General features: G+C 36.9%; 12 protein-coding genes, 1 long non-coding RNA gene and 1 other non-coding gene across 17 annotated transcripts; 5 read left to right on the top strand and 9 right to left on the bottom strand.

Moving 5' to 3' along the window:
* Positions 1-8,431: 8,431 nt before the first annotated feature.
* On the bottom strand, positions 8,432-12,803 carry LOC134746550 (uncharacterized). Its single transcript, XR_010128240.1, has 3 exons — positions 10,040-12,803; positions 8,730-8,867; positions 8,432-8,646 (listed from the first exon to the last, which is right to left on the bottom strand). It is a non-coding gene; the product is annotated as an uncharacterized LOC134746550 (long non-coding RNA).
* Positions 12,804-13,730: 927 nt separating this feature from the next.
* On the top strand, positions 13,731-16,426 carry LOC134746895 (protein insensitive-like). Its single transcript, XM_063681466.1, has 5 exons — positions 13,731-13,844; positions 14,602-14,709; positions 14,790-14,902; positions 14,978-15,121; positions 15,821-16,426. Exons 1-5 carry the CDS (start codon positions 13,731-13,733, stop codon positions 15,936-15,938), a joined length of 597 nt encoding a protein of 198 aa, XP_063537536.1. The 3' UTR covers positions 15,939-16,426.
* A 3,409-nt stretch (positions 16,427-19,835) lies between these two features.
* On the top strand, positions 19,836-48,334 carry LOC134746551 (probable ribonuclease ZC3H12B). Of its 2 annotated transcripts, none has more exons than XM_063680963.1 (4): positions 19,836-20,181; positions 41,135-41,311; positions 45,453-45,685; positions 45,945-48,334. In XM_063680963.1, the coding sequence occupies exons 1-4, from the start codon at positions 19,957-19,959 to the stop codon at positions 47,038-47,040; spliced, it is 1,731 nt and encodes a 576-aa protein (XP_063537033.1). In that variant the 5' UTR covers positions 19,836-19,956; the 3' UTR covers positions 47,041-48,334. The 2 variants fall into 2 exon arrangements, with proteins under 2 accessions (XP_063537033.1, XP_063537034.1); XM_063680964.1 differs by lacking the exon at positions 19,836-20,181 and adding an exon at positions 27,508-27,702.
* On the bottom strand, positions 48,332-50,176 carry LOC134746552 (uncharacterized). Its single transcript, XM_063680965.1, has 3 exons — positions 49,912-50,176; positions 49,686-49,829; positions 48,332-48,962 (listed from the first exon to the last, which is right to left on the bottom strand). The coding sequence occupies exons 1-3, from the start codon at positions 50,010-50,012 to the stop codon at positions 48,332-48,334; spliced, it is 876 nt and encodes a 291-aa protein (XP_063537035.1). The 5' UTR covers positions 50,013-50,176.
* Positions 50,177-52,324: 2,148 nt separating this feature from the next.
* Positions 52,325-56,652, top strand: LOC134746896 (uncharacterized). The gene is made up of 2 exons (XM_063681468.1): positions 52,325-54,521; positions 56,592-56,652. Exons 1-2 carry the CDS (start codon positions 52,540-52,542, stop codon positions 56,650-56,652), a joined length of 2,043 nt encoding a protein of 680 aa, XP_063537538.1. The 5' UTR covers positions 52,325-52,539.
* Positions 56,653-59,538: 2,886 nt separating this feature from the next.
* LOC134746554 (uncharacterized) lies at positions 59,539-69,086 on the top strand. The gene is made up of 6 exons (XM_063680967.1): positions 59,539-59,980; positions 62,664-62,815; positions 63,522-64,058; positions 64,458-64,570; positions 65,373-65,516; positions 66,296-69,086. Exons 1-6 carry the CDS (start codon positions 59,794-59,796, stop codon positions 66,429-66,431), a joined length of 1,269 nt encoding a protein of 422 aa, XP_063537037.1. The 5' UTR covers positions 59,539-59,793; the 3' UTR covers positions 66,432-69,086.
* Positions 69,087-69,095: 9 nt separating this feature from the next.
* On the bottom strand, positions 69,096-73,285 carry LOC134746553 (uncharacterized). The gene is made up of 2 exons (XM_063680966.1): positions 71,829-73,285; positions 69,096-70,249 (listed from the first exon to the last, which is right to left on the bottom strand). Exons 1-2 carry the CDS (start codon positions 73,055-73,057, stop codon positions 70,012-70,014), a joined length of 1,467 nt encoding a protein of 488 aa, XP_063537036.1. The 5' UTR covers positions 73,058-73,285; the 3' UTR covers positions 69,096-70,011.
* Positions 73,286-74,373: 1,088 nt separating this feature from the next.
* LOC134746555 (pre-mRNA-processing factor 6) lies at positions 74,374-87,740 on the bottom strand. Its single transcript, XM_063680968.1, has 17 exons — positions 87,556-87,740; positions 87,415-87,474; positions 87,202-87,325; positions 86,439-86,569; positions 84,986-85,245; positions 84,264-84,524; positions 83,418-83,611; positions 82,363-82,633; positions 81,618-81,754; positions 80,925-81,002; positions 80,160-80,376; positions 79,402-79,565; positions 78,759-78,935; positions 78,074-78,207; positions 77,403-77,553; positions 76,604-76,714; positions 74,374-74,871 (listed from the first exon to the last, which is right to left on the bottom strand). The coding sequence occupies exons 1-17, from the start codon at positions 87,648-87,650 to the stop codon at positions 74,647-74,649; spliced, it is 2,790 nt and encodes a 929-aa protein (XP_063537038.1). The 5' UTR covers positions 87,651-87,740; the 3' UTR covers positions 74,374-74,646.
* A 1,052-nt stretch (positions 87,741-88,792) lies between these two features.
* LOC134746364 (uncharacterized) lies at positions 88,793-93,249 on the bottom strand. The gene is made up of 7 exons (XM_063680734.1): positions 93,087-93,249; positions 92,235-92,440; positions 92,059-92,148; positions 90,907-91,381; positions 90,324-90,451; positions 89,035-89,169; positions 88,793-88,865 (listed from the first exon to the last, which is right to left on the bottom strand). Exons 1-7 carry the CDS (start codon positions 93,247-93,249, stop codon positions 88,806-88,808), a joined length of 1,257 nt encoding a protein of 418 aa, XP_063536804.1. The 3' UTR covers positions 88,793-88,805.
* A 2,376-nt stretch (positions 93,250-95,625) lies between these two features.
* Positions 95,626-113,316, top strand: LOC134746559 (centrosomal protein of 162 kDa). The gene is made up of 5 exons (XM_063680972.1): positions 95,626-96,131; positions 107,874-108,420; positions 108,681-109,202; positions 109,706-109,923; positions 112,852-113,316. Exons 1-5 carry the CDS (start codon positions 95,745-95,747, stop codon positions 113,080-113,082), a joined length of 1,905 nt encoding a protein of 634 aa, XP_063537042.1. The 5' UTR covers positions 95,626-95,744; the 3' UTR covers positions 113,083-113,316.
* Positions 96,394-126,079, bottom strand: LOC134746560 (carboxypeptidase B-like). 2 transcript variants are annotated; one of them, XM_063680976.1, is made up of 11 exons: positions 125,943-126,079; positions 125,591-125,815; positions 119,182-119,306; positions 118,122-118,449; positions 117,514-117,770; positions 117,080-117,082; positions 99,153-99,313; positions 98,771-98,902; positions 98,475-98,571; positions 97,198-97,344; positions 96,394-96,643 (listed from the first exon to the last, which is right to left on the bottom strand). In XM_063680976.1, the coding sequence occupies exons 2-11, from the start codon at positions 125,778-125,780 to the stop codon at positions 96,404-96,406; spliced, it is 1,680 nt and encodes a 559-aa protein (XP_063537046.1). In that variant the 5' UTR covers positions 125,781-125,815; positions 125,943-126,079; the 3' UTR covers positions 96,394-96,403. The 2 variants fall into 2 exon arrangements, with proteins under 2 accessions (XP_063537046.1, XP_063537045.1); XM_063680975.1 differs by lacking the exons at positions 117,080-117,082; positions 117,514-117,770; positions 118,122-118,449; ... (1 more) ...; positions 125,591-125,815; positions 125,943-126,079 and adding exons at positions 100,605-100,738; positions 101,495-101,686; positions 101,892-102,398; positions 105,844-105,971.
* Positions 126,080-128,999: 2,920 nt separating this feature from the next.
* On the bottom strand, positions 129,000-191,062 carry LOC134746562 (protein lozenge-like). Of its 2 annotated transcripts, none has more exons than XM_063680979.1 (6): positions 190,257-191,062; positions 178,100-178,339; positions 167,239-167,352; positions 159,921-160,088; positions 130,252-130,383; positions 129,000-129,730 (listed from the first exon to the last, which is right to left on the bottom strand). In XM_063680979.1, exons 1-6 carry the CDS (start codon positions 190,378-190,380, stop codon positions 129,210-129,212), a joined length of 1,299 nt encoding a protein of 432 aa, XP_063537049.1. In that variant the 5' UTR covers positions 190,381-191,062; the 3' UTR covers positions 129,000-129,209. The 2 variants fall into 2 exon arrangements, with proteins under 2 accessions (XP_063537049.1, XP_063537050.1); XM_063680980.1 differs by having other exon boundaries at positions 129,001-129,730; positions 190,272-191,061.
* A 45,256-nt stretch (positions 191,063-236,318) lies between these two features.
* Positions 236,319-236,390, bottom strand: Trnat-cgu (transfer RNA threonine (anticodon CGU)). Its single transcript has one exon. It is a non-coding gene; the product is annotated as a tRNA-Thr (tRNA).
* Positions 236,391-266,613: 30,223 nt separating this feature from the next.
* Positions 266,614-277,319, bottom strand: LOC134746556 (segmentation protein Runt-like). Its single transcript, XM_063680969.1, has 3 exons — positions 276,016-277,319; positions 269,744-269,878; positions 266,614-268,057 (listed from the first exon to the last, which is right to left on the bottom strand). Exons 1-3 carry the CDS (start codon positions 276,461-276,463, stop codon positions 267,417-267,419), a joined length of 1,224 nt encoding a protein of 407 aa, XP_063537039.1. The 5' UTR covers positions 276,464-277,319; the 3' UTR covers positions 266,614-267,416.
* Positions 277,320-288,358: the final 11,039 nt, after the last annotated feature.

The following is a 288,358-nucleotide window of genomic DNA, read 5'->3' on the forward strand; positions in this document are numbered from 1 at the left end:
TATTTTTAAATTTACGTATTTAAAATTTCGTTTAAGTAGTTTAACGATATTCTATAATTCTATATAAATAAATAAAATCCATGTTAGGTCATTTGAGTCATGTCACATCATTTTTAGACCCATTTTTAGAGTTCCGTAACCGAAGGGTAAAAACGGGACCCTATTACTATAATATTATACGACACCACATATATTGTCTGTGACGACACCAAGCTGTATCTCATGAACCGTGATAGCAAGTGATAGCTAGACAGTTGAAATTTTCACAGATGATATATTTCTGTTGCTGCTAACAACAAATACTAAAACCAGAATAAAATAAATATTTAAATTGGGCTCCCATACAACAAACGTGATTTTATTGCCGTTTTTTGCGTAATGAGACGGAACCCTTCGTGCGCGAGTCCGACTTGCACTTGGCCGATTTTTGTATTTAAAATAGTATTAAACTATAGACGAGTAGGTATTCCTTTATTAATCCTGTTTACATAAGTAAAAAAATATTTTTTTTTTCATATTTCTGTTGTTATATATTATCATAGAGTAACTTATACTAGAGCGGTACTGTCATAGTAAATTTTGTAACCCCAGTAAATTCACTGCCATCTGTCAACACACTTTAACACTAAAAATGAAGATTTATAAAAATACGACAAAATGTATTTAAATATGGATAAATGTTTTTTTTTATTTGCATTAATTATTTTTATGATTTTGACCCATGTTCTTTCACTGATATGCGTTAAAATTGTTAAATAACAAACGAAACCGTCAACGCCATCTATACGACAGTAGGCCAAAGCTAGTAGCGCCCTCTGAACAAGGCACGATTTTCGAGGCACGTTTTTTCCTTAGACTGTATCCATCTATTACGGAGTTATATCTATCTTTGATATTATATATATTACCTAATGTTATTAAAATTATATTAACAATTTCTAGACACATTCAAACTTCGTAGCATGTAGCATTAATAAAATATTTTATATGTTAATTTAATACATGTATAGTCGGAGAACGGTAGATTAATTACCGACATAACACTCATGAACAAATTTAGAGGAACGCAAAAAAAAGTTTAATTACTAAATGTGAAATTACTTTACTGTAATCCAGTAGGTATATCGACTGTTGATAAGGTCATGGTACTCATGGTTGTCCTTTTAAAGAGCGAGATTTTAAAGTAATGAAGGTAAAATGGTTGGTTTACATTATTTGCAAGTTCTATTGACGACGACTTTATATATAAATACCAAATCAATACTTATCAGGATACAATATTACTATGTAGTATGCTGCAGTCATTCTTATGTAGATCAACTAAGGTGCAATTTCAGATTAAATATTTCTTGGGTTATCGTACAAAAATCCCAGATCAGGTAATAAAAAACCATATTTAAGACTTCAAAGCGAATAACCAAAAGCATGGTGCTTTCTTTACCTTACAAATTGAAGCAATAGGCATATCGGCCATCTGGGGTCAAAGAATAGCTTAGTACTTAGTGGTACTTATTTTATTACCTGCCCCGAAAACTAAGCTTCTAAATCGCAGGGTGCGCTTTACTTTATCGTGGTATTTTACAGGGACAATGGAGGAGCGAGGTAACGAGAGGGAGTAACTGGCAATGGTCATTCAGTTTAAATCTAAATCTCTTAGTAGAAAGTGCCTAAGTCTAGCTAGTGTCTGTGTCTATTCCTATTAGTTCTATTACTCCCACTTCCAGTTTTTAATAGGCAAGTTAATAGTTTCTTATTAAATTCTTCACTATAGATGTATAACATGTTTTTTTTTTTCATTTATAGGTATGAAGTTTTATTTGGTTAGTTTGTTAGTTTATCATTTTATTTGTTTAAAAGTGAACATTTAATGTTTTCGTGGCATTTCTTACGCTTTCTGGTTATTGTTTTCAGTGTATTATATAACATTTATACCAACTAAAGCCAACGCAATGGAACTCGCCGCCGCCGCCGCACGCTCTTTGCTGCAGCTGAAGAGTGCACCCGGGCGTGAGTTGGAAATGGAGGAAGCTGCTACATTGTTTCTGAGCTGCTCTCTGACCCATGAAACTCCGGTAACTAATTAAAAAAACGTCTGAATTGCCCTTTTTAATATTAGATCTTTTCTGTAACAAGTTATATGGTTTGGTTCTGACCGCGGCCGGGGTCGGTTGTGTTCCGGGGGCCCTTTACAATGGCATTCGCAATTGCATCTTGTCGCCAGATGTTGACCGGACCGTGATAGTTTTTACCGACGCGAGCATCTAGATATGCAGTTTACGTTTCTCTAAAATATCTGCTTATCTCGAAAAACGTGGGTTGGTTGTATGTGAAAGTGAAACAGTGAGTGGCAATGTTAACAGTGCAATTTACCGGTGAGATTTTTCCATTTCACGTCTTTTAAATAACGGTCCGTTCTTAACAGTGTTTGCAGGTACTATCGGCCAAAGCCAGAGTCGACCACTTTCAAAACAGTATCGCTTGCAAACGTTGATTTTTGACTTGACCCGCCCCTAATTTGTTGACCAATGAGAAACAAAGATCCTTTTTTTTGTAAAGTAGCTGTCATTGTTCACAATCTTTACGTAGCTTGCACGTGTTTTGTCTAGTCTAGTCAGTTGCATCTTGCGCATCTAAAACGCACCACGTGTCTTAACCGTCGCAATTATGAATCACGGCAATTTGTCAACGTATGTGCGAAACCGTATAATTTCTTTAAGAGAAGAAGGATATAATATTAGTCAAATCTCGGAAGAATTACAAATTACGGTAAGTGAATATTTTTTTATTTATACATAGTTGTACGCTGTGCAAAGATAAATAAAAAGTATTTATAGTATTATTAGGTTATTAAGATTTAGTTTTTTTTATTCATATATCCTGCTGTTTTAAGTTAAAAATTGGTTTTCAGTATACATGTGATCGATTACCTCACAATACTTCAACTACTTAATTATTAAAATTTTAAATAATATTATTCGTTGACTTATAGAGTAGAATTGTGTTATTTACATATACGCTTTATCACCTTGTAGCAGAAAACATTTTAGCTGTTTACATGGAGTGTTTAAACATGTAGTAGATATTAGTTCAATACGCAAAGGAGGGTTGCAAGCAACATATTTTGATCATTACATTTCTTTTTTTTAGAGAAATTCAGCACGCCGCTGGATTAAACGCTACGACGGAGAAGCAAGTTTAGAAAATCAACCCCGTCCCCAACCGCAACGCATTATTGCTGGCCAGCGTTTGGACCAACTGATCACCACCTATGAAGAGCATCCATTTACGCCTATTCGGCACTTTGCGGCGGCATTTGATTGTTCTCCGCAAACCGTGCGAAACGCTCTTCATAGGGTCGGCATCCACCACCGAAAGCCGGCAAAAAAAATTGTTTTGACAGATGTTCAAAAAGCAGCGCGCCTCAATTTCGCTCGAGATATGAGGGATTTTGATTTTTCACATGCCATATTTTCCGACGAGAAGTCTTTTAAGTCGAGCCAGGTGGGTCGCAAGAATTTATGGCGTGTGGATAATACACGATACGACCCGCGGAATGTGGTCCCATGTTTAGAGTCAGGAAGAGTTGTAGTTAACATGTGGGCGTGGATGAGTGCAGCTGGGCCAGGAGAGCTCGTATATTTACCCGAGAGGGCCAATGGCGCGAGTTATCTGGAGGTTCTGCAGGACACAATGGTGCCGTCAGTGAGGACAGTGTATCCGGAAGAAGACGTGCCTGAAGTAATATTCATACACGACAACTGCCCTATACACAAATGTCGCCTGGTGCAAAATTGGCTTCAACAGAAACCCAGTGGCATTAAAGCAATACCATGGCCCTCGCGCTCTCCGGATCTCAATCCCATTGAAAATCTTTGGTCCGTAATGGTCCAACGCTGGGATACGAGATCCGAAAGGACCAAAAACGCACTCGTCGCACATGTTAACGAGGTGTGGGACTCGTTGCGCGGATCAAATTTGTGCGAAAACCTTGTAGCCTCGATGCGGAGGAGATTGGATGCAGTCATAGACGCTGACGGGGCACTAACAAAATATTAACCGTGCTTTGCACAAAGCATTGAGGTAACTTTGTTTAAACAACGGTTAATATCAACGGTTAGTGGTTCATCGGTGTTTTACGCTATAGTCTTAAGTCACCTATGTTATTTACGTGTCAATATATTTATTTACGTTCATGCTAAAAATATTTGTTTAAAATGTCAGTTTTGTGTTATTGAGTATTAATTTGTTTTTTTTTCTTGACGAACTTGAGACATGTGTTTGTTACCGACTGTCTTTCATGTGACCGTGTGTTGACTTTCATGTGTTGTTTACACTACGATTCATAAGAAAATTTGTGCAGTGGTTCATAGGTGTTAGTAATCTTGGCTGTAAGTATAAGTAATGTAGGGTTTAAGATCACTTAATTAATAACGTGTCAAGAAATTTAATTATGTGTATTTTTATATATAATTAGCATAAGTAGTATTATTAGATTAATTAGGTTAACTAGAATATATATTAGCTCAGGGTAAAATTTGGTTATATTTTGTTTCGAGTTGATGTTAATAGTGAGTGTGATAGTAACTTTAGTATAGTAACATAACTTAGTATAAGGGTATATAACTAAGTATAAGGCGAAAACAAGATACACTAGCTGATTCAATCTTACAAATTTTACAATATAATATTTTACGCCATTTATTCATTTTTTTATTCGACCCGATAATGCTCGATAGCAACGCAAAGGGCCCACATTGTATAGTGATTACGGTGTATCTGGGTTCTTTTTGCCGCCTTGCCCCGACTCGTAACCCATATTTTACTTGTTTAACCACATTTTAAGTTCGACACGCTGTAACAATCGGTATGATCAACACGTGCAATATGTTCACTTGGATTACTTGGATAGTTATAGATACAGTGATAATATGTGCTAGTGTGTGTTCTTCTTCAAATATTGTTGATTTATATTAATTTACTTTCTCTCATTTAATTTGGTGAAATTAATTAAATTAAATGTCATGTAAAATAAAAACAATATATATATAACTAAATAAGCCTACCCATTTCCTAATAAATAAAATCTTACATTTAAGACTTATATCTATAACCTATTTACTAATCGACTGAAGTACTGACATGTACTGAAGTAGGTCCATTTCCGCCACCGAGGGAAGACGATATTTTCATTGATATAGTAAATCTGAACCGTATTTCTGCATGGAATAGAGTCTACATAGCTCGCACATTTGCACGAGAAGAACCACTCTATGCAGCAATACGGTTGCAAAATGCCCCAATTGGTCAAGATTGATGCTAGTAGTATTCGCTCATTTTGGAGTTTTAGCGAAGGAAATGGTGGTGACACAAATAACGTAACGTTTACATTTATTAAGTCATCTACGGCCTGTTTATATTTAAGTAGGTATATTATTTAAGTTGTTTTTGTTAAGTATTATTGTTAATATAAGTCTAGTTTATATTATTCTTGTATATAATAAATGTATAAAAATAAATACTTTGTATTTTTTTTGTTGGACCAAATTACGTAAGAAAGTAACTCATTTATTTGATAATAAGTGTTATAAAATAAATATTAAAACTAAAACTAACTACAATTATAATAACTAAAGCTAAAAATTCAAAATACCTAACAAAAATTTGTGCCCTTGGTAGGGTGCCCATCACGCAGGCAGCGTTCCCGCGCTGGATTGCTATGATTTTACCATTTTTTGCTAGAACTAAATATTGATTATTTGATCAGCAAAGTAAAAAACGATATAAGACTTGCATCGTATAAAATTTCAGTAATCGAACTATTTGAGTACTTATGAACAGACGGGGTATAGTTAAAAAAATAGTCGCGGCTAATACTCGCGGCATTTTAGTTTGGTGTGAATCTATTGTCTCATATTTTTCTTTGACAGCATGCCGGCACTATAACTTGCCTAACATAGCAAACACCTGCAGAACAATTACGCCGTGCACCAATTACTGCTTGCCTGATGAATGCAGCCCGGACCTAATATTCGAAACCTAAGCAATAAACTAACCCAAATGGCAGTTTAATGCGTTCCAGATGCGTCTCTTTTTCTTAATAGTACGCAACAAAGTATTGCTGCGTAAATGCGAGCGCTTAGTTTTTTCTTTTGTCTCTCCTGAGTCCTTACTCCTTATCCTTAAACCTTGTCGGCTAGCTTTGAGATAGCTAATAACGTGAAATTTATCACAATACAATAGAATAAAAATAGTTTGCCGGGAGTAAAATAAAAATAGTCCATATAAAATGATTCAAATTTATTAATAACTTAAACATATACCTATCATGCAATACAGTAAATTAAAATAAATTAACCTATTCAAAAGTAAAATTAAGGTGTCGGCATGGTCGCTGTGACAACTGAAAATAAAAATTAATCGTTTAATGAAGATGATGGTGTGAACGTAGTAATAGGGTCCCGTTTTCACCCTTTGGCTACACAGGCTACACTACACGGTACACGGTAGCACGGCATTGAGGATCGGCCATAGATAAGTTTTCGAACGTAAAAAACTCAACACGGACCCCACCAGAATTATGCGGTTCTCATAAGATATTACATATTTGATATGAGAAACCACATATGTTTATTATAACCACTTACCCTGTGTTCACATTCCTTCTTGACCATCTCTGTATGCTGGTTTGTATACAGGGTGGCTAAAAAATAAGTGCATTCCCGTTGCCAGGGAGGTTTTGGGATTATACTGAGCATCTTTTACTATGGGACCAACCCCGAAATCGCGAAAAAAATTTGACTGTTCCATACATTTTGGCTGGTCCATTTTTTATGGGAGGTATATATAATTTATAATATAATAATTTATCATATTTATATTTGATATGTTGCATCTTGAATAAATATCTGGGCATGCCATTTTCATATTTATATATGCCATACGGGGACCAACATATTTTGAGCTTTCTGTTCCAACAGTTGGTATACTAGTCTAGGGCTCAAAAATATTATGGTTCTCGCATAGACTGTTCAAACAAAGGGCTGTTTGTTCTTTGAACGAACCTAATATTCATATATGTATCAATATTCAACACTGGCTTACTATAATCTAATACTTAGTATAAGCCCATTGTTGTAGACTCTCAAAACGCAAAGGCAGTTGCTTGAGGACTTTGAGAGAGACAGGCAAGGCAGTGAGATGCTGTAAAGAGTAGGTAAATGTAACATTAGTAAATTAGGATAGTGACTTTCTAGTTTCAAAATGGTGATATTTATGGACGTAGAACGTGTTTTAGATAGGTATGATTATATTTTTATGTTAGATATTGGACTTATTTGGCCGTGGGACCTTACACATTTTGTTTTGAGGCGAGAGTGTTATTGTGGATTAGAAATCGAGCGACAAGGACAATTGGATCATTTTATTGTTGACATTAGTTTTGGAGTTAATGTTTTAATTTTAGTTGACCAACCGTACTTTTGGTGTAGTGTGTGTCGAAGGTGCATATACGACCACCATTTACCGGAGGAGTGCGAAGTGTGTGAAGAAAAAAGTAAGGGCTAAACTGCGTTTACCGGGTGCGTATATATATATTTAAATGTATGTATTTATTTATTGGACCAATAAACTATCCTACCTATTTCCTAATAAATAAAATCTTGCGTGTTCAGATCACGTCGGGGTCACCAATGTGGCAGTCGGGGTTTGGTAATGTGTTGGGATTGTTAGAAATAAAAGTCCATACGCGGTAACAATAATTAATCTATATTAAAAACTAAACTTACACAAATAACACAAACAAATTACACTTACACAAGTCGCATTTAACACTTATATCTAAAACCATAAGCCATTATAACAGATTGCCTACTGAACTAAAAATCATTACGGATCACTCGGTGTTTCATAGGGAATTGAAAATATTTTTATTGAGAGGTTGCTTTTACAAAGTGGATGAAATTTTTGATAATATTTAAAATTTAGGCTTATTATATTATGATTACACTAAGTTTTTAATAATTATAATTTTTTGAATAAATGTATGACTATAAGGTTATACTCATACATTTATTAAAAAAATATAATAATAAGTAGGCTTATTTACTAATTTAATACGTGATGGCCGCGGCTTCACGGCGGCGGCTGTCTGCAATAACAAAATATATAGGTTAACATTGATGCTATAGTAGTATTCGCTCATTTTGTAGTTTTAGCGAAGGAAGTGGTTATTTACGTTGCCAAATTTAAAGCATAGACCTTCACTCACTTTCGTTCGCTTCGGTCCAATTTTTTTGTCGAGATAGTTTTAGGAAATTATTTAAAATGGCGGAGTTGACACAAATGACGTAGGTGCCATTGGCATCTATTCTAAGACGCATAGAACCATTGCGGCTCGTTACAAAAACGATCGTGAATATCAACATACCCTAGTAGGGTTTCCTGCAAAGCATGCACCCTGGCGCCGCGCAGGGTAATGCTGCGGTCGGCGGCCGGGTGCGTCGGTCTTGACGCCCCGGAATAGCAACCGGCCGCGACCTGGTCCGCCCCGAGCCCGGCCTTGAGGGTCGAATACGGCGCGCAACCCCAACCGGGGTCGGTGGCGGGGTCGGCGGTATTGAAGCCGCCGAGGGTTCCATCTGAGGCCCTCTAACAAAAAGCGAAACAAAATGAAAATTTCAACGATAATGTCACGCAAGGGGAAACTAAGACTTAGTACTGAACGTTCTTACCTAAGGCAAAGGCGCAGGGGCATGCCGCACCCCCAGCATGTTTCAGCTGCCGGCGACGACGCCGGCTGCTCTGCTGCTTGTGCCTCTGCGCCCTCCGCCTCGTCCTCCGCACCCTCTCGCTGTCTTCGTGTCCTGAAGCTTCAAGCAAACATATCCCATTATGAATTTGTAAATTTACATAACTCGAATATGTATTATATAGTTACAGAACTTACCTAAGGCATTGAAAAATGTCTCTCAAAAAATCCATTATTTTATTTAGTTATATATGTTCGGTTCGGGCCTCGTCACTGAACTGAACAAGAGCATCGTAGAGATCGAGCTTACAGTTTACCAATTATCATTTTGTTTATTATATCATATTTCTCAAAGAGTTGTTTTGGGAACTCTCAACACCGCCGAATAACGAAATAGGAAACCCTTTAAGGTCCGCCACACCGCCATCTTAATACTTACAACAACATAAGGGTCAGCATAAATTATAATCAAACTAGCAGTTTCCCGCGACTCGTCTGCGTGGAATAACCCTTTAAAAGCTTCCAACTTTTCTGGGATAAAAACTATGCTATGTCCATTCCCGGGACTCCAACTATATACGAAATTTCAACTTAATCGGTTTAGCTAGCGCTAACGAGTGCGGCCGAGTCAAACAGACATTCAGTAAACAGAGTTATTACGTAACTTACTAATAAAACTTAAGCCTAAATAATGGGTTAAAGACGCGGGCGCTGTATCCTAGAACTCATTATGGCTTGTTTAAAAAAAGCTTCCAAGTATGGTCGAACAATTATTTAACGGCCACCAGATGTGTATCTTTCTATCATAGAATGACTTTTACCTGACCCATAATTATTATTTGCAAACAGTTATTTTAGTCATGGTTATTTTTTTAACCAAGACACAAACAGATATGCTCTTCTTAATTATGCTATATTTTAAAGAAATAGTTATAATTATACGATTATTATATTTACCCATGATTATTTTAGTACAAAGTTCATTTTTTATTTTATTTTAAATGTTTATCAAGTCTGTTCTTAAAACTGTTCACAGAGGGAGCACTTATAACTGTCTTTATTACCTTAAACGTTAAACTTATTTATTACCGATCCTCAATACCGTGTAGCATTCATATACACTTTTTTTTAACATCATTTTCACAAGTAATTTTCCACCCATTGGAACCATATTAGCGGATTATCACAAACAAGAAGCATTTACTATTACAGTAATAATAAAATAACTAGGCAACATTAGAAAACAATTTGACTTAACTACAATAGGTAAGTAACTAATTATTTAAAACAAACCTCGTGTGCTCTTCCGATGCGTTATCTCCTTCCTGCTAGAGTCCTTCAGTCCACTTTCGCAAACAAAAAAAGGTCCTCGCGCCGTGATCATAATATTTTTTATAGCCATTGCTTCGTGTTTCAGAGTCATCTACAATAAATAAGTGATAAATATTAAGTAGTCTTTATAGTTAACATTATCGACTACCATCAGCATCACGTGTCGAATAATTTACTTACCATGAAATATCACAAATTCACAAGACAGCGGAGTATTAGTAATAGGGTCCCGTTTTTACCCTTTGGGTACGGAACCCTAAAAACGTGATTTTTTTGCCGTTTTTTGCGTAATGTTATGGAACCCATCGTCGGTTTTTTTTGTAGTTTCGATGTTATTACTCACATATAAATGTAAAAGAAAAATGACATCTTTTACACGACTGCCCGAAAAAGGAGAAAATTGTAATCATGGCATGTCATACTAACATATAACATAAGTCAGAGTCCCTAGACTACAAGAAAAAATAGCTATTACAGAAAAGCGCGTTATTGTTATGCAAAAGAGAATTGTGGTAAACATTTCACTCTTATGTTGCAGAGGGAATTGATTTGTTAGCTGTTATCGACTGAACTTGAGAGTGCCAGAACTAAAGTGGCTAAAACTTAAATTTATTAACACTTCGAACAATCCAAAATATTTTAACATCGTCTCGACGTCATTTGGTCTTGTGAGATCTTACGTGAAACAGGAGACTTGTGTTTGTGTTCTAAAATGGAAAGAAAGTAAGTACTCATGGAATAATATTGTATTTAAAAATAAAGTTAAATCACCAATTTTGGATATTGATACCCTAGTGCCCATATGACTGTGCGGAAGTTCCGAAAAAAGTTAAGATTTCAGTGAAATGGTGATTACACTATAGTATGCTCACTGGTGCAAAGATATTTATTTTTCTACAAAATAAGTCAAAATTGACCACTAGGGTATCGATATACGTAGTATTAATACCTTATCATTTGCACATATTAGGATTTAGACATAGTGATTTAGTTCTAATTAATGACGTGATATTGGAAGATCAAAATTAAGATAACAACTAACTGCCACTGTCAAATCTGTTCTAATTTTATTCTAGATCGGTTATATTTTTGGTCTCTATTTCTGAGCGCTCCCCAGCGCTTACACATTTCTGTTTGGCGTAATGGTTGACTGGGAGAGAATACGTTAAGGCATGCCTTTTGAACTCTTTTTGTGTGCATTGTGCAATAAAGTTTAAAATAAGTAATAAACTGTTTATTCTGTTTGCAGCGGAATTAATACGCCACCACCGTCATCGCCGGACGGTGTAACACCACCGCCGACACCGGAGGCGTCGACTTCGTCGGCGAGCGAACTGGACTCGCCGCCGAGGTCACCTACACTGCCGCCAACACCACCACCTGACCTTGTGGCGGCTGTTATATGGTGGCCACCGGCTCCTCTGCAGGAGCGGAGGCACAGCGCTCCTTTTTAATTTACTATGGGACCACAATTAAATAATAAAACAGTTCTATAGTAGTATTATTTCTAATTCTTTGTTGAACTTGTTCCTCCATTGTTGTTGCTCCATTATTTTTTTTTGAAATTTTCAACCTAACCAGTCAGTAAGATAAAAAGGTGGCTCGACAAAAGGCAAATTCACACCAGAGTTCTTTAGATTTAAATTTACAACGTTTGTTGTATGGGAGCCCCACTTAAATATTTATTTTATTCTGTTTTTAGGATTTGTTGTTATAGCGGCAACAGAAATACATCATCTGTGAAAATTACAACTGTCTAGCTATCACGGTTCATGAGATACAGCCTGGTGATAGACGGACAGACAGACGGACGGACAGCGGAGTCTTAGTAATAGGATCCCGTTTTTTATTACTGTTTGGGTAAGGAACCCTAAAAATTGAATTTTTAATGAAATGTTTTATTTCATGTTTTATAGATGTTTGTAAAATTTGGTAAGTAATTACCTACAATTATCATGAGTGCTATAGAGAACTTGAAACGTCGAAATTGAATATTCCAATAATATTCAAATATGTAATACGGATAGTAATCCGTGACACAATCTATTTATTTATTTAATTTTATATTGAGGTATGGTGGCATATTAAAATGATGTAACAATCCTTTCCAGGGCCACCGTAAGATATCATGATATAAAGAAAAATAAAACCCATCGCGGCTCAAAGGATCGAAAGCCAGATGGGTAAAGCCGTCGAGATTGTTAATTTTTGTCTGAACCAAATCTTCCAGTTCGTTTTCATCGAATATGTAAGCACTACTGGCGTTGTTGTTAGTTGATTCTATAAAGCAATGCTTGTTTCCCCATTTCGCAAACTTAATAAAAGTTGGTGTTTCTATAACATTTTTGCATTTTCATCAAACCCTCCTAATTTTGGTTAAAAATGCCGTGGCCGTATTCTCCGAGTGCTTTTAAACTATCAATTATTTTCATATTTAAACATTTACAAAAATACGTTTAAAACGTTTGAAAGATTAGACACACTATCATTTTATTCAATTTGTAATACGCATTTGTAATACGTATTAATATATTTATAACATTTTGCTGTTATTCTTATTGGACCACTGTTTACATTCTGACAGAAAATCACAAAAAACTTCAAAAGAAATTCTAGTGGTCCGCCCCCAAATTTCATTGGTGGACAAAAGCTGACAAGCCTCGGGCAGATGTTCCCGCTTCAAACAAAATGCGCCTTTAAGGTGGTCGACTCTGGCTTTGGCCGATAGTACAACTACATTAGGCATTGTTGGGGTTAAGTTAGTTTAAAAGCAAACGACTTAATAGGCTACAAATTGTACGCCTGAGCCTTCCTCGGGAGTCGCCCTGTTGATGGGTGGGGGCCGCATCGCATGAGGGTCCGCTCGGTGGTTTTTAGGGTTCCGTGCCCAAGGGGTGGAAGCGGGGCCCTGTTGCTGGGACTCCGCTGTCCGTCTGTCTGTCGCCGGCCTGTGTCTCGTGAACCGTGATGGCTGGACGGTTGAAGTTTTCACGGATGATGTGTTTCTGTTGCCGCTGCAACAACAAATACTAAAAAGTGCGGAGCCCTCGGTGGGCGGGTCCGGCTCGCACTTGTCCGGTGTTTTGAGTTTATCCCGAACGTGCAGGCCGACGGACGCGGGGGAGGGGGCTCAACGAACAAAGAACTTTACTTACTGCGAGTTACTATTACTGACTGCGAGTGGTCAACGTTACGCTTCAAAATTCCTTTTGCATTGTCTACACGATTTCCTGCATGCGCAGTCAGTGCTACAACATGTGCAGTGACAAAAAAAGGGTATCACTACGCGGAATTAGAGGACTCTACCACTCAAAATTGATAGCTATGCAATTCAAGTAAGGTGCTATTTGTGTGCTTTTTTGTGGTGCTATTTGTGTATGAATTGTTTAAATGAGTGTTGTTTAAGTGACAACGTGCCGTCCTCTTGTGCTCGAAGTATGGGCATTTTGGTAGACTTCGTTTTTTATAATATAGGAGGCAAGCGAGCGGGGAGAATCGCGTGATTGGGAATTGATGTCAAAACGGCAAAAAATAAACAAGAAGATAAAATGCTACCTATAGGACATCCTAAGACGACCAAAACCTCATCTCTTCGAAGCCGCATAAAATATAGCTACAGAGCTCCATTCCGGCATCCCTCTGAGTGGCTCAAATGGCAGACGACAAAGGCGAATTCATCAAAGCAGCAAGAGAAATATATCAACTGGACGATACCGACAGCGAATCAGACGAAGAAGAACCAACACCTCGAATCGACGAGCAAACGGCATCTCAAGATGATATTGGCCTCGCTTGGCACAAGATGTTACGAAGACCGAAACGAAAACGATGAGAAGCATATCACCAACGCTCTCCCTCGACGACATAACCTACCCCACCTACCTTCCAATATTGGCTTAAGGCTGCATAGCCGGCTGATTATAACTATCCCTTTCCCATCCCAGAGCGTGTCACTCCCCATAAAATTACGTCCCCTGGTATGCCGGCTAGTCCGGAGCAGGCATGTTCCTGGCTGGGTGTGGCGTCTCTTGTCTTGTCTTGTCTTGTGATCTTTTCTGTAACAAGTTATATTATAAACATTTTTTTCTCATCAGCTTATCACACAATGAATCAGAAACTGTTTTATGTATTTCAGACAAGATCTACACTTCAATGTGATAAGACGTGTGACCAGGAGACTCAAACGGCTGCATATGTGAAGTCTCAAACCATGGCTATGCCCGAAATACAACGCATGGATGTGTTAATATCGGGCTTGTATGTAAAAATACATTCTCTTGAAAATCAACTGCAGCAAACTCATGATGTATCGGCTTCTCCATTTGTAGATGAGCTAGATCCCGACGTATCTACAGATTTGCTAAAGATCCAAAAGTTTGATCATCAACAAAAAACCAACAACATGAGAAAAAGCTGTAAACATAGCTTTAGTCTTTGCGATACGGTAACTAATTTTTAATTATTTTTTTAATATAATTACATATATTATTGTTACTTTATTTGTCAATGTTTTAATTTTTCAGGATAATAGTCATAATATGAACATGGATACTTCTGAAGATAAATGGAAACCAGCGATATCTAGCAAGCAAATAATAAGAGAGATGCTGAAACCTAGCGGCAACGATATGGTAATTATGAACATTATAAAATTTTGACTGTACATACCTACTCAGATACTTAGTATTTAATGCGTGTTATTCTCTTTTAGGTGCAAATTGGACACGGATACGCATCAGTGCCTACCAGAATCCTATCACAGATTAATTGGTCATCATACACGGCTGCTACAAGAAAATTGTTGGCAGCAGTATTTTCACGCCGGTAACTTTTTAAGCTACTAAATTTATGAAATGATCGATTATCCTGTATCCTAAAGTATCTTTTTATTTGTTTCAGAGTGTTAGCCACCCACTCTCTAACCGGGAAATCATCTCCCGCGTTCCCGGGTAAACCTGCAAAGAAGCAACTCGACCCTCGACTTGTAGACGACATCGTTCAAGTTGTTGTCGAACGCTGCGGTGTGCCTGCAAGCCGTGTCCGGTAAGTTGTACTATTTGGGGCATTTTCTATGAAAAGGGACCTTATTGTCGATGGCACTTACGCCGCACAGCGTCGCGCGGCATTGTCGGAGCATCGTTAATAATGGCGTAAGCGCCATCGACAATAAGGTCCCTTTTTATAGAAAATACCACATTTAATTCTTATTTCACCTCTTCATTAGCTATAAAGGCCCATTTGCACCATCCCTTTAACCCAGGGTTATGCGGTTAAACCGTTAATCAAGTGTCAAATTGTACTGGTAACCATGGTAACTCCGGGTTTAACCAGTTAACCCCGGGATAGTGGAATGGTGCAAGTGTGCCTAAGGTAATTAACATAGTGCAAGGTTCTTTTTTCACTCTCACTGAGCGCGTGAGCGAGACTGCTGTGCTAGGCTAGGCCCGGGATCACGGATATAATGTTATTGAATTTTATTTTATTTTTTCTAAAAATTGTTACAACTTTTTAAGGTGCGTTTAGACCTGTTCGTGGGTTTTTTTCTATCAAGCGAAAATCAAAAAATCAGGTTTTTAAATCGATGAAGTTACTATAAATAAAAGGCCTCAAGATTGCTAAATAAAATTTTGGGTCCCTACGATTTTTCTAAAACTGCTGGCCGAACCTACCCCTTTAAGAAATGAAATCATTTTTGACTTCGTTATTAGTTAGAATTTTAATTAACATCAGATTTTTTTTCAGAACCATCATAACTACGAAATGTGCTGATGAAAACAAAATGTTCCGCAATCGCCAACAAAATATAAAGAAAGAACAGTTGATAATACAGAATCAGGAAAACGTTCCTCCCTCACAGTGACGATTCTTTTGATGAAACGATTTGATATGTTTATTTTATATGATTATAATTATTGGATCACGGCACGGTACCTGCCTACCATTAGGTATTATTTTCACAGAAATTTCGCAGTGTCTCTGTCTGGCCTTCGAAAAAGGTAACTATATGTAACTTACACCTACCCAGGAAGTTGATTTGGGGGGTATTTTATATATTTATTAGTTATCTATGATGAATTTGCAATGTATAAAACTTTTACTTACCTAGTCGAGTTGAGTATTTAAACTATTTCACAGAGGAAATGTAACTCATTTTGTATGTTTATCATGCCAGTAAGATTAATTATTTAATTTTATATAATTTTACTTAGTTATAGTTAGATTTAATTTCTAGATTAATTATGGTATGTTTACCTATTGTACGTCGGCGTCCTATTTTTTTGTATGTAGAATATTATACCAAAATATTATTACAATTCTCTTTAATAATAAAACGAAATTGTTTTTAAGTAATTTACATTGAAATTATTAAAACGAAATCCCAGTGCAATTTACAATACCTAAGTTAGAAATTTTAAGGTGTATTTATTACTTATGAATTATGAATACTAAAATGCAGATTAATTTTCCATCCAATTATTATTTTCTGATGCAATGTGTACTTGAAATATATGTATCAATAACGTTACTTATAACTATGAGTTTTATTAACCTCTTGCCCGTGTATAAAGAAATAAAGAAGAAGTTCGAGAAGATTTTGTAAATTAACAATTGTCTAAGATTTTATAAAATTAACTTTAATATTTTTCCAACGGCAATTAATTCTCTTAATACCGTAAAATGGGGTGAGTAGGGGCAAAACTGACATTCAAACCTCGATAACATTTTATTTTTACATATGCAAACTGAATGGTTTATATATATAATAAGTGTTCCGGACGTTTGTATTTTAGTTTTAAAGTGTTCATAACAGTCACCTTACTTTTTTCAAATAAAGTATTTTTTGTTGGTGATATTATTAAGGCATAAAAGTTATAATTTTATAGACCTATATATTATGTAATTTTAATAGACCTATATATTCAATGTCAACTATTTTTAATTATTCTCTACAATTTTTTGACTTTCAAAAAGTGTTATGTATGAATATATTTTGAATCAAAAAATATTATGATTATGACACGATTTTATATAACATCGCCAGCGGAATCCTAACTTATGTGTCGCTGATTTTTCACACATCATTTTTACAGCGCAGATACGACACCGCGGCGACTTCGATGGCAACAATAGGCAGGCTATAAGCAGCCGACACACTACGCTCCTCCATTGAAATCGTGGAAGCGTGGTTCCACAATGAAAAATTGCGAGCCAAAATTACCTCTAAAGGCTCCATTTTGACAAACCTAACACCCAACAAAAACCTACTATATAACCAACTAAAAACCCAAACGATTAAAATTAGCCCAGCACAAACAAACCCAGCAAACAACGAAAAGAGCGCACTAAAATCCAAAGAAATCAGTGAAAATTTCGGCGCACCGAATGCCCTTACATTACATCCACTTTTCAGATTGCTTAAAAAAAGTTTACGCGTTAAACACTAGTCGCGCCGGCACACCGCGCGAGCGGGAGGCCGGCACGACGCGCGGACTTACTCTCAAAAGCTAGTAATTATTAATATAAAGAAAATCATACCTTCTAAACAATTGAGTTTATAAATGAACTTTATATGAAAAACATGATTATTTTATCATGTTCCACATGATTCAGTAATAAAAAAAATTAAAATATATTTTACTAGTCCTGGTTTCATAGCATTTGTATGACCTAACTTACAACTTTGGATTGCTCTAGTTCCTAAACGGTCAAGTTTATAAAAAAACGTATGGCCGAACTCGCAATTCAGATCGCTCTAGTTCCTAAACGGTCAAGTTTATAAAAAAAAGTTCAATCAATAGAAGATGCTTATTTTAATGTCTCCTTTAAAGTAAAAAAATAATAAACTATCAAAAATGCAAAAAAAATTTGGTCGTAAATTTTCTGTCCTTAAATCGGGACCCTTTTGCTATACCCCCCCAACCCTTATTATACTTAGAAAACGTCCATAACTCAGGAACAAATATTTGTGATCAATAATACAGATTTGTGATGCTAGTATTCGCGATTGGGGGCATTGTTTAGGGTTCCGTACCCAAAGGTAAAAACGGGACCGTATTACTAAGACTCCGCTGTTTATCTGTCTATCCGTTTGTCACCAGAATGTATCTCATGAACCGTGATAGACAGTTGAAATTTTCACAGATGATGTATTTCTGTTGCCGCTATAACAACAAATACAAAAAACAGAATAAAATAAATATTTAAGTGGGGCTCCCATACAACAAACGTGATTTTTTGCCGTTTTTTGCGTAATGGTACGGAACCCTTAGTGCGCGAGTCCGACTCGCACTTGGCCGGTTTTTTAATTTAAAGCGCTCAAATATCACCATAAATTTAAAATTATTGAAAGATTTGAAAGTGGCCAAATGAGGAGGCAAACTGACATTTTATCACGCCAGGTGGCGCCTTCATAACAGGACTGCTGTCACTGCCAAATCACATACATTATTTCATAGAAATTGTAAACATTCTCAGTTTTCTCCAAAATACTTTAATGTTGTGCGACAAATTGTGGAAATATATGTGAACTCATTTTTTTCCCAAGGACCCGAATGACCCGATATGCATAAATCGGTGAAAAAAAGCTTTTGGGTATCAAAAACTAAAGCAAATGACAAAAACAGCTTGTATTGGCTGCATTTTATGGAAGATAAATATTTTTGGAAAAAGTAAATACACAGGTAAGCTAAGTTTTAATGAAGTAGTACATAACTACATAACTTGTGTTCCGTACGCATCACTACTTTTTGTACCTATCTGATACTTCTGATAGTGTCGTAGGGTGGTCGTAGGGCGGGGCGGGCGTATATGAATCGCCTTCTTGTAAGTACTTACATCCAGCTAGGTATACACCAAAGCTTTGTTTTCGATCGAACACTTGTCAAATATGAGGAAAAACTGCACGTGAGCCTTCGAAAATTTAAATAAACGGTAAAAAAACAGAAGATAACCTCAAATATATTAAGCGATTACCTTATTTACATTGGTATCAAATCAGGCTTTTTCCACCAACTATTGCATTCCTCCTTGAAAGCTCGGTTTGCAGTTCCCGTACAGTCATAAATGAATACATTTTTCTCGATAAATCGCAAGTATTAGTAAAAAATTCGCTCTTGACACTTGACAACAAAACGTACCTAAACAAAGTACGGTTGCAGTGGCGACATCTGTCCTAACCTTTCAGTGTGCCTCATAGGTGTGCCTCCTCTAGGGAGTATTACTGCAATGTTCTGCCACCAGAGTGCAGCAGTAGCCCGTTTAGTCATTGTTTAGTAAACCATAGAGTAACTTATACATACTGTGCCTTTAACAGGTTTTTGACAAGTTTTCAGCATGTTTTCAGTAATAATAAAATATGACGTTGATGAATCAAGACGGTTTGTTTACAGAGGAAGAGGATCTACCGGGAAACGCGAATCCGAAACTTCGCTATCTGCCTCTTTATCACTCGAATATGCAAGAGTGACAGAGATGTTACGAAATTTCGATTTTCTTGTTTCGCGATAGACCCTCAGATTGTGCTAGTGGCGCCACCTACGCAGTGTTTCGCGTAATGTTCCCTGGTGAGGTTTGAGTCCGCAAGTTGCCGCAAGGCCTGATTTGATCGGACAATTTAATCAGATCGGCGAAAAATTGTATTCGTGTGGACAGTTCAGATACGACAGCATTCGTTAATTTTGGTATGGTAATGTCATTTACATTATTTTATCATGGCAACACCAATAAGAAACGTCAACCGTCTGAAGATATGGTCATATGGCATGGCAGGCAGGCGAAATGACGAAGTTATGTTTTGATTAGAATTATGCAATTTTGTTGTGAAACCTGTGAAAGAACCATGTGATTACTATTGCGACATTGTTGTTATACTATTAAAGATGTCTAATGATACCGATCTATTGATATCAGTGCCGCGCTCGTGTATAACAGAGTTTTACAGCAAGTACCTCAATTTAGTAGAAACTTTTTACTATGTCACTTTATCGGAGAATAAATCAGCCGTTGTCAAAGAGAAACCTGAATATGTGTACTTCCATGTATTATTCAACTTGAGCCCAGCGGATGGAAACTTTAATTCACGAGAAATCGTCGGACGTATTCAAGTAAGTGAAATCACTTGGTCTTTTTAGGGTTCCGTATCCAAAGGGTAAAAACGGGACCCTATTACTAAGACTTCTCTGTCCTTCTGTCTGTTACCAAGCTGTATTTCATGAACCGTGATAACTAGACAGGTGAAAGTTTCACAGATGATGTATTTCTGTTGCCGCTATAACAACAAACAAATACTAAAAACAGAATAAAATAAATATTTAAGTGGTGCTCCCATACAACAAACGTGTTTTTTTTTTGCCGTTATTTGCGTAATGGTACGGAACCATTCGTTCGCGAGTCCGACTCGCACTTGATCGGTTTTTAATTTCACTTCATACTTGCAGTCATATGTTTCTACATCAACCCCCCACATGAGTGTGAATATGGTTTATTAGTTACTTTGAAATATAATGAAAGCTTTTGCATGCTTTTCCTATTAGAAATTTAGAGTTAGTTTGCCTATGTTTTCAGTTTTTAATATGATTTTTGTGGAAGATAAAGTGAGAAGTTTATAGGTAGATTCCTCTGCCTACTCACTGGTGTAAAATGTTGAAACAAATATCTTCGAATTTAAACTGTTGTGAGACATACTAACATTAAAGAATTTCATGGTTTAGACACTTGTTTTAGTCAGTTGCGCGACATGTTTCGGAGAGCCTAGGGTATTAGTGCTTTAGAAAGGAGACCTAGGCTCTCCGAAACATGTCGCGCGAGTGACTAAAACAAGTGATTCTAAACCGTGAAATTATTTAACTAATATCTTGTTTAATCATATTATCGTCTCATAAACACAAGGCTCACAAAATGATTTACACAAAATTCTTACTATTTATTAAAAAACATGTTTGAAAGTGAATATTTTTGTCCCTCAATTTCATCCTGTTCCAATTTATTTTTATTGAACTAAAGAAATCATACATTATTTAAATATATGGATAGGCACTATAAGTTATCTATTCACATGGTCAGGCAAGTTCTATGAGACTAAGAAAACTAGTTTCATAATTACAGTCTCTCTCTCTTTAGCCTTTTTCTACCCTTTGGGTGTAGGCCTCCTTCATTTTGCGCCATTCGTCGCGGTTCTGTGTGTGGGGTCTCGTCTAAGTCTTGAATAAAACTCGCCTTCAGTAGATATTTTGTGTAATTATTGAAAATTAATTTAAGTAATCCACAAGAAAAATGTTTAGCAACCATCAAACGTCAATTCTCCCTCCTAAAAATTATCTGTCCAGCCCTTATTAAAAAAACAAAATAGTATTACCATATCAAAATTACGTTACCCAGTTTAACATAGAATTGCCATATCAGAATCTAATAATACCTCTGAACATACAAAGATACAGTACAAAATTAGTATTAAGCTGTTATAGATAGTTATCGTTATAAAATGACCTTACATGTGCGACTTGGAGCCACTGTTTCCCCGCAGTCTTCGTAATGTCGTCGTCCCAACGCATCTGGGGTCTACTTTGAGGACGCTCTTCCCCCCATGGTCGCCACTTGAGTAGTCTTTTGCTCCACGAATCGGTCTTCCGTGCTATATGACCAGCCCATTCCTACTTCAAATTGGCTACGCGTTTTATAACATCATTGACTTTGCTCTGTTGTCTCAGCCATTCATTTGTTTTACGGTCTCTCAATGTGATCCCCACCAATATTCTCTCTAACGCCCGCTGGGCAATGCTCAATTTACGTAGTATGTCTTTGGTGAAAACCCAGGTTTCAGCTCCATCCAGGGAGCCTCACTTAAAATTTATTTTATTCTGTTTTTAGTATTCGTTGTTATAGCAGCAACAGAAATACATCATCTGTGAAAATTTCAACTGTCTCACGGTTCATGAAATACAGCCTGGTGACAGATGGACGGACAGTGGAGTCTTAGTAATAGAGTCCCGTTTTTTTACCCTTTGGCTACGGAACCCTAAAAACGAAGACATACTCACATTCCCTAATACTGTATCTTTATTTTCGTAATTTTTTTTGTTACTATTATTTTATTAATTGTAAATTTATCATTTTTTGTCGAAAGTAGCCATAACCGATTATCGGTTATTTTTTGGGCATGACCGAGACCACTTATGAAGTTTGACTGGTTATTGCATTCCCTAATGATAACATACCAAATCCATTATTCATTTGAATATGATGAGAATACAATCATTAGTTCATTAGCCTCTTCACTATATCTTGGTAAAAAATATTCCATCAATCAGTAGGTAGCAATGGTAGGAAATGTTTACTGGCAAATTGTTTCATAGAAACTTCAGACAAAGACATATGTACCTAACTCTGTATAAGATGAATAAAGTCTAAGGAAAAAACTTGCCTCTGAAATCAAGTAAAAGTCATTCTCATATAGATGGCGCCACTAAGTGAGGCTTCACTTAAAATTTATTTTATTCTGTTTTTAGTATTCGTTGTTATAGCAGCAACAGAAATACATCATCTGTGAAAATTTCAACTGTCTCACGGTTCATGAAATACAGCCTGGTGACAGATGGACGGACAGTGGAGTCTTAGTAATAGAGTCCCGTTTTTTTACCCTTTGGCTACGGAACCCTAAAAACGAAGACATACTCACATTCCCTAATACTGTATCTTTATTTTCGTAATTTTTTTTGTTACTATTATTTTATTAATTGTAAATTTATCATTTTTTGTCGAAAGTAGCCATAACCGATTATCGGTTATTTTTTGGGCATGACCGAGACCACTTATGAAGTTTGACTGGTTATTGCATTCCCTAATGATAACATACCAAATCCATTATTCATTTGAATATGATGAGAATACAATCATTAGTTCATTAGCCTCTTCACTATATCTTGGTAAAAAATATTCCATCAATCAGTAGGTAGCAATGGTAGGAAATGTTTACTGGCAAATTGTTTCATAGAAACTTCAGACAAAGACATATGTACCTAACTCTGTATAAGATGAATAAAGTCTAAGGAAAAAACTTGCCTCTGAAATCAAGTAAAAGTCATTCTCATATAGATGGCGCCACACCTTTGGCCAGTTTGGCCTAGATGGCGTTGACGTTCACCGTTTGATATATGTTTTGAAAATATTTCTTGGCCGACCATTTAATTACAGTTCAGATCATTTTGAACACTACGCCCGCTTAACGACTTGCTGCTGACTGTACGATAGATTGAATCGAGAGTCCATTGCTACACGGGAAACCGGTGGTGGTGGGAGGCCGGCCTAAACCACCCCACACTAGCGTCTCCCGAGCGTCAACGTCTAGTCAACTCTACGGCTGCTGCTCGACGCATGCTCTGCGCAGCGACGCCATTTTTCATAGAGCGCTGGCTAGACGCCGCGCCGACTCATACTCATTTAATCATTGCTTTGTGTGTACAAAAAGATCTTAAGATTATTATTATGTTTCAACACAACCCTGTAAGGGCACTGCAATAAAATTACAAACTAATCAACTACTTAAATTATTAAATACTTATGTTTACATGTAATGGCCTGCCGTATATATATAAGGGTGGCAGAGAGGACGACACGAGTAAATATTAAGCATTATCGCAGGAGTCCAGATATTCATTTACAGAGTAGAATGCTTTGTCTACGAGGAATGCCTTTAAATTCTTCAGAAACTTATTATCATTTAGCTCATTTTTAACATGGTTAGGTAGCTTATTAAAAATTCTAATTGACATCGGGTAGGGACCATTTTTATGAATAACTAATTTTGAGGAGGTTTGTGTCAAATTATTTTTGAAGCGAGTTTCGAATCGTCGGGGCACATCTCCAAGTTTCGAATATAAATCAGGGCGCGCTTTTACAAATTTACACCGACGCTCGAAAGACGCTAGTGTGGGGTGGCGTTTGCATCTTCATATAAATGGACCATTAAACTTGCTCCGCCCAAACCTATCTCGTCATCAGTCATCTAAAAATAGACCAGACACTATACTATACATCATGCACTAATTATAATCTAATCATTTGTCTAAATGTTTACTGCATTCTCACCATTAAAGCGTAATTAGGCTGATACCGGATGTGAATTTGTGAGCTGGTTCTGTAAGGCCGGTAAGTGAGTGTTTACAAATATCGTTAACATATTTTTTTAATAATTTTTATGTTGAGAAATATGCACACAAGTTACCGTAAAAAAATTGTGACACACTTTTATTGCTGACTGCACTTTTTCTCATTTTGCATGTCTACATGTATGTACTTTTCGAGATCGACCTTTTTAATGAACCTAAACTCGATGTTTGTGTTTTTCCATGGAGAAATTGGAGAAGTTCAGTTTTTACCTTCCGACTGCATCATCAGTTCAGCTTCAGCTCCATGTTAGCCTATTATTGCACTGTTATCGGAATTAAGGGAGTATGGAGTACTCCAAATTTTAGCTGAAAGAAAGTGGCTCAATCAAATTTAAATTATAAGATTTGAAACAAACAAATATACGCGGTGAAGCTAAATAAAAGTGTGTAAAACCTCTTGAAGTTCGTTTTCTCACCGCGTACCTACGTACGTAATAAAAAGTATAAAAACCGGCCACGTGCGAGTCGGACTCGCGCACGAAGAGTTCCGTACCATTACGAAAAAAAAACAGCAAAAAAATCACGTTTGTTGTATGGGAGCCCCATTTAAATATTTATATTATTCTGTTTTTAGTATTTGTTGTTATAGCGGCAACAGAAATACATCATCTGTGAAAATTTCAACTGTCTAGCTATCACGGTTCATGAGATACAGCCTGGTGACAGACAGACAGACAGACGGACAGCGGAGTCTTAGTAATAGGGTCCCGTTTTTACCCTTTGGGTACGGAACCCTAAAAACGATACCGGATGTTGTGGTGTACATGTAGATAGGTAAATTATTTAAGCATTTTTTTTACAAAACTCGTAATGTATCGTTAATGAATATTTAGTACAGACTATTAGTCCCTTGAGCATTTATACGATCATTTATTGAACTGCATTCTCGCCAGCCGCATTAGCTTAGCACTAATTAAGATGACACCGGATGTAACATCTCATAATAAGACAACCGTTTGCGAATTTTGTGAAAAGATAAAGATACACAAAGAGGTAGTTTTTGTTAAAAACAATAATTGTAATTAAAATATTTGAAGACTGAAGACAAGTACTTGTTCAAAATAGAAGAGTTCTAAATGGTAACTGCGTTCTGAAATGATACCCGATGTAAGGTTATGAACTTGTAATGTTGCCTGATGCATCGATATAGCAGGTTACGGGGGCATAGAAACGCAAAATTGTATACTTATACTTGATAGGTATATCGAATTGACCAAATCGAAGATCTCCGTTTCAGTATGGGCAAAAATGCATTCGTATGTCTATCCGTCCGGTTCTTCGACAATTATCAATTTTATTGTATATTTATTTATTATAAAGTTTTTTTTTATCGATTTCACTTCGGATTTTTTAATGGCTGATCCTAAATTTAAGAAATAAAGGCCAACTCATTCCTCGCGTCTCTTGCAAGCCCCTCATTAAAAACATTCTATTTGCATCATATAAAGTAAAATAAAACCGACCAAGTGCGAGTTGGACTCGCGCACGAAGGGTTCCGTACTATTACGCAAAAAACGGCAAAAACACGTTTGTTGGTTGGGAGCCCTACTTAAATATTTATTTTATTCTGTTTTTAGTATTTTTGTTGTTATAGCGGCAACAGAAATACATCATCTGTGAAACTTTCAACTGTCTAGCTATCACGGTTCATGAGATACAGCCTGGTGACAGACAGACAGACGGACGGACAGCGGAGTAGAGTCCCGTTTAGTAATAGGGTCCCGTTTTTACCCTTTGAGTACGGAACCCTAAAAATCCCGACACATTTTGACACTGAACATATAGTCCCATCGATATGACATTATTGGAAACCCTCTAGTGACCAGGGTTATAATAACACGGACGGACACGGACGCATTAGCATGATACCGAATGTTGTTATAAACTTTTTCGGCTGCATCCGGGTCGTCAAGAATGCGAGTTCGTTAAACCCCATTTATGTTATGCCTATACTACCAGGCGGTTTATGATAAGAGTATGTACTTATGGACATAAGGGTCGAAAGGGACTTGGTCCAAATCCTTACTCTACTTTTTTGTCTCATGCTCCTCCTGTTGCCTGTTCTTTGAATTCCACCAAGAACTATTAATTCTCGCTGCGAAGGTTGCGGGATACACTGAATTCTCCCTCATTGAGAGGACACCCTGGGCGGAACCCCCCTAACCCCCCCCCCCCCCCCCCACGACAGGAAATTTGCAGCACCGGTAAGCAATTACCTGGAAACCAAGAGAGATTACTTACCGTTGCCCCCGGGCGTACCGTCCAAGCGCTCTTCCTAAGTTCAAATTTTTTTTTATGTACTATGTTGTGGCGTTAAATAAATGTATTTTCTTTCTTTCTTTCTTCCCTTTCCCCGGATCAGCTGATCACGAGGAATGAGAAGGGACTCGTCACTCTAGGAGGTTTCCTGTCCGTAGCACCCCAAATTAGCATTGCCTGCATCGGGAGCTCAGCTCACCCGTTCTGCTTTACGCCAACTAGTAATGTCACCAGTGGCATGGATACGTCAGATTGACACCAGATGTGAGATTGTGAAGCCATTTCCGAATGCACCACTAGGGCGCATAGGCCACCAGCGGTGCATTGAACCACTGCGGTCAACAAATACGGTTACGTGATGATAAGATAGTTTCCGGACGCATTATCAGTAGTTGACGGGTTCACCCGCACTGCAGTGGGAGAACCACTGTGTTCACCAGTAACATGGGTAATGAGGATAACTCCGGATGTGAGGTTGTGGACGGATGCATCGCCAGGACAGCCTACAGGCTGCGTCGGGCCCACCCGCGCTGCAGTGGGCGGGCGCCACTAGGGTTACCATTTAACGCCTCGATTGCTGCGATTGTAAAAACCATTTAATCCACTATGCGCTCAATCAAATCTTTATACAGAAAAGTCTGTAAACGTTTTAGGGTATAAATTATACCTAAAGAGTCAATAGTTTTAGGGTATAAAATGAGTTTTCTGCGTTCCATAGAAGTGGAGTAAGAATTGAAATAGATTAAAAGGCGATTTACTTTTATGTCATTATATCAACTACAACGACATTATTGGCATAAACGCCTCGTCAACTCATCATTGTTTTTCCGTGTCTTTAGCAAAATTACCTATATTTTTTCTGTTTTCTTAAAATCTTGTAAAAAACCACGCTCTTTTATTTTAGTTCTAATTCATTCTCTAACGTTCATGAATTATACATTGACGATTTCAACTGTGTCGGCAACTCGGCAAACAATGGGCACCCGGACATCTTTGGCGAAATGTCTGTTTGTAAAGAAATAAATGGTATCCCTACGCGCGAGTCGCAACCCGGATCTGGCTGCCCCCCTTCACCGACGGCGCGCGCGCTGCGCCGGCCGATATCTCGCGCACGCGCAGTCTCGCCGCGACAAGCCGCCTCCGCGGTCATGCCGTACTTTCTCGCACACACACACATTTATTATGTACGCTACTGACACCCAGGTGAGCGCGAAATCATCCCTTATGAATAACCGGATTAACCTCATGTCACGCTCGCCCCAGCCGGATGTAACGTATTCATTCACGACCGACATAACGTACCCGGAAGTAGCCGGCTGTTGTGAAATTAACGTCATATGGTTATGACAGCGAAGACAGTGTTTTGAACCATTGGGATTGCTAAAGGATGCTCGAGGAGCTGGTCATCTTGTGAGTTTTGTGCTGTGCGTGTGTTGACGATTCTTCGAATGTTTATTCCAATTATCGTAGCGTGTCATCTGACAAGATGGTATGCTCCGTCGCCGGCGCCGTGTTTTTACAATGTTTTTGTAGCGTTCCGTGAAAGTCATGTTAATTAATGTTTAATGTGTTTATCAGTCGTGTGATGTGTCGCAGGTCCGGTACCGGTAGTATAATGGCGACTTTCACCGGCGCCGGTGATATATAATCGCTCGTTATCCGCGGCATCCGATCAATGATTACAATCAATGATTTTGTTTTGTTTGTGACTCGTACTTACTTATGTTTTGCTTGATAATGTTGTGGTCCCAGTAGAGTACCTTGCGGTATTCCGAAAGCTCTACAATCCAATTATCCGATGATTTGTTGGAATGATATCCTTTTGTCAATTAATAAAATCACTTAATCGACCTTTTCTCGGCATTTCAAGCTCCAACTCCAAAACTTATAAAGGAAACGTTTTTTTATTTCAAAATTTAAGACTACAGAAACATCAAACAGAAAACATAGGTACTGTTTTTTAAATTAGAACTTGGCAAACTATCCATTCCTTTCTGTTCATTACATTTACATGAAGTTGATACAGTCGCTCCTTTTATAGTAAAAACTATTAAGATATCTCGGCAGCTTGCCTATTTATCTCCGCATTGACGTATTCATAAAGATCAGCTTATTTTGCATATCAGAGTGAATCACACATCCAACTAGTTAAAGTAACCTTTGTACAAGTAGAGTACCTGCTCATCCTTTATCTTGCACGAAATCCACTTTAACATGTTTTTATCAATTTGTCATAAGTGGCCTCATCTTCCAATCAGACAACACGGATCCCATTGTTGAAAGACTAACCTTCCTGCGATTAGATGACAATCAGAAATCCCGATAATGACTCCTAATCCACCGAATCTGAAAATAAAGTATAAAAAGAGTGGCTTAGCAACCTTCTAATGTTGGTTGGAACGTATCAAGTGTATCCGGTATGATTATGCCGTGATGTAACGAATATCAATAGGTAGCTTGCGGCTCAACCGAGGCCCACTTGCGTACCGTTGACAAATAAAAACCGGTCAAGACGGATATGTAACTGTAACGTCCGCTGAAGCCTGTAGTAAACTTTTGACAGTTTTTTGTGGACATGTGTTACGAGTATATCATAAGATCGAAAAACTAACAGATAATCCTAATCATTCTTTATATGGCATTCATTATTTTTAATACTGTTTTTAATAAAGATTATTTATGATTATCTAATGCAATCGGCAATGATCTTTTGCTAAAGTGGAGGACAAACATGGCCCCTCTGCGACTATGTTTCCTGTTACAGTGACGATTTGCTCCGGATAATTTCCAAATATCCGTGAAACCAGTCTGTTGGCTAGATTACGTAAAAAGAACGTTTAAATTAACGTTACAGTTACCATAGTAAACCCAGTCAGCTGTTTAGACTTGACTCGTACGTTGTCGCACGCAAACATTAACAAAAACTTCCAAGAATTACGACGTCCTAGTTGCAAAACAAAAGACAAGTCGTAATGAAATCATTGCAAGGATGACACATGTCCTTCAATATGACTAATTTATATTTTTTATAACGAATGACAATAGCGATTAACGTATTATTGCGAATTTTGTTCTAAAATTTTCGAGAACGTTTTGCCATCGAGAGAACGAATGAACTTACTAAGTTGTTACTGTCTATCTAAATCCAATTTTTAACCGACTTCAAGATTTCAAAAGGAGGAGGTTATCAATTCGGTTGTATGTTTTTTTTTCTTTTTTTTTTTTTTATGTTTGTTACTCCATAACTCCGTCATTTCTGGACCGATTTTGAAAATTCTTTTTTTGATTGTAAGTATATACATACAGATTGGTCCCGTTTTGGTCAAAACGCAGTTCTGATGATGAGATCCATGAGGAATCGAGGGAACTCCTCAAATGTTAAAGGCATACATATAGTGATTTTAGTATTTTCACCAACAAATCAAGCATTTACATATAAAAAAGTGACATTTGATGAAGTGGAACTGCTGATGATGATCAGAACGGAACTCTTCAATGACGCATAGTTCACGTTTGGCGATTTGTCCTCTTCGTTATGATTGGTAAGCAAGTTAGGTTTTCAAGACACATTTTTGTCAAGCTCGAGTTCTGATGATGGCATCCATGAGGAATCGAGGGAACTCCTCAAATGTGAAAGGCATACATATAGTGATTTTTGTATTTTCATCAACAAATCCAGCATTTCCATTTAAAAAAGTGACATTTGATGAAGTGTAGCTGCTGATGATGATCAGAAATATCAGAATGGAACTCTTTAACGACGCATAGTTCACGTTTGGCGATTTGTCCTCTTCGTTATGATTGGTAAGCAAGTTAGGTTTTCAAGACACATTTTTGTCAAGCTCGAGTTCTGATGATGGGATCCATGAGGAATCGAGGGAACTCCTCAAATGAGAAAGGCATACATATAGTGATTTTCGTATTTTCATCAACAAATCCAGCTTTTACATAGAAAAGTGAAATTTGATGAAGTGGAACTGCTGATGATGATCAGAATGGAACTCTTCAACGACACATAGTTCACGTTTGGCGATTTATTCTCTTCGGTATGGACCCAGACCCAAACTTGGACCTGGACTTTTTTTTGAACTGCGATCCTCACAGAACCGAACTGCTATCAGAAAAGTGAGTTAGGTTAGGTTAGAACTGTGACCCTTACAGAAACGAAATGCTATCAGAACATTGGGTTAGGTTAGGTTAGAACTATGACCCTTATAGAAAAGAAATGCTACTAGAAACGTGGGTGGTTTTACCTCATTTTAGTTAGGCAAAAGATGCTGTCTTTTTCATTTCATTGTCTGAAGTGCACCATCAACAATAAGTAACCTTTCAACGGCATCCCCCATTGAAGTCTGTTTTTTTTTTCTTAAAAATTATATATATATAACAGCTGCTATTGCGATTAGATGAACTGCTTTCATATAAGAATCACAATAAAACTCAAGTATCAATAGGGTATTTCACAATTTTTTATTAATGGTATCAGTCGATCAGGTTTGTTTTGAGGATCAAATATCTGTATGAGACCCATTGTCTTGAAGCAATACAAAGGTCAAAAACGATGGTCAAAGTCTGGCACCCGCACTTTACTGACGAAACACTTCTAACAAAATGGCAATACACCGTGACGTCACCTTGTAACGTCGCTATTGCTTGGAAGCCGTTTCGATGTATGGAAAACTAGAAAATTGCGATTTGTCGGTGAAATATTGCGTTTATGTATATTGTTGCTGTACAGTACTCAACTGGACTCAACTCTATTTTATGCGTTGAAATTTAGTAGCAGGTACATATATATATATATATATATATTTATTTATATTTATATATTTATTGTTGTATATATTTATTTTATCTACATATTACATTTATATTTGTGTCTATTAAAGCATTTAGTTTTAGTGTTCTTTACATACCCCGCACCAACTATGCTTCTCTGTTTGGCCTAAAGGTTGACTGGTAGAGAATGCCGTGTAGCATTAAGTCCGCCTTTTGTCACTGTATATTCTTACTGTGCAATAAAGTTTAAAATAAATAAATAAAATGTTTTTTTAATAAAATGTAAGGAATCGAATGGTATAATATTTTTTTCCTATTTGAAACTTTGAGGTCTTGTACTTTTTTATTATTCCCATATATTTTTATGTTTCCAATTTATTGTGTTAATTGCTCATTTTCTATGTATTTGTTACCTAGATTTAGTTTTAAAATTCAACATGTGTCAACAACCCTATTTCGGCCAACGCTTTGGCACTCGGTTATCAGCAGTCTGGGGTGTTTGTGTTTATATTGTATAAGTGTGTCGCGAGGGCATCCTGTTGGTCCGGCGCCGTGACGCCACATCGCACGAGGTGGCGTCGACCAATCGCAACCACCCCACTCTTATCTCTGCTCAAACGTATGATAGAATTTCTCCACAAACGGAACTGGCTGTAATCAGACGTGCGCTGAACTTGTTTACTGGCGAAACCTATTAATTTTAATGCAATAGAAACTGGACCGCAGACGCAGATTAATAGGGCTGTGGCTGGAGAAAACAGCTAAATTGTTACTGTGTGTTGTTTGTGTAAACTCGCTTAATACCTACGCGATGGTGCAGCTCAAGAGTTCACTTTGTTGGGTGTCCAATTGTCAATACCTTAATAATTTTAATAATCTTAATTGCATTGCAAATGACTAACGCTAAAGTTCACTACACTATTATGCTGGTTAGTATTAGATATCAAGGCACGAGGGTTAAACAAATTTTGCCACCGAGTGAAACACAAAAAAATTTACCACACCAACGCCAGGAAAGTCCACTGTAAAATATCATACAAAATCAAACCAAATCATATCTAAATGTACGTTATTAAACATTTTTCATTCAAAATCAACATTTATAAGTCAATTCTACCAGCCATCATAAGGAAAAAACTCAAAATTTGCATCACATTACTTTGCCTAACATGTGGATAAAACACTGATTTAAACTTTCACGGTTTCTACACATTATTAAATTGTAAAATGGGACTCGCGCAGCTAGATGTTGATGTCAACTTTAGCCAGTTTTCTCCGAGACCACGGGGACAACGAAGTCCTCGAAACGTCGGAGGTAAAACTTAAATACGCGATTAAGTCCCGTTTTACAATTTAATAATATGTGGATAGAATGCAACTTTCGCATACGTTTTTGAACAATCAAGAGAGCCTTTACCAGTTGGTGTGGTAAAAACATATTTTTTCTCAATAGATACGTTAGAATATTTTTTATTGCATGTGTATAGATAAATTCCACCTACTTAATACATATAGATACTCTTTTATCTTTATACCAAACGAGCTTCGCATTGTGCTAACGTGCTCTTATCTTATGCTCTGCACTGCGTGGCATTTATGACGGCAAAACTAACACGTTACTTTTCTTCAGTCCCTTGTGCACCTTTTTCATTGTTTTCTTCCGTTTTCCCGCTTCCTATGCGCTTTTTCTCCCTACATAATGTTATATTAAGCAGGTTGACGGCGAGTTGTCATTAATATTAAACAATTTGGTGGCGTACACATTAACTATGCTATGTTGGTCGCTTCGATGTCTTAGACCTTGACTGTAGGCTGTAGGCAAAGATAGCTATAACTCCGTAATAGATAGATACAGTCTAAGGAAAAAACGTGCCTCGAAAATCAAGAAAATTTGATTCTCGTTCAGAGGGCGCTACTAGTTTTGGCCTACAGTCGAATAGATGGCGTTGACGGTTTCGTTTGTTATTTAACAATTTTAACGCATATCAGTGAAAGAACATGGGTTAAAATCATAAAAATTATTAATGCAAATAAAAAAAATCATTTATCTATATTTAAATACATTCTATCGTATTTTTATAAATCTTCATTTTTAGTTTTAAAGTGTGTCGACAGATGGCAGTGAATTTACTGGGGTTACAAAATTTACTATGACAGTACCGCTCTAGTATAAGTTACTCTATGCTGTAGGTAAACGTCTCTAAGCAACAACGAATTATTTCATGAGATTAGATGCCCATATCAGCTGTTGTACATACATACATATCAGTGGCCATGAAAACTAGGTGAACGTTTACGGATGTATGAAATTACTATTCGATAATACTAACATCCTATTCAAATCTTAATCTATTAGCGATGTAGGTATTTATTGCGAAAATATAGAATATTATTATACATTAGCGTATTTATCTTATGTAAACAAATTGAAAGCGGGCACATAAACATTTATCTTGTTAACAGTTGTTCTAATTACTGACGTCATTGCTATCTGAACACGTCACACATAAATTCACTCTTAACTTAACGCGCAATTTGCTTATAATTACAAACGCAGGCTTGTTTTGTTTCATAATTAAATACGAGTGCAAAAACAAGTTAGAGCTTATTTTTTATATGCATAAAGCAAAGTCACTACCGTTCTATATTCTTATCGATGATTTGTACCTAGTATAACAAAATTCATTCCTTTGTGAATACGAGAACAAATAAAACTGGAAACCTTCGTACGTTTCACTTATAGAAGCACAGCAGCACATATTTGAAATAATCAATTTTAAGACTGTATTTCGTTTTTTAAGACATTTATTCGGGTCGCTTATTGGGGCATTTAAACTAAACGTTTTGGTAGTTGTCTTTTTTGTAGTCCACCAATTGGTAATTTAAAAAAATCTCAATTATCTACTTATCAAAACATTTTTTCAAGTCAAGCATTGTGCTGTCTTCATGTACAATGATCTCCATTACTAAAAGATGAAGGAGTTGATTAGCTAAAAAGGATTATAGAGTCACACTTTAAGAATAAATCAACTCTAACTAATAAGGACTCAAATAATGAAAATTCTCGGAAGTCTTTTAATTGTACAGTCAATAAACTGAGTCTAGGTAGTAAATAGACTTATGTTATGAGTCTAAATTTAAAGTACTAAAATTTGATCCCTGATCCTTTAAGACTCGTAAGAGAATCTTAAGACCATAATTCGATACGCCGTCAATCAACATTTAGCTGTCCATTTTGTAGTGTACTAATTGTTAAAACAATTCATCGACCTCTCTCGGTAAACTGGCTTCAGGCATCTCAACAAAAGCATTAATATTCATTGACTTGTTGGTATCATAATTTAAAGGACTCGACATTGCCTAGAACAATTGCTACACAACTGTTTGCATAAACGTGTAATTTAAGAGCGCTAAACCAACTGTTTAACGGCTTCTGATCATTCATAAATAAATAAATGCGAGTAGCCTCCGTTAACCTTTATCGTATTTATTTCATTAACCGATGTAATTTTTTACTGCTCATATAAACTGATACGATGTGCCTTACCAGTCTTATAAAGTCCCCTTTTTTTTTAAATAATGACTCAAAATGTCTCAGGCTGTTAACTTGTGGTATTATTTCCCGCGGCCGTCACCAGATCTGGTGTCGCATACAAGTATTACTAAAGCAAGTAAACACTGCATCGCAGCTGGTTGCAGGAACAATGCCAAAAAAGCTGACCACGCATAAGTATATATAATATCATATAAGTATATATAATATGTCCAATACAAAACCCGTACAACCTATAAACACACGTAAACAGGGGTTTTGTTATACAGTGAGCCTTCTGTACGTAGTACTATTATTTATTCTGTGTTGAAAGTGCTGAAACGTCAGTTTTAAGGAGTCGTCTCATAATGACTTATTGTGAAGAGTTGTTCCACTGTCGATTAATAATTAATACGATCACAGATATCACGACACATGTTCTTACAAAAAATATTCAATTCACATGAAATCTTTGAAATTATTCTTAAGCATTTTACTACATCAAAATTACAAGATGTCACGGTAAAGAGTAAAGACTAGGTTTGGGTGGCCTACCAATATCTTTAAAAAAAATATGTTTCCGACAATTGTTTACAAGAGGAAGCCTATGTGGTAAAACCGTGGGATTTTTAGCGTGTGAATACTGAATACTATAAGGAAATTAAATAAACGACAGGACCGGCATTGTTTCGGTCGTAGACAGGATTATTCAAGAATTTGTGATAGTGATCAAGACAAATCGTTTGTCTAGAGATATGAAGGTAGCAAATGATATTTTAATTCTACTATTATTTATTATTATTGGGGTGTTGTGGGCCTTTGAGTGCCACGTCGAACAAGCAGTGATCTATTGTGACTACTGCCCGTTGAATCCAGGAAATTCTAGATTCTTTACGTCGTAATGTTTTGTACCCTATGAGGGTTGCAATATGCCGCCGATGCCGCCCTAAGTAGGTACTTCTTTTTGACATTAGTGGTCCACAGAAACAGATAATTCTAATTTTACTAATTTAATTTCGTAGCAAACCTTTCTGTCTTTGAAGACTTGTATATTTGTGAATTATAAGGCCATTGATTCTGTTTTTAGGGTTCCGTAGCCAAGATAGAAAAAACTGAACCTTGACATTTTCGTCGTGACTGTCCGTCAGATTATCTCATTCTCATAGTGTCAATGATCTTATAATTCTCTATCTGTCCGCATTTTTACGTTTATTCTAGTTACATACTCACTACTCAGCTACTGCTTCGGAATCAGGCTTTTATAATTATCCCTTCACTTTGTGGAGGCTATAGGTAACTATGCATCTTCCGCACCCTGTTTTGTCAAACCATTGCGTCGCAAAACATCGTTTTTCATTTGCATCCATAGTTGCATATGTATTTTGTTCAGTAAGGATACAAATCTACAGTATCTTGATAACTCTGCTAGATAATTGTCCATGGTGATAATTACATGAGACAAATATGTAAGTTTGATTTTGATATGTCAATCTTGTCTAGGTATTCTTCCTCTTTTTATTATAGAGCACAACGATCAATATCTTAAGATGACCCCTATAATATAAATCACCTGACCGACGGTCGATGACGCAACGCGTATGAATAAAGTTAGCGACACAGAATTACCTATGGTAAAATTTATGTTTCTTCTCATCGTGACGTTTTTAGCAAATCGTGAACTGCTTAGGTATACTTGTTGATTTATCATTAGTATATCTCATGAATTGATGATGATGGAGGCGCTAATAAATTATGCGAGGTAATAATTTTCATCAATTAGTCTGCTTATTTCTTCCCTATATTAGATTTCTACTAATAAAACATTTCCTTAACAAAAACAAAACCTTCAATATTACAATGACACTTTTACACATTATTGTGGTTGGTTCAAAAAGTCGGTGGTTCAAGAGGACCTCTTACCTAAATAAAAAGAGCCGCCGAGAATCCTTAGTTCAACCTTTGACTTCTTTTTCAAATAAATGTTAACAAATTATCACCCATTTTCAAAGCTAAAGTAACCTATACTTAAATTGTTATAGAATTGAAAATCAATCAAAAAGTCATTGCAAAAAATCACTGAATTGTCTGTTAATAAATTTAAAAATTATGTAAAACGTAAGCTTATCTCTAAAGCCTGTTATAGCACACAAGACTACATATGATGAAACACCGTGGGATTAAGAGTGATTGAAAATAATTATTTATTTATTATTATGTTAATAATGATGAAATTGACAATTCAATGATACCTAATAATCCATATTTTTTGACATTTAGATTTTTATTCTAGAAAGTTTCTAGACTAGTATTTTTTTATACAATTTTGGTGTTTACGATCCTTTTGTGAAATTCTTATTATTAAGTTTGACATATCTATAATAATTCAATGTTTTTAAGAACAATAATAACTGCATCAATAAATTGCTTTGATATTTAGATTAAGGTAATATTTGTAAAACTAGACAATTGCTTGTTGCTAGGCCTATTTGAATAAAGAATATATTGACTTTGACTTTGAAAAGTATGAAATGAAATTTAGAGTTAAATGTTAAATATGATTAGGCATATCATTCGTCCCACTTCTGACCGTAAACCGGAGGCATCACCTAAAAATCCCATCTCCGTTCAACACGGAGCTATAATTTTCTATCAATTCGCCGCGGAGAAACACGGATCGGTCTCATTCGTTGCCCGCGCGCACCATATTCTTTTAGAAAGTAGCATCCGGCTGCAGGTAGGCGGGCCGTTTCCGTGCGGCTTTCCGGATGTGATCCCCACTTCAAAGCCCTACTGAGACCTTTTCAAAGTAGTTGATGTTTATAAGGTCACACAGCTACTAAAATAATTCTGTGTTCCTGACCCTTTATTTTTACTAAAGTTGGTTTAGTTGGTTGGTTGGTCGTATTTTGTTCATTATTAAGGAATTAACAAAATTGCAAACACTTAAGATTACTTAAACTTAGAGCATTAAATAAGATTTTTTATTGCATTTAGTTTCTGTTGAAAAAACCTTTGTTAAATAAATATTTTAAGAATTTGCACCTACAAGCGGATGTGTTTGTGTGTTTTGAGTTGAGTAAATATTTGCAGATCCTGGTTGCTGACCTAATGCTTCACTCCAATGGATATCGAACTGGCGTGGCATGGGTACACGGTACACCTACCAATACTATCTAAACTTTGTATCGCAGCCAACTAGGACCCGACGCGGATGTAGCGGCTATGACTAACTTTTCGTTTTCAACGCCCCCAAAGGGAGTCTAAAGTTTTAATAAATTTCCAAAGTAATCCCAATCGTAGGTGCCGGTCCATTTTTGTCAGAACTAAACCTATGGCAATGGGATCCACGGGGAATCGACAGAACTCGTCAAAAGTGATATTGCTACCTGTACAAATATCATTATTTTCATTTGGTAATGTTTTCATAAAACATGCGGCTCCTGAAATAACCGTAATTATTACCCTTACTATATTATTTTTACATTTGAGAAATTGTAGGATACCTGTTATTCTTATTTTACTTCTCAAATTCACGATAAGTTTCACTAGACTTATATTGACCGGGATATCAATCAATAAATCAATTTATTTTGCTGTAATAAGAATACTGGATATGGACTGTGATTACCTTTGTATTGTTTTTGTATGTAACTGCGTCGACATATCGGGAGCTCAAAAACAATACTAAAGGTAATCACGGTCCATATCCCGGTCAATATAAGTCTAGTGAAACTAACCGTGAATCATTCAAAACTCTCACGATAACTTTGTTTAGAGAAGCTGATGCTCTGAATGGATCAATTATAGGTCGACTTCGATAATTTAAATTAGTATTGAAATTTATTATTTATTCAACACGAGGAACTCTGTAGAAATATTATGCGGATCTTTTATAGGTTGTAGAAAAAAAATGGTCAAATAATGAATGACAACCGGTATGGTCTGGCGTTGCGCACACGCAAAGGTCAATGATCATCTGTAGATCCGCTTCGTCGGCCCCCTGACCCTGTCCGCAGTGCCGGCTGTAACGTAAAATCTGCTTATTAATTACTTTGGTCACGGTACGTGAAACCGATTAAAAAGCTATATTTGTGCTATAATGGTTGATACAGTAAACATATTTTTATAACACAGTCAACGTAATGATAAGATAAATAACCATTAAATAACTGAAAACGGAACGGCACGGAGAACACAAAATAGTGAACAGCCAGAACAAATGATTAGATTTATTAAAGAGATATCTTTTGCAGATAACCTAACCTACCACGTATAATACATCATTTAGTACGAGGTTTGTTTCTTAGAATTCGTTATGAGAGGCAATCTTCTATTAGACGCCCTTAACACACCTAATCTGACCCTCTACTAATGACTTGCGACATTTACCTAACGGACATAAGAAATACACATTTTCATTAAAGCTAATGTCTCAATAAGACACTTAATTGATTTTTATCCACAGTTGCTCAAAAAGTGCTACTTTACGTAGCTGTTAAGCGTGCTGAAAGTTGGTATTCGCGAACTAGTGCTTTTTACTTTTCCATTTTTTTTTTAATTTATACTTGTTCTAATTCATGACTTCTTATTAATGAGTGTTAATATTAGTTTCCTTTAAACGCCGTAACCAACATAAAAACCTACTGTTAATGTAAGAAAACGAAAAATATACATATTTCATATTTTATTACTTACCTCTTAATCATTATAACACGTTTATTTTTTAACATTGAAGAACCGTTCTTAATAAGTTGTCTGAATGGAACGGAATAGCTATGGAAGGTAGAGGTAGGAACAGCTGCCGAAATGCCTGTCAAAGAAGAAGCGTTTTTTCTTACTGCAAGTTAAGTTTCCAAAGGCAACATTCAATATTGTTTTTATTCCTTACTTGTTGTTTTTCTTATTTTTTCGCAACTGTATTAAAAAAACGTCGTTCGATACACGTGCTTCACTCGTCCCGTCATTCATAATATTCATATCTCGGTACTCGTGCCGTAATGACATATTTTCCGCACTAGCATCGAAATGTACTATTTCAATATTATAGTGGTTTTTTAAATATCCCATGCGCACACTTCATCAGGCGGCATCGGCAATTTAAAAAAAACATTCTTGCGACTTAGAATAAATTATGTCAATTATTTTCTTGATGGGGGTTTCCCAAACTCATTGTCTCATGGATACGGCGAAATGGAAACCGCAGCGTGTGAATTATTCCACGCGCGTCACATAGGAGACAGCGGCAACGTAGGCCGTGCGTTGCTCACTGAGGCCTGCTGAGACGCAATCTCAGGCGAACCAACTTAACTGTAATCTTAAGATCCGTAACAACCTTGCTTGCGTAGGTATCAGGAGAACACACTTGACACTGCCTGGTTCGAATATACGTTTGACTCATCAGCACTCACAGTCGGCTAGAAGAACAAAAAACACGGCCTGGTAACGTTGCGTAAAGCAATTGTCGAGTCTTTGACAGCATTCGCACTTGCGCAAAAATACGCTGTGGGTTTTGCGCGTGCCGAATATGACAACATTATTCTGCAGCAAATTCTCTAGCACTTTCTTTGCAATAATATTGAATTGTTGGTAGATTGTTCTTCGCCCTTTCTATCAATCCTTAGAACATTTTTTAACCTTAAATACGGTGTACGGTGGTATAACACACATTTTTATGATAGTGAATTGATTAATAGTTATTTACGATACAAGTGCGGAAAAGAGGAAATTCGAAACGAGTGGCGATAAATTAAAACACGACCGCAGGGAGCAGTACATATGGCCCTTTAAACTTTCGACATATGCACGAAAAGTGCTCTTTACGCACTTGTGCGAGAAAGTAGCATCATATGTACTGTAAAAATAATAATTAATTAATTAATGAGTATTAATTATTTTCTAGAGGTCGATTTTGTTAGCGTTTGTTCACCTAGATTATTATGAATTATGTTCTAGGCTCTGCACTGGCTATCTATCTGAAGGACGGTTATTCCGACGTACCTACGTCTTTGCGTTGTGTGTGCTAGCTAGATCTCACTTATTGGTACAACAATGTCATTTGAAAACCTTGCGGACATTGTTGTTAGGAATTGTATGAAGTTCCATTGACTAAGAAGTCCTGACGCAATACAAAGCGAGTTGTTACAATTTTAAGAACATGTCGAGGTTTTCTTCTTAAATATTTTTAGTTGCTCAACATTGCTTCTGGTCTATAGGCACCTTCAATAGCCTCCGTTTTCGGGCAAACCAAGTTGATCCTTATTGACATCGCCTTATACCGTTCCTAGACTTAATATCTTTAGAGTAACTTTGTTATTTTTGTTCCAGAAATATGTGGAGTCATCCCTTGGCTGGGCAGGCGAGCGTGGCGAGGACTCCAGCTACGACTCGGAATGCGAGGATGAGAGCGGCCATCGCGCCGCGTCTCGCACCCCGTCGGACACGCTCGCGGCAGAGTTTGCGGAGTATGTCACGCTCGGTCCGCCGCCCCTGCAGCCTAACCAGGTGAGTTACAATATGTGGTCATTCCTGGGGCAGGTGTGGCAAGGACTCCAGCTACGACTCGGAGTGCGAGGATGAGAGCGGCCATCTCGCACCCCGTAGGACACGCTCGCGGCAGAGTTCGCGGAGTACTTACGTCACCCTCGGTCCGCCGCCCCCGCAGCCTACCAGGTGAGTTTCTACAGCCACCCAGGGTAAGCTGAATCTTATCTATTCAGTGAAAATGTAGAAATCTTATCTGCAACTTCATGACAGAAAGATCCTCATGATTTATAATTATGTCAAAACTAAACAGATATACAACACATTTTTTTTTCTATGTAAAAAGACGTTTTCATTATTCTTGGGTGTATCTCCATAAAATTCATGAAATTGCAGATTCTCCTAATTTCAATACCTGTCTGATAGTCTGTCTAAACTCTTATCTATAAATCACTAATTTAAACTTTCACGATTTTTACTCAATATGATTCACAACGACGGGACTTAATCGCGTAAAAAACGCGACGCGACGCTTATCTATACTTAAGTCAAGGCTTAACGTTAATACGTTAAATACTTTCATTTCATGTGTATTCCTCGATACAAACAAAGTAACGAGTATTCGGGGTATTATTAAAACAATTCAAGCCATTGTGTCTACGCTGTCATAAATGTAGCTTCTCAATGAATACCGGTTTGCTGATTTATTGCCGTATTTTGCAAGATAAGATACTTCTTAAGAGGTTACATTAGTGGTAATTTTTCCATACAAACGTTCTCGCCATTTTCCTCTCTTTATTTCGGCCCTAGATGTTTTTTTTTTATATGAGTTCCATATATTACCAGTATCTGTGTCTGTAGGCACTAGATAGGTATGTTTAGTTTTTTTAGGGTTCCCTACCCAAAGGGTAAAAACGGGACCCTATTACTAAGACTCCGCTGTCCGTCTGTCCGTCACCAGGCTGTATCTCATGAACCGTGATAGCTAGACAGTCGAAATTTTCATAGATGATGTATTTCTGTTGCCGCTACCGAGTGCGCTCTGAGTCCGACTCGCACTTAGCCGGTTTTTTTATATAGGTATTCTTGTTTTTATAAGAACCAAGAACAGCGCTAAAAACGTCTAAACAAAAATATGCCGTAAGCAGACGCCTAGCATACAAAATCAGCAAGAATAAACGCAATAATCAAAATTTCGTTACGAAAGTTTTGGAGGAGGAAAATGTCGAGAACGAAACCTCGATTTCTGAGATTTTTACTCAGGATTTTTCGCCTGAGCTGCAATTGTCCGTATCGCACTAATCTCAGAAGCCGTTCCCGGCAGCCATGTCAGCGCAACGGAGATACGTATTTACCTATAAGTCAAATCTGAGAAGGGGCTCAGCTGATATAATATCCTTTTAATTCACAACTACGTTGTCTGCGTTTAGTGGAAACTAAAGCTGCCTTTTCATAATAAGGGCACCTCTCAACTGTATTCGAGTATTTCTTTTGGATTACTATTCCTAACTTCGTTGAATATGGAGTTGATTGAACGTGATACAAGATTTAATTGCCAGTGGATTGCGTTATACCGGTCTCGATCTCGACTTCCCACTACAGGAAGCAATAAATAAATTAGTGATACGAGAAGCATTCCGATTGCAAATTGAGAAATCGTGATTAGGGCAGCTCTGAGATAAATACTCGTACCAAGTTAATTTACTAAAAAAAATGTTATACGGTAGCGGCAAATAATATATCATATTTTTTCATTTGCATATAGTTTTTAATAATTTCTCGAAAACGGCTCCAGCAATGGCGATGGAGGGGGCGTATGAAAACACCTCGATTAAGCTAGGGTTCATTTTGAAAATAATTAGTTTGCCCGAGTTTTCCCGGTAGCCCGGTGGGTACTAAATTGTAAGAATGCCATTTAATTTTTAAACCAGTGGCGAGGCATAAAAAAATGAACCATCTAGGTTTTATTGTTGGTACTGGTAAGATTCGATTTTTGAGTGTTTTTAAAATAAGAAATACAATATTTCGTCAGGTGACAACCAAAACTCACTAATTACCACCACAAGTTCATAGCCATAGTGAACCATATTGGTACTAAAATAAGGTTGATTTTTGTTTAATTATTTTTTAGTAATTAGTGAGTTTTGGCTATCACCTGACGATTTATAAGTTTTATAACATACAATAATTGAGGTGTGTGGTAAGTCCTCAATCCGCATTGCGCTATCGAGGTTGCCACTTGGCATGAAAACGTAGCGTAGTCGGACACTAACACAATAAACAGGAAATGCCAGGTATGCGATATAAACTAAGTAATAATATAGGGTGTGGGGTCATCCATAAATTACACCACACGAATTTCATGATTTTTTGACCCCCCTCCTTGTCACACCTGGTCACATTTGGCAAAGTGTGGTGTGATGTCACATATTTGGCAATCTTGTTTTCAACAAAGTCAGCAATTCGAATGAAATATTATTTTAATAATAGCAATATTAGGATTTTTTTTATATGACACGAAACTGATTAGGAATAAAAATTGTACGAATAAAATGATGCAAAAACTAGTTATTTAACTGTACCGCGAATACAAAAAATCAAAACAATTTTCGGCTACAAATTTAATGAAGTTAGTGACGTCACAAAGTTTGTGTCTCCCCATGTCACATTTTCTTGACCCCCTCCTTCCCCCTAAACGTGTGACGTAATTAATTGATGACCCCTTTTTACACGACTGCCCAAAGAAAAAAAGAGTGTAATGTTTTTGCTTTATCTATTCTTATAATATGATATCGTGATAGATAAAGAATTATAGAAGTTACGGGTATCTGTGAATGTTAGTTTGGATTAGGCCGAACCACACCTGATACGAAAGTGTGCAGCATGGTTTCCAACTTCCCACGTGCCGCCGTGACGGTTGTAATGTATGGAATTGTTAAACAGATGGGACATTACTTTTATTCTACGAATACACATTGTGCTAAACAGTTGCACAGCGAATTTGCCATTATCTCAGTGAATATTATTCTACCTATGCGCGTTTCCGGCAGTGAAATGGAACCGTGCTGCATTCGTATGTGGTGTGGTTCGACCGTAACCTTATGCAGAGTTATGCAGTTAGGGTACACTATACTGCACATATTGATAATATTGAGCTAACTAAGCCAATATAGGCTAATCTAAGGGACGGCGAACGATATAGCAACATCGCTTACTAATACCCTCCATCAAGTCCAACGCTTCATTGCGTCTTGCGTCCTTAAGTTTGATTTGCGTTGGCCCGACATGTGTATACCTACCGGGTATTACTTATTAGATTAGATTGCAACAGCACGTAGAATTGCATTGTTTCATTTCATCACACTCGCTCGTAACGTCCACATGCGGGCGAAGCCGGCATGGCCTAAATTAATTGAACTGGTAATAACTACGTTTTATACTTACTAGTTGCTGTTTATCAGTTACATATTAGAGCGTTACTATGTATACGCATTTCTTCATCTCTCCACGAAATGTAGGTAGAGTCAAATCAAGAAAAGTCCGCAGAGACTGTTATTTTAAACGTTAAACTTGTATGATTTTATGACGTATAAATAACACTGGACTGGCACTGCGTGTGCTGTCGAATTCTCTGCAGACTTTCTTGGTCTAACTATACCTATGTCAGATTGGTTGACGAATAATGATGAACCCCGAACAAAGAAATATATAATTTTTTTGTTGTTTGCATGCATGCATTTGATAAATCGCAATTGAACGCAAATTCGAAAGTCCACCTTGATAATTCGCAATTTATCTTTTACAATTAATTAAAGTTCATACTTGCAGTTTCATATCTAAGAGAAAACCTGTTAATTGATTTTAACTATAAAAATTATATTGGACCGAAACATGTTCGAGCTATTCGACTTAATAATACGTGAGTGACCCGGTTTAAAATAATCTAATACTGTTAATTGATATTGATTGAAATAAAATTTTACAGTTAATATTATCGAATGTTGGAAAACATATAGGCCTTTTGACATCAGGGGCCAATTTCTGGTTATTCCATATATAAATTGATTAAAACAAAACAAGTCCCGCCGTAATAGTTTTGGGCTGTACAAAAATTGTGAAAAATTCATTTTCTGTCGTTTACGTTCCATTTAATTGTCCTCAGGCTAAAATCGAGTTTGCTTTAAAGCTGGGCTACTCGGAGCGTCTCGCGCGCACGGCGCTGCAACGGCTCGGGCCTGACCCGCCACGGAATGAGCTTCTAGCAGAACTCATCAAGCTCGCTTCTAAGCAACCCCCTCGGCCGTTGTCACCGTCGCCGCCTGTGGAGCCCGATCCGCCGCTAGATCGCAGCCCGCTGCGACACATCGTTATAGACGGCAGCAATGTCGCTATGAGGTAAGAAATAGCCATAAATAAGTAACTTTGCCATTAATAATTAACATGATAATGAACTCGTTCAGTCTATAATCTAAGATACTTACCGGTTTGGGTGCGTAAGGTATGCTTAAAGTGTTAGGGACTTTGGAATGGAAACCATTGTGTTGATAAAGTACTCTTAAATCAATTCCTTACTTAAAAGTGGATAAACCACCGTTTAATCGCTTGTCACGTCGCTCTGACACGTACTTGTACTGATGGTCGTGTTTGTTTTCAGCCATGGCAACAAGGAGGTGTTCTCGTGCCGCGGCATCGAGATCTGCGTGGACTGGTTCCGAGCGCGCGGACACAAGGACATCATCGTGTTCGTGCCCAAGTGGAGGAAAGAAGCGTCCAGACCAGACAACCCAGTCGCGGACAGAGACTCCCTGGAAAGACTCGAGAGGGACCGAGTGCTGGTATACACGCCTAGCAGACAAGTCGGAGGCAAACGTCTCATCTGCTATGACGACCGTTACGTTCTCAATCTAGCCTTGGAAACCAACGGCATCGTAGTTTCCAACGATAACTACAGAGACCTCGTCGCTGAAAACCCTGGCTATAGAAAAATTGTAGAAGAACGGCTACTCATGTACTCGTTCGTGAACGACCGCTTCATGCCCCCCGATGATCCGCTAGGCAGGTCCGGACCGACGCTGGACGCGTTTCTCCGAGGCCCGCCCTCTAGGATAGACCCGGCGCTGACGCCCCCGGCGTGCCCGTACGGCAGGAAATGCACGTACGGTAACAAATGCAAATTCCATCACCCGGAACGCCTCGGTCGGCCTCATAAATCCGTCGCCGAGAAATTATCAGAGCGTGCCGCACGAGCGCTCAAAGCTCGCGATCTTCACACGCTGAGTTTGCCGCCCGGCGGGCGCCCGGCTGAAATCAAACGGCCGCTGGCGAGAGCACACTCGGCCGCACCGAGGATATCTGACGCGGCGCTCGCGACGCACTTTGATCGAGCGCAGATGCTTCCCGGGCCTTCCCAGCAAGACACCAACCCCCATCGTAAGCTGGCGCGCCAGTTGACTCTAAACCCTGCCTGCGATCCGAGGTTGCATGCGGCGGCGGCACGAGTGGCGTCCGCTCCCGTAGGCGCAGCCGCGGCACTCAATCCGGGTCCCATGGTCTCTCCCTGCTCCTCTGAAGGAGCCCTACAGCACTGGGAAGCTAGAAGACGCATGCACTTCCATCTAGCCGGCATCTTTCCCGAAGCTCAAGTGGCGGAGGCCATGGCGACGTACCCGGAGGAGACGGACCCGCAGACCATGTGCGCGATCATCCTCGCGCGCTACAGGCCCAGCGAGGCGCGGGTACCGCCACACTGACACACATCGGTTTGAATTAATCGATTTCGAATCGAAATCGAATCTACATTCGAACTCGTTGGATGAGTTATGCACGCTCGACATTCGTTCGCTCGGACCTACGTTATAGTTAGCCCGAGAATGTTAAGTGGATGCGGAATCTTGTTGGTGCGACAAGAAGCACGTGCCAATATCGGTTTTACTACGTCGGTAGCATTTATACACTTTTTACATTCTCTAAAATCGTTTTAGTCGTGTCCTTCTGAGAAGTGTACGGCGTTATTTAAATAGTTTTGTTGTATGAGTAGATCCGAAGGATGTACAAATGGATAAATCTGTAAGGTCGTCCAGTAAACGGCGTTATGGATTATGCGATAATCACTAACATCGAACGCTAAGCGCGCGCCTTGTCATCACATCACTAATAAATCACTCACTCATCACTGTTTACAAATTGTTAATATTCCAGTGAACTGTATCACATTGGAACTTGTTGATTGCAAAAATATTATAGTATTTTTATGTAATCGCAAAGGTTAATCTAGGGTACCTAGATAGACATGAGATTTTATAAAAAAATTGGTACTATGTATCAGTTCAAATCAAGATATTGTAAAATATCAGCTTACTTTTACTGTATGTTTTCCTGGTTGTTTGTAATAGGAAAATATTTTTATATATTTATCAAATAATCAAATAATTTAATTATTTATATATTGGAAATTTCTTAATTGTATTTCTGCTAATAGCACAAGATTTAAAGTTTTTTGTTATGTATAGGTACTTTTATTTTGTGTTACTAGTGTTTCCAACTTGTCACTACTATCTTCTATAAATAACGTAGGTTTAGTAAGTTTTGGCCAGACATCAATGTGGACTAATAGTCACTACTTTATAGATAATACTAATAAAATTAAAAACAAATTTGTTATGTTTGATTTTTATTAAATTGAACTGTTAAAACATGAAATGCAATGCATCGATTGAAGCGTAAGATAAATATATCTATCCACATGCAGTACTGCACAGAGGGATTGAATTATTTATAATGCTTTTGTGGAGTACTGTGTGATAAATTAATGTAATTAGTAAGCCAAGTTTTATCAACAATCAACTACCCAACATTAATAACTGTAGATATAGAATGTATGCTAAAGTTGATAAAATTTGCTGGTTTTCAAAGGTGTTATTTAAATAAATAAGTTTTGGAAACTGCTTTCTTCATTCCTTGTGGAATGTTCATCATAAATAAGCATGTCTTTTTTGACATTATAGCAATTACTCTTATTATAAATAAAGTTTTTTTCTCTTATTATTTGGTATTATGAATTTTCCTTTTTTTTCCCATTTGCACCCTGTTTGGATTATTTGTAATTCTTTTTAGCTTCATATTCTTATAAGCATGTTCAAAGTTCTTTACCTCATTGGTATTTTCTTTATTAATTTTTCCAAAAAATTCTATGAAATCTTGTCCAATGAATTTTTTCTCGACCCCTTTGGTCTCAGTATCAGATGGAGGTACAAAGATTCTGGTTTTCTTAGATATTCGTTTTAGGAGGTAATTTGTTATTTCAGTGTTGTTTGGTCCGTCTGTCATTTTGGTATCTTGTGGTTCACTTTTGACAGTCACTTCTACATTTTGAATTGATTTTGGTTGCATTGGAGCACACATTTTTGCTAATGCTCTAATCTTTTTAGAGATTTCTTCTAGACAATGCTGTTTAACACCTAGACAGGCAGTTTTGACACCGAAGTTGCTGAGAGATAGTTCCTTCAAATTTTTAAGGCAGACAACAGGCACTTCAGCTGTTATGCAGGCTTCTATTATGGGTTGAACAATAGGTTTTGGGTGTACTTCTGAATCAACCATTAACGCAGAGCAATTTTTGCTTACAATAGCTTCAGAGCAATGTCTTAATCCAAATAGCAGGCCGTCTGGTTTTCTGTTAAGCAAAACATTGTTACTTAAAATTCATGAAATAATAACCTCACATTTGGTACACCCTTAACCATAGGGTTTGAGTCTTTACTCAGAAAATTAAGTTCTTAGCTTTACTCATATTTGGTATGACCTTTAACATGGGGTTTGACAGTCTACTCAGAAATACTTAAGTAAGAAACTCGAATCATTTGTTTATAGAAAATTGCAGTTTACCTTTGAAAATAATTGTTTTTTGATTATACCAAAAGACAAAAAAGCTATCTATAAACAGCACACTCACATGGCTTGTGTCATCAAAACACTTGCTGCAGCAATTAGCAACACATAGTTAAGCATACTTTGGGGTTGTGGTGTTTTGTCTCAGTGCCAAGTTGCCATCCTCAAACTAAAAGGTAGCTAATGTCTGCTACTCTTGAAGGAAATTCTGCCTTTTACTTTAAGGATGTCAGCATAGTGAGTGTGTTAACACCGTCGGCGGCAGTAACGCTGTTAGCCTTACTTGCCAATTTAATTTAAACTAAGATTTAGCAGTAAAGCTGTCGTAAGTATCACCGGAGAATATGTTAATATTTAGAACCACTACTAGTGACTCCAGCTTTCTTGAATATATAACGCAAATCAAACGCAATTTATTTGTTTATATTTATTTGTTTATATTTTGTTTATGTTTATTAATATTAATAAAAGGAAGTATTATCAAAAATAGACAATTTTATTTACTTACTTAATCGGTGGTGGCTTTGGCCTTTCTTCTTTAGGTATATTCTTTAGTATGTCCCATTTCAACTTCTTAAATTCCGGAATCTCCACTTTATAATTCCTTAAAGACGCACTTAAATCTTTGGCGTTTTCTTCTGATACAACTGGCCTAAAAACCCAAATGATTTAAGTTAATCATTTAAATTCTCCGTAATAGACTAAAGAACGAATGTTTAGATTTAAATACATACCAATTTATAGAATCCGGGCGGCATAACACATTTTTGATTGTCTTTTTTAATTTCCCTTTGCTAAGACCTGTTGATTTCTTCTTTAAGGTAGCAGCCTCCATTGCGAATAGAAAAGTTATTCATATACTGATAAAAGCCCAACCCAACTATAAATGGTTACTAACAAAAAGTAATAACTCAGAATAAGTATTAGTACCTAAACTTTTATTATGAGAAATACAAATTAAACATAAACATTCTCACATGGGAATCGGATTTGTGCAGAATGCAAATGTCTTACGTCAATGTCAAGTTCGAATTCGAAATTATGCGGTCCAAACCTGAGGTCCAAACTAAAATATTTTAACAAAGTTAATTTCTTTGGTTCCCAGTATTCATGTAAACACAAAAAAATATTATTTCTGTGTAAATTGTTTTTTCTGTAGATCGCAAAATTATTTAAAATATTGTTTATCCTAACAGAATCCTGCAGTTGAATTCTTGTGCATAATTTGGACACTAATACCTATATGACATTTCACATCAGTATTTTCTTGCGCAAAACGCTAGACCTGCTAGACCAGCTATACGCGTGCGCCCGTAAGGGATAGACATAGATGACGCCATAAACGTGGGGATACCATATTGGTAAAAATTACCCCAATATTTGATATCACGTTGGGGCGATTACCCTGGAGGCAAAGTTAGCTTGTTTGACGGTATTAAAAAATTGTTAAATAAAATGTCTATGGGCCGTTTTTTTAGGCGTATAAACAATGAAATACCTCCTATAATTCGCGCAGGTGGTACAAAACTAAACATGTTTAGTAAATAAAACGTAAAATAAAATGTTTTATGGGTTTTAATTTAAAGAAATCACAAATCGCAATCACACCAATTAATGTACACCACATTTAATCTTCACAACATTTGTTTATTTATTTTTTGGAATTAGAAGTACGAAAAAACTTCGAGGTCAAAATTACCCATAAAATTATGATATTTTCATCTGGTATCCCTAACATGATTGTTATGCAGCTAAATTAAGAAGAAGTTTAAAAATGGCTGACCTCAGACTCCTACCTACCTACGTAATTTGGGCGGATAATTTTACAAATAATGTTTTGTTAATTTGCGTAAATAATTGTGATATTTTTATTGAAATCGTTTGATTCTACATTGCTTTGAGTGTAACGTAATTTTACGATGTTATTCTCACATATTGCGTTAAGAGGAAGGTGTAAAATACCGTACTTACGTGTGAAAGGTTATGATCTCATATTTTTGCTCAGAGCGGCTATTACAGCCGATTACAGAACAATTCACCAGTATTTTATCAAAGTTCAAGCATTCAAAACGCTAACCATCGCTATATTTCATAAGAGAAAGCACAATTTCATACAAAACAACGATAATTAAACAAGCAACGAACAAACATGACATGTCACGTACTTATTTGTTTGCCACAACCTCGGTTGTGGCAGCGGTGGAAAAGTGAAACTGTGACAAGGACAAACAATAACAGCGCTTTCTCTGCTACTCCTACTGAAAGATACATAAGACTATCCCGTTCGGTCATTTTCCCCCACCCCTCATGACCAATCCAGTTATACTAGATTCATGGCAAAACGCGTCTTTTGAATCTTCTCGAGGCAGAGGTGTACTGGTGTAGAGGGCCCTCAACACTCATGCGCGAATCGCGGCTTCGCGCATGAGTGTGGAGGGCCCACAAACTACTAAGAAGATACTACGGAGGGCCCTTAGGGTTAGGGCCGGCGTAGCTTTATTTGACGTTCATAAGCGCGTTGTAATATGCCTACTTGAATAATAAACTATAGTTGGTCAAACCAAATTGTCAGTAAATAAGAACAAAAAAACTATACTCATCCTTTTCTTCTTTTGGGTGCTAGTACTAATGTAAGGCAAAGATAGTATGTGATTCTCTCTCACTCTGTCTATGTTTGAAATGTCCTTTGACAAACTCCTCCTCCGTCCCCTTCAGCTCTTTAATTTATCTTTGTTTTCTATAGTTTGTCAAAGGACTGTCTCATTTCAAACATAGACAGAGAGAATCACATACAATCTTTGTCTTACATTAGTACTAGCACCCAAAAGAAAATGATGAGTATAGTTTATTTTGATGGTATTTACTGACAATTTGGTTTGACCAACTATATGTGTATTTTCACTATTTTCCATAGAGGAACAATAATATATGAAATGGGGGAGGGGCCAGATGACCGAACGAGATCAACGAGATGCACTTTTGGAATTTTTAGTAGGAGTAGCAGAGAAAGCGTTATTATTGTTTGTCCTTGTCAGTCTCACATTTTTTCTATTCCCTACCGTTGGTCAAGCATATCTTGTCAGTAGGAAAAGGCGCGAAAATCAAATTTTCTATGGGACTGTCATATATATACTGATATGTGTGGGTAGATGAATAAAGAATCAGTCTTACAACTAGCTTACGTGTATTACTTGCTCCTCCGTCCCAATACATATTTTACATGGCGCAGTCGATTAAATCTACGTGAAATCTGAATTATATAACACTAAATTACGGTCCGTATCCGGTGTCATAAGGAAATTGAGTGTTAAGTGCATAAAATAAGTGTATGTCCTATGTGAAATTAAACTAACCTATGAACAATGGAAGCTGTGTTACAACCACCCGCGCCGTTTCTATTTGAGAACAATATTTCAAGTGTTACTTCGGGAAATTTGAGTAAGGCGTGGCAAAACTGGAAAAATGCGTTTAACATATATTGTGAGGCATGCGAACTTCATAAAAAAGAAGAAAAGGTGAAAACTAATATTTTATTGCACGTCATCGGACCCAAATGCAGAGAGGTATATCAGCAATTTAAAGTGAAACCAACGACCTTGCAGGCGCTTTTAAAAGAATTTGACGATTTCTTTTTGCCTAAAACTAACACGACAGTGGAGAGGCATAGATTTTTCACGAGGGAACAGAAACCACAAGAATCAGCGGAACAATACGTTTTTGAACTTACTAAAATGGCTGCCAAGTGTGGATTCAAAGACTTATGTGATGACCTTGTAAAAGATCGTTTGATTTGCGGTATACGAAATACTACTCTGCGTGAACGTTTATTAAGGGAGCCAGATTTAAAACTTAGCTCTGCGTTGGATATTTGCCGTTTAGTGGAGATGTCGCAGGTGCAAGCCAGTACTATAAAACCAGAATCGGAGACACATCATGTTCATGAATTGAGCACGAATTCTGGTACAAATAGACATGAAGACGTTGAGGAAGCGGTAAACTGGGTAAACAGTTCGCATTGTCCTTGTGGAGCTCGTACGGTGAGAAGTGCGCCCCCCACCCCCGCAGCCGCCGCCCCCGGCTCCTGGGAGCCGCGCGGGCGCCGCCGGCGCGGTCGCGGACGTGGAAGAGGTCGTCGCGCTCCTGCTGCAGTCCCCGTACAGGCGGACAGGGCTCAAAGGCCTGGATATAGTAACGTCTCGACTCATCATTCGCGGTCATATCAAGTATGTTCGAGATGTGGTGGTAATCACGCGTATAACAAGTGTCCGGCATACGGTGTGCGTTGTGACAGCTGCAATGGGTATAATCACTATGCGAAGATGTGCCGGGTGTATGCTGTGGAGGGAGCCTCCAGTGATCAGGTAAAAAGACATAATAATAATACTTCGAGTACTGATTGGTCGGTTACACTTTGTATCAATGATAATTCAATCAAATTTAATATTGATACTGGTGCCGGTGTAAATGTTTTACCTTTAAACAGTTTGCAAAACATTAATATTACAATGCAACAGTTAACGCAAACGTCTATGAAATTAAAAAGTTATTCGGGTGACGGCATCAAAGTAGTTGGCAAATGCTATCTAAAAACATACTATAAGGGCAATAACTATATATTGAAGTATATTGTTGCTGACGTCGATTCTCCCCCGGTACTAGGTCGTGAGGCTAGTGAGGAACTAAATTTAGTAAAACGCGTAATGTCGATAGATGCTAGTAACGAGCACGGCATATTAGCTGACTACGCTGACATATTTGAAGGAATAGGTTGTCTTCCTGGAGAGTACAGGATACGGTTAAAAGATAGCGCGCGTCCAGTCATACATTCACCCCGAAAATTACCCATTGCACTAAGGGAAAGTGTTAAAAACAAATTGATAGAAATGGAAAAACAGAATATAATTTCTAAGGTCGAGGGACCAACAGACTGGGTGAATAGTATGACTCTGGCTAAAAAACCGAACGGTGATTTTCGCATCTGTCTAGACCCGCAAGATTTAAATAAGGCTATAAGAAGGGAGCATTTTCGTTTGCCCACCCTAGATGAAATTACTTCCAAATTATTAGGTGCAAAATGGTTTAGCACTCTAGATGCTAAGCAAGGGTTTTGGCAAGTGAAACTTAGCCCAGATTGCACTGATTTGTGCACTTTTAACACTGCTTTTGGCAGGTATAAATTTTTACGATTGCCATACGGAATATCGTCAGCTAGTGAGGTATTTCACAAAAAACTTTTAGAACAATTTGATGATTTAGAAGGCGTGTGTCAGTTCATCGATGATCTATTGGTCTATGGAAAAACCAAAGAAGAACACGATGAACGATTGCGAAAAGTCTTGGACAGGTGTCGTAAAATAAATATAAAATTAAATAAAGACAAATGTAAAGTTGGCCTAAAAGAAATAAAATACCTAGGTCACAAGATAAGTGAACATGGGGTCTCGCCCGACGATTCGCATGTAGTAGCTGTACGAAATATGCCTGAGCCAAAAAATGTTAAGGACCTAGAAAGGTTTCTTGGCTTAATTACATACGTAGGTAGTTTTGTGCCAAACTTGTCTGATAAGACACACTTGCTACGCCAACTTTTAAAAAAAGATGTGGAGTGGCATTGGCATGAAAAACATCAGCAAAGCTTTGACTTGCTAAAACAGTGCCTGATAAATCCGCCCGTCCTTCAATATTATTCACTGGACATTCCCATAACGGTCTCAGTTGATGCGAGCAAAAATGGTCTAGGGGTTTGCATTTTACAAAATAACTTACCAGTTTGCTATGCGTCTAAATCGCTTAACAAGACAGAACAAGCATACGCACAAATAGAAAAAGAGTTATACGCTTGTGTGTACGCGTGCGAGAAATTTTATGCTTATTTATACGGACGTTCCGATATAATAATAGAAACAGACCATAAGCCCCTAATTTCAATAATAAATAAACCCATAGGTTGCGCACCACCTAGATTACAAAGAATGCTAATGAGGTTGCAGCCGTATACATTTAAACTTGTTTATAAACCCGGTAAATACCTATACGTAGCGGATACTTTATCTCGGGCGTGTGATAACAATAAGGGCGCTGACCTTGACACAGAGCCGCGCGATCATCTGGAAGCGCAAGCGCAGGTGTGTGCGTTGACCGCATGCAACCCGCTCACAGATACACATTTTTTATTAATACAAAAATGCACGCGCGAAGATAACGTACTCCAACAACTGATGAAAATGATAAAAAAGGGATGGCCTATTAATAAAAATGATGTGGATGTAAATATACGTAGTTATTGGGATGTGAGAGATGAGTTGACCTGGTCTTATGGATTAATTTGGAAAGGCACTCGAATAGTGATACCTACTTGTATGCGGGCTGAAATGTTAAAGAAAATTCATTTGAATCACTTGGGTGTTGAGAAGTGCAAGTTAAGGGCTAGAGAAACGATTTACTGGCCTAACATAAATTCGCAGATTGCCGATATGATTTCACATTGTCAGGCTTGTTTATCCTATAGGAGGTCTAACTGTAAAGAAACGATGATTCCGCACGAAGTACCAAATAACCCATGGTATAAAGTTGCGGCAGACATCTTTCATTATAATGGGGAGTCATATTTATTACTGGTTGACTACTATAGTAAATTTATTGAACTTGTCAAGATTAAATCTTTAACATCACAAAAAATAATTAGTCATCTGAAAACGATATTTAGAAGGCAGGGCATACCGGTTATATTTATATCAGACAATGGGCCAGAATTTCGGTCTGAACTTTTTGAGCAATTTTCAAGTGATTGGAAGTTCCAACATATTACATCATCTCCAAGATACGCTCAGTCGAATGGTCTTGTGGAACGAAGTATACAAACGATAAAAAACATATTAAGAAAAACAACTTACACTAACTCGGACTTCAATCTCGCACTTCTCGAATTTTTGAATACACCTATAAGTAATGACATACCTTCACCTGCAGAACTTCTATATCAAAGAAAAATTCGTAGCATAGTACCATGTGCGTCTACCGTGTCTACATCTAAATTTCAGCAAAATATTTTAAAAAAGTTGCAAGATAGGCAGATAATTCAAAAACATTATTACGATAAACATGCTCATGATCTTCCATCGTTAAAAATAGGTCAAAAAGTAAAAGCACTCATAAATAAAGAGTGGAAAAGTGGGACTATAGAAAACATAGTCGGAATAAGATCCTACCTTATTCGTTTAGAAACCGGAAATGACGTAGTCAGGAACCGTAGGCACGTGATTGCCGATTCTGAACGACACAACAATAATATTCAAAACCGGTCCCAATCATACGATGATATTGTCATCCCGAATAACCAGACTAATTTAAATACTAGCTTATCTAGCAATCTGTGTAATCAAAACAACAACTCATATGTTACTCGTTATGGCAGGACAGTGAGACCACCTGATCGCTGGGGTTACACCGACACGCACCGAGGGAACTGCGACTAGAGATGTAAAAGCTATACCAATGTACTACTTAATGTATAAGCTGATTTTGCAAGTATTGTTGTACATTTAAAATAATGAATTATAAGGATTTCTAAATATTATAAATATGAAAAGGTACTTGTCTACCTAAATGCGCTCTGAACAATTGTATAAAAAATAACGTTAATGTACAAGGTAATATAAAATAAATTAATTGTATTATTACTTCAATAGGTTCTTGAATATTCTAAGTATATTGTAAATTTAATAATAGTAATGAATGTTAAAAGTTAATCGAAATTTGATAACAATATACTAAACTACCAAATGTAGAAGTTACATAATACATTTAAAATTAATAATAAATTAATACAACTATTAAAATATTGTAACTAAACAAAATAGAATTTAAAATATTAAAAAACCTAGTTATAGTTAAATAGATTGTTTTAGTGAATAGTAAAATAATAAGCATGTATAATTTTGTAATGAAAATTGCATGTAATCAAATCATCTAAAAATCCCCTAATGGATTTAGCATGTCATTTTTTTTATTGTTTTATTTCCTTTATGAAAAGGGAGATGTCATATATATACTGATATGTGTGGGTAGATGAATAAAGAATCAGTCTTACAACTAGCTTACGTGTATTACTTGCTCCTCCGTCCCAATACATATTTTACAGGACGATATCCCTTCGCGCCTACATTTTTTTAAATTTGCCGCTTTTTTCTACTGACAAGATTTGCTTATTTGTATTTTCGTTTGTTTGGAAAACTTACTTATTTTACTTTACTTTTTATACTTTACGTATTCAGCAGATCTCGCTGTGAACCAGAGGGCCTGCAGCGAACACCGGACACCGAAGTTCGCAAATTGCGGGCATCTTTCTCCTTTACTTCAATTAAGGCACAATTAGAGTTACAGGAGAAAGATCCGCAATTTGCGAGCTTCGATTTTTGTTATAGCCCTGTTTAGTATCAGGTTGTGGCCACAGTACTTTACATTTTACCTACTAGGTACAAAACAAATACGAAGTTGTATGAGCCCATATAGGCCTCGGTGTCCGCAACTCCGCATAGCATCAGGCGGTCGATACGATACGCCGGATACGCTTCTTGTGATTTACTGCCCTGCTTATCGCAAATGTAGTAGGTACTTGCATGAAAAAAATCGTTTAAATAGACCTTGAAATAAAATGGTCAAAGGGTGACGGGTGTCACGAACGCTATAAAGGGTTCGAAACGTCGGGATGTATTATAAATTCAATATCGATATAATCCGTTTTCATAGTTTTATTTCATGAGTAACTATCGCGGTAACCGAAGACAATATTAAATAAATACCTTATTAAAGGGAGAACAAGATTGTAAGATTTATACAAATAATATGTTAAGTTGGTGGAATTTATGTTATTGAAGTATGCAATAGCATGTTTTGTCAATTAAATAAATATATATATATATATAATTAATATTATATTCGAGTAATAACCTCTTAGTGAGTATTATATTCTTTGGTAACAACCAACTTATTACAGCATTATTGTTATCAAAGTGAAAACAACTTTAATGTCATGGAAATAGAGATCATGGTTTTTTAGCAGAATCTCAATATTCTGGTCTATGCCAATGATGGTTGTTACTTTAAAAAAAGAGTTACAATTGCAAATATAGTCGGTCAAGCAAATCTTGTCAGTAAATAAGAACAAAAAAACTATACTCATCCTTTTCTTTTGTAAGACAAAGATAGTATTATTATCTCTGTCTATGTTTGAAATGAGATAGTCCCTTGACAGACTATATTTAATTGATTGACTAAACAATATTTATATAAAAATTAGAATGTACAAAATATAGTTAATATTATTATTTCAGTAGATTTAATTTTATTATAAGTTTGGTATTTCTTATGCAATTTTATTGCCAGCGAGAACTGTTTAACTTTTTAAAAGTCGCGCGGTTTGCTTTGGCGCGAATTTGAAATGTTTTAAAAAGTTAGGCTGAAGTTTTTGGATTATTGATTTTAGGATTCTTCTTGTTAAGTATCGATACATATTAGATTTAGATGAGAATTAAATTATTTTAAGTAATACAACTGAAGTCTTTGATTGGATCTGTTTCAAGATAAACAATTGCATGAGTTTTCCAATGTGATTACTTACTGCATTTGCGATAATTGCTGCAATGCAAGCAAACCCCAAGTTATGAATTAAAATAAAATAGAATAGAGTTAAATTAGGTGAACTTTTCGTCTTTGACTGGTGGAGTACGTAAATATGTCAAAATTTTCGGAATTTTGGGCAGAGATTACCACTGCAACTTAAGCATCCAAGATTATGTATTCCAATCGCTTAATTACCACGCAGCTCGCCTCGAACAAAGCAGTAGGTATGGTATATATGATCTCACATTACGACTTTTGATATAACTATCATGACACGGATAGGTAGATACAGTAACTAGAGGATAGCCTGAAGTGGACCACTCCGTAAGGAATGGAAATATGTGAATGTTACTACAACAAAGTAATAGGTATGGGAACATTCACATATTTCCCAAATAAGACGGCTCCCTTATCCCTATGATAACCGCCTGTAATGTATGTAGGTACCTACAGTCAGCTGCAGTGATCATATATTTTACTCGACGACTGTACCGTTATTACAAATAATGAAAATCAACTAGAAGGAATTTTAGCAGACTATATCTGACATATTTGTGTCGTGTGTGTTCCACCGTATCGTCAAATCTATTGGTCAGATATAGATGAAGTGTCAAACAATTCGTTCTTGTAACCCGAAATAAGGAGGCTTATTTAAAAAAAACTTTAGAATGTATAGTTTTCTAGTTAGTTTACCTATTCTTCGCCACTTACTCAACCGGTCACACCTACTTAGGTGCAAAGATGTCCTAAATTATCCCTCACATTGTCTCAAGTTTATGAGTTTCCGACAGACGCATTAGAAACGAGGGTTCCACAAACAATAGCTCCGCTAAGAAACTTACTAGGAAGCGGGCTGCAAAAAAGGATGCATTTTTTGTCGGGTCTGCAAATCTCATTGTTCGGAGCGGGGGTTGCAGTATAGGGTGCGGTAATGAAACTTTTACCTGCTCATAGACGACATAGACTAGTCGCATTGCGGGCCTAGAGCGGGAAACATGTCGATACCCAAGGCCGATAAGTGGATGAAAGTTGAGTGGAACAGTGGAGGGCAGAGTGTGGTGAACGCGAGGTATTTGCTGAAGAGCCTGCCTAATGGTGAGGAGCTCAAGATTGGGACGGTGGTGACCATCGGGAAACAGGAGAATGGAACTCCGTTGACGGCAACTGTTGTGGCGAGTGCACGTGAGTGTGATTATTAATTGAATTAAGTAGATACTAATTGTTACAATACAATAACCACCATATAAAAGGATAATTTATCAGTGTGCTCAATTCAGTGGGTCGTTGTTTAGATAGGCACTACGCGACGCCCATTGAAGACTAAGCCCAAATCAAATAAATCTTAGTAGATTATTTTACTAAATAAGAAAACAATTACACTAGTATCTAGTAACTAACCTTTTAAACTAAACCAAGCAAGCTTAATGCACTTCGAACCAGAATTAGGTCGCAGTTCAATATTATTTTATGATACACCTACCTATAATATCGCGATTTTTATAAACAATTATTAATAATGTAGAGTGCATAATTTAATAATTAAAAATTACACATACATACTCAAATTTTAGATTAAATTTATTCGACGCGCAAATACCACGTGATTGTACCCTGAAATAGAATTTGCGCGCTAACCGATCAAAGGAACACCGCGCAGCAAATGCACAAAGCGTAGTCATAGATAGAATAGAGGGCTTTCCAACCATATTGTGTTACGAATAATAGAAAGCAGGATTTACAACGGTGGGCCGAGGGTGCCGAAACCGTTAGAAATAGGTAAGTATGTCGGTACTGCGTTAGAATAAGAAAACTTGTTCAAAATAGTTTTGATTAGAAATTAAAATTAATTCTAAATAGAAAAAGATTTTAGTTGGTAGCTAAGTATATTTTGTTCTGTTTTCCTAGAAAATATTTATTTGTTTTACAAGGGTGCAAAGTTATTGTTTAACCGCTCGTGCTAATATTGACAACATTGACACCCCAGACAGCGAAAGATCTCAACATTGAACCACGAGCGTAGCGAGTGGTTCTAAAAACGGAATCTTGAGCGTTGCGAGGGTTTCAACAAATTTTCGCACCGTGTGAACCACAAAAAAATTTCACCACACCAACGCAAGGGAAATACTAACTGTAGAATATCAAACAAAATCAAAACAAATCAATTCAATATGATTGTCATTAAATATTTATCATTCAAAATCATAACTTAAAAGTTAATTCTACCAGCCAACATAAGGAAACAACTCAAAATTAGATCTGATTACTTTGCCTCACATGTGGATAAAATGCAACTTTCTCATCAGTTTTTGTACAATCAAGAGCACCCTTAACCAGGTGGTGTGGTGAAAAAGTATTAAAATCACTTTGTGCTTTTATTTTAACAAAATAAGCTAACCATCGACTTAAGTAAGCAGGCGGCGTTTATAACTCAAGATGACAAGACGCGTTGCTGCGTTGGTATATCAGGCAGGCAGGTATATTACTATTAATAATAATTTTTATGCCTGACTTACACTTTTTGTTTTATGTTTAAGTACATATGAAGAACATGTCTAGTCACTTTTTTTTAGAAAATGAGATTTTAATCTCAAAATATAGAGCCCTCAATGAACTATTAGTTACAACTTCGGTTACCGCTGCAATTATTAATGTAACTCTTTTTTTTCTGACTTTAAAATCACTACTACACGAAAATAATATGGTTAATTACCTACCTCTCAATCAGCGATAACTCAAAATGTTGTCACCGTGACTAGACATGTTCTTTCCGTGTACCCTTCATATTATGTATGAACAGACATAGACGTAGTTTGATTTAGGAAAAAGTAATTTAAAAGATACCTATTATTGCCGTCATGGTTCTCAAAGTTCAAAGAAAGAATATTATTGGTTAATGACAATATGTTACCTACCTGTTACATGTACATATAATATATAACCCGATTTAAAATAATGGTAATATAATACTAACCACACTTCCACGATGTTTAGAATAACAAAACTAAATATGGGTAGGTACCTACTATGTTATAAGTAAGCACCAAGCTTTGCTTACTAATAAAAGTTTACGATACCAAATGGGTCCATGGTCCATATTATAAAACAAAAACATCATTCCTTTCCATAGTTTTTTAGGTATTTTCTGATACCTGCTCAAAGGGCCGAAGCTTGAATGGGCCCAACTCGACAATTGCACCTTTTTCGGGATATGCCTTACCTACGGGCCTATAATTATCTTTGACCATTTTCATTTACAAAACAAACTATTCGTTTCTGTGAAGCCACAAGATCGTGATTCGTGTGCTAACAAAGAAATTATAAGGCCATATCGCAGGCATACTTAGGCGTATGCCGGGGCGCTTGCGGTCGAATGCTTTTAGCGACCCTGCGGCACCCCATCTAAGGCGGATTCGGCACTCGTTGGTGGTTTTAGACGGTAGTCCTCTGGTTAGTCCGTCATCCCTCCTGGTTCCCCCGGACCAGGTGGCATGCGTAAACGCATTTCCCCAACGTTAAAAAAAAAAAAGGCATACTTAGGCGAAAAAATCTAAATTCTAGACAATTCTCGAGAAAACTGCCGTGGTAATTCAAGAGTTAGGTTTTTTAAATATAAAGTCATGTAAGATAATATTAATAAAAATCGCCTTTTAGTATATTCAAATATTCAAATCAATCTATGATCTATCACGGGATCACCCGTCTTTTCAAACTATTACAAGTGAAAAATAGAGGGTAGTATGTTCTTTTTTTGCGCGCAAAATCTGTTGTTTCGGTTAGATGTGTAACGTCAAACAGTTGACATAAGTTAGGTTGCGGTTACGAACTGTTTTGATTTATTTAAAAACTAGATTACTATTCAAATTAGGTGATCGAGAGCTGCTGGAGAAGCCTCCAGCAGAGGAAACACAGGAGAACGCAGGCACGAGCGCCCAAAACGAGCAAGAGCAGGGCGATTATTCCCCGAGTGCGTCTGACTGGGAACCTACGGGCGAGTCCAGCTCGGAGGAATCCGAAGAGGTAAGTTGTAATGAATAACGGCAGACTTGTATATTTATTAGTATTACTTAACAAGTGTTAAGTATCTCTAGTTCATTTTATAAACAATACTCTTCTTAACTAACTTAGCGGTTTCACATACGTATTTTTAGCACACACACACAACATCTCGCGCGAGTGATACGTGTGAAACCGCTAAGTTAGTTAAGTTAATATGTCTCACGATAGTTTAAATTCGAATACTCTTTTTTGTGCAAGTTCGAGATGTGCTAATTGAAATGAAAGAAAATTTTACATGAATGATTTAATAATTTTTACATTAATAATTTTTATATGAATAATTTTATTTCCCACGATGTGCGGAAATATATATTAATATTTTTTTGATGATTTCATTAAGGTATATGAGTTGTTTATGTGTAAGTTTTTTTGATACGTTATGTGTATGACTCGTGCTTATCTGCGATGCAATCTATGTATTGTTGGTATGGCAATGTAGTATATTCTACCGTAGTAGGTACGAGTAGGTATGTACTGGGCCAATCTTGATAAATGATGTGTCAATGTATTTGTCTTCACGTATGGTTCTGGTGACAAAGGCTACATGTTAAATTGACTTTTTTCGAACGACCTATAGTTTAAATATTGCGTACATAATTATAGCCAATAGCAAAATTGGAGATTTGAATTTAATCAATATAAAATTCTAATCACGTTCTACTTTCAGGTGGAAGAAACCAAGAAAATCAAATTAGAGCGTCCGGCACGTCAATATTCCAACAAGAGCAGCAGAAAAGTTCTCACACCAACCCACAGGCCCAAAGCGATCATCCCCAACGGCATGCAGCAGCTCGCCCTACAGAACTCCATGAGGAATCGCAGATCAAACGACATGAGATATTACGGCAACACAGATACAAATAAAAAATACGCCCCTGATTCTAAAGAATCCGTGCCTGAACTCATAACTAGCATGAAATCTATGTTTCAAGAACTATTTACGATATTAAGCAAGATGAAACCTGACTTCAATTTAAACGATATAACCGATTTCCAACAGAGTGCCATCGAAGTCGAAATACCTGAAATTACTCATGATAATTCAGAATATATAAAGAACGAGATGAATTATACGAATGACACACAAGGGGATGGGAGGATGATGGACAGCGAATATTCGGATAGATCGGATGATAACGTGTTAATCACTAATAGATATGAAACTGTTGATAAAAAGAACGCGAAACCTGCGAAGAACGAATGGGTGAGCCAGATCATATTTCTGATTTCTCTTTATATTTGTAGCCGTCACATGGTCTCGTTAAAGCTTAGTGGGAGAGGAAAAGTGACTTCTTTGTACCTAATTGATGACCTAATGATGGCGGTTCATGAACGCCGTCGCTTTATTATTCATTTGTTTATCTGACTACAGGAAGGAAAGTGATGACATGAATGATTCTTATGTAGGTAAATAAGAAAATATGATAGAGGAATTTCTTCATGTAAATAGTCGCATTTGGGTGTGGTTCTGCAAATAAATTATAATTTAATTTAGTACCTTATACCTACCAGGAAACAATGGACCGAGTCAAATTTACTATAATTTGGGCTTGATGTTATTACATTTATATTTATTATTTTATTATGTATTTCCTGATTTAAGGTGCCAATTGGAAGTGGAACAACGTTGATACACAGAGATAAATACAGAAAAGTCAATTGGAAGTCTTATACTGTCGCGACACGGACATTATTGTTGGCAGCATTCTCGCGAAGGTATTTCAAACGATTTTAAACTCTACGATTGTACTTTATCTTACCTGAATATCACCTACCTATATTTTGTTTTTTTATTCCGTAGACTAAAATGACGTTTCATGTGGTACTAAGAAATGTCATGTCTTACACATGAAACGTCATTTAGTGTACGGAATAAAAAACCAGAGCTTAGGTTACGACAATTAAAAATAATTCGCTACTTAGTTATATCCTCAATTACACACCTAAAGCTGATCACAGGTGTCTGACCACTGGTTCCATTACGTATCGATAGTAAATCCCGAAATAGCATATTACATTATTCCTAGGGCTGTAAAGTAAGAAATGTCTCAGATCACATCTAGGGGCACGGTAGTGCCCCTGCCAAGACGAGCAAAGCGAAGCGCAAGGGCACTACCTACCTTTTCTCGAAACGCTTTGTCGTTTTTTTGAACCCTCGTAACTTGGGTTTGGAAATACGCTGACGTGACGGTGAGAAAACACAACTTAAACAAGTAAACCTTACGATTTTACTAGGAGGGCATGCGATAAAATCGTGACTTTTACGATACGCGTCATTGCGATTCCGCACCGTCGGCGTGTTTTAAGCAGCGGTGCGGAGAGCATGCGATAAAAACGGTACGCTTACGGTGCATCACTGTCACTGCGATTCCGTACCGTCACCGTTTTTAGGCAGCGGTGTGGTCGCACCTTTAGTCCCCAAACGTACTTAAAAAATCAAATACGCACTACTTACCGCGTGGGCAACGCAGTGGTGCCAAGATCGTCAGTAATTTAAACTATCAACTTTTATTTTCAGGACACTGGCAACACATTCCCTGACGGGGAAGAAATCACCGGCGTTCACGAACAAACCGGCAAAAATGTGCCTCGACCCGAAAATAGTTTCCGACATCGTGATAGAAATTACAGATAAATTTAAAGTGAAGGATAATTTAGTCAGGTTAGTAAACAATTTACATTTCCATCAATTTACGATCAAGGTACTCTAAGAATTAGAAATACTAAGGTACACCTTGGCCAATATGGCTAGTAATTTTTTAGATACTTAATATAACATTACCTACATATGCCATATGTTATACTTTTTTCATCACACTCGCTCAGTAAATGTGAAATTGCACGCAGGCTTAGCGGGAACTATAGAAAGAGTTTTCCCTAGGGAGTCATGAAGTTTCTAGTATTATAATTAACAGTTTTTTTGTTTTTATACTTCATTTTTGTGTCGCAAGTGAGATGAAAAACATTGTGTGTAACTCGGGGCGTAATCATATTGCAAACTCGAGTCTATAAATCGCTCCGGCAAGCCGTCGCGATTTAACTATACTCTCGTTTGCAATATTTAACTTACGCCCCATGTTGCACAAAGGTATTACTTTAATAACATCTTTATCACGACGATATATCTACCTATACATACCATATTTCACTATTTCGCTGAGACTACATGACTCTTATTGTAATGTAAATAAAGCCTAATTTCACACCTCTGATCTGGTAAAGTACCTACAGTACAGTCAGCAAATTTGTGCTGCAAAAATACCTATCGGTGTCGCGAAGTGTATCTAACCCAAATCGAATTTTATTTTGCGCCGTCAATGCTACGAGATGTGATTGTGAGATATTATATTTTGACTTACTTACTTCTAATAATCTTTTAGAATTCAAAATTGGCACGAGTGCAATGAATTTGTATTCATGGATTGTTATTTTGTATTTCAGGAGCATTATAACAACGAAATGCGCGGACGAGTGTAAGATGTATAAAATGCAAAAGAACAAACACAATGCATCTGATAAAAAGAAAAGTAAGAATCAGGAAAATATACCACCGGCAGCCAATAATACTGCTAGTTAGGTTTATTTAATATTGATAATTTTATTTTTGAACTTGAAGGGGCAATCTGCATCGAAAACCTACTTCAATACTTGTTTGGGATTATTTCCAATAGTTACCACCAAGCTGTTACCAAATAAAATAATATAAAATATCACCTGTTCCCAGTAGTAAAAACTGAGAAAAAAATCTAGGCATTTTTATTATTTTTGAACACTGACAAAATTTTGGTAGTAACTAAAAAAAAATTATAAATATAAATAAAAAAATATCAAAAGTCAGTTGTTACCACTGGTACCAATCTGGTGGTAACTAGTGGGTATAATCCCTCGTTTGGGGACAGTTAAAGATGCAAAGTGTGTAAGCTCAGACGGCGTTAACTAATCTGACTTAAAAATTAAAGTTTTTTTAAAAGACGCCCTTGGCAGCATGATGTAATAGGTAACGCGAAGATTTAACCAAAGCAGTTTAATAACATAATCATTAGATGGAATTGTATATGTGGACAATGTTACCCCGTGGGGTTAAAGTAGTATTCGGAAGTACATTGGGCGCCCATGAGTAAAGATTGTGTGTTTGCAACCTTACATAGGTAAAACTTGGCAAGTGTCTTTTTGTCTAATGAAATGTACACGGGGCTACTGCGGAAGTCGATAATGGAATCTTATCTTAGTATTCGTAATTCGAAAATCGGTGTCTCTTTTTTGTCACTTATATTATAACGCCCTCCCTCCAAAGTTTTGTTCATTGTTTGTTTGTTTTTGACAAAATGTAACGAAGTTATTTAAAGTAGGTATGAGAATGAGATGAAGTTGTATTTTTTTAACCGACTTCAAAAAGGAGGAGGTTATCAATTCGAACGTATTTTTATTTTTTACCCGCCTTACAAATTTCAAAAGGTAAACAATTCGTTTTTTTTTTTGTATGTATGTTACCCCAGAATTCCGTCATTTTTGAACCGATTTGGAAAATTATTTTTTTGTTTGAATGTAGTGTCCCTAGTTGGTCCCGTTTTTGTTAAACCCAGTTCTGACGATGGGATCCATAACTAAGGAATCCAGAGATCTCTTCAAATCTTATAGGCATACATATAACGATTTTAGTATTTTCGTCAACAAACCAAGCATTTTCATCCAAAACAGTGTCATTTGATGAAGTGACTAGAACGGGACTCTTTAACAACGCATATTTCACTTTTGGCGGGTTGTCCTCTTCAATATGTTTGTTATTAAGCAAGTAAGTTCTGAAGGAACATTTTGAGTTAAGGTCTAGTTCTGACGATGGGTTCCATGAGGTAGAACTCCTCAAATCTTAAAGGCTAGATTCAGATCTTGAAACTTGAAACGTACCCAAAGCGCAAAAAATGTTTAATGATATGACAGTTTGACCAGACAGGAACGAGTCTTGCAGAATGATGCATCAGCATCACTCTGAAACAAGAAAAACTTAAAATGGAAAAATAATATTAATCTTAAAAAAAAGTAACTTAAATAGTAAGTAAATAAATAGTAAATAAATACAAAAAATAATCTTAGAAAAAAGTTAAACCGACTTCAAAAAGGATAAAAATATCATCCCGTTTTATAAGCGCCTGCAACTGATACGTTTGAATTCGGTGCAAAGCCAAATTAAATACTGGTTCTTTTTTTTCTCATCGAACTACACGTCCAGGGTTGGCATTCTAGCTGACGGCGTGTAGACGCTTTTAAGTTTTGGTTTGGCATCGACTTCAAACGTATCAGTTGCTAGCGCATAATTATAAAACGGGATGATATTTTATTTTATCCTTTTTGAAGTCGGTTTAACTTTTTTCTAAGATTATTTTTTGTATTTATAGCTAAAAAGAAAAAGACACAATGTCAGAAACAAGACAATGTAAAGAATTTAGAGCCACGAGGGACAGAGATATTGAACGTAAAACAAATTCCAGTTTTCGAAGTCCGCAGTAGACTCAGGGCTTATATTATAGAAACTACGTCAAAATATATAACATGAACTTGTGTTTTATCAATGTAAACTGCCAAATGTCCCATATAGCCGCCTTAGCAGTACCACAATCATGTACAGTCAGCTGCAGAGAAAAAGTACCCCCACTGCATAGAAGTTTATATGCAAAAGTGCTAAGCTAATAGTATTGCTGACTGTACACAGCCAATACGAAGACGTTACTTCCTCAACGAAAAACAGTTGTTCAGTTTTTGTGACATGTAACGTATTTATATGAATTAGCATTTTAACTTTTTGCTATAAGACGATTCACACACTGACATCTCGATTTACCACAGTCAGCGAAACGTCAATAGAGGCTCGCGCCGACGCTTAACACTTTTGCACCAGGCGATTGGCAAGTCGCAGTGTCAATGTGTTAATCCTTATAAATCCTGTGTTTAATTTTTAGTAGCAAGTTGATCGAACAATGAATTATGTTATTGCGTATTTTAAAATGACATTTTATAATGCCGTGATTTGATAAATATGTATAATTGATGTTAAAAAAAAAACTACATTGTATTTCAACTGTTTATTTTACGAATATACCACGTGCGGGTATATCTTACTTTACAGTACATATGGTGCTACTTTACCGCACAAGTGCGATAATTAGCACATTACGTCACTATGTCGAAAATTTTAAGGGCGGTATGTACTGTAAAACGTACGATACATGTGCGAATAGGTAATACGCAACTCGCAACTCGTGTCGATTTAAAACACTCCCTTCGGTTGTTATTTATCGCCACTCGTTGCGAATTTCCTAGTTTTCGCAATCAAAAAAGTATCAATAGATTTAAGGTTTTGTGATTCCCACAATTGTTAAGTATCGAATAAATGAATATAAAATTTGCAGCAGAAAATCTTTCTTTAGCACATTAATAAAATCAATAGATATCAAATATGACAGTAAGTTTTCTCAGTTGCCTTTTTCATAAGAGTGACATTGCAAACTATTATATTGGCTATGTTCGAATAGACACGCGTTAGGGGGCCTAGCCAAGATAACAAACGTACATCGAAAAGTAAAAATGTAGTAAAATATGTATGACAGAAGGTAATAGCTACGAAAAGTCACGTGACTATTCCCATACATACTCTTAGTTTCGATTGGAGTTTTCTATAGACTATATTGTCATTTTGGCTAGGCCCCCTGGCACCAGTCAAAAAATCAGTCGCAGCGCATGCGATGGTAAATAAGAAAGTTTTCCTCGAATTTCGTATGTTAATTCTGTAATAATTAAAACCTTTTCAATAACATAGCTTGGCAAAACCATTGGAGTTCAGATAGCCAATACCGGCGTTAAGTATAGGTGCGCCTCTTCCTATGTTCCTATGTTTTACACTCACTTAAAACAGGTCTCATTATTTAAAAATTGTATATAAACTGACCCATTGTCATTTCTATTGGGTTGATACCAGAGCACTGAGCATACATATTAGATGGCCACTGTCAATTTGATTGTCTATTGTCAAATTGCATACAAAAAGTACCATATCGTCAAGAGCGCCACCTACACCATCAAGCTAACCAACCAAACCATCAAATTCCATATTAACGAAGGTACTATCGTCGAAAGCGCCATCTAGGATTAGCTTTCCCCATTATCTAATTTCCTTGCTGGAAAATACCGAGCGGAGATAGCACTAGATCGATATTAGTACTTGCTATAATGGCCCTCATAAGCATCATGTCATCAGGCGTGAACCGCCAGCCGCTCAGCTGTCCCAAGCTCTGCAGTTTGGGACAACACTCCATGAGTAGTTCCACGGTGTCCCGTGTTAGGCGAGGTGCGTTCGGGAACCAAATGCCTTCGAGGTTGTCGAATTTGTAGCGGCGGAGCATTCTGGAAATTAAAATTTTTTTTTTTCATAAAAATGCATCGGATAGTTAAAATTTAAAATTCTTTTTAAGTTTCTAACAAACATAATGTGTTTGAAACGCATGAGGACGAACGAATTTTAAGAAAATTGTGTTGTTGAGCGTTTATGAATAGCAAAGATAGATATAACTCCGTAATAGATGGATACAGTCTAAGGAAAAAACGTGCCTCGAAAATCAAGAAAATTTGATTCTCGTTCAGAGGGCGCTACTAGCTTTGGCCTAATGTCGTATAGATGGCGTTGACGGTTTCGTTTGTTATTTAACAATTTTAACGCATATCAGTGAAAGAACATGGGTCAAAATCATAAAAATAATTTATGCAAATAAAAAAAATCATTTATCCATATTTAAATACATTTTATCGTATTTTTATAAATCTTCATTTTTAGTTTTAGTGTGTCGACAGATGGCAGTGAATTTACTGGGGTTACAAAATTTACTATGACAGTACCGCTCTAGTATAAGTTACTCTATGTGAATAGTAACATTCACCACAGGCCTTTCAGGTCTTTTCTTTCTCTCTTCTATAATAATATTGGAAATTACGAGAAAAAACTAGTCTAAATCATGTTGGTTCTGTTTAGGTTTCGTTTTTATGGGTCGTTATAACACTATTCATCTTATTCGATCAATCTTTTTACTTTTACATTATACTTACATGTTTGAAAAAGCTAGAGTCAGACCAAGCTAACTCTGCAGCGAATTTGATAGCATAGACTGAGGAAGTGTTATTTTAAACGTCGTAATTTCATAGACATTTGACGTTTATGCTCTGCGCTATCAAATTCGCTGCAGAGTTAGCTTGGTCTGAATCTAAAACTACATTCTTATTTAAATCTTCGAAGTAACTCTGTCTTATCTTGTCACAAATAAACCACTGAGTATACCTACTTTAATGAAAATTGTCAAGTAGAAAGCTTAATAAGCTCTAGGTTTGACCATGTTAGGTTTGTTTGAACTACTTTGAACAGACAGAATGAAGCCCACGTGGGTACTGGGCAGTGCAGCTGGCATATACATAGTATATACAAGTAGTTATAGACGCGCCACCGATAAGAGAAAGAATATTCATATACAATTTGGGCAGCATAGGATTTTTCTCTTTCACTCATAAATTTCGGTATATCGCCATCGCCTCTTACCTATGATGCCACCCGGTCGGTGATGAGGACAAAGCATGGCACTATTTTCTCTTTCCTCTTATAGGAATCGCAATAAGACTATCTTTCTCTATCAAAGAGTGTCAGGCCCTTGGCAGCTGGCATACATTTTGGATTGACTTGTCTTTGGATCACTTATTTGTCACGTCATTGGACAGCAAACTTTCCCTGGTAATTCATTAATGAAATTACGCGACTCTACTTCAAAGAACGATTTGTCTCGTGCCGTAATTGCACGTCATTGGCCCATTGGGCCTGCGTAGGCAGATTGGGATCGTAAATAACTTCATCTTGTAGTCCCAACCGATTCTCAGGACTAAAACAACAATCGTATATCTATTTATATCTAAAACGAACGAAACGTAAATGCATTATACTCACCGGGACATATCGTTGTCATCCAGCTTAATTTCGTCGGCTATTATGATTTTCTTCAGCTTCGGGCTGCCACACATTAAATATTTGAGACACGAAGACGATAAGTTTCCTTGAACTATTTCTATATGCTCTAGTTTCGTAAATGGAACTTCTTCTTCGTGCGTCGCGGTCTGTATTTGATAGAACTCCAAACTTTCCAAGTTCCTACACGTTTCTGCTATCCTAGTAAAGTTAAATGATCCCAGCGAACCAGATAACATTAGTGTAACAATCTTATAGCCGATTTTGTCGAGTAGCTGATGCAGCTCATGGCACTGGAATTTGTTAAGCTTAATTTTGTTAATGTCTCTAAACTCTTTGATCAACGCAAGCACGCCTGAATCGGGCTCTTCAAGGTAAATAGTTTCTAGATTTGGACATAAAGCTACTATCGCTTTCATGGTCCTCATGTTCGTCTGAGCATCATGGATGTACTGTAACTTTGTTTTGAAATCGGGCGGGCAATCGTTATTGTAGATGTAGTAAAGAGATTTCCCGACGAATGAGTAACTGCCAAGATTTGTAAGGTTAGGTAACCGTCGTATCAACAACGCCACGTCTGTGTGATCGATGTTTTCTTCGCCATACATTCCTATGTTGACCACAGTTAAGCTTCGAGTCAGCTCCGGATTTCCAGACAACATCGCGTCTATGCCGATTTCTGTGATGTCCGTTTCACCAGACACGTCTAAGAGTTTCAGCTGTTTGTTATGTTCGCCGATGAATTTTAGTACTTCATCGTTGGCGATGTAAGGGATATGGAGAACTGTTAGGTTTGTAAGATTCTTGATCAGATGATACATGAGAGTCAGATGGTCTTCTTTAACCCATACTCCTTTTAGATTGAGAGTTGTTAGATGATGCCCTTGTTCAACAATCAGCTCGAGGACTTTCCTGTAGTAGGGGCATGGGAACATGCCTGTAGCAAGAGTCTTCACATTCTCTCTAAGCAGTAACTTCATTGTGTAATATCTTATAGAGGGGTCGAGGTATTCGGAGTTTAGTATTAAGTTCATGAGATCTTGAAATATGTCACTAGTAGCCCCCATTTGCTCGTAATACGACGAGACCATCGCGAAGAGCATGGCCACATCTTCGTCGGCGGTGACTCTGGACAGGGCGTGGATGAGTTGCCTTGCTACTAAAGACAGTGTAGTTTCTTGAAGGGGAGGCACTGGGCACTTTGGGGACATTTTCACAACACTTTTATCACTTTTTTGTACTATCTTTTGAGCATCGCAGAGTTCCGCGTCGGTGTCGGGGCGGGAGAGAAGTGATCCTCGTAAGCTATTTAGCGCATGCGTTCTGGCACGGCGCCAACGCACCGTTTATAATTCAAACACACACAAACACGCATATTTATAGAAACTTTTATGAGTGAAGGTGTTTACAATACGTCCAGTGGTTATGTCCGAATTATCTGATGCTGAAGTAAAGAGTTATATCTGTATTGAACCAAAAAATATGTAATATAGTGTGTTGGGTGGGTTTATTGTAAAAGCGGCACTTTTTTTCCTCTCTTCTTCCTTTATTTATAGCGATATTTGATATCTCTAATCAAATTACTGCCTACTCAAAACACGCATTATGGGGTAAACAATCCGATGAATCAGAAGCTAAAAAAATTTTCAGTATGTTTTGCGCCAATAGATTGTTTACATCTGGTTTACATGATCGATACTTAACGCATCTAGGAATCTAGGTTATCTATGATTGAGCCAGTGCCAGTTTTGTGTTAAATAGACCTATATCTGTGGAACAGATCATTAAGCTGACTGACTATTTCAAAATTTTCATTTATTAAGGTTTTGTTTTCAGATTTCAATTAGAACGTTACAAATTCATACTAATAATATAAATGCCAATGAAACTCTGTCTGTCAGTTTGTTACCTCTTCACGCTTAATCCGATTAACCGATTTAAATTAAATTTGGTGGGCTAGTTTCAGTGCCAGGGAACGATATAAATAGTTTTTATCACGGAAATAATCATTCCACGCAGACGCAATCTCTGGCAAAAACAAGTATATATTATTTAACAAAACGTTAGCGTCTTCATTAGATCAAAATTAATTTACCTTCATAACATAATAAAGAGGTTAAATGAAAACACAAACAGTTGAAACTAACATTATATTACGATTAAGACATTAAGTTTAATTAGTCTAAATTGACTTCTAATGGCAACCCGTGCCGTCAGAATGCATTCAAGAACATTAACACTTATTTACAATTCTCTTCACACGACTTCACAAATATCTGAAAAGACCTGACACAATAAAGTTAGAACGAGTTTAAAACTTTGTACTATTGTTATGTTTACAAAAGCATGAATTTTCAAATTAATTAAAGTTATCTGTTTTCAACTGTAATACATTTATTTAAATCAACGTCAGATGGAGAAACGTCGTTGAATGAGGATATTGTGGATTATACTTCTGTATAATTATATTTCTTATACTATAACAACTTTCTACGACGATAACAATTTTCAGTGACCTTTTCAGTCACGGAAATTGTGCATTAACAGCTTATCTCGATTTTTTTGCCGATCTACAGTTGAGTACAAAACCATGTAGGTATTGCAATGATATTTCACGAGAATATACATATCTTTATATAGGGACTTCAGTTTTGAATGACTTTTGTATGGATACACCAGTGCGCGTCATAGTGCGGTTCTGCTGTCTACCAACTACCGACCAGTGTTGTTGCTCTCGCTGTTATAATTTATCGATACTAAACATTCACGAACACTTACCAAATAGACAATCAAACACACTTCACGTAGGAACGGGCAAGCTCTTAGCCACTAACAATAAAATCTGTTCAGTGCTAAAACACCAGTTCTGAATGTCTTTCGCGTGCTTGCACCAGTACTCGCCGTGGCGCGGTTCGGCGGTCTTACAGCGAGCTTTCACTTCCTCTTGCTGTTGTTCGTTGCCGTGGAGTAATTCGAACTTGTAGAAGAATGCCCAAGCGTCGCCGAAGTCGGCGTCGATCTTTACCTGTGGACGAGGGAAATCAGTTTTACGAAAATAAGTACCCGGGGACAAACTAGAAACTGAAGGTGAAATTTAAATCGGTAAAACTCATATAAAAGAGGAGGATTCTACACAATATGAGACTTGTGATATCACGCGATACTCTCTGAAGAATAGACGCTTTACAGATAGATTTTCGTACATTGACTAAAAATCTATCTGGAAAGCGTCTCTGTTTTACCCAACTCCATAGTAACTAATCGCCGAGCAGCATGTTGTAGTAATGGGCACTACGTTCGTTTGCCATATTTGGTAGACTCTTGGTGAGTATCACATTCTTGTTCGTGTTTATGTTATCGGGAATCGGTTCTATAAATAAATGCTGCGCTACAAATACTTAAATTATTTGCGGAACAGAATTTAATGGGATTAAAACTGCTGACTGCTTACCTACCTAATGTTACAGAGATTGGTAATTGTACCTAGTAATCGAGGTCATAAGGAAAAGAATGAAATCAAAATTACGAAAATACATTTAAAAAAGGGCAAATATACTAGATACATATACCTGCCTTTGCATGTTCAATGATTTAAAATAAAAAAGAGGAACAAGTGAGATGAATGTGACCAAAGAGTAAAGTGAGTATTGAAGGAAACCAAATCATTGACGTCACAGCGCACGTGTTTTCTAACATCATAGTAACAAATCGTTTAGTCGTTTAATTTAAAAAAGAGTAGTCAATTTAAATTAGTTAGGAAAATAACCTACTATCAAATTTATTCATGTTATTTTTTATACGCGTAATGTACTTGTTGATGTTGATGTCGTACCTACGGATACCTACGGTTTATAACGGATGTGCTTTTGCAGTCAAAGGATTCGTATAAAGTGGTATTTTTATATGTACTGAGTGCATGGATATTTGTGTGTCGGATACATTTACGTTCCGAGACGTGCGTAAACTTTATTTTTGTGCATTGTATTCACGAAAAAAACATCTACGTCACTTTGAAATTATTGCCGATAGCAAAAGTATAAACTTCTGCAGGCTCAAAAGTCATACATTTATTTTGTCAGTATCAATATCAATACGGTATTCGACATTTGCTGTATCTACAGTACTTTACAAATACACCTACTAACGCGTATGGTTTAACCCCACAGCTTTAGTCACGCCGGCTGTACACACTTGCCGAGAGCACAGAATAAGTAATAGTACACAGAACGGCCACGCACCGCCCCGCACCGATTCGAATTACCTCGCCCCGCGACACCAGATTGACGACCTTTTGCCGACCGCTCAGTACTGTTTTTAAGCAACTTACTCACACAATGACGCATGCCGCGTGTACAGACGTGCCGTTCACACATAGAAACGCAAGTGACTTTTGATGCCCTGTGCTGAGAATCTCGGCACCGCTCTGACCCAATCGGAGAACGGCCAGCGAGACGAGACGCGAGAGGAGAAGAGAGCAGTATGTACACACTCGTTCTCGGCCCGTCTCGGGGTCTCTCGACGAGTGTGTACAGCACGCATCAGCAGCAAAGTTAAATCTGCCACCCACTGACGCGATATCGCGACACGGGATTTCGTTTAACAATCTTGGTGCTGGGAGTCAAGAGGCGTTAATGACAGTTACATGACGTTTGGGCGACAAAGCACAAGGCTCCATCGATCAATGGCGCCGACCGTTTCCCATTACATAGTCAAAAATTGATTTTTGTGTACAAAATAATTTTAACAAAGCGAGTTACCGTGCGGTTGAACCACTCTCTGCACTTGTTCAGCTTCCTCTCAGTCCAGAAGAGTTGCGAAACAGCCAGCAATACGTAGGCGTCGTGCTCGCATTTTTTAAGGGCGTCCACCTGTGGACAAATGAATTTCAACCTTATAGCTTACACAGTAAAATCAGTATTTGAAATCTTGTAATCAAATAGTTATGTACAACTGAATTTCAACCTAAAAGCTTAGTCAACAAATTCACTGGTTGACCGGATTATTTTTATGTTTTCCCCGTCATTGTTTTTTTACGGATACGTACGGATGGCTACGAACCGGGTAGTCTCAGGTTGCCTTTCCACTGAGGCGAAGACGAGCGGAGATGAGAGGAATCAACCAGAGCATCTTAACCAGATCATCGGTCTACCTTGTTGCGTCCTCCGATTCGCAGTTGCTATTAACCTTTTGGACGCCAATGACCGATATATCACAGACCACAGAGCAACATAGACCTACGTGAGTTCGCATAAAGTTCAATTTCAGTTTTGACACTTCGGTGGCGTGGCGTTAGAGTGACAGCTTTTGTGTTTGACACGGCGTCGAGAAGATTAAAGAACCTCTTTGTCCTAGCGGCCAACGGTTCAATGAGCGAAGTGAGCTTAATTCTCTGGGGAATGTCATTTAAAATTGGATCTCGCAAAGAAACTCTGATTGCATTTAGTAACCTTTATAGACTCTTTACGAGCGACCACGTCTGTATGCCAATATGGCTTTAGATACAAAAATATCACAATACAATATTAATCAATAGTGTATATTGTCACTGTAACTTACGCTCTTGGTCTTCCTCTGCGGGCGTGACTCCATGAAGATGGCGTCGGCCCACAGGCGGCCCGCGGTCGGACATTCCTGCAGAGCTTTGGCCATTACGGCGTTAGATATCTCCGCGCTGCCGTTCCGCCTTTCTAGACGCACACTTTCTAACCTGAAAAGTAAATAAAAGCCTAATTTCGGTGCGCTTGTAAATGCCGACACGTGCTCGATTTTAGAAAACTGAAAAGAAACCCTGAAAACAAATGCATAAGGTTTTCTGTTCTTAATATTTGACAGGTCACATAGCGGCGGAGGGCGTGGTGGAATGTTATCGATCCCAGTGCGCCCTCAAGAACGGCAAAGAGGGTGAAACGCCGGAGTTGGTTTAGTGGGCAGAGCCATATTCTCCCCCAAAAAGGAGCGGCGAGTCCTACACACCGTGCGTAAGTGCATTCCCACTCCGTCAAAAAAAAAGGCACATACTGGAATTTACAAGCGAAACAACAACGCTAAATTTCTGCGGTCTATTGTATACATAAAAGGATACTGCGTAAAGACCAAATACTTATCTTTCTCTTTTTTGACCACGGTTAGCAGCAAAGTCTACGAAAAAAGTAGGTAGTGTCAACTCACTACCGACTTGGCTAGGAGGCAGTTAAACAATTAATAATTCTTTGGTACTAGTAACTTACCATAGATCAGCATTCTTTGGATTCCTAAGTCTAGCCTTCTCGAGAACCGATCTGGCTTTCGTGATGTGTTTTAATTTCTCCTCCAGCCGCGACAGTAATATCCACATGGGAACGCTGGTAGCACATTTCTTCAACTGTAACAATTACTTATTTTAGGATTACGCTCATATTTTCTTAAAATGCAATTTGTGAACATCCAAATATTTTGAATTACATCTACAAATGACTCAAAAATTAGTTCTGAAGCTTAGTCGAAAATCGTTGTTGAAAAATATTGGTATTCGAAAATTTTATTTTGAAGACCAGCGCTGGTGTCATAGAGTTTGAGTTGGGTCCATTTCGTGATGCGCATTTAATGTTCGGTTTCTCTGCTTTTGTTGTCTGTACATGTTCGTACATGTTTTGTGATTATCATTGCCTTTTATCTTTTATAAGAAATAAAAACAATGCATAGGTATAATACTCTAACATTCTTAGCTCTAAGTTACAATTTGAGTAGCAAGCTTTGTATGTATTTCCTGCTCCAAACAAGCAAATTTGAACGTTACCCCCTGCGTATAAGTGTTATGCGCGTCTCCATCCTTGCCCATCTGCTTCTCGATCTGCCTTTCATCATGTGTAGCTTCGCGTAGTCACCGAACACTGATGACTTCCTGTAGAAGTTTCAAGCAAAATTGAACCTTACCCCCTGTGTATAAGTGTTATGCGCGTCCTCATCCTTGCCCATCTGCTCCTCTATCTGCCCTTTCATCATGTGTAGCTTCGCGTAGTCGGCAAACACTTTGATGGCTTCCTCTAGGAGTTTCAAGGAGACTTCTAGATTGTTGAGCGCCCATTCCAGTTTGGCGGACTTTATCATTACCTGTTGAATAAATAGGATGTTTGTATTAGTACGATGAAAGGCAACGGCGGCGGAGTGGTTTATAAACGGGCGAGTAAAGCGAGGTCTTTAGTAACTTTAATGATGGGAATTCCTAGTCCAGCCAAGGTTTGTTTAAATAAATATAGTAGTAGGTAAATAATAATAAATAAAAAGTATACAAAAATTTGCCTGCGAAAAGCTAGTCAGCGAAACGCGCGAAACGTCACGTGACGTCACGCGCTCGACAGATTATTTCACGTAAGTGTCATTATTAGTAGTAAACGTCAGCGCCAAAAATTATGAGCGTTTCAACCGCTCAAAATTTTTTAACATTTTAAATATTTTTTAATAAAATAATGTGAAGGTTTACAAAAGTATTCTTATTTTTTTCGGTGTTCAAACGATATAAATTATGATTAGAAAAATTAAAAAAAAAAACATGCATGGAGCTAATTTTATATCATACCCTAGGTGTCGGTGCCGATGCTCGAGCTTTAGCCAGCAGCCGTCTCGCTCTGTCGTATTCTTTGTTCTCGCTCTCGAGTTTCACAGCAGCGAGCCAAATTTCCTCCGAGTTCGGATTGGCCTGGAAAGCTAGGGACAGGATACCGCGAGCCGCTGGGACATCACCTATGAAGGGAAACAAGTAAATCATGAATAAATATATTCGAACGGTGTTTACGGTCTTAGGTTGGTATTCAATTTCTTGGTCCAATGTGCATTGCGTCTTGCGTCTCACTCTCACCAAGCAAAATGTGAGACGCAAATACACATTGGACAGAAAAATTGGAAAGGTGGAATAACACCCTTACAAGGGCAATAGTCTCATAGCTGGTTGGCAATTAAAATAGAATGACCCAAAAACCAAATGGTGGTTTTACTGCAGATCAGTTATTTATTATTATAACCGTAAAACAATATTGAATAATCTAATATCGGGTACCATGTTGTTTCTCTAACTACGCGGCGCGTAACCAGATAGATTTCTTTGAACGGAACACGGAATGCGCAGAGCTGTAGAAAAATAAAGTTCTTACCAGCCAGCCATTTAGATATGACCCCCATAAGCCAAAGCACCTCAGATTTAGGACAATGCGCCACAGCCTTTTGCAGCAACGCTTCCAAACTTGCGGGCGTTCCATGTTGTATCTCTAAGTACGCGGCGCGTAACAAGATGTACTTCTTTAAAGGAAATACAGAGGAAATAGAAAATAATGTTCTTACCAGCCAGCCATTTAGATTTGGCCCCCATAAGCCACAGCACCTCAGATTTAGGACAATGTGCAACAGCCCTTTGCAACAAAGTTTCTAGACTGGCGCGGGAGCCATGTTGTTTCTCTAAGTACGCGGCGCGTAACCAGATAGACTTCTTTGAAGGGAACACTGAGAGCGCGTAGCCGTAGACTGCGCGGGCGCATTCGTATGCGCCTTCGTTTGCGCACTGGAAACAAGATGCATAATTAAAATTCATAGTAAGTAATAGCCATGAAATTTCAGCCCGGTAGTTAATAAAGGCTGTAATGACGATTATGTTAGAATATAGCTTAGATTGAATCATAAATTGGTCATCATCTTCCTCGCGTTATCCCGGCATTTAGCCACGGCTCATGGGAGCCTGGGGTCCGCTTGACAACTAATCCCAAGAATAGACGTAGGCACTAGCTTTACGAAATCGACTGCCATCTGACCTTCCAACCCAGAGGGAAAATTAGGCCTTAATAGGATTAGTCCGGTTTCCTCACGATGTTTTCCTTCACCGAAAAGCGACTGGTAAATTCCAAATGATATTTCGTACATAAGTTCCGAAAAACTCATTGGTACGAGCCGGGGTTTGAACTCGCGACCTCCGGATTGAAAGTCGCACGCTCTTACCGCTAGGCCACCAGCGCTTTCATAAATCGCTCGAATCATAAATTGGTATCAATTAATTTGTAAACATTGCTATTAATTTACTACATTTACAAATTAATTTAATAAAATGAAACTTACTGCTTCCGCATCCTCCATCCAAGTGTGTTTTTGATCTTCTTGTTCAATACCTTGTCCAATAACAGATCTGATGATCGCCTGTAAATAACATCAATTATTAACCTTAAGAATTAAAGCATCAGTTTCAATCTGGTTTTATTGTAGCAAAGAACATTTTAAATAGAGGCGTATGAGAGGCGTATTAACAAAGTAAATTTTGTAGTCAACGTCAGTTTACTGTCATTCTTTGACGTATGATTAAAACTTTTAGAACGCCATTTGACTTTGATCCTTATTCTTTTACTGATAGGTATGTGTAAAATTTGTTAAATATCAAAAAGTATCGCCATCTACTCGAGTATAGGCCAAAGGTGTCATCTTTTCGAGCGATGGCGCCATAACTTTGGTTTATTCAAAAAAGTCAATAGTCCTGGCAGGTATGAACCGCACACAATATCTCCGCCTCCATAGCTTCCATAAACCAGTGCTCACAGTTGATCTCAACTCCGTTGGCGCTTAGCGATGTGATCCCTCGGTCTATGATCTTTTCTACCATTGCGTATAGTAATCTAAAATGATTCATATAGCAAACAGCATAAGGTCGACAGTCACCTGGCAAGTGTGAACGGCGCCGGATTTTTCTGCCTAAATAGTCTCCTTGAACCAGTGTTCGCAGTAATTTAATTTAAAAAACAGCATAAGGTCGATAGTCACCTGGCAAGTATGAACCGCGCCGGATTTTTCTGCCTCCATTGCTTCTTTGAACCAGTGCTCGCGATTGATTTCCACTCCGTTAGAGCTTAGCGATGTGATCGCTCGGTCTACGATCTTTTCTACCATGTGTGTGTTGCCTGCAAAAAAGCAATATGGTTTTTGAGACACGGACGTGTTTAACACTTTTAGATAACTATTATAAAAAATACTAAACTTACCTTTACCTTTTAGGTACCTTTTAGTAGGTGCTATACACGAGGTATACAACTTTTCTGTCATGTCAAGCCTAGCTAAAGTTAACTGTTGTTCCATGTTGTAGACTCCGAAAATCCAAAATCTCGTTATCTGCTTTTCTAGCAATATAGAGGATAATATTTTTTTTTTAATCTTAGCAGTAGTCCCCCAAATCTGCCTATCCGTAGGAATATTATCTCTAGCCTTATTCAAGACTTTCCTCGCGTTTTCATACGCCTCGAGCCTTGCTAAAGTCAGCCACAGCTCTACACTGGTCGAGCAACATTCCAGGGCGCAAGATAAGATAAGATTTTAATTATTCTAACAAATTAAACTTACCATGAGCTTCTTCAAGCTTAGCAGCATTCACCCAAATCTGCCTATCCGTTGGAATATTTTCTATAGCCTTATTCAAGACTTTCCGAGCCTTGCTAAAGTCAGCCATAAATACTGGTAGGGCAGCATTAACACTGCGCGAGAGAGGAGAAAGTTTTAAACAAACTAAACTTACCATGGGCCTCTTCAAGCTTCGCAGCAGTCACCCAAATCTGCCTATCCGTCGGAATATTCTCTCTAGCCTTATTCAAGACTTTCCTCGCGTTTTCATACGTCTCGAGCCTTGCTAAGGCCAGCCACAGCTCTACACTGGTAGGACAACATTCCACGGCGCGAGAGAGGAGGATGCGGGCGTCTTCCGGGTTTTCAAGTTCGACTGCGGCCTTCCAAAGACGGACTGAGTTGGGTATATGCTCGAGAGCCTTGCGGTAGACTCGTCGTTTAGCCTGTAAAGAAAGAAGTATGATGTATAAGTGTTGAAGGGACGCGTCATTTAAAAAGCCAAAGGAATTTGAACCTTTTATTTAGAAATTACATTCCTTATTTTATTACAGCGCCGCTCTTCGTCGCGCACTTTAGCTGTTAACCTTTTCGCCGCCACATCTTTATTGCACAAAAGAAAACCTTACAGTACAAAAGGCGGACTTAATGCCATAAGGCATTCTCTACCAGTCAACCTTAAGGCTAAGCAGAGAAATTGTGGGCGGTGCTACAAATACAACAGCAAAAATAAAATAAAAATAACATATAATCACATATAATATACATATATACTATATAAAATATATATAGACACCAATCATCAATGAAGTAATAAAGTGTCATCAACGCCATGACAAAAATTGCACGTAAACAACCCGTATAACATATCAAGTCCTGGCGTGTGGGACACGAAAGGTACTGACTTTATATCAAGTCAACGGCGGCGAAAAGGTTAAATGATGAATGTATCTTTTGTATATAAGTTTCAAACTACTAGTTTTGTAAGACGCTCTTCTAGTTCTCCAACCGGTTGGTGATTTAGATCTTTATTTTTATTCCCTTAATGTTAAAATAAATGTAAGTTGGTGTAATTCCTCTATCTGTATTTATATATTTGTTTTAGCTATTCTACTCTTTCGACCTTCTGGAGAAGTTTTCGTGCAGCACGATCTGTCATGGCCGCAGCGCGATGTCTATACTTCTGTGGTTCTATGTGTTCGAGACAAATTATTCAAGTGAATATCTTACTTTAGGCTCCTGCTCCAAATCTGCAGCCTTCACCCAGATCCTCACACTGTGCGGTAGATTCCTAGCAGCATGTGCTATGACAGCGCGAGCAGTGTCTATGGGCTGTAATCTGGCCGCTTCCAGCCAAAGCTCTTCACTGCTTGGGTTCACTTCGCAACCCTTCATGATGAGGTTACGGGCTGACTGTACTTTGCCTGTATAAAGAGCCATTATTCATGAGAAGTTTTAAATTCGAAAGTTCGTAATAACCGCCATCTGCATTCAGTAGCGTGGGAACAGTAGCAAAACACCCCTCGTACCATGAAAGAATCTTGACGATTTCTGTCCACTTTTTTATATACAAGCTACATGCATGCCAAGTTTCATACCGTAGTTTCATGGTAGAAAGGTGGGACACAATATTTTCATTTTTTTTTAAAGAAAATTTTAACAGTAAAATGCATATTTTACCAAACTCCATGACAGTTTGTTAACGAACAGTAGCACTCGACAAACTTTTCTTTATTAGGTGTACTAATACTATTTTGTATTTTCTGAAAAAACCGGCCAAGTGCGAGTCGGGCTCGCGCACGAAGGGTTCCGTACCATTACGCAATAAAACGGCAAAAAAGTCACGTTTGTTGTATGGGAGCCCCACTTAAATATTTATTTTACAGGAAAGAAATACATCTGTGAAAATTTCAACTGTCTAGCTATCATGGTTCGTAAGATACGGCCTGGTGACAGACGGACAGACAGACAGACAGACAGTGAAGTCTTAGTAATAGGGTCCCGTTTTTACCCTTTGGGTATGGAACGCTAAAAAGTATTAAAATAAACACACATGTCGTAAAAAAGGTAACTCACCAGTAACTTCTTCTAATCGAGCACTAGCAATCCAAGCGGGCGGGTGGTTCGGATTCGTCTCACGCACAGACTTTAGGAGCAACCTAGCTTTCTTTATGTCATTAATGTCCCCTCCATATGTGGGTATCATGGACTGGAGATCCGTAAGATAACCTTTGGGATCGACTACAGTTTGACCGGTGACCGAGTCAGAAACCTGGGACAGTTTCACTGTCATAAGGGTGTTTCTCGCTTGACCGATCTTACGTAAGTCCAGGTCACCTGAAAAGAAAAATAAATTAAGAAAAGAGCAGGAAAAAGGAGGAATGAAAATACGTTTTGGGTTTAGAAAACATCATATACCAGGCGTAACATAGTGCAAAATAGCCGCAGATTGGACGGCGGAACTAGATGGCGCAGTACAACCCCGTACATTAATCGGTCCCTTAACCATTCAGTTTAACAATACAACAGAATGTATGGTGGGCACAACGCCATCTGCTTAAGGTGTAAAATTTTCGGGAATATACTTTAAAACTATTTTGCATACTCCACGTTTTTATAGTATTCCTTTATCACATACACACAGATACAGTTGCCATTAGATATATCGGATCGGGAAAGATACTCAAAAATATAACGCACTCTAACACCTTGACAATAGAGGCATGTTCAGATATTTGTGAGCGCCTTGGCCCTCTGATATATTTGATAGCGACCGTACACACTTATAAACAACTTACCAGACGGAGTCAACATCCCCGGAGTCATAACACCAGGCATCATAGAAGCCAAGCCTGAATTAGGGTCAATGGATGAAGAGGACTCTCCTCCCAAGTTTCTGGACAGTACACTGTCCGGCAATGGGGTAAACTTCTCAGCGCGAGGGTTACGTTGTTTTCTGTTACGCGCATCACCCACTTCAGGAATTGCAGACCATTCGTCCTCCGATACCGTTTTCAATTCTCGCTTTAGGTCAGAAAATTGCTGTTGTATTTTCGGTCTGGAAATAAATTATTGGGTAAAGTACAGCCATAAATCAATCAACTAGTACTAAAATCAGTCACTTAATGACCTCTCCAAATCGCATGTGATTTGCAATGCATTGCGGCATTTGATCAATTGTTTGATTGAATTCGTAACTCCTATTTATAAGCCAGCCTTTTTAATAACAAAACTTCCGTGAGACACAGACATATTAAATATATTAATAACAGGTCATTCACGTATTTTAAGTCGAAAAACGCTCGACACGTTTCACTCCGTACCGAGGAGTATCATCAAGAGCTTGCGTTGATGGTGACGGACCGGCGCAGTCTGCAACTGCGGGCCGCAGCCCTCCGCGCGCGATGACTCGGCGCGGGCGCCGGTGGCGGCAGGGGGGGGGGGGCTCCTGATGATCCTCGGTACGGAGTGAAACATGTCGAGCGTTTTTCGACTTAAAATACTTGAGTGACCCATTATTTAATATATTTAATAAGCCAGCCTTTATCTAAAATCGCATTACATTTGTTGCAAGGTATGTAGAAGCCTTAATTTGTACCTATACTCTCTGGCCGATATTTGTAGGTGTAGTCAACAGATGTTAGAGCAAGTAATGCCCTGCTATAAAACCATTGAATGTCATCAAAATATAAACTGGAGTTCAATAGAAATAGCAAAAAATGTAAACCAGCATTTCTCAAACTATGGGTCGTAACCCATCGGTGGGTCGCAAACGAATTTTGAGTGGGCCCTGAAACATAAGACAACATTCCGACCGAAAGGGCTATCTGAGCGTTATCAATTTATGCCCCCTTTTTAAAACGGCTAAGAGGTGGGTCCCGAATTTGGCAGTTTTTGTTAGATGGGTCGGAGTAGTCCACCAATGTGTAACCACTGATGTAAAAAATCCAATTTACATTCATTACTTCGAAATCTTGCAACATTTTAGGAAAACATACAGTTAAAGAGAGTTATTTATTTATATCAATTTCTAGTTAATAAATATGATAATTATTACTCTAAGAACAAATTAAATTATTTTCTATGAATTATTTTATTTCAGTTTATGATAATTATTAATGTTTCTCTTTAAAACAACCTTTTTAAAAATGTTAGGTAAGTTAGGTTATATGTCCAATGCTAACATAATCTGTCATGTTAGTTTACATTGTTTGCCAATTTCTATTGTACTCCATTTTACAGCCTTCTTACCTTTCTTGACGATATCTTTCCAAGTCTTCTTTGAGTCGTTTTTCTCTGTACTCTTTTCGCTTCTCATCCATTCTCTTGTCAATGGACTCATAAATGGCATCAGCCTCTGCATCATCTTTGTCATATGGATCCTAAATGTGGCAGATATTTTATTAATTTACCTATCCTTTTCTATTGCCACAGAATAAATAATAGTACTACCGTACAGAAAGGAAATTTCCTACAAAACCGAAGCTTGACAGCGGTTCAGGCTCGAATCATGCTATCCCTTTCTAATATAAGGCACTATCTCGGTTATTTAGGGTTGTCAAAATTAAAGTCATTATCTTATCTGTGGTTGTGCACGCAAAGGGCCGTCAAGTTGTGCCAACCCTAATAATTGCTCGAAACATTGCCAAGTCGAACGGAGCCGAGTTTGCCCAAAGCCAGGAGTTTCACACCCCTGCTATTGCTTAAGAAGTGAAGGCAATATTCTATCAAAATAATTTCACATAGATATTTTATTTCATTTATTTTCAAGCTTGACCCATATACAGTCAGTATAAAGCCGATTTCCCCAATCTTTAAAGGTGTTGTAAATAACTCAAAGTATCCCAGCAATATTCATGACACCAAAATCAAGAATGCCTATGCCATAAACAATTAGTTTAGTGATACGCATACATTAACAATATTAACATAGACTAGTTTCTAGAACACTTTGTCCAATGTGGATAACATATGTGATAGCAGCTAGTTATAAAATTTCTTTATCATTAAGTACCTTTGAGAACAGTGATCCACTGTAACCCGAGAACTCATCATAGTTAGAATCATTCAAGTCTTCATCATCATCTTCTTCCTCGTTTTTCTTGCGTTTCGCAGCAGGTGGCGCATGTCGGTCGTCGCTAAACAGTTAATAAAAGGTAATAGTATTAGTAGGTATCAATTTTGGAAGGGAAACAATTTTACAATAGTATTGTTTATTTACACTTACGATACGTCGTTGGCATCTCGAGCGGGACCGATATCAGATCGAGTAGTGAAACCAGTCGCTCTGAAATGTTTAAGATTAGTTGCAATTACATATAAGCATTGATATTAACAAAAATCTTATAAAATTGTATAAAATGCGTACCCTCTGCCAACACCAGCAACATAACCTAAAGGTGCTGGGATTCCGAGAAAATGCTTCTTGTTTTTATTAACAAACGCTTGCGGTGGCACAGACATTGTTAAAAAAAGTACTTATTTATGGCTTAAATTTAGTTTTCCGTAGCTTTAATTGAAGAAAATAAATACAATTTCTTGTTGTCGCATCTGTCATTTGACTTGACGTATGAATGAAATGTTGCCACGTAATGAAAAAATTAAAAAAATATTTTTAGATACTAAAAATACCGGCCAAGTGTGAGTCGTACTCGCGCAAAAAGGGTTCCGAGCCATTATGCAAAAAACGGCAAAAAAAATCACGTTTGTTGTATGGGAAAAATATTAAATATAAATATTTATTTTATTCTGTTTTTAGGGTTCCGAAGCCAAAGGGTAAAAGGGACCCTATTATGTGCCTATTACTAAGACTCCACTGTCCATCTGTTTGTCTGTCTGTCAATAGCACTAAAAAGTAAGGAACACTCGGTGGGCAAGTCCGACTCGCTCTTCATCATCTGTAAAAATTTCAACTGTCTAGCGTCTAGCTATCATGGTTCATGAGATACAGCCTGGTGACAGACAGACAGACGGACAGTGGAGTCGAATTTAAACTATCGTGACTTCGTGAGACATACTAACTTAGAGAACTCAGCGGTTTCACTCACGTATTTTTTATACGTAACATGTCGCGCGAGTGATTAACACGTTTTTACGTGTTCTACTGATTTTTATCTTACTTTACATATTTAATGTAAAATAATAGAAATTTTGAATTTATTCATTTATTTTTGTACCATTATCACGGTTGTCACAATCCATAAGTACAAATTTCATAATAATTTAATTAATATAGTTTGTCAAAGGACTGTATCATTTCAAACAACATAGACAGAGAGAATCATACTATCTTTGCTATACACTAGTACTAGCACCCAAAAGAAAAGGTTGAGTATAGTTTTTTTTGTTCCTATTTACTGCCAATTTGGTTTGATCAACTATAATTATAGAGCCAAGTCTATACAGGGTGGAAAAACTTAAGGTCTTGTCAATAACATTATTAAAAAAAAACTTCACGTAAACACATGTTTTATCTGGATCCTTTTTATTAAAGACACTGTAAAACAAATTGCGTAAAAACATCTATTGTTTTGCCAAAGATTGATGATTATTGTACAGGTTAGCACAATAAGCTATGGTAAAAGTGCATTTCATCAGAATCATGTATTTATAGATGAATCAACTCCAAATCTTGTGAGAACATATGCAGCGATCTACTACCAACTCTTTGAAGTCCATCTAAAAAAAATATGAAAACATGGTATGTAACTTAATGTTAATTCGTGCCAAATCTCATTTTCACTTTCATCGCACAGTTGTCGATACAGGTAACACTGAGATGCATTAGTGACATTAAATAGTTCATAACTTCATATGACTAGATAATAACGATTAAAAAAGCAGTTACCCCATAATGGTCGTTCATGGAAGTATCGTCCACAAAAAGACGTAGGGGATTATGCAGACGCATCTCACGTCGCGCAGCCGCTGCTTGCCCCAACAAATTCGGCGTTAGTAGACAGCAGGCGCTGACGTCTAGCAACTGAAATAAGATCTACAAATGTAGCAATTTGAATAGACGCTGGAATTTGATGGAATTAGGACTATGACTATTCTTTGCATAATATGAGCGCATTAAGGTAGAATTGTTGGCGCGCATTAGTTTTTTTGGTACTACTTCTACAGTTTTTATCGGAAATAAAAAATTTAAGCTGTGACGTATAGGTATAGTTGAATAACTGGTTTCTTTTATATTATACGCAACATTGTTATAACGTTTTTAGTTGAGCTACAAAATATATATACATGAACTTTTTTCATAAAAAGTGTTTTTTCTTTGTTTGTAACTCTTAAAATATACATTGTTTTTATAAATAATGTATTAACGAATCATAATATATTTAATAACCTTTCGTCTGATGTAGCACACGTGTATATATGACTCATGGTATAGTTATAATTTAGATTTTGCAAATTTCGGCAGCGGTCACATGTATGACGCCATTATTTGTCACTCAGGCACTAGAGATTGTCTCCCAGCAGTTTTATGATCCTTTTTATATTGCTAATAACATACTAGAAGCTTATGCAGATTATCCTGAAAATGACCAATTTCGATTTTTTTAACTTTAATGCATTTGCTCTAGCAAATACCTGCATTTTGATGCATAATTTTGACATTTTTGGTCTGATATTGATTATTTTGATATCGTTGTATGGCTAGAGACATCAGCTTTAATTTTGTAGTACATTGCTTTAACGTCAGACTTTTGGTTTGGTTGAAAAACCCAAATAATCGATTTTTTTCTTTCATCATTTTGATTTATTTTTAAATTTCTCTTAAACTGTTGTATATTTTGGTACATAGTGTACCAGTGAATCAGTGAAATATATAATATTTTATTAGCTTTCGTTTAATACCCTACACGTGTATGTGCAATGCATAGTTTGGGTGCAAAATGCAATATTCGCAACGAGGCGGGAGTCATTTTGATGACGTCATTCCGCTGAAGTAGATGGCCGGCGCCGCTGTCTCCCGGCAGTTTTGGAGATCCAATACCATGCCCAACAACATACTAAAAGTTGGTGGCGGTTTCCGGATCTGACGAACTATCTCTTCGACCGTTTCCCATAAGGCATAGTACTAGGAAGGTTTCAGGGTATTATATAATTTATATAGCAAAAATGCATCATTACCGTGAGATTAGGACAGGTGCGAATACAGTGTATTAAGTCTTCATCGGTCAGGTTGTTACAGTTTGTGAAACCTAGTGTAGTCAGGCGCGCTCCAGCATTAAGACAGATCGTCGTCAAGCAGCGAGCATCTAAACGCACATAGTTATATCAATATTAACATATTTTTTTCCATTAAATTGAAAATGGACAAATTCACCGCTTTGGGTATAGCACAAACTCGCGACCTTTCGGAACACCAGTCCGATCGCTCTTAATCAACTGAGCTATCGAAGCTTACCAGAAGTGTGCAAATCTTTCCATTCCTTCCTTTTTGTTAACAGGCCTTAAGGAGGCACCGGAGTCCCAAGTTACATAAGCTGAATTCTTCAGTAGTGTCTCTCTAAACTAATCTTTTATCAAGCAGGTACGTCTGCGAGTGATATATTCAGCGCTTCGGGCAAGACACAAACTTGCGACCTTTCGCATCAACATACAATAAGTAAAATATCATGTGAACGATTACAAACTTATGTTACATAATCATACTTTACACGCTTTACTTCAGTCCTTTACAAGCAATGGCAGTTATCAAACACTGACTAACCTAAGTCACTAAAGGAATAAACCTTTACATCCAATGATCGGAGCTCCTTGCAGCACCGTGTCACTGTTTCCAAGTCCTCGTTTGTTATATTCTGCGAATGCAGACGCAAATTCTTTAAGCTGCTAAGTTTGCAGATAGAACTATAATATTTTTTGTCATTCTCTAAGAAATCAAACTCAAACTCAATTATACTCAAAACTTCTAATTTAAGCAAATTCTCTAAGAGCAAAGGTATGTGTTTGTATAATTGGATAGGAAGATCGTTAAGCTCGAGCCTTGTCAGCTCATTGAAACTATGACAGGCTATTTCCAAGTGATGGTACTGTAAAGATCGACAAGAGTCTAATGTAAGGGACTTTAGTTTCCTCGGCTCTATATTAGTCAAACATTGACCAGTCACTTGTTCATTATGGACGACTCTCAATTCTTCTAAGGCTTTGCTGCCAATAAATTTACTGATACATTGGTCCGAGATCTGCAAAGAAACAGAATGTATGTAGAATTGTAGAGTAAAACCAAGCTAAGTTGGCAGCGATTTAGATAGACTGTGCAAGTGTTATTTGAACGGCATAATTTCATAGAAGTTTGACGTTTAAAATAACACTTGCATAGTCGGGGCGGGGCTATCAAAATAGCTGCCAACAGTTAACTTGGTCTAACTCTATCCTCTGTGTTAAATTTTAAGGGTCATTTGCACCATCCCACTAACCCGGGGTTAACCGGTTAAACCGTTAACCCAGTATCAAATTGTACTGGTAACAATGGTAACTCCAGGTTTAACCGGTTAACCCCCGGCCTGGTTAGTGAATGGTGCAAGTGGCCCTAAGAGTGGTGGCTCTGCGAGCTGTAGATTTAGCAAACCCCCATAGCTCCGCCATTTTGAGAAAAAAAAATGCAAAAACTGAATCGACAAAAAAAACCTTCGCTTTCGCTTGGTCAATTATATGAATTTTTCCGATTATTTGTATTTGCTACACCCTATTCAGGGTCCATGTATCATGGAAGCAAGAAATAAATGAATACTGAATACTAAAAACCCACAGCTGCTTGCTGTAGTTACTTTCTTACATATAATTTAATCTTGTGTCTGATACTGCATGGTATATACATTATCCATTATAATTATATCCATATACGATAGTGGTAACTTACAGAATAACATTTTTGGAAGGAAAGCTTTCGCAGGTGATCTAAGTTTTTAATTTGATTTCTTAGTAACAATTTTTCTTCTGGATCGTAAATCTGTAATAAAAGTAGCCTAATATAATAACATACGCTTTGAGGAGTCAATTGCATATCCTACTTATCTATGTAAGACTAGCACGTACTATAAGAACTTCTATATGTGGACAGTTTTTATTGATTGTTTGTAACATCTCCTGTGAAACGCAGTAAATGGCCACCACTGATGCGCCTAGTTTGTAGGTCCATTTCTCAAATGAATGTTCAGGAATTTCCCATTGCCTTATGCTACGGAAATTGAAAAGCTCCTTACTGAACCGGAACCCTAAGCTTTCTATACCGATACGTACTTCTGTAAAAAAATAACATATTTTTACTATTATTTAAAAAAAGGTACAAAAGACGTAAACTAGCATTTTAGTGGGATCAAAATAGGTACGATTGGGGTACAAGAAATGTGACCAGCCTACTGCTACTTGAGTTGGGCTAACAGAGGTCTTACCGCGAACACCAAAGTTCGCAAATTGCGCGGTAGGCCCTCAGATTGGGCAATTTTACAAACTTGTTCCTGCAGATCTTCTTTCTATATCAGTTTACTGATAGTACAGGAGCTCTATCTAAGAATCTGAATTGATTACGTAAAAATAGATTTTTTATTTTATTTCCACACATACAATTATCATTACAAGCTAAACCCGATGCGATAATGTAGCTACAAAGTTAATATATAAATAGACAAAAAAACAAGTACCTATATCTAACAAATCAATTTAAAGCCTGACCAGTAATATAATATATGATCATTGTCAAGAGGGCGCTGTTATTCTCTTGTATAGGGTGAAAGTTCAGTTTAGTATGAAAACATTAGTTCCAGTGAAATTCCGCAACATGGCGCGTGATCATATATTACTGGTCAGGCTTTATTACGAGTGGGATGCGCTTACAATGTTATTTATTATGAAAACGTAACCAGTTATAGAAACCAAAAACTAATATACCTCGTAAGTATGCCAGCATCGCTTTTTGCCAGCGGCGGCTAGCTCGCTCCGTGCATATGATGTCTCTGATAGGCACATATTTAAGCACAACGCGCCAACAGTCCTTGTTTAAATAGTCTAGTACTGTTGGCGTGTATGCCTCTGGTGGCTCCGGCCCTGCCATCTGTGCTAATAATATTTGATTAATAATAACTTCAAAATTGAATCGAATTTGATGTTATTATTAATAATTAAGCAATAATAAATAACATTTACACTGGTAAGAAATGTTGGTCTACGAAAAAAGTTATTTCTTTATACTGGTCGTAATTAGCATTCGATATTCGGCATTCCGGCCACTACCAAATAGGTATTCGGTATTCAGTCCAATACTGCGTATTATTCGGCCAAAATATAGAATACCTACCGATTACAGTTAGGTACGTTTAAAGAAAAAATGCACAATTAAAACTAGGTACCCCAAACCTTTATAATAAATATTATGAGCAATTTTTATTGAAAGTATAAATTAGCATATATACTAAAACTTGAATTTCAAAAACTGGGACTTTAAACTAAACATCCTGTATACTTACTGATTTGGCTGTTACTTGTTTAAGATGACATGTTTGAAAACTTTTTTCACTATAACGACATCGACATAAGTATAAGTACTAATGTTAGTAGATAGAATAATTTATACATATTCAGCCGAATAAATTAATTCGATCACAAATAAATGAAAACACAAAAATGGAAAGACTTACTAAGAAGCAGGAACTGGCTTTGTTTTGGTTTTGTCACTCTCACAGATTAATAATATGTAGCTAGCGTCACTCTGTGTCTGTCATGCCCAAAGAAGTCATGCCCTCATGCCATATTTTTTTGTGTTATTTCGTTGTATATACTATGTCTATCGTTATTTCCTTACGGTAGGATCTATGGAAGGTAGAGGCAAAGAGTATATAACCACTACGTGGGTAGAGGTAAGGAAATAAATCTTCATGTATCCAAAAGTGACCGTAAAAAACAGTAAATAGGCGGCGCCACCATACACTGAAGTACCTAGACCATACACCTAGTATTTTATATAGATGTGCACCCGTGCGACCGTGAGGGACAGAACGTACGCAATGCGACAAAATTAAAAACACGTTTTAACATTTCTGACAACATACCAGAAACAACCTACGTAATTTGGTCGGGTTATTTGCTGCCCCTCCCCCATTTCATCTCTCTACATTATTATACCTCTATGGTACATGTCATAGTCTCCTATATATTACAATACTCTTTGGTCTTTGGGGTTTTGGTTTAGAGCCTACCTAGCGCCACCGGAGAGATTAGGAACTATTATTTAAAGCTGAGAGCGGTCACTTTTGCAACAATTCTGCCATAAGAGATTGGCATCCTTTCTATACCATCCATACTAGGATCTTTATTTTTTCCTTATAACGTTTACAAATAACCTAATAGATGGCGCTCTAAATGGAATTGTCACGATTTCCCAAGAACAAATTAAATTATTTTCTATAGGGCCCTCCACACTCGTGCGCGAATCGCGGCGCGAAGTCTGGAGCGAATTATGAAAAAATTTAAATTTGTCTTTTTTTCAAGTAGACACACTACTATTTAAACTATAAACTGAAATTTTAAGCAATAATATTAATTTGTAAGCATTATCGTGTACTGTTATTTGTACCTATGTTCAAACTTATTGAATAAACGTCTTTTATTATTCTTAAATAAATGTAATATGATGATATGTGATGTCTCTGGATCAATCTGGACACTGTTTCTTTTGGGTGCTATGACTAGTGTAAGACAAAGATAGTATGATTCTCTCTGTCTATGTTTGAAATGAGACAGTCCTTTGACAAACTATAATTTGCTCTGAGATCCGGACACTTATTAAATAATAATAATTATAGTTGGTCAAGCAAATCTTGTCAGTAGACAAAGGCGCGAAATTCAAATTTTCTATGCCTACATTTTTTAAATTTGCCGCCCAATGGTCATACACAATGTATGGACTGACGTTTATCTGACATGGCTATTTTGTCGTTACGTATTTACGTATACATTTGACGTTCCTCTCCCCCGCAAAAATTGGCAGACTTTTTTGTACAGCAAATTACAGACAAGGTGTCTCCGTTGGTTATATCCTCCAAGTTCTGAAAGAACCAATACCAAAGTATTTGACTTATGAAATTTAATATTACTGAAGAAGAGGCAGTATGTCTTAGCCTGTCCAGAAGGACGAATATAAAAAAAAAACAAAGTGTTTTATTGTGAGATATAGTCACAGATTAATAATATGTAGCAAGCTAGAGATAGTTGATCAAACCAAATTGTCAGTAAATAAGAACAAAATAAACTATACTCATCCTTTTCATTTGGGTGCTAGTACTAGTGTAAGATAAAGATAGTATGATTCTCTCTGTCTATGTTTGAAATGAGACAGTCCTTAGACAAACTTTTCATTTGCCGCTTTCGCGTTTATCGCTGAACCATAAAAGACCTACCAATCAATGTGTCAAAAAGAAAAAAAAAAAAAACGTTGCTAAGCAACAATCGTTTAAGATGTTTGTTTTATGGATTTCCCTAAACAGTGGCGGTCTTATTAAGCAATTACTGTCTAAAATTCTGTAAGACAACTCATAGTTTCAATTAGACATAATGGCACAAAGTTCTGTTTCCGTCCCAGATTACACTAGTAATTCTAACGACAATAGTTTGTCCACCAAAGAGTTTCTACAAAATGAACAATCTTGTGAGAAGTTTAAAGACAGTGACGATGAAATCAAGATGATATTGACTGAAATTAACAAGATTTCTGGTGGCAACGACAACAGTCTGCTAGCTGGTGACACGGACGATGTTGATGTGATACTCAAGAGGGCGGACGATATTGCATTTGAAACAGAAAACCTATTGAAAAGTAGTCCTATAGCATCTGTTCTAAACATAGCTCCAGTAACTAGTAAGAATAAAGTGCCAGAAATTAAAGTTACTAAACCAGCAGATAATGATAATAAGACTGAAAATAAAACTCCTGTGCACAAGGTAAGATTTTTTATTCACTCATAACTTTTTTTAGTCTCTATTTAATAATTCATAAAAAACGCTTTCACTTATACCTAATAATCTAAAATAAATAATTAAATATTGCCTAAAGTATGTTGTACGATTGATCTCTTACATGAGCCAGTTTGTAAAAATTGGCTATTATAAAAAATATTTTCTTATTTTCTCTATGGCATATTTTGTCTGTGCTTAAATATTAGTTCAATTCTTATTCTATTATAAAAGACTTTCAAGTCCTTTGAAATGCAATATCAACCATGATGAATGATCTTCATAAGTGCCCGAAGTCCCGCTAAAGACTCCTTTGCTACGGGATCAATGTAAGATGTGGGCAGGATGAAGCCGTAGCGCCCCGTGTCGCTCAGTTCCACAGTGTAACTGTACTTAATGCCCTGAGCCTTAGCCCAGTCATCGGAGCCCCCAGAGGCTGGATACAGAAGGCCACTCGATGATCCTACTGAATATTTAGAGCCACCGGTTTCTTCAATAGCCTGAAAAAAATTTTTTTTTTAAAACAGACATTCACAGCTAAAACATTCACATATTCATGTTTTGGGTACCTACTAATTGTACTAAAGTAGAAAATGTGCCAGCAAAAAGTTACTAATATTGTGAAATATTCCACATGGAAAAATTACAACTTCTCATATTGTTGTATGAACAATATATAATAATATGTTTTATGAATGATATAATAAGTTTTTGAGTGTTAAAAACTTTTCATATTCAAAATGGAAATAACCAATTAAAATTAGTTTAAGAACTTATCAAAGTAGGTTTTTTAACCTTTTGAACGCTTTTTCTCGAGCGTCAAGACGTGGCCTACACGCCAATATCTCGACTAGTGAATAACGAATATTAACCTTATCTGTCAGCAGGACAATTGCTTTGACAGCATCTGGCTGGCATGGCAGGCATGACAGCACACGACCTATTTAGTGGCTCTTGGCACCCAAAAGGTTAAACAAACATTTTTTAGGTATACTTACCTATTTAAACTAATACAACAACATAATCATATGTTTTACTACTCCATATTAATTACCTTAGCAATAGTTTTGCCGACTTCATCAAGGTCCTTGTAGTCTGGAGGCACCACATTGTCATAGCCCCAGGGGTACAGCAAGTATTGACCGTAGCTGTGGTATGTCAGATATGCCGAGAAGTTGGCACCACTGCTCTTAATGAAATCCTGATAAAGACAAGATTTTTACAAATGGGCATTTTCACTTAAAAGTGTACCATTTTTTTTTTCGAAAATCCATCAACTTTTGGGTTATTTCTACTCAGAATCACGAGGACTATCGATTTAAAAAGAAAAAAAATGTCCCCAAAAATGACACTTATAACGCATTTTCACTATTTTTCACATACATTTTGTATGGACCGTTACAATTAACTAACACCCAAAATTTGTATGAAAAACTGGGGACACTTTTTTTCTTTGTCTCATTCAATAGGACTCGTAATTCTGAGACTAAATAACTCAAAAGTTAATTTTTTCGAAAAAAAGTAAATGGTACCATTTTTCTGAATACCATCAAATAACGAGTTAAACGTTAACCTGATACGGTTTTTTAGTATGTGTGACACCAACAAACATACATACATGAACCCTTCCCAGGGTAAAAATTATATTAGAGGACCTGTCATCAGTCATGTGCTACTTCACAAATTTGATAAAAGTATTCTAGGTTTGCATCAATTAAAAAAATTACATTACAGCTCACGGGCTGTAAGTACGCAGTGTATGACAGTATCATAAATAGGGCCTATCTATCTTATAAGATAAAATAAGATATGATCATCGAATACTTCAAGTAGGAAAACTTGGGTAATTTGTTTTCTTAATGGTGGTGGCACGTGATAAAATGTATAGGAAGGCTTCCAACAATGTGAGCTGAAAGATCTTAGGAAACCGGTGCATGAAAACAGGGGACGACGGCTTTGAATTTTTAGGAGAGGGTTTTGTCAAGCAGTGAACATTAAGGTTGGCTTGTGTTGTGTCCCTTGTCTGATGAGAATTCAGAACAGGGCCTAAGATAAAACCCATATCTTTAGTGATATCTTTGATTGTCAAGGAATAGACAGATTACGGGGGTGAACTCTGGTCAGCGGTTAGCTTTAAAAAAGGGAGGCACATGGCACATCTAGGTACTTGTATAGTAGAATGTCGACAACGTAGAAAAAATTGCTCTCGACACTTTAAGACCGTAGTTGTGTAACGGGGGAGATAGAATTAACGGCCGGAGTAGTGCCGCATTTCGCATTGGTCTGGTTCGGACTGAAATGGTGATGATTAGTTGATGAATGGGTACTCACAGCGAGAGCCTTAGATTCCGGTTCTGAGAAAGCGTTTCTGCCGCGGAAGGTTTCGCTGCAAGGGTTACTGGAAGCTCCTTTGCCTCCCCATCGGTATCTGTAATTTAGAATAGATATTTAATTGTAGTCGGTATCGGTATATGAAGGACGTTTAGATAGGATCCCTCATGTTATCGACGCCACGCAGACGTTCTTCTTCCAGTAAAACCATGTAGATTAGCATGCATCGCAGTGGATTTTTGCCATTACTCTACGAAAACATCTGTATCATTAACGTTTTAGATTAGATTTAGTACCCGAAGTTCCTGTTGAGATCTATCCCCGAGCACACTCTGGCCAGGTTGCTCGGTTTCCTGTTTTTCCGCCATAGCCGGTCGGTTGTATGCGTGTACTCATAGCCATCAGGGTTCACCACGGGCAAGAAATGCCTGAAAAAATAATGTAGTTATTATGTAGTATTATATAGTGTAAGAGGGACAAAAGCGAGCACACTAAGAGCGTTTGAAGGCGTTACAATACCTATAGCCTTATGTTAACGCCCGCCTGCGTGCCTTTCTGTCGTATAATAATGTACGCAAATCAGCAAACACTCCAAGCTACATGGCGAAAGATGACCGAGTATTGCATGTGTTCGTTTATAAATCGTCTGGTATCAGCCCAAATTATTCTAATTTTTACCAGTCTGTGTTTTTGATGTCATCGGACTCCTCGTCGAAGTTCTCAGCGAACTGGTTGATGAAGTAGGTGACGGTCGCCGGACTGATCCACTCCCGGGCGTGGATGCCTCCGTCGATAAACACCGCTTTGTTTGTTAGCTTGCCGTCCGATATTCTTAACACCTAGATAAAATAATCAATAATCAGAACTTAGGTATAGGTCACCGTACCAGGGATTGGAATATGTGTAAACATGTCCATAAAAATTGACCAGTATTCATTATTCTTGAGCAACTCTTTATTGTTTTTATCAGCTGGCACTGTAGAAATATGCATCTATCTAACTTTCCACTAACTCTTTTATGACTCCTCTAACTTAGCAATTAGATCTTAAAGGTACCGACTCGCGAGATTTAAGTCTCTAAGCCAGGGGTCGGCAACCTTTTAGCAGCCAAGGGCCACATAGCGGTTAGCAAAATTGCAGCGGGCCGCACACTGTTAATAATTTGTGAATTTATTAGACAAAAGGTACTACATTGTCGTTTGTCAAAAAGGACTTCTTTTAATATACATTTTTATGCAAAAGAGTGCCGAAATTCAGATCGCGCTTCGCGAGTTCTTACATACAGGGCGCCCCTCATCGTCTTACATGCAGGGCTCCTGCGGCGTCCCTCACAGTTATTCAGCGCGCGCTTACATGCAGGGCGCCTGCGGCGTCTCTCACAGTTATTCTACATGCAGGGCGCCTGCGGCGTTCCTCAGTTATTCAGCGCCCTTCGCGCGCTTTTACATACAGGGCGCCTGCGGCGCCCCTCACACTTAAAAGTCGGGCGAAGCCCGGCATTCAGCGATGCGCGCTTTTACACGCAGGGCGCCTGCGCCTGCTTTTACATACAGGGCGCCCTTAAAGATAGATAGATAAATCATTTATTGCCACAACAAGGGTTTACAATTATTTTTTACTATACTTAAACTAGACAATTTATGTATAAATAAGTTCAGATTACATATCTACGTGACAATAGGACAGTCTCAGCTAATGTGCTGGAAGCCCCGCCTTTACTGCGTGGTTTCAGCGCTGGTAAAGGTTGGTAAAGGCGGTAAAGGTCGGGCGAAGCCCGACATCCAGCGAGCCCTCCACACTTAAAGGTAGGGCGAAACCCGACATTTAGCGTGCTTCGCGCGCTCTTACATTGCGATAGGCAGACACTCATATTGGCACGTCTGTGCATATTGAGTGATCGGCACATTTAATGTAGATCTTGTGATAACCCAACCCAACTCCAAAAAATTAAATTGAAATGAAAGACTTTTCTTTTTCACTCGATCACTTTAGTGACGTATAGGACTGATGTAACCCGGAGGCTCGCGGGCCGCATGCGAGCGGTTCGCGGGCCGCGCCCGCGGGCCGCCGGTTGCCGACCCCTGCTCTAAGCGAACACCTATTGTTAATATACGCAATAAGTGTAAATACCTTCAAATCGCGACCTTCATGCGATTTTCCGATTGACTTCGTACTAATAAAAGTCGGATACGTTTTAGCTAGATATTCCATAAATCCGTGAATATCCTCTAGCCTGTGATATTGTTTCCATGTCATGCGATGTCCTGAAAACAAACACCTAGTTTCAAAATCCTTTATCATATTCTTAAAGGTGTCGAACGAGTTCTATCACACTTGCAGTTAGTTACAAAGTCATGACTTGCCGGACACAATTGGGTCAGTGGAACAGAACATGCAACCGCAGGCCATATTTTTAGGTGTTTAGACACAGTAGCTCGAGTCTTATTATCTATATATCAAGTGATTATCTCATTTATCTTATCCGATGTTAAGTATTTAAATACATCTTTATTTTCATAGCGTAATGCTGCTTTTTGCAACTGAACGGTCGAATAGTCTTTGAAAATAAGCACTCGATGTGACTCGTGATCGTGCTAGCTGAATCGTGCAGGTGTGCCTAATAGCAACGAACCCCAATGGGCTTCCGGCCAATATTCCATGGGTAGGTTAAGAGAATTATACCCCATGTAGGCACCCACTAAACCTATTCGGCGATGGGAGGCCCTGTAACGCCAAAAAGTGTAAGCTCTAGCTGCAACAGAACGATATGGACCCGTCGAATATTGCAAATGTAATGATTCCCGGCGAAAAGTGCAAGCAATTTTCGGTCAATATGGGTAAAGTCCCCGGGTTTTTTACTTTCATAATAATTGATGACATGTTTAAGCAAGGCTGTTAAGTTCAATGAATGAATTTTATGATATTGCAGTATCGTAAATCGTAATGTAAGTATAACTTTAGTTTCGCGTGACTTTTTCTATGGAAAATGATGCTTACACAATGGTTAGTAAAATTAATACCTCTTCTATCGTGAAGTTCTAACTCCTCAGGGCTAAGAGGCGGGTTCTCTTCATCGATTCTTTTCTGTAAATCCTCAATGATGACGTCATACAAAATGTTTTCTCGCTTGAAAATCCTCGTCACGTTTTCTATAGCGTCGTGCCTGACAAGTATGTCGGCGGACGAGTGATCGCCTCCCCATGTCGAGACCACTGCAATTATACAAAAGGGCATTAAAAAGATTTATTGCGTTGTTGCAAATTGTTTTATGTACCTACATTACTTAAAATAATGTATGTTAATGTGCAAAATGTATTTAATCGTGACGTTAAACCAACTTCTCAACTCTCAACAGTTGATATTGAAATTCGCACAAATTACTTCTCAACTTACGAACTTAAAAAATGTATAACTTACGGTTTCTACGTCTCAGTCTCGTTATAACTGCACGAACTCCAGTCCTGTTTGTGTTGATTTTCCACACCTGAGCTCCGGAATAGTCAACTTTGACCTCTTTTTTTGAAAGATCACCTATCTTGGGTATCAATACTGCTGGTTCTTCATCTATTACCGGATCTACATGGTCTGTTTCTGTGTGTGCTGCTTCAGATTCTTGTGGCTCTGTTTTTGCAGGTTCAGTTGCGACTAAGCTTTCTAAATCAGATTTGATACAAGCTTCAGAGACATTGGAGTCAGATTTTTCTGGTGTTTCTTCTATGGGGTTCACAGAATCAGGTTTAATAGATACTTCTGCTGCCGCAGGTTCAGCTTCGGGTTTCACGGGTGTTTCATCAACTTTGTCAACTATGGAGCTTTCAGCGTCAGTAAGGGTGCTTGTTAATTCTGATGCAGATGGTTGAGCTTGATCAATTGAAGCATCTTCTATGTTAGATGGCTGTCGAACACTGTTTTTAGCCGGGAATTCTAAAAATCAAAGAAATTGTTTAGCTTTCTTAATTGAAGAATGAAGTACCGACTACATTATTTATACTAATAATAATATAGGGTAGGGTAGGGTAGGCGATAGGGTAGCCCAAAAATACGTTGTATTTTTTTTTTAAATATTTTTATCTTCAGACGCCTTTTACAAAATGTCATTAAAAATTTAAACTTCCAATCGTTTAATTAAAACAAAATAACGTATTATCTTCAAATTATACTCCTTTGGCTTTGACACACAAACGCAACCGTTAGTTAAATTATAATAATTGATACGAAATCGTCTTCGGTTACCGCGATAGTTACTCATGAAATAAAACTATGAAAACGGATTATATCGCGTATATTGAATTTATAATACATCCCGACGTTTCGAACTCTTTACAGCGTTCGTGGTCAACGGGTGACCACGAACGCTGTAAAGAGTTCGAAACGTCGGGATGTATTATAAATTCAATATACGCGATATAATCCGTTTTCATAGTTTTATTTCATGATACGAAATCGTTAAAATTATATTTAAACAATATTAAACAAACGCCATTTAGCGAAAAGGATCCATCCTCTAAAATTTGCCATTTAAATGAATGACTTTTCGTTTTGACAGAAAGTTCAAATTTTATTGACAGTTTTTTGTGGATTGGATCCTTTTCCCTAAATGGCGTCCTTCATGACTACATAGTTCTTCTACTCTACCGGAAAGAGTTGTTAGATTTATGTAACGCAGCTATTATATAGTCTAGTTTATTCAGCCTCTATTCCCTCCCAACATAAACCCTAATAGTTATAAATTATAATATTCTACTTTGATTCTACAATCAATTACAAATACCCATTTTCTTAATATATTTTTTTTAAGTTATTCAACGACTGTGAAATAAAACCTGCAAGACCTATGTCAATTTAGATTGTATTATCTTTGACTCCAACACCCGGAAGGAACTAAGGTAAACACATTAAAACTCCGGCCGAGTTCAGTGATTCTGGACTTGCCTTGGTACGTGAGCGAAATCTAAACCAATTCCGGTAGTTGTAACAAAATCAAGTTTTACCTCACCGTTAGGACAAGATCGGGTGGCCGGTGGAAAAGCACAGATCTCTCGCCTTCGATGTTGCATATTTATAAGACTCGCGCTCACCGTGCATTATTTTATTACCGAGCGGTAAACGTATTTAATGTGAGAAGAGAGCGCGGCCTTTCATTATACATAGTTTTGACTACGTTCATGTATTATTACGCATGTAAATTAAAAACCGGCCAAGTGCGAGTCGGATTCGCGCACAAAGGGCTCCGTACCATTATCTATTGTTTTTAGTATTTTTTTGTTATAGCGACAACAGAAATACATCATCTGTGAAAATTTCAACTGTCTAGCTATCACGGTTCATGAGATACAGCCTGGTGACAGACAGACGGACAGTGGAGTCTTAGTAATAGGGTCCCGTCTTTACCCTTTGGGTACGAAACCCTAAAAATCAGAAAAAGCATGATAGACAGATAGATAGATAATAGTTTATTCATCAACACATGGTAATAGATACATTTAAAATATACATGTAAGTGGTTTTAGTTTTTTGGCGTAAGCGGATGGTGAAATATATAAATGAAGTGTAGAATGCAACTGAGAAGATGCAGTCAACATTAACAGCCAATAGAGATATAATATATCTACTGTTCGCTACCAAAAGTATTTGCCGCAATTAGTTATTTGTTGTCCCTTTCTTACACTTACACATAAGTCAAAATGACAGATTTAAGACAAACGATTATTAGCTAATGGAGAATTCCAGCGCGTTTATGCAGGTAATTGTTTCACGTATTTAATATACTATAGACATCTATATCTCTTTTTATAAAGCAATTAAAGAGTGCTTTTACGCGTAGAGGTTCACTACAGTTGTACACTCGAGTCGTAGCTAGCTGGTTCCTGGCGACTGGCGTAGCCTGTCTAGTAAATGTGTGGTTCCCGCGTTCCAAGGTGAATGACTTTGGCCTAAACCTAACGCGGTGTCTATATGAGGTAGTCTATTGTGGAAAAGCACGGAGAAAGTCATTAAACATGTCACAGGTAAAGGATACATTTGAATATTGTACTAGTGGTGTTAATTAGTATGCCGGCCACGGGCGCTCGCAATTGATACCGTATCACAGAACAACATTGATATTCGAGCCGGCGCCGGCAGCCACTTTTACCTTTGATTTATTGAGGGGCTAGAATTAATTTTCACAGATGATGTATTTCTGTTGCCGCTATAACAACAAATACTAAAAACCGAATAAAATAAATATTTAAGTGGGGCTCCCATACAACAAACGTGATTTTTTTGTCGTTTTTTGTGTAATGGTACGGAATCTTTCGTGCGCGAGTCCGACTCGCAGTTGGCTGGTTTTTAAGCTTGATAAAATAGCTAGCCCATTCGAATATAGCGGATTAACCAATATTTTTATAGGTAGGTAAAGCTTTGTTAAGAGATGTTAAGACATGTAGACTTGTAGAGCATTAAAGCTAAAAACCGGCCAAGTGGGAGTCGTTCTCGCGCACGAAGGGTTCCGTACCATTACGCAAAAAACGGCAAAAAAAAAACCGGCCAAGTGCGAGTCGGACTCGCGCACGAACACCTGCCTGGTGACAGACAGACAGACGGACGGACAGACGGACAGTGAAGTCTTAGTAATAGGGTCCCGTTTTTACCCTTTGGGTACGGAACCCTAAAAAACACGTTTATTGTATGGGAGCCCCATCTGAATATTTATTTTATTCTGTTTTTAATATTTGTTGTTATAGTGGCAACAGAAATACATCATCTGTGAAAATTTCAACTGTCTAGCTATCACGGTTCATGAATATGAAGATACAGACTGGTGACAGACGGACATACAGACAGACAGCGAAGTTTTAGTAATAGGGTCCCGTTTTTACTCTTTAGGTACGGAACCCTAAAAAGGATGATAAACAAATGAGAATTTAATTGCCCAAAGAATGTATTGGAGCATGGTGTCTAAGTTAGGAATAACTAAATTTATGTATTATTATGTATTCTACAAAAGCTTTCCTTTGATAGCGATTGTGTATGTTGATATTTATTTGTTTGTGTAGAGTTATTAATTATTGCCGTTACGATTGTTACGAATCTTATAATACTACGTAAGTTGTTTATTGTGAACAATGAAAATAACTAGGCTAAACATATTAATTAAATATTTTTTGGATATGGTTATGGCCCGGCTGTGGATCTTTAGTTAATGAAGATGAGGGCTAAAATCACAAAAAAATATTCGATTTAAATGTAAATACTTTAAATCTTCTACCGAATAATTATTAATTAATACCGTTATTAAACGATTAAGTGCTTTATTGCTAAGTTCAGAATACACAGATGAAATTATCATAAACAGTTATTGACCCGTTTTATGAATAAAATATATTACCTTGTCCCGGAGCAAGTTTGTTGATAAACGGAGTGCCCAGCACCCCGGAGGCCGCCAAGAGCACAACCAGCACGCTCCACGACTCCATGGCTACTGACAGTACTGGCTTTTGGCAGTGACCGCTTGCGCCGGCGCAGCGAACTTGGGAGGCTTTTCAATATCAAGTGGTTTCGGGATCATTGTTATTCAGCGTATGTATATAGTATAGGTATTTGGGAGTAGATTTTCTAGTGCTTCTACATGTAACTTTTAGTTTATAATTTAGATGCTAAAATGTAGATGCAGAAGCTCAATGGCAAGGCCTAAATTGGCAATTCCCACAGACTTGCCAACTTCAAGATGCCTAATATAATTATATTTATAAGTTTGAATATCTGTGTCGATTTTTCCACAGTTCAGTGGAATTTTTTACCCAATTTATAGATAGGTACCTACGTAGTGATCTTTAAGTTATCTAAAAGGGTACTGGATCAGGTATGTTAGAAACGCGGACATTTCAGTGGATAAGATATCGCCATATATTTATTAGTGCAGGTACTCCTTTGTTGCCTTTCAAGAATGTTTTCTCCTACTAACTGAATCTTAGGTACAGTGGCGTAGCGTGAACTAATCTAGCCGTGGGCGAAATCGCACCTGCGAGGCCCTTTTCTTTCACTGTGCTTGAAGGGGCCTCGCACAAGTCCCCCCTTGGGGCGCGAGGCCGTGGGCGACGGCCCATTGGGCCATTCGGCTTCCTTGTACGACTAACTACGGCCTGGAAATTACCTAACATAAAATTAGGTTAGGCATTTTGTTTTCTTAATATTTAGGCATGCTAGTTATACAAATGTAAATCGGTCTTTAAATATTAAATAGTACCTAGTTTTGTTACACTTGAATTTTCTTGTAATGTTTTACCCGATATCGAAGTGTTTTCCGATTTCGGATTTCGGAACCAGAATGACAACATAATGAGGTCCCCGCTCGGTCATTGCCTCCAGTTGCAGTTATTTAACACTGTTGACAATCTTCCTCTCGAACGGGTTTATCTTCTTTTTCGTATTTTTTAATATTAGAAGAAACTTGGTAGAAAAAGTGTTTTGCTCTAAATAAAGTTCATGATACGGTAAAATAATGTTACCTAGGTTTCAAATGTTTAACTTACTTTTTAGGGTTCCGTACCCAAAAGGTAAAAACGGGACCCTATCACTATGACTGCGCTGTCCGTTCGTCTGTCTGTCCTTCTGTCACCAGGCTGTATCTCATGAACCGTGATAGCTAGACAGTTGAAATTTTCACATATGATGTATTTCTGTTGCCGCTATAACAACAAATACTAAAAACAGAATAAAATAAATATTTAAGTGTGGCTCCCATACAACAAACGTGATTTTTTTGCCATTTTTTGCGTAATGGTACGGAACCCTTCGTGCGCAAGTCCGACTCGCACTTGGCCGGTTTTTTAGTTTATATTCGTACAGGTAAATAATTGATTATATTGATTCATCGATCGATTTATTCCAAATGGGATTTCTTTACACGTCGATTTACCTTACCTGTTAGGTGAAAGGTGGTGGTAATATTGGTATATAGGTACATAAGGATATGTAAGGGCAGGAATAGGTCACTTTACGTGAGTTTGTGGTTACGTGTGCAATACAACATTATTTTATTTGTCATCCAGTAATGAAAAGAATTTACCGAATTGTATTTAACATAATTAGAGTACAGTCAGAAAAAACAAACGACTTCTTTTACTTATACTTATCGCAAAGGTTTCAGTCGGAAAACCTTTACTTTTCTCAGTAGGAACCAAACATCAATTGGTGTAGGTAAGTACATGTACATCAGTCACCATCAGATATATTGGAGCGGCCAAAATGAACACAAATATCTGAACAAAGCCTGTATTATCAAGACTTCAAAGTGCATGATATACAGATATTTTTGAGCACCCAAGATACCTGGCTCCGATAGGTATATCTGTTGGCGACTAGGTACCTATTTACAATTCATAACTCGTAGTCATTGTGGTTACCTTACATTTTCAGGTGATTAAGCAGAGTAGTAAAGAAAACGAAACACGACGAAAACCCAAAGCGAGGCCTTATTCAGCCGGTGTTATCGATTCCAAGAAAAGAGAGTCCGCGAAAGTCGCCAGGTTTGTCACAAATTCACCAAAACGTGCCTTAACTTGCAAACACGAGCCTTTGATTGAAGAACTTAAAGACACCAACGAAAGAGCCAAAAGTCTAGAGCTTGCCAACGTACAATTAACAGATGATAATAAAGTTTTGAGAAAGCAATTAGAAAAAGTCAACGAAGAGAAACATGTTGCTGATCTCAAATTGGTAGAATGCGAAAAGTTTATCGGACGCATAGGAAAAGAATATGAAAATAGAAACGCCGAATTAAAAGCGGTGAGACAAAATGAGAGCAAATTAATGGCGGAACTGCAGAAGGAACGTAACGAAAGGAAGAATTTAGCGATACAACGCGATAAGGACTCTGCTATCACTCAAGATTTGCAGAGGCAAGTCAAGGAAATGGAGATGATATTAAGGAGGAAACATCCGGACTCTGTTTCAGCGTTAATAGGTTAGTATCAAATAGTGTCATTTCATTTACTAAATTGGCATGTCGGTTTCACCTGAAAGGGATTTGGTCTGTGTTATTTCCCTTTCAGTCAGTTACAGAGGTTTTTAAACTTTTAGAGAGAGGGTTTTTCGAAAATCAAGATTTCCTTATGTGCCTCTTTATCAGTCGAATATGCAAGAGTGATAGAAATTCAGATAACGAAAGTTTAATTTACTATTTTCACGGTAAGCGTCAGGTTAAATCGTTATCACAAATTTCAGTTGCTGCGAAATCGTCTACTGTTGAGGGCAATAAGAAAAAGTTATTGGAAGAACGTATCGCGCGTTTGGAACAAGAACTAAAAGACAAAGAAACCCATTTCCAGGGAATTCTGCTGACCCTCCAAGAAAAGTTTGGTGACATGAAACAAAAGTATGAGAACCACATAATAGACGTAGAACGTCAGTTAATGGAAGATCGAAAAGTGAACACTGAATTGAAAAATAAATTAAATAAGCTTAATTTGGTGGATACAGCTTCCCAAACTGTACCAAGGGGTCAGCATTCTGTAAATACGCAGACGGTTCTTAAACTTGACAGGGCGTCTTCTGCCGTGGCCGTGAGCAGGATGACGCAAAATTCGGCGCTTCTTATAAACAAACTGAAGGAAGACAGTTATCTTTGTGCCACTATAAAGGGTCTGCAGGCGGAACTGACAGCGAAACAACGGACTATTGCCAAAATTAATCGAGAAACTGAAGAACTGAGGAAAAATTTACGTAGTCTGCATAAGGAAAAAGAAGGTATGTGGACGGACCGCATAATCGTATCAGGAGGCCCAGCCAAAATGACAATCGTTGATAGAGAATCCAATTGAAACATAAATAACGTATGGAAATAATCACGTGACTTTTCGCAGCATCAGTCATATTTATACATTTATACTTTTTGCGTTTATCAATAATATATGTACGATTGTTATCTTGGCTAGATCCCCAGTACTTTTATAATATACTTACGTAGTTTTAGTTTTATTTTCACTTGTATTTGTGCTAGTGGATTCGCTCCCGAAAACAAGTAGAGTAGGTAAACATGTAACCTGCCTCATTCATGGTGTAATTTGTCGAGTAAGTCAGGAAACACGGTCAATTTGCCAGCCCCTGATTTTTCATATTCACCACTAGATGAACATACATTAACATTACTTATAGCTAAAATAGTACACCTACCTACATAACATACACCAATGTCCTTTTAACCTACACTAGATGCGTAGGAAAATATAATAGGAACAACTTTATTCCAGTGCTGCTCCATTTAAATCCCCAAAAGAAACCAGGCTATAGACCAAACGCCAAATCAGCCGAGAACATTCTAGTCAAAGTGACCTCAGAGATGGAAGCCGAATTGTCAGAGAGTAAGAAGCATCAAGAAGTACTGATGCAAGAAAGAAGCAGCTTGCTTGACTCGCTCAAACGGACCAATGAGGAGTTCATACTGCTTAAGAAGAAAAGGATTCAGGATGTAAGTACAAATGGTTATCAGGCCCTACTGCGTCCATATATAGATTATAGGCAGGCTTGACTCACTCCGCGATTTCGTCGTGCCGCTACAAGTACATGCGGCCGCCCCCAATTCTGGGGTCTAGCCATAGTAATTGCTGCGCACCGCTACGGAACGGACCCTGTTCGCGCTTGCGCCACCTGGCGGTCATATCTGTCTTAATAGACGCGTTTTGTTAGAGAGTGAATCTTCTGTACCTAGTACTATTATTTATTCTATGATATAAGGAATTACTTTGTTTTTATTTTTTTATTTATATCACAAAACATAATACAAAGAACTTAAAGCTAAGATGCGCCACAAAAACTTATAAAAGTTTATGCGTGGTGCAAATGCATCACTTCGCTCAAACTGCATGCATATATGTTTATAAGGTATTCTAAACACAATAAGGAAAAGAAGGTAAGTAAATAGTTATCAGGTAACACCTGCCATCACACGTTCCCGTCCGTTATGTATTATTCTACTACTATAGGCGCCCCTGTTAGTATAAGGACTTGCGGGCCTATAGGTATGCTAGAAATATAAGTATAAATCTGTGGCCCATGGGCGTAGCCACGGTGGGGCAGTTGCCCCACCCTGATCTCTGACCGCTTCTGGTCTCTGACCAGAATCTAAGAATTTTTAGACACAATTAATGTAATAACAAAATTAAATACTAATTTAGGTAAGATAAAAATTACTTCGCGAATCGAGCGCGCATGCACAGAGATCGTGTCTAGTTATTTGCGATTTCTGAACGAAGTTAAGTTAAGGCCAGTCCGGCCGGGCGCAATTTTTCGCCAATCTGATTAAATTGTCTGACCAAATCAGGTGGTGCGAACGCAAACGCCAATATGGCTCGCCGATTTCGACCACTGATTATGACCGATATTGCTGATAAAATTGAGGTGCATACGCAAGAATACCAATTTGTGACGCTAGTATTCGCGTTTGGGGTAATTTGTTCAATTTAGAGCGCTGAAATATTTAAAAAATAAAAAAATATTTAAATAATTAAAAAATGCCCCCTAACGCGAATACTAGCGTCACAAATTGGTATTCCTGCGTCCGCACCCCATTTCATCGGTAATATCGGTCATAATCGGCTGTCGACTTCGGCGAGCCAAATTGGCGTTTGCGTCAGCACCACCTGATTTGGTCAGACAATTTAATCGGCGAAAAGTTGCGCCCGCCTGGACTGGCCTAAACTTCGTTCAGAAATCAGGGGATTTCAACGGACAATTTAATCAGATTGGCGAAAAATTGTCTCCCTCTGGACAGGCCTTAAGATAGATTATTTACAAAGACTTTTTTTCTTCCTTGTTAGTACCTATTAATTATTAAATTTGCTATTCTCCCAACTACAAGGTATTAAGGAAAATTTTATATTTCTGTTACTACTGCACTCACAACCCCTGGTTACCAATAAAAATAAACCAGGGTTCGAAACAAAACAGCCTACGTACACTCAAACTAATAATTGAAATACTCCGTAAAAGTATCGAATCGAAAAAAAACTTTGAATCGTAATATGAATAATTAAAATATTTTGAAAATAAATTGACCAAAAAACCTATATTTGACGCAAAAAATACAATGTGCCCATCTGCACACGTATTTACCAAACTGAGAGCGCAGCATTGCCCACAATCATATTTATGGCTAGGCACCGCTCCTCTCTCCCCTAACCTTCACTCTCCTGTAGATAGTTTCGAAAATATTCGAGCTGTTTCTACCGTACCCTGTTACCATATATCCAGTTTCCCCTGTACTTCTGCCCCACCCCTTAAAAAATGCGGGCTACGCCCATGCTGTGGCCCTATTAATAAAGGGTACAAGTCTCGCGCAGCTCAGGTGTAAAAGGGCATAAGTGTTACGTGGAACTTACACTCTTTTACACCTGCTCAGCCCGAGACTTGTAACCTTATTCACTAGGGCCACAGAAGTATCCCTTTCCTTAATCCATTAAGATCTTAGGCCCAGGCACATTAAGTCGCAGTTTATTTAGTTTAGGTAGCAATGATTAAACTTAATTGCCTTAATGATTAAACGTCATTAATTCATCAGCCAGACCCCGTTATCAGTGGTGTAATTTTAATGAAATGCAAGGGTTGGCACACTACTCCACCGTGCGGGTAAGATTCCGCAAGCTATTGGGTAAAAGTACGCATGTGGGGTAATTGTTCGCATCAAGAAAATTTCAATTAAATCATAGTTTTTTAATATTCTAAGTTAGAATAACTGTGGCATTTTCTATAAAAAGGGACCTTATTGTCGATGGCGCTTACGCCATTATTAATGATGCTCCGATATAAATACAATGCTGCTCGATGCTGTGCGGCGTAAGCGCTATCGACAATAAGGTCCCTTTTCATAGAAAATGCCCCAACTTTTAATAGTTTATTTAAGATATTTAATAAATATACTGATAAATATCTTAAATAAAGTATTAATAATTATTGATAATCTTTGTGCTCACCAGTTGGCGCCACTGTAGATGTAGGTCCAGAAAAACAAATCTCAAAATTCTTCTATGCTTATTTTTATAAAATCAATACGTTCTAATATACAAAAAGGTATTTTAACGTCTAAATGTACCATTTTTTTAACCTGTTTAATTTTGCATATATTTTAGTTGGCACTTTTTTTAAACCACTAACATTTATTGTTTACTATGATTAATCAAAGATGGACAAAGATTTACCACAACTATGAATGGAGTGAAAATTCCCGATAAAAAGCTTGAAAACCCCAAAACTTCTATGCATTTGACATTTTTAAAGACTTCTATCTACACTAGCGGCGTAATTAAACGCGGTAGCCCTCATTGACCTTATCTAATGGTGACAGGCGGAAGCCCTATCACCTCTTAATATCGAAATTAATATGTAATTATATTTTTCGTAGCTCCACACACTTCAACTGGCCCACGAAAAGGAGCTGATGCAGATAAACATGCAAGTCTATCCTCTGCAGGAAGAAATCAAGCTTCTAACCAGGACCGTGGAAATACTCCAAGAGCGTGTGAGGGCTGCCGACGACAAGCTCGTGAAGTACCAAGCCAGCTCTAAAGAGTATGACGTCCATGCGGGCGGTGACAACCCTAATTTTAGAAACAGAAAAGATGCTGGCCGTTGATTTAGATTATAATTTTAAACAGAAAGTAATGATAGAAGAGGCCTGTGATGCCTGTCAGCGGTAGATTTATTTATTTATTTAATCTTTATTGCACAAAAGAAATACTTATCGTACAAAAGGTGGACTTAATGCCAAAAGCATTCTCTACCAGTCAACCTTAGGGCAAAGCAGAGAGATTACTAGATGTCGCTATACGGCTCCGTACATTATCCGGTAGGCTGTCAAAAGTTGACTTTTAATGTGTGCGGTGCGTCATTCGTGAACCGTGTCGGACTCGGAAGGACTTTTTCCATAGTAAATATGGAGAAAAAGTAAAATTGTATTCACATTTTTCTGATATTTTGAATGTTGTTACTGTAATTTTCATGCAGTATTACGATCATTAAACGTAACAGGACTGATTGGCGAGATAGAAAAATGTGAATAAAATTTCATGTTTTCGCCATAGTAAATGGAAAAAGTCTTCTTTAATTTGTTGCTTTTTAGTACATTACCTTAAGTTGACCATAGGAAACTATTGATACTGGATAGGAAATGGAATCGATTGGCAATATTGGCATAAAAAATAGCATGTGAAAAATAAAAGTATTCATTTTCATACACATTGTATGGGAAAAGTTTTCCTCGATTTAAGCCACAAATCGAAGAAAACTTTCTAGCCGGAATTTTTTTTTGGTGCCATATACAAGCTTTTGATCCTATATAGGAATGGGATCGATTGGCATAAAAAAAAAAAGTTTTTCAAAAATTACCAATCGCCAATCTGAATCTGATCTAGTAGCTGCCCTCACTGACCCGATAAGAACTAGATATACTTGCCGATTTGTGGTAGTTTTCACTGTAAGCTCGTTGGCGTTTAAAGGATTGAAACAATGTAAATACGTACTTTTCGTGTTGTGTTACTTTTGATACTGCTTTTGATTAGTGTTTATACATTTTATTCTTAGCACAAGTGCTCGTGCCTTTGCCCTACGTTAATTTACATTATTAAGCTAGAATTAAATTATTGATTATACTTATTAATAGCTTGGGACCATTGTCAATGTTTTGGAGGGCAAATCATACAAAATAAAGAAGAATTATGGAATGTATGAGTAGTTGATTTATCCTCGTAAGGCCCACCATACAAAGTTTCCCTATTTTTAATTTGAACCGTGTTGTATAGAAGATTAGGGTGACTTTCGTTTGTTTTAGAAAACATTGAAACAAAAGAAATGCTACTTAATTCAGTTAGTGTAAGGTTCAAATTAGATTGAAACAGTGTGTACATTGTAATGCACATTGGGCCTTACGAGGTTAAATATAATTTAAAATACATTGTCTATGCATTGTGAATCTTAATTATATTTTACATTTAAAACTTCAAGGTCGTGTTTCGCCTGGCAAGTGTAGAATCCTAGGACTCAAGGGGTTAATGTGACACTATCTACAATAATGAGTATAACCACTTTCGTAGGTACAATCATGTTATTAAATATCGACACGGACAAAGTGCCAACAATGTCTATACATGACCTTATTGCCCATAAGTTAAGGTAGTGTGTACATATTTTTGGCACTTTGTCTACGTCGATATTTAACCTTGTGTGTCAAACCTAAGAAAGTCATGCACACGCCAAAATCTCTGGCATAAGCTAGCAAATTTAAGTCCCCGGCAAGCTCGGTTCTCCATACAAACGTAGTTACGCTCTCATTTTAAACCGACTAGCTAGATTGCTCTGAAACTTTCTACGTACTCGTACAATAAGATAAGGTATATGTATCTAGGTCTTTAATTAGTTTATGTAGGTTTAGATACAATAGTAAAATAAAATACAGCGAATTTAAGTTTTTCATACAAAACTTGTTTTTTTTTGCTCTATTTCGTTTGCTTTATGTACTAGAGCTATATATAAACTAATTACAGGACTAGATATACCTTATGTCATTGTATATGCAAAGTTTCATTACAATCCAACTCGTAGTTTTAAAATGAGAACGAAACTTCGTTTGTATGGGAAGGTGAAATTCGGCCGAGCTTGCCCGGGACTCTTGCCGTACTGGAAACGTTGAAGGTTACTTTGACAAGGAACGCCATAGCAGTTAAAAGCGTTATTGGCGCCACGGGCACGACTTCTTACGACGCCGTTAAGGGTTCTTGGCGTTCAGAGTTAATTGACTGTACTAAGGGTCGGTTGCACCAAACCGTATGTCACCGTTAAAGATTCGCTAAATTTTATTGTATGGGAAGTTTCATCAGATCTGCTGCGTGACGTTGATCAGCCTGTTAACTGTAGTTGGTGATCTGCTAACTGATCCTGTTGAAATAAGGTTTTCAATTATGGTCATTTAAATTGTGTCAACGAAGGTTTTAGTAATACTAATATCCTATAAGCACAAATTAGAATTTAATGACTGTTTAGCGAGGTTCCTAAGTAGATTATGTCTAGTCAGATAATTATTTTTGTGAGTGATGCTTTATGATGCCACCGATGTCGCCTTATGTATTGTGGTGCCTTCTAGTATAGAATATTAAAATAAATAGTGATATTTCATTATGCATCGCGTTTTATTTACTTTTACCAAAGATAGATATAACTCCGTAATAGATGGATACAGTCTAAGGAAAAAACGTGCCTCGAAAATCACGAAAATTTGATTCTCGATCAGATGGCGCCACTAGTTTTGGCCTACTCTCGTATAGAGGGCGTTGACTGTTTCGTTTGTTATTTATAATTTTAACGCATACCAGTGAAAGAACATGGGTCAAAATCATATAAAAATAATTAATGCAAATAAAAAAATTATTTATCCATATTGAAATACATTTTAACGTATATTTATAAATCTTCATTTTTAGTTTTAAAGTATGTCGATAGATGGCAGTGAATTTACTGGGGTTACAAAATTTACTATGACAGTACCGCTCTATCTTATTATATCCTCATTGCTTTTACCAAAGAGAATATCATGTATGACTAAAACTTTTAGAACGCCATTTGACTTTGATCCTTATTCTTTCACAGATATGTGTTAAATTTGTTAAATATCAAAAAGTATCGCCATCTACCCGAGAAGAGACCAAAGCTATGGCGCCATCGCTCGAACAGATGACACCACCTTTGGCCAAAGAGAATAGATAGTTTGATTCTCTTTGTTTTGGCTTATACTCGAATAGATTGCGGTATTTTTTGATATTTAACAACTTGCAACACATATCAGTGAACGAATAAGGATCAAAGTCAAATGGCGTTTTATAAAAGTTCTAATCATCTGTCGAAAGATGGCAGTAAATTGACTGTGACTACAAAATTGACTATGTCAATACGCCTCTATTTAAAATTATCTTTACTTTTACGAAAATAATAACAACCACTGCAGTTCGGGGAAAAAAATATTAACACACACAGATAATTTAATACTAATCGTGAGTCGTCGATTTAATCTAACTAATACTTATTGTTGTTTGCAAAGACTTATAACTCCGTCTGAGGAATAAAGTCTAAGGAAAACGTGCCTCGGAAATCAAGAATCTCTCCCCTATTCTCGTTTAGATGGCGTTGACGGTTAAATACAAATAAAAAAATCATTTATGCAAACTTTTTGATATTTTTAGTTTTAATCGTGTGTTGATAGATGGCAGTAAATTTATTAACTACAAAATTTACTATGACAGTAACCCTCTATCCTATATATTCTTCTTTGTTGGTTGGAACCATCTGCCAATTAAAAACTCGCTTTAAGGACATGGTTCTTGCCCCATCAATCAATCCATATAAATTAGAAGTGGGCATCTTGATCTAAGAAAATAGCGGTGTACACCCTAATAATTTACGTTTTTGAAAATAAAACAAAGGAAACTGATGCCAGTAATACATGTTTATTAACATAGCTCTATATACATTCATTGTAATTTGAAAATATAAATATACTATGTAGAAATTCACAAATTTTATAAAAACGTGGTTATCATACAACATTAGGCTTGGTGTTCATCATTATTGCTGACGGTTTCAACGGTCTCATATCATAACCGATCAATACGGGCACATTGATAAAATAAACGCCACCTCGAAACTAAATTCAGCAACACATATCAATCGGTATCGCTCACACATTATTGCAATCTAATACATATCACAATCGATGCACTTATCATAAATAAATTATAAAATTGTCAACCGAGTCCGTTTAAAATTAATTACAAGTATAAAACTATGTCAAAAACCGACTCACTATGTACGGTCACGCGGTCCACGGTGCTAAAACGCAAAAGTACCAAACGTTTTTAGACACAGGATCACCGATTAGTCAACGGGAACGACACAAAAATCGTCTAACATGTCTTCTAAGAGTACATACACACTAGCGGATGAGTCACTCGGCGCGCCGGGGGTGTCGCGCTCGGAGCGGCCGTCTGGGTCGGGGCTAGTCGGCGTCGCCGTTGGGCACTAGCGGCTCCTCGTCCTCGTTGTAGTCCAGGGACAGCACGGAGGCGCGGCGGCGCTTGCCGGCGGGTGCGCCCGCGCCGGCGTCGCTGCGCGGGCTGTAGGCGCGCTTGTCGGGCGACGCGCGCGCGCCGTTCACCGCGCCCACCCCACCCCCACCCCCACCGCCCCGCGCCGCCCGCAGCTCCTGCTGCAGGTACAGGACCGTGCTCTGCATGCCCTCCACGTCCTCGTCAAGCTCTTGTATAAAATCGTCCAGTTCTGAAAATTAAAGTGGTCCGTTGTCATATTTATTTCGTGCCTCTGAGCGTTTCGTGCTGAAGCTTTTGCGAGTTTTGACCGTTATTAGGTGCATTCCACGAGAATGTACCTTACGAAACGCCGTTCTTCTAATAGTTCTGAAAAGGCTGTGAAAATGATATTGGGTCTGGTAATATTTCATGACTTTGCTAACAAATTGGCAGTATATTCTCGAGCTTTACGGATTTGATTAAATTAGCTGCCATACAAGGCAAAAGCATTTCGTAAGGGACATTCTCGTGGAATGCCCCATTAGTTTACATCTTAATGATAGGAGATTTGTCTCGCTGGGATTTTTAATAGATTTCTTACCTGATTGTGACTTTTTTACTTCTTCACTAAAGCTTTTTTGCAACGCCAGATCGCCCTCCAGCTTCGCTATTCGACCGCTCGACGTCATGCGGCCCAAGTCTTCGTTCTCCTGATGTAGAAGCCTACACTTTGCCATCAGCTTCTTCCCTGTATTCGAGTCTGGCGTGAACTTCCACGCTGATAATTCATTCTGTGTCTCTTCTAGTCGAGTCTTCGTCGACGTTAATTCTTGTTTTAACCTTAAGATAAGTACGTTGACGGCCGGATCCAGTAGTGTCGGTCGCCCGTTCAGACTTGCATGTGATGATTTGAGCTCAGTAATTTGACTCTGAAAATTTAATATAAATATTTGTTTGAGATAATAGAGATGTTTTGTTAACCTGGGGAGGTAAATGACTATGCATTCGGAATTATTGTTACAGCAATGAGGATGCGTATGCGATAAGAGCAGATAAGACATAGCCGGGTCGATATGGGGATGTCACTCCCATCATTTAGGTCGCATCGTCTCTGGCAAACTGGATTATGAGGTTTAAAACTGGCCGCCACAGTCAGCTATAGCCGACAAGTTACAGTATAAAATGAACAAAAACTTTATAGTAGCGACGGTCAGAATGTGAATAAGAACAGATGGTTAGATGGGATAGGTATCCCAAAAATTTTTACTTCTATCAAACATCCAACGTAATTAATTACTCCTACATAGTTTGGGACTGAAAGATACGTAGTTTAAAATTAAACACAGTGTTCTAATATGTACCTACAGGGTGAAATTTTAATCACCAGCCTTACTCTGCGTAGAGACATTATAGGTCATACTGAATAACTTTTATTATGGGACCAATGCCGAAATCGCGAAAACATATTTGGCTGTTTCATACATACATTCCGGCTGATGAGGTGCCGCTGATTTCTATGGCTGGTGATAAAAATTTCACCCTGTATATTGCAAGCGGTTGAGTGAAATAGGGTAATCCAATAGGACTAAAGTAATCCATTTTTTTCTTAACTCTAATGAACCTATTGTTATGCTATAGGCATATGAAAGAGGACCACTTACAACATAATCTTGGATCTCTTGCTCTTTAGCAGCAAGCCTCCTAACAAGCACTTTCTCTCTATGTTGTGATTCTGCATATTGTTGTCTGATTTTGTCTTCTACCTCTTTCGCCTTTTCCAAGCTACCTGAAGGTGGTTTACAATAATATTAGTAACAACAAAATAGATGAACTACAATTGTTAAAATAAAATATTATATACATAATACATTAAAAAGGAGTTATTATGTTAATAATGAGATAAATACTTAGGTAATATAGGCAGCTACTTTAAAATATACACATGTTAGGTAAGATATTATAGACAAAGTTACAAAAATCTTGAAACATTATAAAACAAGGTTCTTGCACTAAATGTGACTTTCTGTCTAAAAATACGAAATAATGATTAAGTAAATAGTTACCCATTTGTTAAAAGGATAAATATATATACAAAATTATTTAATTTGTGAATTTGATAGTTTATATGTGATCAAAAGCTTGTATGCTGTTGCTGCGTACATTAATTAATATTTTGGTTAAAAAGTGCAACAAAATGTGAGTTTACGTAGTAAATGAATCATAGAAATAATTAGGAAAGCAAGTGAAATTATAATAATTCTGAATTTTAAAATATTTGATCCAATATTGGGATTAAATATTTTAAAATATTGAATATTTTTTTAATATTTCATCCAATATGTGATCAATTGATATTATGTCCATAAATAAATTGTACCACTAATACAACAATCGACAATACCTTAACAAATTCACAGCAAACTGTTTTTCTGCCATCTTATGTCTAAAAACCTTACTAATCTGGTTTTGTTATAAGAAACTTAGTAGGGTTTACAACATAAAAAGGCAGTACTTATAGTAACAAAAAAAGTGTATGGAATTTGTTTTTTGCTTCCATCAAATTTAGTAATTTGATGTAGTACATATAATTATGGTACATAAAACTATGGTTTATACATCAAATTATGTAAAAAAAACCTCATAGTGTCAATATCCAGATAGGAAAATTAGGACTGTGTTTGCATAAAGAAGCAGTTATCTACTATTCATCTTAAAAGTAGAAATGTCAGGAAACAGCTTTCTCATTAAGTGGGTTTTCCATTTCGTCTGGAATCATATGGATTTAAATATAAAAAGTATGTAGGTATTCACTTTTAAAAGCAAAATTTCTCTGCTGCTATTATGGGAATACACAATCAATAAATTTTTTAGTCAACTGCTATTACAAGACAAGAATTGTTGACCTAATTTTGGTATGTACAAGTTTCCTTTAATGATGTTTTTATAGAAATGGTATTGTGAGTTGCACCAAGTGATAAATGTTTATCATATTCCATATTATCATTTCTCTTTTATGTCTGTGTCAAAAGAAAAAGATGTAACTACAGCCCTCTGCCACTTTAAACCAGTTTGAAGGCTACTTATTGTCATAAAATAGCACTTGTTCAGCTTGTATCTTTCTTAGTCATAGTACTGTGATTATACAGATTGGATTTTCGTATTGGGTCAGTGAGGGCAGCTACCAGATCCCGTGCTGCTACGCGAAAACCTTATTAGAAAACAAAGAAGAGAAGATGAAATGTGAATAAAATTTCACTTTATCTCCATAGTAAATGTATGGAAAAAGTTTTCTTTAATTTGTGGTTTTTAGCACATTACCCCTATGTTATGTTGACCCCTAGGAAACTATACTGGATAGGAATGGAATCGATTGGCATAAAAAAATAGCATGTGAAAAATAAAAGTTATCATTTTCATACAAATTGCATGGAAGAAGTTTTCCTCAATTTGTGGCTTTTCTAGCTGTTCATTTTTTTTGGTCCCATACAAGCTTTTGATCCTGGATAGTAATGGGATGGGATTGATTGGCATAAAAAAAAAGTCGAAAATGACCTTTTTCTCGCACCCTGTATGTTTTTTCCAAAATTTTTAATCAAGGGAAGGTCTTCTAAGACCATTTTGACGTAGCAGTACGTGATCTGGTAGCTGCCCTCACTGGCCCAATAAGAAAATCCATCCTGTATAGGGTATTTGACTGTATTTAAAGTAAATCATTTTACACCATGCATGAAATAAACCAGAAGATTAATAGAGAAACGTAAACAGCAGTTATTTTTAGTCACAATTTCTATTTTAAAACCCGTATAAAACTATAAGGAGTAGGTAATTTGATTGTAACGCCACATGCTATATAAATTCCATAGTAGCAAAATCGTTTTGACAGTAGTTCGAAAAAAGAAACTGATTTATTTGACTAGTAATCAAATTTATCAAATACCAATTGGATTCAAGTCTGTTGAATGGCACTCAATATGGTATACATATGTTTGATGCCAGATAAATTGAAATAGGTAAGTACACAATCGAGGAAGATAAAAGAGTTAATTTGTTCAGTCACCAGCAGGTTCAGAGCGGCCAAGGTGTTCATAAATATCTGTACAGTCAGCAGCAGAAGTTGCTAAGCGGGCGAAATGTTCAAAATTACCTTGACACGCTCTTATTCTCTTAACAATAAAGTCGCATCAAGATCATTTTGAAAACCTTTTAGCAACTTTTGCTGCTGACTGTACCAAGCCTCTGTCGTAAGATGTTAAAGTGCATGTTCAGATATTATTGAGTACCTTGGCCACTGTGAAATATCTGATGGTGACTGTATACTGGCATATTGAATATGTTGATGATCCAAACAAAACTATACAGATTTTAGAAAGAAGTATCAGATCTTTTTGACGCAACTGTAGACTTCAAAATTGTCTTTTGTATGCTTAGGACTTTATTTGACTCAATCATTTGGACTATCTTCATTCAGGGCCACTGATTTAATACCGTTTTGAGCACAGCATACAAAAAATTTCATATTGTACAGTGCCTCATATAATGTTCATACAGATTGTTGGATAGGGACAATATGCAATTGCATTTTCCTACAGCAGTAGCACTGTACGGTCAGCTGCAGAGCTGCCACGCTGCATACAAACTTGTATGCAGGGATGGCACCTTTTCTCTGCAGCTGACGTACAAAATTAGCAAGAGTTGTATATTAAGAGTAGTATATTCTTACCCTCATTAACACTGATATAATTTGTTTAACTTTTCATACAAACATTGTTTTCAGATTTTTTTAGAGTAACAATCTTATACTGTAATAACAGTTACTTTTATAACAATCATTATTTTTGTGTTTTTACCACATTATTGCAACCTGCCATAATGTGGGCTACACTCCCAATATCAGTTACTTATTGTTCATACAACACATACAGGCCAGATACTTTACTATATACACGGTGATATTTAATTGGTGAACAGGAATCAATTTTTCTAATTCAGTCATCACAAGTTATTTTTTATCATACCCAATTTTTAAGTTGAAATTAAATTTTAATTGGAATTTATTATCACCCAACTAATGGTTGGTGGTCTAGAGACTCTAGAGATTAAAAACCTCTTTTCAAAGTAACAGCCATAAAAAAGCCTTATGAGCAATTAGCTGTCAATTTGTCATTGTCAAATTGTTAAACTCCCCGCCAGATCGATGGAACTTGCTAACAGCAACACTCGTAGCTCGTAGCTGTACAAGAGTCAGAGTCAAAATATTCTTTATTCAAATAGGCCTAGCAACAAGCACTGTTAAATATTATAGTACATCGGTGAACCTTATTACAAAAGGCATAAGGTTCACCAATGTACAGTTTACAGTGTGGGTGATGGTACTCCTAGTTCCCTTCAATAAAAACGGGGTGTCCATGTATCCAGTGGTTATTAATTATAACTATAATTAATTAGACGATAAAGTGACTTGCATGAGATCTCGCGAATTGAATTCTATTTAGGTTGGTAATAAATATATTGAAGCTCCTGATCACGAATTAAATTTTATTGTGTGTAGCGAAGGTGTTAAGCAATATTTTGTATAATAAAAAAAATGTTACAAAATCTAACATTTTGTAGATATAAATGCTAAAAACAGTAATAATCAAGATTTGTATGGAATGCATCAACCAATATAGTAGGTATATTGGATGAATATAGTGAATCTTCTCTCCACTTCAAAGGGGAAAAATTAGAATGTCTCAAAATTTTAGGATATTCCCCTTCAGGAAGCAACATTATTGACTGACTTGGTCTATCCTTCTATTTTATGCATTACCAATATTACCATACGTCAAATGTTTTACTATTATAAAAAAACTTTTTGTACAGTACATAGTAAGTTAAATACCTAGGTGGTATATTTTTGTGACCAAAATGATTAAATTGAAATTATGAAATTGGTGGCTGGCATTAAGAAGGTTTGCCCAGGAAGAATGTACTATTGAAGTAAGTACTATTGTCTATTACATGTATTATTTTCGAGATTGATTGTTACTCCTAAAGTCCATGTTTGTGAATTTTAATTATAAATAAATTAAATTATTAAATATTTATCTCATTGAAGCAAAACTAATTTCGAAGTTTGAATGAAATTTTTGGTATCTCACTCAAACTTCTGTCTATTTCCTCAAGCAATATTTGTATAACATGATTTAAATTAAAATGTACAGTAGGCGCTCGGTACTCTGGCACCCGATTTTTTCCCCCTTTGCCGGATTGTTGGAACTGCCAGGTTTGTATTAGAAATAAAAGCACAAACATGTGGCACTACCGATCAATACAACCGCTCTGTAATCCGGGGTTTGGCTGTGTTAACTGCCGGATTATACACATAGTGTTTTTTTTTTTTTCCGTTAATTTCAAGGGTGCATTCCTCAGCTTAAATCAAGTAACTTTCTCAAAGACACCGGTATACTAATTAACTCCATTTCCGAATTAATAAATATTTTTTTCTAATAATAATACGAGCGTGTACACTTGCCTTAGAGCCTGTTTACGTATTGATTAGTGTTTAGTACGAGTACGAGTTCATCCTCTCTTTCTCTCACTTTAGCCTTTTTCTACCCTTTGGGTGTAGGCCTCCTTCATTTTGCGCCATTCGTCGCGGTTCTGTGCGAATTGGAGCCATTGTTTCCCCGCAGTCTTCTTAATGTCGTCGTCCCAACGCATCTGGGGTCTACTTTGGGGACGCTCTTCCCCCCATTGTCGCCACTCGAGTAGTTGTTTGCTCCACGAATCGGTCTTTCGTGCTATATGGCCAGCCCATTCCCACTTCAAATTGGCTACGCGTTTTATAACATCATTGAGTTCATCCATTTGCTACTAAACTTAAGTACTACCTCGGACGATTGATGTTCGAAATGACATTATTAATATATCACAGTTTTCAATTGTTTGGTTGTGTTAAATGAAATGCTGGTGTTATAACAACACTATATGCAACGTTTAATTACTTTTTATTAAAAACTTTTTTTTAAATTAACTATGCCATTTAGTTTTCTTAAACATACTTAACCATACCCCTAAGTTAACGGAATTCAATAAAAACACGGTGTAGAGCGGGCCATCCTAAGACGCTAATTGCCAGATTACTGGGTGTGCCGGATTGACGAGCACCGGATTACCAAGTGCCTACTGTATCATTTAACTTTTAAACCAAAAAAATCTTTAACAGGTTTTTTGCATAGAGGACAGATTTATAGCTTCTTTATATTTCACATAAGACTGACCATATTCCTAATTCTGTTCAGCAATGTTCCAGAATAAGTAATGCTCCTGGTACTGAATTTGTTTGGCAAAAACCAGGAAATTTCAGTTACAGCGTTTTGTATAGAATATACCATGAGCACACCAGAAGTTTTTAAAGAAAGTGGGCAGCCTTATGAAATCACTTATTAGATTAATATTATAAATAAACAATAACTTGGTGAAAAGTTTGACAATTGGTAGCTATTACAAATCCAAATTAAAATAATGTTGAATCAAGTGACATTTACAATAACAGTTTGGAGATGAGAAATAAATATACAAACAAATAAAGCTAGTAAGTACCAAATAATCTTATAAATAGACCAAAAGAAGAAAAGAAAATCATATTTACTTTTTCATGTGAACATAAATCAGATGAATCTGCGCCTGGCGCCCCAAAGGCTGCCATCTTGGATAGAGTGAAAGCACTAGAACACTGGCACAGCTCCGGCTTGCGGAGACCACTTGACCTCAGGTCGCCTACACCATGACCATTGTAAGCACTTCCACTGAACACTCCACTGCTAACACAGGACACCATCTTCTGAACCACCTTCTTGTTTTAACTTAAAACACCTATATACTCCCTTGTACCACAAATTTTCATCATAACATTCCAATATCACAGTAACATTTTCATTTAACATGTGTCATAACAGTATCACTAGAATTTTAGTTAAAGCATTGTCGATATACAGAAGAACTAAGTAATGTTTGCACATAAACAATCCGCGGGCGGATCACAGGCCGACCGTGACGCTACCAAGCCGATGAAACTGTCGTAAATACCTTCCAGCTGTTTGTTCAAGGTTTCGAGATGGTCAATGTACGAGTCCTGCGAGGACCACGCGGACCGAAGCGTCTCCGCGGCAGCGGCTTCGAGTTGGTGCGCGGTCAACACAACGCGCGCGGCGCTCGCCCCGCAGGTGCTCGGTGACGCCGCCGCCGACTCGCCATGCCGCTCCGACTCCTCGGACATTGCACTCTTACAAAAACGTTTAGAGGGCCTTTCGACTGAAACCAAATAACTGCTGTTAACGCCGCAAATTGTACACTCATTTGCATTTGGCCGCCGTTATCAGAAACCTGGAATTCACGTTCTTATACAACGAGAGGAGCTAACAGATGAAGAAGTACTTACACTTTTTAAGCGTTAAACATAAAACTGTGAAGAAAAACTATACATTAGTTAATACTTTATTATTTAAATCGTAATTGTTATAAAAAATTACGAGGACACCGAACGGTACTCTATAGACGCCATTTTATCACGTAGCACTATAATGTTGCCAGAAATGCCAGATCCAGATCAGATAGTTGCCAGGTCAGGTCAGAATGCAAAATGTGTGTAGGTTGGTATTCCACTTCCACCTGTTCAATTTCTTTGCCCAGTGTGCATTGCGTCTCACTCTCTCATTAAGCAAAATGTGAGACGCAAATACACATTGGACCAAGATATTGGACAGATGGAATACCATCCTCAAGTGTGTGCGACTGTCTCTCTGTTATGCATTACACAGGAACTACTGATAGAATATGATATGATAATACAATGATATTACTTATTTCAAGAAACGTGTTTACAATTTAATGTGAAGGTAAAAAGGGTTTTTTTTACATCTAGCAATACCAACGACCCTTTTTGTGCCATTTTTAATAAACCATTAATTATTGGTTACGTGTCCATTTTAATTATTAAAATGGACACGTAACTTTAATGTAATTCATATTTCAAGGTCAAGGTAAATTATTAATTTACATTTTAAAGTTTAGTTATTAACGCCATCTACCATCTACCCCAACAACAAAAGACTGATATGGTATGAACATGGGCTGGTGTTAGTTAACCCATCGCCTAAAAGATCGATAGATGGCGTTCTGAACCATTATCGCCGTTCTACCTCGTTCTCGTACCAATGATGTTAGTATACTAGATAAGAAGATATAAATATGATTGTCTCGTACAGAATTGTTATTTTATTATAGCAACAGACCGCTATACTACACCAGAAGGGCTAGCTACCCCGAAAATTGAAAATCATAATTTTTTTGTCTGCCTCTCTACTCTTCAGTTTTTCATGGTAATCCATTAGAGCGGTACTGTCATAGTAAATTTTGTAACCCCAGTAAATTCACTGCCATCTGTCGACATACTTAAAAACTAAAAATGAATATTTATAAAAATACGATAAAATGTATTTAAATATGGATAAATGATTTTTTTTATTTGCATTATATAATTATTTTTATGATTTTGACCCATGTTCTTTCACTGATATGGGTTAAAATTGTTAAATAACAAACGAAACCGTCAACGCCATCTATACGACAGTAGGCCAAAGCTAGTAGCGCCCTCTGAACGAGAATTATTTTCGAGGCACGTTTTTTCCTTAGACTGTATCCATCTATTGGTTTTTCAAACAGAATGGTCAGAGAAAGCGGGGATTTCCGCAAGTAAATGATTGCATATTTTTAAGTACCAAAAGAGTTTTTTAGTTGTAGTTTTTAAGTATTTTTTCTACTCGTCGAGTATAATCTGTGTATTACAACTTCACATGCAACACTACAACCTTACTCTTTTCAACGTTGGATAGTCTATGGCACTTCCGACTCGAGCATAAGAATTTTATCGATACGGTTTAGTCAATTATAAAAATTTTGAAAATAGAACATACATTTCGAGGAGACTCGATTCAATGCATCTGCTTTGTGATTGGTTGGCCAACAAAAACATTTTATTTTATGTTGTAGTAGAAACAATTTCTTCATAAGTCAGAAACGCGCATGTGACACCCTTCATATAGCAACATCCATACCCTACGAAAACCACTTAGCGTTGCTTGTTAGTCTCCATAGGCTACGGTGGCCAAAATCGAGACAAAAACTGTCTTAAAATTGAATTTAGCGCGGAGCAGGTACCAGGGCCTCATGAGTTACGAGGAGGTGTCGTTGACCAACCCGCCGGGTGCGCCGCGCCCGGCGGCCGGGGCATCGGTATGAACTGTATGAAGGTATCGCGGGCTGCGGCAGCTTGCGTATCTTAGCTGTATACTTTTGGTTTGTTTACCTATATGATTCTACTAGTTGAAAGTATTATTTTTTTGTCTCGTAGAAAAAGTATTGTATACAATAGTGATATAATCAAGCTTTTCAATCTCGTACCTTAACTTAAGCAACTCAGCAAGCTTCGTTGCTTAAACACGGTACTCGACTGAAAAGCTCTCTATTATATCACGATTGTATAAAATACTATTTAAGTATATGTTGAACCCATTTTGTCAGTAGAAAAGGCGCGAAATTCAAATATTCTATAGCAACGGTTCTCAAACTTTTTGGTGACGGAACCCTTTTGGAAAGCGAAATATTTGACCACACGTAAAAAAAATCGTTCGTCACTGTAGACCAGACATAGGTACCTATAAAATAGCTGGTTTGTTTTTCTTATTATTACATACATGTATATTCTCGCGGAGCCCCAACAGAGGTTACGCGGAGCCCTGGGGGGTGGCCGGGGTCGCGTAAAGCGGGATTACTGTATGCTCAGTTCAGTCTAGATTCTAGAGCTACGATCCTCACTTACAAGGGAGTAGCAAAAAAAATAAATAATAAAGTTTAAATAAATAAATCAAATTCCCCAGTCGTCTTGAGCTGAGTTGAGCGGTAGATCCAGTGTATTTTTTTACTCGGCAGCATAGTTAAGTGATGACTTGAATCTCGTCCAAGATTCCATTTTAGACTTCGGTAGCTCGGTACGGTGCAATTTTGGAGTCTTTCGCTTGTTCGGGTTTCAATATCCCCCGTTGCCGTTTTGTCGCCTAATTAAGTAAGTTTATAAAATGTAGTAGTAGTAGGCCGTTGACTGATTAAATTTTTTAAATAAATAAATATTAGTATGGGGGTAATCAATAACTAAACCTCTTGTCTATGTATGATAAGGATTTTGACCGAATATTTACCTAGTCATCTTTAAGCATTTTGTTTCGAGAACTACTTTTCTGTTCTATAGATACAGCATAAGAGCATAACCGAGGTTTGAACCCATGATTTTTGACCACCACACACCTTCCACATACATATGAAAGGTTAAGGAAATAAAATACTGGCAATATATTTTTATATTTTATTATCTTACTCATCATCTAATAGATATCAACATTTTAATTAAGTAATAAAATTAATGTTTAACATTAATTGAGCTTAGATTATTTCTATACAGTTATAAATATATATAAACGAAATATTCTAAAAGTGTGCCCATTTGAGCAACCAAAGCAAGTCAGGCATAAAATATTGCTCGTATACACCGACGCCATGAGGGCCGCTCAAATAGGGACACCTCTTAACAATTGGACATCTATTAAATCACAATATGTACAACATTAGGATTGTCCTTAGTTATGACGTAACGTCAATAGGGTCGCCACACTTGGTCCTGATTGCCACCGCCGTAAAGCCCGTGTTTCACTTCATCGTTGTTTTCACAATTTGGAACTAACCCGCTGGCTTCAGCGGCCTGTAGCTCCGCAGTTATAGAAATACCACCATCTATATCACTAATTTTGATGTCTGTCGGTATTGTATACTGTTCTAAGTTATGCTTATCGGCTGCACTATGTAAGTGCACGTGTATTTGGTTCTGATTTACAGTTGAATAGAGGTTGGGTAGGAGCATTTGAGGGTTGGAGTTTATATAGGGTGTGTGCGACTGTAGACATGATGGATTGTTGTTTATATTATTGTATTGGTAATTGTTGAAGTTGTAGTTGTTGGCAGGCCAGGAGTTGTAGTAGTTGGGGTCGTAGCGCTGCGAGGTGGTGGGGTTGAGCTCGGTTAGAGCGCCCGCTCCGCTCGGGCTTCCTTTTACGAAGCCGGAGCTGGTTGTTTGGAAGCCCCCGTAGTCGCTGTGAGGCAGGGGGATGTCTGGTAGAACTGTTGACAAAAAGGATTTGTTAATTAGTTATATCGCACAATTTTTAAAAGGGAGGAGCAGTTGCCTGCTAATCAGTATAGGTATCACACGTTAATAAAATTACTAAATTTTTTTTTCTCAATTTCATACGCATTACAGTTAAGCAGAACGATACAACAGTGGGTGAATTACAAGTTATAAGACTTCTAAATAAGAATATACGTCTTAAGAGAAAAGTGGACGATTACCTACATGTTTTTTTTCGATATCATCAACTCTTAGACGCTGTCACCATGATATAAGCACTTAAGTCTAATGGAATATATACTTTTTTACAAAAGAAAAACACAGTCTGGGCTAGTAGTAAGTACCTAAGCTGTAAGGCCCCCTGGGCTGGGTACACGGAGGCGATAAAGGAGTACCCGCCCAGTAGTCCCGTACTATTATGCCCGCCAGTCGTCTATCATCGCCGATAATGTAGTGTAGAGGAGCCATAAAGGGGCAGGGGCACAGAAAATATGCTAGGGGATCTGACGCGTACCTGCGGGTATATGTATCGCTGGATCGGGCTTGTAGTAAGTAGGCTGTAACGCCCCGTACGCTGGGTACACGGAAGCGGTAGAGGAGTACCCGGTGTTCCACTCGCTGGCTCCAAGGATATTTCCGCCCGTTTCTGGAAAAGAGAAAAAAATAGTTATTAAACAAGAGTTGAGTCAAAATTTGTACATTTGAGATATGTACCATGGCAAACCAATTTGTCAGTAGAAAATGGCGGTTGAATAATATAGGCGCGAACGATCGAGTATTTCTAAGAATTTTTTAATTTTCTTGCTGACAAATTGGTTTCCCAGAATATATTTAAAAAAAATACTCTCGGGGGCTTTCCTTAGAATCATAGACAGGATAATTTTCTTATTTTCTCCATTGAACAAGTGAAATCAAGTGTTCTAATTCTAATGGACACTTCTCATAATCGAGCATTGAATGTATTATTTTAAATGCACCTACACACGAGCCGGTGAGAAGGTTGGGTAAATCAATCGTTTATTGTCAAAGCTCATCACTATGGCAGTCACGCGACTGGGCTCATTCCGGCTTTGACCGATGAATTTACCGCTCTACAGGAAAAAGGAAATTTGAAAGAAAAAAATGTAAAGATTTAATAGCAATTTATTAGATATTTATTAAAGCTTAGACCCTTTACCATACTAACGGACCATAAGCGAATGACTTTCGCTATTAAAAAGTCTCTTGACAAGTGTTCTCCCAGGTTATTTCAAAATTTTGATTTTAGTCGCACGTTTCAATATCTCTTTTAATTTTTTTTACGGCACGGCATTACTTACTGGTAAAACTAAACAAATAGGTATCTCTAGCATCCAGGTGAGACGGTCTTTTGTTTAACGGATTAGGGTCTTTGGCGTAAAAATCATTTGAGAAGAAGCACAAGAAGAAGAGCATTGCACATTTTAGGAGCAATTCGCAGTAAGTGTATGTAGTTAAAAGGAGGTGGCAGTTTGTTATTACATATTTAGAAGACCGTATTCTGCGAGATTTTCTCCCAACAGTTTTGGTATTCCAGAATAATACATAAAAAAGTTATTCAAGTTAGATAAGCTGGCTGCTGTTGTTGAAATGTTGGTTTTCTTTGAAATTTTTGATTTGAGCCAAAATAACAAAATACTTGTCCATTACTTTTTCACATATAATCAAACCAGTAATTAACTAGCAATTTGCTTGAACAAAACTCTCAACAGAAGTTAGAGGGATTGGTCACTTTACAGTTCTTTGGAGGACAATTTCTCCAAATAGGTTGAGTTTAGGCAGCTACAAAAATACGTGTCTGTTATTTTAGACTAACTCTATAACATATATAAAATTGTTGGGTTACCTTTCCTTGTTACATAAAGTAAACAAATATTTACACAACATAAACGTTCGGATTTGACTCATACCTCATACTTATTTAAACAAACAGGCATATAATATAGTACCCACGCAAATTAAATGCAAACATGGAAATAATATGATAACGAATTTTCCAATTATCACGGGAAATAAAACTTAGATAACATCATACTCGTCAGGTAAACAGAACTTAGATCACATGAAGTAAACAGTACAGTCCCCAACCGGTACGACCCGTTTACGGAACTAATACTACGAGTGAGTAGGTGTAGAGCTGGGAATGCCGCTGATTCATACACGCAGTCATCGAGGTCGGATTGCGTTGCCGAATCTGTTTATTGGTGAAATTTGATTGTCAGGGTTATGATGTATATACTGTATGTAATGTTTCGAGTTAGATACGGTTATGGCTTTCTTACGAATATACACTGAGCGGATAAGTAATAGTACTTATTAAAGTTTACAATATTTTTAGAATTTTCAGATAGTAGGTAAAGTTAGTAGAATTACTAGTATTGACGGCAAGTATTTTTTTTATAGTTGTATCTATTGTATTCTCAATAATAAATCGTAAGCCCGCTCTACGGCTAATATATAAATTCACAACGAAGACGAAAAGGAAAGGAAAAAAGGAAAAAGGTCCTTGGTGTAATAGAAATCAGAATTTTAGATTAAATATTTTACCTCTTATGTTTTAAATCTAAAACAACCTACTGTTTTTGCACACAGTCCGTTGCAATAGAAATAATTTTTCCCCTCACTAGCTCGGAAAGTTGTCGTTTATCCTTCAATACAAGCGGGGAAAAACGCGTTTTATCCACTAGTGGGAAAAGTAATTTGACCTTGGATGGAGCGTGTTTAAGTAGCTTGACAGATAACAAAACGTAGAACGCTCATGATAATGGTTCGTTCGATATTAATTATCATTAAATAAATGGTTTGAGAATCTAATAAAAAATACCAAATTTAGCTTTATTTAATGATTTTAAGTCATCAACCTTAAAATTCCATAAGAAACGTTAGATTTTTATAATGATGTTAAATATAATTCTGAACGCACAAGTTGAGTCGATGCAATTTCAAAACGCATCGTTGACATTTCATACATCAGAACAGAAATGTCAACATTGTCAACAAAATTTTTACTGTTCCTCTCACCGACTCACGTAAAAATCAGAATTTCTAGTGTTTTCTGTTATAATATCGTAAAAAAATTAGTGATTCCAGTGATGAAGATGATCTAACGCCTGTGGATGTTGCACTTTCCTCGCTATAGTGAGGGGAAAAGTTTTGTGTTACACACGGGTGCAAATGTATTTTACTTCTCGTGTGTTAAAACACTCGCTACGCTCAGGATTCTATTTTAGAACCACTCGCTTCGCTCGTGGTTCAACTAAAGATCCTTTCGCTTGCTCATGTTTCAATTCCACACTCGCGGGTAAAATACAACTTTGCACCCTTGTATAACAAATAACTATATCTAAGTTGTGGTTGTGGCCTAATAAATGATTGTAAATAAAGTTAAAACTGTATTTTAATATATCCTTTGACTTAAAATACAGTAACACTGTAAAACTGTATAGTTTTGAATAGCTTTTGTCACGTGATGGCAATCTAAGATAAAATTTAGATCAGCTGTGTGTAGGCTATACTCGTACAGTCACTAAATCCTAATCAATTAGGTTTGACGTCAACTTCCCCTGCGCTGCGCGCGAGTCTAGCAGACATAAACCTGTGTAGCCTGCGCAAAGGCAACAGTCAACATACGCAATGTCGTATCTTGTTCACCAGTCACATTTAAATATTAACTGTAAGTTAAGGGAGTAAGGTCCATTTTGTAAGTGAGCAAAACCATGTGATAAGAGGGGTGATGACTCTTGGTGTCAATGAGCGCTCCTGACTAATAAGATTTGATGTCGTGGACGAAACGCTATGGTAATGAGTAAGTAACAAGCTTTGTATGTATATTTGCGGTACCTGACTCGGGACACGTACACACGCCCTTAGTTGCATTAATCAACAAAAAAATCCCATTTAAATTGGGATTTTCGAAGGACAATGGGTTATTGTTTGTTACTTGTGTCTGAATTTCGCTTTCACTTGTTTTCGTGAAAGTATAATGTGATTAATGTGACATGCATTGAATTGTAAACCATGTTTTTGCCATAATATTTTGATTGTAGGTATTAAGTAGGTACAGGGCTATAACCGCGAAAATCGAAGTTCGCAAATTGCGGGCATTTTTCTCTGTCACTCTAATTACGCCTGCATTGGAGTAAAAGAGAAAGATCCCCGCAATTTGCGAATTTGGGTTTTCGCGGTAGCCCTACAGATCTCACTACCCACTAGGCCAAAATGGTCGTCATTTCGAACGGCGTTTGATGATATAATGTACGATTGTAATCTCGGCTAGGCACCCAGCTAAATATAGCCATTTTGGAAAACAAAATGCATCTAGAACCATTGTATCAAACACCAAACCAAAGGCGCTAATGTTTTGTTTGCACAGTTATAACATATGGCAAATTCATTTAGTTTAGTTGCTTGATCATGCGGTTTCTCAAAACTTGCTGTTATTTACTCAACTTGATTTATAATTCAGAAAAACCAGCATAAATTGACCTTGAGAACCATAACAACTGTGTGTAGCCAGAATTCAGATTTACACTGTTTTACATACAATAGTTATTACTGCACTGACGTAGATATATAGAGGTAATTCCCTTGTTAGTAGAAACGTATCGATTATTATTAGAATATTTAATGAGAAGCTAGAAACCTGTTATACGGAAATAACTTGTGATTAAACAAAGAGACTATTCAGGGTTTTACGAGGGTTTGTTGGCGTGAGGTAATGGGGATTCTACAAATTTCTAATATTTAATTAATAACATTAAGGCAGGCAGTATTTAGGAGGCAGGTTTAGGGACTAGGCTTCTCGGCCATGATCACACTTCCCAATAAACACAAGTTGATCCTAGACTACTGAAACTTTTAAGTTTAAACATCGATGAATTATAAGTAATAGGTTTAAGTTAGTTATAAAATAAAATTTGAAAATATCAACCCTTAAGGGGGTGAAATGGGGGGTGAAAGTTCGTATAATTAAAATGAAAAACGACAAAAGAACGCATGGGAAGATCATTCGCGCCTAAACAATGACTCGCGGTTAAATAGTGGGTTTATAAATCATAAAATGTCCGCTTCTTTGTTTCACGTATCTGTAAGTACGATGGGTGAATCATGTGGCAACGTCAAATATTTACTTATTCACATTTAATTACCATTCTAAAGTCATCTTGTTTCCTTTTATTTTAATTAAAGGATTACCTATGTTTCAGGGTTTAATTAAAATTTGCTGATAGATATCGCGGAATTAATATTACGTACTGAAATTATAATGATTATAGTAGTTAAGTGGCGCGTTTTGAGATTTAGTACGGGGATATTTCTCTTACACGCTTAATTGTTCTACTTATTTTACGTACTGTTCTTATTTCACGAATATTGTTAACTTGTCATGCAAATAGTTCCCTCTATTATACCTACTGAAAATGGCCTCACAGTAGATCGGGTCAGCCCGTGCACTTACGGCGGCGCTCTCCTGAGAAAGAACTCAAAAGCCGTTCAGATGGAGTGTGGTGGAATTAACTTTAACTGGTCTATATGCACGTTAACGACGAATTCATTACCTACCATGGGCTCTTTATACGATTTCGAATTGTGGTTTTTCTTTGTTGTACGTTTCAAGATAACCTTTGGGTATAGTACAGTCGACTCTCGTTAATTCAAAACTCGAAGGACTTAAAATATTACGAATTATCGAGAGTTTGAAATATCAAATAGTTCGAAATTTTTGAGAGAAAAAATATGAAAGTTCGAATTATTGAGTAATAAATAATAATCAATTATTGTTTCAATATCAAAAGTTTAGAGGTACATACATGTACATACATATATAATGTAAATTAATTTTTAGTCTTTCGGAAGAAAACTGTACTTAATTTGTTTGCTTCAAAGCTCATTCATTGCTGAGACTGATCAATAACTTTTTCTTTTCTTGAAAGTGCGGAAGTGTGGGGCTAACTAATCATTACCAGGCATCGTAAACTGCGAGCGAAATCCATTGAAATGACGTATGACGTATGACAACCAGTAACATCCCTAGTACTTCAATGGTTTTCGCTCGCAGTTTACGATGCCTGATCATTACAATAAACAATTGCTCATGCGATGAACTTTAACTTTTGGCTACAAATTTAGGGTATTTACTTACCTCTGCAATCTGATAACTTTGAATTGTCGAGTGTGTGACGACTATGATTTCGAATTAACGCGTCGTTTTGTCACGTATAGCGATGATTTTTTTGTTCGAATAACCAAGTGCTTAAAAATGTATTGATTTTTTTCGAAATATAAAGAGATGTTCTAGGGAACTCGTAATAACTTCAAATTATAGAGAGATTATCGCTGGTTTGAATTAACAAGAGTCGACTGTAGCAAATAATTTATATACAAAAATTTTCTAAAATAGTAAACCTATGATTAAGTCCGTAACAAAATTGACGTCAAAAACAACCCCACTTGCCACACATCCATATCACCCCCACCACACTAGATTGGAAAATGAAAAACCAATTTTGTTTAGCTAACAACCTGCATTCGATTCAACTTCGCAATTACGTGCTAACGTTAAAAGTGTCTGATAATTATTTTCATTCGTGTCGATACCAATGCCACTCAGCCCGCTCAACGAGTCCACTTCATTTTGCGGTCCGACCGTTCAGTGTTCCTAATTTTGTGCGCTCGGACATGAAATTAAAATCGGGTTAATGTATAAATGAGATATGCACTTAATAAATATTTAATTAGGTGTCTAAATAAAAGCGTTCGGTGCATTGGGGGTTGCGGTTCGCGTGCACCGCTGTAATATAGTGGCGCGCGCAAAAACCGCGGATTTTGCTACGAATATCGCTGTTGGGCGAGGATTGACTTTGATTAATGGTGTTTGAGTATTTAGATTTTGTAGGAATATTGACACACATATTGAAGGAAGGAGGCATAGGGCCGGAACGAATAAACAAAACACTGAAAAAGGGGCTCACAAAAGGTTTCAGCAGCGCCAAAGAACTAAGAAGAAATAGCAGATGTAGGTAGCAATACTAAAGTGTACTAACACACATTAACTAATATTTTATGCAGTCAGTCTTAGAGCGTTTTCACATTGTCCGATCCAATGTCGCATGTAGAACCCTACATACGCGTAGACAGGCCGCGGGTCGCCGTCTTCAGCGGTCACGCACACTACAACAAACATGCCTACAATACGCACACAAGCAAATATTATCGGTCCGACAGCTGACGGGTGGCTCCGACATGGCTGAAATTATCGGAAGCGCCTTTCTGATATAGAATGTCCGAAGGCGCCTATGAACTATAAGAAAAACAGTTGCAGGAGAGTGCTATATGGCATCAAGTCCGCCTTTTTTGCGTTATCTATCGTTTTTAGGGTTCCGTGCCCAAAAGGTAAAAACGGGACCCTATTACTAAGACTTCGCTGTCCGTCCGTGCGTCCGTCTGTCTGTCACTCTGTCACCAGGCTGTATCTCATGAACCGTGATAGCTAGACAGTTCAAATTTTCACAGATGATGTATTTCTGTTGCCGCTATAACAACAAATACTAAAAACAGAATAAAATAAATAATTAAGTGGGGCTCCCATACAACGTGATTTTTTTGCCGTTTTTTGCGTAATGGTATGGAACCCTTCGTGCGCGAGTCCGACTCGCACTTGGCCGGTGGTTTTAGTAATAATGATTTATTAATTAAATAAATACAGGAAAATACATATAATATATCTTAAATTTTACTTTAATCTGACATCCGATATCGGATCGGGCAATGTGAAAACGCTCTTACTTGCAACTGAGATCGTAACTTAATAATTATGTGCGAAAATAGTGAAGTAGATACCATAAAAGACTGGATCTCGTATGTAGCGTTGTGAGGCTCTATTTATCTAAGATAGCTTGGTTTTTTTACGGTAGATAAGTAGTTCCAGTAATTGGCAATAAGATGGATAAAATATACAATACGGTTGATAAGTGTTAAAACCCGTCGCAGACAAAGACACTATTGTGTTGCTGTCGTGTATTGATAGGTACATCAAATCATAAACTAATTGAAAAATATTACAATTGTTCACCAGTATTTTTCTCCTGACCTACAAAGCAGCTAGTGATTAATCGGTATTCTTTAATAATTGCGTGACATAAAGTCGTCAATAATTCCTTGGGTTTTCCCTACTTACGCAGAACGTACGAGTTTACGAATAAAAGCTCAAACACGAATAATTTAACTTATACTGTGAAATACTACTATATCGTCATCAGCAGCTCGACTGAATACTAAATAAGTTCTTAAAATGTGTTCATAATAATGCACCAATTCAGCTAACTATGTGAGACGTGCACCTTACTACATAATCATCATCTTCCTAGTGTTAAAACACTAAACTCCGTGTAAACTCCGTGTTATACCACGGCTCGCTAAGGGAGTCTAGGCCCATTGCAACCAAAAATGTACCTATGTTCTGAAGGACAGAGAGACCACGTAATACCTACCTATATTCAAATTATGTAAACACACACACTACACACATTAACGCCGCAATGACAATAGAGTCATGTTCAATCATTCATGATAATAGAGTCAATAGAGTACTTATTACTTTGCTCTATGTAGTTGAAGGCGACTCGACGACTGGGCGACTCGACGAGTACGGTCGACGTCAAAAATATGTTACTGAATACTTTTGTGTCTTAATACTCCTTTGTAATAAGGCGAAAAATGTAAACATATATTTGATATCGAGAGAAGTACCAATTAGGACACACTTAAGATGAGATGTCAAATTTAGATACGACGGAGTTTTTTTTGAAACCGTGTTTTTATTATTCGTACCATATGTCATAAATTTCATTGTATCGATTACCTGTGCCAATTGTTACTCACGACTTAAACTAAGAAAATTTATGATTAGTACGTAAGATTTCCATCATGGAGACTGTATAAAGGAGCCAAATCTCTATGTATGAAAAGTGTCCATCAAAAAACAGTAATTAGGCGGCGCCACCATACACCGAAATACTACCAAAAACAACCTACGTAATTTGGTCGGGTTATTTGTTGCCTTATATGGTTCATGTTATACTCATGTCCCAGAGCCTAACTAGCGCCACCGGAGAGATTAGGAACTATTATTTAAAGCTGAAAGCGGTCACTTTTACAACAATTCTGCCATAAGAGATTGCGATCCTTTCTATACCATCCATAATTTCCATTCTTGAAGGCGACTATTTAGCTAAGCCCTAATAGCGTTAATTACCTGGCGCCTGAATTGACTGTAACAAGAACGAGCGCTGATCAAAGGCCCTAATTACTCCGTCTAATCAACGACGTCCAGACGTGCACGGCGTAACTATGACTAATCACATACTATAAAATTATTGATGTCAAATCATATTCTAAGGCATTCGACAAAATTTCGCATTCTATACATATAAAAAAAACTAGCAAGTTACCTTAGTTACTCGTACCATAGTTTGGCATTCATGGAAACCTTCTAAGATGGTTTACTTACATCATTACCTACATAGCCGGCCCCAGGCTGTCGCTGTCAAAGGCTATGCTTGTTTGTTTCCCAAGTTTAATTAAATAAAAATATCAGTGTGTAATTCGGTAAAAAATATCTGGCAATCCGGTGAAAAATACGCGCCTTTCCTGCCAGGCTAGCACATGATTGGCGCGAGAGTATGTCGCCGCGACATAGACTACCCGTCCCTCTCTAATTCATACAGTTAGTAAAAGACGGGTAGTCTATCTCGCGGCGAGATACTGTCGCGCCAATCATGTGCTCGGCCTAAAGTGTGTCTATTACCAAAAGCATATACTTAATCTATTATTATTTTCAATCGCAGGATACAATTTGTGATAGATACTTATTAAAAAAAACAGCTTATAGGTTCTTAAAGAAAGTTGCAATTAAACCCATTTCAAAGGAGACAAGAGGTTTGCGACTTTAGCGGACGTTATGAATTATCTATTTCTTAGCTACATCCATCTTAGTTTAACCTTAGCTTAACACATAAATCGTGAGTCCGGTAATAAAAACAAATGCTTGTTTTCCCAAAATTTAACGTGATTTTAATTTCCAACGTTCAAAAGTCACTAGCACGTACCTTTTTCGTTGAATTCCGAATAAATTCCCTCTCATTTGTAGAATATTTGTTAACCAGTTCGGTTCTGTTTTGACAGGTCGCGACGCGGACGGAGGGTGTTAATGTGACATTACGCAGGGGGTGAAGGGGGAGGGAGTAATTATCTCACGTCAGGCACAGGCCTAGGCGGCGCTCTACTTACGCTAGCCTTCATAATGTTAAGTAAATACCGGCAAATGCAGATGCCATCTAATGGAAACCGAATATATTAAGGTTTTAGAATAGGTATAAAAGGATAAGTTTGCTAAGATTAATGAGAAATGATTCATCTAAAGGATTTTCTCATCTAAATCGAAAAATGCTCAATATAACTGCTATGAAACGTACAATTTGAAAGAGGTTAGAACTTCAATGAAGTGGGTATGTATGTAGAGTTTACCTAGTTAGCATAGTATAAGTAGTATATTATTTACCTGTATTTCAGATGAAAAACAGTTTTATGTTAATTTCCATGTGCTTCTCTCATACCAATCGCAGCGAGATGCACTGATGACTGATAATACTTACATAATTATACATACTTAAACAAAACAGTACCTTTTTTATTTTAATAATCCAATTTTTGTCTATTTATTTAGATACGTTACGTACCTAAGAAATAAATAGACACAAATTAGAGTATGTACCGTACGTATTACTTCGTAGTACGTACCGTACGTATTACTCGGTAGTGCGGCTGTAAAAGTATTTTTTACCGTTGCTATTGAAGTTGTAAGATTGCTGTATTACATTTTATATTAGTAAACATTAAAACCTGTACGGAAGCCCTAAATATTAAAACACGTGAATCATACTCGCATACTTCTTCGAAACGACTCAAGTCACAAGGTTTTTGCTCTTTTCAGTGAGATAAAATACCTGACTGAAGCTTTATAAATCACATTAAACTCCCATAAGAATATTCTCACCCCTCGGGCGTTGTTGTTCGTTTTGTGTGTGTTTTTGTAGCCGATCAGGCGATCACTTACAGCGTAAGTTGGCGTAATTCGATACATCCTGTGCAGTCGACGGCCCGGCCCGCTTGGGAAAGGGTCTAACTGCCCTTAAAGATAGGGTTGGCACTTGGTTTCAGAGGAGGAGAACAAGACAAGAAAGGCTGTGCGAGAAGATTGGTCCAGAAAGGCACTCCAGACATACAAATATCAATCACATGTTTCACAAAACTTTTATAGGGAGCGTGCATAAACTGTAGGGGGCAGCACAGGAGACGTCAGATTTTTGGCGCGAGGCGTAAATGTGTAGTTTATGCTTCCAAAGTAGCCGACAAGATGGCAGCAGTTGCTTTGGCGTGAAGTGTTAATGTACATGTTTATGGTTCCGATTCAGGCCACAAGATGGCAGACCCTCCAACGCGCACGGTCCCTATATGGAAATTTCAAGATATTTACTGCAAATTTTTTTCGGTGGGGAAATATGACCTAAAATTAATTTCTGCTGTGGATTGGAAGGTCTGAAGGCTTTTTGTCAAAGGTACATTTTCCGGCGTTTGAACTTCCTGTCACTGTTGCGTCTGGATTTTGAAGTGGGTAGGGTACGTAAGGCCTGAGATACACTTTTGTAAGTTTTACTTACTTAAGTAGGGACAAAGCTATTTGTTAGCATGAGATAACGATATTCATCTCTCTTTCTGTAATTTAATTTAATTTATAATTTCTTTATTTAGATAACTAGGATCCATTGGGGTTAGGTACATGGTGACTTAAAATCTATTGTTAATATTTAAAATACTAATAGCTATTAGCTGTGTCCCTACTTACGTAAGTACAATGTACAATGTACTTACAAGTGTATCTTGGGCCTAAGGAGAACTGCAACAATATTTCCCTGTTATGTACATAATTGCAAAAAATGTGTTTATAATGGCATACCCTTTATAAATAGATAAAAAAACGACAATAATTTTATGGACGAAAAATTGTCTAAACATTCATACAAATAAAAGAAGGCAACCCTGTTCAGATGCCCTCTTGCAGCCTCTTGGAAAGAGGTCAGGCTGGCTCTACGCAGTCTGCGGGTACAAATGGCTCTGAATACTTTTATTTTAGGTCCTTAACTTTTACATTGCAGTGGATAAGCTAACACTCTTAACTGAGCATACGTAGACCCTATGTATTTGTAATAAGGTGTACTTACAATAGTCAGTTAATAGACGATGGCAGGTACTCCAAGATTCGCTGTACCCAGTAGCAAACTGCTGTCGTCCTTTTATAAGCTAAGGTTTTTATTTACGTCTCCGTTCGTAATACTCTATACTATGATTAATGAAATTAGTAGTAGTAGTAGTAAACTCTTTATTGTACAAAAATACATATTCAAAATTACATGGTACAAATAATAAGATGTACAAAGGGGAACTTATCCCTTTGAGGGATCTCTTCCAGTTAACCTTTGAGTAGTTGAGAGGAGAAAGTGAAAAGAGGGTGACAGATGTAGCAAAATGTACAACAAGGTACCAGAAAGACAAAGGATATAAATACATACAAAATTAATAGAATAAACATATAATATATTACACAAAAAGGAATGGGGAAAATACACGGAAAGGAAAGGAAATTGGAAAGAAGTAGAACAATATAAAGCAAAGCATACAATACAAATATAGGCACATTAATATAGGAAATTAATCTGTGGTCTTGTTGTGTTGCACATTATAACTTAAATGTCCAAGAAGGAAGTAAATTCATTATGAAAATGTACCTACTTAATATGTTTGCTTTATGGTTAAGTCGTATTAGCTAAAGTCCTAACTCATTTAATATTTATGAGAGTTCAATATTTAGGTCAAAAGTTAGGTTTTTAAAATATTATTTAACTATAATTTAATATGTGATTGGTTCAGGAAATTGTATTTACATTTACCTACTAAATCTTTGGTCATTGGTGGATTTTTTGTCATCGCAAGGAGTTACGAGTTTTTAGTTAAAAGATGGATTAAGAATTAAGGTTTATTTAAAATATACAAGTACTAACTAAACTTGTGTTGTCACAAACTTGTACCCTTACATATTATCCACTGAATAATGAGCCATTTAATATTAAAATTACGTTTTTAGCTACATACATAGCAGCGACATGCTTAAGCTACATTTACTAGATCGTAGGCGCGCGAATGCTGGTCCGAAGACCCACCAAGCTAAACATTAAAAAACCTTATTCCTTTGAAAATAAGGTTCACACACAGTTAGTAATATTATTATTCTTTGGTACGAGTAATGTTTTGTAATGATAGCGTGCCAACCGCAGCTCGGGAGCTACGTCTCGCACGTACTTTTAGGATGTGATCATTAAGTTTGCCTAGAGGAAATTATTCTACTACGTGGTGAAAGCATGATGATGGTAGCAAAGTAGATACCACTTGCATTTACAGGACCGAAAGAGGACCTGATCTGTATCAGGGATTTTTTTTGTATCGGATCGCTTTGGATGGTCAGCAATCCCTCATTCCCTGATTCTTGTTACTCTCAAATTATTTTCGTTGTAAAGATTGAAATTGGCCCTTATATCTGTCTAATACTCGTAGGTACCTTTTAACGGCTATATTGATGATTTTGGTATGAACGGTATAAAGCGTATACCCTGAACTCCAGGGCCTGGAGACCCCGGATGGATATATAGGCTACATACTTATTTTTAGAAATAACTCCCTGGGAGCAGGAGGAGAAACGACTAGGGAATGCTCCTGGTACACTCAAGTGTAAAAATATGGGTGCATATAACACTCAAAAATATGTCCCATAGTTCTTAATTCGCTGACATAAGAGCTATGGGACATATTTTTGAGTATGATGTGTGCACCCATATTTTTACACTTGACTGCACTGAGTTTGTATCGCGTGAATCTGATGGAATTCCCGGTTCGTGTAGAAACGACAGAGAAGAACGGGCAAAGTAGTATAGTGTAGGTATGGTAACGCATTATCAACTGGCTAAGGCTAAACCCAGCCAGACGTCACTGACGTCAGTACCTACACCTCCTTACCTGATGCAAATGCATATGCTAACCTAATGTTTCAGTTAAATAGGGCCGCCATAGGTATAATGCCTAATTAAACTAGACGTGTAATGTCCATTATGTAGGGAGCATTTTTTTAATAAGGTTGCTTTTAAAAGGCATGTGGACTAAATAGATAGATATATCAGCCGAAAGACGTCCACTAATTAAACAAACCTTCCATCATGCGACGGCGTCGCGCCGTCCATATTCAACGGTTTCCTAGCTGCAACCTTCTTGCCTTGGTTAATTTCTATTTTCTACATGCAACAAGGTAGAGCCAAATATTGACTTGATTTTACTATACCTTGTTGTATTTGTACAATGTGTCTTCGGTTACGAGGTTGCCGTTTAAGAACCTCTCAGCAGTAATCAGATCTATCGACAATCGACAATACGTAGGTACTTACAAAAGTCTAGCTACTCTTTGACTTATGTCAACAACCTTGGTTCTCCTACGTATTTCCTCAATAGTTAAGTCTTTAGTGTGATCACAAAATCATTTACATGACGTAACTAATCTACGACGATCCTTTTAGGTAAATCCAAAAAACTAGTTTTGCTGGAGTTTATACCTAAGTTTTTGTAGTACTTTTTTACGGGTAATTGAGTTTTTATACGATATTAAAACTTGCAGTAAAGTTCTTATACACCCGAGGAAAAGGTAAATTAATGAAGCCAATAAAAGATCATTAAACCTTTGCTCGATGTGATTAATGAATAATAATACTAAATAAATATTAACAGACATTAGTACACAAATTAACTAAGCCGCACAGTAAGCTTAAAAAGCCTGTGTTGTGTTGTGGGTGTTAAGACGACGATAATTTATAATGTAATTTCATATTATGAGAATAAATATCTAATCTAATCTAATCTATAATATACATATATAATTAAAACAAAATCATTCCTGAATTAGGCACAAATATCCATGCGCATCACACAAATAAATGCCCTTACCGGATATGAACCCAGGACCATCAGCTTCATTGACTTTGTAACGGAGATGATCTCAACATTTTTATGTTGCTGCGAAACTAAGCGCGAAACTCACCAACCTAATAAGCAATTACTCTAAAATTCCAATGCAAAATAGGAGCTTAGCGACTGAATTCCCTGGTCCCTGGACCCGCAACTTTATTGGATTCGTTGCATGTTCAGCAGTTAACGAGTGCTACTCTACAGAACGACTATTCCAACTCTAAAAATACTAACTCGTCGATTTGATAATGTCAAAATATTACTCGCTCGCTGTTAAATAGGTACTACATCTCGCTCCTTCTGACCCCCTGGCCCGATTTATTTCTTTTTTTTTGTTAGATTTCGCTAACATTGTGTTAGTTTGAAAAGTCCTTATTCAGCGTTAGTTTGAAAAGCTCCTTATTAAACAATGTTGAATGTACGCGATTTTCCAGAAGAAGATTTTTAGGACATATGGTGAAATTGCGCTTAAAATGTACAGAAGGAGGAATTGTATCAAAATGTGACAAAAATGGACTAAAAATTAAAATCGACCGAAATTAAGTTACGGTTTTTAATGTTTGAATTGCCCTCTAGGCCGTGTGCGCGCTCCCAGCCGGCATAATCAGATCACCTCCGCTTCACGGGACACTCATTCAAACGCGAGTGACCTTAGGATAGAGGAGCGTTTAAAAAACAATGGTAGGATATTTTTTGGTGGTTAAATGAGCATATTTTGTAGTAAAGGCATGGCCACCGTCATTCAATCAAACACAGCAAATGCGAAAATTACAGTGCTTGTTTTTTTTTTTGACGGATCTTTTAAGCCGAGCCGTGCAGGGCTCTTATGCTTAAGGTAGGAAGTGTTTGAAGAAGCCGTGAGCAAATTAAGAACTTAGAACGACGTCTAAGTACATATATGATTAGGTACTGGCTACAATAAAACAAGTAAACTTACAACACATTATTGTAGTGCCATGCCATTACGTCACTACTTAAAAAAATCTCGTATCTCGCACTGCTACTCAAAATTAAAACGCAGTAACTCTGTATGCATCACATACATAGTTACCACATTTTTCTTTTAATTAAAAGAACAAGATACAGGTTTTTAAAAGTAGTTCTGATTAACCAACCAACTTGCTGTAAACCAACGTTTGAGAAGTTTCACATTTATAATTGTCAGTGAAATTGTAAAAGTTCTATTCGAGACTGTGTTGAAATGTTAATTAAACAGACAACTTTTCGAACACAGAAAATGCAAGAATTATATTGGTCGAAGTACCAGCGAGTATAATATAAGTCCATATGATTACTGGCTATAATAAAACACGTATACATTCTTGTAGAGCAGAATTATTCGAGCCCGCGTAAATTTTGCGTGTTCACCGTAAAGTATAGTACAAATGAAAAAATTCCATCACAAAAACAAACAATACACAAATGTGTAAGTATACGTTAGTATATATTGGTTTGCGACATTTTTATATGTTAGGTATCAGTGAAATATTTAAGTTACAATTGAAAAGGCCAGTTGCACAATGTCATATTCGACTTTTCAGATACTTATAGACAGAGCATAAGTCCAAGTAGCAGCGAATAAAATAAGGCTGCCTATATGATTACTGGCTATAATAAAACACGTATACATTCTTGTAGAGCAGCATTAGCCGAGATGTGATAGGTAACGCTAGCCCGCGTATCGCGTGTTCACCGTATAGTATTACGCGATCGGCGGGCTGTATCAACGGTCCAATCGGCCGGATCCATTCCGTGTAACAATACCTCTGGGGTGGCCGTCAGACGGGCGGAGGCGGAGGAGGAAGCGGGAGCGGGTTTGGGAATTAACTTCTTTAGAATAAGAGGGTGAGGGCGCAAACGGACCTGATCAGTAGCAATAACGTGCGTTCGAATTATTAAAATATACTGTATTTAAATATATTAGTTATTATAATATGTATTATTTACGTCGTGTTAGTCATGGCCTCCTATTGGATCACCACTGGATTCTAATAAGATTTATTCATCCAATAAAAATAGGTTATCAACTTGCGATCCAGTACTGATTACGAGTATACGAGTATAAGTATGTTAATGTTTTGTAACTGAACTCTAACTTTGTCCCAGTAACTGTAGCGTATATATCTACCGCAAAGTTTTCACGCTCTTTTAGCATGGCTGTCCAATTTAATTTAATTCAGCAATTAAAATACAGATCTTTTACTCTTTAATTTAGGCATATTACAATGCCGAAAAGCTCCACCAAAGTACCAAATAGTTTGTGTTCTTCTAGTGAAGGTGTATAGTATACTTTCAGCACTAACTGGTACAGCATTTTCAGACTGCTGTTGTTTATTCCGTTGGTTTAGTGGCCTCAACTGATCTCGGCAAGTCACATTAGCCACAGCGAGCGTGTCTTGAGATGCGAAGCACTGAACTGGGAAATGTTACCGTTTGTATGTTTTTTTTTTTTTTTTTTTTTTTTTATGAAATAGGAGGCAAACGAGCAGACGGATCACCTGATGGAAAGCGATTACCGCCGCCCATGGACACCCGCAACACCAGAGGGGTTGTAAGTGCGTTGCCGGCCTTTAAGATGGGAATACGCTCTTTTCTTGAAGGTTTGAAGGTTTGAATGTTTCTATTGAAAGCTGTCAACATTTATTTGCACTTTTTACAGGCGATATTAATAAAGTAAAAAACATCGTGTGAACTAGTTTAGCATTAAAAACTAAAACTCTATGAAATTACCTCTAATCTCAGCAGGTAAACTCGTGTCTCTTGTATTTGGCAAAAATTCAGCCTGGAAATCACAAAGCTCGAATAGATTAGCATGTACAAGTCTTAGGAAGTAGGTCTTAAATTCGCAACCTAATCCAAATTTACACTATTCGATTTTAATTACAACTTTAAAAATTCAAAATCATCTTCAGTTTTGATAAATTTTATAGAAGTTCTAAGAGAATTAGATTGAATAGGTACCTGAAATACTGGTAGTAGATATACAGGGTGACATTAAATTGGTGATACAAAATCAATGTTTTACATACATCTTCCCTAAACTAAGCCCCTCAATTAAGTCTGATGCTTTAAAAATATTCAAAAGTAATTTGTTTAATTTTTTTATTTTATCCCGTTTTTTTAGGCTTCACATGGTTATCCTAACATAATGATATCAAAGAAAAGGTTAAATGATTTCAAATGAACATTTTCCTCTTTGGTTATCAATCACCTGCCACAGTTTATGATGTAAACGTGTTTTGATTAGTACTTGTCACTTGTCAAAGAAAATAAGATTTTATGCAAGATTTCGCTTTTACAATAAAATTTAAGATAAAATTATTCTCGAGAAACGTGTTGACGATTTTGCTACAAGAAGTGCCGGAGCAAAATTTGGAGAATCCTCATTTCCGGCAAGATGGTGCACCAGCGCAGTTTGCTCTAAGTGTGCGAAATCACTTGGAGCAAGAGTTCCCTGACAGATGGATTGGACGAAACTGCCCAGTCGCAAAGCCGTCTCGAAGTCCCAATCTTCGCATGGCCGACTCGACATCCTTTGCGGGGCGAGATTAAAAGGAGTGTACGCACGGGAATCAAATACCGTCTATGAACTTCGCCAAAAGATAATTGAGGTGTTCAATTCTGTGAAAGCCAATACAGACTCAAAATCAATCATATGAATTAGACTTCGTGTCCAGGAAGGCGGTGGGCATTTTGCACACATCTTAAAATACGTTTAGGTAAAGTAGGTGCACACTACTTATTGAAACGTTGGTATTTTAAGATTAATAATAATAATAATAAAAGACGTTTATTCAAGAAGTTGTAACATAGGTACATAATAAAAGTACACGATAATGCTTACAAACAAATTGAAAGGGAAGGTGGCTCAGCTGATGTCTGTGCCAAAAAGGCTTCGGGGCACAGCAGCCCCAAAGGTTTTCAGCAACGGACGCTGTTACATTCTGAAGATTCTGTTACATTCGGTAGATTACGTACATTAATAAATAATTTAATTTAAATTGATTCGCTTATTATTACCATAAATGTATCAGGGTACATAAGACTAAACAGCTTAAGGCCAGTCCAGACGGGAACAGTTTTGTGCTAATCTGATTAAATTGTCTGATCAAATCAGGTGGTGTGGATGTAAACGCCAATTTGGCCCGCCGATTCCCCTGTTCTTCGATTGTAAGATTATGACCGATACAATGGAGATTTGTGACGCCAGTAGGCGCGTTTAGGGGCATTATTTTTTAATTTAGAGCACTTAAATGTCACCATAATTCTCCCGTCCGTCTGGACTGGGCTTTAGTTACACGAGTGTCACTAATGGTGATATCGATAATTATTAACTTACATTGAAAACATCGAGTGACAGGTATGACAGTTAGGTATTTAACGTGGGGTAACCACACTTCGGGACTTTAATTATTTGTTTTATTAGAAAATTAACGATAATTAAATAAAGCTAATTTTAACAACGGAGTTACTGTAGTATACTATTGGGCATTAACTGAGCCACAATCAAGTGTTTTGTATCACCAATTTAATGTCACCCTGTATATCTACTTATTTACGCTATCCGAGAAAGTATCATAACTCGGCTAGTCTGTCGAGCAGTTGCCACACAAATTACATGGTTAATCCCTCGAATTACCTTCCGCCCGACGTAAACTGCCTACGCAAATTACACAATTTATAATTTTAACAATAAACTTTTTTCCAAACTTATGCACATTACCGACAGAAGGCAGCCGTGTAACACGTAGAACAATAATTGATTGTATTGAGCCGGCCGACACCTCAAAAATGTATCAGACAATATCGAAAGCGATTATTATTCTCGCTTCTCTTTCTTACACGTAAGTTTGTAGTTGTAAAAGCGAGAGAGAAGTTTGCTCGGTGTTATCCGATACGTATTTTCCTCCGGAGGATCGTATCCTTGGTACGTGATTCGGTGTTTTTTTCATGGGTGGAATTATTTGTAAGGTTTCGTTATGTGTTGCTCATTACTGAACAAGCAGGCATCCTGCGGCGACCGCAAATGCGCCGTGCTTTCGAGAGCGGCTGCAGGAACACCTGACCCGATGTGCTTAGTGCTAATGCTCCATACGTGCCGGCTACTACCGATATACTACGAGTACGGATTACATTTTTTATAGAGCAAGGGATTTTTTAAAGTACAAGGTTAAAGCTCAGCTTAGTACACCCTTGGTAAGACTAATATCTACGTACTTAGTGTAGAAGCGAATTGAATTTTCGGATTAATTTTCAATTGCGTGAACTGTTTGTTTGTAACCATATCGCAATATTTATAATATCAGTAGTTTAAGTTTAGGTAGGTATTATCTGAACTCAAAATGCGCCGCTATGAACTCTTTAGTATACGGGTTTATTGACCTGACTTGAAATCGGAACTCAAATGATTTAATAATTTATAAACAAAGTTAATATCTATAGAGAACCATACAAGAAATTCAATTTCCCTTGAATGCGAAACAAGCGGCAAAACGTTGAAAAATCGACTGTTTTGCGTTCCCATTCCAGACTGCATAAATAATCCAAGACCAAGAATTTCTTCAGATGCGTTCAGATTTGCGGTCGACGCGTTTTACCGCCGTTTACAAATTTACCGTAGAAAATGGTTCGAATGGTAGAAAATGGCTACCTACCAAAAATAGCGGTCGCTAATGAGCGAGGGGAAAGGCTCAATTAAATGAATAATAGACAGAGTCGGGCCGCGAAAGTAGTTAAAACGATGCTGATTGGTGATTTGTGATATATTATGCAGCTTGATGGACAATAGGCTATCTAATCCCATTTGAACTGGCGTTTTGTATCAACAGATACACACTTGACTGAACATTTGACGACATTATGTCTAAGGGAAAAAGGTTAGAACTATAAATATCTGTAATTTATTTAGTTTTTTTTTTAAATTGATGAGTAGATGAATAAGCAAGTTTAACAATAAACTTGACTGTGATGTGTCGAGCGACTATTTCGTGGGCAATTGAAAGGTTAAGTCCGAACCGGAACGATTATGGCAAAAAACAGAGAGCACAATTAAATTAGGAATATTAGGATTGCGTAATATCACATTGACAGGTAAGTACTTCAATTATTAAAAAAGTGTAACAATTCAATATAAAAACTACAATTTTGCGTTAGCGTTCCTTAGGAGAGCTTAAGGGACCCTCCAACTCAGGTCAAAGAAATTGATTTACCATTTCCGAAGGGTCACTCTAATCACGATACTTCAACGTAACGTCTCTATTTAGAATCACCGTAAAAACTTCCAATCTTAATCAGAATCTAGCAATAATCGAGCTACCAGCAACTTAGGGGCATTAAAACTATTAAAATGTTGCGAGGGCGGGCCCTGCGGGTAGAATTAAGCTCCCGGCCGCAAACCACAGCTTCTGGACGATCTGGACTGATCCCTATTATCTATAACTATATGTTTATAATCATTGAAGGGCTATTCCAAGGTACTGCTTCATCAATCCAGTTTAGACTGAGTATTTTTTTAGGAATTTGAAGATGAAAATGGGACACTACTTAGCCTACAATGATAGAGTCATATTTACTACGATGGGTTTTTAACTTTTTACGATAGTATCGCTTATATTAGCTCGCAATTAAAAATATAATAGGCACAACAAGATCATTCCAGCTAAAAGACGTCCTCTGCTGAACATAGGCCTTCCGTAATAATCATGGGCCTCTTCCTGCTCTTATCCAAGCAGGATGGGTCAGTGGAATTCTGAAACATGGCCAACTTGTATTGTTGTAGACCGTCAGCTCATCTTGTAAACATGCAACGCTATCTGTCGAACTTTTCGAAATTCATCTGAGTAATCGCCCAATCTAACCTTGTTTGCAGATTGTCAATGTCATCAGTTCGCATGTCGGGCGCGTGCGGCGGTGAAGGCGGCAAGCCGTTTATTACCTCCCACAGTAGCACACCGATTGAAACCGCAACCGTTGCCCCTCGATTTCTGCAGCCCCATCGATCTATAGTTTCGTTATCAAATTTTCACACGGGCCCGCACCAAGATTGACTTTATTTGAGCAAGTGTAACCACAAAGCTACGCGTTGCATTAATGGATTAGGTACAATGCTCCGATAGTTCCACTTTTAAACAATCTACAATATTTCCGAGCATTGTAAATCGAAATCGTAAATCGGTTGTGTTGGATTAGGTTAGGCCAGTAGCCAATCATGGCGCCCGAGTTGATCATCGAAATTGGTCAATCAAATCGAAAATATTGTACCGGAAATAAGGCGCGATATTATATTACACAGTTCGATCAATTGAATGCTTGACGAAATAGATTTCTGTTTCTGGGAATCTACTTATTAAGTAATGATGGCGAAGTGTCAGAAAACGTTAATTTATCAATCAAACTGTTTGAGCTACGTTTATGAAATGTTGTATTTTAGACAAGCTAAGGATCTTCAATAAATGTGCCAAATTTTATGTGTGTAGGTTAAATAGGTTTCAAGTTGTGAAGGGGTCGCAAGTAGCTCGAAATGGTTCTAAATGGTGTGGTCGGTTGCTGCGTCGCCAGTTACTTTTTCTTTGAACTTGGCTGGACACGCTACCGCGTGTCTAGATTTACATACGAGTATAACTAATTAACAATTTCAATATGTGTTCCTTTTAGTAAATTAGTAGTTATCTGGCTTAGAAAAAAAAATGCGTGAATATTTTAAAACGGTAATGAAATAATATGTAAAAGTGATGAAGCTATCACTTTTATTGCTACTTTACTTCAGATGATAGACTAGAGAAGATTATTGCAGTATAACAGTATACAATTTGGTTGTTTATTTGATTCGTCCATTTGACTACATAGATGCATGTATGCAAAAAAGTGGACACAATGATGGCGACTGGCCACGTCACGATCTTTCAAGTTCTTAAACTTACAAAATGTATCTCTCACAAATTTGCTCAAAAAAAGCTTCGATTTGAAGTAAACTATTTGAAGTAGTTATTTACCGGCATTATCTAAATTATTTAAAAAGTATTTTCTTTGTAGGATATCATAACTTGTCATGATATCGTCTATTTGCCGATGCAAAATGCCGATGTATTTAAACGTCTCGAATTCAGTGCTGCCCTCTCCACCTTTTAAGCTGAAAGGCGGTAGCTATCTTAAAAACATATGAACTTGAAAATGTAACTCTCAGAGTAAAATTTTAAATGACATGTTCGCATTGAATTTTCATTTAAAATAATGCTTTTTAGCTAAGCAGGGCAGAAGTAAAAAGTCTCAGTGCAAGTATGGTCTATTGGTGCGTAGGTCTGTGGCGCACGAAGCCAGTAATGACATTGTGCTAGCGTCGGTTTTTTCTCGAGAGTTTGATGTTATTGTTATTATATCGCATCCCGAGGTGAACGACCTAAGCTGGCATCCTGATTTCTTTACAAGAAAGCCGTACGATTTGACCAAGTTTTTTGTTAATTGTTCGAAGCTTTTCGTATATTGGTATTAGGACATAGGACATGTGTCTTAATTGGTTTGCTTATCAAGCAGGAATTAACTAAATTGACCACACATTACAAGCAAAATGCGAAAACTAGGATTTTTTTGTAGTTTATAGTTGATTTACTTTTATCGTTTCGCAGACATCGTTACCTACTAAAAATACTGAATAAAACCATAAAATAATATAAAAAAGGATAAAAGGATGTTCTAAAATTGGCTAATAGGCTAAAAATCGGAAATAACAAATTATTATTCTGATAATTCTTGAATTATTAACTTGGAAATCAATTGCTAATACCCGCATTATCTTTCATGGCAACATGCCGAATTGTTCGACAGATCAGACGACGCAACGCAATAAAGCCACACCGTTGGTTTTATCGCCAACTCTAAAATTTCTTATTTGTACCTACAAATATTCGTGTTTTATCATTTTCTATAATATCGCTAAACGCTCCCATATTTGCATGAATACAACAGCAAAGTGTGTATATTATGTTTTTTGTATATACATACTATATGTACCTATGTTAGTTGTAATCTAAGGTATTCATTTATGGGCATACTTTTCTTCTTACGCCATTTTTATTACAACTCTGTTTTGCCCTATGGTTGACTGGTAGAGAATGCCTTTAGGCATTTTTTTTTTTGTAGAAAAAACTCATTTATTTGCGAAAGATAGGGTAAACATAGGATATTTTGTGCAATAAAGTTTAAATAAATAAATAAATAAATAATTGATATTACTGTTGTAATTGATATTTCATCTGTTGTAATATTTCAATTAACACACCATATGCGTACTGGTTTTACAATTTTGTTTATTTAGGTATTTGTTATCAATGTCGTGTAGGTTTATGTTGTTGTATCACGATTATTAAAAGGCAAATCTAAGACAAAATCTTTTTAATTTGGATAGGAAATAATGTACTCGTAATCAGTATTTGACCTGTAACAGTTACCTGTTTTCATTGCATTATAGTATAGCTACACTTCGGATTTTGTACCTTTATATAGGTACTAACGATAGTATTATGTATGTACTTACAGTCGAAGGCAAAAATATCGATCCAGACAAATGGCTCAAAAATATGTGAACACGACTTTATTGTCTACGGTGTAAGAGCGTACATATTTTAGAAACTTTGGGAATGTATATATATTTATGCCCTTGACTGTATATTAATATTTGACGATAAATCGAAAGTTATGGTCTACATATTTGTTGGTCTGCTATCTTTTCACTTTATTTTTATTTACTATTTGCAACCTATCTTCCGAAAGAAGGATATATGACACAAACTAAATCCTACAGTAACGCAGCCGCAGGCACAGCTAGTTAAATATGAAACGTAAAATTAGCAAATTTACATTCTCCGTTTAAACAATCCGTGTCAGCCTCTCAAAACGTTTTTGTTCGAGCAAGTTTTTCTTCACAAGGGAACAAAAGAAGCCATTCTGTGCGGTAATGACTGGCTTCCTGTCTATAAAATATAAAATAAATCATATCAATTTCACCTCGATCGAATGCCCTGTTAAGTTTTTTCTTTATATTTTGACACGGCTGAAGTGAACTTTTGAAGGCGAAACGTATAACGACGAAAGAATTAATATCAACTTTGGAATATAAATTTACTCAGCTGAAATAGTAGATTGTTAACCAAGGGATGAAAGGCACTCATTTCTGCCGAGGTATTTTGGTGCTCGAACGCAGTGAGAGCGCCAATAGTCCGAGGCAGAAATGATGCCTTTCACCCGAGTTAAACACTCTACTTTTCATTTCGAATACAAGGAAAGTAAAATGCATGTGTTTTTTTTAAAACATGACAAGTATACATTTTTATAGTATTTCTTGAGGGTACTTTCAATTAACAATTCAGGCAAAAGTATCGTTATTTATGGAATGGAGAGTCAAATATTAGAATGGAAATTGTATAACAAATCCATTTAAACTCAAATTTCAATTGCGTATCGTAAAAAAATTAAAAAAATCGTACTTCGAACGTAAAATGCTCTAGTGCAGACACGTATCATTTTCTGCACACCTTTTAGAACAACAATGACCCTCTTTCAGAGCATGAGAAATGAAAAGAATTTTAACGAATCGCATTTATGTGTATCCCGTTGTTTTCAGTATTTTCAGAAATCGTGGTCATTCAAATAATTATATAAAATAAATACATATCGCGGCAGCCGAAGATAACGTAATATAATTATTTTTCTCTACTAATATTCTTGACTCAGCGACATATACCTAATTACCTAGTTCACAAACATTGGAAAGTTTTTTTACAACAGTTTTCGATGTCATGGTTATGTGGTCTGGGTCACACCTTAAATAGTCTTTTTTTTAGTAATTTCAAGAATATTTCTTCATAAACTTTACTAATCATGTCAGTATTACTTACAGCATTTTTTCTAACAATCTTTGGCTCACGGAACAACAATAGAAAAACCGGCCAAGTGCGAGTCGGACTCGTGCACGAAGGGTTCCGTACCATTACGGAAAAAACGGCAAAAAAATCACGTTTGTTGTATGGGAGCCCCATTTAAATATTTATATTATTCTGTTTTTAGTATTTGTTGTTATAGCGGCAACAGAAATACATCATCTGTGAAAATTTCAACTGTCTAGCTATCACGGTTCATGAGATACAGCCTGGTGACAGACAGACAGACGGACAGACGGACGGACAGACGGACCGCGGAGTCTTAGTAATAGGGTCCCGTTTTTACCCTTTGGGTACGGAACCCTAAAAAATAACTTGATTGATCATTTACAAATCGAGAAATATTATGAATATTATGAATTAATATACTGGCAGTGCAACCTAATTAAAGACAAAACAGATTAAATACTAAATCAAAAGCATTCTATGGCATTCTAGCGCTAAATTTCCATTACAATGCCATAAGGCAAACAAAGCTATAGGGTTGTTACCGATGCAGACGCCGACGGAACAATCGGAACCGGCCAATTACCTGCTGATCGAACACCTTGTGATAACCCTAGTGCACGAATTTATGTTGTTTTGATATGGTGGGTAGGTAATTTACATCGATTTTGCTGATTTTGCTGGAGGCAGAAGAATGTAAGGATCTTCCTTTGCTAATGATTTTATTTATTTATTAAGTAGATCAAATCAGGTGATTATTTTATGGTGTTTATTCAAATACGATGATTGTAGATAAGCAAATTTTGCAGTATTGGTAAAGGAAGGGCTTCTTGTCAGCGATTGTCACTAGGGTAGTAAAGCATAAATAGCCAAGTTGGCAGTAATATACAATGTAGCTGCGTAAAAATGAAAAAATCTTTGTTTTAGGCAACTAAATATTGGCCTATACCTATAGATAAATTCCTTAAAACTAACATTCATATGGTTCTAAAGCCAGACACATTAAATTTCGAGACCAGAAGCACATTTGGGAACAAAACCTGTTTTAGTCACTCGTTGCCTTGGGTTAATTCCAACTCTTTAAAACCATGATTTTACAAGATTTAAATTTACTATGCAGGTGTCTATGTGGTACATAGTTATACCCCCCATTTCATTATGGTCTACTTACTTAGTAACCACATTAAGTAGCACGTGTTTTTACATTTTTTATAATAAACTACGCTATTGTCGTGTTCTGGCTCACATACCAGAATATCAAGTAAAAAAATAATTAATTTCCCAATTGAAAAATTGGAAAATTAATTTAAGGCCCTACTCTACTGAATAAATCTGTGCGCTGTGGAGCGGCGCGAGCGCAGACGGCCTAATAATGTGCGTAATGGCCGCGTCATTAGGCCCAGATTGCCGTCGTGGTGATGAAAGTCCCGGATCCACGAACCGAGGATGCTATAGAGGCGACGGTAGAAACATTTTTTGTAAACGAATTTTTCTCATAAGATTTACTGCATGTACCGTAAATCGAGAAAACATATTTACAAATAACTTTCACATGCACGCAATTAGAGGCGCAAATAATTAAAAACAGTTAAATAAATATTTAAAATAAATTACACACCTTTTAAAACTAAGACCGTTGTGCCTTGAGTTACTTATTAAAATTTCGTGATTTATGTCATCAAATCATGTAAACAAAATCCCATTTTTATTACAAGCTTTTATTAAAATATTTGTATGTATGTTCGTGTCAAATCTTGCAAGCTAAATTAGACCCACGTCCCATTATTCGATTGACCTGAAACTTTTCACATACATATATTTTTTAAGTTTCCAATTTATTGTGACAGATTGCTCATTGTCTATATTTAACTAAATTTAGTTATAAAATTTAACATGTGTCAACTACCCTATTGTGTTTAGGTTTGTGACAATTGTCTCGATGAGTATTAGTTACCTGTTGAAAGAAAAGTACAGTCAGTAATAAAAGCTTGTATCAAAAATTTAATTTCAATTTCTTTTTTGTTAGATCCATGCGCAGAGGCAGCTCGTCTTGGCGGCAAATAAGCCGGCAGTCAGTTAGAGCTCGTGATTGTGAGTGTAATGAGCGAGCGGCATTAATACATTTAACGCAGCCACAGTACACAGATGAGAGTATGCACAATTGACTAAATGTTAAACAGGTATTTTTTGCACAGTTGATTCTTTACTTAGATATGTTTCTCTTGATGTTACTAATACATATTATTCACAAATAAAAAAATATAATTTAGCATAACTATATTGCTAAGCAATTTATTTAAATAATTAATCTTCTGATACCTATATTTATAACATTTCTCAATTAAACAAAATGCGTCTTACTATATAATAATGATGTGATTAGGTGATAATTACTACGTGCTTAAAGTATCTATTTCAATTATATAATAAATGCCTCTGTATTCTACTGTTTTTAAACTTCAAGTGCGAAGCGCGAGCGCAGCAGCTTCGGGACACTTTACAGTTATTTACGATATAATTAGGTACGTCAAGAAAATTAGTTATCTGCCTACCAATTTTGCCCAGAATAGTTCTTAGATTAAATAACTTTTTTGCAAGATGACAGTTGAGTGGACAGGAAACTGAACGATTTTTTATTTTATTTTAAAGTAAGTACATATCTGCCTCTTTTTTACCGACTTTAAATATTACCGACTTTATATATCCATGTGTAGAGCGAGATGAATACAATATAATACAGATACTCTTTGTTGCACACCTAAATAGAAGGATATAATACAAGCGTTTAATAAAGTATTTTGGGTGATAAACTGTAATAAAAAAATTATAACAAAATTATTTGATTTGTTTCCAAAGTTGTTTATTTTGGGTGACTTTTGACGAAACTACAAATTATCAATATATACATACACGCTAAGGGTAAGATGTTTAGCTGTTTAAATATTGGTCTACAACTACTACCTATCCGAGTATTTGTTATTGCCCGAACACACCTCTTTTGGAGTTTAAATGCCCTTTCAACATCCACAGAGTTACCCCATATGATGAGTCCGTAGCTAAGTATGGATGCAACGTGACCGTGATAAGCTGTTATTGCTGTCCCAGGAGATACAGATTGCCGTAGCCGTTTTAAAGCGAATATGAACAAATCGAGTTAATGTGCTCTTTCCAATTAAGTGACGAATCGATAAATAAACCTAAAAAATGTATTGCATTACTTTTTTGTAGGAGAGATGGATGTCCTTAATCTGTCATATTAACTTTTCCAATCGTTAAAGAGAAAACAAATTTTAAACAACAATGAAATATTAAGTTTTATGAATATGAAAAAGTCTAAATAGTATCGTAAATGTAGCATTATATTAAGTAGATAAAAAGATGTCAAGCTCAAAGTTTGGACTTCTAAATGAGACTATTGTCAAAGGCATCATATTACTTACTAAAGTTGTACTTTATAGGTGCATTTGCTTATATATATATATATATATATTTGTTTTTTTATTTCAGTTTTGTATGTCAGTTTTTTTAAAGTTTATCTTTACAGTTTTGTACAGTCAGCGGTGGAAGTGCATGGTCACTTTATGAATGAATTCCATTCCTGATGTGTCTATGCAGTTTTGCAGCTGGCAGTACACACTAACCTTGGTTTATGCTGTCGGTACTTGTGTATGTAACTATAAAAATAAATATACAAAAATCAACTATAACTACAAAGTTATAGTTGATTTTTGTATATTTATTTTTATAAGTGAGAACCTGTAATTGGCTCTGTAATTCTATTGTAGCTTTAGAAATGTTTATAGCTGTTGGTTTTCCATGTATGAAATAAAAATAAATAAAATAAATTATGTACCCAATATGTTTAGCGCGTCTCAACTCAACAGACCCAGTTAATTGGCAATTACGAGTATGTGAACTCGAATAGGTACTTATATGTACGCGACTTACACGTGTCATCATGTATGATAAGGACGTTTATAAATCGCAATATATATGCAGTTAACAATAAACGTAGGTATTCTAATTAAATAAAATTTTAATTGAATATTACGGGTAAATTACCAATATAATAAGTTGAGTCGCTCGCGGCTCCATTACCGTGGGGTCATTTTTGACCACTAGTTAGACTTCTGTAGTTATTCTACTTCGTTTTAGTGATATGATGACTTACCTCCAACAGGCAGGTTGGCATTGGTCTTGTACTCTCTCTCCTCGTGCGACAAGGACCGCAGGCTCCTCGCCGAACTCTTGTACTCCATGTCACGGATGGGAAGTGATGTGTCTAGGAACTGTCTGTGGAAGCCTATGCTCCGGATTTGGTGCGGTGATACGTTTGTACCTGGAAATAATGATTGTGTAAAGGATACTGTATTGTAATACAAAATATGAAATAGGTATTCAATTACAACATAATTTTTTGAAAGAAAAGAATAGACTAATATATCTAATATCTAATGTAATAAGTTCTTTATTTACAGGTCATTTTACATAACACTCATAATAAATTTGTATGTATTGTATTTAGACATTTAGAGGTAGTACATTTAAAAAATAATAATTCTTTAAATTTTGTGATTCATCGATCAGAAAACATGGTACGAGTATTCATGATTATATTAGTATTTTAATATTTGATCAACATTCCTTGTTAGTAAAACATACCCAGGTTCTATGAGTTCTATCTAGTTTAATTTGTTATTTGATTAATTGTACTAATACGAATTAATTACACTTGTAATAAAATAAGTCAAACCGCTGACTATAACAGCTGAATATTTGATATTTATTAAATGATCCAAAAACCACCCGCTATACGTTGCGTTCCGGATCTGAGTAGTTAAATAATAAATGGCAAAAATTAAACCTTCAAAACTCGCCCTTTACGCATGCTACCCAAATTACAAGGGCATTATATCCGCATGCCGGCAAACCTCGTGTCAATCACCTTATTTGGGACAATAGATTTTTTTTTCTATTTTTCCCCCGAAATTGCCCACCGGCCGCTGTTAGAAGATGAGCCACATCGTGCCAATTACTAAGATCTTTTGGGGCAAAAAATGCAAATAATTAGATTACAAGTTTACATAATGCAACCAATCTGTTGTTTTAATAGACTTTTTATTAACTGTGTGATGTTTTATCTACATAATTAGACGGTAGATTCTTCAAAATAGAAATATTAATAAAAAGCAATCATGTGTAGGTAAGAGTAAAACCAATCTTTAAATGGACATCCCTCCAAATATCGATAACTTTGGAAGTAAGCTTGAAAACATTGGTCGTTTGATTTAAGATTGTTTCCACTCCAATTCTCATGCTATTTCATGTCTTTCAATTTGAAAAAAACCTTAGTAAAATCCGAATAATTGTAACGGATTCACTAAAACCATAAAAGTTAATTTACTGTTCTGATAATACCTATTTCAGCAACTACTAATGAACGTTGTTTGACTACTAACATACATAATTTAAACCTACAATAGTGTTGTCTCATCTGTACTCTTAAATTATCGATAATAGTTATTTGTTATACAAGGGTGCAAAGTTGTATTTTACCCGCGAGTGTGGAATTGAAACACGAGAAGTAAAATACATTTGCACCTGTGTGTAGCACAAAACTTTTCCCCTCACTATAGCGAGGAAAATGCAATATACACAGGCGTTAGATCATCTTCATCAACTGGAATCACTCATTTTTGTACGATATTATAACAAAAAACTGAAAATTCTGTACTTTTACGTGAGCAGTTTTTAAGTAAAATTTTTGTTGACAATGTTGACATTTCTGACGTATGAAATGTCAATGATGCGTTTTGAAATTGCATCGACTTAACTTGTGCGTTCAGAATTATATTTAACACTAGCTGTTGCCCGCGACTTCGTACGCGTGGATTTGTATGTTGGTGGATATATATTCTACATGAGCATAATATAGAACATTATGCAGCAAAAGATATCAGTAGGGACGGTTAATCATTTGTTAATTATACCTATACAACGCATGAAATTTGTCTTTCACAAACTACGAAGTTTCAAGACCCTAACTGATAAAAATTGTTCCCGATATAATCCCTCTCGACCCTCTTAGAAGATTTACAAGTCCACTATTATAAAAAAAAAAATCGCTCCCGAAACTATTAATACAAACTTTTCAAAACCGGTGTAAGTAATCAATTTTCGTCTATTCCAATATAATGCCCTTTTTACCAAGTTTCAAGTTCCTAGCTTAAAAGAAAATTTGTACCACATATAAACCTACATCCCCTTTTTAACCCCTTTAGGGGTTGAATTTTTAAGAACGTAGAAATAACTTTTTTGGAATCTTATACAATGCCTTTCTAAAAAGTTTCAAAGCATTTGTAGTAGATTCACTTTAAACCCCTTTTTAACCCTTTTAGGGGATGAATATTTAAAAACGCTTAAATTACTTTTCTTGTATTTATACAAAGATTCAATTCCCGCACTCGAAAAAATATTTGATCTCCATACAAACTTTCAACCCCATTTTTACCACCTTGGGGATGAATTTTCAATAATGCTGAAATAAGTTTTTTTCTCTTTTAATTTTATATATTTCTATGAAGTTTCAAGTACCTAGCTTAAAATAAAATTAGGACCACGACAAAATTTCAACCCCTTTATAACCACTTTAGGGGATGAATTTTTAAACACGCTGAAATCACTTTTCTTGTATTCTAATAACATGTCTTTATGCAAAGATTCAAGTCGCGCACTTAAAAAAATGTTTGACCTCCATACAAACTTTCTACACCTTTTTCACCACCTTAAGGGATGAATTTTCAAAAACGCTGAAATTACTTTTCTAGAATTTTAATAATATGCCTTTATACAAAGTTTCAAGTCCCGCACTCGAAAAAAATTATGATCTCCATACAAACTTTCAACCCCTTTTTCACCACCTTAGGGGATGAATTTTGAAAAACCCCTTCTTAGTGGATACTAACGTCATAAAAGCTATTTATTGTGAAAAATTCAGCTCTCTAGGTCGAACGGTTTGGGCTGGGCGTTGATTTAAGTGAGTCAGTCAGTCAGTTAGTCAGGACTTTTACGTTTATATATATAGATTAAAAAACAAACGTTTATTGTGAAATTTGAAGGTTTATGACTTAAAATCATTAAATAAAGCTAAATCTGGTATTTTTTATTAGATTCTCAAATCATTTATTTAATGATAATTAATATTGAACGAACCATTATTATGAGCGTTTTACATTTTGTTGTCTGTCAAGCTACTTAAACACGCTCCATCCAAGGTCAAATTACTTTCCCCACTAGTGGATAAAATGCGTTTTTCCCCGCTTGTTTTAAAGGATAAAAGACGGCTTTCCGAGCTAGTGAGGGGAAAAATATATTTTCATATCATAACTTGTATAAATGTTTACAGAAAAAATACTGTCTAATTTATCATAGGCAAGTAATCGTACGCTATGAATTCACAATAAACTAAAAAAAACAGCCTTAAGGTTATATATAAAGTCTTAAATGGTGCCACGAAGTAAAATTTGACTTCAATTAGTTCTCTACTAATGTAACTATATTTAGGCCTAGTAAAAAGTTTAATTTTATCGACAGTCGATATTATATCGATGTGGCAACGGCCAACACAATTAGCCCGCCCGAAGCGGCTTACCAGGGCACCTCCACTCCAAATTAAGTCTATTAAGTCAAACTTTTAAGTCCATTGCACAAATCTTCCTTTCTTGTTCGCTCGAGTTTGGGGCTTATTCGCTAAGTACCTTTTGTCCATTCATTCGTTTAGTGTAGGGAGATCCCGCAATTTGATTGGTGTTTGAAGCTTGTCCCTTATTTTTTTATTCATGCGATTGTTGTTTGTTTTTAATTAAGGGGTGTGTTAATATAAGCTCACTAATTTGTCTGTACCGGTTACGATTTAAAAACTGTATTTCGAATAACTTTGGGAACAAATCAAGTAATTAATTATTTTGATTTGTTTTTTTTTTTCGTTAAGTAGTCACACTACTATATATAAATTATAAACTGTAATATATGACATCCATCTATTCCAGTTTATAACTGTATTTCGACCTGATTTTAATTTCGACATGGGAATCGAGAATTATTCAATTGCAGCCACATCTATAAATAAATTGGTTTATTTCGTATCCATAGGAGGATACATGTATGGTAGGAAAATCCTTACTTTAGTGAAAATATTTGAAGCTATTGTGTCGCTACGCTACTGAGTCACTTACTTAGTTGCATGTTGAAAATGCAACAAAATCAACAACCTAGTCGTTCTTTCGCAAATGGCGGAGCCAGATCATACCTTACGGGCTTTCTCGAGCAACTACTATTCTTTTGAATTTGGAGATCGATTCTCATCCAAACAGTACAAAGACAGCACTTTTGGCATGCGTGAGTGCGACTTATCAAAAGGGTTTCAAGGGGGGGCATCAAGAGGGTGTATATTAATTTCAAAGCGTTCTTCAATGAATGAGTTGATCTTCTGGACGAAGCAAAGTAAGAACCCTTTCCGATTACGCTGAGTTGTGAAGTATCTCTAAATTATCGTAAAGTACTGCATTTCTCGGCAAAAACTCGAATCCCTGTTTCACTACCAATAAAAAAATTACTGTAATCTTGACAGTTATCTTTGTCGAATTCAGAGTCCAGGTTTAGGTTTAAAAGTTTTGGACTTTTGGTTTCCACTACGATTTCTGCCCGCTTTTTCAACTAGATGGTAATGTGACTGACTGATCAACAATATTCAGCAGAAAACTATGTAAATTCTCATACAATATTTTTTGCTTTAACGGTGACAGACGGTTTGGAGCAACGGACCCTTAGTAATACATAAGTGACCCGTTTAAAATAACTTTAACGTCAGGACTTTTCAAAAGTACAAAAACCGGCCAAGTGCGAGTCGGGCTCCCGCACGAAGGGCTCCGTACCATTATCTATTGTTTTTAGTATTTGTTGTTATAGCGGCAACAGAAATACATCATCTGTGAAAATTTCAACTGTCTAGCTATCACGGTTCATGACATACAGCCTGGTGACAGACGGACAGACGGACAGCGGAGTCTTAGTAATAGGATCCCGTTTTTACCCTTTGGGTACGGAACCCTAAAAATCGAGTAATCGCCGAGCCTTTTTCCTATTTCGTCTACTGTTGACAAGCCATCTTCTTACTCAGGAATCCGCCTTCTTTTCTTGCTCCAGTTTTCTGTTACTTTCTCGCAAAATTTTGGTACTTTACAATTTATTATACTTTTGACGATCGAATTCGCTTTCAAAGCCGGGAGCAGTTGCGGCGTGCGTGAGCTGGACTTATTACAGGATAATTCCACTATTGTGCCGACGGCGCTCTGCTGCTCCATATGGCGTAACGTGTTTTTTTGCCTGACAGCCAATTTTGTCGATAGTCTTTTGAGAGTCCTTAGTTTTGCGTGCGTGTACGCAATGGCGGAGAGGGCAGCGGGAGCGCTTCATGCAGAAAATCGTGGCTTTTAATAACTGCAAAATTTAACCTTTTACTATGTACGTTGGACTTTTTTGACAATATCGTAAACTCGTATGTTTAAACAAAATTACAATTTTGTAACATTGTCAGTATTGTAGCTTCCATCTGGCCAATACAGGTGTCGGTATGCTTTCCCATTGTCATTTTGTATTTGCATAATCATTGTGAGATTTAACAGCAAAAACTTTAAGATATTTTGGAATCACAAAGTTGTAGTCCGAGTATATATTATGATTGGATGTTTTAAGATAACAAACTATTCTGATATGTAACCATTAAAAACGTATTAAATGTAAGCCAGTTGCAAATTTACATTTGTATCTAGTAAAGAGATTGTTCTCTCTGGACTCGGGCAACCTCGCCAGGAGAGCGGACGCAGGAAGACGACGCTTCCCGATATTATAATTAGTTCGCAGGTATATTCGACCACCGAAAGTGTCCTTAAAATTACATATTTGACAGTCGAGTTGAAATTAACTCAGATCAAATAGCGGTGTTGTTTTCTAGGGCAGTAGATTCAAATAGTACCTACTAGACTAAGTAAGTACATAAATAGTTATTACATGTTGTAAATCGTCGGAATCTTTAAAATGAAAGCTTCTTCGTTTTTTAAGTCAAGTCTTCCGTAAGAGCTGGAGCCGACAATTCATTATGTATCATATTTTGTCTCACTTCAAGAATCTTTTTACTTTACTGTTGTACGAATCTACGAATTCGACTGATTGGTACATAACATTTAACGTTAAGCTTAAACCCTAAAAGTATTTGTCAAGAAGTAATATTATTTTGGTGAAATTGGGTATACATATAAACAAATAATTTTCAATAGGACAAACTAGGTAAATCTAACAGTTGTAATATTTATACCTACTAGTTAAGTCTGCGATCGATTACTGGAACTGGAGTGATTAACGCCTACTCAATGGGCAAACCAGGAAAAAACTCGAAAATCACAGATAGCGTGGGTTCGCGTAAAAATATCCTAACAAAAATAAACTGGAAAACGTCACAACGATGGCCTTCGTCATAATTTTGTTTATCACAGTCCCGTGGGAAGAAAACATGTTATCTACAAGCCTTGATAACGCGACCACGCATATATTCTTATCAGTTACCGAGTCAAAAGCTCAAATAAACCGGTATAAGGGCGCTATCCGACTACGAATATTTATTACGAAACTTGAGGCCCTAGTTATACTGTTTTGCCTATAAATGTTTGTTCGCTTCAGTAAGAATATGTAGCCAGTATACCTACTGCAATATCGTATGAAAATTTAACGATAATAATAGAAATGACAATATATTTTAATTGTTTACGCGCCGTGTGCGGTTTTTGTCAGCGACGAATAACAAATTGGCCCCCGAGTCGTGTCGTGACGTGTGCAATCAAATTATGATCAATTTTATTTTGGATGGGCAGGGATAATTAGGTAAGAATTTAGCTTTTTCTATCCATATTTTATTAAATGGAGGCGGTTGGAAGTTTCCTGTTAAGGGATCATGCAAAGAGACACTTTGACTTTGAGCTTCCTGAAGTTCTACGATTGAACATCTATTTTGGTCAAAAAACATTACCTATTAAATATTTTTTATTCGTTTAGGGTCTTAATTTGTTGCGCACCAAAGTCATACAGCGTGGTCAGCAAAGTTGGTTAGTGGGTCATGATGATAAGTTTTATTGATTGCCTAAGAAGCTGCCCCCCGGGTTCTACAGAAAGCTAATCCACAGAAATGACAAATATTTGTGGGATGAGCGCAAGTGTTTGTTCAGATTGTTTCATTTGAAGAGTCTACAAATTTCACCTTTCCTAAAACTAAAATTGTATCTGCCTATTTTGTAAAACGTGCCATACGATTAAATAAATAAATAAACCTTTCCTAAATTTATAACTTAAAACCTCAGGAAGTATTTATTGTTAAAAGGTTATCTATGTTATTGTTAAACATAGCATACCTAAGTCATATTCATATAACATAAACTTACTAGTTTTAGATCTTGGCTCCCTCGGTCCGTCGACGGTGACTTTTATGGCTTTTTGGTATGTTGCTACTTGCGGCGGCGACGTCGACACCGTGATGGTCAACGAGAAACTCTTCCCTATAACAAAAAAACACGATTAATTCAAAACAATATAGGTATATTCATCTCCCATAAATCTTTAAAAAGGGCTTATTACATAACGTAATTTTAACTTCGATTAAAAAAGTCAAGGTTCCGAATTCAAAAACGAAACTAACGATTCTGGGACTTAAAAGGGAAGCACAATCATATTTATCTGAATCACAGACTTCACTGGTAGGTACTGAACAAATTTTGCTGAAGAAAATTTCATAGCTATAAATGCTGTCATATACATTAACGTAAAGAACCGAATATGGTCATATGCTACAACTATATGGTCCAAATTAAAAACTGTAATAGATGTCATATATTAAAGAAAAAGTGACGAAGCCCTCCAGTCGTTTATATATAGTAGTGTGACTACTTAAAAACACAAATCAAAATATTTAATAAAATAATTTGATTTGTTCCCAAACTTGTTTATATGGTCCAAAGTTTCTATAGGTAACTATAAATACTTATCAATATTAATATTATTTTCGATTTTGTCAATTTTTACGTTAGTTTCGCGATTGACCCTCAGATTGTGCTAGTGGCGCACTCTACGCAGAGTTTCGCGTAATATTCCCTATTATACAGTTACCTAAACGAAGATGTATTATTTTAGTTAATTTTGGACCATAGTTGGGAGACTTAATATTTAGTACATCCGAATCACGTTATGCGCTATCAGAAAGTAACAGTTAATTATTATAAATTAAAGTGACAACCTATTTTCTGTTGCAATGTTATTATTACGCAAACCAGCAATCACGGCAGCACACATTGAAGTATTATTGTCCCCACAATTTTATCGAAATAATTGGACACAGTTGATAAAATAGAAAACGCATATTTACATGAGTTTGTTAATTATTTACCTGCCAAATGTGTTGGCGTGTTTGGCTGAATGAAATTAGTCTTTTCTGAGCGCTGCGCGTACGGGAGTCACAGTAAATGTAGCTCTTTCAGTAGTTATTTGTTCCAGTCAAGTTCCTGAACCTTATATGTATAATTGTATAGTCAACAGCTAAGTAGCTACAAAGAATAAATATTTTATATAAATAAAATAAGCACTGATTTAAACTTTCACGATTTTTACTCATTATTATTTACAACGACGGGACTTAATCGCGTAAAATAAGTATTAAACCCACCTCCGACGTTTCGAGTCCCGTCGTTGTAAATAATAATGAGTAAATAAAATAAGCCTTTATTGCTGCTCTACATTGATAACAATATATATTAGGTATTACTTTTCCGACGATTGGGTTTTGTAACAACAGCTTGTCTTTCGACAAAGGCCTCCTCTAAAGATTGCCATTTCTCCCTATCTCTTGCAAGTTTAATCCATCCTGGGCCGGCCACTTTTTTGAGGTCATCTTCCCAGCGTAATATTTTATATGTTCAAGTATAAATATTTTTGCGCTTTTACAATCAAGATGACCAAAAGCCAGGCAAGAGCTTCCTAGATTTGATTACAAACAGATACCCGGACACATGAAACAATTTAAAAGCTTGTAAAAACCATAAAAATATAAAGTTGAGTTGGTGGGTCGGAAAAGCCATACCCTATTTTTGATAAAAAGGCTAATTTTGGCTAGACAATTGTCACAGTAGTAGGCTGTATAATTTTCTGTTACATCGTAATGATTTAGAAAAGGTCCCGTTCGGAAGGTTGTCGTTTATGTGTGCACAGAAACACAACATTGATAAGATGGATGGACTCAGGGGCGTAGCTATATATGGCGCCCGGGGTAGTCACCAAATTTGCGCCCCCTGACGACTGACAAAAGTTTCCCTGTTGCTGCCTTTTGCCCATTTTGGCGCCCCCCCTTGGATGGCACCCGGGGCACTTGCCCCCCCCCTGCCCCCCCCCCCTAGTTACGCCACTGGATGGACTGATACATGATGAAGTCGATACTGACTAGCACAGTATCACTGTGCCGAAACTATTGCGTAGCGTTCAGGGAAAATAGCGAGCTTTTTGGGCGCCCGATTTGCGGTCAGCAGTAATGAATGCACCGATAAATACGGAATAAAATTACAGTTAAAATGAGTGGATTAACATGTCTAATGCAGATAATTCGGGTGTGGCTCACTCTATGTTTAAATGATTGATTTCACCTGGTTTCGAGCGCTGTTTAGAATGTTGGTAATTTGTAGTTGCAAAGGATGATCAAAACTGAGCAGCTGAAATACCCAGTTTCGTAACGTTCATCAATCCCGCTTGGCCTGTAGTATGAAGTAAACTAGCACAGGATTAGGTGGATAGAGCACCATGTGACCATAAAGTGGCAATTGCTATGAAAACTAGGAAAAACCAAAAATATGACAGTTAAACGAAAAGTTAAACATATTTTTTTAGATGAGATAACCCGGGAACATAAGGTAATATGTATTATATTTTCCGATTGTAGAGTTCGCCCGACCGATCGCAATTGTGAATTGAGATAAAAACACAAATCGATAAAAAAATCCTGACGGCATACCGCGAAACCCACATATCATTAATTCTTCCTAATGGCTCGAATATGCAAGTTGAGTGATATAGAGGCGGGTCACGAAATTTAGTTTTTTTAGGGTTTCGTACCCAAAGGGTAAAAACGGGACCCTATTACTAAGACTCCACTGTCTGCCTGTCCGTCTGTCACCAGGCTGTATCTCATGAACCGTGATAGCTAGAAATGTTCATAGATGATGTATTTCTGTTGCCGCTATAACAACAAATACTAAAAACAGAATAAAAATTTTTTTAAGTGGGGCTCCCATACAACAAACGAAATTGTTTTGCCGTTTTTTGCGTAATGGTACGGAACCCTTCGTGCGCGAGTCCGACTCGAACTTGGCCGGTTTTTTTTTGTTTTTAAATTTTTTATTTGTTAATAAGTTGTTTTGTTCAGTACCCAAGGTTTGCCATATTTAAGTATAATCGCATTTTTTTAAACTGTGACTACCTACCAAATGAAATGAAGTTGACCTAGTTACTGTGGGCGTATCTCATGTGGTGGTGTATACTCATGTGTACGATTATTATAGACGACAAGTCGTTACATGTCAGTTATTTTATAACACCTCGATTTCACACTTCATTTGTATTCTGAACTATCAGTGTAATGTGATGCTTTAACAATACAGACACAATTATTATATTATATATTCGATAAGCATAGGATAATCTGAGAACCACCAAATAGGAATTACCTACATTATATCCGTCTCAGATTGGAGTCATTGGCGATAACTACTATAAAAAATTTGAGTTTTTCGATTTAGTGATAGGTAGCGGTTATTTTGAGGTCTCAATATCCATGTCGCAGATTTCAAAGGCACGTTACAAAATCGAGCCGCACTGCATTATAAGGAAACAAATCATCATAAAATATAAGTCGCTAAAGGCGTGCCCGAACGATGTGAAATATTGCTTTTAAAATCGCCATTAAACTTAATGCATTTCGCGTGATCACTCATCAACAGTTTAGGACCTAACACAATGTGCGCGGAGCCATAAAATATAACATTGTATTCCAACGACCGATGTTGAAGGTGTTGAGAGAGATGCGTGAAATATTCAATTATTCTGCCCAGGCGCAGGTGGGTAGGCGAAAGGAGGGGGGGATGGCAGCCATCTTGATTTACGATCGAGCGTAAATCCTGAGTGACATTTGTGAGTGAAGACGCACTACGTTTCGTCTCTTTGCAACCCGCTACTACGATGCGCTTTTCAGGAAAAAATCTTCGCAAGTTTAATACTTATTGCTGGTTTGATTTGGCGCTTGTATTGCGAAGGTGTCGCAGCGTCAATGGACAGCGAGTTTCAGCAAGAGTAGATTGTGTCTGTAGGATCATGGTTTCTCAATGCAGTATTGTTGACGGCCAATGAGCATAAACATAAAATGTTATATGCCCTAGACGGGCGAATGGGTGCGACGACAAAGGGTTTGTCCCTTTCTCTAATATATGGGTAAAGTTACCTATTATCCTGATAACGTATGCTTCTATTGTATGTACTTAGTTAGATATATCGCTTTTTTTCTACGATATAATATGTGATGTGAACGTAAACATTGATCAATAATCCGCGAGACGAGGAATTTGAGGCGCTAGCGATCATTGGGAGAGGCTTATATCCACCAGTGAAAACGTTTAAGCTGATCTTACTGTGACCAAAAAAAACATTAAATAAATCTCAAAAAATGTTACGTAACGGTTTAAATTGGAAATGTTACGGCCGATGAAATTACATTGGCTAAGCTTCGGCAGCTAATGTCTTTATTTCAAAATACAACGTCATTATTATACTAGGCGCATAAAAATATAGGTACCTAATGATTATTGGTCGACTAATTTGTTACGCTATAAGGAGAACATCAAACTGATGCTAATACCTACTTGTGCCGACATATGAGTGCATTTTATTATTTACATAATAACTATAATAAGATCATTAAGATCATTTAACATATTAATGAAAATATTTTTAAAGGGTTTAAATAGCCTTTGGAAATACTGTTCTGTAGGTACTATTTATTTACAAATCATAGTCTAACAATAAGTAATAAATACTACCTAAATTCAGTATTATTATGTTGCTATGCCTAGTTGGAGAAGGCGGGGTTTCTCGACATTGTTATTAATAGTATATTTCATTAAATTTTCCAAAAACCACATTTTCAATGGTATATTTTAGTAGTTTTTACCACATTATAAGTAAAATAATATATATTCTAGTAATATCACTGGTATTTAAAAATAAAGTTAACTCCTCTAACAGTCTACAGAGTTAAAATAAAACGTACGTAAACGTACGTAAGTATGTAAGTACGATGACAAGCGTAACACCTTGATGACCGCTACACAAAATGATTTGGTCACATTCTGGTCATGCCATTTACTGCTCGCGCCTAATGTGACTTCAATTTGTACCTAGATGGCTTCATCTCGTTTGGACATATCTTAGGTACTTGGGCTTTAGTTGCAGTTAGACAATGGAATCAACTGTTATTTTTGCTAGTTGTGTTGATGCGTTCTGTTATTATTTAATGCCACTACTTAGAATACTACGGAGAAAGGAAATTTCTACAATAAAAATATTTTCTATTCTATTACTTGGGAAGGCGCGTTTGAAATGTAAAAGAAGAAGTTATTTAGAAAATATTTTCAATGGGTACAGGCTCATACTTCTTTAGACCCTTATAAAGGATTTGTTTTAAAAATAAAAAGTACCTTTGAGACTTTGTATTTATTGGCTATACATAGATCTAAAAATCGCGTTGCATGCTGCTTGCTGCTAGCGATATGTAATTATCGTCCAAGACATATCTTTCCATTAAGCTGATATTTTTAAAATTGCATCTCAGATTGTGTAACTTGTTTTGCCTCTGTCCAATTAATATTTCATTAAATAATTAATTAACTTTAAACGGAAGACATTCATATACAAATACCTACACATAAACGTTATATAATTTTCGGCTTCGATTTAATCATGATAACATTAAAATTATTATAAAATTATTGATTCACATAGTGCGTCATATTAAGTTAGTCTTGAAAGGCAATATCTAAAAAGTAATTTGTACATAATGTCATCTTAATGAATTTGCAAGCAAGTTCCTGCATAACGTTACATTTTAACATCATTCTTTTAAGAAAGGAAAACATTTCTTTGTTTCTAGAACCTTGTTATTGATGTTTTGTTTTTGTTTTTAGAAACATTATTAAACTTATTTCACTACTCTTATTTACTTAAATTTTTCATAGGACTATCGTTTACTTATGTAGTTTATGTACGTTTTTCTAGGTTGGTTTGGTATGTTTAGGCTTGTTAGTGTAGTAAAAACAAAACTAGATATAACTACAGAACATCCAAAAAGATTATCACCAAACTTAAACATGAACGTTTCTACTAAATAAGTAATATATAAATATCTATAAAGTCCGAAATCTGAGATCCAACGATCACAAACCTTTCCACATAACGCTTTCGGACATGACCTTCTCAACACCGAAATTTAGAGTCCAATCATATCGACGTATTACTTCCACTTCATTACAAGTTCTGTTCATTAATCACATCATTGCTTCAAACCAGTTCAGAATGATCCTTTCAAACCGCTTCGTTACTTGTTTAATCACTAACAGTTTTTATGGATTCGATCTAATAATGTTGGTCTCCAAATATGTAATCGGATAGCAGTTGTGACGTGATTATCAAAACACTGCGTCGGTAATGTGATGAGATGGGTTCGGACTCGGACAGGTTCGGTGGCCCAGGGTATTGACGAACAGTCGAACATGGTAATAGATCTGTGTACGTATACAGGATGAATTTTTGTAAATGAGGCACTGAGGGCGGCTACCATTTAATCCCGTGCTGCTACGCAACAATGCTGTTAAGTCCCTAACTTTTGAATTAAGGACGATTGCCATATGGGTACTGATTTTGAAAAAAAAATAGCGATAAAAAACCGTCAACTTTGTATCAATAAAACTATATTTACGTACCGCGATGGTAGCCTAAAAGCTTACGACTACGACACGACTGACGTTGGTCACCCCTGAAAACTTGTATTTCCAGGGGCTCCACATTCCACAAGCAATAACTTAACAGCATAGCTCTAGTCCTCTCTCTACGGCACATATAATATTACAAATATAACAATATTTTGGAAGTAGGGTTATTTGTCTGCAAGGTGTTTATATACATATATACAACTTGTCGCTCAAAAGCTTTTTAAAAGCCTTCTTGAGATCAATAACTGTATTTTTTTCAACTGGAATAAAAATATAATTTTATTAGTTTTGTATCGTTCTCTACAAAGTTCATTATGTTAATTTTGTATGTCCTTACGACGGTCAGGTAAGTCAGGTTACGTCAGGTGGTGTTAATTCTCTAGTCTGTTCCTTTAAATTTGAAAGAGATGGAAAGATCGATATTTAGTTCAGTCAACATTACACATCCCTTTTTTGCACAGATACCTTATCAAGTTAAAACGCGTGTAAGCATAAAGGCATGCGTTTAGTTCAGTCAACTGATCCAAGCAATTTTAAGTCTTCAATCGAGTTCGACTGAATGGATTTACATAACCGGGACCATCTAGTCCGGTTACTTACGAGTATATACTTAAGTTGCCTTTATCGTGTTTTTGTCATTTAAATTTATCCTTTTGCAACTAAATTTTAAACAAGACTAGGGAGAAATCTTATTTTATGTCTTCTAAAGATACTTACTCGTAACACCAATATTTGTAGGTACCTGTATCTGCTATAGGATTGTGACTTTTTACGACAAGTTGCTTACAATAGCATATGATGTTAGGTTAGCATATAGGTACTTATGTAGATACATATGATGCATAATCATATATATATATGTGGACTTCAAGTTGTTGTTCATGATATTCAGTAAAGACGGAATGATCTCGTTTTACTACTCCGGCGCATGGGGGCCATAATATATCTTTGAGCATAATAATATATGCAGCAACTACATCAGAAAGCTCGTTCAAAATATACCTTGTCCTTACACAATAAGGTACAAAATTGAACGTGTTTTTTATATGCAGATATGTACATTTATGGTAGAAAAGTTGTCTGGGCGCAACACAATAGAACAGTAAAGTGCGAACGTCGTTTATGTGTGGTTTGGAAATTAAAATATGTACTCGTACGATCCGGGGACTATCGGGGTGAAAGTGGGAAAGGAGTCTGATTGTGAAACACAAGTCCAGAATTATCTATTCATACACGTTTTCAATAGAAAAATTATACCACAAATATGTATTGCCCTTGTAAATATACATACGAATTTTTTATTCAAATTTATAGGCAATAAAGTGGTATAAAATATGGGATTTTCCAGACAAAGACAAACAAGTCCTTGTTTTAATTTTTGTAGCATTTACATTATTATGTCTCATCTGATTATTACTTAAGCTCATTTTATATGTGACTTTGATATCATTGAGTACCTACAATACAAAATTACAAATGTGTTTTACCGTACAACAATACATGTCTTGTGTGTACCTAAGTGACATGTATTTTAATTTACTGAAACATGAAAAAAACTGACATACTATAGTATTATAAATGCTATGATCTATGATCATACTGGCAGTCAAACCGGTAAACTGTTAAACTGTTATTCATGTAATTAACATTTTCACTTATCTTCTAAACAACCTAAACAGCATTGAGGATGTTATGATCCGGTATCGAGGAAAATATATTTTGAATTCTATTAAAGGGTAAATATTGACGAACAATAATTATCAATATAATTTAATAATGCAGTGGTGGATCAATTTAGTTGCAGGGTAATAGAAAAAGAATTGATATTAATTTTACAGCACGAACGCTACGCAGTCTTGAGACAGTAAACAAATCAAGAACAGTAGGCGAGGTAGCAATTATAATACTTGTAAAAAATAAAAATAAAATCTACATTCTAACTATGTTTTTGTTGAAAGCTCCTAATTAATAAAACTCGGCCAAGTAAGAGTCTGACTCGCGCACGAAGGGTTCTGTACCATTACGCAAAAAACGGCAAAAAATCACGTTTGTTGTATGGGAGCCTCACTTAAATATTTATTTTATTCCATTTTTAGTATAAGTTGTTATAGCGGCAACAGAAATAAATCATCTGTGAAAATTTTAACTGTCTAGCTACCACGGTTCATGAGATACAGCCTGGTGACAAACGGACGGACAGCGAAGTCTTATTAATAGGGTCCCGTTTTTAGCCTTTGGGTACGGAACCCTAATAAATAAATCTAGTGGTATAATTTAATTTAATAAAGCTTAGTAAATAAAGATATGTTGTTTTCAATAAGCATACTAAACGAACTCCTCTTGAATGATTTTTAAATTAAAAGTGATGTATAAAGAAAGGCGATTAAGGGAAGTTGTTCTTACTCTAATTCTAATGTAATTGTGATTATTTCTATTGTAATTGTAAGTATTTAATTTGAATAATATTTTACTGATTTCCTAATGTAAGTATCAGAATCTCAAAATTGTCGACATTAATTTTTATTTGAATTTAAATAATTTTAATTTATTATGATTTTTGTAATCAATTTTTATTATGTAATTGACAATGTATGATTAATACCGAATAAAAATCTATCTGTCTATCTATCTACACAAATCTGTGTATCTAATCCATGTGAAATTGAAATTTCAGTGAACTCAAATACTTATTTACAAATGGGCACACACTTTTACAAATCAGACGTGTAGAACGACACGGTTTGCGGGGGCAGCAAGACGGGTTACCGATTGTTTTGATCCGATGAAGTTTTCAAAATCGCAAAATGACCACCTGGAAAAATTTAGGAAACTCTTCAATTAAAAAAAAAATCCTTTATTCCTGTTATTTTTTACTGAAATTTCCGTAATTTTACTTTTCAAAAACTTCGCAACTTGCACATCTGTAGGGTTACCCCTGTGACAAGTTCTGTGTACTGCGAGTTGCGAGTTTTCACATTCGTGATTTAGAAACTGTTCGTCCCTCACCGCAAACGATTATTTTGTTCATTGCTGTCGCGGCGTGACGGGCCTTAATCGCGTGATCGTTTAGCGGAGATTTTCTTTTATTACCCGCTAACGGAACGCGCATATTTCATAAATGTGCCTCGTGAAAAATAACAGAAATGCGACATTTTGTAAAAGTTTCATTACAACTAGCGACTTTTGACACGTTGGTAACAAAGCTCTAGCGCGCATTAGCTTTCACTTACGCTAAGATAACTAAACTTAGTGGATGCGAGGAATCAACTTAATTAGGTAGTTATGTTTAAAAAGGCGACAAAAATATAATCGCTAATCGCCACATTTTTTACAAAAAACCATTTTTATAATAAAAACAGAGCAGGTGAATTTTTTCTCCGCTTGTGCATGCACCAATGTTCTTTGTTTGACTGTACTGTACCCTAAAATGGTTTAGGTATCTTATGTGCATATTGTACCTAGATTATGAATATGATGTTATTCCGATTAGTCAAATTATGCCGTACTTACAGAATGGGCAGTTAGGACCACGGGACACTGCGGGCATTACAGAGACGGTGGCGATTAGGAACGGCCGTAATTGCCTAATCTCCCCTAATCCGGGTGATTTGCTCCGCCCGTCTAATAACCCGGTTATAACTCTAATAACTGCGTTATTGATTTCATTGAGTTTAGATTGGACTGTAAAGTTTGGCTGATTCAGTAACTACGGTAATGTTCCTAGTTTATGTGGTTTCTTATCTAGCCTCCTGATTCCCAGAAGCAGTGGTTTTGTTTTTGAATTTGGAACTCTTAGCGCCACTTGCACCATCCCACTAACCCGGGGTTAAATGGTTAAACCGTCAAACTCACAGTCACTAACAGTGACTCAGTGTCAAATTGTACTGGTAACCATGGTACAAGCCCTTAGTCTATTTAAAATGTTCAGAATAGGTTGTGGAATATGTACAAAAATTTGTACGCGGGATCTTAGGATGCTAGGACTATCTATTGGTGTAAGTAAGTGATGTGACATTCACATAAACTTTTACTATTATATTACAAGTTGCAATTGCATGACGCGAACTACTAGTCTAATTTGTTACTGCCATAAAATAAAAATAAAACTTACTGAACGCCTCCTCCTCCTTCCCCCTTAAATCACCTTAACAGTTCTTATCATTGCCAGCTCGGATGGCGTCAGTGTCCCTTCGATAACCTTGAGCTTTAAAGCCATAAAAGAACTCACCTCTCCCGCTTCGCCCAACGAACCGCAGATCGTTAAACTTGGCGACCCTATTCTTCATAACCGCCGTGTTATTTCTCAGTTCAGCGGAACAGTTCTCATCATTGCCAGCTCGGATGGTGACAAGCGTCCCGTCGATGACCTCACTGAGGGCCACCACCTTAAAGCCGCCGGGGAGGGTCTTGTTGGAGCGCCAGTGCTGCGGCAGCATCGAACACATGTAGTCGGGACTGCCGGTGCGGACTGAAAAGAATAAGACTGTAAAAACTCTCATTTTCCATACAAGCGATATAGGACGTTGAAATCCTATATTTCACCAATGACCCGGAGCGCTTTTAACTTGCATTTGATAATAGTATTTTGTCACTTATTATTTATCATATAAAAAACCTGCCGACCCTTATATTTAATGCAAGGTACTGCCTCTTATTTGAAACGATGTTAATGGCCTAATACTGACTGTACTTTTTTCATCAAGCCAATGAGGTTCACATGTTTTATTATCAACATACAAAAATGTAGATGTGTCATTATAAATGTGATATTTTCATTTAAATGTGACGTTGATGATGGCAGTTGTATACTGCATAGTCCGTACAGAGCTTGGTCTGACCAAAGAGGATATAATAAGATAGAGCGGTACTGTAATAGCATAGAGTAACTTATACTAGAGCGGTACTGTCATAGTAAATTTTGTAACCCCAGTAAATTCACTGCCATCTGTCGACACACTTTAAAACTAAAAATAAATATTTATAAAAATACGATAAAATGTATTTAAATATGGATAAATGTTTTTTTTTTTTTTTTGCATTAATTATTTTTATGATTTTGACCCATGTTCTTTCACTGATATGCGTTAAAATTGTTAAATAACAAACGAAACCGTCAACGCCATCTATACGACAGTAGGCCAAAGCTAGTAGCGCCCTCTGAACGACAATCAAATTTTCTTGATTTTCGAGGCACGTTTTTTCCTTAGACTTGTATCCATCCATCTATTAACTGGCAAAGCTTTACACGTAGAATGTTGAAAAGGAATATTACACTGCCGTGATTGACATAAGTTGAGTTCGAGTGTTATGCGGTTTACATAATAAAGTATTATCAAACGCATGACTTGCTACTAATTAACAACGCTTAGATAAAAAGCGATTGTTTGAGGAAAACACTATGTTTACTATAGTAACCGCAAACCAAACTGAGGATCGGGGTCATATCACTATAACCCCTACACGGTTGGGACCGATGCTCGTGACCACTGCGAGATGGTAGTTTTCGACCGTGTAGTAGGAGTAGGTGGTTGGCAATCAAATTATATTGAAAGAAGAAAGAAAATACATTTATTTAACACCACAACATAGTAACAATATTTGAAACAAACTCAAAAACATTGGACTCTAAAATAGGATACCTACTCAGCATAATGCCGCGGCAATCCGTGGCGCTGATTTTGAGTGGGCTTATAAAGTATGAATTAGTGGCAACTGGCAACACAGACGCCAACCACACAGAAAAAAAGGTATTGCGTCTCGAATTAGGTCAGGGTGACTTTGGACTATCGGAAGCTTGGTTGTCAACAGTGTAGCACGTCCGCTGCGGCATCAGGTCGATTCAGCCCGAAGTATACTTAATTGCGAAGTTACTAATTGCCGCAGCGTCAATGGTAGTATAGGAGCTTATCTCGCCTACTCTTGCTACCACCACGCAAGTGTGAATGAGAAGTCGTCAGTTTGGTTTGCGGATAGTAAAGTCTCAGGCGTATGTAGCGCCGCGTATGACCAAAAATAACAAAATATTCCGGCGTTTCCGGACCCTAGTCGACCTTAGGCGTTATTGCCGAGAAATAAAGTTGACGACTTTTTACTAAACAAGTTTCGTTATCTATAAAGCTGGCAGAAGACATTTTTCCGTGTGCTCAATGCGCTACACTGTGTACAGGAATAAAACCGTTCACTTAATATTTTGAAGAGTTAAATATTTACAAGTGAGAGAACCAGAAAATTTTAGAAAAAAAAGAACATAAGCAGCATTTGGAAATAAATAGTTATATTTTAAAGTTTAAGCTTTAAAATAAGACTGTCAGTTAACAGACATAATTTATCATGTACGGATTATTAAAAAAAAAATGATAACAACTTTTATAATACGGTAGTTACTTTTAATGATTACTTAGTTTATTTAATTGGTATTTAAGCTTTACTGTAGGCATATTGTCAATTTGTGTTGTCCCTGAAATAAATGGTATTATTTTCAATAACAACAACAATTGCAACAATACACCTACAATTACATCTAGTTTGCCATATTTACCTAACATTGGCTTGAATAATTGCGTTATGTTATGTTGTGGTACTCACAGGATTAAAATGGGCTTCATGCACTATCGGCGAACTGTAGGTATGATTAGGTTATTAAGCGTTATAATTAAATTTATTAGCAGTTCATTACATCCCCCTCCCTTTGAACCTGGACCATAATAGTGTTTAAAACACTGATTTAAACTTTCACGATTTTTACTCATTATTATTTACAACGACGGGACTTAATCGCGTAAAATAAGTTAAGGAACATATCGCAGCTGTCAAGAACCGTCAGGTGAACAAGTCTGCCGTTGCTGAGCATTTACTAGAGTCAGGGCCAAACCACTGGATTGAGCTTCACAACCCTAGAATACTTTCTACAGATCGTGGGTTTTATAGTAGAAAAATCCGTGAAGCCATTGAAATCAAGAAACATTGAAATTTCAATAGAGACGAAGGTTTTAAGATCTCATCCACATGGAACCCAGTCATTAGTAAGTGTAAGAGAAACCAAATATCGAAAGTTGAAAAATGGAATATTGTGAGTGTTGTGTGTCGACCCGGTAACATCCCTAGTGCGCAAAACGTTCAAGTTAATAAACAAGACCAAGTGCGGGTAGTTCGAAAAACTCGCGCGCCTAGAAGATGTTGATGTCAACTTTAGCCAGTCTTCTCCGAGACCACGGGGACAACGCCGTCCTCGAAACGTCGGAGGTAAATTTAAAACTTATTTTACGCGATTAAGACCCATCGTTGTAAATAATAATAATGTAGGTAGTTGTCGCGGATAGTAAGTATTAGTACATATGTGTATTCAATATCTAAACAGTATGTTGCGTACCTACTTATTTTCAATCCTACAATCCTACTAGAACGTAGCAGAAAATTAAAAATAACGGCAGCAATAGTAGATTGTGTCACAAGGGAGCAAAGTGATATATTTACGGCGACATTAAATCCTAAACGAAGCGAAGAATTCTATAATAGAAACCCGAGAGTAGCGAGAGTAGGCCCAAGATGGAAATAATTTTGCTACCATGCGACACATACTGCTTTTCATATCACCTATGAGGTAATTATGATGTTTAACAATATTATTTAAGCTAAAAAAAATGTGCAAAAAGTTCAAAAATAGTGCCCTAGACCGGAAAAGTGTTAAGCGAGGTTTTAGACTAGCAAGAACTTGCATGCAATTTACGTTACATTGCCGACTACTAAATTAAACTGCATTTAAAATGTTTATCAGATACCGCAATGTAATGAAAATTGCATGCAAGTTCTTGCTAGTCTAAACCTCGCTTTACTTAGATTCCTCATAGAAGGGAAAAAAGCCCTTTTTGAAATTGGTGACGTGAAAAATAAAATTGCGATGACGTGTGATCCGGCAAACCAATTTAGTCACTAACAGTAGAATAAAAAAAACTCATCTCTTTTTTGGGTGCATGCGAAAAAGACAGTAATTTTCTCCGCAAAAATATAAATCTTACAATACTTGCATTAAAACAAAATAAGGTAAAAGTTAGAAATATGTTAGTTATTTACCCGGAATAAAATATAATATTTTAATTACAAAATCAGAATTATTTTTACTGAGAATGCCTAAAATTAAGTTTGACTTCAGAACATGGACGTATAATACGTAGTCATTCCAGGAAAAATATTTAGTAGGTATGTAGATATATTACTCCTATTTTCATATATGACGTCGGATTTCTGGAAATCATGAATTTACATGCGTAAACGGTGATGACTAATGATTTTGATTAATCGAGTCAGTAAATAAAAAAAAAACATTATGATAAACTTTTTGATATTTTTTCATAATGTACCTATATACATATAGTACGTGTGTATTAACAAAAATTGAATCTGGCAAAAAAAAATCGGAATATTAGGTACCTATGAAACCTTAGAACATTTAAACTTTATTCGGGTATAAAATATTGTCTTCGGTTACCGCGATAGTTACTCATGAAATAAAACTATGAAAACGGATTATATCGCGTATATTGAATTTATAATACATCCCGACGTTTCGAACTCTTTACAGCGTTCGTGGTCAACGGGTGACATCGACGACGACAACGAGTCACCCGTTGACCACGAACGCTGTAAAGAGTTCGAAACGTCGGGATGTATTATAAATTCAATATACGCGATATAATCCGTTTTCATAGTTTTATTTTATTCGGGTAGTTTAATGACAAATTAAAGCTTGCCTTGCCCAAACAAAAACATATTCCAAGTGCATAAAATTATACTCACAGAAGAAACATCTCATCATCTTATTCTAAGAAGCGCTGTGAGGTCCATTTTATCCTGACTCCTGCAGAAAGGAGGATAATGAGTTTGACTAATTTATCAATTTTATAATGCAACATTTCCAACGAGTGACGAGACCAATGGACAGAATTGACCTACTTAAATACTATCGACTCTTACACACACATAAATCTATAAAAGCGGCAACAAGAACAAAGAAGAATAAAATGTGCCATTCTCAACCAAAAGGGTACTTATTGTCGGTTGTCAATAAGGCGCTATTTCCATATAGTTTCAATCTGAAATCAACCTTATCTACAAGCTACAATGTGGTACCTTTTGGTTGAAAACGTCACAAATGGATAGGTATATTTATCTTGGAATTACATTGTTATTTTATTGCTCGTTTGGGATCATATACAAAGTTACAATTTACCTTCTATGTTGTTGTTGATGAATCAATAGTTTTATAAATAGTTTACAATTTTTGTAAGTAGCCCCCATAGGTACACCTCAAAGTAGAGCTTAAGTAGAACGGTTTGAATTGGTGGTATAAGTTAAAACCAAAAATTAAGCTTCATAACCTCACTAGTCTGCGACTTCGCGAGATTCGCGATCAATTAGTTATTATGACGGAATCTTTTTGGGACTAATATTACTTTAGTAGGTAGGTATCACAATTTAGTACCTTTCCACCGCAACTCGGTGTCAATTTTTAACTAGCAAACTAGTTAGTGGAAAAACTAACCGTGCAACGGTGAGGGAAGTCATAAAAAACATTAATAGTGTAACCGCGGTTTCTATATTTACGGAAGTTGGTATCTATACAAATTATAGAGCCGCAAACCACCGTGCGGTCGGATAAGGGTCGCAGGATGCGCCGGCGACTATTCAATCACTACATGACGATCGACTTCACTCATGAAGGGGTTTCAAGGCGTTTAATTAACTTGGTAATTATGGTGACACGTGACCATGATTTATTTGATTTATATATGTTTCAGCTTCGGCAAAAATACTTTCGTATGTCTGTCTGGTTGTTATTAGACAGGTCGATTGTATAATGTTATAGTGAAATTTTGTGAGCAGGTTTACATAACTATAAAGAACGTTTTTGTCGAATCAGTTTTTTTTTAAACTACGAGAGGTACCTAATACAGATCACAAAGCCACTAGTTTAAATAAGCAATAAAAGTGTTGTATTACATTTAAGCAATACTGTAAGCGTCCTAAATAAATGTATTTTCTTTATTTTTTTTCTTTCTTTCTTTCAATTCAATTTGACTTTGACTTGCCTTGCCTTTGACGGCTTTGACTAACTTGCATGTAACTCCTCTGGAGTTGCAGGCGTACATAGGCTACGGAGGCTGCTTAACATCAGGCGGGCCGTATGCTTGTTTGACACCGACGTAGTATTAAAAAAACACGCAAAAGAGTGGAGTAATTCAATCGAGTTTGTTGGATATTGCGAGTTGTAAGACTAAAAAAGAAAAAATTGGGGCCACGAAGCGAGAAAAAGTATAAAACAATCATATATTGTGTCATTATACTTTGGGAAGATTAGTTGAATGTGAAAAATATTATTGTACCTAAGGCAATTTAAAAATATGTTAATGAGAAAATAATCTAAAATATTACAAGGTTTACTCTTTAGCTCGCCTAACTTAGGATTAGCGAAGTGAAACTGGGCGGCTCAGGATGCTAGGCAGCGGTGATAAATCAAGTTCATTAATAAACGGGGTTTTACGTGATACTCGTGATACGTGATGATGATGACGTCAATAACATATTATGATCGTATGACGTTACGATCTATTTGTGTCTTATTTTAAGTTGACATTTAAATTATTCATACAAATTACATAATATAGCGCCAGAACAAAGTTTTTTTATTCAAAAATTTTTGAGAGGTAAAATGCTGATTATATATGCTATTATAATGCTGAATATTTGCTAATTTTATAGCAAGTAAGTCGTGAATGTATTTTATTATTTGTCAAATAGTAGTCGTTTTCATTCCCATAGTCTGCTAAATTGTCGATACCTGTCATACAACTGAACGTGTCTCTGTGTAGCCTTATGATTTTACTGGTAGAGTGGCCATTAGGCATTCAGTCTACCTTTTATAGAGCAGGGTAGTTCAAAAAACTTTTTTTTTAATTTTCCGACGGGGCACCCCCCTTTATTTTGTTACACTTATTAATTATGCTGATAAAATATACCAAGTTTTGTAACTATCTCAACTACAAGGGGGTGCTCAACCACTGAAATTTATCAACGTTGTATGAAATCCAAAAAAAATAAGTGTTTATTTTTAAGATTTTTATTTAAGTATCTGTTTTCACACTATTTGAACATGTGATTTATAAGTTTTGAAGTAGAAAAACATTTTTATTTCTATTTTTTATAGTTTTGCAATAGATTATTTAATTTCACCTAAAAAACCTTAAAAATAGAAATAAATAGGATTTTGTTACTTAATACGTTATAATCGCACTTAAACTATCGTGAGACATATTTCAAAATATTTAGATCAGTACGGTTTTTACTCACTATTATCACATGTCGCCAAAAGCGACTAAAAATATTTAGATCAGATATTTTTTTTAATATGTTATAATTCACATTTTCAAATACTTAAATAAAAATCTAAAAAATAATAATTTTATTTCATTTCATATAACGTTGAAACATTTCAGTGGTTGAGCACCCCCTTGTAGTTGAGATAAGGTTACTAAACTTGGCGTAGTAGTAGTAGTAAACTCTTTATTGTACAAATATACACATTAAAAATTACATGGTACAAATAATAAAATGTACAAAGGCGAACTTATCCCTTTTGAGGGATCTCTTCCAGTTAACCTTTGAGTAGATGAGAGGAGAAAGTGAAAAGAGGGTGACAAATGTAGCAAAATGTACAACAAGGTACCAGAAAGATAAAGGATATAAATACATACAAAATTAATAGGATAAACATATAATATATTACACAAAAAGGAATGGGGAAAATACACTAAAAATTGGAAAAAAGTAGAAAAATATAAAGCAACATACAATACAAATATAGGCACATTAATCAATCAGAATAACCATAGCTTCTTTAACCTATCCTTGAACGAAGCGTATTTTATCAACATAATAAATGTAATAAAAAATAAGGGGGTGACGCTTCTTCAAGCTCGTTTGATTTTTTTCCATACAAACGTGAACCACCCTATTGTAGAGATAGAGTCGGACCAAGCTAAATTTGCATGGTGTTCGCAATGACAAAGTGTGGTGATTTCAATGTAATAATTCAAGTCGGTGCAAAATCTCTATTATTATTGTGCAATAGTAAAAAAAAGTTATCGTTGATTGCTACGAGTGTCGATTTGATAATAATACCTATCATCACACAAATACCTATCTACCTTCTCTAATTTTAGTATGGCAGTTAGCAGTTTCCTTTCAATCCAGTTATTAGAATCAGTTGATTAGATTCCGTGTGGTGTGTAATGTCCGAACAAATTATCGTTAATGTACTCTCGTAACGAGTTTTTCGCCAGCCTCGCTAATGGACTTGCTACTGATTTTCTTCGTGAATTTGTCTTGTTCTGTTTGGATTTCAAGGGAAGTATTTAAAGCCTGGGTTACATTTAAGTCATACGAACCTACATATAATCGAATTTACGCTCATATTTTAAAAGGACTTTCTGAAATAACATAAAATTTGACATGAATAGTCAAGTAATGCTAAATATTGACATAACATACAAACTGTACTATTACAGAAGTATTAACATAAATAAATAAAAATGTTATTAATTCAGGTATCAACCCATTACATTAAAATAATATAATAATTATTATAATTAGTACATGCCAACTACCTATATATTAAATTTAACCATTCTAAACTAAACTAAAATTAAAGCTATAAAACTAATTAAATAGTTGCAGCGGAAGCATCTTCTTGTGTGCAGTAGGTAAATTACCGGCTAGCACCTGGTGGGTTTTCTTTATCAAAAGATTTGAGTACACTTGATAAAAAAACACAAATATACGTAATACTTGTATTGCCGAATAATGTTTAGCGCGAGTTAATCCAAAATTGTTAGTAGGCACGAGTATCCTTAGAATTTTCGATATTGCATTCATTAAAACTGTATAACTATCGCATTGAACTAATTAAATTCTACACTCAAAGTATATGTACATATATCAGAAAATCTATGTTTTGAGTAAATTTTAGTTTTCGTGCCTTTTATACTCAACCATGGACATTCACGGCTACGTTTTGGAACCTAAAGGCCGAAATACCGTGGATGTAACAGCATATCGTGGACTTCTAAGTTATCCACGATAATTAAATTAAAAGCAACTCGACTGCATACAATCTTATACATTTAAAGCCTGACCTGGAATATATGATCATTGTCAAGAGGGAGCTGTTATTTTCATGTATAGGGTGACAGTTCAGTATAGTATGAAAATATTAGTTGCAGTGAAATTCCGCAACATGGCGCGTGATCATATATTCCTGGTCAGGCTTTAAGTCCCAGCTTTATTGTGACGTCCACGTTGGGTACCTCCGCTATTACTTTGGATAATTCTTGTCAACCATCAAAGCTATAGGAAACCAGAATACTTGATTCCAAACCCAACATTGGGCAAAACATGCCAAAAGAGAATGGTTCCCAGCGTTTCAGCAATACAAACAGACATATTCCCTTTTTCAGTATTAACTGCAAATTATAACACAACCAAAATGCCGTAAGCGCCCTAGAAGTTTATATAAACTTGTTGCCTTTTCGAATACGTGTAGAAATATCGACGGTTATGTTGGACAAGCGCTCATTAGGGCTCATTCAACGAGCTCATTACCGTGAGTGCGCCCTAACACGAGGTGATTGTCGCTAATTGTAATAGGTTTTGTCTCTTATGAACTGCAGAGTGGAACGGTGACGACTTTTGGACTTAGGACTAATTGGGTATATTCGAATTCTAATACGAAACAGAAAAAAATACGCTCTAGAGTACTGTAATATCGGATTAACGCGTAACAGTGCTACTAAAATGAAAATTAAATTGAAAAAAAAAAAAGAATTAATGTGATTGAAATTGAATTGAATTGAATTTTAAATTGTGTCAGGTAATAAACGTATTCTTATTTTTATTTATTTTATTTAAAATTACGGTACCGACAATTTTGACATTTTTGACTTTTGAATAGTATACCTATATTGTTTTTATTATGCTTCGTATATGTATTACCAATTTTTTTTGCAATTACTGAAACCTTTAACTCAAACTAGATAAATGCTGGCATGTTCAAAGTAAGTTGTTGGGTAGGATATTTGCTAACTATTTATCTCCTAGTGTTAGGGAATACATACGTAATCCCAGAAACGAACCAATTGTGACGTTTTCAACTAAGTGATCCACCATAATATATTGTCGATAAGGTTGATTACAAATTGAAGCTTTATGGAAATAGCACCTTATTGACAATCGATAATAAGTACCCTTTTGGTTGAAAATGGCACAATTTTTCATTTCACTCGCTTGACACATCATGGTATAAGGGACAACGTGAAAAGTTAATATTTGTTAATTATTACTTAATAATTAACAAGCAGAATTAAGTGTCTTATGTCTATAAAAAAAGACGTAGCCACGACAGACATCAGATATCGTCTGCGTTGATGTCTTTTCTTTGAAGTCGCTATCCTATCTTTATCGTATCTGTATAATAAATAGTCATAAACAATTCAGATAGTTTGTTAAATAAAATAATCTTGTAACATTATTACATTTTAGTCGTAATAAAAACATTTTAAAATTTAATTAGTGGTTCAACGACCGAAGTTCAGGAGGAAATATTTTTCGTAAATTAATTTTGTGTAATAACCTTGGGTTTAGAGGATCTTTAAATGTTATTAAATGTTTGTTAATTAAATCATTATAACCAACTAATTAATATTCTCGTGCATGTGATAAGTACTTTAGATGAATCTGTATCCCCAAGCACAAAAGCTGAGGCATCTAAACATTTTTATAAATTGTTAGAGTCAGTAACGAAATATTTATTATGTAAATACATTTATTAGGTACATTATAAATATTATAAAAACGGGTACGTAAATATGAATGATACCATCTTAGACCGGCAAGTTACCAATATTTTATATATTTGCTTAGTAATGCAAAGATGGAAGGCAATTTATTTTATTTTATGCGTTTATTTGTTTTTATTTTATATTTTGTAATGTGATAAAATATGGGTTTTTATATAGATAAAGACCTGAAAGAAATGTTTTTATTTTTATTTATCGAAAACTTTGTTGGTGACTAATTAAAGTCATTAATTGGATAAACTGTTCAATATTCTTGACTATTACTCGGTACACAATGATAATTAACATAATATACCTTTTTCTATTTTTAGTAAAAGTTAGAAATACCTACTGACATTATTTTTCAGTAATGTCATTGGGTACTATAGTCAGTGTACTGATTGGACTTAAAATAAAAATAATAATAGGCATGATATTCTCACAGATAGTGTCTGGTGGATAATATTACATAATATGAGCACAAAAGTAAACTAAAATTGAAATGAGATCTGCATTAAGACGAAAGTGGAGGACCCGCGCGAAATCGCCTTTTCATACAAACGTAGTCCTCATTTTCCTTTCTGAATATTGACATTATTAAAAATATTTTGACACAATTGATTGTACATCAACCACAGCTATGCCCCTACATTGTCGTCGAATTTTTTAATAGTATAAAAGTTAGGAGCATTAATAATTTTGAATGAAATCTGTTTTTCGCTCCTAATTTTTACAATAATAAAAATATCTAAAAAAAGTCAAACGTAGCTATGGTCAATATACATTAAATTATGTAAAAATATTTTCCATAATGCCAATATCCAGAGAGGAAAATGGGGACTACGTTTGTATGGAGAAGCGGCCGTCCCCTTTCCACTTAATTATTTTATTTACTTTAAATTGTACTTGTGACTTAAACATAAGCGCTTGTAGCTACAAAAAAACTTAGTTTAATATGTATAACAATTCTTACATGTGAAGTTTATGGAGTTTAACAGAAATGGCAAAAATATGTAAACAAACCAATTTACCTTTATTACTTCGTAAAGTAGTCACTGAATTTAAAAGAACGTAAATACAAGAAATGTCATCAATTTATACATAATATTTAAACCTTGTGCTTATTCATTAGATTAATATTTAGTTAAAGTACAAGTACATTAAATTTTTATTTGTTAGGTTTATAGTAAATTTAAATGTAATGTAATATTTGTAACTAGGTATAATTATTGTAATTTATTACTTAAATATGTAAACAAATTATAATTCGCAATCCAACGCGGCAACGCAGCTGGTGTGATGGGCACCTTTGCGTCGGGGACAGCCTGGGACGGGTTTTAGTAGGTAGTTTTTTACACATTTAGTTTATATTTATGTTTAGGTTTAGTGATTAAGTTTAGTTTTTATATATGTAAAATATTAAAGTGCTTTTAGTAAGTTCATGATTTACGTCAGCTATATTCGTTTACATTTTTTGCCATTTCCTTTCATTAGCTTTACCTAGATGGTTCTCACCGAGGTCAGGGTGCTCCGCTAGTGTCTCGTCCACGACGGACTGCAGCCACCAGGGCTCCGGGTCCATGTCCCGCCGGCGCCGGCCCCGCGCCTCGTACGGCAGGTGCATTCTCACTGCATAACTACAATAACCACTGTCTTTCTGCTACTCTGATTTGTATACGTAGTCTGTGCAAAATTTTTGATCACCTCACGACACTTCTGATAATGACGAGTCCTTGTGTTACTCTGTTGTGGTATTGGATCTGTGTATAGGGATACTTTCTCCAATTGTTTTTTTATTGTAATGTTTGGCGCACTTCCAATTGGATTCTTTTGTTTAATGTCCTTTGTTTATTTCCCGATTTAATGAGTATTGTTTTTAAGTTTGCTAATAATTCTTTGGATTTAATTAAAATGTCTATACTTCAGTCTTAAATAGCCAGAAGTCTGTTATAACTAATTAGTCTTTTATTATTATTATCCGGACACAACAAACACATAAACTCACAATTAAACAAACAATTTTCCTCAGTTCGTTCACATTCTAGTCGCCCTTGGCTTCAGTTTAACTTTCGTCATCTTAGCTGACTCACTCGGCGTCTAATAATTTTATACAAATTTGACGACATTCGGATTAAAGTTCTCAGAAATAGTCCAAGGCGTGCGCGGGCGATGCGAGGCTCGATCGCGATCAGCTGTTGCGTCCGAGTTTTCCGATGCGTCAACTTCGGGTATGTCCGTGAGTGCTCGGGTGAGATCGTGAGCGAGCGTGCTGCCTCGCCGCCCGATCGTGTACGACTGAGCCCGTCATTCTGTCACTCGCTTCTCTGCGGTCAATCTGCGGTTCAGCCACGCTTCATTTGTTGGGAAAATGCACGACTCTATCCTATTCACACTCGCTTGTATAAGTTAGCGAGTGAGCGGGATGTAAGAAAGTTGTGCCATTAAATATTTTTGTTTAGCTCCATTGTTGTGGGGGAAATATTATGAGCTTTTTCATTTTGCAGTAGATATGTCTCGCTCTTCTGCTCTAGGCGTTGCGGTTTGCGTGAAAAGAGACATCCATAAAGCCAGCTTTTCTAATTATTCGCAGATTTTCGAACAGTGAAGTTCAGTTTGTTTACAAGTAACATCATATTATAATTAATACTTAAGCTTAAATAATACGAATAGATCTAATATCGTTATATGCTACAATTAATGATGCTTGTGGTCAGGCGCTTAATTATGTTATCGGCTGAAATTTGAAATTGCACGTTTAAATTATCAGCATATTCCTGACCTATCGTACAGTTCATTATTACATATGAACATATAATAAATTATTCCAATATCAAATTAATTTTACACAACGCGATAAAGTTTTTATGCCTCGGCCATGTAAAAACGCTTCAAGCGCAAGTGAAAAAGCCATGAAAAACAAACATATCGTTTTTTTTTAAACATTAATAGCCTGGATGCGAGTCCTTTAAGGCATGGCGCTCGAGTTCGCTTTGACCGTTTTTTCGTAAAGTTCCGTAAGACGGCGGTGGGCGTGGTGAGCGGTGGGCGTGGCGCGGGCGCGGGCCCGCCCCCGTCGCGAAGACGCGCGGACGTAAAAATGCACCTGTTGCGTCACGTCGCGGATGCTACCGAGTCGGGAGTCGGGAGTAGGGGTGGCCATAAGAAGAAAATGGAATATCTCACAAATCTTCCTTTTTTTTCAGTATGACTTTTTGTATTGCTGTTGATGCCCCAAATAAATAAAATAAAATTTACTTATGTCATTCAGTTTCCTTAAATGTACTTAGCAATACCATTTTTTAAAAACACCGTGTATTTTGGAATACGCTTGTCACTTTTTCCCAATACCTGAGGCTCCGTGCTCTACCATCGCTCACACAAGTGACACAAGTCACACATACTCCAACCTTGAAGATGAATGGAATGAACGAATCGTCATTAGTTCATTCCATTCTTCTACCTGGTGTGGCACGCGCCGGGTGACCTCAGACCCAGCCGGCAACCACAACGTTGTCACATCAATACATGAGGCTCCGTGCTCTACGAGTAGTAGTAGAGTTTTTAGTAGATGAATGACGGCACCTGGTTCACGCGTCCCGGTGACCTCAGACCTCAGCCGCGACTTCAATGTTTACACTTTTCCCCAATATCCGATTCCGGCGTGCTCTATCACACTTAGGGTCGGTTGCACCAAACCGTCTGTCACCGTTCTACCGTTCGCAAAATTTTATTATATGGAAAGTTTCATAGTTCTCTGCTGCTTGACGTTAATCAGTCTGTTAATTGTGGTTGGTGCAACTGGCCCTTAATATTATAAATGCGAAAGTGTGTCTGTCTGCCTGTCTGTCTGTCGTTACCTCTTCACGCTTAAACCGCTGAACAGACAGAGTTGGCAGAGTATAAATGAATTAATTATAAATATTAAAAGTCACCTGGTTAAGAAGACGTGGTTCGGTGTTCGGCGACATCACCCGCTGGGCCGCTGGTAACCGCAGCGCTATCCGTTTTGCATCGAAGTCACACGGCACTCGTCAACTGCAAATCAATTAGATAGCTTTAATATGACGTTGATTATTTTTTTAGGACTCCTCTTGTGTTTCAAGATTGACGTCGGTTATGTTATAATAAAGCTATTAATTAGTCACGCACAAATACGCGCGCTTTGCGCGGCGGTGCGCAACGTGGATTTTGGGCCAGTGCATCAATGAGGTTAGTGTTGAGTAGGTTGCTTACAGTTCTTTCAATTTCCTTAAACTTTAATTACCTATTTATTTCCTTACATTTTAATTATTTATCAAAGTAAAATTAACTTGGTATTCATAATGGCCACTGAAACCTGAAAATTTCAGGTTTCAGTTGCCTATTTAATAGTGAATGAATCGCGACGATCAATTCTCCGTAAAACCACGGAGGTCACGGGCACGGGCATGGTTGCCCAAGACCACAGCTGTTTACTAACAAACCGAAGATTTGCGGCGTCCGTCGCCTCGCCATGTGCACTCCGGTTAGCAGCGGAAAACTGTTTACTAACAAATATGAGGAGCTAGTGCGGGTAAAGATAGGTACGGGATCTATGAAGAGGGGGGACTTACCATTGAGTTAGATTTTAGAAAACGCAATTCGTAAAGTTTACTAAAAAAGGTGACAATGTTTTAGGGGAGGTCAGTGGGAACATTCCTCATATGAAACGGAGAACGTTATCGAGAATGGCACAACTATAACTACAACTAACAAACCACTGTCACAACGTAAAAAGTTTCTATAGAGTTTAATTAGTTTTCAAAGTCAAATTAAGTATTCACAATGCCGACAGAGCCCTTTTGAGACGCTTACATGACGTCAATTGTATGTAGACTGCTGAGACTGCATAACGCAGCATACTACGTAGGCGAACAACACGCGAACAAGAAGCGGTGCGGCGCGGCGCGGCGTGGAGCGGGGTGAATCAATCCTTTGATACCCTATAGAAGTGTCCTACGTGGGCGATCTCGTTGCGAACGCGAACGCCGTGGGCCCGCCGTGCCGCTTCGCGTTCGCGACTGTTCACTTACGTAAGACGCAGCATTAGAAGCTGGAGTCGGTAGTTACCGACTATACTCTATACTCTAAGAGGCTGTTGTTTTACAAAACCCATTGAAATAATTACGACGAGCATTCAAGGCCCCGTCTGGCGCCGCGGGGCGTCGGGTGGCAAAACCTTCAGCTCAGTGACACCCTGACACAGTAACGGTGCTTTATTAAAATCCTGTCAACAACATGGCTATACTCTCTGCGCCACTCGGGTATAATTAGGTATACCATACACTTCCTAAACAATTAAATTTTTCAACCGTATCGTAAGAATGGAACACCGTAAGTAGAATCGTCTATATAAGTGTGCCTGCAACAATTATGCACTCTCTGTCTGAAATCGTTATTTTTTCGTGAAATTCCTAACCAGCGATATAATAAATTTTGTCAGTCTTTCTCCCGAATTACATGTGTAATGTGCAGCTCACAACACAATGTATGTCGTAAATGTCGTAATGTCGGAAGTATATAATTTCGTTATTTTAGTAGTTAATTAAGTTATATTTTAGTAACCTAAATAAGAAATCATACACGCCAAAGTATAAATTAATACTTTGAACGTTTGTCCATAAGTTAAGAGGGAAGAATAAGCTTTGCGATCCTAACGAAATAACGGTACATACTCATACTCATTTATTAATAATATTATTACATATTACACGTCAAAATTTTAATTACATGAGACAGATTACATTATTTCCATTTCGGGAGAAAACGGTTTCCACTAATTAAATCTAAACACAGATTAATAAACAAATCACTTTAATTTTGATGTCGATCGCTTCAGCATAATATATTCTAGGTTTATAAGTTTCGCCCTTTTGTTTTTTTTGAAGGAAAACCTATAAACCTACAATAACATACTAAAAAATCATGCAGAATGGAAAATATTTAGAAGTGGAAAAACATTTTCTCGTTTTGTATGGACGAGTACGTGGTTATCTTCCCTCTTAAGTTATACAACTTCAGTGCACCCTTCAACAGCATCAGTTGCCAGTACCATTCCCATACTACCCGCTTTTAGCCCGTCTTGGTCATTAGAAATCGGGTAACCCTACCCCATCTACATAAAGAAGAACCCCTTAACCATCCCATTCACAGACACTTACGCCCTTCTAGCTCTGAGTTGGCAGTTAACGAAGGCACGTGGACAACGCTTTGGTCTTTGATCTTAGTGCCCTTTTGTGCAAGTGCTTTGTTTTAGGCTGCAGTCTGCGGTCGAATTAGGCATTTAATTGATAACTTTTTTTTTAAGAGCTTTAAGCTGCTTATACGTACGGTTTATGAATTAAATAGTAATTTACTATACCTATATAATAAATAATAATTAAATAAAACCCCGCTTTGTTCCTATTAGTGTTAGAAAATTCTAGCAACAGGCGTTTCAAGTACAGAATTGACAAAAACAAAACAAAAACAGCATACTGGGTATGGCCTCTAAAGTATATAATCAATCATTTACCAGAAGATTTAAAAGAGTTACACTTAAATCTATTTAAAAGAAAATTAAAGGCAGAGCTAATTAAAAAAGCATATTATAAAATAGTTTTTTTTCAATGATAATTTTTTTATGTCATTTTATTTAAAATAATAAATTAATAATGTAATATAACGACATTTAAGATTGAATTTTTTTTTATAAGCTCTCTTTTTCTACTATAATTTAGTATTAATATTTTTTTTATCAGTAATAATATGCATGCACTAGAATAAGTGGTCGAATAACGGTTAAACCAACACTAATTTTTACATGCCTAACGGGCGACTGTATTAAGATTCATTATCTTTATTGTAACATCCCAATCATCCCATGTACCAAATGTTCTTGAGAATAAATGATAATTCAATTCAATTCAATAATATAGTTAAGAATATCCATAACCGCGTTTGATAACAAGAAATTACTATCAGATACAGATGTCCAAGTTGCGGAAAGTTCCAAAAAAGTTGGAAAAGTTCTCGGAAATTTAAGGAAAATATTACAGGAAATAAAGGAAACTTCAATTTTGGAAATGGAAAAATTCGCTTCCTATACAAAATTAAAGAAGTTTCAGTTTTATTTTTGAAGTGGAAATTTTGTATATGTTTCAACGGCACATCAGTGCTATCAGAATAGTCCTCTATAGCTATCCCACTGTATTATGAAAGCACCTGAGCTGATTTTGGTACCGTCATTATAGCCAGCTTTGCCTTCAGGGGAAACTTTGCCCAAAACGAAAATTTTAAACAAATTCGTTAATGTTGAAAAAAATTAAAATATTTATGAACACCCTGCTATTTAATGTAGAAAATAGGTTTTTATTGAATTCCGTTAACTACGGGGTATGGTTAAGTACGTTTAAGAAAACTAATGCCATATTTAATTTTTTTTTTTTGTAACACGGGCATTACATTTCACTCAACCAAACAAAACAAACTTGGGAATTTTCTGCGAGTTGTCAAATATAGGGTATATTTCTGCGGGCAAAAAATTGTTGAAAAATAAATGCAAAGAGAAAAAAATTGAGAACCTTTTGACAAATAGTTCCGTGTTTCAATTATAAACATGTAGCATAGATTATGTCTATTGAGGTTTAAACTAAAAAGCCCTAAAGACACAAAAGTTTTGGCGGTGGGCAATGTAATCCGGTAATTTACAGACCTATGGCCTATGGATGCCAACATTGCCCACGACCAAAAACGGCTTAGGGACACTAGTTAACTTTCGACTTATTTACCTAACTTTGCAAGCAAAGAAGGTTATGTTTGTATGCTAAAGTAAGTTTATAAATATATACTGTACTTAATTTGTCTTATTATCCTTTATTTAGATGTTTTATCCCTTAAACGCATGAAAAATACAGCGAAAATCACAACCTTAGGCATTGTAAAATGCTTAGGCGAGTCTTGTATGGAAATGGGCAAAAACTGGTAGGCAACATTGCCCACCCAATTTATTCAAGTTTTTACACTTGTCGCTTAGTTATTAACAAGGAATGGTTGTAGGATTGCCCAAACCTTTTTGTGATCTGTATATTTGAACACCAAATTGGCATGGGCAATGTTGGCGAAAACTCCAAATATCTTTTCCCGCTATATTAAACGCCAAAAAAGTGGGTAAAAACACGATTAAAAAAACTGATGCTTTTGATCACAATGGACGTGCTGAGCAAAAGAAAATCATATTTTTTTTTAGGAAATTCGTGTTTTTTCAAAAAGGGGGCAAAGTTGGCTAAAATGACGGTAATTAAGGTGTCAATCGATTCGTTTTTACGACGCGGCTGATAGGCTAGATGCTTAACCGACTTTATGAGAGGGGTCAGATTTTTTAGTAAAAAGACCGAGTCAGCATTAAGTTTTTTAAACGTTTTGTTTTTAAATATTTTACATGTTAAAATACTTTGTCTCTAATTGCCAAAAATGTTCAATGTTTGATATTTTTGCATTTGAAAAATTTACATTTCAAATAATATTATTGACGATGTGCCGATAATATTTGGTGGTTGTAATACTTGTAATAATAACTCTTCCCGTAGTCTTGTTTACCAAAATTTTGAAAATGGTGCCCGCAGAAGAGAAAAAGCGGCGGGGGGGGGGGGGAGATTTATCAAATGAAAGCTGGTGAAAAGAATATATTTTTGTTCAGGACATCATACTGAATGCACGGATACCAAATAATTATACCCATATCCGACACGACATGAGCGAAAATCGATTTCTAAAAGACTTTTCGGGAAAAGGGCAAGCCAGTATAATAAGTCGTTATTATTTTTGGACGGGGAAACTAGAAATCGGGGAAAATAGAAAAGGGAATCTAGCTCCCATTCCGGCGACGTAGAAACAAATAAATATCTCTACAAATTTTGTGCATTATTTATTTAAACACCATCTATATCTCTTTTGCAGAAGCTTTAAAATTACTCCGCCATCTAGTGTCACGATGTCAAACTATCTGGGCTATAGATGTAACTCATGGGATATGCTGACCTTAGTCACTTCAAAGTTCTGTTGTCGTGTCATAGGTGGCGGTACAGAGCATCGTGCACAACAGTTTAAAATAGTTCCTAAAAATACTCATAGATGTCGCATGAATGCAACTAACAAAGACTGATTTAACTTTGCAACTTAGCAAACTTTTTATCCGACAGCGCGTCGCATAGAAGGGTAATGTGTTTATTCCTAATAAGGGGTCATCCATTAATTATGTCACACGTTTAGGGGGAGGGATGGGGTCAAGAAAATGTAACATGTTGTGACAAGGGGGAGGGGGAGTCACAAACTTTGTGACGTCACTTTGACTTCACCTATAACCGAAATTTGTTTTAATGTTTTTCTAATTATTGTAGGTACAGTTAAGTAATTAGTTTTTACAATAATAAATCGTTTTTATTCGTCAATTTTTTTCTTAATCGGTTAAGACGTTTGGTGTCTTATATTGCTTTTATAAAAAAAATGTAGGTATTCAAATAAAAATACTTAGTTGGAATTGCTGATTTCGTTGTAAAAAAATGCCTAATATGTGACCGCACACCAGGGGGAGGGGGTTGCCACATGTGACCGTGACAAGGAGGGGGAGGGGTCAAAAAATCATAAAATTCGTGTGATGTAATTTATGGATGGATGACCCCTAAGGAGGAGATGAGCATTGTTCCATAGGCATATTGTTGGATTATGGGCAATATTTATTGGATATGTCGTTTATGTCCAAAGAAACTCTTTTATTCAATTATTTTCTCTTTTTCCTATTTTCTTGATTAACGCGTTGGTATGAAAACTGAAGGGTTATTAAACTTATAAACTTTTAAGTAATAAGTTTAACATTTAACAATAGTTATAGTTATTACTTATCAGTTTCGTTACAGCAATTATCAATTTCGTTTATTTTCAGTTTATAGTTACGAAATCCAAAAGGTACATATTATTTTCTGAAATTCACCCATTTATGAACTAGACTGTAAACGTAGATAGTCAACTTGGACATTAAAAACCCACCCAGGGTTCTGTACTTTTTAGTATTTGTTGTTATAGCGGCAACAGAAATACATCATCTGTGAAAATTTCAACTGTCTAGCTATCACGGTTCATGATGAGATACTGCCTGGTGATAGACAGACAGACGGACAGACGGACAGTGGAGTCTTAGTAATGGGGTCCCGTTTTTAAAAATTATTAGGTAATTGCACCCCTATTTTAATCCGGCATCACCGAAGTGCCAGACAATACTATTCGTTTTTGGATTTAATAATAACAAACTAGAGCATATTCGTATTCGACATTATAAACAAACATATAATATACCTAACATAAAGTCCACCTTAGAATTTTCGTAGCTGTCTGCTGACCGTCAGAAAGCATAATGCTTTGGACAAAGTTTTGGTCAATTTCCACAACTCATGTCTTTTTACCATGAAATTTACTAGTACTAAAAGATTCCAACCCTCCGAATGTCCTTTTGTGGACAATTTTAAATACATTTATATGTGTATAGCGATGGATGGCAAGTTCGAGAATAAAATAAAATTAACTATGAAAATCCAAAAGCAATTAAAGAGATTCGACATGAAAGTTGTCCAAAGTGTAATGCAATGCAACCGGTCAGAAGTAAGTCCTTCAATGTTGGATAATACTTATGTCCTAGTTTGTACCATAAATTCCATAAACCAGTAGCTATTGTCTTTATTCCTTGGGTTTCGATAATAAAAAATATCATTACTTTAAGCAAATCCGTTATAGCCTGTAGCCTGGAGGTAGGTACAGTTTGAAATTACATTTTCACTAGGGTAGATAATGAAAACGCGAAAATAATCCGTGAAATAGTGTCACCGGTCACCGCCTCACCGGCAATAAATTTCACAAGACAGCATAAAATCGTACAAAAGTGAATGTTCGCCTACAAAGAAACGCATTGTAAGTAAATATTTGGATTCGGCGATTCAAAACATTTTGGAATCGCAGAACATTAAATCCTCGGACCGAGTGTGGTCACGCCCTCTCTCGGTCACAAAAGGAAGGTCGTAGTTTCACCAAAACTGCAAATTGTTATTTCCACTCCATAAACTTCTTTAAGGTTTTTCTTTAAATAATAAATGTAAAACGCGTGAACTATTAATCTTATTTGTGAATGGGTTCGCGGCAGATGTTCGCGGAGTCGGATTGCGGGAAAAAAGTAACGTCTTATTTGGATTTTTTTGTTAATATTATTTTATTTATGATAGCGCGGGTCGTGCGGGTTATGATTTAATCCAAATAGTTACAGTTACAGTTGGTTCCTTCGTATCATATCACTATTATGATTTAATTAAGTATGTACCGATGATGTTTAATTTTTTATATACATTATCAATATTACCATTGATATCATTAAGTATTTTTAAACAATGCTAACATTAAGTGGGTTTTATCATTCACCTTATAAGTACCTATTGTACCGTACCTCTAGGTGGTCCATGGTCAATGAAAAATACTAAGCAATTGATTAGGGGCCTAGAATCATTTGTAGCTAGGTACCCAATTGGATGCAAAACTAAGAAGATAAGAAGGGTAGGTAGAAGAGTGGATCGATAAATACCTAAGTACCTACCTTAATGCCTACACCATACTACCATCAAGCTTTTATCAGATTTCTATTAAAATCCAAATGAAACGTCCGAATTCAGGCTTAATTTAAAATACATTTATTGATATTCGTCTTAATTAGGCCTTTTCCCGACTATCGAGAGCTAATGTGGCTAAATGTGATAGCTGGTCAATACCGGTTAAAAGCCTTTAAATTATGTATTTTATTCATAGTTCAATAAACCTACCTTGAAAAATTGTCTGAAATGTAGACATGAGTTTCAAACGCACAGCATTTAATGTATAAAGATTAGGTAGTTTTTTTTTCTTTCTGGCTAGTATTCTATACATACTAAGTTGTATGCGAATAAGTTTTGTGGCGGTAATTTTATAAGCGAAATTGAGTTTTTTTTTATTTCCTCTGTTATCATGCGGTATCCAACCAAATAGGTACTTATAATATGAAATGCTTGTTTAAAGCGCTAATATTTTTCGCTTAAATTTTCATGTGTTTTATTTGCAAACTGCATTGTTCCTCTAATCCCTGCCAACAAATTGCATTAGGTAACATTGCATTCTATTTTTCAATCGCCTTTTCACCTAGTTTATTTATGAAATTGGCTAGCCTATAACAATTTTTCAATCGAACAGCTTCATTGAGACTCCGGCTAAGTTATAATAACTACACGTCACGCCCCCGTACATCTCAATGTTTCTTCAGTTCACACATAAATTCTTATCAAACGCGTATACGGAGGCGTTTCGGTTTCACAGCGCTTTGTGCCTGTTTTCAATCAACATTCGCCATTTATTATCCGATATATGAATGGCTTGTCGCTTCGGGCAAACAAAGCTTGCTGAGGTAACCCGGCCAGTTAAACTAGACCCATGAGTCTACATTAACGATACCATTGGCAATACAAAATTGCGGTGAACAACGGAGCCGCCAGGGGTCTATGTGGGCTGCTGCACGCGTTATAATACGTTTAATGGCCTGTAATGAATGGCATAACATCCATAAAGCGACAATAAGGCCACTCGAACAAGCCCTTTTATAAAAATGCTTGATTTATAGGTGATGCCGCGATTTCACTTTGTTTTGCACGTGCTTTATCGCCATACTTCTTAAAATATGAAATCGATTAACGATGCCTTATTCCAGTGGGTTTAGAGCGATAGTCGATTGGCTGAAAATCATAGAAATTATAAAGAAATAACTTGCCAGACAATGTGGAAGCGTTATCTCTATTATGTTTGGAGGCAGAGACCATGTGAGTTAATAATATGTCTTACGATATTTCTGATCTATTGATTCAACGATGACGATATTTCTGATCTATTGATTCAACGATGACTAATGTCTCAATATAACGAATAAGGTTTTTCCTTAGTCCATCAATAAATAGTTTTACAGTTCAAAACATTATCAAATATCAGTGGGCCGTGGTTAAATAATTCCATCAGCACTCTACCCTTAACATTCTACAAAACTCAGTTATCGGGCTGAGTTGCCTAAGTTGGTACTTTTATCATCTACTATACTTACGTTCATGCAATTGGAGCCAACAAGAGGTCAGGTGCTTAATAAAACGTTAGCAGCAAAGCTAATTGAATGACATTTTGAGCATTTTTGACATTCATTTTTGAAAGATGGTACATATTTGACGGCGACCAAAGAGTTTGAGAGATGACATGTATAGAAATATTGTTTTAAACATTATGCCACGGAGACTATATAAAGGAGCCAAATCTCTATGTATGAAAAGTGTCCATCAAAAAACAGTAATTAGGCGGCGCCACCATACACCGAAATACTACCAAAAACAACCTACGTAATTTGGTCGGGTTATTTGTTGGTTCATGTTATACTCATGTCCCAGAGCCTAACTAGCGCCACCGGAGAGATTAGGAACTATTATTTAAAGCTGAAAGCGGTCACTTTTGCAACAATTCTGCCATAAGAGATTGGCATCCTTTCTATACCATCCATAAGTGTGACGTTTAAAATAACACCTGCACTGCGTGCGCTGTCAAAATATCTGCAGACTTGGTTTGACTATATCTAAAGCCTATATATATCTAAACTATATCTAAACTATGGATGGTATAGAAAGGATGCACATCTCTTATGGCAGAATTTTTGCAAAAGTGACCGCTTTCAGCTTTAAATAATAGTTCCTAATCTCTCCGGTGGCGCTAGTTAGGCTCTGGGACATAAGCCATATAAGGCAACAAATAACCCGACCAAATTACGTAGGTTGTTTTTGGTAGTATTTCGGTGTATGGTGGCGCCGCCTAATTACTGTTTTTTGATGGACACTTTTCATACATAGAGATTTGGCTCCTTTATATAGTCTCCATGCTGACAACCTATGTCTATGATTTTCCATGAGTCATGACAGATTCACTGTCAAGGTTCGCAAATGTAAATGCAAACATAGGGTTTTAGCAGGGTTTTAGTCATTACAGTTACAGTTCAATATTTTGTGCAAGTTTATTCACTAAATGTTTAAAATTTGATAACGAAAGACGAAGAATACAAATTTTGAAAAGAAACTTCCAGGTAAGCATCAAACCGTTTGTTTTGGTTTTGTGTTCAATAGATATGGAATAAAAGGGTATCAATGCATGAACCCTACCATATTGTCAGGATTACGAGTGGTCGCCACAAAGGTTGAAGGATTTCGCGACTGTGACGATAAACGTATCAATGTTTGATCAAGCCGTCAGTGTTTGCTCTTTTTATCTCTGCTCTTCAACCACAGACATATTGTTCAATAGATTTCGCAACGGACATAGTTAGCACATGCTAATGATTTTACTTTGAACGTTTTTATCATAGTTTTTAGGTAGAATTCACGACATATTTTTGTCCAGATCTGATTCATTAAAATTGGTTTTTAAACGTAATAAAAATATTATTAAAAAAAATATTTTTATTACTACACATTTACTTTTATATATCTTAAAAGCATGATTATCCAGATAGGATATTGGAATGTTCCAAGTCCAATATTCTATGTTAAGAGCCCAGTAGGTTTAAAGAAAAAACTTTTTTTGTATAATTAAAACAACTTAATATTTATACTTTCCATAATCATTCACTAAAATTTATTTCATACGACCGAGCATGTCATAAACAGGGTTAAAACAAAATCAATCAAAATATGAAGGACATATGTATTTTGATTCTAAGCCAACAAGACTTACATAGATTTTTTTACATATCAAGAAAATGATACATATAGTCATCATCGATTTATAAAAAATGCGTAACTCGCGAGAGCTACTTACATATATGTCTGTGCTTTGCTCTTTTTACCGCTCTCCCAAATCCATATCCACAGCTGTCCATGTCCATGGTAAAGATCTTAAAAAGCCGAATAAAAAGTTTCTCGTATTCATTGCGAACAACACCTACGTAACAAGGTATTGTCAAGACAATAGCGGACAAATGTGACGTGAAATCTGTATTGAAGGAATAATCCACTTAGGAAGGCATGTTGCTTTTGTCAAAATAGACGGCTCATTGAGTAGTAAAAAGTGACGCCGCGGGAGCCCTATGTGTGCAAACAGAGGTCGGGGTACTAGCTGGAGGTACTGCGTTATGTGACAGATGGCGTTAGCGACACAGATTAGTTTTCGAACGTCACTTACTGTTGTTACGCTGGGAGGGGTAGAATACCTGTGTTAAGGTAAACAGTGGGGTATGTACGCTATGACCCGTCATTATGTGCTTCGTTTGCATTTCAAAGGCGTCTGCGTCAACATACATGACACCAGTCTATCTGTATATAGCTATGTGCAGACTTTATTTTAGATGTCTCCAGATATTTGTGCTTTTTAGGGTTCCGTACCCAAAGGGTAAAAACGGGACCCCATTACTAAGACTCCGCTGTCCGTCTGTCTGTCTGTCACCAGGCTGTATCTCATGAGCTATCACGAGCTAGACAGTTGAAATTTTCACAGATGATGTATGTCTGTTGCCGCTATAACAACAAATACTAAAAACAGAATAATATAAATATTTAAATGGGGCTTCCATACAACAAACGTGATTTTTTTGCTGTTTTTTTCCGTAATGGTACGGAACGTACGGTACTTGCGCACGAAGGGCTTCGTGCGCAAGTCCGACTTGCACTTGGCCGGTTTTTTTTTCTTCAGTCGTAAGCGAAAAGTGTAAAGTCAAGTAAATACTTTTCGGTGATGGAATTTTAGAAAACAAATATTAATTAACTTGTATTTTTATTTATAGTATATATATAATATCGAGTTTCCTAAATCATATGATATTTATAGGCTAAATTACCCAAGCAGATATGGGACTCGACTAGAGGTGGACTAAACAAGCTACGGTATCGGTATCACAACGGCAATGGCGAAATGATCGCCCTCTTTTTTTAGATTTCAGGGTGTGAGGGTGAATACCCTGCCGACGGGAACGGTGTGGTGGTAGAAAGTTAGCGAACGTTGGCAAACAATTCTTCAAAGCATAACCCATTGTACAAGCGGTAGAAGACACATAGGCAGGAAAAGTCTCTCCTTAGGCTAAGAGTCACAAAATCGCTTGTGAGTCTGGGATCGTCGACGATAATCACATATTATAGTAGAAAGACCTAGTCACTATTTCTCGAAAAATACAAGACGTATTACAATAGTGTATCTACGGTAACGCTTGTGTTTCAATATTTGCCACAAGTTTCTGTTTCATGTAAATGTATATTGTTACAAGAGCGTCTAGACGCATTTCTAGAAATTTACCATAATAGGGACGATTAGAAGTCTAGAGTCCCCTTGACCAGCAGTAGGGTAGTTCAGTGTATATCTGAATGTACTTAGTCAACTATTTCATGCGACTTTTGTGAGCTAAATTTGTATCTCAGAAAACAATGCAATTGGTATCAATGACCTGGCCTTATGATGGAGTCGCTACAGCCAAAAAGCAAGTCCCAAAGTTGCCATTTGGACAGAATCTTGGTGTTACTCAAATGTTGCCATTTACCCACGCTAACTGAATAGAATGCCAACAGTCCTGCCGCAAAGGCCACGGCCGCCATTCTGCCATTCACGCCACTTACTAAAGCAATAGTTTTTGTCACCTCTAGCGTGCCAATACTTTAACATTAATATCTTGTTTGCGTTTGATTTATGGCGATTTCGTGTGAATTAAGCTGGATTTTGGTTTCGTTTGGTTTTTTTTTGTTTCGGTATCCAAATAAAGGCAGTTTCAATGGCTAAGATATGTGGCTTTCCATCAGATAAGCGTCCTTATGCTTCATCTGCAATATGGACGTTTCTAACAGAATTTATGTTGGAATTTCAGATGGAAACGTCGTTATTGCACTTGAAGCTATATACCCTTATACCCTTCTCTGATGGAAAAAGAATATGTTCACTAAAACATTTAAAAAAAATTTTTTTAAATAAAACTATGAAAACGGATTATATCACGTATATTGAATTTATAATACATCCCGACGTTTCGAACCCTTTACAGCGTTCGTGGTTCGTGGTGACTGAGGAAAAATTACAAAGTGCAAAATACCCACATACTAAAAATAGTGAACAACCATAGACTATAAACTTTAAGACTGGTTGTACATGCAAAATCGGTTCATAAGGCTAGTTATACACTACAATTATTTTCAAGTAAAGATATATATATATATATATATATACGCGATAAAAAAAAATATATATATATTTATTGTTGTGATACGGTGAAAAACTTAAATAAAATAAAAATAAAGCTTTATTGCCACACCTTGACAAACAATATACAATTTATGAAAAAAATCCTAAAAAATACAAAATAATCTTAAACTTATCAACTTAACTTATAACATAATAACTATGAACTTAAATCTATGATGAGGCACAACCCAGGACAGAACGACCTGGCGCAGACGCACAAGAAGGCCCGACCCCAAATGAAGTTGGTACAAGGGAAAAAGAAGAAAAAATCTATGGTGAGGCAAAGGGGCCCAATTCAGCATGTGCAGTTCCAGAGGGCTCCGCGCTGATTTTCGGACTGGTCCCGGGAGAAATTGGGGAAATATATAACATTCTTGCCTATATTGCCCATATCTCGACCAACTCCAACCAAAATATCCCAAAGTAGATCATACCACTGCTACATGTATTAGTAGGTATTTTAGGTACCCTACTACGGACTACGACGTGCTACGCAGAAACCCAGTAACGTAGTTAAAATTTGAAATTCAAATTGAAAATATTTATTTTTGGCACAAATCCCATATAGTGAAAAACCGAGTATAAAGCGAGGAACTTAGATGGGGACAAAAGATATGCCACGCCGCGCGGAACTTGGGACAGTTGCGACGGTAGAATTGGCCATCATGCGGGTTTTTAGGTACCTTTTACCTCAATTCCCATGAAAATATACTTCTGATCTCTCGGTAATATCACTAGCTATTATATACTAAAATTATACTGCTATGTATGCGGGTTTTTTTTCTACCGAGCTAACTTTAATCATTTAAGGTTTTGGTTGGAGTCTATCCTTGCAAATATAGTTTAGTTTCCGTATAAAATTTTCATGTCATTTACCCTTGATTAAAACGAGTAAAATTTCAAAACATTTAAAAGCGTCAATTTTTAAGGTAGTATTCGCCCGATTCAGTAAGCGTATCACAATAAAAGCCTACATTCCGTCGACATCCTAAAAATAGCTTTAGAATCGCGCAAACAATGTTTACTAAAGTTTTGAGCAGAATTTCACGGCCTTTGAAAAGGCTGTGGGCGCTTAAGGGCTATTTAGGCATGATTAATGACGTGTTATAGGTACTTGTGAATTTATCGCTATGGCGTTGATTTACGATGGTGTATTATCATAGGTTTTTGACGTCGTTTACCACCATTAAATCAAATTGGGCGTCGTTTTTTGCGTGTAATGCAAGTAAGTATTGAAAAATGATCCGTTTTTATATTTGAACTCTAGTTTATAATAAAAATAATATATTTCTGCCATGTAACGATGAGATAAACGGAAAAAATTCAACATATCTTTGATGCCGGCTGGTTAAATATTTGGCACGGCCTGAACTGTCCAAAAGAGTCTTTTGATTTGTCGTGTTCTTATATTGTTTCCGTTGTGGAAGTAGGTAACATAGGCCAAAGAGGAATTATTTTTATATGATTTTGACCCATGTTCTTTCACTGATATGCGTTAAAATTATAAATAACAAACGAAAATGTCAACGCCCTCTATACGAGAGTAGGCCAAAACTAGTGGCGCCATCTGATCGAGAATCAAATTTTCGTGATTTTCGAGGCACGTTTTTTCCTTAGACTGTATCCATCTATTACAGAGTTTATATCTATCTTTGCATAGGCGAAACATTTTATAATCAATCTCGTTATTTCTTAAGGTTTTTATGTTGGAATTTAAAAGTTAAAACAAAGCCACTTATGTATATAGCGCTAATGCATAGAAGCGTGTGACTATTATTTCTGCCTTCAATTCTGTACTAACTGTAGTACCTACAGACATAGACCTACCAACATCAACCTAATAAAACTCCACGGATCTTTAACCGTCCCAATCCTCTCTTTACCCATAAAACCAAATCCGATACAAATCTGTATCCACCAGTAAGTCGCGCCAAACTTTATGTCGCGCGGGATATCAGTTTTCCGACTTTACCCAATAAAGGGTAACCCCTGAGCCGTTAAGTAAACAGAAAAAAGAAAAGGCGAGCCCGCGAGGCGACGTAACGAGTAAATCACGGTAAGCCCCAATACGAGGCGAGGCTGGCACTCGCTTAAGCCCTTAAGTCCCGTAACCCCTTGAGTTCACCTTTCCCGGGACATTTGCTCTTTTTCCATGGCCAGAGATAAGTCAATTTTAAAGATTGTTATCTCTTGCTACCATAGACCTAGCATTACATAGACCAGCTATACGCGTGCGCCCGTAAGGGATAGACATAGATGACGTCATAAACGTGGGGATACCATATTGGTAAAAATTACCCCAATATTTGATATCACGTTGGGGCGATTACCCTGGAGGCAAAGTTAGCTTGTTTCACGGTATTAAAAAATTGTTAAATAAAATGTCAATGGGCCGTTCTTTTTAGGCGTATAAACAATGAAATACCTCCTATAATTCGTGCAGGTGGTACAAAACTAAACATGTTTAGTAAATAAAACGTAAAATAAAATGTATTATGGGTTTTAATTTACAGAAATCACAAATGGCAATCACACCAATTAATGTACACCACATTTAATCTTCACAACATTTGTTTATTTATTTTTTGGAATTAGAAGTACGAAAAAACTTCGAGGTCAAAATTACCCATAAAATTATGATATTTTCATCTGGTATCCCTAACATGATTGTTATGCAGCTAAATTAAGAAGAAGTTTAAAAATGGCTGACCTCAGACTCTTACCTACCTACGTAATTTGGGCGGATCATTTTACAAATAATGTTTTGTTAATTTGCGTAAATAATTGCGATATTTTTATTGAAATCGTTTGATTCTACATTGCTTTGAGTGTAACGTAATTTTACGATGTTATTCTCACATATTGCGTTAAGAGAAAGGTGTAAAATACCGTACTTACGTGTGAAAGGTTATGATCTCATATTTTTGCTCAGAGCGGCTATTACAGCCGATTACAGAACAATTCACCAGTATTTTATCAAAGTTCAAGCATTCAAAACGCTAACCATCACTATATTTCATAAGAGAAAGCACAATTTCATACAAAACAACGATAATTAAACAAGCAACGAACAAACATGATATGTCACGTACTTATTTGTTTGCCACAACCTCGGTTGTGGCAGCGGTGGAAAAGTGAAACTATGACAAGGACAAACAATAACAGCGCTTTCTCTGCTACTCCTACTGAAAGATACATAAGACTATCCCGTTCGGTCATTTTCCCCCACTCCTCATGACCGATCCAGTTATACTAGATTCATGCTTGCTACTAAGAGTTTTTTTTTTATCATTTATGGCCTGGATGCGAGTCCTTTAAGCCAAGCTACTAAGAGAGATCACAAGCATAATAAAAGCACTATCCTAGTCAGTTCTGTGAAAATGTTAAAAACGATTACGTTGCGATGAGGTGTCATCTACAACAATGATGAGATTGTTTTCGATGAAATGGGAAAGTAGGTATCTGCAGCGTACACGTTGGAGCAACATGTTATTGTGTAGTGATTAGGTATTTATTGTTCCAATCAGTGTGTTGATGGCAAGGTGGCTGAATTTTCCGTGCAATTAGGTACTCATTTTTGTACCTACCTTGCAATTCCACTTGTCTCTCGGATCGGCAACTTGCTTGTCACAAGTGGAATTGCAAGCCTTCATAGGCTGCGGTGTAAACTGTGTATAACATCAGGTGGCATGCTTATTGGTCTTCGTCGTGATATAAAATAAAATTAACAGTCTTATTATCTTATTGTCTCTGCTTAAGTCCCGCAACCCCTTGAGTTTACCTTTGCCGAGACATTTGCTCTTTTTCCGCGGCGTTGACACTGCGAAGCTGGTTAACGATTAACTAATTTGATCGCTTAATAAATAGGTAAGGTATCAAAAGCATATTTGCTGTAAACGGAACGCAATTTCCTCCCGCGGTCTCTCTGGCTGTAGAATAAAGGCTGCCGAGGTTATCTCGAAGGACTCAGTATGGGACTCAAAAAAGAGTTAGTGTGCTATTTATTGCTTTGAATTAGTGTGTTAATGGCAATCTCTATGCTTCTCTTTAGCTCGTATTCCGTCTACAGAAAAAAAAACTAGGCAAACTAAGAAGTAAATTTCTACAGTAAAAATGCCTCACAAAAGAACCGAATATATTTAACCGAAACCTAGCTCATAAAATGCGCAACCTAAAGTGTCTTGAATTTCTTGATCCCCAACCAAATGGCAAAGTACCAAAGTAACCAATGAAAAGGCACGTACTTTCTAAGGTCATATTAGTGCCCACGCGGGCAACAAAGGCCAATAACGCGGAACGAATGGGGCAACAGTGTAGGGACTATGACAGTAACCTGCCTCCGGTTCTGTTCAACTTTTAAAAATTTATAAAGTGGGCTTTTAAAATCACGATTTAAAATAAATGATTCGTCGATTTACTCGTATGCTAGCGGTACTTTGGCATCATAACTATATATGTATAGTCGAAGGGTCAAAAATATGTGAACACGACTTTATTGTCTAAGGTGTAAGAGCGTGCACATATTTTTGAAACTTTGGGAATGTATATATATTTATGCCCTTGACTGTACATACCTATTCCTCATTAAAAGCATTATGGAGTATTTGCGATGAGTCGCGATCACACAGGTAGGTCCACTTGTCAAATAAAAGGCCCCACAAAAATTAGTATGGAAGAGCCTATATCTGTTGACTACGTGTCATTCTAGGTACAGTCACGCTCCGTCATTGTTGAGCCATTTAGGGTTATAGCTAAATTGGACATTCCAGCATGGCGTTAGTATTGATCAACCAATTTAGCTAGGACCCTAAATGGCTCAACAATCACCGAGCGTGACCGTGTAACCTAACCTAACCTATCATCTACATGGCCCCCATATCCATGCAGTACTTATTAGGTAAGTGAATATGCCAATAATTGTTTAAAGATGGACTACTTTACATAAATGTACTCTGACAGAGCTGACCCCGTCACCAAACTACTTTCTAGGGCCTTTACACAAATTGATTTTAAATGGCGATTTATTTCCGAGCCATATCGCTGAGCCGATCTTCTATGAGTTTTACGGCTGGCTTTACGTGGGGTTAAAGAAGTTGATGTTATAAAACGGTTTATTTCTTTTTCAGGGATCGAGCCCCTAATTATAGAGGATTAGGTGCCTGAAAGTATTTGGGTAAGTGACTTAATACTTTTGGAGATTATTGGTCATTAAATTTAGGCTAAGGGAGAGACCAAAACCAACATACTTTATTCAAACCAATTTACTGCAAAATAAAGCTACATCTCATCATAGTCTCGTATCCTTTTTTTAAATTTCATACTAATTATAGCACGTTGACTCCTCATTTATCAAAATTGCATTATAGTTTCGTTTGACGCTTCGGTGGAACACAAATAATAAAAATACAGTACAAACACAGACTGCCAGAGTCTAAGATCCATTAACTTAAGAGCGACTGTGCGGTTTAAGAGGAATTTCCTCCCGCGTACGCTTCGGCTGTGGAATGAGCTCCCTGCCGAGGTTTTCCCGAGGGGCTACAGTATGGGGTTCTTCAAAAAAGGAGTGTACAGGTTTTTAAAGGGTCGGCAACGCGCGTGTAATATCTCCGGTGTTGCAGGCGTCCATAGGCTACGGTAACTGCTTACCATCAGGCGGGCCGTATGCTTGATTGCCACCGACGTGGTATAAAAAAAAAAACTTGAACGTGACAATGTATGAACGCAACTTGACGAAGCACTTGGCGTAACTAGACGGACTATTATATTACATATAAAGTCATATTCCTATATTCCTTTGGCTTTATAACATTTACAACTTTCGCTGTTTGAAAATGTTGGTGGGGGTACATCCGCGCACACATACTAATATTTTACTTCTGGAGCAATGGTCCTTTGGCTTTGCCATAAGCGGGGCTTAAAAAGCAACCATTAACCAACATTACAAACCAGTAATACGAAGTTAAACATGATGAAACAAAGGGTAATTTACACCCCAAAGGCTAAACGAGTTATAAAACTAAAACTAGCGGCAACGACGCGATTTTTTACCGGAACTCAATGCGTAACGGGTATTGCAAATAAAAGTTCTCCGTTAGTTGAACCCTTTTGCGAATTTGTGCAAATTACTTTATGAGATAGTACAATGGGAGAACGTTTTTTGCGCTATCGTTTATAAATGCGACGAGGTGGAAATGGCTGTTGTAAAGTTAGCTGGGAGGCCGCAACTTTATGGACTGCTCGTATCTATGTTTAAAACCGTTTTACTCGATAACGAGTAAGTAATTAATAGAAATAAATATGATTTTAGCTGTATGTTTTTAAATTTTGTTTACGCAGCGTTTTACGTAAGGGAACAACTCGCGAACGCGAAGCGAAGTAGGACACTTCTACTATAGGTATCAAAGGATCGATTCACCCCGCGCCGCATCGCTTCGCTTCGCGTGTTGTTCACCTACGTAGTACGCTGCGTTAGTCAGCATCAATAATAGCGGATGAAGCAATCTGCCATTTTGGAATTATTTTCGAAATATATATGTATAGGTACATATATATAATAATATATACATATATGTACATACTATTTCGAATAGCTAACTAGATAACTAAAAAAAAAATCTCTTCAGGGTCTGTAGTCTGTCAGGCTAATTGTTCTACATGTACATATGTACGTACATGTACCTATACTTATATCTTTTTGTTAAGCCATTGGAGAATTGAATATACTTTCAAAAAAATACAAATGTATTTATTTCATTACTTTTTACAGCTGTTCTTAGTTACTTTCGACGCGTAGTCTGATCCGCTTTTTGATGAAGGGCTTGTTTTAGCACGCTGACAATTGCCACCTGACACTGACGAATTTCCCATCCATTTCTATCTAGATCAGAATAGAGTCAGATATTTACTTGTTGGACCAGCAATGTAAGTACGGCGAATTGTCACTGTAAGGTGCCAATTATCACCGTGCTGACACGGGCCAGTTTTTTTTTCTTTAACATGGAAATTAGAGTCGGCCGGACATTTCCCAGCCCTATTTCTCTAGTTCCGCCAGTTTTGTAAATTTATACTAGATATTATGTCAAATATCAAACACTTTCGTGCGTGATGATGTAGGTCGTCCAAACTTATTTACCTAAATCAGAAACTAAGCGAAAGGAATTAGAGTAATCTCATGGGTCGAGTTGTATGTGTCCGCGATCGTGCGGACTTAAGTAATGATAATATGATACTTATCCAAATAAGAGGAATACCCTTTCATGCAGATAAGAAAATAACCTTTACAGCCCTTAACTTTTGGGTATACATTGTCTAGAGGAAAGACGTGAACACAGTAGTTTTGTGTTTGACCCATATCTACTACGATACAACGCGCAAGTCAGATACTAAAGAGACAGTTGATTGCCAAATCGAACTGTCAATTTAGGAGAACCCAGGTTGATTGGGCAGTAGAATGAGCAATCAAACAATGTTTTATCATATCATCTGAGGCAGAAAACTAGAGTTAAGAATGATTTGATAGCGGCCTTGTAAAAACATCGTACGAGCTGACAATAAAATGCATAAGTAATATCTTATTAGTGCATAAAAAGGAAAGACGTCCAATTTACAATGGATGAAACTGTATTATCATCTGAACGGGACCAATTAATGTTACGTCTAGGTTTTGTTTGTTGCAATCAATATTACGCCAAAATATGTGACGTTCTCAACCAAATGGTACCTTATTGTCGGTTATCGATAAGGTTGATTTCAAATTGAAGCTATATGGAAATACCGCCTTATTGACAACCGACAATAAGTACCCTTTTGATTAAGAATGGCACATATACTATACATTTACCACCGTATTCCATTTGGCCAGATTTTACGACATTCGATTTGAAAGTGGCCAAGCTGGAACCGACACTGATGGGCCATAGAAATAGCGGCTTCGCCAACCCTTCGGTGGCGGCGCGTTTTATTGCCAGCTTTCTATACCCCTTCATAATTGCGACATTGCGAGGGTTGAAAAAAACGTTTTTTCTCCTGCTAAAATTTCGCCAATTGTGTTTTATAGTCGTAGCGGATTTTTAGCGGACTATTAGATGCAATAACAGTTAGTTTTGTTGCGCCGTTAGACGAAAGACAATAGGGAAGGGTAATAAGCCTTTTGCGAATAGAAAGTTTTTGCAAGCTATTAAAATAACTCTTTGGGAAAGGTTTTTGCAAATTGTTTATTTTATTGCGTTTTCATATTTTACAATATTTTTTAAGGCTATGTTGGGTTACATTATAACCTATCGCTTACGCTTCAGGAATACCTTTAAGAGTTTTAGGTATATGTTATCTGTCTCCTTTACGTAATGTGTGTTTTCAAAGCATTCCTATCTGGCCGTGAATTTAACACAATACAACTTGCCCCAGTTTTCATCAGTAGCAGCTTACCCAACGACCCATTTTTTATCGTCTAACAATAAGCAACCTTTCACTACTTTCAAACTACTTAAGTAATCGTCAGTATCTACAACTCAAGCGGCAAAGTCAAATAATAAGGTCTTAATAAATTCATCCTCTCAGCAGGCCGTACCTGCTCTACACTGATGTCAACATTAATGGCACTACACTAATATAAATAGGTGTAAGTGATTTTAAACTTGTTATACACTTACGTCTTTTAGACAATATTATAGACCAGAAATACTCGGTAAACACAAAAAACTAGATTGAGACATTTTGCGACCGCAAAGGCTGTGTCGACGGGGGGCACCGACTGACGGTTTTTTCACGTTTTCTAGTAAATGTCAGTCACTACTGATGTCGTTGTGAGTAATGTCGTTAAATGGATATTGCGATGAGAATTTTTCGGTGACAAAAGCCGTCGATAAGGATTTTGCGGTCAATGATTACAATAGAGTTACGTAAAGTGCAGGTGAACCTGTGTTGTAAGTTGTAAGCGAGTATCCTCTACGGTTTACAATCAAGAAGTACTATGTATTTTTATTTATGCGAGTCTTTGTTGAGTAACCGGAATACATATATAGATATAGTCAGCCAGTGCAATTGCAAATTTGCAACTATGGGACAAATAAAAGAAGAAAAAGATTAAAGATTTATAAGGTATATTTAATATTATTAGAATAGTTTATTTAAATTAGGTTAGTTTATATTCTGTACCTACTTTTTTGTGGCAATAAAGCATTTTTCATTTAATTTAATTTCAAATGTAACTATGTACTCTAAAAATACAAGTGAGTTTATGTAGAGCTAGAACCACTTATAAAGTAGTTGCATTTGCCCCAATAGTTGCAATTTTCCTGCCTGATCTTACCTAAACTTTAAAGCGCGCTATTGACAAAAGATTCCATTTAAATTAAGTCGATCAGTCTACCCTCCTACTATTTATTCATAAACAACCCGGTATCACTAATTAACTTGTTCATAAACCACAGAAACATAATTACAATTTAAATTTATTGTACAACAAGATTTTATGTCCATAGCCGCCCCGCCCTAGGGCCACCAACAGATATAATGAAATTCTTGTAGTCTTTTGGGCATCCTCACCACGTCCAACTTATTTAACATTTTGGGTTAAGATAAGATGGATAGCAGAAAACAAAAGAATAATTAAGTGATACGGTTTGGTGATTAAGGGAGTAAAGGGAATGGCTAAATGTGTTCTATTCCCGAATTAGTGTGACTATATCTCGATTTGGCTTACATGCCACCGGTATTTTACATGGTGGGAATTCACTTAGGTTAGGTAACACAAAATCATTTCTGATCGATTATCTACCGATACCTACGTAGCTAAATTATTTGACTCGCCACTATAGTTCTATTAGTTTTATTTGAAAATGTTTAGTACCTACAATTACCCTTTTTCATAAGAAGGAACACTGTTTATTACCGGGATTTTAAATACATCGAAACGATAAACTCATAAATATTAGATAGGTACTGATGTTACTGTTGTTACCTACCAATTTATATCTTTTCTCAATGTCTGTATCTTTTTTTAATGTCGTGTGCACAATAAAGCATTTTATTATTATTGTTATACTTATCATTGTAGTGTTCTGCTTTCAGACATTAGTACAGTACGGAGTAAGAAAGTTACTCAGCATAATATATCTTTCGCTAATTTTCACAATTTATTTGTAAGTTTGATTATTTCTACCTAAATCGGGCCAGATAGGTACTCTCATTACCTACCGGGAACGGAATCAGAATGCAGAAGCACCTCATGTTCTTATGAAAAAGGGATCCTAACTTCAAGTTGGCTCTCTAACCTCGTTTTACTCCAAATGTCCGGCATGGGCATGAAGCGCTGCGGGGTGAGATAGTATCATTGCGAAGGAAGCCGCGTTCCTATGTGTAGAAAAGAGTTCTTATTTACGTAGGCTTCATGTAAACGGCACTTTACCCCAAACGCGCGGCAGCACAAGAAAGCATCCAACTCGCGCTCTTATTGAATACTAGTTTCTGCCCGTGTCTGTGTCTGTACGGTATGATGATGATGATTGGTAAACACTACCCTATCCCCCGTCTTTCCCCTCAAACTATCTCCACACTAAATTTCATCTAAATCGGTTCAGCGGTTTAATGTTGAAGAGGTAACATACGGACAGAGTTACTTTTGCATTTATAATATTAGTAGGGTTTACGAGACTTTAACTTAATTTGAACTCCATGTAACCCGCGCTTTACCCCAAACGCACGGCATCCACGTGACGCGCGGCAGCAACAGAAAGCATCCAAATCGCGCTCTCGTAAATTTTTATCGCTTCTAATGGGCATCTGCGGAGATTTGTAGCACCACGCAGCACCGCGCGGCGCCCGAAACGGTCGCTCTCATCGTCATTATTAATAGTTTCTGAATACCGATGGAACGAGAGGTAACGATGTAGGTAAGGAGGGTAGAGGTAATGCAGAATTCTATCCAAGTTTAGTTACGAAAGTACCTAGGTACTATTTACAGTAATATTATAGAAGCCACACACTTCTTGCTCAAAATTGTTATGCAAAACCTAAATAATTGTTTTTTTTTTAACGCAACACTGCGGTGAAAGCAGTTACCGGATCCAGTGTTGCTGCGCAAAAATAGTCTTAGAAGACTTTTCCTAGTTTTAGATGGTAATTGTGAGTCACAGATTTTGGAAAACATATAATTAACTACTAATATGCCAGCTTAAACCATTTTAATTTAGCATAAGTAAACAATACCTATATAAACACAGGAAATGGTGTGTAACTAACTCACTTCGTTTATTAAATAAAATGCATCTCAACATTAGGAATACACTTTAGTATTGCTATCCTTCCCTGGTTTGAAATTTCACGTATTAAATGTCAATCCAAATCGATAACTTTAAAAAAAAGTCCTCCCGAAATATTTTATCACACGAATATATTATTCTTATTTATAGTTAAAAGATCATTTGTTGAAACGGAGCCAAATTTCCGGCGGGCTTTCAACGGAATTTACAAAAAGCCCCATAAATTGGCAAATAATCCCCCACATACGCAACCTTTGTTTGGCCACACGTGCTTTTAATATCTGGCTCGCATGGCACAAAAGCCGGGCTTAGTCTTTGTAACGCCACCTAAAGTAAACATTGGCACTTGGAAAAAGTTGGTGGGGACCTTGTTTAGCGATCAGGGGTTCCGTGCGGTTTGGCTAAATCGCTGTAACTAAGTTTTTCTAAGTATTTTTATTTGATGCTAGCTACTGCGCCTACTGCCCGCGATTTCGCCTGCGTGAAATGATCTGTTTGGTGATTGGCAAACTATCCTATGTCTTTGAACCTCAAACTATGTCGTATACCAAATTTGATCTAAATCGGTTGATTGGTTTAAGCGTGAAGAGATAACAACCAGACAGTTAGTTTCGTTAGTAATATTAGTAGAGATTTTGCATTACAACGAGCTTACCTGGAAACCCTTGTTTACATAAAAAATTAAGTACCTAATACATTTAACGTATAACTAGAAATTACATTATCTTAACGTATGGCCCCATCAGATAATATTTCAATTGAGGTTGAAGACGATTGAAAATAAGAAACGAAATATTTAAAGCACCTGATGAGATATGACAATAACTTGCATAAATCTATGACAGAAGGAATAAGAGATAGGAGATATGTGCCATTTTCAATCAAAAGGGTACTTATTGTCGGTTGTCAATAAGGCGCTATTTCCATACAGCTTCAATTTAAAATCAACCTTATTGACAAGCGACAATGTGGTACCTTTTGGTTGAAAATGTCACATATATTCTGTTCTGAAATGCTTCTGATGGGGTATTATCGCAGAACCTCGTTGCATTACCATCCCGTCGCTTTAATTTTAAAATAAAAATCTACAAACAACAAATTATTTAAGTTACAGGCAGCTTCTGTTAAATGAGCCATCAAACGCCAATTTCCAATGCATCCCAAAAACATCCGCGCCGCGAACATACGTGTTAATAAATTTTATTAAACGACACGACAATGCATCTCAGTCATTGTCCGACAACAATCCGTGACGAATTTGTCATGGAACTCCTTTGTCAGTCGCCATGAGAAGGAAGAGTTTCCGGTCGAGCTCCAGGCGATATCTTACCAACATAATGCGTTTTTATATCGATATCGATACAATAACATTTTTTACAAATTGCTTGATATGGCTCCATTCATGGGAAGTGATACCTGCTTACTCGCACTACTTGCGTTACTTGCGTACGTAGTTTTATCGCAAAAAAAGATGATAATAAGGGTTTTGTTACAAATTACATGTTTTTTAAATCTTTAAATACTTCCGTAAGTAAACTTGGATTCGACTCTTTTTAGACAGTGAACATTTTATCGAACGGTACTTAAGGCAAATAAAAATAGGTAAATATAAATAAATATTTTTAATATATACAAAAATAGTTGGCAGTGCATATTAACCAAGTTGATAACTTGCTGTGCTTTTTGAGAATTTTGAGGTTTATTTTTTTAATGCACGTTTAAAGGGCTGGCAACGTGCTTTTGCACATTTGTGTTTTAGCACTTACGCTTGTCTCACAATTGTAGTATTTATACTATAATTATATATAATACGTTGAATTTGTATGTGTTTTACATCGTATGGTATGGTCGTAAGTGTTCATATATATCAATACTATTATTGAACTTATCTGTGGCCTGCGGTATTTCCGGAATGATACGATCTTTAAACCTTTAAAAAAGAGCATACTCTCATCTTAAAGGCTGGCAGCACTCTTGCAACCCCTCTGTTATTGCAGGTGCCCAAGGGCACAGAATAAATAATAGTACTAGGTACAGAAGATTCACTCTCTAACAAAACGCGTCTATTACGACAGATATGACCGCCAGGTGGCGCAAGCGCGAACAGGCGTCCGTTCCATAGCGGTGCGCGGCAACCACTATGGCTAGACACCAAAATTGGTGTGCCGCATTGTAGCGACGCGACGAAGTCGCGGAGTGAGCCACGCCTGCCAAAGGCACCAGTAATGGCTTACCATCAGGCGATTCGTCTGCTTCCTATAGCATTAACACATTTTTAAGTAACTTATCAAAATGGTACTAAGGTCAGCAACCTTTCAATAAAGTTTTTAAATCCAGCCCCCTGCGTTCCCGAAAAGTAACGCTAATAATATCACTGTTCAGTGCGCGGAGTAAATATATGAAGCCTAATTGACACGCGGAGCTATGTCGCTGTCGCGTCTGTTGTCGCTGTGTCGTACGTAAATACTATCAATAAATACACCGTAAAAGCCTGAATTTTCACACCAGACTGCCCTTTTTGCTGTTTTTAAATAATGTACCTAACTATTTAACGGACCACATTCACGGATACACGATTCTTGAATGAGGCTTGCCTCATCGCCTCTAAAATTCTGCTAAGAAAAAAAATACAAAAAAGATTTTAGGGTTTTTGCCGTATAATATTATTACGCTTTCCCTACCCTATAAAGCGATAATTCTTGTAAATTAATGTAAATTGCGTAAAATAATATACTCGTGATACTGCCATTCCAGACTACTTATTTATAGATTAGATAAAAATGTATAACAAAATGTTATTTTGCACTTTTGCAGAATAACTACATACCTACCTACCTACTACAGTTAAACCATTAGGCATGCAATGACAAGAACGACAATAATATTTCTCACAAAAGCATTCGCAAACGTCAAAACTGTCCTATCTTGGCTCCACTGAATGATGAGTTATAATTAAAAAAAGTATGACTCGATTTGATATTCGTCGAAGTACTTCTCGCTCGCATTGGTACGAACAAGACACACTGAGACTTATATCGAATCTAGATTGTAATATACCTAGTTAATTTTTTATGGCTCTGCACTTGTTGGTCAACTTATGGATGCGTAAATAACCAGGATCAAAATGTCTATTCAATACCGTGTTGCGCTAACCCATTTATCGTTTTACACTTCCGTCCTTTATGAATGTATGGGCATAGAAAGAGATAGTATCACTGGGTCACCCGTGAAAATGTTTTTTGTTTAATTGTGTTATAGCTGCGCTCAGCCGATAGGAGTATTCTGGTAAAACTTAAAAGGAATTGTAAGATTATTGCTGTGATGATTTCAGTCAAGACAATTTCTCGATAGTCATGAAAAGATTCTCATAGTAACGGAATCATGAACGCAATGAAAACTTATCGGGAGCAAGCTTTTTCGCTTACTATATCTGCACGACATGTAAGAAAAGTTACCTACCCAATTATACAATAATAAGTACATAAGCCGGTTCTATGTCTACCTTGGCACTGGTGGGTAGCATTACTAGCATTATTCTACGTGATTATGTGAAACCTTGTCTTGAATCGATTCCATTTTATAGCCCAGAAACATAGGCTTAATTTTCCAAAAAATAGGTTCTAAATGCAAAATCGTAGTTGTTAAATTTTTGCTTCGTTTCTGAATACAGTCACCGATATGACAAATACGCGGCTGTTGTTTAGCCCAACAACGTATGAAACGTATGATTTTTGCCGATTCGCGCGTGCGACCGTTCGATGGGAATTTATCATCGGATTTTGTTGCCAGAATGTGAATGAGCTTAGGTATCATTCCAGGTTCTCTGGTTCCATACCTATGGAACCTAGGTATTGAAGCATGGGAGTGGCGGCGGATTTTTCAAACGTCTAACTTTTAAACTATGGTTTTGGGTTACATTTTTTGCCCACTAACGAGTTTCTAGTACCTAAATGAACAAAACCAGTTAACTCTGCTTCGCTGTGATCAGAGATTTTCATAATATTTAACCAGTCACGGCGCCAATTGAAAAGGCAGTAAATGACAGCACCATAAAGACGCTGCCGCAGCTATCGGCCGATCTGTTCAATGGAGGTTATTTACATACCAATAAGACGATAGAACGTCTCCATTGCGCTTCCTTGCTACCTACAAAGCTCGTAGACTACGGCGATAGAGCCCAACCAGTATAAATCTAACCTACAAGTATGAAAAGTTCGTAGGAATGTGGAGGTCCAGTAATGCTAGTGAAAAGCTCGAAGGCGAGTAAAAACGTATTGTGACTAGATTAGGCTTATCTCCCGTATTGCCAGCGTGTGCGGGCTTATGGTCGGGAAGAAATCAACCGGGGCGTCTTACTAACCAAGCAAAAAACGACAAGAACGCATCTGAGCTCATACGCGCTTATTACGTTTCTCCCAGTTTCTCCTTTGCTCGAAAGATCGTGGATAAACGGTTTTTTAAACAACCCCCGCTGATTTATTTAGAAATTCGAATGCGGACACGTTTCAGGAAAACCGTCAATTGTTTTCGTTAGTCAATTGTTTTTCATTGTTATTATGTTATCAAAGTTGTTTTGAAATGCGCCTATAACGCAAACTGAACTTAATTTAGTACTACCACAATAGTTAACAGGCGTGACATTTTACGAAATAATACATTCACTACAGTAGGTATCCAACATTTAAAGTGGATGGATTAATAGAGAAAAGTAGTATTTAGGTAGATAATTTGTTGACAAAATTGAAAAAACCCATTATGTTGCAATTTTTTTATTTAATAATTTAACTAATATAATAAATAATAAAACTGTGAATTGTTATTTTGTTTATTACTTTATTTTGATTTTTGTCCAACGGACCCACGCCACATAGACATTTGTAATAAATTATGAATACCAATATTGGACCCGCGCTCCATAGACAATGTTGTTCAATGCCATGTCCTCATTTGACCTCGCGCATTTGACGCGGGTCTTCGTGTGCTGAGAATAATCGTCCTCTATAAGGGCCTCTGGGATCCAGGAGGATATACCTACGAGTAGTTATGTATCTGCTTATATTATGCAATCACTCATTTCTAATACAATGAGCTCACTGTAAGAAATAAATACTGTGGTAGGAAACTTCATCTACACTAACACAACTAACTAACCATTCAAAACAAAAGGTGATTAATGTGATTACGAATATGCAACTGTAGCGGCTAATCGATTAAGCTAGTTTTGATGAAGAAATGTATCGTATCATTTCCAAATAGGAGGATAGATATATATTCTTAAATATATTCTTCTTTTTAAAAACCGGAAAAACAGACCGAAATCGGGATAAAGTTTTTCTAATATTTTATTTATCTGTATACATATATTATGAGGTATGCATACGATATCTACAAAGCTATCCTCGGGCAGCTCCAATGGGGACACGGCTTCTGTATTAGTCACGCAGTCGGCAAATTGATAATTCCCGCGACAGGGGTGAGGCTAAATATTAAAATCAAAATTTATGAGGTGCGACGTGAGCGGCGACCGTGGCGAACCGATTTGTATGGAAATTTATATGAAAATCTGTATAAAGTCTCACTCAAACGCCACTAGGACACCGGAGGTGCCATTTGATGGCATAATTTGGGACAAGGAACGTAAAACGGACGATTTATGTTTGTTTGTCATATTGTCTGCATGGTTTTATGGGATTGTGTTAATGTTTGTATATGTGGGGTGTGTTGCGTCTTTGTTAGGTGGTGTGGGGTTAAGAATAATGTTACTGAAGTATTTGTGAATTGTATTAATAAATATACGAAGTCGTTTTACATGTTGGGGTGCCGTCAGAAATAATTATACTGACGTAAGAATATGCCTAAGAAACGGTCTGGAGTCGTTAACCGTATTTTTAAATCCATACTTAATACAAGATAACATAGGTACCTATATTTTCTTCTTTATAAACTGACGATAAAGTGAGAGTAATGTTTTCAAAATAATGTATGTACATGTACTTATGTCTGGCCGTTTATTTGTCACACCCTACCCGCTGGACGATTAGATTGTTTCGACGTGTGAGGTTAGGTTAGTGTGATTCAGCATAAGTGTGAGATAGCGTTTAAAAAACATACAGGTTGGTTATCATAATTTTCGAACGTTTTATTTGTTATTTGGTTAATTTAGCGTCAGCGTCAATCTAGCGTTTGACTATTTTCTTACTTAATTTTATCGACGATTTCAGGAATAAAGGCCTGGAGCGGTACCCAATTGAACTTTAAAAACCTGTAGGTATTACTCCCAGCGCATCTCGCTCGCACCACTATACCTACGATACGAGTATATCATGAGAGAGTTGCACAGGGAAATGATGTCAAAATTAGATCAAATAGTATTTAATTTCGAATCTACGTATTCTTCTCATAATGCCCATTTTCCATATCACTATCAATGTACAAAGTCTTTACTACTGATGCGAAAGAACATATAATCTGCCCCACATTTCCAAGTCCATATACGAATTTAAGGATGACTACTAACAGTAACCTCTTAGCTGACCATTTGTAGACTTTATATCGTTGCAATAAGGTTTCAAATAATCAAATAACAGTCTACAATAGTAGACGATACAGTATGTACTATATACGTGTACACGTACGGGTAAAGGTGAAAAGCGTGTACCAGCGTGGATTTGGAGCGGGATTTTGAAGCGAGTGACTGCGGAAACGAAAATAAAATAAAAGCGGCCGCCGCAATCTAACCCAGCAACTATCAGTGTTCATTTCTCGTCCCTATATCGGGGATTTATTTGGGGCTAGCGGGAAGCGGGACTTTTAAAGCTCACTGAAGTTAAATAACCAGAGGCGAAGCTGGTTTGCGCTTGAAATTTCTTGCAAGTGCTGAATTTTGTCAACTTTTTTTGGCTATTTGTAACAAATACTCGTATTCGCGTACACGGTGTCATCTACGAAGATATGTCTTTCGTTTACGTTCTAATTGCTCAAATAACAAAAATAACAATAGGGCGTACATTCGTGAATGGACTTATTGCAATTCTATTAGATTGTTATGCAAACGCTTTAGAGTGCGAAGCGATGCGATCGTAGAGTAGTTTTTGGTCTACAACTAGAACATCAATCTACGATTCTACGCTACGATTTAGTGCTACGTGTCGTAGCCTTTCGTAGCTACCGACTACGTTTCACTCAAAAAACACCAGATGGAATCTATATCGTTGACATATGAGCTGAGATTGTAAAATATGAGACCATTTACATAAAATAAACCATTATCTAACGGAAGCGCATTCGGAACCTATCTTTCGGCAAATCTGTCCTCACAGGTACTCGGATCGCAGATGCGACAGATAAAACCGTATCATTTGCTTAAAAAGCCCCATAAAATTAAAGAACACAACAATAACACGCTGGGACAGACAAAAACGTTTACAATGCTCTGTTTTTTCCCGTCCGCATTATGGGATGATCCGTCATTGTGCCGCCGGCTCACAGATGGCGCTGATAAGTGGGCGCATCGTTTTATTAATATCCGAACCTCAAAATCAGAAAGCCCTAAGCAACAGTGAGCTCAATAGCCGCTTGTGACTTTGTTTTGTCAAGATGAGACGTAATAAAACCAGTTTACGGTGAGCTAGTGAAACTAATACTTCTAGGGATGTTGTGATAGGGCAGGTGAGGGTAAGGAGGTCAGCATAGAGTGGCGTGATGCTGGAGATAATCGGACGTTTGATCTGGGGGTTCATTGAGCGGTGTGCAGTGGCTCGAGATATGTAATACCTTCCCACGAGGACTGGGAGCTGCGCACGCGTTCGCTATGGGAAATGATCTGGTGATACCTTAATTACTCAAAAAACTAGGGGTCGTAAACTGTTACATTATATTATATTACAAAAAGAGCATTATTTTCAGGAATTTCATACGATAGCGCATGCGTTGATCCAGCCGCAGATAATGATTGTATAGCGTGTATTTAGAATTTAGTATGATGATAACACCACTGGTATTGTATCAGCACTAATTAATACGGAATAAATTTTCACTGTATCCAGCATTCGCCCCTAAAGTGATCATCATTATTTTACATGTTTTTATCTATATCAACATTTTGATTTTTCGATAAATATTATTCCTACGGGTACTCGTAACACAGTGCACAAAAAGTAACCCTTCTTGCATAGACATTGACATTACTACGCAGGAAAGATTTTATTTTACAGCTGACCGAACATTTGAAAATAAATCAAATAAAATCCACACGACGCATATTACAAAATCAGTCGCGTATCGGCTCCAAAATCAACTGCTACCTAAAACACCCCCAATCACACATACATATAAAACACATACGTACGGCATGTTAAGAGCGCTCCTCGAACATTTATTAAAAGTTACAGGGGTAGGGAAGCCGCATGAGCCCTAATTAAGGCTCTTTTTACAAAAACGCGAGGGCGAGACCCCCGGACTCTTAATGAGACCAAAAGGTATAATTTCACTTACTTAACGACATTTAGTGAATAATAGATCTCAGACAAACTAGTTATGTACTCTTTGATTACCCATAGTTGCCACCTAAAGTACGTACAAATATCGCGCGGATAGAGATAAGAAATAGCGGGTCAATTGTACGAAATTCTGCGTTCCCAGCATCCTTACTTTCCAGCCGATATAGGTAATTGAAAGCAAAGTACGTTTTAAAGTTGATGTTATTACATCAACTGTTATTTGAGATAACTGCAAAGAAATAAAAATAGAGCATATGGCAATTAAAATTTCCAAATAAACTTTCTTGAATCACAGATCCTGAGGTCACATTTAACCGGTTCTCAAAATCTCTACTCGCCTGCGTTCGCGAACCAATGGGATTACTGGTCAGAGGCCGACGTGTGGATTCCACGGGACCCCTTCCTTATATTGTGATTTGTGTGGCCAGCTTTAAAAGAACATTAAAAACGGACGTAAGATTAAAAGCGCTTTTTGACATCATTACGTAACCGTAAGGAAGTGGTTAAACAACTTAAAAACTTGGCATATGAAAGGGTTACAAAAATTCTTTGTCATTTCAATCGCAAGAATTATTAAACATAAACTGTCTTACGCAGCGTACTACGTAGGCGAACAACACGCGAACGCGAAGCGGCGCGGCACAGCGAGGCGCGGAGCGGGGTGAATCAAATGGATCAATCATTTGATACCTATAAAAGTGTCCTACGTGGGCGATCTCGTTGCGAACGCGAACGCCGTTGGCCCGCCGCACCGCGCCGCTTCGCGTTCGCGAGTGTTCGCTTCGCTTACGTAAGACGCAGCGTTACAAACTCTAAAATAGCATTTAAATTTATGTCTATGTAAGATATACATTTGAATGCTATCAAGTTCAAGAGATATTTATGAAAGGAAATATCAAGAAGTTTTTACTTTTGGTTAACTAATAGACGACCGACTTCCAAAACAGGAGGAGCTGGAGGAAGTTATCAAATCGACCGAGACCAGACGTTCGACGTGTTGCCTCGCTGTCACACTTACGTACGAATTTGCAAGTGCGACAGAGAGGCAACACGTCGAACGTGGTTCGCGGTAGGCCCTCAGAACGGATCTCTTAAATTTCACGGTTGGTTATTCGATTGTGTGTTTTGTTAAATCAGTTTTTCTTTTTTTTAAGGTTAGAGCATATGGGGATATCCAAGTTCGGCAAAACTCTTACTTTGGGCACTAATCGACGACATAAATAAAACAAATAACAAACACAACAAAAGATAATATTCAATTCTCTTATATTAGGTTCGTAGGCAGACTCACTATCGACTAGATCACTAGACTTAGGAGGCTCATAATAATACCACAATAAAGGAGATAAATTATTAAACATTTAGGTTGACTTTAGAGGTGGACGACCGTTTTTTCATACAAACGTATTTTTATCTCTGGATTATTGACATTAAAATATAGCAGCATAGCTATGCCTACGCCAGTACCTACTCAGTATAATTTGACTGAAACTGAAAAACGTGACCCTATTACTAGGACTCCGCTGTCTGTCTGTCTGTCTGTCCGTCTGTCACCAGGCTGTATCTCATGAACCGTGATAACTAAACCGTTGAAATTTTCACAGATGATATATTTTTGTTGCCGCAATTACAACAAATACTAAAAATAGAATAAAATCAATATTTATGTCCGGCTCCCATACAACAAACGTGATTTTTTGCCTTTTTTTGCGTAATGGTACGGAACCCTTCGTGCACGAGCCCGACTCGCACTTGGCCGGTTTTTATTTTATTATTATTAAAAATTAAATTGAATTAAAAATGATTTATTCAGTGTAGCACAAGTTATTTTACAGGAATCAGGTTGGTGCCTCTTTTTAAGTAAAAAATACCCGTGTCAAGAGACACCGCAATAAAAGTTATACCACAGAATAACTAATAGTACTACCGTACAGAAAATTCACTCCTTCACAAAAGCCAGATTTAGGTACAAAATTATACCTACACTCGCCGCCTGCAAGCAAAATTGAAACTTATAACCGCGCACGAACCGTGAATCTTCTTTGCGCGCCGCAGTTTTATGACCGAGCTGCGAGTCGGCACGGGGTTGTCACTTGACAAGTTTTTGTACCTATACCTACTGATTTATTATTTTTAAGATAAATATGTAGGAATTACAAACGTTGATTCTGTAAACTTAAAATTTTTAGCCGGAGATAGTATGTCTGATTCTCACGGAAGTAGGTATGCCACATGGTTATACGCAACCGTATAAGAGTTTTGAGCGAAAAAACCATACAAAATTTTGGAATTTTAGCGACTACGTTTGTATAGAGAAACGGTAGCGCGCGATCATCCACTTTCCTCCTAAGCACCAATCCGTAAGGCAAAGCCGCCAGTAATGATAGCAATGGACCGAGGTCAGAATGAACATCCCTCCGTAAGGGTCTGAGTGGTCTGATCCAAGAACCCCCTAATGGCCACTGGGCTTTATACAGCTCATCTTCTAATTAGCTCGCTACTTCGATGTAATTAATATTAGGATTTTGTGTAATGCTGTTATGTAACGAAACGGGGCTCTGATTCTACTTTTATGATTTTCGTTTTATTGTAGGTATAGATACAATTACCTATTACTCAGAAGTGATCTTAAGTTTCAGCAATAGACGTGTTTTTATTTTTATTACTACAAAGCTTCAAGAATATATCTAAGTATTTAGTATTAGTTAACCAATTGACTTTAGACTACAAAAAACTCTTAATATTTAGGTACAAGTTTTCGTTTCATATTAAGAGGAGGACTTCTCCATACAAACGTAGTCCCCATTTTCCTCTATGTATAATAACGTTGCAGATAGTATTCTTACACAATTTAATGAAAGTAGGTATATTAACATCTGAAAGCCCCCTTCGTTGTTTTTTTTTCTTATTCGTTTTTTTTATTATTAAATAAATTGTGACTACTTTTGTATGAAGAAGCGGTCGCACTGTCGTCCACTTTCCTCTTAGGTTAGTAGCATTAAATTTGTTTAAGGCAGTTTACTAACACAAACGTCTTAAAATTAATCATTCTTGGTCTACAAAATCTCTTCAGTTTATAAAATAAAATTCCATACATCATCTCATAAAATAAACAAACCTCACCATTGTGTAAGCAAAAAGTAAATCATAACAAACCAATTTACCTTCACAAAGAAACTTCCTAAACCCGCAATAAAAACACGGTAAACTCCTTATACCTACCTACTCTTCCTTGACCCGCGGGGTAAATACAGAGTAGATTTATATACAGTATTCCATCTTCAAACATGGTTACACAAACGAGTCGCGCGAAAAACAATCACGATTCATACTATATAAGGAAATCATTAGCCTAAAGACTGATGTTATTTGTGTCATACACTTAAAGAAAAACGAAAGTTATCTTTCAGTCCGTATCTAAGCTGTTTCATAAGAGCTTACCGGAGCCTGCCGGAGAGAGCTTACTGTCATAGTTTTTTAACGGTGGCATGGGGTAGGGTGGGGTAAGATGTAGAACGTCTTGCCCCCGCCTTGGGCTGAATGTGGCCAAATTGGGCGAGCGGAAACCGAGCGCCGCCCGCGACTTGACCGGAACTGCGCCGCCCGCCCACTGCCCGCCTTGGGCCTAGTTTCCATTGCCCTGGTTTTCAAAGTATAATTGCGTTTGTGAGGACCGACACATATGGAAATCGCTCCACCGACAAGAGTATAACTCTTAAATATATGATGATGAGTTTTAGATTTAAAACTTTTTTTCTAGTAAACTCGTGTTTTCCAATAAAGAGGAAAGTCTCCCCGTGGCGGACGGACACCTAAGCCTTTTTGAAAAAAAAGTATAAATAAAAATGAATTTTAGGCAACAAACTTTAGATTCAAAATAAAATAACATAAATGCTACTTCTACATAAACTAATTGAAAAATGAAAAGTAAACTTTAGGGAAATGTTTTATCAGTCAGAAAAACCAATAACATAAATAATGCATCATAAAGAAGATATCGTATCGTCATATAACGGACACGCGCGCCATATCCGAGCAGTTTGTTCAGGTAAGGCGCGACCCGCGCGACACGACCTCGCTTATTGAGGTAGGACGGGCCTTGCAAGTTACATAACATAAGATTTATAGGTAGGTCCGAATAACTAACTTTTCCAACAAATTAAGTTTCATTCTTGGAAAAGTTGTAAATTTTTCGTCTTCTTAGATTAAGCTCGTTTAAAATTATAATGTTCCTCTCACTAAGTACTTACTACATCCCGACGACTTTATATCACTTGAAACCAACATTATCAACAAACCGCTGTAAAACAAACACCAAGCCGTCAGCATCCTAATAAAATGGTGCGAAGTCGCACCGACGAATCATAAGGCAATTAATAACGCCTGGCGCCGCACGGTCGCCACTATACTGCCGGCCTACGCGTCATTTTTAACCGTCATCGCTAATTTGCCATTGTTTTGTCCACTGACGCCATAGTTTTTTGTCAAAAACCATAAAACTGATAAGCTTCTCGGGCACCCATAATTGATTATAAAACGTTAAAAGCGCAACAGACTTCAAGAAACCGAGCAAACTAATTAATAATCCAAGATAAGAAACTGCAATAGAGATGTCGAGTATCTAAATGTTTGTGCCGGGCTATAAATGGATTTAGGCTGAGTAAGGGCCGGCGAAGCTGCAATAAGTCAGGTGCGCCTCGGTGCAGCGTCAAGGCAAGAGGCCTGGGCTGCATAAAGCACGGTGCAATAAAGAGAATGGATGCCGCCCATCGGCAGCCAGCCGGCCGCCGGCAGGATTACTCGAATCGCCACTATTTATCGCTCAAGCCTTCCACCCAGGTGCCATCAATCTATTTAATGATCGGGTCAGCACGTACTCTTGTTCTTTTTGGGGCGCCCGGCTTGCACAACGAGGCAAAGGCTGAGAACGGGAGATGGACGTTTGATGAGGCGCTTTTACGTTGGTCGTTGCCGCTAAAAGGGTTTGTACACTGTCGCTGGATGCATGCGCTTGTGTTTAATTTTGCCTGAGATACTACTGCAGATAAAAGTTAGTGAGGCATCTCAATTTGAATGACCTCCCTCGCTTTGTCGTTTGTCGTTGGTAGGTGCCACTGAAAGGGATTGACTGCGAGGTGCCATTGCATAGCGTGAAATAATAATATCTCTTGATATTTCCTCAAATTGCAGAAAAGTGAAAAGTTTAAGCACTTTATTTAAAATTAGCTTCGTATTAAATAAAATCAATTTTAGAAAATCTTACACAAACAAAATACATCGGTATTGTCCTGTTGTCTTTTATTTACAAAGATGTTTGTAGCTATACCAAACGTATCCCAGTATTAAAGTATGTAGTCGACTCCACATGCTATAAGCATGTGTCAAAGTGGACTTCGCCGTCGAGAATATTTTATGTTAGCTATGAAATAGACGAGACTATAATAACTTAATGAATAGTCATGCGTCTTCAAAAGACTTCACACATGTGTGACCACCGTCACCCATTCTTACAATCTTTTATGGAACGTGAAGAGTGGCCTTTACAAATGGCAGTCGTTGACCACGTCGTTCAAGCGACAAAAGTCAATGGCACTAGACACAATGCATCCGGTCCTATTCGGGCCCTTCCCGGCCTTCCGGAATCTATGTAACGAGTATGCGGTCCTCACTCAAGCCAATTAATTAAATAAAGGATAAGTATTCTAAGATTATTACTATGTTGTTTAACATTGTGGAAATTGCTTAGAATACCTTAAAGCCAAAATTTTGTGTGCCCACTTTATTGCCAGAAAACTGAAAAGGAAAAAATATTGAGATGATTAACAATTATTGTTAAACTATGACTACGTTTTGAATGTCATTCTCAATTTTAAACAGTAACACGATATTGTAACGAAATAAATAGACTTTTTTTTTGTTTTCACGTAAAGCTAGTGTGGTTTTTTAACGAATGATACATTTCTTAAAAATAAAATTATCAATGCATGTTACTTTTTTATAAATGAATGCCGTTATTTATTTGATAAAATAGGATTGATATAAAAACATATTTGTTACAATTAAATAATAATAAATAAATTGGATTTCCGTCTTTGTTCATTCCCACGGTTTTATAGAAGTCTATTTTTTATTTATACTCCCCCTGGATATCTGCCTCCCTGTATAGCAATATTGATTTGGTGCCACAAATACGCATATTGAATGTAACTTTATTTCAATTTTGTAACATATCGATGCCTATTGAAAATATGTGCAAAGGAATGACATCTAAATTAATAATATTGTATCATTTGCGTCAAGTTTCATTGGTCTTATTTCGCCAGTTTTAATCAATCAAACTAATAAGCCTATTTTTTTTAAATTAATAAAACTATTAAGCCTATACTAATTTTTCATGGGAAATTATGAGAGTTAATTTGCCAAAATGGACGCAATAGGATTTGCGATTGACGTATTGTAGGTGTTTCAATATATGACAATTTCTACACAAGCACCTTAGTTACTCAGTAATTTTTTTTACAATAATATTCATGTGCCACTTACTGTAATTTTATTTTTAGGTAAACGCAGTCGTTACTTACATAAATTTTACGTTAGAAACTTACAACTCTTACAAGTCTAAATCCGGCCTAATGCGGAATAGGGCAGTATACATCTGCCCGGCTCGTGAGTCGTGAGTCAAGCAATGGACGCAAGGATTTGACAGCTCTTAACTCACTCTTTGTTTATAGGTGAACCACTAAGGCCACAGGCGATTATAGACCTTCTGTCAACGTAGGAAGAGCTTTACAAGTTTGTTATGGCTAAAGCGTGCTTTGGTTTAACAGCCATTGAATAATATGTCATCAAATAGATTAAGCTTTAAATAATGATGAATTGCTTCGAGGTGTGTGGCTAGGCTCAGTAAAGTACAGTTATGATAATCTTTACAAAAATATATTAGATTAAGGTATTCACTGCTTGATTTTGAAGAACTTGAGAAACGCGTTCTATAACAATTCTTCTGCCGTCACATATTATGCTGTCGTAAGTTTCAATTCAGTTTTTTATTTCGACAAGAACGCAGTACCAAAATATTACAAATAGATCATTTAATTAGGCCCATTTTTGGTTTGTATTAGGTAGACGGTTTTCTGCACCCGCGAAAAAAAGATAATGTAAAATCTCAGACATAGCAAATTTATTATAATAAATATTTGTAATATTGCTTTGCTTTTCAGGTCTACAAACTCCGTTATAACCCAGATTATATGAATGTATAAAAATATTTCAAAAGCTTCCTAAAAATACAAGATTTCTATGACGCATTATTAGCCAGTATCCTTAAAAAATTGCATCACCTTATCTGCCAGAGCCGTGGTGACAACCGCTTTAATTAATGACCAGCGCACAAAAGAGCGTTTTTGCTGCTACGCCAGACATCAAGATCGTACATGTCGTTATGGATGCCAACTGTCAGCTAGATGTTGAATCCGCTTTGCATTTAAAGCATACATTTGATTAGGTTGTAGTATATATTTTTACATAAGTTGAGACACCTTCTTAAATGTGGTGGAATAAAGACAGGGATAAAGGTGTAACTGCAACTGAGTGGTTCAGATGTATCTTGGCTCCTAAAATTAATTTTATCTATCACGACTTCGCACGGGTTACACAAAACCTTTTCATATTATACACTAAAACCTTCCTCAAGAATTACTCTTTTTATAAGTGAAAACCGCATCAAAATCCGTTTCGTAGTTTTAAATATCTAAGCATACATAGGGACAGACAGACAGCGGAAAGCGACTTTGTTTTATACTCGTACTATGTTAGTGAAGTACTTACATGTATAATTGAATTGGGATAATTGCGTCTATCAAGCTATGTCATTCAAAATTAAAGAAAGGTGACACTTAAAACACGCATATTATAGTTTCGCTTCCAATTTTTTTAAACCTTCCTGGAAGCTACCGTCAAGTTTGACCAACAAAAAAGTCGTTATGAATTTCAAACTTCATAAAGACTTGTTACTCTATAACAAACACTCGAACCGCATTTCAAAAATAGAAGAAAAAAATATTCCGGCATGTGTCGATGGTACATCGACGAGCGCGGGCCGCGATACGAGTAGGAAAGTAAAAAAAACTAAACCGCTACCGGAACAATCGAAGCGAACTTATAAAATATGTATCCTGTTCCTGGCTTTTCAAACTTGCTCTCGTACTATTTTGACCGCGATCGGGATTTTTCCACGGCGACAATAGAATAAAAATGATAGGCTTCGCTGGGGCGGATATCTATACACATTGGGAAAATCGTGTAATGCTTCTCGTGGAATGTTTTGATGCGAAAAGTTGGGTGCTTTTCTGATGAATTTTTGTTGGGACTGTGAAAGTTGTCGACACTGAACTGCTGTGTTTTTGATGATGGTTCAAGCTTCATGAATGGAATTGCTTGATACTAAACTGCTCGTAATAAAAAAAAAATTGCTCTAGCTAGTGCGACTTTGTTGGGAAATCAAAATATGTACCTATACTCAATTACCTCATTTTAAATTTAAGACTGCATCCGTCCAGTGGCGTCCTCATTGGGGGAATTGTGTTTTCCAATAAACCAAAGCAAACTAAGACAAAGACCAAAAGTTGGGAAATCAGTAGGACAACACTAGTTAATATACTGATTTATACAGAAATTAATTGGTTTATTACAATTGGTTTGGTTTGGTACAATTCTCCCAATGAGGCCGCTACTGGACGGACGATTTCCTCTTAATTTAATTTACCTAATACATATACAGGGTTTCACTGCATTTAGATTTAGTGCCAAAGTTAGAAGACCTAAGGGCTATCGATTTGACCCCCATGTATTGTTCAGGGAAAATGAAAGGTTTCCTCCGACCTTTAATTTTCGCTAAACATACATGAGGGTTAAATCTGTAGCTCTTTTAAGGTCCCATATCATTGGTCTATTAGATATGTATTAAAAACGACACCGTATATAGGTATATTGCTTTATTTTCCATTAGTTAATATAATACCTATCCATTCTGCAGTTTGTGTGACACGTAGAAACATTGTTGTAAATGTTCTAAAACGTTGATAGCAATAAACATAGCGGTAATACGGAAATGGTTGCGATTCGCACAGTATTTACGCGAAACAATGTTATTCAAAATAACAATATATGAAAAGCGCAAATCCCCGCGTTGGTTATCAGCACTCTTCTTCCGAACACTTGCCGAGCATCGGCCTCCGATGAACCGGTACAATTGTGATCTCATATGGGGCATTTTCTATTAAAAGGGACCTTATTGTCGATGGTGCTTACGCCGCACAGCTTCGCGCGGCATTGTATTTATATCAGAGCATCGTTAATAATGGCGTAAGCGCCATCGACAATAAGGTCCCTTTTTATAGAAAATACCACATATTACAAATAAGTTTGATAGATCTAGGGGTCTAATTAATACTAGGTTTATAGTAAACTGTGGGAATAATAGTTGGGTTCGTATTAATGGAATGCTCATGCGTTCGGTGGAGCGGAGCGCATTTATCACAGCGCTGCTGAATCTGCCCAGTTAGGAACTGATAGATACTATGTTAAAACAAATGTGAACCAGTGAACTAGTGGTTAAATATGAGCGGTAGCAGCTAATCAGATATTTGTAGGAGATCAGAAACCTGGTAATCTGCTAATCGCTAACGCTACGTACCGAACGAAACGCAACTGTCACTGTCACACTAATATGGAAGAGTGATAGAGAGACACAAAGCGATTCGATAGCGAAGTCCAAGCGATCGTCACCTTAGCTAATAGGCTGCCTGGAATGTTATTGTCAATAACTTGGTTTAGAAGTTAGAACTAACAACGATTTAGAGTTAGAACAAGATAAGTCTACAGCGATTTTGATAGCCCGTACTGTATCTACAAGTGTTATTTTAAACGTCAAACTTCTAAGAAATTATGACGTATAGGTAAATAACACTTGCACAATCAGTGCTGTTAAAATCGTTGCAGAGTTATCTTGGTTTAACTATAGTCAATTCTTCGATTAATATGAACAGTCCGCATTGGTTCGAAAAGAAAGTGAAATATTTTTGCTGCACCACAAGCAGAACAAAATTTAGTAAAACATAGCACACAACAATTAAATGTAGTAACAATAGGCTGACAAGACTCACTTATTATCAACCGTCTTTTTCATACAATCTTCTAATTATCCATTATCATATCACCTCTTATCTGAAAATATGTTTGCGGTTGGTCTTTGTTGGTATTATTTATTTAAACTTTATTGCACAAACAAAGAGAAATGTACAAATGGCGGACTTAATGCCAAAGGGCATTCTCTACCAGTCAACCATTAGGTCAAACAGAGACAAATGTTGGTGCAAGAGAGATTCATAAATTACAAATTATTCCTTATCTTACACATTTTATTTTTTGGGAATGCAGGCTATTGACTATTAAACTTATAAACTGAAACAGATATCATACACTAAAGAAAAAGCGACCAAGTCCACCGGTGGCCGAGGCGGGAATCGAACCCGCGCCTTCAGCTTACGTGGCTAACGTCCTGACCACTAGACCACCCGGCCACGGCGGTACCCGTAACAAAATCGCCGAAATGTGTCGTCTATTAAATTTGTAGGGCATAGGGTGGTTTTAGATGCTACTTTATATATCAAATTGCATTACGGCTTGTGGGTTATTGAACGGGTTAATTTGTGCTCTACTTACTTTCGACATATTACAACACTAGCTTATTCCCGCGACTTCGTCTGCGTGGAATGATGATAATGATGATTGATGAAAACTATTCGATGTTCTTCCTCGGGCCTCAAACTATCGTTATATAAAATTTCATCTATATCGGTTCAGCGGTTTGTGTGAAAAGGTAACAGACAGACGGACACACTTTCGTATTTATAATACTAGTATAGACGTTAGGAACGATTACAAAAATATGCTGGCCTTTTTTATAGCACTGCAATATAAATTAAGGACATTATAAACTGAAATAAATGTCATACACTAAAGAAAAAGTGACCAAGTCCACCAAGAAGACTAGAAATAGAAGAAGAAGACAAGTCAGTTAAGGACATTACTTAATTAATTCGAAGTAAAAAAATAAGCAAATTAAATTTTAATAGACCTGTCAGTTTACTAGCTGAATAAGCATCGAGAGGCGCCAGCAAAACAACATTTTGATTTCTAAAAAAGTGTTAAAATTCTAACACCTCACGCGGAACGTGCGAATTCATTAATGTTATTAAAAATGCACATCAGCTCATACTGGCATATTTCGCAACAGTCAAAATCAAAGCCGATACGTTTGCAGCTGCATACACGCTGAATGCAAATGTTGGAGGGGTGGTCAGACTGTGCCGACCATATAGGCTCGAGTTAGTACGAGAGCCCGTGGATAGTTGCGCCGTTTCGTTGTTGCGCTAGGGCGTTGTGAACGCACAGTTGGCTGCATTGTGTGCCTCCCACGGGCCCCGCACATCCCGCCAGAGTTTGTTTTTCGGAGCAAATAGCTATAGCCTTGATAATGGCCTCGCGGGACGCGACTTGACCGAGCACGGTGCTCTACTTGTCAATCATCATCATCATTAACTTAAGAGTTATTCTCTTGTCGGTGGAGTATCTTCCAGCTTTCCCTATCCCGCGCCAGCTCTTTGACTTTTTGATACGACACGACCCCTACTTTTTCTTTCACTTGATCTAAAAAGCTGCGTCTGGGTTTTCCTCTACCCCGCTTCCTTCCTATCCGCCCCTCCAGGATAGTTTTAAAGAAGTAGTCGTGTCGTATTAAGTGTCCAATCATTTTCCCGCGTCTATTTGCAATAGTGTTCAGAATAGCTCTTCTTTCACTCACTCTTCTTAGCACCTCCTCATTCGTTATCCTGTCTCTCCAACTAATCAATCATAATAGGTGTATAAATAAAAAAACAGACAATATAGAAAAAAAAAAACATTATTACTTCCTGTAAGGCTTTCCTAAAAAAGCATAATCACGCCATGACGCAATTTAATAAATTATTTTTATTTCCTTCATGTATGCCTCTTTCCGTCTGTAATATATGTACCTATATGTATGTTTGTGCAAGACTTGAAAGTCAATTCAAACGAACCTAAATTGAGAGATGTAATATGTATTGAACAGGCAGCGTGGTATTAAATATTCTTTAAAAGTAGAAAGGAATACAATTTTGCTCACAACGTATAATTTAAATTACTTACGTTATAAAACTTATGTACAGTCAGAAATACTATTCGCTTAACACCTTTGCATATAAATATATAAATATCTTATAATTTCGGGGGCCCTTACGGATACACTTCGACCCATAGGGATCTTTTGTGCAGTTACCCCCTACGAAAGATCCGTCCGCTACTCAAAAGCTTTCGCCACCATCTCCATATGCCGAGTGATGGACCTTATGGGTAGCGTTTTGAATTCCTTTGGTTCCAGGGGGTAACTTTTCTCTGCAGCTGACTGTACAGCAAGCCGCTAAAATGTATGACCAATAAAAGGATGAATTAATACATAATGGTCTATGAAATTTTGCAGCTCACTGCGCAATGCACATATAATACGAATCCGCTGAAATAAGAACCATTTTTTACTGGGGAGTAGAGTAAACACCAAGCTCAATGCCACCGAACTCGAGTGGCGGATGGGTTTTGATTTTTGTAGTTTCGTATTATTTGCGTATTTATCCGCCCGCCGCCCAGCAGATACATTTATTTGCGCCTGCCCCCCTCCCCACCCCAGTTCGATTGATCGCGATATCATTGCGATAATAGGAGCAGCGCGATCGACGCGCGGTACCGTCACGCGGGTTCAAAAATATGGCCGACGCGCTGCCCGCTACGCGCTACCGTAATGACTGTAAAATCGACCGCCGGCTCTCGCACTATTTATTAAGAGCACAATATCGGATTTTTTACGGCGTTATCTTTATTAATTTGGTGCATATTAATAACAATGGCGGTTTCGGTTCGTTGATGTGAATTCATATTGTACGCTTTTGTAAAAAATGATCGGTAATTATTTATTTTGCGCTTTTACGTGGAAACAGGTCATCTAAATTCATTGCGTAATACTAACATTTAACTGATTGTAGCAGCAGTTAGAAGCAAGTTTTACAACAGAACCATTATTGGCAGCCAGGTTGGCAGACCACACTTGCACCGATTTGATGCACAAAACTGAACGTGGTCGGACTCATGCTTTCCTTGTAAATGCTTGTGTCGGCCCAAACATTTTTTTTACATATTCATTAATGCAGTATTAGGCGCTCTCCGCGAAAAGCTACCTTTACTCAAAATCTAAGGAACCCTATGTTGGTTCTGACACTTTTACTTTAATCAACCCATAAAAATCAAACCAGAATCAGCTTTAGAAGTCTACTACTAGAACTTATGGTCAATCAAACTGATGAAGGGCTGAGCAAGCTTCTCCTTCTCACTCTCAGTCGAACTCGAATACTTTAGTAAAAAAGCTATTCTTAAGGTGTAAGCCCTAGAAGTGTTACATCTGTTCTGCAGTAGAACGTGACTCAAATAAACTAAAATCTGATGCGAAGTCACATACTTACCACTAGTAGAACAAATGTTTTAACAATTTTATTGAAGTGCGAAATGCGGCTTTACAGCCCATGGGCCATCAATCATAGCAAACATTTCGGGTAAGCCGGTGGCAAACAAATATCCACAAAACATGCAAATGATCACTGACAATGGCACCGAACCGCCGTATGTAAATAAAATGTCTTGGTCGTACAAGGAGGGTTTTGGTTCTTTAAGACGATAGTAGTGGAAAAAGGAAAACAAATGAGGAAGTTTTGGAATTGGTAAGTCAGAAGAGATGTCTGCTGAATACGAAGGGAAAAAATGTTGGGGCATATGATACGGGAGGATAATGACATATTAAACTTTATTTAAAGGGAGAATAGAAAAAAAAGAGGCAAAGGAAGCTAATAAGAAAATTAACGTAGTAGCGTATCAGGAGCTCAAAACAGCGGCAGAGAGAAGAATGGAATGATTATTCCACCGACAAGAGCCAGGCTCTACAAGTCTACAGCATACAACCTGCTTTTGAGCTGCTTTATACATATTAATAAGGCTATATTGTAAGAGTTAAGGTCTATACTAAGGTATGGGAATCATAGATGCCACGGCGATATCACTGCCATAATAGACCGGAGCGATACTATACACTTGGATACTATAGGACACATTAGTTTATGACAAATCTCATGACTTTTAATAGTTTGAAAGTTCCACGAAAAGATTTTGATTTATAAAAGTATCAATAATACATTAAGAATGCTTCTAAGTGAGTAATATTAATTAAATAAAACTGTTACCTACTCTAACAAACATTGATTTTACAAAACTGTAAATAACTTATTAGGACAATAATAGCGACGTATGTAAATTAGACAAGATAATAATACACACATGTCACCTCTGGAAGCACCATCTTTTTTTTAAATATTTACGGGAAACTAGACTTTATTCAGTTTCAACATGATTTGAATTAGACTAACAGAAAGTTTTACATAAGGGCATATCGATGGCGGCTAAGCACAAAGCTGGTTTAAACGGTATGGTTAAAATTAACCAGATAATGTTCAGTAGCGTTTAAAGAAATGTGAATTGAATTAGGTTTAAGGTGAAAAGATTTATTCAAACGTCCTTTTGAAAGGAAGATTCGAGTACCCCATGAGAATGCAAAGATGTTAAATTAGTTTACATTTGTTCGTCCATAGGTAAGTATTTGGTACCTAAGTTGTTAGGTACCTACCAGGTCAATTTTACGGAAAGCTTTTACGATTGTATATTCTTTCGGAAAATTTTATGATATTTCTTCGATGGATTGAAGGAGCTCATGATTCAAATTAAAAATTACATAACATTTATGATAGTTCTTTTTATTTAAAGGCACTAAGCAACTCAAAAAAATCAGAATAGATATATATGTATGTATAATGAAAAGAGTTTTTAATGGGGTATGTCAAAAATATTAAGCCCATTTGGATTCCGGGTAAGACGGTGGCATAACAAACATTAAACAAACACAATATGCAAATAATCCTGGAGTATAAATTATGCAAATGAGTTACTACAAAGCATACTTTTACGATACGGTGTGAGAAAATCTACCAATACTCGTATCGTATCGTGCATGATGGCGTCAGATATGTTCCAACATTTTTATAAATTGAACTCTGAATTTTCTTTTTCTTAAACATATAAAGCTTGGTTTTAATTACACCTACCTACTTAATTTCAACATGATGGATACCTAATCTTATTCATGTGGGTGTAGTTAAATTTTTACGACTATAGGGAAGGGTTGAAATCTCCGCACAATGCATTATTTACGAATAATCAATACATGTAGGTTTAATTGTGTTGTGTGGTCCCCCATAGCGTCAAAATTATTATCTTGAAGAATTAAGGGCCAATCGTTTCGTTTTTATGTGACTGTGAAATAGGCGAAGTTTTTCATGAAAAAAAAAAACAGTAGTCGTCAGATTAATGTACAAGAGTCGGACCACGCTAACTCTGGTGTGGAAATGTCATTATGAAACTTCCCATTTTGTTCTGTGAAAGTGGGTGCAAAAGCGCTAGCTAAAAGAGCTAGAGTTAGACCAAGAAAAGTCTGCAGAGATTTTGACAGAACACGCAGTGCCAGCGTTATTTATACGTCATAATTTCATAGAAGTTTGACGTATAAAATAACACCTGCACTGCGTGTGCTGTCAAAATCTCTGCAGACTATTCTTGGTTTAACTCTTGGACAGTAGTAGGCAGTATTAGATAAATTTTTGGTCAAAAATAAGTTAAAAAAAACGCGGCGCTGAACAATCCGATTTTCATTCCAAACGGTACGTAAGCTGCACACGAGCGCTCCACAGATGCCCCTAAATAGAGATTTGTCATATGAGGCGTAGTCGGTTATCAATTTAAAAGTCGGCATTATCCCGTAACGCAAGCCCGGGGGCCAAATAAAACATTTCAATTTGCCGATCCGGTTGCAGGCATTGTGGCGCTGCGGGACCCCAGCACTAGTAGTTTTGGGGACTGTCGGGTACGGCGGCATTAGAATAAATAAAGCAGGAGCTAATTATATTGGTAAATTTTTACACATAGATTTTTTTTGCATTTAGATCGTCGTACTAGAATTTGTGTATTACGTACCATAAGTACCATAACTAATACCGAATAAGTAGTATGTATATTCAGATGCTAAGTACTCTTAAGCAAAATCAATATGGAAATTTTTGTTACTATGTTGGAATTAGTAAAAAATATGTTTGATTTAGTATACTGGTTAAGATTCAGAAAATAGCCTAACTCATATTTAAGAATTATCCACAAGACTAGCTCATAATAAACAAACTAAGTATGTGTAAACCTAAAATTTGGTTATCAGCTAAATGTAATGAAAAAAAAATCACACTAATTTATACACAGGTCACACATCCATAGCTACTAAACTCATTAAATTTATTAATGAGCGTATTCAATACTTCTAACTACGAATATAACTTGTTAATAAAATCAAAGCAATCCCAAAACTGTTGCACGCGAGCGTCCCCACACTGGCTACCCCAAAACGCAGTGTATGCTTGGTTAAGCCCGCGCCTCCCTCGGAAGAAAGGGGTAGTTAGCCGCTATTGTCTCGCCCCTGCCCTCTGTCAGTCCCCAGAACCCGTACGTGACAATTGATAAATCAAAATATTGCGCGAATTAACTATTGTAGATTTTTTGTTATTCGTAATGATACTTTTGAATACGTGGCTGAAATGTGATAGCGTAAGTTTCATAAAATGATGGTGTATTAAATAGTCTTAAGTGTGAATCATTTGTCATTTGAGTCGCTGCGTTGTACTTAACCGTAAAAAATATACCTGTTTAAACAATTGAGCTCACTGTTAAAAAAAAGTGAAGTGCCTTATAAATACTATTATCGCGTAGTTCCTAATTTTAACAAGATCCGTTAACACAATAAAAATAACACAAAATGAGTTCACAAAGTTTAGGAAAATTGTGTTCGTTTTTTGAAATTTAAATTTCTAATTATGAAGCAAAAATCACTTTTAGCACAATTTTAGTTGTGTTTAATTTGTAGAAAATTCACATACGTATTCTTGCCGGAGGTCAGAGGAGGGCCGTGTGCTCCCCACAAAGAAGCAGTACACGGAAAACACTTAGCTTTGTTGACACTACACTTTAGCGCTGATCCTCGGCTGGGACACTGTGATTGGCAATTGTTAATAAGAGGAAGATGTGTACTGCAGATCACTAAACACATAGGTACATAATAATACGTATTCTTGCAGAAGTTCGTGTGCCCACAAAGAAGAAGTACATGTAAAACACTTAGCTTTTTTGTCACTATGCTATAGCGCTTTTTCTGGGCGGGACACTGTGATTACTAATTATTAATAAAAGGAATACAGGAATACTGTGTGTTTTCGTACACATACACAAATTACCATAACCAACGCTAGCAAAAAACGACAAAGAAGAAAATTGAAGGATTAAATGAATTCATGAATCGAATTCAATGTTTATAAATATGCAATACATACCTATACTATATATTAAATTATCAAAACAGTTGATGAGGTACTACCAAGATTGGTATGAACTTTTTTTGTATTTGCCGTCATAATATAAAAACCTCACGGAAAAAAATGATTTCACCTGTTAACTAATCGGCTTGGATGGGAGTTATTGAAATATCAATAGGTACCTATGTATATCAATAAAACGCTTTAGAATATTTGCTGACATTTCTCATAACCCACCGGTTTCACTCTAAAATTAAAATAACTACTGGCTACTTTATTAGTTTGCAGCAGAGTAACGAAACTTATTATAAACTTATTATAGTCGAAAATATTGACTAAGAATAAAAAGCTTTTTAGCGCATAACGAATTCAACGCGATACCAGCTACTCTTTCCACCTCCCGATCGCGTGCTTCATCTCATCTTACATAAACCAATATCAAATTGAAACTGTCACGAAACTAAAATCTTTATATCGAACAGAAGCGTGAATGTAATGAATGGTCGCCTTCGTATTATAACCGGACTGCAAATCTAGTTTGGTAGGGGAGTGTGGCAAGTTTGGTGAGCCTCCATGGCCAGACGCTCACCACACTCCCGCGTGTACAGCTCCCGACACACGCCAAACTAAAACTGCGTAACCACCAACAAAAATACAATCAAAATTGTACTCTCTACGCTTAAGTTTACAGCTTAATTCAGATTAGCTACGCAAGTAGTGATCAATCGTTTACTTCTGACGTTGCATTGGAGATCGCTATAACGTGTTCTTTGTCGCTTTGGCCACGTCCCTCTCACACAATGGCATACTTATTAGGGATTTAGTCCAGATATTAGTTGGGGAAGTTGGCATTGTTTGGATTTTAATAGAATCCTGCGCCCCGGGTGGTTGGGTACACGTACAAGGGTACACGTTGGGAGCAGTTGGTGCCGCGGCATATTGCAGAGTAATTACTGACGTCGCGTTCAAAGCAAATTAAGTAAGCTTTTGGCATTAACGCCCCTGAGATGAGATCAATTTGTCTTAACGAAAGTTATATTGGGTAAAAGGTTGATTATTTTCAAAATTTAATCTTAAGGGTTTTGATACACAATTTACCATTTAGATTGTTTAGTTCGTATAGTTTCTATCATTTATAATATACTCCACTTCTATTTTTCAGCAATCCTAAATGTTTAACATTTATTTATTAATGCTTGCAAATGACAAATGATAAGGAAGAGCCAAGACGGAGCCTTATTCGGTGACTCGAAAGTAATTAAGTGCTTGAGTGTTATCTAATTCCTTATATTTTTTTACCTATAGGTACACAGATAAAACAATATACATATAAAAACTGTTATATACTCAAAAGCAAAAAAAAACTGGTTCACTGCTTATTTAATTTGCTATACCTACAAAGTTAACCGCCATTACCCTTGCTTTTAATTGTCCAAGACGCAGATTATGCAGTACGTTTTGTATGTTGTTGTAAAGTGCTACTACGTTTTATTCAATATTCATGCCGTCATGAGACAATGATGTGCTTAATGTAAACAGTGCCTAACAATATTTAAAAGGCTGGTGAAGAATCGTTTACGTATATTTTCGCCGCGACTTACAACATCCATCGATCTTTCAAATCCGTGTTTTCTACTGCTCCACGAGAGTTTGGCACCCATCGGATATTTATAGTTGGATGCACACCACAGACGCTGGATGCACCGGAGTACCCCCGGGTAGTGTGTTGGGCCCCTGTATGTACCCCATAGTGCGGATCGATCGATGCCCCTCGATCGCGCCCCTTATTGAAAATTATAACAATGGCACACCGCTCTCTGCCGCTCTCTTAACACTCACTGATTTCGGTAATATGTTATGGATAAGACAGCGCAACTGTATAAAAAAGCAATACTTTATCTTACTTGAGACCTCTTGAAAATGTTTGTTGACATTGCTCCTGTTTCTGATAAAGTTTAGTAACAGAAAGTCGTTTATGGTTATTTTCTTCTTTACGTCACATAGTGGATCAATACCAACAAGGATAAAGTCAGTAACTAAAGCCATCGCCTCCGAGGGTTTAAGACGCTAGTCAAATATATAGACTAAGAAAGTAACAGTTTACGGCCAAAAACAGCGACTAGCGCCGTAAATTAAGGAAACAAAAAACAATTTTAAATAAGGTCATTTCATCTTGCCTGTTGGGAATTATTAGAATCGTCAAATATTATTCGTTTGATTGAATTGTAATCTGCGCTAGCAAAGTGCTGTTTGATTAAGTCATTTTTTGTTCTTGGACTTATATGGGTTCAATGCGTTAGACTCGTTAGAGAAAGAATTATATGCTGTAAACATTCCGAGAAATTTCTCAATGTAGTTTTTATTCAATAGTAAAATAATCTGGCTGGGTTTTTATTTATAATCTTCATATAAAAGGAAACTATATAGGAGAAGTAAAACATTATAATATTTAGATTTACCACCATACCTACTTCGTTTTTAATACCCACTTCCAAATCTTTCAATCCACCTAGTAGCTCACCTCACTTAGAGCATTGCTGTATCAATAAATTTCACAGCAATTGAAAAAAATAATAAATCCAAAGCACGTATCCATAGTGGGCAGGCGGACGTGTTAATATATCGGCCGAGCGACCTCGGAGGGCGGGAGGGCTGCAGGGATTATAATGAGGCGCAGCCCCACTAAGTATTTTCGACATGCGTCGCTGTCACCCGACAAACATTCGGAGGCCCGGGTTAACGAGTGCAGCTCGGACTTGTCACAAAACTACAACGTCACATGTCACTTTATAACCTATACTCACAAAGGCTTCTTTGGTCGTATGTGCGTAAAATTACGCCGCCGTATTTTAATGTCCACATCACAAGCCGTGCGTCGATAAAAATGCCGCTTTTTAACGTACTGAACGTACGTGAAAATTTTGCAAGCAAATTATCGGTCTGACTGGTCGCCTCGGTCGTAATGATGGACGGGTATTTATATTCTCTACAACGCGGATTATTTTAAAGCTTAAAGAAAATATGGAGCAATGTTGAATTTTTAACAATTTATTGGTGAAAAATGTAGATAACTACCTCTTTTTCCACTCTAATGATATTTTCTATTTATGATGAGCGCTGTATGTAGGTATACCTACTGCTATACCACTTATATCGTGGCTTTCCATGTCTTGTATAAAAACCTGGAAAATATTTATTTTAAGGCTTCTTTGTAATGTATCGACTTAAAAATATTTGAACGTGTTTTAAATAGTAAACTATACTATAGCTAGCGAAGCGTCTCACTGATGCTACGGGTGACCAGTAAACTTCCTTGCCCAGCGAATTGGCATCGCCATTCAGCGCGGCAATGCTACCAGCCTTCTGGAACCTTACCATCCGGTGCCGAGCTAGCTCCCATTTTTTACTTGTAAATATATGTATAGAGGTAGATATTTTTAGTTAATTTAATTAAGTATTATTTCTGTTTTTATATTTTTATGTTTGTTATAATAATATTAAACATTAGGTTGTCTGTGGAAAAAAAATACAAAGTAATTATTACAAATTAGAGTAGTAGTAAAAATGTATCATGAATTATGGTCATACAATTTAATTTAATTATTTGATTATTACATTTACCAATAAATAATAAATTATGCAAACTGATTTATATCACTGCTTCTTTCAATGGTTTTTTAAGTAGAAATCAAACAGGCAAAAGGTCGTCTTTTAAAGCTATACATACACTTATTATTTAGCTTAAAAACATTAAGAGTAGAAGACTCGGCTTACATTTTTTACTAATAGAAGCTAATTAAAACGGAATCAACCTCGGCACGCGTTCAGTTTTTTATCAAGCCCAGTCTAGTTTCTCCCGTTCGAAGAACTGACACGATTGCCAGGAATCTCTGTTGCCAAAACAGTGGAACTAATGCCATTATGGTGTCGCGTGGGTGCCATAAACGGCCCACAAAGCGGCGATATCGTTGGTCAAAGACATCCGTCATTGTGTCACTTACTGAGAACATCTTAAAGAATTCATGCCATTGTTGCCTATTGTGTTCATTTGTTTTTAGCTTTGTTCTGTTGTTTGATTGTTAGGAAGTTAAATGTAGTTAAGCGCTTTGTGTGTGTTGTTGGCGATTTCACGCTGCTGCGCGGCGGCTAGGCTTCTAATTGAGCTCAAAACGATGTAAGAACGTATGAGCTTCATACATTGTTAGTACCTTATCGTTTCGAAAGGTGGGAAAGCTTGGTGTCGATGTCGTTGTCGCCGTATCGAGTCGTTTATTAGGACCGCGGGACCTGTCGTGTTGAGGTGACTCTATTAGTCATCGCCGTACATTATGCTGTGTGCTGACACTGATTTGTGAGGCTCGTTAGAAAATAATGCTGCTGAATGCGGTCTGGGAAATTGGCTGTAAACATACTGAGCACAATATTAATTCACGTGTTTAGGAAGTTTTCGATACGGTATTTCACAAACTGGACCTTATAAGCATGAATAAAATGGGAGAGGTACAAAGAATATTTATACAAAAACTGCACTCATTTTATTTTATAATACAGTATTTAATGATATGTAAAACTGGGTATTTCGTTGTCAGTTCAGGCACTTACTTTTACGGTCCTTTAGATAAACTATGAATGAATGGACGAATGAATAAAGCTTTATTAAAAATGTCCATACAGATTGAATGCAGTGAAAGAAATATATCGATTTATAAAACCTTACATGCTATATATCAATTACATTAATTTAGGAATAATATTAATTAATAAAACGTACAATTGAAAAATCATGAATATAAAGTAAATTTGAATAATTATATAATTTAAATATGTCACCAGCATGCAATACATTCATTATTAACATTAAATAATCTGTGTGGACCCCCTTCGGGTAAAAGCTCCTCCAAAGAAATCCAGGTTGCCCTGTCCTTCGCCAGGTCTTGCCACCCTTGGCCCGCCACCGTCTCTATGTCGTCGGCCCACCTAGCGCGTGGGCGGGCTCTCGCCCTGGTGCCTCTAGGTCCGGTCCACGCTACTGCTCTTTTGACTATAGGTGGCGGTACGGCCCATTTTCATTTTCTTTGCAGGCAAAATGTAAGGGCGTCACAAATCTTGGTTTTCTTACGAATGTCAGTGTTTTTGACTCTGTCCTTTAATTTTATATTTAGTAAGCTTCTTTCCATCCTCCTCTGTGTGGTCTGGATTTTATTTTGGGTCTTGCGATCGTAAGTCCAAGTTTGACAGCCATAGGTGAGACATGGCAAAATGTCTGTGTCCATAACAACTTTCTTCGATGATAACGGGATACTATTAGATTTTAGTACTTCTTTATGGGACCAATATTTCTTCCACGAAGAAGAATAGCCATAAATTCTTCTTCTACTTCTTCTATATTTCTCTCTTTTTTAAAAGATATTTGTTTGCCTAGGTAGACATAGCTTTCTACATATTCGACAGACGTGTTGTTTATCACGATAGGGTTTTTATAATGGTTAGTCAAGATTTTTGTTTTGTCTAGATTGATTTCTAGCCCTATTTTTGTACTAGCTTGATGTAAGTCATTAATCATAAGCTGTAATTGATACGAGTTCTCTGAAAAAAGGATTATATCGTCGGCAAACCTGAGGTGACTTAGATAATGGCCGTTCATGTTGATGCCCAGGTTAGACCATGGTAAGTTTTTCATAATATGTTGAAGGACAGCGATGAATAGTTTCGGTGAGATTGGGTCACCTTGTCTGACACCTCTATTTATGTTAATTGATTTGCCTGTTCTGTCGAGTTTGACTCTACTTGTGCTGTTTGTATAGATGCACTTGCTTTTACGGTCCTTAAGATAAACTATACATATACGTATATAGTTTATCTTGAGGACTGTTGTAAATATGTATTCACTTGATTTGACAATTGAGAACTAAGTATTCTAAAAACAAAGTAAGTATGTTCAACGCCTTGCAATGGCAATGGTAGGCACAAATTTATTTTTTATTTTTATTTAGTATAAAATTAATATTTGCTTTCAGAAAAGGTATATTGGCAACCAATTTGCAACAAAGCCGAATAAACTTTTCTTTACCCCTGCCGACTTTATTTGTTTCGTAAACTGTAATAAAATCCGCGTGTAAAACAATACCCAATCTGGTAATGGGTCCAAAACAAAAGCTCAAAAATGGGTCATGTTTTTACCATCTAACAGAAGCCAATGTCACAATGACACAAACAAAAGGAAGTAACACCAGTGGCAGTCCCCGGCAATTATTATTTATGACGAAAGTGGCGATTTGTTGCACACAATTTAAAATGCAAAAACACAATGGAGGCCAACGCTGCGTTTTAAGTTTACGAGAACTTTGGCAGTAATTAATGTTTTGCTCAAGGTTCTTCGATGGCGATTAAATTACCTAAAGCGACAAAATTATAAAAACAAAGCAAATTAAAATGAAGTATACTTATTAAGATTAACGAAAATTTTAATTCTATGTGAAATTATGAACTTATAGTTGGAACCCCCATTAAGAAATTTGTGTGATTTAATCAATAATTCAGTAGGTATCATATAGCAATATTCCAATTTCTAAATTATTTGGTAACGGTGGTGGTGCCGATGGTGGTAAGTACATACGCTGTCGTCATTCCATCTCTCCCTTCACACGCTGCGAACCTATTGTTTAGCTGTCATTGGCGGTTCAAATACAACCCAACGGGAACCAGCACTTTCCTTTTATTGAACAACACCCAATCAAACAATCTCAGAACAACCCGTTACTCGAACTGTCCACATTGTCTACTTTAACAATTTTATTGGTCCCGGCATTAACGGTCCAGATATACGTCACGTTACCCGTTATCTTCATAAACCGTATAACGGTCCGACTGCACCATTTTCGAGCAACCCTTTCAAATTATGAATACGTAATTACACAAGGCACCGTAAGCTATTATTGGTACAGTAACACAGATATACAAAGAGTAACGTTAGTCGCCAAGGGAAGAAAGTAACAGGACTGACAAAGGACTTTCTCCGAGAAAGGGCTGCACTAGTTGCACACAATCACTTCCTAGTGACCGTGACCAAGTTAACTGCACTTATTCATTTGTGACAATGGTGAGTAACGGTAAGGAAAGTGTTGACCGATTGATAGGTTTTAAGGTTTTGCTTGGCCTTGTTTAATTAAAAATAAGTATAACTTCAATATGCTTTCACCTCGAAATTAAAGAATAGCGGACTTAGTTATTAAGTATAGTTACTCTCAAAAATAATAAAAGTATCAGCGGAGAAAAGCATTATACCTATCAGCAGGGCTAGCACATGATTTTCGCGACTGTATCTCGCCGCGAGATAGACTTCCCGTCCCTCTTTAATTCATACAGTTAGTAAAAGACGGGTAGTCTAACTCGCGGCGAGATACTGTCGCGTCCATCATGTGCTAGGCCTACTGACTTATCTTTAAACACTTTATACAAATACCTGATAAAAAATAAACGAAGTAGAAAGTAGAAACAGCGATACGATACATTTGTGTACGTAAATCATAACGAACATTAGGCGAGCTTAATTATAATTGATTATCATTTTTTATAGTTCAACACATTCTTAAATTCCTATATCTTTACCGGCATGTCACCTTGGACAGCCAGTTGCTACGATATTTACGTAGCGTTCACCTCTACGTTTATCTAGCAGGAGACAAGATCGAACGTACATTTGATATTTAAATGATGTCATTGTGTTATCATTATACGCGTGCATTTCGAACGTATAATAAATAATAATAATAATAATAAAGCCTTATTTAATTCCACGCAAGAATATACAGGTAGTAAGAAACAAAATATACATTTAACAATTAAAATTTTGACATTAGTTGATAAAAACGTGTGCCTAAGTAAATAGTTGACATTTATTATTGTATTATTATGATGATGATAATTAATTTGAATCTCATGAGCTTCACCGCCACTCACGTTAAATATTGGTATGCCTCATATGGCAAAAAGTGAAGCACTTAATTATATGTATGTAACACCTGTTTGTAACACTACCTGTGCTTTTCGACAAATAAACTTATTGTATTGTGTTGTAAAGTGCATTTCGAACGTACTTGTTCGTAAATGTACGTACTAGCGCGAGCGAGACGCACGACGCACCGGCGTATGATAACAAAATGACATCATTTAGATATCAATTGTATGTACATCTGCATTGGCCTCCAGATCACTCGTCCGAGACCGATATTACTACAGCTCGGAGCTAAGATGCGAGAGGTGTCAAATATTGACAGTGCATGTTTACATCGGTGGGTACGTGTATTCGGCTTTAGGTCGTCATCTGAAGCTAGCACCAAAGATTCAAACATGGACGTTGGTTAATTGTAGTTAAATTAGCGCGTGTTACAAAATTAGGTTTATGCATATTTTGACTTTAATTATTGTTATTTTTTCGTCTCAATAATACATATGAGCTATCTCGATCTTTGTGAAGAACAACTTAATAAACTTGAACGTCTTCAAAATTTATGCATCCGTTTCATTTATGGCCTGCGAAAATATGATCATGTTTCCTATTACCGTTCGCAGCTCAAGTGGCTTCCCATACGTTTGCGACGCAATTCTCACATTCTAGCCCTCCTGTATGGTATACTCTTCAACCCCACTACCCCCCTGTACCTAAAAGAGCACTTCAAATACCTTTCTTCTTTAAGATGCTCCAAGAATTATCTGCTTGCCCAAATTACTACTTCTTCTAAATTCTATAAGGATTCTTTCACCTTCCAAGCGATTCGGTTGTGGAATGCTCTGCCGTCTGATCTAAGACATGCTAAATCGCTTCCTATTTTTAAGGCTCAACTTAAAATGCACTATCTGTCACTTCCTTAAGCTTGTTAACCATTCGATTACTATCTCTGCTATATTATATATGTATGTATATGTATAGATATTTATATATGTATTTATTTTTAATATTTATTAGTATGATCTTTAATATGTATGTACCTAACTATTTATGTATGTATATTGTTATATATTTATCTGTGCTGATTTCATTTAAAAAATTCTCCTACTCTTGTTATCCGTTTATTTTTCTACCCATTTATTTCTTCCATACGGTAAATTCTACTACCTGAAGGTTGTCTGTAAGAGATCGCTTTTTAGCGATAAGACCGCCTGTTGTTGCTTAGTTCGCTATGTTAATTATAATGTATCTAAATTTGTTTTAACTATGCACAATAAAGAATATATTATTATTATTATTATTATTATTATGAGTGCAATAATGAGTCAATCGCGCCACAGCTGACAAGCGAGACGACGGCCGATCGATACCAATACGCGACACTTTATCGAAATGGAAAAATCGCCGAATGACCGGCGTGCGGAGACGCGCCCGACCTAATGCCGGATATACAAGTGCGTATTAATTGTAGCTGTGTACAGAAAGGGTAAAACTAGATATAGTTGTACAACTATTAGGGCCTGCCGGTGATTAGAATGTAAATCCATATTCCATTAGCATAGTAATTTCCACCCACCTTTTTATCTCCTTGAGGGAGGATTTCCATGATAACAACTAGTTATTCTACTTTCTTTCCTGGGGCTCGAACCGTCCTTTATATCTTTGATCTAAATCGGTTCAGCGGTTTAAGCGTGAAGAGGTAACAGACCGACAGAGTTACTTTCACGTGTGTAATATTACTAGCTTTTGCCCACGACTTCGTCTGCGTGGAATGATGATAATGATTGATAAAAACTACTCTATATATGTCTTTTCCCGAGCCTCAAACTATCTCCATCAAGTAGTTTAATTTAATTTGTTGTTATAATATGATAATTGATGTTATCTTTTAATGTTTTAATTCGATACAGTAATTTTGCAATACTGCAACTATCAGCGAGAAGTGAATAATGATGGGCAAGTTTTTTCATCGCGGGCGATTTTAGTCTCTTAGAAAAAAAACTCGCCGGCAGTGTAAACAGTCAGCGATTAACGATAAATATAAACAGGTATCAATTTTATTCGCACGGTATCAACATCTTCACGTAACATTTTTGTGTAAGAAAGTTCGATTGTTACTAGATAGCTAGCGGACCAAGCTAACCCTGCATGACATTTGCAATGATAAAATGTGGTTATGTCATCATTACTGTCATATTTCTATGAGGTTTATAATGGACACACCCTCACTTTGTTCTGTTCAAGTCGATGCAAAGTTAGCTTATACAGACTGGAAGCAGCTATTTGCTAGTCGCTTTCTCGCTCGCCGGTTAGGCAGCGGCCTCGCTTAACCCGCGGTATGTGGCGTTATTTCATACTCGCCTCGTTAATTTTCCTTAACGCCGGCCGATGGCGCGCGCTAATGAATTTCAATTTGTTCCCGACGCGGACATGTTGAAAAAACAACCCAATAACGCCCTAGTTCGGTTAGGATTAGCGCTGGCTGTGCTTGTTTGCTAGATTTGGAATATAACTGGATAATATGACTGCGCCTATTTTACCTCGATGGTGGAAAATATCCACTCTACCGGCCTCCGAATAGCAAGCAACCACCGCCGCCGCCTGTGCGCCTTCAGATGCATAGCTGAAGACCGGTTAACGGTGAGAATCCGCCCTCGTGCAGGAGTACTTTTTATGGTTCCGTTACGAACGTTATGTTATGTATTTAAATTTAAAACATATTTTTTTTAATGAAATTTACTTGATTTGATTACCCCTAATTCCTAACCTGATACGAAAATAAAGTACGCCGTTTGTAATGTGTTATATAAAACGCCAACGGCTTGCATCATCTAATCGTCTTTACAACAATTACAACCACTGTGCAGGTAGTAGATTACGGAAAGAACAGGGTAATCGGAATAAGGAGTTTCTTCTGACTCGAATCCATTTGCTCCCCAAATAGCCCCGGCTCTTGAAAGAAGCGATTATGTCGAAATCTGTCATAAATACGACAAAAAAAAATCGGCCAAATTCCGAATAGTTTGATTAAAAATCAAATCGCAGTTGATATAGATACACTTTCTAATTCTGACACGATAAAACCGTACGATATTCGTGTTAATATACCTAGACGGCTTGCATTTTCAAATCGTCGAATTAATAACCACTGTACAAGGAGTAGATTACGGAAACAACAAGGTAAACGCAGTAAGGCGTTTAATCTGACTGAATCTGCTCCCCAAATAGCTCTGGCTCGTGTAAGGAGCGCGTCTGTTACGTTGCTTCCGAAGAGTAAGTACCTACGTAATGAAAGTCATATAGGCAACTGCTGATTGCACCTGAGTACCTAATGTTATTTTTACTTTAGACTATGCTTTGTTAATTTTATTATACTTTATATTATTATTTATCGTTATAGAATAACGAAATTACGAAGCTTTGATTGTCCTTTTTTTATATAGATAATTATGTTTGATTCGACCGGCCAAGATTTGCCGACGGTGATCGAGCACAATTCGATCGTAGACGGATTTGTTGGACGCATGCCGTAATAACTTATTCGCAAAGCCTATTCGTATCCGTAAGATTCTAGCGTTATCCATCCTCAATATAGTGCTTTGTGTCACGGGTACAGTACATAATAATGAAGCTGTTTATATATGTACAATAAGTTAACAAATATTTTAGAACCGGCATAAACAAACGAAGTAGGCCGGATTCTCGAATTTTGTGTTACACAACGACGCACTACGACAATCCGTCACAAGACAGCCTAACCTAACAGCATAATCTTTTCAAAGTCGATTATCCGACAGATCAAATGCGATGAATAGAGTTTTGTTCTATTACCACTGGATACTTATATTTTTGTAGATATGCCAATGCATTGTTTTTCTAACTCACCGACGGCCGACGGCTTACAGCTTGTCGCAAAGCCGATTATCTTCCTTATACATCCATTTATTCTCCGTTCGTAATTTGTTCATATTTTTATTTTTTCTCATTGCGACTTGATTCAATTTCGGAAGCAAAGTAAGCAAACGGTGGGTCGGATTAAGGGCCGACTTTGTCTTACTCAACGACGCATTAGGCCGAGCCGTCGCGACCTTACGGCTTGTTCGCAAAGCCGATTATCCGACTGATTCTTTTATTTTCCGAGATTTATCAATGCCTTGTACTGTTGCAATATGTTTAATAGATAATTCCGAATACTTGTACTAAATTCGCGAGTAAATAACTAGACGACCGTGAAAAAATGCTACATATTTGCAAATTCTCTATAAAAATGAAATATGCAGAGGTGGAAATGGGTTAACAAACCCAATAACTAGGTATTAATATATCCAGTTGACTATTTGATGTACTAAGTTGGCCTTTATATATCTACCATTCCAATAGCTTAGCTTATGTCTTGTGTTGTTCTATCCGCCATTACTCTTGGGTCAAATTTTTTTTAGTATAAATATAAAAACTTTAAAGCTTTATAGGCCTGTTTTATCCTACTAAAATATATCCAGATCTATCTTAAATGTTTCCAAATCGTTAACTTTCGTATCGTCCACGGGAAAGACGCCAGTTTTTCCGCACGGTATTGAACCGGGTATACCAACTTTAAGTTATAACGATTTTTTTAGTAACAAAAGAAGCTGGAATTCTGAATTCCCAATGTCCGTAGTTACTTACCGCGACTCATTCGTATTCGTCTCACCTGTGACCAAATTGAGTAATGCCGGAGGCGGGAGTTATGATAATGCTTTTCCGAAGTGTGATTGTGTAAATGTTGAGAGACCTGCGTTTCACGTTCGAATTTATTTCTTGTAAAAAAGCTTACTCTTTCATTCTACAACGAGATACATACATAATTTTTTTGAACATATATGGCACATGAAGCATCCGGCCCGCCCGATGATAAGCAGTAAGCAGTAACCGAATATACTAAGTCAAAAATTCTAGTGGTGTCACATGCGCGATATAGCGAGTTTTTGGAAACCTGGATACCTAGCTACGCCTTTCTTTGAATCCTCTGAAGAAACTATGAATTTATATAAATCTGCCGTTTAGCACACTGTAGGTACTTAGTCGTAAGTAGATATTCAGTAGATCGATTCGATTTCGGTCGATTGACTTCTTACTTAATTGTATTACAAAACTATTCTTAGGCTTCCACTTCTTATAGTAAATCTCAAGAGTTTTCTGATATACGAGTAAAACGCTAGTTACCTACCTACCGCTAAAAGTATCGTGACGTGGCTAACGCTGCACTTTAACTGGTTGGATAAAGGATAAATAATTTGGGTATAATTGTTTTATAGTTTTATAATGTTAATATTAGTACTGAGTTATTTAATTGATCAAGCATTAGAATCGAGAGCTAGCAACTTGGGCCCGCCACCGCGGCGGTTGCGGGCCGCCACACTTTGGCTTGTTCGATCAACATAGAACATTCAGAGTGCGTGAATTTGTTTCATAATGTGGACGTGTGTTGTCGCGTTACCGATGTTGTAGATAATATTTTGTGTGGGTACTTTAGACAGGGTAGCAATGCTAAAATATTTAAATTCATATTTAATTAAGTCGCTTAACTTCAAACTCTGGTAAATCCATGTGACAGATTATACGATTTTGGTATTAAGAAAAGGTAAGGGTAGATATTCGATGAGAGGGTCGAATAGATTTACCCGAGTTTGAAGTTAAGCGACACAATTTTAGACTAGTAGTTCGCCCCGAACAACTGTGAACTCGCGGTTTGCCAAAACCTATATAGAGCGATTGAATTTGTTGCACCTACTTGACTGAGTAGCCGTCTGGCAATGGATCGAAAATCGCGTGCGATCTATTGCAAGGTCTATTATGTATCTGTGGTAAGCCGTAATGTTTCTTGTCACATGTTAAATATTTTGTTTATTTTATTTAGTTTTTATCTTGCTAATTATTTTAAAATGGTAAATGACCAGAATATAGCATAGCAAGACCCTTCACAAATAGCTTTTTGACCTTCTAGGTTCTTCTAGCTCCATACCCCTTGATCGAGCCTGCTCATAGTTTAAGGACGAAAATATAATGCCCTCAACTACACGTTAACACAATTTCATTTAAATTAGGACAAATTTGCTTAGGTCATTGTTCATCAAACTATCCTCTGACAGTTCAGCTTAAAAACATCGAAATGCCGGGACGTGCCCCTAGCCGGCTGGCTCCAAGTTGAATGTAAGAACTTCACTTAGCTTCGCTCGCTCGTTCGATTATACTTCCTGGAAATGTGACTATTATTTCGTACAAGATAATTTCCCACGTTATTGGATATTTCCTCTGTTTTAACATTTAAGAAGCAATTTGTGTGATATGAGTAGGTGTAATCATTTTAACATAAAAGTATTTATGAAGGGTTTCCCTCATTCTCAGTAATCCCTCAAATCAAGTGCCTACAAGGAAGATGTAAACAAAAATATTATAAAAGCAGGAAATCTGCCTGAAATAATAAACAGACATTATTGGGCCGCGGCCTGCACCGCGTACAAGAAGCCACTTTAAAAGATTGGCACTCAGCGACCCGGCATAATCTATGCAAATTACGTCAAATTAGGAGTCGTCAACACGCCTGCTCGGGGCAATTCGGAAGGCAAACCCTCCTTTATTATTAATATTTATTCCATGCCTCGTCCGAATCAAGAAAAATGTGAAAATCTGCGAAATACTGCTGATGAAACGAATAAATATTATGAGACTCGAACATGATTAATCTCGGGCCGACGCCTCCGCTGACTACCTCAATCACGTTAATATCCCCCTCCACGTCCACGTGCCCGACGATTCACTTAGTTTTTATTTTATTTCGACTAAAGCAGACTCAAAACTAGCACGGTCATACTAACATGAGAGTTAAAACAAAGAACCTTATTGAGCACATAGAAGTAGTTTATTGCGGCCGAAAGATCAGAAAGAAAGTAAGCACAGAAAAGGCGGCAAAACTAAAAAGGGATGCAATAAAAATCATAAAATCACCCGAAAACATTGTTCTAGAACATGACTGTGGCCCGAGCTATAAAATATCCGCCAGAGGAAAGCTACCGTGCGTTTCTTTTCGAAGACATTTTGTACCTGCCCCAGTTATTGCCTCAACGTTTCCTTGTAATGCAGTTTTTTTCTTGACCATGTGCAAAATGTGCCTTAGTCCGAGATGAAAGAAGCCGATGAAATTGTTTTCGCTTCGGTTTTATCTCGACGTCAAAATAAAGGCGTGCTATCGCAAAATACACTGTAATATTTACATTTTTATGACCTCTCTCCCCTTGTAAATGTTTCCCTTAACATATTGTGTACCTATCTATTTATTCGGAACTGCCAATTTATTAAAGAAACTCAGTAACGTAGGTTGTTAAATTTTAATTAAACCTGCATTTTCGCTTCAGCCGGTCATCCTCCTTTATATACGTATAGACATCAGTCTCACCAAATCCACTCGGCTAACCCCCGTCGCATACACAAATTGCACATGCCTAAATGGGTTCCGTAGTCCATCCACTGGGCCGCTAGTCATTAAGTCACGGAAGCAAGTACAGCGGACCAATTTCCCTAGGCCGGGTCACCAATTAACGGCACTTGCGGACGGCGGGCGAAGGGTTACGCAAGATGTTTGTTATGATTTAGGTGGGCCCGAGGACCGACCCTTGCGGACTTACGCCTAATGCCGCTGTTTGTATAGGGTTAAGGTGGATTTTATTGACTTTGGTTTAGCTCGAGAGCAAATCGGGCTAATTAAGAGGCTGGGATTTTCATTGAGGCTTTATTTGAGTAATGTAGATTGCTTAAGGTAATTTATAAAATTGAAAATTATGGCAAACTTAACAATTTTAACAAATTAATTGTTGGTACTCCATGTAGGCTTTCGTTATTTTGTAAATTAAAAAAAAAAGTTGCGAGAATAGTGACGTGACGCATGGATCCCAAGAAATGAGAATCAATAGAAAAGAAATTAGGAACTTTTGCAAATCAGTTACAGCTTGCAAATTACTTTGCAAAACAAAGACTAACTTTGCCCTTGTTTAAACGTAAAACAGCATCTTTTTGCACCCACGTATAACGGTGCCCCATTTAATGAAAATTGCTCCAGAGCAATATAAAAATGTCTTTATTTGTTTAGGAGCAGCCGTAAAATCAGTAAAAAGTAGAACCCAAAAGTAATGCACTTTTTGTCAAGCAACGGCACCTTTCTCTGACCGGTACAGTTATATGTAAATTGTGCAATAGTAAACAAATTAGGACGACACAAAAAATGGAAGCAACGGGACCATTTGCAAGCAAACATACCGGTACTCTGGCGAAGATAGACAATAGAAACAAATTATTATAGGGCATTATGTAAATCAACTTTATCCTTAGAGACTTTCATATTAGGTAATTGTCACTGCGACAAGGTGCGAGGTGGCATTGAAATAACGTACGTACAGTACAAAAATAGGAAGTGTTTATATCATCTTACATCTTAATTTTTTTCTATTTGTATTCTAGAATTTCCTGAACTTTACTTTTTTTCATTAGCTAGATTAACTTTGAACGCGTAAAAATGACCAACCGTCTGACTTCTTTCATCAGTGACTGACGTGGGCCCTAATGAATCCTCGTAAGCAGCAAAGCCGAGCGGCGCGGCGGCCACAGCCGAACGCAAATATTAACCGCTCACTTCCCCGACCTCGTATATACACATCATTGTTGATTCAAATAGCAAGCTTAATACCTGTCAAATAAGGTTTATACTTGTTAATCGGATGGCGGTTAAATAAGAGGTTGGCCAAGTAAGTAGTCGCGAATATTGCCTAATCCAACCCCACCCTGTAAACCCACCATTATCGCATGTTATTTTTCGATATTACCCCATTTTACAGGGGCGGAGCAGTAAATCAAATTTATAGCCTTTTTATACAGGCATTAAATTTTTATCAGACTTCTTTGCATTGTCCAGTGAGTCCGGTCCCCTCGTGACGTGAGTGGGATGACGTGGGCGATTTATTGAGAGAATTTTTGAGCGGAATGCGTGATAGTAAAGTTAAACGCAGAATTTGAGTTTTCGTCAGCGGGTGTTTGAAGGATTTTGTATTTAATCTTTTTTTTAATTATGAAACATATATGGGTACTCTAAGTGAAACAGTTTTGCCGCAGGAAATCGTAACATTAGTAACTATGTAAACGTCGTTTTACTTATTGTGTCCAAAAAACTTTATAACTAAATACTCAAAATTAAAAAGGTACTAATCATTAGACACGTCCTAGCTGTTCCTATGTCGTTACATTACTAATTGGTAGTATAGTAAGAAAAATATTGACATTGACAATTGTTCGTGTTGACTTCTGACATCGACTGATCAAGTCCATATCTAATTCTTAAGCTGTTATTAAATCCGAATACATCTGTTAGTTTTTTACCTTCATAATTCAGATGTGTTACGCAAATGCGCATATAGCAATCGTAGTACAAGATTCAATACATCCATAAATAAAACCATCAAGCTATTTTATTACGGTCCCCGCCAATTAGTCCTAAAATACCAATAGACGTATATTTAATTTGCGTACCAATGTCGGTATAGAGTTATAGACATTTAGAGTGTCCATTTAGGTTTTTCACCGCCGTGGGGTGTGCGGGGGTGAGGTGACGGTAGCGCGGAGAGGGAGGGTCTTCCGCTGAAACGGCTGAAACAATAAAAGCACGTGGGCCGATCTTATCGATATGTGGTGTCGCGCTCCGGCCCGCGGCAAAACCGGGGATAGGCGGGGGTTTCGATGGCGGCACAGATTTATTAGGTATAAAAAATATATGTGTTGTGTTTAAAATTTTCTACGAATTTTCAAGCAATTGGACCGATGTTCCAATGGTTGCAGGTTCGAGTCCTGCCGGAGGTGTATTTTTTTCCATTTTTCCTTTAAAAATTTAAAATCAGTATGACGCCTGGATTGGTTTACAAAAAAAAAAAACTTTAGTTGTCTGACAATATGATCGCAACTCCATCTGCAGTCAGCCTCAAAACTCTTGACTGGTCTCAACCGCCACATTTTATGTAGATGACTATATGTACAGTCACCATCAGATATCGGTGCGGCCAAGACGCTCAAAAATATCTGAACACGCACTAACGCCTTGACAATGAGGGCTACCGTTTTTGTGCTCACCAGGAGTCGTAGCACGGTACGCTTATCACCATGCCTGTCACGTTCTAACAAGTATGTGAGTGCGAAAGTGACGGACTTAGTGATAGCGGAAACCATGCTGCGCGGGCTGTTGGCGCCACTGTAGATGTGTCCAGAAAAACAGATCAAAATTCTTCTATGCTTATTTTTATAAAATCAATACGTTCTAATTTACACAAAGGTATTTCAACCTGTTTAATTTTGCATATATTTTAGTTGGCATTTTTTTAAACACACACATTAATTGAGCTATATCTATTGTTTACCATGATTAATCAAAGATGGACAAAGATTTACCATAATTATGAATAAGGAGTGAAAATTCCCGATAAGAAAGCTTGAAACCCCCCAAACTTTTATGCATTTGACGTTTTGAAAGACCTCCATCTACACTAGCGCCCCTAGTGGCGAAATTAAACGCGTTAGCCCTCAGAGGCGTGTTCAGATATTTGTGAGCACCTTGGCCGCTTCGATATATCTGATAGCAACTGTACTTACATATTTTCGATAAATCTGGTAAATATCTATTATTATTGTCATGATCGGTAACAACATTTTAATTTCATGACAGCGTGGTAAATGAAGTAACAATTTTGAAGGAGACGGTCAATTAAGGTTCATATGAAGGTTACTAACCTTAATTAATAATTTCAGCTGAAATTTACTTTACATATTCCTTTACCTTAACAACGCTGCCATGAAAGCATTGTTACCGATCACTAATTATTTGGTTAACGTTCTATAATTTAGTCTATATATGTACCTACATAGTTACTTTGGAATACCTTAAGCTGATTTTTTTATTGGTTTATTAAAAGAATAATATAAAATCATCTGTGGGAACGTTCCAGTTCCACGAATAAATTAATTATTCTGTGTATATTATTTAAGTTTATATTTGAGTATTGTATAAACAGATTTTACTCTAATTGTATGACCACCTCAATCTTTCGGTCTAGCTAGCCCATGGTTGACTGGTACAGAATGCCTTCTGGCTTTAATGTATATATAAATAAATAAAACGTTCGCGCCAAAGGAACTCCAGCTCGGCCGTAGCAGCCCGAGGCGAGTTCTGCTCTGCGATAAAAAATCATTTGCCCCGGCCCAATCCTTTGTTCGACAATTTTCCTCGCGTCCATTCTAAAACATTTTCCACCTGTCACTGTCGCTGTAATGTGAATTAAGGCGATTTTACACGAACGGGTGCATGCGGTAAAGTGAACAGTGTGAACGTATTTAGGTACAGTCAGAATCAACTCTAGTCACAAAATCTAGTTGATACCGACTGTACACATTGATAGTACACGATAAAAGTGCAATTAGTGCAACCCATTCTTTATCCATTCGTAGCAAAGGTGTTGATTTAGCCACATTGGCTGTCAGTACACTTATTATCAACTTATTTACCTTTATGATGGTGACTGTACGATTAGATAATTGTCTTGATTGTTACTATATTTATTTATGGATCGATATAAAACGACAATATTCAGTAAAATAAGTACAGAAAATTTACTTATCATTAATACAAAACTATCAATATCACTAATACCTACACCTTATAAAACAAAGTCCCCCGCCGCGCCTGTCTGTCTGTATGTTAGCGATAAACTCAAAAACTACTGAACGGATTTTCATGCGGTTTTCACCTATCAATAGAGTGATTCTTGAGGAAGGTTTAAGTGTATAATTTGTTATGGTTTTGTGTAACCCGTGCGAAGCCGGTCGCTAGTAAAACTTAAAATAAACTTTTAAATAAAAAAGGCTACCTAGGAAGCCCTTCATGAGTTATGGACTGGTGCACAGAAGACTTTAGGAGCATATACCTAGGTACAATTATTTTATCTACGTACCACATTATTAACAATTATTCTAACGAAGGGTCATTTAAAAACGAATAGAGCCCGTCGACTAATTACAACCGTGAAACAAAATATATTTCTGCATACGCCATTGAAGCCGAACGCCCCAACTAGCGTAATCAGTCATGCATTGAAACATTCGCTCAAACAAAATTTCAAATTCAAAATTTACCGAACTCTTATCCTCATTCTACCACTTTCTATTAACTATAAAATTAAGCCTAATTTTAATTGGCATAGGACACAAATTTGGACTTATTAATAATGTAAAACACGATATTTTGAAAGTAAGTCGATGGTATAAGCCCAGTGAGGCGCGGCAGGCCTGTCTGGCCACAAGTTTTTAATACGGCCAAATAGGGTGGTCATGCAACGGTGTTACGGTGTGCTAGGTAAAAGTTAGGCTGCGTTCAGATATGCACTAATGTTTTTTTTAACAGAGATTTTAATTACTAAAGTTGTATTATTACATATATATACACATTGTCACGTAACTTTTATAATTTTTTGGAACTTGCTTCTATATATTTTTTATTTTTGTTGTGGCTTAAATTGACCCACAGGATAATTCATATTAGTTCATTACTGATTGAGGGCATGTTAATTAACTGATGAAGTACACAAATTATAGCAAGCATTTCCCTGTTTAGGTCAATAACTAGATACTAGGCCAAAAGTATAATATTGACTTCCACTAATCCGTTTTAGACCAAATTTATAAAATAGCAAAAAAGCATTCAAAATCTTACATACCTACATTTTTATCTCTACTAATGTTATAAACGCGAAAGAAACTCTGTCATCATAAGAATCTCACGCAGATGAAATCGCGGGCAGAAACAAGTTTGCATAAAAATATGACCTGACCTACCCTATTCAATAAAAACAAACCATACAAATGGTTATAATAAACATTTACTTCATAAATCATAATTATGATTTTACTTATTATGTACCTAAACGAGGATATACATATGTATAATACAGAAATTCTTTAGGAGGTACGCACCTTTTATATAAATAATTACAAGTTATTTATAACCATCGTCACATAATGTGCGTTGTTTTTACTTTACTCTGGAAATTCAGAATTTCCTCTACATTGCCGTTCATCTCCGAACGCAGCCTCGTTATTTAGTCGCACCAAAAAGTGAATCATGAGAGATGCGAATCAAAGGCAGGCATAATGAAGGACTCTATTCATTGCCCCGTACGCCGTGACACTCTGTATCAGCTATTACCTTTTGACTGTTTTACTTACGGTTATGGCAATGAGTGTGAAAGATATGCACGTGTAGTTATTAGTTAATAATCTTAAAAGTAAAATTAGGTGTTTCGGTAAACATTATAGACGGTAAACATTATAGAAAGGACGACAATCTCTTATGGCAGAACTGCTGCAAAACTTGCAAAAGTAACCAGCTTTCAGGTATGTTGTCAGGAATGTTAAAACGTGTTTTTAATTTTGTCGCATTGCGTATGTTCTGTCTATATAAAATACTAGGTTTATGACATTTCATTTCGGTGTATACATAGAGATTTTGCTCCTATGGTAAACATTTTGCTCTGTTGTCAAGGCATGATTTGAGTGTCTGACGTTAACGCTCATTGGGTCATCAGATGAAAGAACACAGCACCTAGACTTCGCGCCTACGCGTCAGTTCAATTGCCTAAGTAGGTAAGTACCTAAAACAGTCCCGATTCGCGCCAGTCAGTGCGTCGCTATCAATTGTGTTTGCGAGCTGATCCGGTTAGCTGATTGCGCCCCCCGCGGTCCTCTCCTCAAACACGGGGTCAACCTATGGATGTCGTGGAAGCCGGTGCGCTTAACGCGGTTATGGTTTATTCAATATCGGAATCAGACGCCTTTTTAAAACCTGAAAATGTTTATTTTTTGGTTTAGGTAGGCCAAATCTTGCTAGTAAAATTTTTACAACCGATTTCATAGAGATGTCCGATTAAGCTGGAATATAGCATAGATACCTATCTAATTTGGCATTTGAACAGTAGGTATACATACCTACTACTTCGTTTATCAAAGTCAAGAAAACTGTTGATGTTGCAATCAACAGATACTTTAAAAAAATCTTCACATACATATTTTTTTTAATACTACGTCGGTGGCAAAAAAGCATACGGCCCGCCTGATGCTAAGCAATCTCCGTAGCCTATGTACGCCAGCAGCAGCAGCTCCAGAGGAGTTACATGCGCGTTGCCGACCCTAGTAACACTCCGCACCCTCGTTGACCTCTGGCAACCTTACTCACCGGCAGGAACACAAAACTATGATTAGGGTCTAGTGTTATTTGGCTACGGTTTTCTGTAAGGTGGAGGTGGTGGTGATATAACAACGTACTAACAATGTACGTAAGTACCCATCACTAAAGACATTTTTCTTTGTTGTAGGTACCAATTTATTGAAAGAAAACCCCAAAATCTAATACGTTATTTTTATACGAATAGGACTTGCATGAATTATTACGTGTTTCATTCAAATGAAAGTTTTATTTGTATAAATTTAAATCGTTTCGGTTTCGGTCGAAAGTTCGAAACTAAGTCAAAACCGAGCCTTCGGTATCGGCTGCAGCTACATATCCGGATTCGGTCGGACACAACTTGAAACTCAGGTTGTTTTCTGTATTTTATTATAACTACTTTGCAAAATTCCAATTAACGATAACTTGCGCGTGCAATATAAATATAACTATCGTATGCCAAAGGTTAACAATAAACTTATGGATAAAAGTGCCTTCATTGCAGCAATAAAAGTTTTTAACAAGTTGCCTGTTGAAATAAAGTCTGTCGAAAGTAAACAATTTAAAACCATTTAAAAAAAATGGCTTATTAGTAGAGTCTTCTACACCATAAAAGAATTTGACGATTATGATAATAGTGCATGCATGTATTAATTTTGTTATTTAGTTGTAGGTTAGTCTTAAGTATATTGTACGTCCGTGATAGATAAACTGTTGCTTCCTAAATGTATTATTATCAACATCTCTGTACACAATATTGTCTTCGGTTACCGCGATAGTTACTCATGAAATAAAACTATGAAAACAAACGTCGGGATGTATTATAAATTCAATATACGCGATATAATCCGTTTTCATAGTTTTATTTCATCTCTGTACACAGTTATTCAATAAATATTATCTTATCTCATCTAAAAAACGCGTGTCTCATATTGACCACCAACTTCGTGATTTCGCTAAATAAAACAATGAAGACTGTGTGAAGTATGTAATTTATAGAGTACCAGTCACCACAATGTCCTTCGCAAACATGTGCTTGACAGATTGTGTGCGTGTTCTGCCGCAAATATGGCGCAGTAGTCGCCTTGTCATGTGTTTGTTTCATCTTATAGCAACAAACAATAACCACATGGCTTTTAATCGAATGAGCTGGGAAGGTCAGAACCTTGGTTGAAATTGCCCGCTTTGTTGGCTCTTCAGTGATAATGGGGTGAAATTAGGGTGTGTAATAAAATTATGTTTTAATTTTTAGAATACTCTCTTTATCTCGATTCTCTAAATACATTTTTACAACTGGTATAATTACCATTATGACTATATCTACACTTTGTCAAGATAATAAATATGTAGGTACTTACATTATTTACAATGATACATGTCTCTGTATTCTTAGATTAATAGTAATCAGTCATTTTCAAAGAAAATCGTCAAATACATCTAATTATATATCTAAATGGTTTTAAAGGTCGCTATGAAGTACTACCTAATAAAATATTTTAAAAATAAACAATACTTAGGTACTCTAAAGTAGACAAGCTTGAACACATGTGCAATAATACTAACCGTATTTTACATTTATTCAAGTACCTATAATATCTATTTACATGCATCGGTACTATAATCTAGACCAGCTAGAAATGCTAAATCACAAATCTTACATCACGCTAACAATAAATATCTCATATAAATCAAATTTAAATCTTTACACCTATGTACAAGCTCATTGGTTTATCACATTTTAACAGGCTCAAAGAAGAGCGGATACTACAATTAAGATAACACTTGACTACTATTATGGTTAATATGGCCGCCAGACGGATTTGTGCGTTGATATCGTCCCGTTAGAGATTTTGGTTGATGTGGGACTGGTAGAGACGATGCGTGTGGTGCGCTGCGTCGGCGCTTTCAGCTCGTTGCGCACACGCGGCCGGTCCGACACTGTCGAGTCCGCCGCCTGTACTTGTTTCATCTCCTGCAACTCGATATTCGCAGGTTTAGTCGGGTGGAATGCTGATTTCACCACCTCTATCGGCTCTTCGTCCGACTCATCAGAGATTGTAGCTTCTGACTTTACTTCAGACTTCGAGTCCGCTTTCGATCTATCCGGACTGGCATTGATAATGCTGCGCGGACTGCCGCTCTGCCTACTGCTCGTTGGAGACAGACGAGGACTAGAATTTTCCAATGAAGACACGTTGCTTTGAAGCTGTCTCAAGGCATCGTAAGGACTCATTCCGTTTTTCATCGTTAACTCGGGAGGCAACGTCTTCAACGCCAAATCACCAGGATGCGGGCTGAATGGCAAGAGTCCATTGCCTGGCAGGAATACGCCGGGCGGAGGTATTAGACCGCCTGCTCCCGGTGGCAGGTTAGCCATCGCAGGAGGAAACGGGAAGAGATCTGCTGCCGGTAGCGGCACGGGAGGCGGCAAGGTTCCACCTGTTAACAAGGAAAAACAAACGTTAATATCCATCAAACTCAATATTCAGGTTTTTACGACGGCTACTGTAGTTTGATTTGCCGACATGACGTAATATGAGATACGGCTCCCTGGGGACGCCCGGGCCCGCGGGTACTCCGCTGATTCCCTGAACAACTAGGGTGCATAATCGTACTAAGGATAATGTACAATCTGTAGGCGTTTAAAGGCGGCTTCACCGAAAGGGATGTTTTTTTAGCGCAATATCGGAGGGCGAGGGTGCAATATTTATTTATCCGAACGTCGTCTTTTACGGAGCAGACACGCCGGCGTAATTCGGCACGATACATCTCCTTTCTGTTGAGTAGAGTACATGTCGGGACATTAGCGATGCCGAGCACGCGCGAACACGTGTGCCACAGAGCTCCATCGCGATAAGGAGCGAGGTATCGCACAGAGCGGACAAAGAGGGCTCGGAAAACGTGAAATTTTCATTAGCAACAGTGTTCAAAATGTTCTTGTAGCGCCGTGCAAGCTTTGATTCTCGATAGCGTGTAAGAGAAGCAGGCGCATAAAAAGGACACGATGCCGGCGCAGATTGGGCCACAAAGGGCTCCGAGGTGGTGCAGAGCTCGCCTCTTTTGCACTTTTTCTGTTTGAAGCAGTAGCAGTGGTGCGCAGACCACTTTAAAGGCAGTGAGGGTGGGAGGGGCCGTAAGTAGGGGGTAATTTGGAGAGGTGGGGGCCAATATCGGCGTCGCGCCTGATTGAGGTGATCCCCGCTCGTTGGATTTGATTCTGTTTTTGCTTTGTCCGTTATTTTTAATTAGGGTTCAAAGAATTAACCACGTTTATGAAACAGAGGCGCAAATAATTCATAACCTCATTGGTTGAAAACTTTGGTTCGAGGCATTCGAAATTTTTAGGAGACTAAAAAAGCTGCAATTGTAATTTAAAGCTTCGTTCGCGGAAAGAGCATCAGAGCAAAATGTTAAATTAGAGAAGCGGAAGAAAAACCCCAACAACAGGCAAATAGTCGACGTACGAGTATAGTAATAAAAATAAGGTGTCTATTCATTTCCCAACTTTATGAATTCTGCTGTGCAAACGAAGCTAATGTAGGTTTAATAAAAGTCTGTAGGCGTTTGAGTACAGCGCTCCTCGCGTTTCAACGACGGAAACAAAAAGTGGCTGGTGGCGCGGCCGCCTACATTGGAATAAAATTGACTCCACACTCTCTCGAACGTGAAGGCGATGCTTTTTATCCTTTTTCTATAGGTGCTCCCCACTTCCCCCTACGCGGACTTCAACGGGTGGTTTTGCTTCGGTCGGGGCGGTGTTGTTTTTCAGCGCTCAAGAGCTGCTTCTTTTATTTGAGCCGCTTTAGCATTGTACGGCCTTGAGGGGGTGCTGTTACAAGCAACATGTTTTCGAGTGCTGTTTGCTAAATCGGGAATTTTTAAATTAACAAATGCCGGTAAAAAAGGATGTATTGGGAGTTTTTGAGTGTTAAACACGGGGTGCTCTGTTTGATCCGCTTCGAGGGATTTGCGAGTATCTATTGTTAACAAGGAGGTCAAGCGACGAAAAGTTTTTCTAAAAACTTTTATAGTACCCTTAAACTCCAAACGTAGAATTTAGGTTTCCTTTAATGGTGACACTCAAATACAGTTTTGGGAATCAATAAGTTGCATAAAAATACGAACCTTTAACAAGGGCTTGATCCCGCATCTGCGGTGGCCTGAAGTAGTCGGCCCATGCGTAGTTGAGGTACGCCGCGTCCAGCCACCCCGGGTTAAGAAGAAATGGACTGAAGGCGCCGGGGTGCCCATATCCGTAATCTGTAACAAAAGGAAAACAGTTTAGCGTATTGGTTTTAAAAAGTTTAAGGCGCTCTTACACTGAGTTGTTATAGTGCAAAAGTTGGGATCGCAAGAGTATTGTTGTATCGATTTGTTGTTTTCGGTTTCTAAATAAAACTGTTTACGAGACGTCTGAAATTCGAGGTCGAAACTATTTTGTGTACATAATGTTTGTGTGGTTTACCACGGTGGTCTTGCTGAGACATCCAGTAAGTTATACTGAAATTGTCAACTTCTACTATCTTCCTCCTCACAAATTTTAAATTACTCTTTCTCGGTTGTATCTTAGCGACATTTCCTTGGTTTTGAATCAAGGAACATGGATAACGAAATGAGAATGTAACCAACAAATACGCTATTGAATCCAGACTTATTCAATTTAGTACCAATGTGATTGTTTGTCAGAATCGCCACCGTCTCAAGCCACGTCCGTACTAAAGTCACAAAGGCTGGCCGTAAAGGCGGCGACACACGGCGGCGCTCTGTTTACCGAGCTATAACAAGGGACCTGTATACAAAACGAGCCGGTTTACTACTACAGTTAGTCGGTTCCTCTGTGCCATACGTTTTTACGACCCTCCACCGTCACGTTGCCTATCGCCTTTCAGCTAGCGAAACGCGTTTTTATTTGTTTAATCAATAGCCTACTGAAGACACCACTGCCTACGTTGTTTTTTTTTGTTTTACGGCGTTTTTAATCCAGTCCCGATAGATCGATATAGTTCAGATGTATAGGCTTTTTATTACGGGATTAAACTGTTTACGAGCTCTTCATCTACTTTGTTATCGATGTAAACACAGCTTCTTGGCGACTCTTGAAGTTTATTGTGCAAGTTGTGTAAATTTCCTAATTTTAACTCTTTTTAAACGGTGCTTGTTTTGCTATCGAATTAATGATCGGCGTTTGACGTTTTTATTACTTTAAAGTGTAGTTAATGAGCAATCTGTTTTTGTAAACGTAATGCTTTGTTGTAGCTCTGATGTTATTTCTCCGATCGCGGGTGTTTCGAGCGACGTGATGGATGAGCCGCCGGTGTCGCGTTGATCGTGGAAAGGACTCGACTAAACAATAATAAGTTAAATGTGGAACTCGGAAACGACCCGCTCCATTTGTTAATGCCAGTATTCAATTATATCCAGTTCCCCGACCCTTTACGAATGCGGGACTTCGAATTATTAACAAGGGTAACCAGAGTAATTCTTATTGCACGCTCGTTATACTTAGGATAAATATTTGGCTCGCCGAAGCTGCAGCTTTTTGTAGCGTGGTGCGTTGTTGATATCGTCGGTTTTACTGCCAGTTATTTGCGTCTTGAGAAACAAAAGAACATTAAAGAGAGTCTCAAATCAAAAGCCATCGCGGCCAAATTGGTACCACCAGGACAATAAACGCATGAGATACGACTTAAGTGTCAAATAAGCATTAAATAACTCGAACGAGATGCGAGTGTTGTGCGTGTTGTCACTCGTAAATTAATGAAAGTGACGGGCGCGCGTTAAATAAATGGAATCAGAGTGTTATGGCTCATAACTCGGCGGCGGTGTCGGTATATACCGACTATTAGAATATTTGTCTCTATTTATATTAACAATGGTTTATGTGGGACATTTATATAATCTTTAAAACTTTCGCGGTTTGAACACATATTAAATCACCACCACCACACCTGAAACCACCAACCACACCACCACACCACGCCAGTGAAACCTGTGTCGAAAGAGTCGAAACGTCGGTAAATAAAGGTAACAAAATAAATTCGCGATATACCCGTTTCTAAATGTGTTTTAATATTTATATAATCACCGCTAGTCGTTCATCTAAATCTTTAATCAAACAATTGTCATGATAGGTTTTATGTTTTTAACATGCACACATAAAATAAGAAAAGTTAAAATGAAATGACGTGAGAGCACGTTAAGAAGTTATTAGTACATTAAATCGTTAAATTATCGTTAAGTATAAAGACAGATAAAACCTGGTATAACTGTTGATATGTGTATAAGCAAATTTTTGCTTATTTAAACTAAACTTATTTACTAAACCTAAATAAATATGTGTATAATTTTGTATTACTAAGTTCTAGGGGTTTGATCTGAGGGTATTTTTAAGCCATATCTGATATGAGGTTTTTTTATTTTATGTTTTTAGGGACTTTATGATGCTTTCAATATCGTCTAGCAAATTCATCTCGGACAAGCCTATCGAGCTTCATTTGAGACTATTTCACTGACTCCTTGGTGCGATTTAAAGAAACAAAAGGTTAATAGATAAGATAAAGATAAAAAATAAAAAATGTTTTTATTGCACAGAACGAATACAATTGTAGTACATAGTAAGTACATATCACAAGTTACAGAAGAGAGTTGGTGCATAACTAAATTGACATTCGGAGGTTCCAGGAGTCCCCGCACTAGGCTAGGCCTGTATCGCGGGAGACCAGATGTTCATTTTTATGTCATGCGAGTTAACTAGAATAATATTTTTACAATTGAGGACAAAAATGAGATTCAGGTTTATATACCTGGATTAAGAATTTTTACAATTGAGGACAAAAATGAGATTCAGGTTTATATACCTGGAATAAGATAAATACAATTTCTGTTATTAGTTATTACATTATTGCTATTAAATTTGTTTCTAGGTTCAACTTTAGTTCCAATTATATTCCAATGATATTTAGTCTAATCTAGCTAGTTTTATATCTATTTCAGTTATGTGTTACACAATTTTATAAAATTACGGTATTTTAGTCTAATTTAGTTAGTTTTATATCTATTGCAGTTTTGTGTTAAACAATTTTATAAAGTTACAATATTTTAGTCTAATTTAGTTAGTTTTATATCTATTACAGCTTTGTATTAAACAATTTTATAAAGTTACAATATTTTAGTCTAATTTAGTTAGTTTTGTATTTATTACAGTTTTGTGTTAAACAATTTTCAAAAGTAATGTCTCAGTCTCATCATAATCAAGTGTTGATAACCAGCTAAAAAGTAACCTCTTATAGCTGCCTAAACATGTTATCTAAGTGTCCAGAGTGTCCTCTTCATGATTTCTCAATTGAGCAGTTGCAGAATAAATGTGGTGAATGTTTATTTTTACATAAATATGACTTTTCACGTACGTTTTAGATTTCCTTCAATTTCTGATGCAAGCGAAATGAAGGAGACAGCTAAAAGAATAAGCTAAAAACCAAATACTAACGGACATTCATGGCGTTGAACCATCACTAAGTTAGAGCGGGTCGATAGAAACGCTCCTTGGTAGTTATATTTGATGCCAAAGTCGGAGTTGTCGTAAGTAACATACCATATTCTCTAAGAGGCCACCATGCACAGATCCAAACTTTTTTAACTAAAAGAATTGATTACACTATACCCAAATGTTTCGCTTTACGAATCATGTGTAATTGCGGCTCGCATAGTACGATTTTTTTTGGTGTAATATCGTTTTGTTCGCACATCGTAAATTTTCTTGTAGTATTTGTCCGAAGTCGTTATTGTTACTCGGGAGAATTGAGTAAATTTTGTATATACCATATGCTTTACGTCGAGCTCCCAGGACGAAATGTGTACCTTATTAAAGCATTAATTAAACACATGTGTGATTTTAAATAAAAATGTTATACAAAAAAAACGGCTAAGTTACGATACAGTCTTTAATTGCAATAGTTGAAATAGTTGTTCTTCTAATTAGGTCTCCCTGAACTCCGCATTCGGGGTAGCCATAACTTCTTCGTAACGTCCATCGCGTAGGTTAACTTTATATAAATATCGAGTATGCCGACTCGGGGTTATGAGGGTCTCTGCGTGTGGGTATTTTAGCAGCTCAGGGACATAAAATCCATATTTTAGAGTCAGGGGAGCGGGGTCGGGGAGATCAAACGGAGTTTACGACGCGACCCGAGATTGTTTACATCTGCTACGCCCGTGGCCGCTCAAGAAACTTGGTAACCGCTGGAACTGCAAGTGCCGCATATTAAACAGGATTATTGTGAAGCAGAAACTTCTAGGCTCATATTAATTTTGAATTGGTAGGGGTGTGCGTATTGCGTTTGTTTGTCGTACGGAGTTTGAATATAATATGAAAATTACAATATTGGTTACTTGTAGTAACATTGATCCAAGCTTATTCCTTAATGCATCGGCGTGTATTGTAAATGTTCAATAACTTATTTTTACACTTTAAACATAAATCAAATCATCTCAATTTCAACTACCGTCTATACTCTATAGCAACCAGGAGAATCGTTTCCCCCGGTGCGTTTTAAAGTAAAACATATATTATTTATTTCCTCAAAGTCTTTACTGCATTTAATTACCGTGCCCTAAGCCGCGACGCCATTGATAGCTTTATTAACTTCCTTTGATGTTTATCGCCCGAGGATGTTAGTTTTTCCGCATACTGTCTTTTTATGATTGGCCGAAGTTTGGGCAGCGTTTGTTTATACAGACATCTCGGTGCGCCGTAACATCCGAAATAGATTTGTGGTGTCAAAACATTTATAATAACATTTGATGTGTGGAATGTGCTGGCGCTTACTATAAAGAAAGGGGTTTCAAAGAAACATTAAAGGTCTGTCCGAATAATATGGCGTTTATCAGAATAAAATAATATTATTTTAACGCTGGTAATAAGTCACCAACTCGCCATTTAATTGACCGTTAATTAATTGTATTCCAGTAATTGTAGCGAAGCAAATTTTGTGTGCAAATTAAATGATAAATGAATGAATTATTTAAATAATTTTATTTTTTATTAAAAAGTATGTTATGAAGTACATATGTTTGATGTCGATTTTGATTGTTAAATTCCTTAGCTTTTCATTGTCAAAACAAATCTAAGGTTACAGGGGCATTGTTTCAATTTAAAAGGCATGTTTACCATGTGAACATCAATAACCATTTAAGCCCTGTCAAAACATTTAACTCTACTGTAAAAGCAGGCTACAATCGGGCTATTTCGGGAGCGAGGATTTAACGAGCAATCGTGGATGTCTTTAAGATGTTCTTCTCATGTAAATTGGTGAACAACTGCACTAATGGTGATGCGAGTCACTTAATGCTGAAACGATTTATGAGCACGTTCTTAAATGCAAATACCTACCAATTGAAGAGAGTTTGTTACTAAATAAATACCTATGTAGGTGTTATTTTGTAGATTAACTTTTAGATGTTCATAGATCGAAAAACTACACCAAGTAATCATCCTGATGGCTAGAAGTTTTTAAAATATAAAATCTGGGTTCGTGAAATTGAAAAACCTATCCAATATAAGTTAAGTAATCTTTACAAAGTTTACTTTCCCTCTGGCTTTTATTTTACCGCGTCGAGATTTAAAGAAATATGGCTGAGTTAACTCTTTCTATGCTATAAAAAGTTTTTTTAGAATTAAATTGTTGATATTCGGCCGTTGAACTTAAAAAGCTTTATTCGTCAAATTATAAATTCTTCAATCCTAGTAAGTTTTTAGAAAGTTTACTTTCTCTCTTGACTTTTATTTTACTGGTCGACAAATATAGTTGGATTACCTTATTTTACGTTGTAAAAAGTTTATTAGAATTAAATGGCTGATATTGGGCCGGTACTATTTCGAATGCGGTGGGCCGCAGCCGCAGCAAGGCTGGCGGGGTGCCAGCAGCGTGCGCGCAACTCTACTTTGCTTTGTATTATCTATTACTCAGTTTTAAAAGTTGAGATTGACGCTTGAATTAGAGATTTAATAACGTATATCATTTATTAAAATTGCACAATTAACTAAATTACCAAGAAAAATCTTCCAGTATTAATAAAATGTTAGTAAAATTAGAATTGGATATCTGTATAATATAGAAAATGCGTATTTTTTATTATTTATGTTAGTTAAAATTTACCTTCGAAGTTAAAATGCCTTTAAAAGACTAGGTTCTTATTTCGTAGATTAGAAGTTAATCGTAATGTTCATTTAAAATAATAAAACTTTTAAAAACGTTTTTTGGTTTTTAAATGTTTGTGTTATTTTAAATACATGTTGGCGTAAATGGTTAATTTGTATAAACAGTAAGCCTACAGTCCTTGACCTTACAAATACAAAAAAAACCTTAAAAATAAATTTAAAAAAAACAATCGATACTCACTTTGTTTAGTTCTAGGTTCTCTCGGTCCATCAACGGTGACTTTGATAGCCTTGGTGTAAGAAGCCACTTGGCTGGGGAATGTGCTGATGGTGATGGTCAGAGAGAAGGACTTCCCACGGCCGCTGCGTCCAACGAACCGCAGGTCATTGAACTTGGCCACTTGGTTCTTCATCACCGCCGTACAGTTCCTCAGCTCGGCCATCACGTTCTCATCATTCCCAGCCTTGATGGTCACCAATGTCCCGTCCTGGACATCATCCAAGGCGACCACTTTGAAAGCCACCGGTAGAGATTTGTTCGACCGCCAGTGGTTCGGAAGCGCTGAACACAACACGGCAGGAGATCCAGTCGGCACCAGCTCTCCATGACTCTGCCGGTAGTAATCGTGGATATGGGAGTATACATCCGCCATACTGGCTGCGGGAGGGCTCGCGTGCGGTAAGTGCATCGACTCCAGTCTAACCCTCGTATCAACACGCCACTGAAGTCCTTCGTCACGTCACTAAAGTTTATAGACACTCGGAAAAAGTTTCCAAACACGCGATCAAATTTCGAACAAAGTCGCGCGCTCTGGAAAGTTGTGCTCACGCGGGTGCGACGTCGTGTGAGCGACTACGCCACTTGTTGGGCGCGCGGAAGACGTCGGGCGGGGATCGAAAAATAAGCGGGCGGTGGGATCGCCGTGACCGCAATCCGAAGACTCACGACTCGCGCCGAAGTCGCAGCGAAGGGGACGCGTGCTCGCGAGGACTCGGTTTCGACTGATGACTGCGATACGACGCGACTTTTTCCGATGGTCAATATTTTGCGTTCGCGCGGTCGCCGCCCCCCACCCGGGTGGCGGCCCCTGCGTCTCGTAAAAAGTGGGAAGGAGACGAAGGGTGCGGGCGCCGCGGAGCCGCAGCGGGTAGAAGCGGGACAGTAGCGGTCGGTCTCTGCGTTTTTATAAAAATGCTCAGCGGAGTGGGACACCGCGGCTCACCGGTGTCGAGTGGGAGAGGGATGGGTGGATTTTTTTGAGGCACCGCGGTGACGTATCGTGAGGCGGCGGTAATTAGGGCGCGGGGCGGCGGGAAACCGCGGCCGGCGCGAAAACCTATCAACGAGCTCATGAAAAATTATGATTTTCATGTTTGGAGTCGGGAGCACTCGCGGGGTGGCACTTCATTAACGGGGCACGCGAGCTATTTCAGCGACAGGGGTATTTGATTGGCGCCTTTAATTGCCATATTTTAAGCGGATTACGGACGTATATTTGTTTCTCATTCACTTTAATTAACAAATGCTTCAGATACTTGGGAACAGTTTTTATTGTTAGTTACTGAACTATGATTAAATATAGTCCCTCACAGTAACTTTTTCAGCACAAGTCGAAGCCTGAAGAATCATATAACCTAACGTAATGTTGAAAACCAGTCTTTATCAGCAAATAAAGAAATAAAAACCTGACAAGCCAATATATCTCGTAAAACAAAGTGCGGAAAGAATAAGTCGGTTGCGGTTAGCCGCGTGCGAGCGGGACGCAAGAGGGGCGGGGCGGGCGGTGGGCCGCGACTTCGCGACTTTCCCGCGCTCCGGGAAACTTCGAGAATGCACGGAAAAGTTTGTTCGCAGGTTGTTTTCGATGCATTTGCGATTCGAGCGCTGGCGTTGAAATTTTTTTTAAAGTTAAACTTGTTTTGATTTGATTTCGTATTGATAGGTATACCTAATTACTGGTATCAAATCTATTTTGTGTTATGGAAATATAATCCAGGTTCCTGTTAATTATGTTTCAATGGTTTTGTATGTAATACCTACTTACGAATACTATGAATTTTCTTTTTTAAAAGTTTTCCTATTAGATGTTGAGATATAGGTACTTATAGGTATAATAGGTAATCTTTGTTAAAATAGTTCGATCGTGTAAAAAATACCTACATAGGTACTCCAAAACTCGCAAGATTTCTACCCATAACATTACCATTTCTACACACTTGCTCAGTTATTATACTAATTTCGTAAATTCTTTTCCAGAATGTTTCAACGAAAAATGAAAGTTTTAACATTAAAATGAACTCGTTCGAGGACGGTAAATCACGAAAATAAAATTCATAGTGAATTTGGTTCGCCATAAATATTTGCAAAATTGAATAAGTAATTTTAGTAATAGAACATAATTATCACTGAGATTTATATTTAAATCCTACCTATAGTTCGTTTTTTAGCATTAAAAAGAAAATAAGCGATCTTGGCGTGTCTTTTTACTAACAATCACTTTTGAAAAATAAGTCACAGCAAATATGTTACAATTATAAATCATATTCGATCTTTTACATTCTTTAGCTTTCATAAGTACCATATAAACTATTTTTTAAAGCGTTTTTCAATATTTTTCAATAAAAAGACACGTCAAGATTGTTTACCTTATTTCTAATGCTAAAAAACGAACTATAAAGCAAGAAATTTTGCGATGCCTTACCTTTATGAGCAAGAATAATAAAATAAAAATATTCTGGCCCATTGAAATCTCGCTAACTCAGGCCTATATTTCAGGGTTAGTGTAATAAGTTCGAATCCGACTTATTTCATCACTGCCTATACAGATAAATAGAAATACTGTATATATTATATGTGTCGACACAAAAAATCCGGTCATGCATGATATGGTAAATCTTTGAAATGAATGTTGATTTTAGTTGAAAGCAGCAATTTTTTTATTATAATTTGTATATGTATATCAAACTGCATTATTATGGTACAATCGTTATATAAAGTTGGTTTGTCTGTGACTTATGGCATTATTAGGTATGTTCTACCGTGCCTACATTCTTTTGAACAGCGTTTTCTGATCTTCATTCGCTTCTTCTTACAATGCCACAATTGCATTTATATTTTGTCACGCTGTTGTACGCACATTAGAATTCATCTTACCACAAAAATACTTTTTAAAATTGTGTTATTTGTAGTAGTCAAAAAGACGTTCTACTCCAAGCGCTGAAAGTTGTTTTTGTATCGAAGGTATGTTTGACAAAAAGTCAAATTCACCAAAGTTAAAACACCTCAGAACTATCTCAATTTAAATAAAATTAAAAAAATGTTTGGTACTATCAAAAGAGGGCGTATTAAGGTATGATTTAGATTATCTAATAATAAAAATAAAAATATTATAACTTATCACAGGAAAACTTGGTAAAGACTGTCAGAAGACGCTGTTCAAAGGAATATAGGCACGGTGGAGTATATTATATGATGCTGAAAGTCACAGACAACCTACGTTATATTATGGTTGAATTTTTATGGTATGGATTGATATCCACAAATAATTAAAAGAGAGGTTCTGCTTGCAAATCCACATTCATTTAAAAGATTTACCATGTCATGCATGACCCGATTTTTTCGTGTCCACACCCTACGTGGTTTCCAATCACCGGCAGTGTGTATTTTATGATTTGGGCACTTTTTTAGTGATTGTTTTGAGTTCTACGGACCAACGCCACTTAGTCGAAATGTTTAGTTTAACAAAATTGCTATCAGAAAAAGACCTAATCATTTAAAGACAGTTGCCTTAAATATTCTACTCGGATTTTACGTGAATGCCAAGCAGAGTGCATGGGATTTCTATTGTAAATTTCAACTTTCTAGGTCATCTGGGTTGGAAATAGCTGGCTGGCTAGAGCTAGATATGATAAAAGAGATCGAATATTTAGCACGATACACGATGAAATAAAATAGGTTAAAGCCAGAACGATGAGGAACGGATCCAAGCAGTTTTCTATTTGGTTGATTAACTGATAAATGTTTCAAGTACTCGAAAATGTAAAAACACATTGTTTACATTTATTTAACTAATTACCTAGACATACAGACTTATGATTATAGGATACAGATGCGATAGTTTGTCAATTGATGAATGGGAATTCTATGTTATATTCCACGTCGCATGGCACTTGCAGCAAAGAACCCGCGTGTCATCGGTCCGACTTATTATGAGCGATTACCTGCAGAAATAAGGACGGAACCATCCGATACAACATTCAAGCGTCGATTGAGAAACTTACTAGACAACCCATTATATTCAATAACTGAATTTTTTGACATAACTGTATAATTTCAAATCGCATACCATTTTTGACATTTTCCTTGTTTATTATTGTTACTATTTGACGATCCTTCTCAGGGGAAATTTTCCATATAATGTATAATTAATGTAATTAATATTGGATTGTTTTGCTATTATTTAAATTTATTTCTGACGATCACAATGTAGATTCTTATAAATTGACATTAATGTAATTTGTACTGTAATCATATGTTGTGAAATAAATATATCTAATCTAATCTAATCTATAAAAACAAATACCATAACTGAAAATAACACGAAAGGTCGTAAAATATTTTTATCAACGTTCCGATATAACGAACAATCATTTAAGGAGGTCATTGTTGATTTCAAAAGGGATTTTGTTTGAACTTTAGAACTGTAATAAACTAAATACCAAAGGAACAATTTAACCCGCACTCTTATCTCTAGCATGCATAGAATTAAACAATAAAAACAAACTAATAAATATTTATGATAACTGGTCCAACTGATAAGGATTAGCGCACACAGGCCGTGTAAAGGCCTGACCTGACTACCTGGCTTTATGTTGACCTAAACATCTAAACAACCATGCGGCGTCTTTCAAACTTCTTATCTCTGTTTTTAATTGCGATTGCCTATTATTTGAAATAAGCTTAGGACACCTCAAAAGATTTAAAACCGAAATACGCTTCTTAAAAACAAATAAGCCGATAGCTAAACACTTATCGCGGCAATGTAGACCCAATTTCCTTATTGATAAGATTGAGAATGTAGGTTTTGTAATATTTCAGTTAGGATAGTGTGATTTTAGGGGTAAGTGTAAGCTGCTTGGTTTATGATTATGACTGGATATTTGCAAATGGCCAAATGTTGATTTCTATTTTTACGATGTTTTATATTTGCAGTGGGCAGGTAGCTCGGTTTATAATGTTGGTGTAATTAAACACATGTTTGGAATATCTGTGTGTGTGTAAGTATACTAGATAAAATTAAATGTGAGTTTATGCGAAATACGAGGTGTAACCGACTGAGTTTTATTTTACAAGACGATAATTTGATTAAAGGGGCATACAGATACCTAAAGACAGAAAATTAAAGTTGACCCTTCTATTCCCAAAACATTCTGGGGTCTAATTTCTTAATGTAAAAATACACAAAAACTGCGTCCGAATTTTTATCTATCTTTCTATTATTTAGGTACCTAAATGTTGGGCGTTTGATTTGCTTTTAACGTCTACGTGAAAATGTAAACCGATATGGGACCTCTGGACCTCTAGAGTTAACTGGGAGAAAATGGGACTATCAAATATTATTTTTCTATCTCATTTATTTTGCCATGCCATCATCAATGCTTCTTTTAGAGGCCATTTTTAGTTCTAGGATATTGTGATTGTAACCGCTTCTTACTATAAGGCTAAATGCACACTGATGGTTTATTCATTATTAGAATGGGTAGTTTGCGAATCAGTTAATTAAAATAAGGAACATGCTAGGTAGGTTCATAGAGAAATAAGTAGCTAAGCTAAAAGTATTCACTTCATACAAATATAAAAGCCAATTTACAATAACGTAACTTTCTTTACTTTTTTCACAAAAAAAATCGTGTGAAGTAATTTATCAACTCAGAATGAATTTTTAATTTCTTCAAATTAAAATGCGGAAGTATAGAAATTACGAGTAAGTTAAATGTCACACACAACTTGTTTTTACCATGAATAATGCAGTAGATATACATATTGGACTAAAACCTGTATTTATTCAATGTATTAAAAAGTCAGAAAGCACAATCTCGTTACCAAAGCTGGCGCTACCTCGCAAACATTAGCATTTATTTTTAAATTAGCATTGAGCCCTGCGCAGTCACTTCGCTCTGATGACTCCATTCTATTGGATTGAGACCCACATTTTTTCCAACTAACCCAAAAGTCGGTAAATAGCTCACAAAGGGGGTCGACAATACCCCAATACCGATGTTTGGGCCAAAATAAAAGGTCTTTGAAGAAATGCTTGCATTGTGCGCGGACGCATTGTATAGTTTTACGGTGAGGGTTGCATAAGACCGCTCGGTAGCAGTCGGCGAGTACTTCAAAGCAGTTTCTGTTTACGTACAATATTATTTTTATTGCCGTAATTGAGAGAAAATTCTATGACAGCGCGGGCGGCGGTGTTTGAGCTTTCTAATGCTTTGTTTATTTTTAATTGCGGCTCTAAATGGTTGCTGGGGATTTGGGTTGGGAACTTGGGATAAATAGATAGCGTGGCAATTATGCTTAAACATTTGGCCTGGATTATATGACCACTATCCTTGGTCATAGCCAGCTTAGTTATCTTTATACTGACCCGACATGATTATCAAGTATCTAGGCAAAAAAATTGTACGGTTTTTTTTACTACAAAAAGTACCACGTGTTCACTTTAACGAATTTCTATACCAATGACATTGCAGCCATTCTAAAAAGAAATGTCACGTTATCAGCGGATAAAGCATGAAGTTAGATTGTATCCAAGAAAAGTGGTATCTATCTTAAGTCGTGAAGTTAGCAATAGTTTCAACGACGTAGAATAATGAAGCATTTCAGTTGTTTGTGCTCAGGCAACCCACACGATTACTTAGCACCCGACTGAACGGATACCAACACTAACTTCATACATGTATCATTCATAGCCTTTATTTAAACGAAATACCATCTATAATCGCTCGACAACTGACCTTATTAATATAAGTGGGCAGACTGATCAATCAAAAAGCATTATATGCATATAACGTACACCAGTTATACGACTTTATGATTATGTAACGTGTGATTCTGTAGCGGAAATGCAAGCGGAACGCACGGTACAATTGCCCCAAGACCCAGGGGCTCAATCAAGCAATCAAACGTCGGTTAATTGCAGCCAAATGTCGGCAAATGTCGGTGAACGCCGGCAAATGTCGGCGTACCCATTCGAAGGGTTAAGGTGTGGCAAGATTATACAAGATGTTCTTTATAGACCATTTAAATGATTTAAAGAATTACAATGTGGGATAATTGAGTTGTATATTTTGATTAGAGAATTTGGAATGCTTTACCATAGCAAAAGTGTTAAATGTTAGGGTAACTTTGTTGAAATTAATTCATTTCGCTTCGAAGTGGGAAGCTGAAATAAAAAAAATATATTATGATCAGTGATTATACTGATTACTACTTTGTCTTATGTATGTCATTTTCAAACTTAAGTTTTTAGTAGGTAGCTATTCAGTCATTACCTATAGGTAGCTACAGGTAAATTGGAATTAAAAACATCTAATACAAACGCTCTACCTACTAGCAATTTAGTAGAACAGCAAATTAAAATGGGGTTTTTTACCAAATAGGCGAATATCACAACTAATGTATCTACACGATTCGATAGTCGCTGTTGGACGATATGCCATTTCAAGTCATAGAATCTACAATGTTGGTTTTGTACAAGTGCAGTTACTATTCAACATTCTTAGTAACTATAACTTACGGTAGAATCTACTACCCTAAAAATACTTAAAATCCCTAAATTTTATTCTATGTAACGGCCATTAGGTCCATTCATACACAAACCATGCACCAAGGGCCCTTACATCTTCTGGTACTTAATCCAAATACGTTGCACATTCAACGCTATTTTTAACGCATATTGCACGTTTTAGAGCTATTAACGCATTACTTATAAAACAAAATTACACTACAACACACATAACAGTCCTTATGCCTTCGTACAAAACGTCTTTTATCGCTTGACTGAGCTTTTTTGATTTTCTTGTAAGTATGTAATATCCCCGCAGTTATGTTAAGGTACTTACTCCGTCCAATGTTTAGCGACGTAGCAGCGAGTATAAAGCGTTGAAGTGGGTGTACTGGGCTGAAGTGACGTCGAGTATTATGGATGTAATTGGCCACTTTTCTTTAAAATGGTTTCCGTTACGGATGTTGCTGGTCAATTTGGAATTAAGTTTAATTTGTGCGTTGTACAATATGGTGCTTTTAAGCGCCGTTAATATTTGCTTGCTTTGTATTTTTTTTTTACTTTTTTAAGGATTAGGATTATTACGATATAATAATACCAGTGATCTTGCATCCAACGGTAATAAAAGTAAGAATAAGTAAATGTTTGGTTCAACGATGCATGATGTTTTTTGTACAAACAAATATTTAAAAATGTAAAATTCTTTATAGGTGTTAATTATGTCTCCAAATGCCAGAACTGAGAAAAATCTAGTTTATCTTAAATTACTCAGAGATGTATTAGTCGGTTCTCCAAGGTTTGAGTCCTATATTATTTATTAAATGGGACTTCTATTAAAAGTGGATGCAATTACATGCACTTACCTACACATAGTTACCAAACAGTTATATATCAATCAATATACCAGCACAACTAAACAAGAACTACTCATACATATGTATAAAATAAAACTGATATTGTAATTTTTGGCTCTGTGGTTAAATAACAATAACAACACTTACTCTCACTGCTATCAAGAGTAATCAAGCTTAGATCAAAGCAACCCTATCTCCCATTTATTGCTAGCAACATTACCTACACAAAAATATGACAATTATGTGTAAACTATAAATGTTCACGCACATACGCATGCCAGACGAGCCCTAAAATATGATGGCATATTCAAATAACAACGGATTGAGGTATGTGTGAAATTCCATACGAGAGGGAAGCGCGGGGAGACGTGGAACTCATTACTGGCACGTGACACGCGCCCACTCTCCCCTACTGTTACATTTTGGCAATGAGTTATTGAGTGCAGTGAAAGCTCGGGTGTGACTGCATTAATGTTTGGTTTGGATGAGAAAAAAGTTTCTTTTATAGCGGATCTAAATAATACTTTCAGTTTGTTGGTAAGCAAAACAATTACGAAAATTTATTAAATATTCGTATTACACGTAGCACTATACTTTTTCTTTCAACACCCTGCCGAGCCTCATATCAATTTGTGGGATGTCATTACTAATTGTGTCGCCAATGAATATTCAATAAAACAGTATACATTTAAGGCGTTATTTATAAACGCGTCTGTCCTGAATTAGCTATGAATCGTTTATTTTCTTTTGTCATTTTGACTTACGTATTTGTAAAGGATAAAACATAATTTTACTAATTCAGGCTCGTAAAGTTTTATGAATAAGGGGGTTACTAAACTTACTAAATTGCTAAACAACATAGAGTAGTTCAGACGAACTCCAGAAAAAACACAGCCACAGGCAGTACTTATTACTTTATTGGTATGCCGGCTAAAGGTTGCTTTAACTTTAAGCAAATTAAAAACCCATTATATAAATAAGCGGATTACCAAATTTCATGACGATACGACGACTTAACGATAATTAAAAAGTTAATCCCTGTAAGCCCCAATAATCTATGCTTTCCTAAAAGATACTTAGGGGAGCTTAGCCATTTTTATCTCCATTTTCAACAAAACCGACACTCAAACGCAATTTATCAACAAAACATCAACTCGCATTGTTAATTGTACTTGATTGATGACGCAATTCCGGGCGTCAAATTACCCTACAAATGTAAGCGTAAACGACAAAATTTTACGCTCCCACCGTTTTACGCTCCCCGTATTTTTCTAATTGAATCATGTGTGATTTATTATTGGTCTGATGATGTATCATTCTTTCAGTAGCAGCCGTGCGCCCTACGAGGTATTGCCATGGCTACCAATATTCACGTAGCGATTTTTAACCCCTATTTCCCCTTTGCGGCAACGATTTTTTATGGAAGTCACAAGTGGCACCAGTTTTTTTTTGGAATTTTTTGGTATGACTGTCTAAAATGGACATACATATAGACCCGAGCAGTATCTCAACTACAGTTTAAGCACAGTCGACCAAGGATTGACACATATTTTTGTAGATACGTATACGTGCAATCTGCGGTCTTAGAGTTAAATGTCTGTGACATGCGGATGGGGAGATAAACGGATATATATGTCACAGAAAAAGTACCCACCTACACACACACTACACACAGTTTTAAGAGTTCCGTTTCTACAATTTTTACTAGCACTATAAAAAATAACAAAAATGTAATTCTCTAGGTACCTAGGTACAACGATTATATATATGTAATTACATGCGAGGTTTCGTTGTAACAATCTATAAGCACAAATCTTTTCCAAAATAGATTCAAAATCATCCTTTTGATATCTTTATAAAACGTTCTGCTTAGCAGCAAGCTAACGTGTGTCTCAAAGTCTAAAGTTAAAGCTTTTATTTTAACTAAACCACATTTATTTCGTCAAAATCATATTTCGATGTTTACGTAGGTAGTCATATTCCGTTGTTAATCACAATAATTAAGGGTCGTGCAAAATAAAAGGCGTTCAAAGGTGGCGTCGCGTCCCGCGGAGCTCCCAGCATGCCGCCACATCAACAGGGTTGCCACCGATAAACTTTATAAATAACAACTACTTTTTTTAAAGATATATTTTGAAAATATGTATGCTAGTTTTTAAGGTATTTTATGTATGGATGGGCCACTCTAGTTTCCTGAAATTAAAATACCGCTAAAAAGCGGAACACGCTGATGTACGGTACGGTGATGTTGTATAAGACGAACCTATACTTAAAAAACCGGCCAAGTGCGAGTCGGACGCCCACCGAGGGTTCCGTACTTTTTAGTATTTGTTGTTATAGCGGCAACAGAAATACGTCATCTGTGAAAATTTATCTGTGCAATAACAAACACGAAAGCTTTTTTTGGTTTTCGTATAGTATAAGTAGGTAAACTAAGCTTATAGCTTCGCCATGACCGTTTTTTCTTGCCGGCATGTATGCCTATTAATTCTTCGCTTTGCTTACCTTAATAATCGATTGAAAGTTGCAGTTTAATATCTGAATCATACAGCAAATATATTAAACAATGGGAATAAACACGCTTTAGATTTTGACATTTTGTGGGATTATGAATTTTTGGGTATAGTCAGACCAAGCTAACTTTGCAGCGATTTTGATAGCACGACTGTGCAAGTGGTATTTTGAACATCATAATTCCACAGAAGTATGACGTTTAAAATAACACTTACACAGTCTGTGCTATCAAAATCTGAGGTCTGACTCTGCATATGATCTTTTTAGAAGGACTAACCAGAAATTGTTCAAATCCTGAAGGAATGTAAAAAGTGAAATTATGGCTTATCTCCTATAGTTGGTACATCAGAATTGATTTTTGACAGTTACCTATGAAGTGAATTGAGGCTAAGATCTACCATTTAACTAATAGCTAGCCTTAGCTTATATACAGTAGGGAAATAATTAAGGGGCCCTGGAGGGAAAGTACCTCAAAACCTTAAATTAGCTCATTTTGCTAAAAGGGGACATTCTTTTATTTTTAAAAAGAAACAACACTGCATTCAATGATTTTTTTAAATTCACTTTCCTCGTCCGGGAATCGACTAAAAATACTAAATATGCGATTTTATGGATATTTTGTACGACAGACGAGTGTAAGACCTAATGTTTCTTGGAGAAATTTTAACATTAACATGAACTGTATCGAGTAGTGGAATAAAATAGCAAGTTATTTATTTTTATTTTTAGTCAGTTCGATTTCCAGGCGATACAAGCGAATAAAAAAAAACTGTGAATGCAGTTATTTGTTTATTTTCAAAAATAAAACGTTTTCTTAAAGTAAAATGAGCTAACTTAAGGTTTTAAGGCACTTTCCCTCCAGGACCCAATATTTTTTTCCACACTGTATATTATGTACATACTGTACATATATTATCATTGATAATTACTGTCAAAAATCAGTTCTTAATTTACTCCGACTTAATTAAATGCTGTACTGAAAGCCCACATAAAAATGTATTATTACAGCCTTCATTCAGCACGTAACAGACGGGCGTACCGGACCCCGACCTTGGTCCGGTCTGACGCCTTTTCGACTTCGATCGTGTCGTGTGTAAGGTGGTCAGCCGTAATTAGTCTGTTAAAGACGCAGTTATAATTGAGAGCGAGAAAGAGAAATAATGCTGACCGCACCAAGGTCGCGGTCCGGTACGCCCGTCTGTTACGTGCTGAATGAAGGCTGTAATTATAATTTTTTATGTGGGCTTTAGACAATGTTATTTTAACAGAGATTTATGATTTCTCGATCTACCTACCCTATGAACACGAGACAGGCTATTTTGTCGTAATGTATTTTTAATTTATTTTACGCTATAGAATCCTAGTAGTTAATTTGAACTGAATAACTGCGGTAATATATTTTTCATAAAAGATAAGAAAATAAGTGCAA

This window comes from Cydia strobilella, chromosome 13 (genome assembly GCF_947568885.1).
Source record: "Cydia strobilella chromosome 13, ilCydStro3.1, whole genome shotgun sequence".
In the NCBI taxonomy this organism is placed as follows: Eukaryota; Metazoa; Arthropoda; class Insecta; order Lepidoptera; family Tortricidae; genus Cydia; species Cydia strobilella.

What these genes read in the sequence shown, in the direction of transcription:
- LOC134746551 (XM_063680963.1), top strand. Translation starts at nt 19,957, where the DNA reads ATGTCTAATGATACCGATCTATTGATATCAGTGCCGCGCTCGTGTATA. An exon ending in AAATCGTCGGACGTATTCAA is followed by an intron (nt 20,182 to 41,134) that starts GTAAGTGAAATC and finishes TTTTTGTTCCAG; the next exon opens with AAATATGTGGAGTCATCCCT. An exon ending in GGCAGCAATGTCGCTATGAG is followed by an intron (nt 45,686 to 45,944) that starts GTAAGAAATAGC and finishes GTTTGTTTTCAG; the next exon opens with CCATGGCAACAAGGAGGTGT.
- LOC134746895 (XM_063681466.1), top strand. Translation starts at nt 13,731, where the DNA reads ATGGCAGACGACAAAGGCGAATTCATCAAAGCAGCAAGAGAAATATAT. An exon ending in AACCTAGCGGCAACGATATG is followed by an intron (nt 14,710 to 14,789) that starts GTAATTATGAAC and finishes ATTCTCTTTTAG; the next exon opens with GTGCAAATTGGACACGGATA. An exon ending in GTGCCTGCAAGCCGTGTCCG is followed by an intron (nt 15,122 to 15,820) that starts GTAAGTTGTACT and finishes ATTTTTTTTCAG; the next exon opens with AACCATCATAACTACGAAAT.
- LOC134746553 (XM_063680966.1), bottom strand. Translation starts at nt 73,057, where the DNA reads ATGTCCCCAAAGTGCCCAGTGCCTCCCCTTCAAGAAACTACACTGTCT. An exon ending in GATGACAACGATATGTCCCG is followed by an intron (nt 70,250 to 71,828) that starts GTGAGTATAATG and finishes TTTAATTTCCAG; the next exon opens with AATGCTCCGCCGCTACAAAT.
- LOC134746555 (XM_063680968.1), bottom strand. Translation starts at nt 87,650, where the DNA reads ATGTCTGTGCCACCGCAAGCGTTTGTTAATAAAAACAAGAAGCATTTT. An exon ending in GAAAGATATCGTCAAGAAAG is followed by an intron (nt 85,246 to 86,438) that starts GTAAGAAGGCTG and finishes ATTTATTTCCAG; the next exon opens with ACCGAAAATACAACAGCAAT. An exon ending in GAAGCTTGAAGAGGCCCATG is followed by an intron (nt 81,755 to 82,362) that starts GTAAGTTTAGTT and finishes GCTTTTTTGCAG; the next exon opens with GCAACACACACATGGTAGAA.
- LOC134746552 (XM_063680965.1), bottom strand. Translation starts at nt 50,012, where the DNA reads ATGGAGGCTGCTACCTTAAAGAAGAAATCAACAGGTCTTAGCAAAGGG. An exon ending in CGCCCGGATTCTATAAATTG is followed by an intron (nt 49,830 to 49,911) that starts GTATGTATTTAA and finishes TTGGGTTTTTAG; the next exon opens with GCCAGTTGTATCAGAAGAAA. An exon ending in CCAAAGCCACCACCGATTAA is followed by an intron (nt 48,963 to 49,685) that starts GTAAGTAAATAA and finishes TTTGCTTAACAG; the next exon opens with AAAACCAGACGGCCTGCTAT.
- LOC134746556 (XM_063680969.1), bottom strand. Translation starts at nt 276,463, where the DNA reads ATGCACTTACCGCACGCGAGCCCTCCCGCAGCCAGTATGGCGGATGTA. An exon ending in AGAACCTAGAACTAAACAAA is followed by an intron (nt 269,879 to 276,015) that starts GTGAGTATCGAT and finishes CTTTTGTTACAG; the next exon opens with ATTACGGATATGGGCACCCC. An exon ending in GGATCAAGCCCTTGTTAAAG is followed by an intron (nt 268,058 to 269,743) that starts GTTCGTATTTTT and finishes CCTTGTTAACAG; the next exon opens with GTGGAACCTTGCCGCCTCCC.
- LOC134746560 (XM_063680975.1), bottom strand. Translation starts at nt 105,931, where the DNA reads ATGGAGTCGTGGAGCGTGCTGGTTGTGCTCTTGGCGGCCTCCGGGGTG. An exon ending in CAAACTTGCTCCGGGACAAG is followed by an intron (nt 102,399 to 105,843) that starts GTAATATATTTT and finishes TTTGATTTTTAG; the next exon opens with AATTCCCGGCTAAAAACAGT. An exon ending in ATGAAGGTCGCGATTTGAAG is followed by an intron (nt 99,314 to 100,604) that starts GTATTTACACTT and finishes TATTTTATCTAG; the next exon opens with GTGTTAAGAATATCGGACGG.
- LOC134746364 (XM_063680734.1), bottom strand. Translation starts at nt 93,249, where the DNA reads ATGGCAGGGCCGGAGCCACCAGAGGCATACACGCCAACAGTACTAGAC. An exon ending in CACATATAGAAGTTCTTATA is followed by an intron (nt 92,149 to 92,234) that starts GTACGTGCTAGT and finishes CTTTTATTACAG; the next exon opens with ATTTACGATCCAGAAGAAAA. An exon ending in TTATTCCTTTAGTGACTTAG is followed by an intron (nt 90,452 to 90,906) that starts GTTAGTCAGTGT and finishes ATGTGCGTTTAG; the next exon opens with ATGCTCGCTGCTTGACGACG.
- LOC134746896 (XM_063681468.1), top strand. Translation starts at nt 52,540, where the DNA reads ATGGAAGCTGTGTTACAACCACCCGCGCCGTTTCTATTTGAGAACAAT. An exon ending in TTGCGAAAAGTCTTGGACAG is followed by an intron (nt 54,522 to 56,591) that starts GTGTCGTAAAAT and finishes TCGTTATGGCAG; the next exon opens with GACAGTGAGACCACCTGATC.
- LOC134746562 (XM_063680979.1), bottom strand. Translation starts at nt 190,380, where the DNA reads ATGCACCTGCCGTACGAGGCGCGGGGCCGGCGCCGGCGGGACATGGAC. An exon ending in CCTCGGTGAGAACCATCTAG is followed by an intron (nt 178,340 to 190,256) that starts GTAAAGCTAATG and finishes TATTCTTTTCAG; the next exon opens with TCCGCACCGGCAGTCCCGAC. An exon ending in TGCCAACCTGCCTGTTGGAG is followed by an intron (nt 130,384 to 159,920) that starts GTAAGTCATCAT and finishes TCTCTTTTCCAG; the next exon opens with AAACGGGCGGAAATATCCTT.
- LOC134746554 (XM_063680967.1), top strand. Translation starts at nt 59,794, where the DNA reads ATGTCGATACCCAAGGCCGATAAGTGGATGAAAGTTGAGTGGAACAGT. An exon ending in GCTCGGAGGAATCCGAAGAG is followed by an intron (nt 62,816 to 63,521) that starts GTAAGTTGTAAT and finishes TTCTACTTTCAG; the next exon opens with GTGGAAGAAACCAAGAAAAT. An exon ending in GTGAAGGATAATTTAGTCAG is followed by an intron (nt 65,517 to 66,295) that starts GTTAGTAAACAA and finishes TTTGTATTTCAG; the next exon opens with GAGCATTATAACAACGAAAT.
- LOC134746559 (XM_063680972.1), top strand. Translation starts at nt 95,745, where the DNA reads ATGGCACAAAGTTCTGTTTCCGTCCCAGATTACACTAGTAATTCTAAC. An exon ending in ATAAAACTCCTGTGCACAAG is followed by an intron (nt 96,132 to 107,873) that starts GTAAGATTTTTT and finishes TTACATTTTCAG; the next exon opens with GTGATTAAGCAGAGTAGTAA. An exon ending in AGAAGAAAAGGATTCAGGAT is followed by an intron (nt 109,924 to 112,851) that starts GTAAGTACAAAT and finishes TATTTTTCGTAG; the next exon opens with CTCCACACACTTCAACTGGC.